The sequence below is a fragment of the Acipenser ruthenus genome, chromosome 23 (genome assembly GCF_902713425.1).
Source record: "Acipenser ruthenus chromosome 23, fAciRut3.2 maternal haplotype, whole genome shotgun sequence".
Lineage (NCBI taxonomy): Eukaryota > Metazoa > Chordata > Actinopteri > Acipenseriformes > Acipenseridae > Acipenser > Acipenser ruthenus.
Genome location: NC_081211.1, coordinates 21,775,451 through 22,063,808, shown reverse-complemented (window position 1 = coordinate 22,063,808; position 288,358 = coordinate 21,775,451). Strand labels below are relative to the sequence as shown.

The 288,358-nt window shown below is 37.8% G+C and overlaps 1 protein-coding gene and 2 long non-coding RNA genes across 11 annotated transcripts; 2 read left to right on the top strand and 1 right to left on the bottom strand.

Moving 5' to 3' along the window:
* The first annotated feature begins 92,841 nt into the window (after positions 1 to 92,841).
* Positions 92,842 to 104,218, top strand: LOC117412969 (uncharacterized). Of its 4 annotated transcripts, none has more exons than XR_009308230.1 (4): positions 92,842 to 92,950; positions 93,665 to 93,740; positions 94,201 to 95,115; positions 100,375 to 104,218. It is a non-coding gene; the product is annotated as an uncharacterized LOC117412969 (long non-coding RNA). The 4 variants fall into 4 exon arrangements; XR_009308229.1 differs by having other exon boundaries at positions 93,665 to 94,374; positions 94,980 to 95,115; XR_009308228.1 differs by having other exon boundaries at positions 93,665 to 95,115; positions 100,375 to 100,627; positions 101,573 to 104,218.
* Positions 104,219 to 136,673: 32,455 nt separating this feature from the next.
* Positions 136,674 to 252,055, bottom strand: LOC131696525 (protocadherin-1-like). 4 transcript variants are annotated; one of them, XM_058996827.1, is made up of 6 exons: positions 251,258 to 252,054; positions 243,308 to 244,140; positions 240,584 to 242,773; positions 180,482 to 180,701; positions 164,640 to 164,726; positions 137,978 to 138,102 (listed from the first exon to the last, which is right to left on the bottom strand). In XM_058996827.1, exons 2-5 carry the CDS (start codon positions 244,109 to 244,111, stop codon positions 164,647 to 164,649), a joined length of 3,294 nt encoding a protein of 1,097 aa, XP_058852810.1. In that variant the 5' UTR covers positions 244,112 to 244,140; positions 251,258 to 252,054; the 3' UTR covers positions 137,978 to 138,102; positions 164,640 to 164,646. The 4 variants fall into 4 exon arrangements, with proteins under 4 accessions (XP_058852808.1, XP_058852812.1, XP_058852810.1 ...); XM_058996828.1 differs by lacking the exon at positions 164,640 to 164,726 and adding an exon at positions 146,182 to 146,218 and having other exon boundaries at positions 137,991 to 138,102; XM_058996825.1 differs by lacking the exon at positions 164,640 to 164,726 and having other exon boundaries at positions 136,674 to 138,102; positions 251,258 to 252,055.
* Positions 251,693 to 279,371, top strand: LOC117431215 (uncharacterized). 3 transcript variants are annotated; one of them, XR_009308226.1, is made up of 4 exons: positions 251,693 to 251,784; positions 261,349 to 261,493; positions 276,576 to 276,721; positions 277,445 to 279,371. It is a non-coding gene; the product is annotated as an uncharacterized LOC117431215 (long non-coding RNA). The 3 variants fall into 3 exon arrangements; XR_009308225.1 differs by lacking the exon at positions 276,576 to 276,721; XR_004548651.3 differs by lacking the exons at positions 276,576 to 276,721; positions 277,445 to 279,371 and adding an exon at positions 262,217 to 262,391 and having other exon boundaries at positions 261,349 to 261,469.
* The last annotated feature ends 8,987 nt before the right edge of the window (positions 279,372 to 288,358 follow it).

The window sequence follows — 288,358 nt, the reverse complement described above, 5'->3', positions numbered from 1 at the left end:
ATTACCACTGACTTAGCATTTTATAGCTTTTATATTTATTTTGGTTTAATTTAGTTTATTCTCGCCTTTATGAACAGTTTGCAAAACTCAGTTTCAGCTGAACTATTTCCCAGCATGAACACCTTGCCATTTAGCTTAAATAACTCTGATAGTTCCAACAACTTAAGGGAGAATTACATTATTATTTCTCCATCACTTGAAAATGTAATCATTAAATACATATCCTCTGGCAGTCAGTTCTCTTTTCATTGATACTGCTACTTATTTAATCAGTGTCTAGTCTGTTCAATATAATTACATATGTATATGTCCGTATGAAATACACATCATACGATTTTAACTTTTGCCTCAAGGCCCTTAGTAAATAGCTCTATGTTGTACTAGTTTCTCCATGATTAAACATCTGCAGACACAGGAAGCTCACACTACATTTAGCACTCTTAATATTCTTAATATTTGACACTTAAACAAATAGATTCTACGGGTCAAGGTGGCCTAGCGTGTTAATTGATTAGAATTTCATCTTTGAGATTACGTGTTCTAATTCAGGATAGGTCATAATAGGAATTAGTTTGTTTATTGGTCACAAATAAGAAATTACCTTTAATGAACTTTGCAGCACTGCACATTGTTATTGTCATGTTCTTTTTTGTTAGCTGGAAGCTCTTCATATTGTGAAATACTGTAAAAGACATGTCATACTGTAGACTCTAAAGATGTACATATCTTTCATATACTCATTGAATGCATACATGCAAAAATATATTTTGTTGAGTTTGCTACTTTGTTTGTTTGTTTGCTTTTTCAGAAAAAAAAACAAAACTTAGCATTGGATTTACAGGTAGCATATGCTATTAATAATGACCTACACAACTATTATTTTGAGCTGCATGTTACTTTACATAATATCTAATGACTACCAGTGGGGTATTACATTAATCCCAATCACCCACTAATTATTTTCTCATGGTCACCGCACTCATGAGATAAGCTTCACATGTGAAAAATTATATTCTCTTTTTTTTTTATCTAGTTCTGCTTGAAAAACTCAAGAAAATCCTTAGATATGTGAAGGTACACTGATCCAATATCCCAGCATCCTAATTGTTCTGCTCTCGTAGGGACTTTAAGGTTTTTAAAACAGCAGTTTCCTTTACAGTTTCCTTTACTCAGAAACTGCTGTTTTTCATTTCTGTTTTAAAAAAATAAAATAATAATAATAATAATAATAATAATAATAATAATAATAATAATAATAATAATAATAATAATACTCTTTTATTATTAACTTGGAATTGCCGAAATAAAGCAAAGCATTCACTGAGTAAAGGTTATATCCTCCATAATTGTGAATCCATTATTGTAAATAATATTGTTTAAAATAAATGTGTTTATTGAAATAAAACAAAGCTACAGTGTTAACGGGTCTGCAGTCAGTAGCTATCGAGTTTGCAGCAGCACTGGTTATAGTATCGTACTTAGCTTGATTCATGGGCTTGCAGCGATCTTGAATTTTTAAAAGAGTACTCTGTCGAAACTGACGGGTTTCATTTGTTGTTGTATTGATGTTGTCTGTAGCAGAAGAACTGCTGGGAAGTGTATTTTGAGAAGTGAAAGCATGTTCAGCATGCGGGTGGTACAGCAGACTAGATGCACTGTGATACTGGAACTCACTTTGACAGTAGATACAAGTGACCCTCTTTCTATCCAATGAACCGTCAGAAAGTAAAAAAAAAAATTCCCATTCACAAGTCTTTCAGTTTGAGTGCTTTGCTACATAATGCGGTTCTGTGATTAATTCTATATTCAAACAATGTGTATTAAAATGGTGCCACAGGAAATGAATTACGGTGTGCTAAGAGGATCAAGAGAGAGGAGTGTGATTAACATGTGTTAAAAAAATAAAAATCTCCCAAAAAAATAATGTGTTAATAGCAGAACTGCGATTAATTGACAGCCCTAATGTATACATTTGTTTAATTAAATATTTAATTATTTTCTAATAAAAGTATTTGATTGTCAATTTGGATCTCTTTCATCCCTGGTGTGCAGGAATCTCTCCTGAAAAGGCTTGTTCAAATTATACGTCTGTCAAACTTTTAAATTCATAAGCATTTAATATGAGTGCAGCAATACCTACCCACACAGTTTAAGATGAATCTACAATATGATGCCACTGACTATCTTCAGGTCTACTTTACACCCTGTACTGTACCAGGGCGGTGTATTACTATACCGTCTACCTGATTGGATCGAATGGTGTAAGTGTTAGAACTTCAGAATAAAGATATTGTCTATATAAATCATTATACAGATAATTAGCCCATATTATCAGACACGTCAAGAGTGAAGCCACTTCTGGTTTTCAACAAGTCCCCTTCTAGTTTATTATTATTATTATTATTATTATTATTATTATTATTATTATTATTATTATTATTATTATTAATAATAACAGTATTAAAAGACCATTACTGTATCCTAATAAACCAAAGATCGTAAGGCACATTTTGATATGCAATTAAAAAAACAATTTCTCACACATCAAGACAGTTTGTTGATGAAGAGAAAACCAGCTGGCATGTGGAGTGAATCATTGGTTTCAATTGCTTCTGCGTACATTTTTCACCTGTGAAAACAAACATCCATTACCATTTATTAACTGCATGCAAGCCTGAGAGTAATTTTTCTTTAATCCAATCTCAAAATGCCTCATATCCAGTTGGTTATGTTCTGTTTTATTTTCCATGCTACACACCCGATTCTACACTAAAATTACACTTTTGGGAGTATATGAACTATGAGGAAGTCCAAGTGTATACCTACAGTATACACATGAAGTATTCAGCAATGGGTTAATGCTCTGTGACAGGGTAGTGTCACTGGCAAGGCTGTTTCTACCAGGAAGGAGACTCGGAGACATGAAAGCTACAGGTTTAAATGTGTCTTTACACACTTTACTTACAACACAATAATACAACAAACAAACAAAAACACGGGTAAAAAAAACAAATACTTAAACAAAACAGTACGTATACCCGAAATACTGTGGTTTCAGGCAGAGACGCCACTTACACAAGAAACACAGCTTCACAAAACTCCCCTGAACACTAATTAATCATGTAATCATTTATTCACTTATTCCCACGTGTTTTGACAGGGAGAAATGTAACCTCCTCCCTGCCAACCTAATATTCCCATTACCAACACATACCCATGCATCAGCACGGCTTTAACCCTGCCACATGCTGCAATTGGTTTTGTTATATTAATGCTTTCAACACAGACTATTGTTAGTATTTTATCAAACCAATCTTTCAAGCACTGTATCCTAGCCTTATCATAGTGGATTTTTGTTGATGTTGATGTTGGATTTATGAAAAAAAGGTCTGAAAACCTGACTAGGAAAAAACAAGAATGAATGATAATGCAAGCTGTAACACAAAGGTGTGGAGTTTTTCCTGCAATTAAATCCCAATACATCTTGGAAATGTCAGCGTAGCTTAGCCTTAAGATTTGAGGACAAGGAATCGTAGTTTCAAATCGCAGTTCGGTCACTGAATGATTGAGTGTGTGTGTGACCCTGTGCAAAAGTCACTTCACTACACCAGCTCATGCAGCTGTAAAATTGGGTGCCGACACGGCCTTATACGTATCAAGATCTGGCACCAATCGTGCCTTTCTAACCCTGGTGCCCTCACTAAATTTTCCAAGGAGCTTGACATCTCTACCATGGGGTTAGGACCTTGCTGAAACAAGCATGGACCCTTCAAATGTCTCAATAAACACATAAAATGTATCAGTAAACATAATATATTCCAGCATATTTCATAGAGAGCAGGACAAAAAATAAGCCAAAAACAGTTTATTGAAAATAAATGGTATTTTATTAATAAAGCAGACTTTGAAAAAACATTCTTTAAATCTTTGTGAATAGGGCATAATAATCACTGCTCATGGGTCTGTTTAGATATTGAGATGAAAGGAAATAGAACCATTAGATTGTGTTCTTTTTGGGCAGGGGAAATGTTTTTGGTCGGATAAAATAAGTTAAAGTTATAGAGCTTTTAAACTAGACTAGGTTATCGATTTATCTTCTGAAAATGGCTCCAGGAACATCCATGACTGCAGGTTTAAGCAAAATGATGGTAACAAATGTACAGGATGCTAATGAAATATCATTGGTTATAAAAATATACATTTTTCAATTTCATCAGCCCTGATGTTAATCAATAAAACCCTGGCCAAACTAGGAGGTATTTGTAGGTTTACAGCAATAACTAAACAGCAAATTAAAGCTTAACGGCAAGAGTTTGACCCCTCAGTAAAGTTTATGTGTAGATCGTCCTGGAGGAGTTGCAGATTTTTCCAGACCCTTATTAAGTGGGTGGGTGAATAACTTGCATCTCAATTAGCAGTGCTTTACACAGAGACAACACTGCTCTTTTACACAAACACCAGTTCTGGTCTTGCGTCTTCAGACTCTTGACTTGTATAGCTATTGCTATAGATGAATACTACATTAATGTCTGTGCAAATTACATGCAGATGTAGAAGTCTTGTAGTCTGATTTTTCAAATGTTGACAACTGTTCTCTGTGTTAGTTTATAGCTGGCAGCCAAATTAAATAAAGACTATAAGGTTTTTCTTCAATCATTAGAATAACATGATTGAAGTTATTAAAACTGAGGCTGTTATGGACTCAGTGACAGCCTGCATATAATGTGCATTTAAATGAATTGAAATGAAATAGTGAAGTTAAGCAAACACAGCTTGACACCAGGTTAAAAAACAGGTAGCATTCCCAAGGTTAATGAAACATTCAGTGAGTGATATAGGTTACTGTGTCTTTGATTCATAATTTATCAACCCAGAAATATTAAGGATTATTAAAGCACTTCTCTTGAATAATATTAATATATTATGTAACCACCAGGCTCTGGTATGTGTCTCTATTGACATTTTTCATCCATTTCTGTGTTCACAAACCCATGGGATTGGAAATGCCGGAGCCTGATGCCCCCATCAGATTGACAGTAAACAGAAGAGAGACACATTACCAGACACAAACAAGGGTGCATATATATAAAAACTCATCTTATATTTAAAACTCCCAACTAAATTCAATTTAATTTGGGAATTAAACTTTTGACTGTCATGCAAATACATTGTTGGTGCTCTAACAGTACCACGATAAAAAGGACAAATTTACATTGTTCTATCAAAATCTCTGTTAAAGCATTTTACGAGCATGTGGAAAATTATTACTATTAAATTAAATCAATGAGAAAATAATTTGGTGCAATATATATATATATATATATATATACAGTGGCTCTCAAAAGTATTCACCCCCCTTGGACTTTTCCACATTTTATTGTGTTACAACATGGAATCAAAACGGATCAAAACGTTTTTGCCACTGATCAACACAAAAAAAAGTCCATAATGTCTAAGTGAAAAATAAAATCTACAAATTGTTCTAAATTAATTACAAATACAAAACAGAAAATAATTGATATATATATATATATATATATATATATATATATATATATATATATATATATATATATATATATACACTACCGGTCAAAAGTTTTAGAACACCCCCCATTTTTCCAATTTTTATTGAAATTTAAGCAGTTCAAGTCCAGTGAATATCCTGAAATGGTACAAAGGTAAGCGGTAAACTGCCTGAGGTTAAAAAAAAAAGTTCAGGTTACCAAAAACTGAAAAATAATGTACATTTCAGAGTTATACAAAAATGCCTTTTTCAGGGAACAAGTAATGGGTTAACAACTTACAGCTGTTCTGCAGCAATGGAAGAAAATTAAGCCTTGAAAGTTGATGCTAACAATTCCTACAGGTGTCCCAACTTTTGTTGATTACTTACAAACCCTCTGTCTGTATAAAAACAGTGTTGGAACAGACTGTGTTACTACACCCTCTTAAGCATTATTTGGACAGTATTGTACTGCAGGAAGTAGTATACTGCTCTCATAATGGTGAGAAAAAGGTAATTGACAAAGGAAGACAGACAGACTATTATAACCCTTAAAAGTGTAGGTCTTTCCTTTAGAGAGGTGTCAGTGAGTACAGTTTCCTACACCATCAAAAGGCACTTGGAAACTGGAGGAAACTCTGACAGGAAGAGGTCTGGCAGACCCAAAGCCACAACAGAATCAGAAGACAAGTTTCTGAGAGTCAACAGCTTGCGTGATAGGCGGCTCACAGGACAACAGCTTAACACTGGTCGAAGTAAGCAAGTCTCAGTTTCAACTGTGAAGAGAAGACTTCGAGCTGCAGGTTTGACAGGTCGAGTGGCAGTAAGAAAGCCATTGCTAAGATGGCAAAATAAGAAAAAGAGGCTTGCCTGGGCCATGAAGCACCGCCAGTGGAATACTGAAGACTGGAAGAAGGTCTTATGGACCGATGAATCAAAATTTGAAATCTTGGGTTCATCACGCAGGGTTTTTGTACGCCGTCGAGTAGGTGAAAGGATGGTTCCTCGGTGTGTGACACCAACTGTCAAACATGGAGGAGGAAGCGTGATGGTCTGGGGCTCTTTTGCTGGATCCAGAGTTGGCGACTTGCACAGAGTGAGTGGCACCCTGAACCAAAACTGCGACCACAGCATTTTGCAGCGCCATGCAATACCCTCTGGTATACGCCTAGTTGGTCAGGGGTTCATCCTACAGCAAGATAATGACCCAAAACATACCTCCAGGCTATGTCAGAACTACCTTAGAAGAAAAGAACAAGACGGTAGGCTTCAAATCATGGAATGGCCAGCGCAGTCTCCAGACTTAAACCCCATCGAGCTAGTTTGGGATGAACTGGACAGAAGGGTGAAAGCAAAGCAACCTACAAGTGCAACACATTTGTGGGAACTTCTGCAACAGTGTTGGGAAGAACTTTCCGAACAATATTTGATTTCCATTGTAGAAAGAATGCCACGAGTGTGTTCGGCTGTTATATCTGCAAAAGGTGGCTACTTTGAGTCAAAAATTTAGATTAAATTTTGTTAAACAAAACGATTCCATGATTTCTTTTTTATCTCCAATTGTTCATTTGTTCTATGATTTAATTTCATTGAGACATTAAGTACATTGAGACATTAAACTGCGTAAATTTCAATAAAAACTGGAAAAATTGAGGTGTTCTAAAACTTTTGACCGGTAGTGTATATATATATATATATATATATATATATATATATATATATATATATATATATATATATATATATGCATGTATTGGGTGGGATTTCATATACAGTTGCGGTTATAGAGAGTTTTTTGTAAAATTTTGACAATGTTTTCGTCTTAAAAAAGCTGTTTTGCCAAATCCCTATAGCATACAAATTATATTGTATAAAATATGATTTTTTTAATATTTTTCAGACGTTATTTTAGAGTTCAACTTACTGGAATTAATATTTTCTGAACCACACTGCAAGGAAAATAAATGCATTATGTTCTCAGTATTGTAGCGTTGCTTTCCTTTCTGCATCTGTATTTTGAACCCACCTCTGGTTAAACTGATTTGTGTAACATCTCACAACTTCAAAACGAAACTCCATCATGACTAGAAAGAGGCTGAAGGTTTTTAAAGAGACCACACTTTTTTTCAAATATATATTTATGATGAGCTCTCTCACCAAAGGCTAGGAGAGGTTATACATAAACCCCAAAGTCATCAGAGTTCTATATTTAGATGGCACACATGAACCTTCCAAAATGTTACTCTTATTTTAAACAAAAAAAAACAAACATCAAATATGAAGTGAGCCCATATTTGCTGTTTAATTTTTGAATTCGGACAGTGGAGGTATTATTATCCAAGGGGAAAAACATATACAGTGCCTTGCGAAAGTATTCGGCCCCCTTGAACTTTGCGACCTTTTGCCACATTTCAGGCTTCAAACATAAAGATATGAAACTGTAATTTTTTGTGAAGAATCAACAACAAGTGGGACACAATCATGAAGTGGAACGAAATTTATTGGATATTTCAAACTTTTTTAACAAATAAAAAACTGAAAAATTGGGCGTGCAAAATTATTCAGCCCCTTTACTTTCAGTGCAGCAAACTCTCTCCAGAAGTTCAGTGAGGATCTCTGAATGATCCAATGTTGACCTAAATGACTAATGATGATAAATAGAATCCACCTGTGTGTAATCAAGTCTCCGTATAAATGCACCTGCACTGTGATAGTCTCAGAGGTCCGTTTAAAGCGCAGAGAGCATCATGAAGAACAAGGAACACACCAGGCAGGTCCGAGATACTGTTGTGGAGAAGTTTAAAGCCGGATTTGGATACAAAAAGATTTCCCAAGCTTTAAACATCCCAAGGAGCACTGTGCAAGCGATAATATTGAAATGGAAGGAGTATCAGACCACTGCAAATCTACCAAGACCTGGCCGTCCCTCTAAACTTTCAGCTCATACAAGGAGAAGACTGATCAGAGATGCAGCCAAGAGGCCCATGATCACTCTGGATGAACTGCAGAGATCTACAGCTGAGGTGGGAGACTCTGTCCATAGGACAACAATCAGTCATATACTGCACAAATCTGGCCTTTATGGAAGAGTGGCAAGAAGAAAGCCATTTCTTAAAGATATCCATAAAAAGTGTCGTTTACAGTTTGCCACAAGCCACCTGGGAGACACACCAAACATGTGGAAGAAGGTGCTCTGGTCAGATGAAACCAAAATCGAACTTTTTGGCAACAATGCAAAACGTTATGTTTGGCGTAAAAGCAACACAGCTCATCACCCTGAACACACCATCCCCACTGTCAAACATGGTGGTGGCAGCATCATGGTTTGGGCCTGCTTTTCTTCAGCAGGGACAGGGAAGATGGTTAAAATTGATGGGAAGATGGATGGAGCCAAATACAGGACCATTCTGGAAGAAAACCTGATGGAGTCTGCAAAAGACCTGAGACTGGGACAGAGATTTGTCTTCCAACAAGACAATGATCCAAAACATAAAGCAAAATCTACAATGGAATGGTTCACAAATAAACATATCCAGGTGTTAGAATGGCCAAGTCAAAGTCCAGACCTGAATCCAATCGAGAATCTGTGGAAAGAACTGAAAACTGCTGTTCACAAATGCTCTCCATCCAACCTCACTGAGCTCGAGCTGTTTTGCAAGGAGGAATGGGCAAAAATTTCAGTCTCTCGATGTGCAAAACTGATAGAGACATACCCCAAGCGACTTACAGCTGTAATCGCAGCAAAAGGTGGCACTACAAAGTATTAACTTAAGGGGGCTGAATAATTTTGCACGCCCAATTTTTCAGTTTTTTATTTGTTAAAAAAGTTTGAAATATCCAATAAATTTCGTTCCACTTCATGATTGTGTCCCACTTGTTGTTGATTCTTCACAAAAAATTACAGTTTCATATCTTTATGTTTGAAGCCTGAAATGTGGCAAAAGGTCGCAAAGTTCAAGGGGGCCGAATACTTTCGCAAGGCACTGTATACCTGACATATTTTTTGAGACTTCTCTAGAAATAAATGTTTTTTACTTAATCAATAAGCTCTGTGGCATGTTTGCAATAGTGGAAGGATATGAGATTTTAGGATTAAATTTATCTCCATATACACCACATCATGGTTAGATAAAAGCAACTTGTCATACACATTGATTTATCATCAATGCAAACATGAAAGATTAAACTTAAATGAAAGGCATACTGTGATGAGCCTTCATCAGTGTAGAAATGAGCAGACATCTCAACACATTGACTGAATAGAGGCTCTATGGACTTATCACAAGTCTTTTCTAATATTAACCAGCCATGCTAAATGGCAGCAAGCAGTAAGCTGCGACTATGCGTAACCCATAGCAATGAGGCTAAAGCAACAACAGTTATCGTTACCTTTCATAGTTTCTTTATAGACCTTACCTACATAATCTATTATCAACAGCCCCCTGCTACAGTATCTTCTGACCCCAGCCTCCTTCCTCTCTCTAATAGTCACTTCAAGAGGGACAGGTTTGCAACTACTATGAACTTATATTCATAATAGTTACATTTGAGCTTATATTGCAAGCCACACATAGAGGAATACAAATTCTGTAATGTAAGTTCAGTTCAGAGGTTCAGAGCGATTTACTGACTTCATAATGCTCTTTGTTTTCTCAGGTGACTTTGAAATGATTGGTCCAGGGTATGGAATAAGTTGATTGCTATTTTTTTTTTTTTGTGATGCTTTTTGGAGTTGGATACAGCATGTGACTGGTCATTGCACGTGGAAATTACAGTAAATGTTCGACATCAATGCGTTTTCTAAAGTGCTATCGATTAATATACTCTATGTCTTAACCAATGATACACACTTGTTAGCCAACATGCTGTCTGTGGTTAGATAGGAAAATGCACATAACAACAGAGCAAAGTTGCCGATGTAAATGCATATAGTGATTTAATTTGCTGCAGCTAAAAAACAAAACAAAAAACAAGTGTCTGTGAGAAGGAGATCTCAAAGGCTGCGTTTCACAGGCCAGTGACAGTCTGGAGAGTGTAACATGATGAAGTGGCGGTTAGTATCAATTGATGAACAAATGCTCCCTCACAGGATACACAGTCGATGGCGTTCCTCAGAGGAACATGTCAATGAAACCTGCTGGGAGCAATCAGTCTTTCTGTCGCTTTCCACTGCATAACCTGTCTGACAGGAGAGCAACTGAAGGCCTCTGCAAGTGTATCGTTTGTTACATCATCCTGATCAGCTAGCATGGAGAGGGGCGACTGGAAACTGGAAGAGTAATGCATTTTATTAAATGCCAAACAAAGCTAATTAATGGGGTTTTTGGAATAACAGTACCAACTTCTAATTTCTACCCATAATTTAATAGTGACAATATCATCACTTAAATTAATGTTAATAAACTTGACATTTAGGCAGGCTTGATTAGATCATGCATGGTTTGACGTCAGCAATCTTTTGTGCCTGGAGTCTTGTTGCTTGTTAATATGTAAGGCATCACATGTCTTTTGTTCATAAACATGAATAATATTTCCTCCTGTGCTTGTCATTACCCTTTCTTTAACGCACAACAGAACCTTTGCTGCCATGTGTAAACCTCTACAGCAGTGCTTAAAATAAACAGTAATAAAATGAGAAGTATGTTTTGAAGTCCTGTCAATGTCTTTCATGTTGTAAAACTCACACTGAGAGACTTGAAATAATGTGAAATTGTTTTAAGATGATGTTGACTTGGGGTCCCCAGTAGCTCACCTAGTACAGTCAGTGCAGCCAGGAGTGAGAGGTGAGTCATGCGATTAAGAGTTTGCAGGTTCAGATCTCTGTCCTCTGTCGAGTTTGATTAGTTCAAAGCAGCAACCTCAACAAGTCAGCTGCGAGATGAGGTCAGCTCTAGACTGACTGAGATGAACACTGTCCTTCAGTATCTTGCCAGTGTCGGATGCTTAGGTGGACACAGTTTGATCTTCAGATCTGGAGCAATCTGAGTTGTACTGTTGAGGCGGGCTGATATGGTCTTATTAATCTAATGAGGCCTTAGTCGTTATGACCACCTGGAAATGTCATCACAAATCAACAATCTAATTTAAATACTAAACAGGCCAATGTTGAACTATGTATAAACATTTTCATTTGAGATATACAGTACAGTATTTAAAATAGCTGTTTTTTTTATTACTGTTGTTGCATTATTCTGTATTGGCAGCTGGATGGATGTTTTTATTTTGAGGACCTGTAGCAATACTCATGGTATTTCCTCTACGATTCCTGTTTGAGAATTTCACAGTGCAAACCTTCTCACGTACCTACAGCTCTTGTACTAAATGAAGACGACACACAGCCATGTGCACTATGCTCACATTACTCCAGGCTGTCTCCGAGCAGCCTCAGTGAATCTCCACGAAGCAATCTCTTGTGTTACCCTATTTCTAACCTAAATACAGCTACAGCTGTTGTAATGCCTGGCCATCAGTTATTTAGAAATAGCAATGATTTATCAGAAACTACGACAAATGCTAGACAGGGTAACAATGTCATTTTAATGACACACTACATTCAAAAAGCGTTATATACTGTAATGTTATGTAATTAAAGTAGAAGTGTTACCACCAAGTAACTAAATCATAAAATGAATCTAACAAAGAACTACTGTAAGCTGATGTTGTTCACCAACGACACACACACACACACACACACACACACACACCTACCTTCTTGACTCTATTAGAGAGGCCAAACGAATCTCACCAAAAGCAATGCTTCCAGGAAAGTGAGTTTTAATGAAAACAAACACTCCCATCCTCTACTCTAAAGGTTAAACTAATTTACAGTAAAAGCCAGCTCAAGGTAAAACATATTTCCGACCGTTCCTCTCTTTGCTAATGGAGTCCGTGAAACAATACATCTTGCAGAGTAAATTAGTTTTCCCAGACCCTACTGTTTATCTTTTTTTTTAATTATTAATTTACTTTAAATGGGCCCTTCATCAGTCACAATGGAATGAGACACCAATAATACTTCCTTATCTTTGGGAAAGATAATGAAGCACAGGAGACACACAAAGTACTCTTTGCATGCATTGATTGTACTCACTAATTTATATCTCACACAGAGCATTACAGTTATGTGCTGCTTCTTATTTCTAGTCGTGATTGCTCACACCTGTTTATCTTCCAATTTGTAAACTGTATCGAAAAATACAGAGTTTTTACTGGTTTGGTTTTTAGAAACTCTGAAATTGTAAAAGATTCTCTTTGAATTCATCAGGAAGCTAATGATGCTTCTTTGAAAATGTCTGCCTGTATGTCATGGATGTCATCGAGACCGGGCAGTAACATTTTGGTTCGTCTTTTCTCGGCAGTCAGTCATGTTGCTGTTTGTGTACTCGGGTAGTTACATCTTTTGTTGGTGATTTTAATACATGCATCACTATACTGTACTCAAATTTAAGGAAGATTTCTGAGAAGAAAAAAATTGTTTAAAAAGTGCATCTTAAATTCAAAGGAATATGGTACTTCATTATAACACACAGAATACATGTAAAATATTATTCCACGTGTGTCATTGTTATAATATTATTCCACGTGTGTCATTGTTATTGAAATGGAGCAGGAGGCTTTTGAAGTAAGCAAAGCCCCCATACCCGTTAATAATTGGCAGGGACTTCTCCAGTTTTTAAAATGTAATCGGTTCAAGGTGTCAAAATCGGAAAGAGGAGATTAAAATTGAGAAAAATTTGTTTCAAATGTTGCCTTTTCCTAAGGAAGCTGGTGAGCCAGTTAATCTCTGAACAAAAATTCTGTAACATGAGGATAACTTTCGGGCTGATCAAGCTAATGAACCCCAGTTTGTTAACATAAAAAATAATAAATAGTTACTGGAATGTTAAATTAGGGCAGCAGTGTGGAGTAGTGGTTAGGGCTCTGGACTCTTGACCGGAGGGTTGTGGGTTCAGTCCCCAGTGGGAGACACTGCTGTTGTACCCTTGAGCAAGGTACTTTACCTAGATTGCTCCAGTAAAAACCCAACTGTATAAATGGGTAATTGTATGTAAAAAAAATAATGTGATATCTGCATAATGTGAAATAATGTATAATGTGATATGTTGTAACAATTGTAAGTCGCCCTGGATAAGGGCGTCTGCTAAGAAATAAATAATAATAATAATAATAATAATAATAATAATAATAATAATAATAATAATAATAAATGTAATGTAAAAAAGAATGTAGTATCTAAATGTATAAACTATTAAGATCATTGTGTGGTGATGTTTGTATTCCAGTAGATACATGGAAGAGAGACTTAAACGTCAGTGGCAATATTGATTCCTGGAAAGAAATCTGTGCTCAACCCCCAACATATTCAATACAAGGCACTACACAGGATTCACGACACCTGAAGGAGACTATATCTAAAGGGACTTTCTGAGGCTGAGACATGTCTGTCGACAGGGTACCCAACAACTACTTACATGCACTCTGGTAATGCCACCAATTCAACAATTTTGGCACAAGATTTTGGATGCTGTATCTTGCATTATGGGCCTTAACATCCCCGCTTCCCCAGCGTTATGTGTAATTGGTGATCTCTCTGCCGTCGAGTTTTCCTTCCATCAGTCAAAACTCCCACTTCTTTCTCTCATGATAGCAAAAAAGTTATTTTACAAAACTGGAAAAGCAAAACTAATGCCTCACTGTCACATTGGTGTAATGACTGAACATGCAACCCTTGAAAGACTGCAAAACTACAGGATACAGCCTCTGAATTTGATCATGACTGGAACCAATTTTAAACCTTTTTAGACTAATGGATACGGATACATTATTCATTTGGAATCTTAAATATTTCCATCTCTTACTTAGTAGTGTATGTTACCCAGTGGAACGCTTTTTTCTTTCTGTATATGTGTTTTTGCAATACGTTTGTTTTTTTTTGTTTTTTTTCATATATCTACTAAGGTCTTCAGTCAAAATGCAATATCTTGCTATGCAGGTTGGGTATGGTAAGTGCCTATTGCTCTGGCAAACTCTTCTGAAATGAGACCAAAGAAGAAAAAAAACCCATAAAATATTATGTTGTCAGTGTGAATGGGGTCATGATGGATGGGGTTAATAAAGGCTCGTAATGTTATAATGAAAGACCATTTACTGTACAGAGTTGTTGTGGTAAATAGGGTGGAAGTTGAACAATTGTTAATTCCACAGGTCTATCGACAAGCCATGTTAAATATAACCAATAGTCATCTGTTGGGGGGTCACATGGGGGTTGAAAAAACACAAGACATTATTTTAAAAAAGGTTAGGGTCGAAGTAGTATTAAATATACTTAGGGAAGCTGGCTTATGGCAAATCCCGAAAAATGTCACATAGGGCTATGAGAACCGAAGTACCTCGGACATATGATAGGTCATGGCTTGGTGCATGTTGGAGTGTTCTTGGGTTTAGTCGGGTATTATAGACTGTTCCTATCAAATTTTGCAGAGAAAGCTGCCCCTCTGAGTTATTGAAAGCCTTGTTGTCTAACAAGGTTCACTGGTCGTCGGAGGCGGAACTAGTTTTTGACGATCTAAGAGTGAGTTTATGTAACAAACCAGTTTTGACTACTCCGAATTTCAGTTTGCCATTCATCCTACAGACGGACTGGTAGGTGGAGTTGAGCACCAGATATTGTAGCTGAAAGCTACTACCCAGGGAACAGAAGTACACCACGGTGGAAAAATAGCCATTAAATAAACTATCAAGTCTTTTAGATATTATCTCTTTAGAAGAGAATTTAGACTATGACCATGCTCCGCTGCAGTGGATGCAAAACAATGAAGATACTAATGCTAGGTAACTCTAGAACCACAAGTTCCAGGTGGTCCATCGCAAGAGCACTTGTCATGGCAATGCAGATGCCCTACCCACTGTCTGACGGCGGACTTTGCCGTGTGTGGTGTGGCAGCCAAACTTGGGTTTTAGTCGGTGCCTGTAGTTCCAGGATTGACAGCAAGAGGTCAGTAAAGCATTAGCATAGACTTACTTGAGTCCCAGTAATTAGTACTTCATAAGAAACACGTGAATTTAGGTTCTATATTAAGGAGGACAATTAATCCGGGGAAACTGGGACAATGGGAGAGCGAAAAGCCTATCTGATGTGAGTTTTAGGGAGAGAGAACCCAATGTTGAAAATACGATAAGTGTGTAGATATTTGATGTGTGAGAAGAGTATAATTCCCCAAGGTGTTATCCTATCTGTGAACTTTAATTTGAACATGTTTATAACTTACGGCCCTCGAGTCACTATTTAGTTTGTTAGGTTTTTGTAAATAAAACCCAGAATTTATTTTGTTCCTGCGTTAACCCGTGTATTTATTGTACGTAGGTTTACCCCTGAGCTCTGCACCAGTAGAATGGCAGATTATAAAACTCAAACATACAGTAAGGTAAAACTAAAAAAAAAAGTATCCTGGCCAATCCAGGAACATATTTCAAAATGATTATTGTATACCTCAGAGCCCGAGGCTATCCAGTGGACTATCCAGTCATGACTTCCTCCACATCCACAGCTGCGACTTTTGCAGTTTCTGAATTTGACATTGGCAATGTTATTAAACCATGGAACCTTACTGATGAGAAATCCGAAGCATACTTTTACAGCTGTACACATCACAAAGTGCATTTTCAGTTATACTGTATGGCAGATTTGTGAATAATCTATATTCTTCTGCGTTCACAAGCAGCAAATAGGACAACATCTACTACTGCTGATCTTCTGCACTGATAAATATAACATTTTCTCCTCCTGATTAGCTAGAATAGCATTCCATAAAAAAAATGTCAAATCATAACCCAGTACAAAAGACACTGATCAGAGCTAAAGTACCATTTTTCACAGGAGGAGGTATATTTCGAGAAAATGATTTAAGCATCGCAGCCCAGCCATAAAGGAGTCTATTTTTACATTGCTTGTACAGGATGTGGCTGCTTTTAATTTTAAGAATGATTTTGGACAATATCACACAGTTTGGATGAAAAACATAACCTCAGAAACCCCCTAATTTTTATAAATTATGTTTGTGTAAATATACTTGTTAAATTAGAAAAAGAAAAAAGTTAAAAGTTGTATTACAAAGTATTAAAAGTTGTATTACATTATTTTAAAAAGATTGCATGTAAATTTACATTGTTCTTACTTATTAGCAAACTGTTTGGCTGCAAACGTTGGTCCTTTACTCAATGGAAGGGTTGAAATTGTTGTAGCATACTATTTAAAATACATCATATGGATACAAATTCTACGACAGCTATTTCTTTTCTGCAGGGTAAATACTGTAAATTTTGACAAACTTGGATTAATATAGCAATTAATATGGAATATCTGAGTAATTACCCATTCTCATATTCTTCGGCACAGCATTTGCATAAATGTGTCAGGGCTTTTAAGATTTTGTGCTTAGCTCTGAGGATTTCACACAGTATTTATGAATAGTGTTCTGCACAGCACACTTTTTTCATCTATTGTACCCATTGTAAATTGGCTGAAAACCCTGATTAATATACAACATTCCTTGATGAAACAATTATGTACAGAAGGCATGTAATTACGTTGTCATGCCACATAAACACAGAGTTGCCAACCTCAGCGACTTTCTCTTGGGGCTCATAATTTCTCATCATTAGTAGGTTTGTCATTTTCTTTTGAATTTCTTGATGTGTCTTTTTGTTTCCAAAGGAGTATACAGAAATTGCAGGGGTGGGGATTATTGCCGACAGTAGTACAGTCCTCTGGATTTGATTGGTTTACAGATACACACTGGTGGATCCATATGTTTAATCTGAGCTCAGCTAGGCCTTTTGCCATATTACTAAGTAAAGTTTTAATGTTGATCAGCCAACTAAACCATCAGAAATCATATAACAATATTATTATTTCAATGTGACAAGTACAGGCACTGCTTTTGTTCTTATTCAACTTTATTTTAACTCAAGCTCTTTTTTTCTGCTGTGTAAATGGGCACAGAAAACATTTATTTGAAATTTTGGGCTTTCATTTTATACATTTCATTTTATGTTTACAGTCTGTAAAAAAAAAAAATGACTATAACTAAAGAACAGTTGACAAAGTGTGTATGAGATGTGACAAATGGCAATAACTTAATTAGCTTATATACATGTACAAATCATATATATGTGTGTGTGTGTGTGTGTGTGTGCGTGCGTGCGTGCGTGCGTGTGTGTTTTCACAAAGTTTAGACGAGTAAATCAATATACAAATATTGAATATTATTTGTAAAACATTTGCTTCCCGTAGACAGTAAAAAAGACTTCACACAATTATAAAGACATTGAAATGCATGTACAGGTGCAATTGGCTGATTACTGTACCTGCATTCTGCATGTTTCAAAAGATCGTTTTAAATGCATTGGCTGCCATATCTGAAGTAAACAGTCCTCAGCACTTGAGGCACTGCTTTTCTTAGACACAATGGCATTCTTTCACTTGGGGGAATTTAGAAAAATAAGATGCCATTCCTGAAACTAGTTGTTGTTATCAGGACATTCCATGATTGAGCTTGTTGAAGGACTGTGGGGTTTCAGTGGTTTATAGAAGTTGGAATACTAGATAAGGAAAAAAGTTTTAGTTTGTGGTAAAATGATAAGAAACTTTGGGATGTATAATTTTATACAAAGATATACTCAGGTCTGATAAAAAAAATAACAATAATTAAAACAAACAAAAAAAAAAAAACACATGTATTTCTTTTACAACAATTTCCTCTCTGCCCAGTAAACAAATTGGCCAATATGGACGTGTTCTGTAAAACTGCTAGAATCTATTATATTGCCTCTCTGTGTTAAAATTGCTAATGTACTCTTTGTTCAAAGCCCTTATTAGAGTGAGAGATGTATTTCACCACTCGAGTTGTCAACAAAGTCAGGTCATATTGGCTCAATGTGGACCCAACTTTAATGGGTTCATTTGTCTTTAAATAAAAATGTATTTGTATTAAATATAAGAATGTTTTGGCTTATGCTTTTATCACTGTAACATACCTATATGTAGAAAATGTGTTTTTTTGAAGTATTATTGCTGCTGACAAACCAAAACTCAGTATATTTCATTCAAACAACCTCAGATTGTTGCCGTCCAGAATCAAATAACAAAAATACAATGTCATCACTCCCCTTGTATCTACTAAACTGATAATGATGATATTATGCATAAACGTATCTCTGAGCAGTATTAGAAACAGATCATTCCTGAGGACCACACACTGGAGGTTTAAGAAGTACACAGCACAATAAAGTTTAAGTCTGTCAATATTATAATGACAAATGTGGTAAATTGACAATACTTTTGGGAAATGTGCCATTCGCCTCTCAGGATAGGGTAATAGATTATGCATAACTTCAGTTAGTCTGTGCTACGGTAATACTAATGACATAGATGCTGTGATCTATTTTAATTACCTAAAAAAAAATATTCCACCTAAGCTTATGTGACTGTTTTTCTTTGACACAACAGGCCCAATTCACATAACTTTAAGGACTGTTTTCAGGGATGTTTTTAAGGACTATTGTTTTAATAACATTATCTTAGGTTAAACAATTCTCTGAAAAACATGAAAATGAACTCTTCAAAAACAATTGAAAAGAGTTTTCAAGAACTGCAAACTTGATTTAATTAATACAAAAGGGCTTAAGAATGTTTGCTGTACGTGCGCAGGTAAGATGCAATTACAAAAAAAATCATCAACACAAAGACATAAATATGATTTTCCCATGCAGATTGAGATTTATGCAAATAAACAAGGGTCAATGTGTTTAGTGTTGTATCTAAGAAACAACTCCACGAGGAGACAGTGAAAACTTAGATACAGTAGCAGGCTAGAGTTTTGTTCATTTGTTAGCCTTTAAAATACCCCAGGATCTTTTTTCCACATTTTAGGCCTCCTTTTCAGTCACATATATGAAAACGCAAAGGTGCCTTAAACCACAAATGTGAACAAGGTTGCCTAAATATGTGGCGGACCTGGGCCAGCACAGTAGTGTGAACGGGGTCCAAGTGTCCTGTAGAAGGAGGTTGAGTGCTGAAACCAAGCAAGTAACAGCAACTGTTTTTATTTGTCCTGATTGAAATTAGTATGGCATGGTATGATTCAGTTGCAAATATTGTGTGATTTCATATATAATTACATTGTATTTACTGAAACTATTGTAATCTGTTACCAATAATTCTACCCAGCCAGCTGTGCAGTTTTGAGACAAGAAATCAATTGCTGGCCAGTACTGAGGTCTAACGAATTTCTAGGAATTGAATGCTATCTTTAGCTGTGTGTTAAAATATGATAGCAGTGATAGGTAATCATTACTTGCAGGGAATTACAATCACTAGTTTTAAGTTTAAAAAAGGATATTTAATCATTGGTTGCATGACTCCTAATCATTAGTTGTAAATCAAAAGAATTACATTTAATCATTATTGTATCACTTTTTTTTCTGGCAAGTTTAATAGCAGTTCTGTCATATAGCAGTGTTAATTAGATTTGTTACAAGCATTAATAGCATTTGTTAAAACATAATCTACATAACAGTCCACATACAGTCTGTACTTAAGACACAATATGTATCACTTTGATACATGTAAGCTAATTGAGTGGCCATTGAGGCAGAATATTTTGACTGCATACAAATGGTGTATGGGTTTCTTGATATACAACAGGGTTCACGCAAGCCTATGCCTCATAACACCCACTGTAGCCTCAATTGTACAAACATTTAGTTGAAGGTCTTAATGTCTTCTAAACAGAACAGCTGTATTGTAAATGTAAATCGGTATAAACGATAAATTGTATAAATTGAACACTGTGCCCATGACGTCTCCACAGGAAGATTAATTAAGCCCAGGTCATACACGGCCAGACAGAATGGATCCATTGAATTAGACTGAAGAGCTGATAGGGTTAAAAAAATAACGCACTACTGTACATTCATCGTCACTGGACTTTTTTTGTTTTCATAGGGCTCCTATCACCTCTGTTTATAGTACAGTAGTTGCTGTTGGCCATACTAGAAAGCTGAGTAAATCTTGAAGAGTAACATGAGGCAGGTTCTCATCAGACCTGTCAGCTTCTCACAAGCCCAAAGGCTATCCGTACTTGAAGAGAGAGCTGCCGTGTTAATGAAGGGCGACACACGTGAGTTGAAGGGCGCAGACCTTTTTTTTTTATGTTCATCCGGCGGCTTGTCACCCCAGCAGACGCCGGCAATAGGGAAGGGGACAAGGCAGCATGTTCTCAGTCACTTTCCATTATCAGCTTATTCCATCATCCTTTGAAGATCAACGCACTCGGCAATGGAACTGGACAATTTTACAGTGATGCTGAAAGGGAATCACAGTCCCTTGGCTTCCAGCCACAGTCATGAAACGAAACAGACAAATTTACATAATTTCCCCTCAAAATCGAAGTACCTATTTGTGGCTTACAAATTGACTAAAATGGGAATAGATGCTATTGCTATGTTTTTTTTTATAAAAAAGGATATATAGGTCCAGTTATTCCATCCCACTGAGCATGAATACTTAACTGTACAGCTAAAGTGTTATTTATAAACTACGTAAATGGAACTGCCATATAAACCTGTACATATTATTATTTTACTTGATTTCATTTTCATTTCTATTTACATATTTTTTTGCAAATATATTTATTTGTATATTCATGATGCTCTCACCCAAGTTACAATGGGGCACCTCAAAGCCAAAATTACCAGTTCTGAGGGCTTTGCATTTTTGATCAGGGCAGATACATATTCATATATTCACAGCATTTCCTGGTTGCATAAGCCTTTTACAGATTGAGCTTGTGATTTTTCAAGACAGGTTGATATGCATCAAATGCCAATGCACCATGCTTTTCTCCAGTGTGGCCATATGTTGCTGTAATGAAAGAGACTATTTGTGATTTAATTCATTTTCAAATGTCAGGCAGACATTATCACAATTAGTTAGAACAACCACACAGACTGTGAATGAATTTAGATTGCTAGTTTTGATAGTGGCAGTGTTTGACCATTGTAAGACTGTGATCATTTTAGTTTCACTCCAGTGATATCCACTGGAGTTTAATTGCCAGGCTGGACACTTATAAAAAGGGATTTATACAAGAGCAGCTCTAAAGGGCATGGCTGTCCTTTTACTGCACGTACTGGTTTTCCCTTAAGTAATTTATATGAAAGGGGAAATACTGTAATGGATTTTAGACAGACTCCTTAACTTTTTGTGATGTGGACCATTATTTTAGGTAGTCTGGGCATTGCCTTCTAAGTTTCACAAATTAAAAAAGTTGTCAATAACATCTGTCCCTGCCCTTATCTCATTAGCAATTAATCAGGTAGCATTTCAGATTAGTGCATTAATGTAATGACATTGTATTAGCGATCTAGATACCAATTAGTCCTGTTCTTACATGGTAACTGCTGTGTGGTAACATGGTAATGGGCTTGTGAACAGCATTTAGTTACTTGGTGTGATTATGTGGTTACCAACATGGTACAGGCCATTTCATGTAGTGACACATCAGAGGATACACCAAAGTTTTTAAAAATCTTTAAAAAGATACATAAAATTGCTATGCCTTTTTCAGCTTTTTGGTGTAATAAAATATGAAATGTGAACGTTCAAATCATTGTGTGAAAGGAAGTGTTTGACAGCGCCTGGATACACAATCAGTACACTACAGAAGCACATTGGCTTGGTGTGGAGTACGGCAGTTTTTCTTTTTAATGTGGTGGTGGGAATGCAAAAGGTCTTGTGCAGGACTAGTTGTTTTAAAATAATTTGCATGTATTAAAAAAAAAAAAAGTTCCCCCTTCATCAGAGCCCCCCTTTGGGGTGGTGAGCCCCCCTTTGGGGTGGTGGGCCCCCTTCGAGGCGTTGGGCCGTCCTCCCTGCCCTCTCGGTGGGCCTGCACATATCTATTGTGTTGGGTTATCTGTGGGGATAATAACTGTGCTGTTTCTGACTTGCTTAATGCCATTTTTAATTTTTTAAGTTGACCTGAATGTAAAATAGTTATAGGTTATTTATGAGACTTCTGAGCAGTAGTTCAGAAAGACAGGATAACATCAGTTGAGTTGTTTGATAAACAAGCATGTTAGTAAAAATGTGGTCATATACAGTAACTTAAGTTGCAGGTTGAAGTGATTACACATCTCTCACATGACTCCCTCAACCAGGAGTCAATATATACACACACACACACACACACACACACATATTGCCTTGCTAGCCAGATTTAAATGCTGTACTTCACAATCCTGGTGTCTATAATTTATTTTAATTACAGCTGTGGATCTCCTCCACACACATCCCTGTCAGGAAGAGGTGGAAGCAATGATAGAATAAAAGAAAAGAAAAAAAGCCACGGAACAAAATACAGAGGCCTGTTATTTTTAGCCAAAGCAGCAATAATTTCCCAAGCAATGTCTAACGAAATTGTTCAGGCTCGGCTAGACAATTAGGGCAGGCGAAGTGCCTAATGGAGAGAGGAATTACATAGACCTTTCCCCCATTAGCCTCCATTTACACAAGGAAATGTTCTGAGTGTGCAGTCAAAGCATAATTCCCAAACATGATTATCACTCCAACGCACATACAATTATTGAGGTGGGTGGTGGCAGATTCAAACAAATAGTGATGATTTAATCAAGTTCAACCAGCCTCCATTGTATGCTCCAACCAGAGGGCTAGAGCCACATAATATTGTTCAACTGCTGTATTCAAAGTTGATTGGTTCAGTTTTTGAAGACGTGACACTTGTTATTAAGATATAAAGTTGCTTTGTTTGGTTCAGCTTCATGCACATTACATATATAGTATTACACTTGTCTGTATATATCAACTCTTTTTGTTCCAGGTGGCCCTGTCAAGGACACATCTTACTGTATAGTTGCTAATCAGTTCTCCACAGCTTTTCTGCTGCACAAGATCAAGTCAAATAAAATATCAGAAGCTGGAAACCATTTAAGGAACTCCTAATAACCACATCACCCTGAAAAAATAAAACCTGGCATTCACCAAACTAAATACATTTTAAATCATACACATACTGAACATTAGGGCAGCATGTGTTTGGGGAATACATGTAGCATATATTATTATTATTATTATTATTATTATTATTATTATTATTATTATTATTATTATTATTATTTATTTCTTAGCAGGCTGTGCATTGCAATGCACGTTCCCAATTGGAATAAAGCATTTCTTCATATTCCAGTAAAGTGAAATCAACAAGGTTTGATGTATAATTTACCCATTACTGAGCTTTTCAGAATCATTTCATTTTCTGTAATGAGGTGCAGCATGTGTTTCCCCAGTGGATGTAACTCTGCATGACATGTAGCAATGTAAATCCCCTGCGGTCAATTACACAGCAGAAAACTGCCATTAAACCTGTTCTCCATTTGTATGGAAACAAAACAATATCAGTAATTATGATTCGTGATTTAGTATTATTTCAATTGTATTACACTAACCCGAGCCTCAGTCTTAAACTCCACAGTTAATACTGTGTAACAGATGATCACAGGTAATAATAATGTCATTGTTACTCTGTAATTACTGGTACGTGTTTCACGATTAATATACAGCATGACCAAATCTTCAACACGTTGAAAAGTCACACTGTGCGGTATGTGATGCTTGAAATTAAGGAAAATGTTGCTTCCTTTGATTTAAAGAATGGGGCGGGGGTTGAGGGGGTAGTCTGTTTTAGCAATAGTAAAATAAAATAACTAAAATAAAGATGGAAACAAATATTTTCAAAGTCAAAAAATGTATAAATAAAAATAATTGCTAGTCTTCTTGTCGAAACATCAGCACAAGAATGTTATAGATTTCTTTTTTTTGGCATTGTGCATATCTTACCATTGTGTTTTATAAATATGGATTAATTACATGATTATGTGTTTGTAGGATTGGTGACAGCCAAGGAGCGACATACCGGTAACTGTTTAATTCAGGCCATTACAAACTAAAATACTGCAAGAAAGAAAATAAGAGCATGCAAAGGTGCTGGTTTTGGTTTCTAATACTGTGACTGCTTTGCCACACATTTGTTTAGGAATTACAGTTCTGTATAGGTTTGTGCAGAAGAAAAAATACCCTGAATCATTGCACACATTGCATACATTTATACAGAGTACGTTTCACAGGTAATGCTTGACATACATCTAATAGGGCTTTTATAATAGCTTAAACTGACCTTAATTTCATGAAGGGCTTTAGAAAAGCATTTATAGAGGATATGTATAATAAAGTGATGTTTGATAGCGAACACTGATTTCAGAAATCCAAAATGCACTCTGCAGCTTTAATGCCTTATAAAGTTTAAGTCCCTGCTTTAACTATTTGCACTCATAATTTAGGCACTTTAAGCTTTTTAAACACTAGCTGCAACTCTCAAAATTTCAAAACACAGGATTCCCGGAGTGAACAGCTCCAGTCCTACTGCTCAAAATGTTAATGAAACCAAATCATTTTATTTTCCCTAACAATGGAAAACAGTTTTCACTTTTAGATTTTACTGTTTGGTCTTTACATCAATAGAGGACTAGGTTTCTAGACCATGCTGGTGTAGGAGTATCCCAGACAGCACTGAAGCACACTGGCATATATTAAATTATGATGGCTTCACCTGCTAAATAAGTCCATTCTATGCTCTGTTATTGGATTGCTTTGTTGTGAGCTTGTGACTTTGAAAGGATTGTGTGGGTTCCTGTCCATCAGCAGGTAATAGCGGTTGGTGGTATAAGTGATATATTGGTGGAGCTGGCAGTTTGTTCAGCTGTCACGCCCTTTAGGATTGATAGGCATGTATATAATGTAATATTGTAATAGATCTTTATTACAATAAAATAAAGCATGCCAAGGGTTCCAGTGTCCTCCTTCCACACAACATCAGGCCGCCCAAAAAGTAGACCCTCGAAAGCATCAGTCTGGCTCTCTTTTCAAAAGTTTGACTTAAACTGTTTAGGGTAGGCAGGGTTTTGTCAGACAAGCTGGATTTTCCTCAGTAAATCTCTTACAATGTACACAAATCAATATAGCTAACCCTATTTTCCTGTTTTTTATTTATGTATATATTTTTCTTTTTTTTCTTTTAAATTTAGCCTAGATTAGCCAATATTTCCTTTTTTCAGCAATACACTGCTTATGCACTAGATGGTGCTGGTGCTTACTAATATAATGCCACTTTGGCTGATCTAGCCTACATTATATATGTCTATGGCAGGCAATGTTAACTGACACTCTGAAACGCATACTCAGAGCACGTTGACACACATCATAGTTTAGTTATTGTAATAAGAACCACTCTGTGTCTGGCATGGCAAACATGATAAAAAGGTAAGTGAAAAGAAAAGAAAATGTAATTTACTTGCTACTTGCTCTTCAAACATTAAACAGATAACAGTTTATAAAGTATTTACTATAAAGTGTTACTAAAATGATTGAATGCTGAGTTGTAGAAGGAAGACGCTATGTTGAATGTTCAGTGTCATGACATATAGAAAAAGAACAAAGAGAATGCAGACATGGCAAATAAGTTCTGTTGCACTATAATTATCAATGCTGAGTCATTATAATATGATACATTAAAAGTGTCACCTGTGGAACATCTAAACCAATAAACTTCTAGATGTATAATTTGTCTGTTGAAAGTTAACAGATTTGACTGCTAAGTCGTGTCTGACAGATTATCTGATCAGGCATGATCTCATGAGTCTGAGGTGTAAACTTTTACAAACATTCGAACAAAAAGGTTTTCAATCAAGCCTGTCTTCATTACATTTTCCAAGATCTCCGGAATGAAATAAACCTTGTTCTTTGAAAGATACAGATTTCAGTGAAAGATGACTCAGTGAAAGATACAGATTTCAGTGAAAGATGACTCAGTGAAAGATACGGATTTCAGTGAAAGATGACTCAGTGAAAGATACAGATTTCAGTGAAAGATGACTCAGTGAAAGATACAGATTTCAGTGAAAGATACGGATTTCAGTGAAAGATGACTCAGTGAAAGATACGGATTTCAGTGAAAGATAACTCAGTGAAAGATACAGGTTTCAGTGAAAGATGACTCAGTGAAAGATACAGATTTCAGTGAAAGATGACTCAGTGAAAGAAATGGATTTCAGTGAAAGATGACTCAGTGAAAGATACAGATTTTAGTGAAAGATGACTCAGTGAAAGATACAGATTTTAGTGAAAGATGACTCAGTGAAAGATACAGATTTCAGTGAAAGATGACTCAGTGAAAGATACAGATTTCAGTGAAAGATGACTCAGTGAAAGATACAGATTTCAGTGAAAGATGACTCAGTGAAAGATACAGATTTCAGTGAAAGATACGGATTTCAGTGAAAGATGACTCAGTGAAAGATACGGATTTCAGTGAAAGATGACTCAGTGAAAGATACAGATTTCAGTTGGCACTGATTGCAGTCTTCTTGTCACAATGGATATTGTATATGTGTGGATATAGTATGCGTAATGAACATTTCTTATTGAGATCAGAGTTAGTATCTAACACCTCCTGTGGTTTTCTATAATAACTTCAGATTCTGAGTTTTCATCCAAGGGACTCATCTTGGAAAGACATCTGGAATAGCATGTGACCTGCGGAGGTTTGGGCAATTAAAAAGGCAGTGCTAGAGTGTCATGAGAAATGTCAAAGCTCAAGACACTTGACCCAATTTGATTTTAACTTCATAAATTTCTGTAAAAGTGTCAAAACTCTTATTTCATCCTGTCATTGTAGTGAGATGAAACTGTCGATGTACTTCACACTCAAGCTGTAACACAGCTTTAAAATCAGAGGTGTCATTTTTTACTAAAGCACAGTTTGCTTGAGTGCCTGCAAGGAGGGTGCTGTTGATTTAGGGGTGTACCTCAGAACGAGCACAATCTGGTCTAGAGATAGACAGCCAATCCAAGGGGGAAGGAGGAGGGGCCATCAGTGCAGCTGTCTTGAGTGAAATCCCATATCACTTAATGTATCTGGAATGTTCACCCAACGTTTGCGACAGGGTAGCACTGTATATATATATATATATATATTGCACATTTCCATTTGACAATCAGGACTGGCACTTACTTTGTCAAAAGGGGCCGTGGATACAACTTCACTAAATGAGCTGATTGGGAGCGCTAGTCTGCAGTGTCAGGGTCAGGATTGCACTGTCCCTATTTCTTCAACTCCTCAGAAAGCTATAATTTCAAACTGTCAGGAGGCATCTCCTCACTGGATCCCTGGCGGTTAGTTCAAGTCGGTCCCAGGAGGAATCAGAAACATGGAGAGATTTCTTTCTGTCCTCATGACCCAGAGACTCAGTATACACTGCAGTATATTGAGTCTCTGGGTCATGAGGACAGAAAGAAATAAAAACACAGATGTTTAACTTGATACAGTACATGACACACTGTGGGTATTTTATTCACAACAGATGAAGTCCAAGTCATTAAATGTCACAAGGTCTGTTTTCTGGTTACACAAGGGAAACTTCACAATTACTCCAAATAGTCATTAGTGTAATTCTCAAAAAAGAAAAACTCCTGTTAATACAAAACTATAAATAATTCATTAAAATATACATACATGTGTGGTATGCATGGTGAGTTATTTAGTTATGGGAGTGCAGGTTTGTGTCCTGGGGTTTGTGTCTTTGTTGGGTATTCCACAGGGGGCAGGCGTCACATTCACTCTGGCACTAAGAAACTCACCACGCTTCAGTGCCCTCTCCTAGCCAGACACCCAATAAACCTTAACAATTACCTGCAGACTACAAAGGTTCCGAAATGTCAATTCATATGAATGCTATGCTTTTGAAGCTGTTTTAGCACTTGCAGTAGTTTTTGGTATGCTTTCAAGGTGCTAATTATCCAGAAAATCACCTAACCAGACTACTTACACCCTCAATCAGCACCAACACAATCTATAAGAAGTTTCCATGTTGTAAAAGCATCCTAGTTTCTCCCTGTCACCCAGAACCAGCTTTTCATTTTCAATAATTACTTTGCTTTCACTTCTGACTTGGTGTACATTCTCAGAAGTGTCTTTGTCAGTTTTCTGTGATCATTTCGCCCACATCGTGTTTTAACTGCACTTTACATTTCTTTTAAATGACAGTAATCATCATTATATTATCTCTTGCATATTACATTTTGAAAAATTTGAAAGTTCAATAAAACACATTTATTATTCATTATGTGTCCCACTTGTACTTGACTTACCATAGGTATATAAAATCTAAATTAATCAATACACTGCAGTGCAGTGTATTTTCTCAGCCTTCAAATCATAGCCAAAATGACAACTTAAGACTGAAGTTGTGCACTTACTTCAGAAGGGAATTAAAAGGATCACTGAATCAAATCATTAAAAATCAAATCGCTTATTTTTTCTCCCAACCCTTTTTTTTCAATCCTTTGCTTGCATGAATTGGGGAGTTAATTATGAGGATTTTAGTTTTACTGTAATGCCATATTTCTTCCCCCAACCATAAAAAGATCTTCATTTGCATAGATTACAGATGTAACAAATGTCTTGTTTGCCAATGATAATGTTTGTTTATTTATTTCAAATGACTTAATCAAGAAAATAAATTATAATAAAAAAAACAACCATTTACAAGTTAAATGGAAATCATCAGCAAGTCAGTGAGTGAGCTGGGATTTGAACCAGGGACCTTCTAATTACAAGTCCTTTTCTTTAACCACTGGACCACACAGCCTCCTCTGAAAATTCTCACTTAAGCAATGATGTTTCATACCCAACTCTGGTTTCAGCTTGTACAATATCCAGATCTGTGAACAAAGAAATTGTCAAAATAATCGTGTATCAAATCATGTACCCAGTAATGGTGAAAATTAGCTGGACTTTTGAGGATTTTTGTTGCCCATGGAAACAAGGCATTAGCTAGAACTCTAATCTCCCATGTTGAGCTATCAAAGAACCCACCTTGATAATAATAGATGTTACTCTAAGATTCAATGAGAAATAATACTCTGTTCTGATTACAAGTCTGATAGCAGGCTCATAATGATTATATACACTTCTCCATCAGTGCGTACTGATCTTGACGAGCTACACTACTTTGCCAGCATTATTTGATGTTGAATAGTTTTAGACACCCAGATACAGCACACTCAGAATGCATAGTAATGCTGCCTGCGCTAAAACAGAGTCTGATCTGAGGATGCTTTATACACTCCAGCGTCATTATCATCTTCTGATAACTTGCTTAAGGCTTTTAGGGCTGTCTCTTATAATATCACCTCTGCTGAGATTACAGTGCACTCTTTATAAACCTTCAGGTTTTTGTGTTAAGCTCATTGTAAGATCATCAGCACCAATGTTTACTCTGGAATAAAGCACTCACTGCTTCTGAAATTTCAGCAGCTCTTTCCACAACACCTGGCTAAAACCTTAAGGAATTTATGTTTTTTAAGTTTTTTGTTTTGTTTTTTTAAACAGTAGGCCATGTCAAGGCATTTATGAATGATATTGTAATGGGATACATCTACTGAAATGTGTGACCTATCTCTATTTTATATGGGGGTTTGGGGAAATTAAACAGTAATGGAATTAGGGGTAAACTATCTTCTTTTATCACAATTAGATATTTCCACACAGCAATGGTCCACAAAGATGACACCTCATATAGCACAGTGCCCTGGTAACACTTTATAAAAAAATACTGTAATTCAAATGTAATTACGTATAAACAAACTTATGATTTAAGTAATATAGCCATGATTAGAGACAATTATCATTCCAAAGTTGACCACATCTGGGGCACTGGCTGAGTTCTTATGCAGGGAACATGCTATCCGCAATTGAGCTACTAACACCATTACACTGCAGCATTTATTAGTCAGTCAAGGTCTCACATACACGCACTTGCTCAACACTGCTTCGGAGATCTGATACGATCAAAATCAAAGTTGGCATGGTTACAAGTGGTTTATAATTCCACTTCCATTTCCAAACTTCCAAACCTGCATATAGGACTTCTATAGATATCACCTTGACTTCAGTCACACTTCTCTGCCTCCATTAGGCGGTAAAAATGCATCCCATTTGCTAAGTCTGTCTGTTCTGGTAATCGATTTGATATACACTTATTTTACCATGCAGTTTGACCTCATTATATGTTACCTTAATGTTTTCTAGACTCATATTATCTCTAATGATAAATCCCATCAGTGTTGCAGTACATACCATTTATATTGTAATAGTTGTACTCTTAATCCCTAACATTAGAAAAAACGTAATTATGCTAAATATACAGTGAATGTAACAACAGTAATTACAACTGGATGACAATAGCCACTGACAACATTAAAATTGCAATTTAACTGCAAATACATCTGAATAAGATGTGTGTACAGCTATATGTCAGTTTCCATGTATAGGAAAACTGTTCTGGCCACCTCGGATTTAAATTAACAAGCAGCAGGCCTACCTACAATAATATATCCTACTCAATATTCTGCACACAGTATCTATCAAGCCTGTAATTTGTAATGTGAATATTTGAAACTTTAAGTGTTACGTTTGGGCTTCAGTGTTATACTATATGCTTAGTCAGAGGCACAGCAGAACCCAACCATGTTTATGTAACCCAAAAAGCTTTCTTCTTTACCCCTTTTTTTATTGAGAAGATCAACGCAGAGTTGACAATCCAAATGAACGCTTCCATGGTTCATGTATGCAACAGATAACTTTATAAATTGAAGTTTATATAGCAGGCTCATTTTGTTTTGTGTTGACTCTTGGACATTGAAAAACTGACCAAATACTTTGAGAAACTGAATTAAAGTTTTGATTATGACAGGTGGGAGAGTGATGTAATAAAGTAGGCATGTGTGGGGAGGGTTATATTTATTATAGCACATGAAGTAAAGTAGAAAAGCATCATGCAGCAGGAAGAGCTGGAGGAGTGATTACAGATTGATCGTGCAGAATAGAGGGCTTGGTAGTTTTATAAAAGGCTTTTATCCACTTCAGAGCCATTAGGAGTCAGTTTGATGTAATGCAGTCTATAAAGTTACAGTGAATATGTTTTTTGCCCCTTGTGTGTGAGTAAAGGCAACTTAAAATAGTGGATGTTTGAAACTACAGTAAACTTTAATTATGGATATTAGAGAAAGATACTTGTGTTTCTGAGCAAAAATCAAGCCAATAAAGGACAACCCAATCTCAATTATGTGAGTTGGAACGCAGGTTATTGCTGCATTAAACAGCATGTGTTTATTTTTAAGGCTTGTTACTGAATATAATTAAAAGTGACTTAATGCTTTTTTGTCATTTCCCTTTCAAAATGTATCAGAAAATCAAAGGGCGTATTTGATACCTTGGTTTAACTGTGTGCTGAACTTTAGCTTACACTGTATGTTGTACTTTTATGCCATAACAAGTTGTGTTTTACCTACACAAAGTACATGCTGGTAAATGACATTACAGAGTGTCAACAACTGTTTAAATAACGCACTGGTAATGTTTCTTTTCATTGTTAACATCCTGACAACATTTTACACTTATAGCTTTAAAATTAGTTTCAAACTTTTCAAAATGGACTATTGCCCATATTATGAAACAGGTAACACAGCAATAATGATACATGATGTGGTATGGAACAGAAAAGCCAGAGCACTTGTTGTTATGTTTCCCTGCAGTGCACTAGAGTGTCCATTTGTTTTTTTTAAATAGCTTTGGAATATACTTTAAATGTAAGAAGTTTTTCTCTATGACAGCATAGTTTAGATTATAGGTCAATTTTGTTTACCACGCATCACATTACCCAGAACACATGCTAAGAGAGCATAGAAAATAATAAAAACAAATAAGTCACTAATAAGGATGGCAAATGTGCAAAATGAATGTGGTAAAGAACTGTAATGCTGAGTGGGAGTAGGTCACAAAACTAGTACATTTGACAGAATTCAATGCAGGGTATCCAACATTTACACTTTATCATGATCTAAATGTTTAATAACTCAGTATCCTAGTCCCAAAAACATGCAGATGTATCACAGTAAACCTTTATATATTTTAGATGTATGCTTGGACCGTTGACCTTTCACAGCTTTCAAGCTTCCTGGGAAGGAAACAGAAGCTGTTTTGTGTAAATCCTGTAGAAATGATTACTGCAGAGAGAAAGAGAGGGAGAGTGACAGAGAGAGGGGACTGTCAATTGCTGGCCTCAGTTAATGGAACCAAGGCATGGGAACATCAGCAGGAACAAATCATTGTCTCAATCCATTCACAGCTGGGAATTTACTAGAATCAAACTATTCAGTTGATCCTGTCCTGTTTTTACCTGTGTTTGCAACATGTTATCCAGAAGAGAGCTGCTTCTTTAATGTATATATATTTTTTTTATCTACCCAGGATATTTATTAATGTATTTTTTATGAAGAGAGATCTATTTTATAAGAGATTAATGGGGCTCATATGTCTATTGTCCTCCATACTGAAGCAGAGGGATTCAGCTAACTCATTTTTGTATTAATTTTACATGTTGAATTTAAAAAGCTTGTTGTGGAACTGATAAAGAGTGAAGGTGAGCGACTATGTGACAAAAAATGACCCCTGTTCCCTTCAGGTTTCAGTGCAGCGTGTAATGGGAATGTCGATGCTATAAGTACAACACACCCATTTGTGTTGAATTTTACATAATAAGGGAAGGGTTTTCTGGCAAATATGTACAGGACAGGATGGGATAGGGGGAGGGGGAGGGGGGTTCCTGCTTTTAAACACTGAATGGCTTTCATGTTATTGATCATGGACCACACCTCTCAAATATTATTTGGATGTACTGGGACTCTTTTATACAACAAGAAAAAATAAGAGGAGCTGACACCCTGGGATCCTTCAAGAAGCTGCTTGATGAGATTCTGGGATTAATAAGCTACTAAAAACCAAACGAGCAAGATGGGCCGAATGGCCTCCTCTTGTTTGTAAACTTTTTTATGTTCTTAATGACAAGTATATACTAATTTCATATGGGTGAATCAGGTGCAACCGTTACATACAAGAGATGGTTCAGTTACTGATTCCCGGTCATCAATTTGTTATGCTTTTTGTATATAATTCAAATATCTCAATTTCCTTTGTAGTTTCTACTTTAATGGTGGTTTGTACATTACTGGGTTAAGACAGTGCACAGTCTACAGCACAGATGATATCCAGTAATAGCCTTTTTAAACCGTGTATTCATTCTCTTTGAAGAGAGAAGATGAAAGCAGGACACAATCGTGACGCATGCCTGTAATGTGATGTGAATAGCACCAGGGTGCCAATGCAATCATGTCAACTAGAATACCAGATTACATTCCACTGTAGTTCACAAGAACATGATCAGGCAAATATATCACGTTTATTATACATGGAGATCCTTCACTGTGAATTTTGTCAGAAGAGGTCACTGCCACTGGTATTACTATGGTGAATGCATATTAATATATATGAAAATCCTGTCATTTGACCCTGGAGACATGTACAGAAAGTAAAATCTTTGGTACCTTAAATACGATCCATATTTTACATTTAAGATGTTTATAAAGTGTACAGATCTGGCCGATCATGGAACTGTGTCAACCAATGAAATATACACTTGAACATACAGTAGCTACACAAATGACCACTGAGGGATACAAAAGTTAAGTGTCCCAGAAAGTGGCCGATCACATGAAAATTACATTCCTCTCTCTCCCTTAATTCCTATATAAAGATTATTTTCACCAGAAGGTGGAAGTAATACCCCACCACAAGGAAAAGACAGGGACTAATAAAGAAAAAAGGAAACTAAACCACCCCCAATGAATGATTGCAAAACCTAAAATGCTACAAAATCAATACATAAAAAATAAAGCAAACATTTCTTACGTTATTGCAATAAAATGGTCTACTTTGGGTTTCACCAGATTAATGCATTGATCTGTAATCTCCGCCGATGCCCTGTGTATTAGGTATTATTGCTACAGTGTTTACTGTGCAACCAGTGGCAGATGTAACGTGTACCAAATATCAAGCACAGAGTTGGAAATGTCCCACAGCACATTACTAATAGAGCTGATTAAAAGGACATTAGTGTTTGGTAGTTATCCATGGCAGGAAGGTAATACACAGTTAAGTGTGGAAGAGTTATGGCAGATTTGCCATAATAACATTTAAGGTGTGTTTGGTTTCTTTCAGAAACAACCAAATATTGTGTGCTTCTCATATCTTCTAATAGTAATTGAAAACCTTATAAAGCATTGTGACAGGAATGGCTGAGTGGGTGACGTCAGACCAGAAGAAGGCACAACAAAACAAAAAGGTATTGTGCAGTGGCGCGGGCGCCGTTTTATTTAAAGAATCCAAAAATAAAATAAATATTTCAAACAGAAAGCACTCGCTCACAGAGCAAAAATAAAAGGGTAAACAAAAACAAATCACGAACACAAAATAATAACTGCAACACAGGTCAGGCTGGGCAGATTGCCTTCACTGTTCCTATGTTTACTTTCTCTCTCGTTTCTCCGTCACTCCTCTCGCACACTCTCCTTCTGACACCCACCCCGAACTAGAGAGCTGCAGGCTTTTATTAAGGTGAACCATCTCCCAATTAGCAACAAAATTAATCCCGTAATTAATTCGGGAGATGGTTCACCTTCTGCACGAGTTTATTAATTATTACTCCTGGCAGAGGACGAGCACCGATCTCGCCTCTGCCAGGACACGTTTTAAAAATAAACGAAACAATAACAAACATACGGCGCTCGCCGACATAAATACAATAAATCATAATAAACAAAAACAATACTTTGCACAGGGGCGGAGGATGAACCCTCGTTCTAAAAATAACACAAAACAATGTACAGGGCTGCTCGCCCTGTTACATATCCCCCCCCTTGTGCAACGCACACATGGCCCCAACGGCCACCTCCCCCCTCAGTCTCAAAGTCCCGGACGAGGGGGAAGAGAGTTGCTTCTGGGGGGTGGCCATGGTGGAATCTCCGGCACCCCCCAATTCTTCGTGGCCGGCAGCTCCCTCTTCTGGGGCTCCCTCCACACTCTCTCCTGCCGCGAAATTGCGGCTGGGGGAGCTGGTCTCCTGACCTTCCCCCTCCTCTTCATGGCCAGCAGTTCCCCTCCGTGGGGCTCTGACCACACAAACTCCTGCCGCGAAAGTGCGGCTGGGGGAGCTGGTCTCCTGACCTCCCCCCCCTCCTTCATAGCCGGCAGTTCCCCTCCGTGGGGCTCCGACCACACAATATCCTGCCGCGAAAGTGCGGCTGGGGGAGCTGGTCTCCTGACCTCCCCCCCCTTCTTCATGATGGCCGGCAGCTCCCCTCCGTGGGGCTCCGACCACATGACCTCTGGCCGCGAAAGTGCGGCTGGGGGAGCTGGTCTCCTGACCTCCCCCCCTTTCTTGATGGCCGGCAGCTCCCCTCCATGGGGCTCCGACCACAGTGTAGGGACCCCAGGTGAAGCAGGATCCCTGGCGACCCCAGGCGACGGCAGCGGACCCTCGGGAGGCGACGGCAGCGGACCCTCGGGAGGCGACGGCAGCGGCAGCGGACCCCCGGGAGGCGACGGCAGCGGCAGCGGACCCCCGGGAGGCGACGGCAGCGGCAGCGGACCCCCGGGAGGCGACGGCAGCGGACCCTCGGGAGGCGACGGCAGCGGACCCTCGGGAGGCGACGGCAGCGGACCCTCGGGAGGCGACGGCAGCGGACCCTCGGGAGGCGACGGCAGCGGACCGGCAGCAACCCTAGGAGACGCAAGGGAGACACAGGCGACCCAAGGCGATGCTGACGGCGGGAGGGGAGCCCCTGGCCATGAAGGCGGCAGCAGGAGCTCCACTTCTCCCAATGGTGGTGGTGGAGGTAGAGGTAGCTCCTGCTCCTCTCCTCTTGACAGTAAAGGTGGCAGGGGCTCCTCCTCCTCTGGCGGCCAAGGCTTCTCCCCTTCTGGCGGCCAAGGCGGCAGGGCTTCCTCCCCTTCAGGCGGCCAAGGCGGCAGGGCTTCCTCCCCTTCAGGCGGCCAAGGCGGCAGGGCTTCCTCCCCTCCAGGCTGCGAAGGCGGCAGGGCTTCCTCCCCTTCAGGCTGCGAAGGCGGCAGGGCTTCCTCCCCTTCAGGCTGCGAAGGCGGCAGGGCTTCCTCCCCTTCAGGCTGCGAAGGCCGCAGGGCTTCCTCCCCTTCAGGCTGCGAAGGCCGCAGGGCTTCCTCCCCTTCAGGCTGCGAAGGCGGCAGGGCTTCCTCCCCTCCAGGCGGCCAAGGCGGCAGGGCTTCCTCCCCTTCAGGCTGCGAAGGCGGCACCTCCCCCTCTGGCAGCGACAGGGAAACCAGCAGGCATGTTCCCTCTGCTGGTTGTGGTGGAAGCGGAACCAGCAGGCATGCTCCCTCTGCTGGTGGTGGTGGTGGGAGCAACATGTCGTCCTCCCACGGAGACGGAGGTGGCACCAGCAGGTATGCTCCCTCTGCTGGTGGTGGGAGCGACACGTCGTCCTCCCACGACGGTGGAGGTGGAACCAGCAGGAATGCTCCCTCTGCTGGCGGTGGGAGCGACACGTCGTCCTCCCACGACGGTGGAGGTGGAACCAGCAGGAATGCTCCCTCTGCTGGCGGTGGGAGCGACACACAGTCCTCCCATGGAGACGGAGGTGGAACCAGCAGGCATGCTCCCTCTGCTGGCGGAGGTGGGAGCGACTCACAGTCCTCCCACGGCGGTGGAGGTGGAACCAGCAGGAATGCTCCCTCTGCTGGCGGAGGTGGGAGCGACTCACAGTCCTCCCAGGGCGGTGGAGATGGCACCAGCAGGTATGCTCCCTCTGCTGGCGGAGGTGGGAGCGACTCACAGTCCTCCCACGGCGGTGGAGGTGGAACCAGCAGGTATGCTCCCTCTGCTGGTGGAGGTGGGAGCGGCTCACAGTCCTCCCACGGAGACGGAGGTAGCACCAGCAGGTATTCTCCCTCTGCTGGCGGGGGTGGGAGCGACTCACAGTCCTCCCATGGAGATGGAGGCGGCACCAGCAGGTATTCCCCCTCTGCTGGCAGGTACCTGGGCTGTGGACCTTCGGCCTTCCCCTTCTTGGGCCGTGGACGCACCGACTCCCCCCTCTCGGGCCGTGGACGCACCGACTCCCCCCTCTTGGGCCGTGGACGCACCGACTCCCCCCTCTTGGGCCGTGGACGCACCGACTCCTCCCTTTTAGGCGCAGGACGTTCGGGCTCCTCCCTTTTAGGCACAGGACGTTCGGGCTCCTCCCTTTTAGGCGCAGGACGTTCGGGCTCCTCCCTTTTAGGCGCAGGACGTTCGGGCTCCTCCCTTTTAGGCGCAGGACGTTCGGGCTCCTCCCACTCCAGGTCCGTGTCTTTGAAGACCTCCAGGCAGTGGTGCTCCTCATGCCCGTATCTCATGCAGTTGGTGCACCACTCCTCTTCCCCTCGTTCCACTTTTCCTCTCGGCCTCCTCCTCCTCCTCACCTCTGTCTGTGTCCCCTCCTCCTGCCATATGGGGAAGGTGCCAGGGGAAATGTGCCATGGCTCCCCACAGTTAAAACACCACTCCTCCCCCAACAGGCAGGTAAGGCAGACTTGCTGCGGCTGTTGCTGCTGCAGCGGCTGCTGTCTCCTCATCCTTCTTCCTCCCATCTTCCTCTTCAGTCTCCTTTTCTCCCTCCACACACTCAAAAAACGAGAAAAAAAAAAAAATGAAAAGATGCAGTACCCTACTTCTGCCTGCGTCCTGGAGGCGCTGCGATCCCACGCAGGACACCACGTGTGACAGGAATGGCTGAGTGGGTGACGTCAGACCAGAAGAAGGCACAACAAAACAAAAAGGTATTGTGCAGTGGCGCGGGCGCCGTTTTATTTAAAGAATCCAAAAATAAAATAAATATTTCAAACAGAAAGCACTCGCTCACAGAGCAAAAATAAAAGGGTAAACAAAAACAAATCACGAACACAAAATAATAACTGCAACACAGGTCAGGCTGGGCAGATTGCCTTCACTGTTCCTATGTTTACTTTCTCTCTCGTTTCTCCGTCACTCCTCTCGCACACTCTCCTTCTGACACCCACCCCGAACTAGAGAGCTGCAGGCTTTTATTAAGGTGAACCATCTCCCAATTAGCAACAAAATTAATCCCGTAATTAATTCGGGAGATGGTTCACCTTCTGCACGAGTTTATTAATTATTACTCCTGGCAGAGGACGAGCACCGATCTCGCCTCTGCCAGGACACGTTTTAAAAATAAACGAAACAATAACAAACATACGGCGCTCGCCGACATAAATACAATAAATCATAATAAACAAAAACAATACTTTGCACAGGGGCGGAGGATGAACCCTCGTTCTAAAAATAACACAAAACAATGTACAGGGCTGCTCGCCCTGTTACAAGCATTTACATAGGTCGATTGCAATTCCTTACACAATCGAAACCCTGGCAATGCTGTGATATCGCATGGTCAACACAGTGGCATTATTAGCAATTCAATGTGCTTTCGCTTGTATTAGCTATCTGCTCTATTGGTAATGATGAGGTACAACCATGGCAGGATAATGAAACTACTGTGCTAACAATACGACTGCACTGGTATTAACTATCTTAAGCCAGCTGCAGCCTATGATCTTTAATTTCATAACAAATGACTGAGGCCTATACACCAGCTCTTGGTCCAGACTAATTACATTAGGCTGATTATCATACATTCTAAAGTAGTTGGATTCAAAGATAATCACATTTTTGCCTTAATTTTTAAATATTTAATGTGGCCTCGTATTAGGAATGATTTTGAATGAATAACAGTAGATAAGTGCTAAACGAATTGTTTGTCCATACAGTACCTTGGGGAACATATGTTTGTTAACATATTGAAGAGGATGGTGAGAAAACTGAAGTGGACAAACTGATGCAGGGGAAACAATCCCAGGGCTGTGTAAGCATTTTCATTTTGATCCTGGGTGGCATTGTGTTTAATGCTTTGTAATTGTTTACACTATGCATCGAGCCAGAACTTTCAACAATACTAGTCTGGGAAACCTGGAATAAGAAGCCTGACGTTTCCCAAACCTGGCATTAAGCAGCTAGAGGTCCAATCTCTGAAAGGGGGACTCCAAACCAAAGACAAAGCTTGAATATTGGAACCCGGTGGGGGACACTGCTGTTGTACCATTGAGCAAGGTACTTTACCTAGATTGCTCCAGTAAAAACCCAACTGTATAAATGGGTAATTGTATGTAAAAATAAAGTGATATCTGTATAATGTGAAATAATGTATAATGTGATATCTTGTAACAATTGTAAGTTGCCCTGAATAAGGGCGTCTGCTAAAAAATAAATAATAATAATAATAATAATAATAATATATAGAAATTAATGTCTGTCCTTTCATCCATCTGTCTGTGTATCACACTTTTTTTGCATATATGTAGAGATATGCTTATCCATTTATGATTAGATTTCATTGCTAATTATTATTCTGTGCCATTCTATATCACCTTGTTCAGCATGCTGATAGCTCTAATTCTGAATTTACATGCGCTTATGTATACTTGCAGCTGAGGGAATAAAACAACAATACAATGTTGCTAAACAATGTGCAACAGTATTGAATATAGTTTTAAAACATGACCCACCCATAAACTACCATAAGCCATGTTTAAAACTCAACTCACCTCTCAAATATACTTTAAGTGATGTATAATTATTGGTTTTATGATTGATGTGCGTGCCTGCAACTATGCTGCTGTTGCCAACAGAGCGCCACAGAATAAGACATTGCATCAAAAATAAATGCTGCAGTAGCATAATTAGTTTACTATTTTAAATTGATGGAGGTCATTTCATGTTGAGTCACCCATATTTTTTAAAAAAAGCATTTTTGAATCCTAATCATTTATTTTCAAAGAGGGTGCAGTTATATTGACCTCAAAGTTATAGTCTTTCTTTATTGTTTTAGAGATGTGGACAGCAAGTCCTCAAAATAATATTTTTATAATCTTTATCTAATCACCTGCCACCTAATTATGTGCTTCCTCTTTCGCGCCTAAAATCCATATCAGAATGTCCTTTGATTTGAGACAGTAGGACATTCCATTGTTTAATATATATGTAAATATGTAGCCACCAAAATATATTTTAGAAACAGACAAAAAGTGTATTATTTTGTATGTTCTCAAACATAAAGTACAGTACTATGATACTATCATACAAATGATATTGCTGATTTCAAGGTTACAAGGAATGTATTCAGTGAGAATACACTAAAATGCACAGTCAGCACAGAGCTTATTTCATTGTCGAATCTGTAGTTGATCTCTTGCAAAATGGAAGCCAGTTAAGAAAATGTTAAATTACCCTTTATCATTTTAAATCGAGACACAGTTTTACCATGGCAATTATTTATTCACATCCGTGGACCATAGCTGTTGGTGCCAAAGGGCTTCCAGGTGTTTTACCTTTCAAAACCACAGAAGCAACTGTCAACTTGTTGATTACCTACAATTAATAATGCAATTAATTAATCTTTTGAACATGCACACATGGCTGTAAAGGATCTTACATTAAAAATCTAATTCTGTTTATGTAGGCTACTGTTCCTTTTCATTTCTGTTTCACTACAAAAAAGTACTAGTTCAACTTGACAAACATTTCAACATGAAGCCTTGTTCAAGTTTCTTTTTAGTACTTCCTGAGCTGTAACATCATTTCAATATAGAATATAGAATCCCCTATTGCTGCCAGATGTCTTTATTGTTATTTGGAACACATAATGGAAATCAAGTGGATTTAATGGGGGAAAGCTTGTGTCCCAACAGTTAAAATTACCTCTGGAGAATGTAAACACATCTGTTTTTTTGATACAGTAAAGTAAGCAATATCTGATCTAAAATGACATACCCCCTATAGCACAATACTCATACCCATATACTCATACTTACCCATGCTGAAACACTGCTTACTTTCTGACTTAGAAGAGAAAGTGCCACCAGCTGATTACTGGCCAGATCCAACTCAACTTAGTTCCAAGATTTGAAAGTGAGAGTTCAAAGTGGGATAGCAGTAGGCTTTTGTTTACAAAATGTAAAACTTACACTGCAGCACCACTTAGGTAATGTACAATGATGAATTCATAGGCAGTTATTATTATTATTATTATTATTATTATTATTATTATTATTATTATTATTATTATTATTATTTCTTGTCATGAAAACCTTTCAGTTCTCTAATCAGATTCTCCAAAGCAGATGGTACCAGCTAGGTGTAGAAAATTATTTAAAATTGCCCGTGCGCCAAGATGAAATATGTAAAGTTCAGCACAGCTCTGTTCTCAACGATGCAGACATTTCCTTCAGTTTTCATTCAAGCTTCTGCACTAAACGCATGTCCATGTTATGAAATGCTATGTGGGTATAAATAAATTAGGTGTATGCGTGAAGCTGAAACCATAACATCCTACTTAACCACCAATACCGCAGATGTGCAATCCAGTTTCTTCTTTGGTTTGTGTGAGATCTGTTATTTTTCCACAAATAGTAATTGATAACAATTTGATTTCACATTGTTTCCCATTAGTATAGCATACTTAGTTGACAAAGTTAACCCTAGCCAATACTTTAAGCAAAGCACATAAACTAGGACCAGAAGACACAGTTGGAAATTCAGTGGAGGCAGATATGGGACAGATGTGGTTTATGGTATGGAATGGGTTACTAAGCCATGCTGTTGGTGATGAATTATTGAGATTCTTTAAGACCCCGTTTAACAAAGCTTTGGGATCAATCACCTACTAACCGAATGGAACTTGATGGCCCAAATGGCCTCCTCTCATTCATAAATGTGTATGTTTTTCTATAATCTCTTCCTCTCCAAATTATGTGCTGAGGTGCTAGGTTCTGGAACCCCTTTGCTAATACTAATCCAGCATAATGTAAAATAAACAGAATCAAACAATTATTATTAATTACTATATGTAAAATCTAATAAGCGCTGGACTCAGAGGTTACAACTCAGCTACTACTCATCTACTCTCACATAAAGCCAGGGAAGCATTTTAAATGAATCTGACCAAGCATACCGTGCATTCACATTACATAGTTGTAGCTGTACTTTGATCATTTGTCAAAGCTGCTGTTTCTTTCTTTAGTTAAAACTAGCTAACAGGCATGTAGACAGGGTAGTGCCTGATCGCTGTCAGACAGTCATGTATTCATCATTCCAATCCAAAAACTGACAAAATCCCAGCTAAAACAAATCACCATCCCCCTTAACAGTATCAATTTCATTTTCCTTCATTAAATTATTTATATGATTACAAACTAGATTCCTTGCTGATACAGGGCACTGGCCCTGTAGACACACTCCAGCACATTGGTGTTTTTCTCCCGTGTACTTTTAGGAAAACAGATGATAAAGGATTGGTCACTTTATCCCCCACACCCCAGCTTCTTAACATATTGTCAGCCAACAAATTGCCTAATTCGAGTCCGTTTCCCTACTGATGCACTAAAATGTGTATGGCTCAATGTTGACAAAGCCCAGTGTCCAGTAGGGGTGTGCCAATACTCAGGTTTTCTGAGTAATTACCTTTAAACATTTGAAATTGTTAGGTATGAATTAAATGGAATCAAATGTGGTAATTATTCAACACAAAACAATGTGGTCCCTCATTGTCCCTTGTTTCAATCAATAACAATCTGATAGTGTTTTTAATATAGAGCCTGTCGTGATCAAACTAACTCATTTATATTTGAAGCAGATTTTCATTTTACCTTTCATTTATACTTCTGACATTAAATCATTTTTATTTTACTTCCTTAGAAACACGTCACCTCTGCAGTGAATTATGGGATTGTAGTCCTTGACAAGATGTAATTGAAATACAAATCCCAGTTTCCACAGTGGCAGCTCTTGTGTTAGGATTAAGGAATGGTCACATTTACATGACAAAGCAGATGCATTTGCTAGTTTTGTAACATATTTTTATTGCAAGTTTAGGGCCTCAGTTCGGCTGTAAAAATGTCAGAGCCCAGGATGAGAGGAAAATGTGCTTCTCAATGCGGTATTCAATTGTAAAGGTGATGGAAGGTCTGCTTTTCTTGTTTTGAAAGCAACACATTAATAAATTAATTTATTTAATGCCTGCCAGCACATATGTTTTAAAGGTAATTTCTTCAGATAACATGAGTGTTGGCACAGCCCTAGTGTCCAGTAATCCCTTGTTGTCCTGGTCTGTGAATCGGATGCAATATTTGGTGACACTGGTGTGCATCATGGCTACCACTAGTTCATAGAAGCACAGCAGAAAAATAAAATAACTAACAACACAAAACACTTTTCAGAAGTAAAGCAAAAAGAGCTTTGAATCAGACACAAGCTTGTTAAGGTGCTGAGCTCACATTCCTGAATTTTCAGCACCACAGCATAAGGTGTATTTGTGGACAGCGCCTTCCTGCTTTTGATCCCACCAGCTCTCCCCAAGCTTGTTTTAGTTTGTTACCTTCTTCCTTCCTTCCTATGCAGCCTGAATAATGAGGTCTACTTTCCATATATTGTAAGGCTCGCGGGTTTGGCAATGTTATACCCTGACAGATGCTTCAGAACAACCAACATTGTCAGCCACCTAGCTTTCTGATGAACTGACATTTTCATACTGTGTGTGAGCATCTACTGGTCATTGGATCACTTTGTGCCAGGGTAGGTTCTGAATCTATCACTCACCCTTGTAAATCTACAAATTATCTCCTAACCTTCATTTAACCTGTGGGACAGTGGCTTGTTATAAGGGTGTTATGCCTCGTCTTCTAGTAACACATTGGCATTAGCATTTTCTGGAAATAATTGTATTCATTAAGATCCATCAATGTCACTTGAACTTTCAATCTGTATCTCTGCTAATTACTGAGGCGTGCTATTTTTTTGTGCAACAACAGGTGTTAAATTGTCAGCAGAAGTTAAAATGAATGTAAAAAAGGAACACTTTTATAAGGAAACTTCACAGCCAGTTAATTAAGGACGCAATGTGATGTTGCTTCTAGCCCTTTAGGAATATAATTACAAGGTGCCATTTTCAGCTGACTTTTGGAGACATATTGAAACAAATTACTCAAAGTTAATAGTCTACACCCTAATAAACTGGGGTGTATTAGTTTCCTACATCCCAAAACAGCAATAGTTTTTGATTAATATATGTAATTTCGGGCTGGAAAAAAATTACACAGTGTAGACCATATTTCTCATATTCTGTGACATTCATGTGACTGTCAAATACTATGCCATTAAATAATAAAAAAAACTGCAAAAAACATAACATAGCTGTGAAATGGATCCTGCTGGTTACCTGCACTCCTCTATAATTCATCCATTACCGATAATTGAACACTATTCCAGTTTTAATCACATAGGGCTAGATTCTCAAAACTATTTACACCAAATTGTGATTAGTGTTATTTTTGTCTGAAGGGTAAAAAAAAATAAATAAAAAACAAACATAATTTACTATTCTAAGACAAGTAAAAGAAAACTTACTTATTTTAGAACTTACTTGTTTAGAAAAAGATGTCTGCATTGTTTATTTCTGATTTGGTCATTTTTGTGGACGTGTTTTTACGATCTGAAAATATCTGTGACGTTTTAGAGTAATCAGCTTTGAGAATGTACCCTACACTGTTGGAGACTGATTCTCATTGTAATGTATATGTGGTTATCGAATATAATGTTCTGTAATTCTCCAGTAAAACAATTGATATGGTAAACAAGTTTCATTTCTTGGATTCATGTTTTGCTACAACAGTTATAACAAAGAGATTAAATTGTTGAAATAGAGAAAACCATCTGAAAGTCTGGAGTAGGAATTTAATATTTATTGTGGGCTTTTGTAATGTTACTTTGTTATTTCTTTAATATAACCATCACATTTCTGTTAACACAATTAAGCCACTTTAGATACACACCCGTTCTTATCTCATGGTCCACAGTGACTGCACTTATTAATTTAAAAAGAACAAAGGAAATACAAAGCTAGTTGCAGCTGCATTTAATTAAGTGCAATGCTAAAGGTTCCTGAGGATTACTTTCTCCATCTCTAATTCAAAAAGCAAATTGAACACATATACCACAGGAATGACTTAGGTGCAATCTAATCTGTGGAGCACTACATTCTTTTTTTTAATGCCACAACAGTTCAGCGCAATTAAAGGTCATTGGATGTCCTCCGATCCCACCACCAAGCAACCCGTCACAGTGATGTTGCAACTTTGTCCTTAGTTTTTAAGATTTATCAAGGAAATTATTCAGAGGAACTGACTCACCAAGCCCCCTTGCTCACGAGCCTGGATGAAGAACACATGAGCATCTACCAAGGCACACGCTTGCCATCTCACCATCCCTCGGTCAAGAACTGTTCAGCATGGGTCTACCTTCTTTCCCAGAGCCACCAGTCTGTGGAACCTTAGGGGTACCATTTCAGGCCATTCATTGAAAGTGTTTGTACAGCTGTTGGATAAACCTGTGTATCTCCTCGGCCAATTGGGCTTATGTGGTATATAGCTGCTAAACAATGAACAAACACACATTTAGGTGCTGTGACTGGGTCATATTCAACTATGAAGTTGGATAGTGGGGAAATATATACAGAAGATTACTGTGCAGTGGCTAACATTGCTGTGACCAATAGTAATGACTGACCGCTTACTTGGACCCTGAGAAACCAAACAATCTGCTACTGTATCAACAGCTCCTGGTAAACGTGGTAACTGCTTTTAGGTCTACTGTTTGCCATAGCAGCCACTTTAACCATCATTTAAATCAGAATGTGCAGTTTGAAGCAAGATTGGTAACAGTTGTAATATGAAATAAATGATATCCAGCATACATTTATTCACAGAATGATTGTGGGGGAACAAATATTGCTGTACTTAATCACACTGGTAAATTGTCATTTTATTGGTTTATGACTCACATTAGTGAATAGTCAGCATCCCCCTAACTAATTAATGCAACCACCCATTTACTGCCACCACATAAAGTAAGGACAGCAGAGCAATACAGACAATCAGAATAATTTTCCTATAACGCATTTTTCAGCTACACCATATTTCATATCTAATTTTAAACAATTCCTCATTTTTGCACTAGTTCACATATAATTACAAGGTGTCATGTAAATGTCTTCAGGCATTTTTCCTGCCCCTTTCAGGTATACTCTATGTAAGGGTGTTCAGGAGGCACTGTCACCCCTGGTAGAATTACTATTGATTTGTTTTTTGTATTTATGATGTATACATATTGTGAAAGATTTTCACTCACTCCAGGTTCGTAGCCCTTTTGATACAGACCCAGACATTTATTATAGAGAAATAAAAGAAATGGAAACAGAACAAAAACCTAACTCCGTTCTGGAGTGCTATGTAAACTTTTTTTCTCAGTTCTACCTAAAATCGGACGGCTAAGCCGTTTAGCGATTAAAACAAAATACTTTTACATACTCTCTCGCTCTCTCTCCCTCTTGCGCTCTCTCTCTCTCTCTCTCTCTCTCTCTCTCTCTCTCTCTCTCTCTCTCTCTTCACACAGACTGGAGACTGCCCTGACCAAACATTGCTACTTTCTTATATACCTGCCTGCTAATCACAGGCAAGTGACAATCATACACCTGCCTGTGATTAGCAGGCAGGTATATAAGAAACTGGATCCATATACATATTGGATCCAGTATCGTTTTGAACTGGTAATGTTTTGATCTGTTTGCCAATTTCCTTTGAACTTGACCCAGGAAGTAGAACTATACTTATTGTTGTCTTTGTTTAAAATGACTGTAATCCACATCCTTTTTTCTTTTTTTTCCCCCCTGCCGGAAGCAGCTGTAGAGATCCTGATAGGGTATTGGAGGTATATGCAGGTCAATGGACATTGTTACCTACTAAGTCCCTAGTTCACCTTATTAAATGTGTTTATATCATTGGCACCGTCACTAAACCAAATAAAAAGGTGTGGTAAGCACAGGATTGAGAGGTAGTGAGCTCAGATGTTGAGGGTAAATGACCATGTTTGGTTTAAATAACATCTATAGTTGAAAAACAAAAAGAAAGAAATCAAAGAAAAGTCATTAATTCAACTTTTATTGTAACAGTTAGAGCTCCAATTTCCAATTAGACCTCAGAATGTATCTTTGTATTTGTATTTTCCCATCATAATCCTAGCATAGGTGTAGGTGTTTAATGAAATCCAATGATTATCATCATTATCATTATCTGATTGTAATTAATAAACAAGTGAAATACTGATGGTAATAAATAAGGGTCATTGCCTAGAAAATTACAACTGTCAATGGCCTAAACATGGGTTAACTGAATGTATGATTCATCAAATCATGAAATAATATACTTTTTTTAATTAATAGTTAGGTTACTTCATTTAGGACTGAGGTATTTTTTAATAAGCCATTGATAGGCACAGGTGGATTATTGTGACAGGGCAGCGTCACGGGCCAGATGTTAACATCACGCACCAGCACATAACATGGGACAGCACAGCACAGCACAGAACACAGAACACATCACAGCCCTCCACCTCCACCTTTCTAACTAACACCAGTGATCACCTATTTTAAACACCTGTGGCTGAAGCCTAATTAATCATGTAATCATTTATTCAATTGCCTGCTCCAGCAACATTCCAAATTTAACCCCTTCCCTGCCAAACCAATATTCCCCACACCACTCTTTTCAAAGGGACTCCTTGAGTAAAATGGTAGTAGTTCTTTAGGTGTGAATGTGTACTTTAAATAAATATTTGTGTTTTTCTATAATACTTCTATGTTTATTTATTGAATAATTTTTAATCCCAACATTAGATTTGGTGAAAGCTCATCTGACATACCAGTTAAAAGATTACATAAAATGACCTGCATGCCCTTTGGACAGGTTAATAAGAAGAACCCTTATTTGGGTAAATGGACCCTTAAACTAAAAATATTTGTTTCACTCCTTAAATTAGAAAGTGACACTCCGTGGATTAGATATGTGTTGTAAGTGTGAGTTCTTCGTCCAGGAATAAGATTGCATGGTTTCTGGTGTTGAGTAATTTATGATGTGGCAGCAGGTTGCTGACAGATATCAGTGCTGCGCTTGCAAATTAGATAATTATTTCATCATTCTGTATCGTGTTGTGCAGCATGAGGGAGACATTGAATCAACCCTGACAGTTGCTGTCCAACCCACTTAGAGAACACCTTCTGAATGAAATGGGAAATTCCAATTTCCTTTTCAATAATATATGTATTGTCTACATTTTGGGGTTAAGGTTAGCTGTTGAGTAGGGAATTGCTCAGTTACGATATAATAACTTTGGCAAGTCCTGATTAGTGCAGATAAACACTAAGCATGTGTCTGTGACTGCATTAGAAAATGTTGTGCATCACATAAAGTTTAACAGTAAAGTGAGCAAAATAAAGGGGTAGGCAATTTGCAACACAATGTCCATCAAATCAACATTACAAAGGTCGCTCTTGAAATCAGGACTTAAAGGATGTGTTGCAGTGAGAATACCTCTGTTAAGAAAGGGGAACAAGACTAAAAGGCTAAAATATGCACAAGAACACAGAAATTGGACTATGGAACAATGGTCAAAGGTGCTTTGGACTGTTGATGGATGGACAATGACACCTGTGCCTTCTGCCTGTTCTGATGTCAATGCAATGCTTGTCTTCTTTCTGTTCCTTAAGGATATTATCTTCAAGTATTGCTCATCCTTGTTAGATAGCTTTTTGGGTCTTCCAGTCCTGGGTTTGTCAATTACAGATGATGTTTCTCTGTTCTTGTTGATTATGCTTTGGATACCACACCTTGAAAATCAAGTGATGCGAGCTATTTCACTCAATGTTTTTCCTTCTTTATACAAGTCAATGTTGTTATAACAGTAGAAAACAATAGTGGAGGCTTTGAGTAAATTGTTGATGCTCATAATGCATCAGAGTAGAAAAATGCAACATGTCTAAGACTTTTGCACATCAGTGTATGTATGCTGTAATGCACAATTTGATTTTAAACCAGTATTTACAATTCATACTGTTTGTCTAACATGGCCTGGCACAATGTAACATAAAGGAATATAAATGAATGGCATGATAACATCTATACTGTAGTCTTTGTCAATGTGAATAGATGTGTTATGATGCCTAGCAATGTAAGAATGGAGTCCTGACTGGCATGTTTCGAACAATGGGTCTATACCCTTGGTAACTGTATGAATAGGGAGAAATATAACTTAAAAAACATGTCAAGTGTTTCTTCAGCTATAATCATTAATCTAAGATATATATATATATATATATATATATATATATATATATATATATATATATATATATATATATATACAAAGGGCTGGAGGAAAGCAGCTAATAGCTCTCTTAGTTCAGCTTCCATAAAACAGGTTTCTAGATTTCAATTTGCTTTCCTCTACATGTATATATTTATGCATTTCAGTGTATGTGTGGAAATGTTAACAGATACAAGTGACACAAATCAAACATTTCTGCATGTCACATTCACGCTGATAAAAAGTTTATTTGCAGATACAGAATATAGCATTATTATTAATTAGTCATTTAGCAGACGCTTTTATACAAAGCGACTTACAGAGACTTAGGGGTGAACTATGCATCACAACTGAGTCACATGCAATAGGACCTCGGTTTTACGTCTCATTCGAAGAATGAGTAGCACAATTATAATTCTTAAACAAAATGACTCTTAAATTGCTTTAATTAGGGTAATGTTTTTATTTGGTAAGGGATGCGCTAATGCATTGTGTTTGTTTTGTTTCTGTTTTATTTTCCATTTAATGATGAGAAAAGTGAATTAGGCTCCTTGCTAAACAGTATGATTGTAACAGCATTTAAATCCATAAAATAATGACCCATTTTAACATTTTAACAATTAATTAATTTTTTTTTTTATTTGCCTAGTATTCACTTAGCTTGTTAATTAAATGAAATTATGTAAATGTAAATTTTGTCTCTATACAAAAATGAGTACCATCGATATATATATATATATATATATATATATATATATATATATATATATATATATATATATATATATATATATAACTGTAATGATCAGTGGTGTGCTGTTTTCTTCTTGCTTGATGCCAGTGCTATCTGGTGTAGGTACTGTTACTTTAACAAGGACTTTATAAACAATACTATAAATTCACAGCTCCTTGCAATATATAAAGGACAGATTCACATGATCACCTCCCTGCTTAATATTACAAAACAAATAAATTAACAAAAGAGAGGAGTACTGGTGAATTAACAGTGCAAACCAGTGTTTTAAAATCCATATTCCTATTAGCATTATTAATAATATTACTGGTCCCTCATTGTGTATTTATGGAATACTAATGGAACCTTAACTAATTCAATGACAAATGTTTGACTAGAAGTCTTCCACAATGTCTTGATATTCTTTTTGGTGTATATAGAGTCTTTCAATTATTTAGATACAAAGCTGTGGATAAACTGCTGCATCCAGTACTAATGTTTCTCTACTTCAAGTACAGATGTTCAGAAGGAACAAGATTTTCAATTAGGACCTCTCGAGTGATTTTTAAAACAACATTTAATTACCGTTGGTTCTGAGGTACAAGCTGTGAGGCAGTTCAACTGCCAATCCCCACTGACAAGGCCAAACGAGATGGAGGTTTGGGATGAGAAGCAGGAGGTACACTCCAAAGCACTGCATTGACTGCAAAGAGAGGTAGGTTTACATTAGCTTGGCTTGAATATTATTGGTAGCTATACTGATAGATATTTGTTGACATGAATGGCACAATACCGCTTGACTATTGTTACTTTTATTCACCATTGCTAGGAATTTCCTGCCTATCAAGTGATCATATGTGTGCAGGTGTATTTAGAGTTACCTGTTTGAAACTTCACATAGCGTTACTATTTCATACTTCTGTGCAGACATTTCAATAAGGTGCCTTTTTGTTTAGACTTAAAGAAACCTAAGTCATGTATCAGTGACTCAAGCTAAGTTAGGGAGGGAGGTAGGGAGACCAAGAGGCAGGAATCATCATGTATGCAAAAGGCCAGAAGATTACATTCTCTGAGTTCCATAAAGCTGATTAGCACACGGTAACCCATCGTGAACAAAATTATTCTATGTCTGTAAAGCAAGTAATTTCCTATCCCTTATTTAAGAAACCACTGTAAGTGCCTAATCAGCTGATCATTAATCAGCACCACTGTGCACTTAAAGTCTCTCACACATTCTTAATTCAAAAGTGCTAATGAAATTCTTAAAAGTTGCCTTTAACATAATCAGTTTAAACTATGGTGGGTCTCTCTGTGTTATAGAAGCAGCCTATAGGAGGCATTGCTTAAGTACTATCATGTTTTAAATACTGCAGACAAGCCAAAGCTATACACTATGTCAGGCATCTTATGATAATAGCCTGTTAGCAAATTATGTCCACATTTATGTTGCTTGTGTTATAAAGATATACAATCAATGAAAAAAAAAAGTTATTGAAAAGGGTATGATTCCAAACACTATAATACATATGGTATTTAAGACTACTTACCTCTAAGTAGATTATGGTAATGAAACAATATCCATATACTGTACGTTTCAACCAAAATACCTGGAGGGGTAAGACACAAATGTAATAAATATTTGAGCAGCAAAAACACAGAGATGAAAAAGGAAACACAGAGAATATGCAGACTCGGAACACAGTGGGTGAGTACAGTGAAGGGGTTTAAGTCAAGGCAAGATCAGAGCAAGATTACACAGAATAGCCGACAGAAAGCAGTGGCAATACAAATTAACTTTGTGACCAACAATTCGGAGACAGTGAGAGACAATTGATGCCTCAATTCACCAAAACTATTAGGTCTATGCTAGAATGAACCAATACACGCACATGCAGAGAGTTCTCATAATTACCTGAAACGATTATAGCCAGATGCAATCTGAAACATCTGCCAGAGTCGTGGAGTGCATGTTAAAAGTTGAAGATTGGTGGATTATCATGGCAGTTATCGTGTTCACTACGTAGAGTATGACAGACAGACTGGCACCATCAGCACACATGGGTACCTAAAATCAGAGCCTGTTCTGAACACTTATTTATGGGATAGTATCACTACTTCTCATCAGAATAAAGACTAGAAATATGTCAAGATTAATTTAAAAAATACCGGTACTTATAGATCCACAGCATTTTAATTAGTTTGATGTTTTTATTTAAGTGTTTTAACAGGTTTTTGAACACCAGGTGCCGAGACAACAATGGTGATTAACCCATGTCTCAATCTTGCTGAGCCAATGGTAAATCAACCAAGCAAGAAGAGAGAAGAAACAGCAAGACAGAAAACCTTAATTGCACTTACACTCTCTTGTAGTTCTATTGGTTAAGGAATTGCCAGTGTTGTGATAATGGAGAAATTATGTTCTTATAATGTACTATGGTTCGCTGGAATCCATTCTCTTAATAGCATAACTTTGTATCCAAACACCCACACTGTAACCCATACATCAAATAATGATGGAATGGTATAAGTGTGCTGTATAATAAATTGAGTTGTGCAGTAACCCACAGTGTGGGATATTGACTCTTAACTTTAAAAAAAAAAAAAAAAAATTAATGTGTTATTTGTCTCAATTCTTTTACTACAGCTTCCTTTCATGCGAATCAAGCTTGTCACTCGTATTGTAATCTTTGGATTATAACACACACTCTGTGTATAACACACATGACTGTGTGGCCGTGGGCCCTGCTGTAAAATGTTTATGGAATACTGAAGTCTATTGCATAAGTATACTATGCACCCTGTAGCGTTCAACCTGTATATCAGACATGCTCCTAAAAATGTATAGAAAAAGTATTTTGTAATGATCGTATCCTATTCAAATTCTGAAGAAAGTTCCACAGATTAGCAAGTTGCTAAAGGACATTCTATAGCATTACAAGGGAAAAGCAGAAATGACAGAAGCAGGGACAACAACAATAACTAATACAATATCCGTCTTGCTCTCAGAGACAAGAGGAAATTAAGTCAAAGAAAATTTACCAAGTTCTTGTTTGAGAGTTCCAAGAAGACCTAACCAACAAGGCTGTGTGAAGCTAGCCTTCTGGGAAGTGTAGCCATCACTCCTCCACAAAATGCCAAGAATAAGAAACTTAGCCTGACTGAGGAAATCATATCTACTCTCCCCATGATCCCAACCGTTAATGCTGACAAATAAGAAAAAACAAGCACTTGTGAAGGCCAGCATAGAGTATGTTAATACGGTATTAACCTATATGCCACAGTACAGTATTTATAGTCTAGTATTGGCTTCACCATCACAGCATGTTTTGGATTGTTATAAACAGACATGTTCCTAGTAAAGACACAAAACATTGAAAAACTTTTTTTTTTGTATTGACTGCATGTGATCGGATAGCCGAGTAGTGACGTACCCAGACAGGTATTTGCAGGTGAAAAGCGCTGGTGTACGTTTTTATTGAAATAACAAATATAAATCAAAAGGATGTACAAAAAAAAAAACAGCTTACAGAGTCAAAATAAAAAGGTTAAACAAAAACAAGTCTCGCACACAAATACTTTTTTGGTCCTCCCAGCATGAGTAGCAATTGTATTATCATTTTATTTTTCTTATTTTTAAATCTTTCTCTCCCAGCTCTCTCATTCTTTCTCCTTCCAAACATCCACCCCAAACAAAGGATTCTTCTCCCCTTATATTCCATGTGGCTGGAGACTAATTAAACATCAGCGATTCAATAAAGGCTCCAGCCACATTCTCACGTGTTTTTGGCAGGGATAGGAATTAACTCCAGCCCTGCCAACCACCAGCAACACACAAACCAAACAATACAACACATTTATCAGCATGGCTTTGCCCTACACCCTATTTACAGGCAGACTTTTCTGCCATGCCACAATACAAGATTTTTTTTTTAATGTGTTGTGTCTCACTTGGAAAACTAATATGAAACTTGCATACATGTACTAATGATATAGAGAATAATATGAAGTGAAGTAAAGTTTAAAATGTACATGAACTCATTTATTATCAGGATGTTTTGGACAATACATCTTTCTTCAACTGAATGTATGTGTGTGTGTGTGTGTGTGTGTGTGAGTGTGTATATATATATATATATATATATATATATATATATATATATATATATATATATATATATATATATTATTATTATTATTATTATTATTTATTTCTTAGCAGACGCCCTTATCCAGGGCGACTTACAATCGTAAGCAAATACATTTCAAGTGTTACAATACAAGTAATACAATAAGATATATATATAAATTAATAGCTACTTATTATAAGTCCTAATATTGTGTGTTGTTTTATCACTGCTAAACATACAGTATTTCTTCTGGTTTAAAGAACAATTAACATCACCCTTTTGAAAAGTACCTTCATTGTTAGGCACCAGGAGGATGTGTGATTGTTAGATTCAATTATAATTCATTGTTCTATGCCAGGCTGGCAGAAGCTTTACATAAAACATCCTTTCCCTTGCAGAAAAAAAAACAAAAACAAAAAAAAACTTTTGTCTAACAAAAACATAAGCCTGCAAGGTCACATTTGTATTCATTGCATAGCAAGTTGTCAATCACATACAACCTGTACAATTAAAACTGCAGTATCTCACAATTTGTCACTGTTCAATAAATGTAACTAAAACCACTGGTGTATTGAATTACAGGAATTGAAATACAGGAATTAGCCTTATTAAACAAAAAAAAAGGCAAAAAATAAACATTGTTGCTGCGTTACTCAGCAAAAGTTTTAGCTTTAGGTGAACAAGGTAATGTAGAGTGTAAAGCTGTGGTATTCACATTTATTTGTGAGGGTGGTATTGTTTATTTGTGACCATTGCATTATTTCTTTGATCTACCTGTGTACTGATACTGAGATACCATTGTTGGTCATGTGGTTTTTAGCTGTGATCTGATTGGTTCATTCGTTGTCCCCCATCAGGGGGTGCTGCAATCTAGGCCTTAAGGTTGCCCGCTAAAAATACAAAGTGTAGTAACTGTATTAGGACATATCTGGAGGCAAAGACTTGGAGGTGTTAGTTACAGTAGCAGTGCATGAAACAGGTAGACTAGGTAACAGATAGAAAGGATTGCAACATCTGAGGATATTATCTTTGTAAAGTGAATACGTGAATTCAATATTAAAGCCCAGCCAATTAATGCCCTAATACTTTTAACTTTTTATGATCAATAATTAATAACAGTAAAAAATGTTTTGTGCAAACATAAAACATGCTTCCTTGAATATTATAGTACATCAGGGCTCAAAGTTGCTCAAAGCTGAGAATCTGCATTATTTGCCAACTGAAGCATTGCTTCTCCCATATGTAAAAGATGAACTCCCCACAAGCTCTATCCCACACATCCTACTTACTCATATTTAATAATCAAAAACTCCTTATTCTATGTTAGACCCAACAGCCTCATGAATAAAACCATTAGAACTTTCTTAATCGTTTATTCCCAAAATATTATTTCTTGAACAATAGTTGTCTTTGCAAGCTGTTCTTCCAGTAATGGAAACAGTTATTTGCAAGGCACTCATGTCTGCATGTTTTGTTTTTTCTTTATTGGAACTTTTCCTTTTCTATTTAATGTGTCACTATTGCCTGGATAAAAGTACATTATCCCATCTAAATATATGTTATATAGAAAAGAAAGTTTGATAAAGAGAAATTGAAGCTTCTCAAATCTCTCTTTGCTGCAGTTTTCTTCCTTGGTAGAGAGATTTTGAACCGCATGGTCTAAAGAGAAAATTATACTGCTGAGAAAAAGGAGGGGTGTATGAGTTGGGAAAATGAATGTAACCATTCATTTCTAAAATGTTATTTCTATGTAAATGAAATGCTCAGTTTTTAAAACATTCTGAGAAACAGTTGGAACATGAGCGTTGCCATGGAAACTGAAATGGCTGAGCTACAGAGAAGAACACTAGGGAAAAACATTTATATAAAAAAATGTTAACAAACACTGATCTTTTTAGTAGAAATGGCTGAAATGTGTAGTAACCCTTAACTGTTGAGGTCATCAAAAAAATGTTACAGCAAATAAAGTAAATGAAACATTTCACACATTATCATATTAATGGAGGTGCTCTGAGGTGGCGCTATTCAAGCACAGATTCAGATCTGGCCTGGCTTGCTTGCGGTATTATAATAGTCAATAAAAACTGGGTTTGGGCTAAGCCCTAGTACCATGTCACTATGCTGGCCAGACCACCAAAACGATATATATACAGTAACTTATCAAATGTGTAAAGGCTTCATATACCAATATCTTCCATAAATGTCATAAAATATTCATTAGTTTTGACCTTCTACTGACACCCCTGTTGCGTTCCAACAAACTCTTATAAGCTTTCTACATTTTGGTCATTCATTTGCTCATGTGGCATTCCACAGGCAAACTTCAATAACATGTATTTTATATTGATGTCTGGTATGTCAAGCTACACTACTGTCGTCTCTACTCTACAAGATAATAATAATGAAAAAAAAATTAAAAACTGTACATAGTAACTTTACTGTTTTCCTTAAAGGTAAGAAATAGGAGGGAACACCTTTTTGTCTTAGTATTATTTATTTAATTACATTTAGTAATTTATTTAATTACATCACGTAATCTGCATCTGCACAAACTTGTATAGCAGCCATGGCACTTAAGCAATAAACTTTCATCAAGAACTTAAATTCACAGCTTCCAAGTAGCGATGACAATAACATTGCTGAAAATGTCCAATCTTATAGGAACCCAGATATGAACTGGAGAGAATTAGGATGTGAAATTATTATATAAAAAAGAAAGCTTTTTATATCTGAATGCACCCACCTCCCTGTTTTCTGTGGTTACTTAATTGGCATGTGTTGCCTTGGTAACTGTGCTGTCAACTAAGGTTGACGTCTCCAGATGAATGCAAGACATGTGGCTGGATCTCATGCAATGCAATTGTTAAAGTTCTTCAAACTTCAAACGTCGATAAATATTTGATAACCAGAATTGCCATGAGACTAATCTGCTTTTTAAATTATTCCCTATTGTCTTATGATCTGTATCCAAGAGAAATTATTTGTTAGATACTTGTGATCCACAAACATACACAATTGCTTTAGCTTTCAAGTAGCTTGGTGGTTCACTAGGGCACGCGTATGTAATACAGCTAGTAAGGTCAAATTTCTGCAATGAGTACCAGGCATATACACCATCAATCTATATTCCAGCATGATATGTACATTGCTGTGCAGTTAGAGATTCATCTTTTTTAAGTCCATTTTTTGATCTCATTGCTTTTGCTGAAACATTTTTGCAAGTATCAATAAACAGAAGCTGCTTGAAGTTCAACACAGGTAATGGTGCAGCTAGCTCTTCATAATTTATATCCATTAATTTCACAACTATTGTGTTACATTACTAACACTGCAGTTTGTATAGTATGTATTATTTTTTGCTGTTTCTTTATGTGTCAGTGTACACATGCTTTATTCATTATTCAAAACTACATGGATTGTCCTGTTGTATTTTGGCTCATAAACATTACTTGCAGGCATACAAGCTACCAACAAATTACCTGCAGTCACATACAACAACGTTTCACCCGTAAGACGGAGCACAAGGAGGTTAAGTGACTTCCTCAGGATCACGCAATGAGTCAGTGAGTGAGCTGGGATTTCAACCAGAGAACTCCTGGTTACAAGCCCTTTTCTTTAACCACTGGACCACACAGCCTCCTATAGCTGTACTTTTTGCATTAAGGTCTTATCTCTTTAACAAATCCCTTTCTTGAGAAAGTACTGTATGTGAGAATGTGATACATGTGCTAAAATAATTAGGGTTCTTTCAGTATATTTATAGGAGACAATTAAAGAACAATATGGGAAACAGTATCACAATCCATTATTAGGTTGCTGATGCTGGCTAAGCAAATAAATCTTTCAGCATACGACAGATTTGCTGTATCCTGCCTGTCTCTGAGATGTTGATCTTGATTACAATGAGTTTGACACCAGCACAGGGCTACACAGGAAACATCTGACTGAAGAGCTTTCCAGTACAGATGTGCTTTGTGACTGAGACCCAGCACTCTATTAATACAGGGAAGGATACTGAATTTAACACAATAATGAGAACCAAAGCATGAAGGCTAATCCACAACAAAGACCGTCTGCAATGTTGATATGATCTAGATACAGTTGCACGTAATGTATAGCTTCTGGTTTTTAGATTGTTTAATGCCTTTTTTTAAAATGAAATTGTTGTTTGCACTATTTCTTTATATGGGTGGCATAAATATTTGATTTGGTGGTGGCACTATACTATTTTAATATATGAATGTCATTTTCCCTCTGGGTTAGGTTGCATTATAAATAAAGAATGAAAGTCTGATGTAAAGGATCTCATCAGATGGCACAGTTTATAATAAGTTGCCTAGGCAATGTTTCCCTCCAATCTTCAACAAGAGTAATGAACAGGGATCCTAGGAAATCGTCTGCTGTGGAATAACACGAAAAAACGCAGATTTTCAATAACACAAAAAAACGCGGATTTTCAATAACACGAAAAAACGCGGATTTTCAATGATAACACGGAAAAACATGGATTTTCTATGATAACACGGAAAAACACGGATTTTCTGTAACACGGAAAAAAGCGGATTTTCAATGATAACACTGAAAAACGTGTATTTTCAATAACACGGAAAACCACAGATTTTCTATGATAACACGGAAAAAAGCGGATTTTTCAACGATAACAGGGAAAAACGCGGATTTTCAATGTTAACACGGAAAAAAGCGGATTTTTTATGATAACATGGAAAAATGCAGATTTTCTATGATAACATGGAAAAATGCAGATTTTCTATGATAACTATGATTTTCTATGATTTTCTATGTTTTTGGAGATTATTTTGTTTTGCACTTGGGGAGGGTCAAAAAACATGCAAGGCTTTTTGTGTTTGTTTGATAATAACCAATTCAATACACGTATAATATAAACATTAACACTGGCAACTTTGCTTTAAATTTACGTAAACATACCTGTCTAATAAAACTGCCTCCGGTATTCAGAACTGTCCAAAGATGCCGAAAACAATCAAAATCAACCCTAAAGATTGAGTTTGGCACGGACGAATTTTACGTTGATGGTAATGTGCTGTTTTGTACTTCATGTCGCAAGGCTGTAGATTACACTCGTAGGCAGGCCATTGTAGAACACATGTGAAGCGCTAAACATTATTATTATTATTATTATTATTATTATTATTATTATTTATTTCTTAGCAGACGCCCTTATCCAGGGCGACATACAATTGTTACCTAATATCACATTATTTTTACATACAAAAACATTATTTTTTACACATTACTTTTACATACAATTACCCATTTATACAGTTGGGTTTTTACTGGAGCAATCTAGGTAAAGTACCTTGCTCAAGGGTACAGCAGCAGTGTCCCCCACCTGGGATTGAACCCACGACCTTCTGGTCAAGAGTCCAGAGCCCTAACCACTACTCCACACTGCAAACATAAATTTAAACCCTTCGGGACCTACCGCCATTTCTCCATTGAAGTGCATTGGATCCTGAAGGGTAGCATTCAATGCAATGTAGCATAAGTCACAGATGTTAGCAGATATTAATACATTTACTGAACACGTTCAATGTGTGATTAAACACATAGCAGAAAAGGTTTAGTGGACAACACAAGGAGTCCCCCAAACCCACAGCTACCAAGATTGTAGGCAAAAGGTGCATCATTTGTGAATTATTTTTTTAATAATTAATTCACTGCAAATCTTCTGTCAAAACATTGTACAAATTACACAAATTACATTCAGAACATTTTAATATGTCTTACCTTCAATTACAATGTAATACATCTTCCATTTATTATAGGATATACTTATTTTCTATCTCAATTATCTTCCCTCACAGCAGCATCTCCCCATAACAGCTCTGAAGACATGAAAGCCAGAGGGCATCCGATCTCATCACCAAGCAAATCACCTCTGAAGACTTGGAGTATCTCCCTGGGAAAGACTGTCACTTAAGATATCTGCAGTCCGTTCATAAGGTTGTAGATTATTTATAACAGATCAAAGATCCCACAACTTTATAAAACATTGATGCTGATGACCTTTCCTGCCATTTAAAAGATCTTGGAAATATGCAATAGGTTTACACAATTCAGTGAAATTGTAGCAACATGGATTTAATAGTTTAATGGCATTTCAAAAGGTCCATCTTAAAAGGACACTGTCAGATAACATTTTGGAACCAATATCAAATTCTGAATCTGGTTCATGGTGTCCCTTCAATAAACAACAGCAGAATTAAACCAAGAATCTGTATAATAATAATAATAATAATAATAATAATAATAATAATAATAATAATAATAATAATAATAATAATAATAATAATGTGTGTTCTATTACTTGTTACTAGTACTCGGAATTGCTTTTTTGGCAGGCATTCAATAAATGGATTCATTAACATGTGTATTTCAAAACAAGAAAAGTTGTCCTCCCTCACCTTTACAATTGAGTATGAATCAATAGAAGTTCACTTCCTCACTGAGGGTTTTAAAAGCTGTTTGGAAGATTATTTTCCTCTCATCCAGTGTGCTGACAAGTGAGGGAGGGCAGCTTTTAAATACCAAGTACAAGCAACGAGTAACAGCACACCCCTATTACCACAACTACTGCAACAACTACTACTACTACTAATAATAATAATAATGTGGTTAAATCATATTCCAGCTATTTGATTGAGGACAGCTATTTGAAGATAATTTCAAGAGGACCTGTCCTCGTTATGAGGTGATGACGTGAAGCTGTCTGGAGACACATGGCTCGGACTGCAGGGTCAATAACCTTGCTCTTCATTGACAAGCGCAGAGGGATCTTAAAATCTGGAAAGCAGATGGTACCTCCAGTTTACATCTCTTCTGAAAGCATCAACACCTTGTTAGGCTAGAACTTACTTGTCTGTTTTAAATTTAACTCATTTATATCATAAATGTAATTCAACCAGGGTACCATTGGGGGTACAGTACTTCAAAGGGTCATAGGGGTACGCAGGACGACTCAGAAATGTAAAAATAAAAAAGAAAGGAAAAGAAAATTCACTGAGCCTTTTACAGCCTTTACATTTCTATTGAAAATTGCTCAGCAGTGTACACACAGACCCACTAAAATGATATGTGCTCAGCAAGAAACGCAAGAGCTGTGCACAAGATGAAAATAGACGATACATTAAAACATTAGCTGGATTAAAAAGCATAATTCTTGCAAAGAAGACATACATGGTTGTAAATTAATTAGCTCACATAAAATATTTCACAGTAGAAAATGGATTAGCCAGCAAATGGTCTGCAAATGCTTTTGAGACAGTCCTCTTACCAAGGTTTTAAAATCATAGCTACTCCATCCTGCGGCTGAGTAATACATTATTTGACAGATAACACCAAATGAAAGAAACGTTTCAGCTCAGGGAGCACATACTGAAAATAAAATGAAACCAAATGGCCACTTATAAAGCATAAGACAACAGCGCCACAGAAAGCAACTCAACAGACTGTAGTAATGGGTGCAGCGATAATTCTTAGGTTCATTTTTTGACACTGGAATCAACATAGTAGTTTTTGGCATTACTGAAAAAAATATAAAACTGGCTATTAGTAAAAGCATTGGAATCATTCTAAAGGAAATAGAGGCAGTAATCATTGAGGGATAGCCATGTCCCTCCAGAACATTACCCCTGCTGTGACATTACACCCTACTTATACTAGCCTGTATTGCTAATGCTGTATATATAAAATAAAAACATATTTTAGCAATAGCTGACTCTAATTAATTCCTTGTTTAAGTTTTCTGGATGTCAGCATTTTCATTTTTCTATAGCCTTAGCCTTCTTGAATAAAGGTATGATGGAAAAAAAAATATTATGTTTATTTGATCAGTACCAAGACTTCAACAAGCGGACATCATTAAGATGGTTTCTATTATTTAAAAAAAAAAAAAACATTCAGACTAAGATCAATGCAATCTTCTTTTTTACTGAGCCTTGGTTTTGAAGTCTTTAAAAATTGAAGGCATCTTTTGATTATGTCTGGCAAGTTTTTCCATGCTAAAGAAACACAATTAAAAGGGCTTTCGCAATGAGAACACTAAAAAGTGCCATTTTATAGGCTATGTAAGAAATAGGAGCACAATTTAATTAAAACAGAATCATCTACTGCCTTTCCCCATACAATGCATACAAAATAACAATGGATAAAAAAAACTACATGGAAAGGGAAAAAACAGAACAAATTATATTCATAGAAGGCATTCTAGACCTAATTAATTCCATTGAGCCAATTAGTCTATAGGAAAATGTTTTACATTCTAACCGGAGTGATCACAAAACCTTTTTACTTGAGTTTAAGGAAACCATGAGTTGTAAAAGAGATGCATTTTGTATGAGTAAGTACACAACAGTTACCAGTAAGTCATATGCTGTCAGCTTGTCAGCTTCAATATAGCTGTATTAACCTAATACAGTTTAAACATAAAATGCTCTGGTACATTATACTTAATGTTTGCATACAGAACAGTACTATAATACAACAATTGTCACCTCAGGGTCTACTGAATTTAAAAAAAAATGCCAATTTTAATAGCAATAGTAACATTTCGCATCTGAATGTGTGACCCTTCTGGCTTAAGGTCACCATTCTGCCAATGATCCAATATATGCTTTTTGTGTTCGGTCAGGCCTTTAAAATCTCCTTCACGGTGTATTTGCTGCAACATTAGGTTAATACAGGGCACAGATTTAATAGTTATAATGAACAAAATGCTGTTCCATTTGACTTTCAGCTAAAATGGTTTAATGGAATTAAAGTAGAAAAAAAATCCCTGTAGAGACTATATTGTTCCTTTAATCAGTCGTGAATGCTACATTTAAAAGACAGCAGGGCATATTTCATATTTTAAAATATTGTATTCTCTTTTTTTTCACATGTCTTTCTTGATGATTTTTGTCATGATAGACTTCATAAAGATTCTTTTCACTCCTTGCTTCAGGGCATTGTACAATTTCTGTCGGCCAGGAAACAGGCATGATAGGTGGGCCGAGGGAGGTTCTGCCTTCACAAACCAGGTATGGGTCTCAACTCCTTAATGCAAGTTGTCGATTTATCCTGTGAGAAATACCCCAGGAACATTCGTGGCACCAGGAGCATCTACATGTCTTCTGCACATAATGGTTAGGCCAGCTCCAATAATGCAACCACTCTTTCCACCTGTAATATCTTCCCTTGAACCAAAATCAATTGTAATAAATATACAGCATGCCCCAGGAACATCTTCTCTTTAAATATTTCCATAACACAATCATATGAAATGTTAATATAATTCCTATTTTCCCTGATGCTAAACTGAGGGCCAATAAAAATGAAAATCAGCAACCTGTTCCTAGCTTTTCATTCAAATAATTCCTGGAGTCACTGCAAGTTTCCCGTAATTATCAACTATCATCACTCGCATTCCTGCTGTGTTGTTAAAGATGGCATCTGCTACATTTTGGAGCTGGTTTATTTTTACATAATGGCAATTATTTGAACATCTGTCTACCAAAATTCACCAAATTAGAATAGAATAACAATAAAGCCACTGGTTTCTAATCTCAGTAAGACCCCGATTATCATTAGTATTAGTGTTATAAAAGGAACAAAATAACCTGAAACACACGACAATCCACCATTTATCACCCTTCGATAATATTTATTTAAATAGTTCCACTCTACTATATTCCTCATATTCGGTTGTATACAGTCAGTGCTAAGTGGATGTTGTGGTTTTAAAATGGGATAGCGCTGGCATAGAGATTACACAGTGTAGTATATGTTACAATAATATGCAGTGTTCAAAAGTCATTTTTGTGCAATTATTTTTTCAATACCAAAGTGCTCCAGACTGCCATTCCCTCAAACTTTGATATTCTCAGATCAATAAATAAAACAGAGATGACGTTCGGAATTGAGGTCAGTTGAGATATATGATAATATATTTAAGATAAATGAAATATTAAGAAATTCTTTATGGAAAAACCTGTAATGAAAACACATTCCCCTGTTCACTGAATACTACATCTCCGAAGACATGTTCTTCAATATCCCCACAGGTTGGTTATTTTGGTGCAGTTCACATGTTTATGGTAAATTAATCTTTATTTTCATATCAAACTCTACTTCTTTTTTCTGCTGTAGCATGTTGACATCTTATGAATTAACATTATTGTTTTTGTTCCTGCAAGGTAAGATGATGAGGAAAATGAGGGATTCTGGGAGCCTAGTAAGTGGGTTATCACCAGTTACATCACATGTCTGGTTTCCATAACAACATGTTGCTGATTTAGGGTGAATGTTAGCCTTCAGGAGTGTGCAGAACAATAAGCATCTTTCTTGTGAGAACGCTTTTGAGGCTAAAAAGGACTCTTGTTAATTGAATCATTATTATTATTATTATTATTATTATTATTATTATTATGTATTTTTTAAATCTCTCTGAGGCTTTCAAACAGAAACCTAGAGGATTATAAATGTCTCTACAATAGAGTAATTATTGATGTATTAGGAAAGTCAACTGGAGATACCATGTGATCTACATGTACACCTCCCTGCCCACCCCCATTTTCTCAAGCTGACATATGATTCTTCCTCTTGTGAAATATTTTCTGTGCTGTCAGAGTCCTTCACAGTGACTGCTTTGAAGATAGAAAGAGTGAAATAGTCTCTTCTGGAAAATGTACACATAATTACTTTTTCCTTTTGTCAGAGTTTAAAACACTTTCAATTCCTCTTTATCTTTTTTCCATCAACCCCTTGACTCTTAGACCATTCACTGGTAGTATTTGTTTAATACTCCGTGGGCCTACTTTCCAGGAATAGCTCACTGGGACCTGATGAGAAGAGACATCCACTCACTAAACAGACCGATATATAAATATAAGTGCCGCAGGACTGTGGCAGTCTGTGATCTCAATTTAGCCTCTAAAAGTGCCCAAAAATATTAGCTGGTTAGACACAAACCGGCTAATGAATAGTAAATTAATCCAGAGAATCCACAGAGTATTGTTTTGCAAACCCACCCAAGACAGTTTCTTGTCTTCCTGTTATAAATTAATGTAATCTCGTCTGAGATTTTTTTTACTTCAAATATTACAAATAGTTCCCTGTTATATAAAAAAAATAATATTCATGTTAGTTCAACTCCGAGCTAGTCTTCGTCATCCGGATGGCTATTGTTAAAACAGAGCTGCAGCATTCCAGCTATTGGTCTGACTTTGGAATGGCACCACCTCCCTAATGTGCTTGCTGAAAAAATCTCGCCGGTTGATCCACATTTTGACAAAATCCAAAACAACAGTTGCACGCAGTTCTTTGGCAGTTGTAAGATGCTGAAATGATCCAAACACAGTGGTCCGTTTCAGTGTTTTTGATGGCCCTACTGTTTCAGCCTCATCTTGTTTAAGTTTCCTTGCATTAAGAAAATCTCAAAACTGCAATGTGAAAAGAGTCGAGCTGTTTACTTATTTAATTCCTGGTAGTGAAAATGTAGATAATTAAATATGATACGAAAATTGTTTTTGCCACAATTATGGTAAACAAACAAACAAAAGCAAATACAAATAAATACACTCCTATTCTCCTACATACAAATATTTCTATTACTTTTGAACTTGGAATTGATTCCAGTTCAGTTTAGTCCAACATATATCAAAATTACATTGTACTGCATTAAACCTTGTTGTTTTATTTTTACAGACCACAATTAGTACTAAACGTGGACTAAAGTAAGTCTCTTTCTGAAAATGTTAAGTGCTCAGGGACTATACAATGCTTTTCGTTTGGTTTTACTGTGTCTGCCCTTTTTTGTGCTTTCGAAATGCTATATCACTGCAAGCATTAAGTTTGTTAAAACAGGATACACACCACACCACACACACACACACACACACACTCTTGCTGTCTTTCACACACAGACACACACACACACATGTTAGCATTCCTATATTTGTGGGAACTTCTCATTGACTCTCACTATATTTTTATTTACTATCAGACAAAACTCCACACAGGGTGAAAGTCGACAGCAAACTAAATATTTTGGCACTTATTTATTTATTTATTTATTTATTTATTTATTTATTAAGGCATATTTAGTTCTTATAAACGTGTTTTACAAAGTGGGGACGTCCCCAAAATGTTGTTTTTTCAGGAGTCACTATCTTTGTAGGGACATTTTCTCAAATTTTGTCCGCACATTTGATAGTAGTGCCCCCCCGCCCCCCCCACAAACATTCACACTTGATAATTAAAATAAACACCTCACTCAAGCATTGTATATAATGCACTAGATCAATACACCTCATGGTCACTGATGCTCTTCAAACATTATTTGTCATCTAATCCAGGGTTGGATAGGCCCAACGGGAGCAGTGGTGGCTGCAATTAAAGGGGCAATTAGGTCTGCCTGCTCAGAATGCAGTGTTATCTCACCGAGCACAGAGATACACCTAAACAACATTAATCTTTCAGATGAATGTCAGTAATATGAGGGGATGTCAGTGAACACAATCACATTTATAAAGAAAATTACAGCATGTTCACAATAATGATCTCTGGAAGATGAACCTCCCCACAAACACTCACCTCTTGCCCACTAAGAGACTTGTCTTTCCCTGGAATCATCTGCAAATCCACTCTTGACAGCTTTTGGCCTGGTTGTCTTTTTGTTTTTAAATTGATTTGGCCTCTAGTTAAGTTCTTACTCAAGTGTAATGTGCATGAGCATAATACAAAATTACTTTCACCATCATATGTGTCTTTTATACATAACTTCCCAAGATGCCACAGTTAATGTGGATATGGGCCATATATTTAATGTCTTCAATTTCAGCCTTGTTTACATTTCTTAGCTAAGAATCCATATGTACTGTACTGGTAATCACATTCATTGTCTACCATCATTAAAAACAAGTGCTTATGACTGAGATCCAGATGACAATAGTTATAACAGATAATGAGGTACCCACTCATTTATCCCTAATTAAGACTCAAAAAGGGACTGTCGCTGTCAGGCTTGATGCAGCTGAGATGGTTGTAATAGTTAATTAAATGTGATCCATTGTACTGCATCCTTTACACTGCATGAAGCATTTCAGGATGTGCAGGAGGATATAACACACCAAGGATAAAAGCATGAAACACAAAATAACTAAACTCTGTAATGTTCAAAAGTTTTTTGGAAATGTGGATTTGGACCCAGAGGGTTTACTCTTACATGTATCTTACGTCGTCTGTACGTATAATTGTACATTGAACCAGACTTACCCAAGTTGATGTTTGATCGGGATTCTCAAGAATCATTTATTCACTGAGGGATCACATGAGATTGTGATGAGCATGCGCAGCTTCAGTCTTTAACACCATTGTGGACAACAAATGTAATAATACATTATACATAACACAGTTTATGTATGGGTGGCCTGAGGGTGGGCATGTGATCCCTCAGTGAATAGATGACTCTGCAGAATCCCAATCAAACATCGACTCAGGTAAGTCTTGTTTAATCTACAATTCTGCGTCGTCATCTCACTGAGGGAGCCCATTAGATTTTAAAGCAATTTGATGGACACAATGGCCATTCAAACAAATAACTTTAATTAACATATGCGTCCAGGAGAAATTAGCACATCATATTTGTAAACGCAGAACATATAATTTTCCTGTCAGTACAGCTTTAGCTAATTAACTTTCCTCCTCCAATTTGACATTTAGATTGTAATGCTTTGCAAAAGTATGAGCAAAGGACCAACCTGCTGTTTTCAATATCTGTTGAACTGGCCTACTAGCAGCTGACACAGATGCTGCTCTAGTACTGTGTGCTTTGAACACATACATATCTATCCCAGCATTCCCTCTCTAATCCATCTGTTTCCTGTACTGTTACTTACAGAATCATATGGTTTTAAATAACTAACCAGTAACTCACCCTTCTTAAAGCTGCTGTTCTAGCAATGTAATCATCTAAAGTTTTAATAACACTGTCTTCTTTGTATGTCTCAAATTAAGAAAAAAAACAAAAAAAAAAAAACAGTTTTAACCTTCCTAACTGAAAAACAACCTTTGCCTCAAACCTGGTCATCATGTTCAAGTCTGGTATTTGTGGAGACTGCACTCTTTGAGCACCAACTATAGTGCCTGTAACATAACCAGTTTAAGAGTTAACTCTTTTAATGATAATCTGGTAACATCTACATTTGTGAAGTATGTCAAAAGAATATTAACATCCCAAATGTAAGCATATCTAGACATTGTTGGTCTAATCTGAAAACCCCCTTTCACAAATCTGACTATTAAAGGATGTAGACCTTTTGTTTAATTTCCTTGTACTAAAATTATAGACGAAAGTGCAGATCTAGCAGGTTAATAGCACAGTATCCTAGTCCGGATTCAAACAAATCAGTCAAAAATTGTAATACATGCTCTACAGGGGCCTGAATGCGATCAATACTCTATTGACTGCAGAACACTGCCCAGCTCTTAAAATAAACGTCATACTGTTGTTTAGTGGATTCTCTCCATGCATCCAAGATGATTGATTGAGCTGCTTCTGGAACCCTTTGCACTTGTAGGGCTCTCCTGACAAGCGACAGGCCATTACAACTATTTTGTTTCTCAGAGGATGCAGAATGTTTCAGTGTGGCAACATCAACAATCTCCTTGGTCTGGGTAGGATTCTGGGATAGTTTATTACTGTGGTCAGAAGTCTGGAGTGTCATTATTCCCTCTGCTTTGTCCACTTGAATGTTTTGGTCATGCTGAAAGGAGGGAACGCATACAAATAAATATTATTATTATTATTATTATTATTATTTATTTCTTAGCAGACGCCCTTATCCAGGGCGACTTACAATTGTTACAAGATATCACATCATTTTTACATACAATTACATTATTTTTTACATACAATTACCCATTTATACAGTTGGGTTTTTACTGGAGCAATCTAGGTAAAGTAACCACTACTCCACACTGCTGCCCTGTCTCTCAATGACAGTGACATAGAAAATACATCTATATGTGATGCTTTCGGATCTGGTCTCCATGATACAAACCTGTCTAATTGCGAATTTAACCTGGAGACAAAAGGATGTATGGTTCCCTTTCAAGTCGAAAATAACCATCAAGGTATGGGACATTGCCGTCAGGCAGTAGGGATTGGCTGAGCTTTATGTCAAAGCTGCCGATAGGCCTCCGCGCAAGCTGCCGTGCAAGCCCGCCCCCTTGGGAGCTTACTATACGCAGCGCGCGGAGAGTCACTTCCTCTTTTGCCTTCAGCATCAGTAGCGGTAGGACTTAGAGCTATTTTGACTGATTGTACTCACTAAGCTTAGGCTTGAGAAGCTGGTTTATCCCCTTCTCCGAGTTTATTTCAGTTATTATTATTATTATTATTGTATTGTATTATTTTAGGATATATTTTGTGTCTACATTATATATTCCTTTTCGCTTTGCTTCGGCATTGCGTTCTTCGTGGTCTCCCCGTCTTTCCTCTGTTCCTTATATTTACTGTGTGGGTTTTTTGTATATATATTTTCTATATATATTATATTTTGTGTAATTATATTGTTATATATTTACATTGTGTGTCGGACGCGTGTTGCGTTGGCCTTGGCCACGCGCAATTGCATCCTCGGTCTAGCTTAGGCTAACCGTGTGTGTGTGCGGGTAGTCTGCTCTGCAGTGTCCCCCCCCCGCGGCGCGTTCCCGCCACGTGGTATTGCACTACACTCCCTTTCCTTTTGCAGCGTCCACAAAAAAAAAAAAAAAAAAAGTTTTTCCCTTCACTATACAGAGGAAGACAACCACCAACGTGCAAAATCCCCAGCACCTTCAGGTAGGTATTGCACAGCACCAGACACTGTACCAGCACTTTGCGTCTCCGCTTGGTGGGTCAGCTGACGCTTAGGCGTCTGTGCTTGCGTTCCACGCTTGGTACTCGCGCTTCGGCGCTCGCGCTCCGGCGCTTTGGTGTCAGCGCTTGTGCGCTTGGTGCAGCGCTTCGGCGCTTTGTGCAGCGCTTCTGCGCTTGGTGCTTAGTGCTTCTGCACTTGGGGCTCAGTGCTCGACGCTCGACGCTTCGGCGCTCGGTGCTCGACGCTCGGTGCACGTTTCCATCTACGTCGGTGCTCGACGCTCGGTGCTCGACGCTCGACGCTCGGTGCACGCACCCTCGACGCACCTCGGTGCTCGACGCTCGGTGCTCGACGCTCGACGCTTCGGCGCTCGACGCTCGGTGCTCGGCGCTTGGCGCCTCGACGCACGCACCCTCGACGCTCGACGCACGCGCCTCGACGCTCGGCGCTCGACGCTCGACGCTCGACGCTCGGTGCACGCACCCTCGACGCACCTCGGTGCTCGACGCTCGGTGCTCGACGCTCGGTGCTCGGCGCTTGGCGCCTCGACGCTCGACGCTTCGGCGCTCGACGCTCGACGCTTCGGCGCTCGACGCTCGACGCTCGACGCTCGGTGCACGCACCCTCGACGCACCTCGGTGCTCGACGCTCGGTGCTCGACGCTCGGTGCTCGACGCTCGGTGCTCGGCGCCTCGACGCTCGACGCTTCGGCGCTCGACGCTCGACGCTTCGGCGCTCGACGCTCGACGCTCGGTGCTCGACGCTTCGGCGTTCGACGCCTCAACGCGCGCACCCTTGACGTCGACGCACGCACCTCGGTGCTTGACGCTTCGGCGCTTGGTGCTCGACGCACGCACCCTCGACGCCTCGGTGCTTGACGCGGCGGCGTTCGGCGCACGCACATCAGGTGCTTGACGCTTGGTGCCCAGCGCTTCGGCGCTCGACGACGCGCACCTCGCTCTCGTCTTTGACGTCATTATGTCTGGGTTCCACCGTTGTGTGACCTGTCAGGCCAAGTTGCCTGCCAGCGACCCTCATGAGGACTGTGTCGCATGTTTAGGGCCGGACCATGCAGCATCTGCCCTGGCAGACAGGGCATACTGCCAGCTATGTGCGGGGTTTCAAACACGCACCCTACGCCAGAGAGCTAGGAAGGCGGTGGGAGGTCGTTCCCCATCTTCGGGCTCGTCCCACACCGTCTCGGCCCCACCATCGTCTATCGTGTCGCTGCCGGCGACGTCTCAGCCTATGAGCCCATCTTCCCAGCTTACAGCTGGTCAGAGGTCTCCAATTAGGCGTGCTCGGGAACGTTCCCGCAGCCCCTCCTCTCGCGGGGCTCGCCCCCGTCGAGAGTCGCGATCCAGATCTCGATCGCCTCGCCGGAGAAGACACTCCCGCTCCCCTCGAAGGGGTAGACGGCATCAAGACACATCTGGGGTGGCTGAGCTCACCTCCAAGATGTCGCAGTTCATGGAGCTCATGATGGGACAACAATCCCTCCTCATGACTCTAGCGAACGTGGCGCCTCGGGCCCCAGAAATGGTTACCGGACCCAGCGCTAGTCAGCCGATGGCTCCTCCACCAGTTCCCCAGGAAGTAGAGTGGGACGCCGATGCTGTCTCAAGGGACGCATCTGATGCAGACCCGCTCTTTGAAGATACAGAGCCTGAGGTGGCATCCCAGCACTCTGGGCAGGACGACCCTGAAGTGCTGGATACTAATGACCCTATCTGGTCAGTGGTGGAGAGGGCAGCCCGCCATCTAGGCGTGGACTGGCCCGCATCAGAGCCAACACGTCGCTCTCTGTTTGAATTGCCATCGGCTCCGCCCATTCAGTCCAGGATGCTCCCGGCATTCCCGGATTTTATTAAGGAGGTGCAGTCCACCTGGGGAGCACCGGCCTCCGCCCCTGCGACTTCTCGCAAGGCTTCGGCCTTCACCATGCACGGGGCGAGCGAAGCTGGGCTGGCGTTGTTTCCGCCAGTGGGCGCCGCGTTCGCCGCGCTAGTAAAGACGCCGACACTTTCGGGGCTGGCTAAGGACCCTTCCTGCCCTAACAGGCAGTGTAGGATTACGGAGGCCCACCTAAAAAAGGGTTATGCCGCGGCTACAGAGGCAGTTAGACTGTCCAACGTGGCCAGCCTCCTGACAGTCTACCAGGCGGCGCTGATTCGCGACCTGCCTGAGTCCCCACCCGTCGGGCTCAGGACCGAGCTGGGTGCAGTTGCACAGCTGTTGGTCAGGCTGGCTCAGCTAAATGCGCGAGCACAGGGCAGGAGCATTGCTTCTTTAGTAGTAGCAAGAAGGCAGCTATGGCTCTCACAGGCCAGGGTACAGGAGCCTGATAAGGCCCCGTTGTTAGATGCTCCTATATCCCCGGGGCACACGTTTGGCCCAGCGGTGGAGGAGATGCTGCAACGCTCCGTCAAGGCGCGTGAGGCGTCGCAGCAGTTGGCTAAGATGTGGCCAAGCAAGCCTTTCCAGCCAAGGCGGCCGCAGGAGCGTCAATGGCGCAGGGCGCCGCCGCAGCAGCAGGCGCACCCACAGGGCAGTAAAACCGCCCCCTCGGGGGTTGCAGCACGCAGCCAACCAGCATTTGCGAGACCGCAGCGCGGAGGGTGGCGCCCCAGAGGAGGTAGCAGACCACGTCCTCGTGGCTCTGGTCAGGCCCCTCGTGAGCGAGCGCAGCCTAAGCAGCCCTGAGAAACCCCGGCAGCCGTTAACCCACCCCTACACTGTTCCACAGCTCCTGTTCTGGCAACAATGCACCAACGACATCTGGGTGCGCAAAACTATAATCACCGGGTACACCCTTCAATTCCGGTTAAAACCCCCCCCCTTCAGGGGAGTGGTGGTAACTGCAGTGAAGGACGCGGTTCAGTCCTCAGCTCTAAATGCAGAAATACAGGCATTGCTCAAGAAGCGTGCCATTCAACTAGTAGACCCTGCTCTGACCGACCAGGGGTTCTACTCCAAATACTTCCTTGTGCCAAAGAAGGACGGCGGGCTCCGCCCTATTCTAGACCTGCGTGTACTGAACAAATACCTACGGGTGTTGTCGTTCAAGATGCTTACGCACAGGCACATTGTCCAGTCTGTCCGGCAGGGCGACTGGTTTACCACCGTAGACCTCACAGATGCGTACTTTCACGTTCCCATCTGTCCGGGTCACAGGAAGTACCTACGTTTCGCATTTCAGAGCAGGGTCTACGAGTTTTGTGTCCTGCCATTCGGCCTGTCTCTAGCTCCTCGAACCTTTTCGAAGTGTATGGACGCCATTCTAGCCCCCTTGCGGGTTCAAGGCGTTCGACTGCTGAACTATCTGGACGACTGGCTCGTCTGCGCGCAGTCAAAGGAGCAGTTGGCACAGCACACAGTGATGGTTACAGACCATCTTCAGCGGCTAGGTCTGAAGGTCAATCCAGACAAGAGCCGCCTCGTGCCCAGCCAACAGACCGAGTTTTTGGGTCTGCATCTGGACTCAGTGTCCATGGAAGCGACCCTATCGACACAAAGAGTTGCCTCATTAGAGCGGTGTCTCTCCCTATTCAGGTTGAGAGAAACAGTCAGCATGGAGCTCTGTCAGCGCATGCTGGGGTTGATGGCTGCCGCCTCGCAAGCCCTTCCTTTGGGCTTACTACACCAGAGACCTCTGCAGGCCTGGTTCAATGCCTTCGCGCTGCATCCGCGGAGAGACAAGCACCGCAGGTTGAGGGTATCCCGAACCTGCTGGGAAGCATTACGCTGGTGGAGAGTTCAGTCGAACATCCGCCAGGGCGTGCGCTTGGGTCCCATCTTCCGAAGGGAAGTTATCACAACCGACGCTTCCAACCAAGGTTGGGGAGCAGTCTGGAATGGGACAGGGACCCGTGGAGTGTGGTCAGGACCCTGGAGGTCAGCCCACATCAACGCTCTGGAACTCAGAGCAGTGGACCTCGCCCTTCGGCACTTCTTGCCAGTGCTTCTAGACAAGCACGTGTTAGTGCGGTCGGACAACACCACAGTAGTGGCGTATATCAATCGCCAGGGCGGATTGCGGTCCCCAGGTCTTCACCGGATGGTAACGCGGCTGTTGCTCTGGGCTCAACCGCGATTAGCCTCTCTGCGTGCAGTTCATCTGCCGGGCAGAGTCAATTACGCAGCGGATCTCCTGTCCAGAGGAGGTCCTCTTGCGGGCGAATGGCGTCTTCACCCTCGGGTGGTAGAGCGCATTTGGGACTGGTTCGGCACAGCGCAAGTCGATCTCTTCGCTTCGCGAGAGACCACGCACTGCCCCCTATGGTTCTCGGTGAAGGACCTCGACAGCCCCCTAGGAGTCGATGCACTGGCTCACGAATGGCCGCCAGGGCTCCTGTACGCATTTCCACCGATTTCGATGCTCCCCGCCTTCTTGGAGAAGGTCAGGGTAGAGCAAGCGACAGTGATTCTGATCGCTCCTCGGTGGCCTCGGAGGATTTGGTTCCCGAGTCTGGTGCAGTTGTTGCACGGTCGCCCGAGGGAGCTCCCTCTGCGAGCGGACCTGTTGTCCCAAGCCCAAGGAGGGCTATGGCATCTGAACCCCAAGCTCATGCAGCTATGGGCTTGGCCCCTGAGCGGGAGCGCCTGTCAGCCTTAGGGCTTTCGACAGCGGTTATATCGACCATTCAAAGTGCGAGGGCGCCCTCCACTCGGTCGCAATATACGTATAAGTGGCAATTATTTCAGAGTTGGTGTCTGGCTGAGGGCCATGACCCGGTCTCCTGCCCTATGGCAGTGATATTACAGTTTCTGCAGAAGCTGTTAGACGAGGGTAAGTCTCCCTCTACACTTAAAGTGTATTTGGCCGCTATTTCGGCTTGCCACGTACGCATTGACGGGTTATCACCTGGTTGCCATTTTTTGGCATCTCAGTTTCTGAAAGGCGCAAGACGCTTGCGGCCTCCAAGAACGACCAGTTTACCGTCGTGGAGCCTTGATGTGGTGCTGGAAGCCCTTGCCAAGGCGCCGTTTGAGCCTCTCCACAGCGTGGATATGAAGCTCATATCTATTAAGACTGCGTTTTTGCTGGCTGTGGTATCAGCAAAACGCGTGAGCGAGTTACATGCACTGTCAGTGCATCCTTCTTGTACTCGTTTTGCAGGAGACGGTTCTAAGGTCTCCATGCGCCCTAATCCGGCCTTTTTACCAAAGGTTATATCCCCGTTCCACATGAACCAGTCAGTCGAGTTGATGGCGTTCCATCCTCCTCCTTTTTCTTCCCCAGAGGAAGAGCGGTTACACATGCTCTGCCCTGTGAGGGCATTGAGGTGTTATATTGACCGCACAAGGACTGTGAGGCAGACAGAACAGTTGTTCATATGCCATGGTTCTAGATCTTTGGGTCAGCCGCTGTCTAAACAGCGCCTTTCCCACTGGATAGTGGATGCTATTAAATTAGCGTATGAATCTGCAGGCCTTCCTCCACCAGGGCAGTTGAAGGCGCATTCTACCAGGGGTATGGCGACATCCTGGGCCCTCTTTCGAGGGGTGCCGGTGTCTGATATTTGCGCGGGAGCCAGTTGGGCTACGCTGCATACTTTCATGAGGTTTTACAGGCTAAATGTGCTGGAATCCTCTGCTCCGTCATTTGGAGCATCTGTGTTGCACTCTATGACGCCTCAGGTTGCGGACGTCTAGAGTAGGTACAATATGGTGTGACTATTCCACCTTGGGACAGGTGTCATTGCGAGCATAGACGCTGAGGCGCAGCTCCGCATATGCCTAGATGTACTGCCTACGCAGTTGCGTTATGACGTAAGTCTGTCCTACTGCCGAGAATCCTCCCTCGCGACGGCTTGGGTACACTGTTCCCATACCTTGATGGTTATTTTCGACTTGAAAGGGAACGATAGGTTGCGGATGCAACCCCGGTTCCCTGAAAGAGAAAATAACCATCAAGCCGCGAGGTCGCTCTGGAGGCCTTCACGGCCTGAAGGGCAAAAGAGGAAGTGACTCTCCGCGCGCTGCGTATAGTAAGCTCCCAAGGGGGCGGGCTTGCACGGCAGCTTGCGCGGAGGCCTATCGGCAGCTTTGACATAAAGCTCAGCCAATCCCTACTGCCTGACGGCAATGTCCCATACCTTGATGGTTATTTTCTCTTTCAGGGAACCGGGGTTGCATCCGCAACCTATCGTTATCTGCCACACACCCTTTTGTATACCTCATTTCCAAATGTCTTGTGCTATACAATCACACTGAACAGATTTAATTCCACCCATTTTAGTAATATAAGCTACTGATGTTACATTGTCCAGCTGTAGTTGGATGTGAGTGTTTGACATAGCATTACATAAAGCTTTCAAGGAAATGTGAAATGCTGTTATTTTTCTAGGTAAAGTGAATGTCAATTGTGTCCCTGCTATAAACACCATATGACAGTGAGAAACAATATCTAGTATATGGTGGTCTGATTCATTGATTTATAAATGTACAGTCTACCGTCTTCAAATTCATTAGGATGACACAAGTTCAATGAAATCAATATCATTCTGTAAAACTCACTCTACCTGCTGTCTGCGCGTCCTGTTGTTCCTGCGCTACTGCTTGTGACTTTTCATTTCTCCCCTTTTCTTGGGATAGTAGCTGCGTTGTGTTGTGCTGACTCCTCCAACCTAAAAAATGATCTGTGCTGGTTCTGTAGGAGGTTGGATAACCGTAGCCTCTCCTGCTGCCACGAAATTTTTATACTTGGTATCCTCTACCGGAGCTGCAGAAGCCTCGGGCCCTTCTGCCACTGCTACCCGTCATAACCTTTGCTGCAACTTTATTCGCCTTTTCTATGTCATCAAGGCACTTAGAGGTATTGCTGCCAAACAAAAAATTGTTGAAGGGCACAGATGCAGAAAAGAAAGGAGTGTATTCCTGTTTAAGGTAGGCTTTATACAGTCTCTCCTGCGACAGTTCAGCTCATAACTGGCATAGCCACTCATTGTCACAGTGTCAAATACCAGCCTGATAAGGTTATCTAGGCTTTCCTTAAAATTGTCAGGCCGGCTATCTCTAATGTTCAACATTTTGTCAATCATGTTGGCAAGAAGTTTAGTGGTTTTCACTAAAGCTGACTGGCAGCGCTGAAATTTGATATCCATTGATCGTATTTGATAAGCTGCATGTGGACAACCATTCCAGTCAACATATCAGAATATTAATATTGACTTAACTATTTCAACACATGCAAACATACAAAAGTTCCCTTTTTAGACATGCTTTTTTTTTCTCCCAAAAACAGCACTTTTCAGAAAATTTTAAGTCATGAATGCCCTACAAATGAGTATGGTGATGGTAGCATATTTCTCCCCATTGCATGAAACTTTTCTGGCCATTGCATGCACCTCCCCAGGGGTAGTTCCTGTCCCTAGCTTTTTCATCCATATACTGTTCCTAGTCTGTGATTCCTGTAGTAAGAGCCTTACAAATGTGGAGTGACTGCTGTTGGAAAAATTGAGGCTCTTGATGTGAACTCATGCCACCTCTCAACATCCAATTCCCTGGTGTCTCTGTCCGTGATAAAACACAGCATTTCAGTTTTTATTAAAAACAACATAATGGTCAGGTAAGCTTATTTTATACCCAATTTCTGAATTTCTCAATTGCCTCAGATGTCCCAGGAGTCAGCACTAAGACATTGATTGACAGTTTATTCATCCATGTGTGGCCTATTGGTCCAGTTCCTGTGTCCGGGGTGATCAGATTGCTGTAGCAAGATACTGAATGAATAGACACCATACCAATACAGGTTGCCTTTGCTGGCCAGTATATACAGTAAATGTCTATCTGGTAGACTGTCCATTACTAAATGTGTTTGTTTATTTTGTATTAAAGTGTTTTATAATATAGTATGGAAACAGGTTATCACAGTTGTTGCTTCCTGGATATGTATATGTTTTCCCCCTTTATAACATTATAATCATGATCCATAGTTATGAGACCATGCCATGTGTTCAGCTTTAGAATGAGAATGAAACAGCTAGTGGAATGGCCTCATGGGCAAATGGGAGCCCTGGCCATGAGGCCCTATAGCTGATTCCATAGTATAAATGACAGAACTGTATTTTCCCATTCCCTCAGTACGGAATCAGAAAAGCACTGTTTCATTTTTTACCCATACCATTTTACTTCCAACTCAGTCATAGATTATACTGTTTCTTGTTACTGTTCTGGTTTATTTTGTCATAAAGAGAAGTTGCCAATTGGTATCCAAAATAGTATTTTAAAATGAGTGTGTAAGATTACACAGTATGGTTATTTATTCACTCACCTGTTGTAGTTTAGGGGCTGTATGTATGAAACATTTGTGTTTGTAAATACCTGTTTTCATGTTACTTATGTCTGTCATTTAGGTTGCAGAGATGTATAAATGAGGCTTACAGCTTACAGTATACACACATTTCTATTAGTTGGTATTTTTACATAAATGCTATTAAAAATATATTACTGCCCTTTCTTAAAACAATACCACCTACAACCGCATGTTCTTTTTTTATTGCACATAGCAATAAGGCAACATGAGCTATTTAGAGATGGTCTTAGCTTTTATTATTATTTATTTCTTAGCAGACTTACAATTGTTACAAGATATCACATTATTTGTTACATACAATTACATTATTATTATTATTATTATTATTATTATTATTATTATTATTATTATTATTATTATACACATTATTTATTTGCATACAATTCCCCATTTATACAGTTGGGTTTTTACTGGAGCAATCTAGGTAAAGTACCTTGATTAAGGGTACAGCAGCAGTGTCCACCACTTGGGATTTAACCCACAACCCTCTAGTCAAGAGTCCAAACCACTACTCCACACTGCTGCCCATTTGTATTAGATGTTCTAAGAAAAACTACCTGTCTAGCTGACAATGTTTTTTTTTGTTTTTTTTTTAATATTTCAGCACTAGTGCAAGATAACCCTTAGGCAACTAATTATTAGTTTCAGTGTCCTGTACAGAATAACCCCTAGATAACTTCAAACACAGTGCTATACAGTATCCTCTGCATTCTTCAGTGAAGCTTTAAGATAAGGGCTGTTTCATCCATATCTTTTCAAATTTAATTAAATACAGAAAATGTTATATATGTTTTTGCATTATTACTCTTGCAAATTCCATATAGCATGCTCTATATAGATAGTGTGCAAATGTGTAATTAAATTAATTCATAAAATGAATTGATGTTTAACAAGTAAGTGTAATTCATCAAAAGGCTTATCTCTTGGTTCAGTACTTTTCTCATATGATTCCAAGCCACTTTTCCACATGGCCAATTTTATGTCAGTCCTTGTTTAATAGTGTGTGCTCATAGATTGCACAGCATTGAACTTATCAAACACGTATGTCATTCACTATATGTTCAGTATATTCCAGCAAACACACTGGTTTTGGATTTGTTTTAAAAATATCTGCTGCATTTCACATCCTAGGTACGACACAATGCTAGAAAGAATTTGGACCTTTGACTGCATGTGGCAATGTGCTCCGCCCGTGTGCATTTCTGTGTTGTATGTTGCGTGTGTTAATGTTGGTGCATAGAGATTGGTACACGGGATATAAACGGGTATGTGTTTCACGTGTATTTAAAAAGGTAGATTTGTATTTAGGCACGAGGATGGCACAGATCACTTCACGTGCTGGTTAAAATGTAATGTGTGGTCACGGGAGTACACTTAATTAATTCACGTGCAGTTGTACCGAGATTCCAATTGAATGATTGACTAGCAATCGACTCTCGGTACAACTGCATAAATAGATGCACGTTTCATTCACTCGGGGTTTTGGGTGTTCGAGAGTGGAGAACGGGTGAGCGAGAAGGAGAAATAAGTTTAAATATCAATTGCCATTACGTGCTGGTAGGACCAGCACGATACTTGTTTATTTAAAACTCACCGTGTTTGTTTGTGTGTCTGTCCGTGCAGTCTGTTTACTGTATAGTCCGTTTTGTTTATATATTTATTTTGGCGTAAGTGCCGTGTCCTGTTTTTGTGTTCTGTTTAAACCTTTTATTTTGGTAATAAACGCTGAGTGCTACCATTTGCACTCAGCTACTCATCACCACCGTCTGTCTGTGTGTTTCTTCCGGGTCTGACGTGTCACCACTCAGCCAGCCTTGTGACACTGCAATTTCAGGTTAGATAAGCATGTATATGACCCTTTTCATGTGAGTGGCCTTTAGTCTCCTGAGATTCAAATCTCCTATCTTGCCCTTAAAGATATAATTAACTTTTAAAAAAATGGTTCAGAAAAACATAAGGGGGCTATTATGGCACAGTAGGCTAATCCACTAAGCTTTGACATAGGCTTGGGTTTAAATTTGGCTAAGATGACAAATGAAATCAATTTCAGCATTTGAAATACATACTTCGAGGTCTAAATAATTAGGTGCACTGGAACATATAACATTAACATATGAAACTCCTGTTACTCTTTTTAAACAATGGATAGAGAAAGACGTTTTCCAAAATCAACACATTCTTTGAATATTTTAGTTTCAATTTATTTTAGTTATATAGCACCTTTCATACTACTTTATCTCAAAGTGCTTTACATGTCGGTTAAAACAGAGCAAATGTATGCAGTATGAAGAGGTAGTAAGGCTTACAAAATAACAGTAAATAATTATAATAATACAGTAAATACTAATAACAAATCAAAATAAAACAATTGAAGAAAACAAGAAATTCATATATATTTTAATGTTCAACCACTCTTTTTGATTTTTTAGCAAGTGGTATATGCTTTTAAAACAGGACCTCTTTTCTTTCTTTGTCATTTGTTAATTTTTTTTTTTCGCTGCCTCCTTTCAGCCCATAGCATTAACCACATAGCAAAATGTCATCCCAAGTTCAAGGACCAGCCACTACAATATATTTCAGTTTAAGGGCAGCCAGCCTCTATGTTAGCACAAGCAACCCCCCTTAACAATCAATATGCAATTTCCCATCATTATAAAAGATGTGTTCACTTGTAGGCCATCCCCCTGATATGATTGATGAGCCATTTTTGTGCAGCACAGCTATCATTGTCATAACAGCACCACCGTATTCTAAATTGTGATAAAAGGTGTTCATCTTGTAGGAAGATGCATAGAGGAAAGGGCCTCATCTGATGTATTACTGTTCTCATTGTTTTATCTCATTGCACTAAACCCTTGCACAAAATGTTCCTTGATAAAAGTCATATTTTCTATAAGGCTTTTTCCCCTTCCTGCATAATGTCTAAGCAATCTGGTGCTGCATTATGTCATCATAGTTGTATTTTTATTTTGTACTTTTTGTATCACGGTAAAGCTCTTTTCATTCCAATCATGTCACTTCAAAGCATGTCTCTGAATCTGGGATAGTTACCATAAGAAGGGTAATTTTCAACACACAGCTTCACAAGGGAAATTCCAACCCTATGGTACCAGATAAGCAGATGCATGATGAACTATGAATTAACTGAATAACAACAGATGTAACCAAACACGTCTCCTCAAGAATTCATCATGAGCTAAACTGCTTGGATGATTAACTTGAGCGGCACAAATCCTTCTTTCATTAACCAAACACTAATTAGATAATTGATAATGTGTTAGAATATTATATATATATATATATATATATATATATATATATATATATATATATATATACTTGGAATGTCCTTATCCAAAGTGAAATTGTATGTAATTGATAACAATGATTTGTTTAAAGCATTTCTCAATTTTAATTACTGATCATAAATATCTTAATCTTTTTCAGTATAAATTATTTAAATGCTTAGTATAGCACATGCTAGTATGTGTAGTGTAAATATAGTCTGTATTATTTATATGTGCAAAATAGGAACACTTTGTCATTTCCCACACAAAACATTTCTTCATGGACTGACACTCCTGCAGCGCAGGGAACTGAGGAGAGGGAGAGGTAAATTGAGCGATGCTAATAATGTTAAATCACTGCAAAGGGATGGGCGAACTGTGAAAATATTAGTTTTATAGTCCATCAACAGTCAAACGGTAATTTGTAATTGCATCTGTTTGTCTTATGCCTCCTTGTGATATTGTAATGAAGTCATGGTTTTATGCTTTATGGATATACAGCCTTGCTACCCGACCCAAGCCCGACGGGACACAACAATAAGTATCGGGTTTGGGTCGGGTCGGGTGTCGTTTGTATATTATAGTTCAGGCTCGGGTCAGGTCGGGTTGGATCAATTAGCTATTAGTAGACTATTGCATTGCACTGCCTTGTCATTTAAGATAATTTGTTTAAAAAATGTTGGTACCTTATCAGGCGTCCGGTACCTTTAATGACAATGCTGACTCTAATACAGTTTCAGATTCTATTGGTGTAAGAATAAATTATAATTGCATTTCTGTTTGGCAAGCTAAAGACACATTGAGATATTGTGCAAGTAGTACACATCTGCCCTTTCTCCTCAAAAAATGTAGATATTCATCAGAGTCCAAACAGATCTGTGCAATTAATTTGTAGTTAGATGTCAGCGAGAGATCCCAGGCTGGTACCCATTGCTTAAATTTAAGCCTGCTCTTGCACTCCTCACAGTGGCAGCGCTTGGTGTGCAGAACCACTCTGCCTGCTGGCATAAAGCAGAGTGTATTTCTTACCTGAAAATGATCTTTAGTTACCAAGCTAAACATGCCTGTTATACTCCATCTTCAGAAGCATATATTGCTTGGTATTCCATTAGAATTTCCTCACTTAAAGTGTAAAGTGAGAAGCATTTCCAATTGTTTGTCACCAGCATTTAAAGCAGTTTCCTGGACTTTGCACACAAGAAAAGCTGTTGTCTGGCTGCTATGACTCTATAGCTGCATGCTGCTCTTCAAACCAGCCTTGGAGCCCTTCCAAATGCCCAGCACACCATCCTAATTTACTGTAAATGTATTCACAAAATGTATTTACCCCTGTACAGACCCTTTTAAGTGAAGCTCTTCACCAAACCTATTTGTACCAAGTGCCAAAAGGGGCCTTTAGGCTCCAATCTGCTTGTGTGTTGTCTGGCCTGGTTGAAATGATGGTTCACGTGTTCCCACCAGGGGTCCTCATGGAAAACGTGTGCTGCTGAATCCATCTAGAAATCTGTTGTTGGCTGACCTGGCTGGTCTGAATCTTTCTGGATTATCCATGACCCTCACAATGCATTGGCAGGAAACATTTAGAGAACAGATGGAGATCTCTGGAGGAACAGTCTAAAGGGCCCAGCTGACACACAGTGCCAGCCTAGACAGGTGCCTCTGTTCATCTGGGTGAGACTACACAATTGTTACTGGCCAGCACGTATTGGTTTTGCATATTGACAAACAATAAAAACAATTCATCTCAACCTGCATAGGAGCTCACCTCTTTAAGTAGCAATAGGGATAGTGCCTGGAATACAAAGGAGGCTTTCTCCTCCTAGTAGCTCTTACAATGTTCTTATCATCTAAACATAGAGAAGAGCTTTAGAGTCAGTGCTTGGGCTAACATGGAGAACTGTAACTTTGCAATCACTTTAAAGCTGCTTGTTGTTGTATGTTAAGCCTCCTGGGGATCAGAATGCTATGAGCAGCTGTAGGGTTAGTGCATGCTATGCACAAGGGGCTATTACCTTGCTGTGGCTCTGTAGTTGCCCATGGCAGTTTTAGCCTCTCAGGGACCTGAGAGCTGCAAGGAGCCGCTGGAGTGGTGCTAGGTATAGACGTGGAGCTGTCACACTGCTGTGAATGTAGAGTGGCGTGTGGCACCTTCCTTCCACCCTGGGAACAGAAGCAGTTACATCAGCTGCTGTAGGGCAGGCTTTTTGTGCACATGGGTAAACATTGTGGGCTGACACAGTGAATACAAAAGGTATATATTAGATTATCAATTGACAAGGATAAACGTAGGGTTGTGTTGAGGTGAGTCATGGTGGTTCAGTTGATCTGAAGCCTACAATTTAGGTTGGATTCTGGTCTTTACTTTCATTTGGCTGTGCATATCCTACAATATGCAGAAGTCATCAGATGTTGTTTTAAGGAGGGAGTTTTTACTTGGATACCAAAAGTGAAAGGATGACACAGTTGCAAAAGTTATCTTTACAGATCCAAGTAAATGCAGAAATAAGTAGTGACTGCATTCTACAGCCCCCACTTAACCTAATATCTGTGAATAAAAATATAAAAACAATTTAAAACAATGTGTTGAAAAAGGAATTGCAGTGATACATATAACATAGATCCATTTAACCTTTTTTTAGATTGAAAGAAGACTGGGATCCTGCCACCTGCATTCAGTATATCTAAAGATGTCTAGGCAAATGTTAACCCCTAAGAACCACATAGCTAAATTCCATATTACTCCCCATCCAAATGGAAAAACATTTGCAATAAAGTTTTTACTAAGGGAAACTTTTATTTGTATATATATATATATATATATATATATATATATATATATATATATATATATATATTTGTATACATACAATGCTACCCCATTATAACGCAACCTGTCATAACCCAGAATCGATTATAACACGGTAAGGTCGTGGCTTACATTTCCCCCATAATGCAAATTGGCTTGCAAACATTGAGTGAACGTTCCATATATACAATACAATCCTTTTGTGTTTTTTTTTCTTTTTCTACACAACACACAGTGGGCACAATTTCCTCAGGTATCTTTAAAGTGATGATCTTCATGAGGAATAATGCACATGCAGAAGAAAAAAAAGACATTGCATTATTGATTAATGTTGCAAAATATTGCACATGCAGTTGTTTTGAAGATTGTGTTTTACTGTTAATGCATACGGGTTGAAGGTAAAATATTTTATATGTTAAACTTTACAGTATTGTTGTATTTTATGTCTACTTTAAGCATTATAAATAATTCATATGCTCTCTGTAAAGGCCTCTGTAGAAAATTACTTTTGGTCACCACAGGCATTGGCTTATATCCAACCACCAGGACAGAGGTGAAAGGGTATATATCCTTCTGCAAATCAATTGAGGCTTTTACATTTCTATATAGATATTAAATACATCTTGAAGTTATTCTTCAGAATGCAAATTTTTAATCATCACTCCTGGTTTTCTTCAGACACTAATGAGGTCTTTAGGTGTGATATGCTACAGTTTTTTTTTTTTTTTATGTTATAATCTTATCAGTTTAATTGTAACAAATTCTGACATCTAAGCATATCACCAAATGCCATGCTATGGAATTAAAATGCTTAATTTTTATGAAACTATAAAGTAGAACTCTGGCTAGAGACACTTTAACTAGCATGTTATCAGTTTGGTGTGTTCTTTGAAGTGCTGGCAGGGACAGGCTGTAATGTCAATGTTATGAATAATAGTACTGAATCCTCCTAATTGAATTTGCTGGCTCTAAGATCCAAATACTAAGTTATTCAGACTCAATTTGTTTGCTCTAAGATCCCAGCATAGAATACTCTTTACTGAAATTGCTTTGAGAACCCAGTAACAACTTATCTTTATTGAATGTTTCATTACCTGCAAACACTAATCTTCCTCAAAAACCTACAGTTAAGAGGCCAATTTGAGTGGAAACAGGAATACAATAACAAACTAGGGGAGGGTAAATAAAGGTAAACCGAGTGTATTATCTTTTTGCGAGAAACACGGATTTCTGCATACAGTATTATTTGGTCAGACAGATTTAAAAAGTAATTATTAGCCTCATTCACAGCACAGAGTTTTGTTTCACTGGTAGTAAGCAACTGTGTTTGAGCTTAAAAACAAAATGGGGGACCAATGGCAGCAAAATGGGATTCTGTTCCAAATGATCAAATAATCAATATGTTCTGCACACTGCACTAATATAGACAATTAGAGCTTTAGCTGAAAGTAGTGGAAAAGCACTGACAATTCATTAATTAACCTCCAACAGGAAGCAACATTTTTTTAATTGTTTTTTAACACACTGTAGCCTACAGTGCATCACTTGATAGAGAAAGCAGCCAGAATCAACTACATCAAAAACAAAAGCTAAAAGAACTGATATTGTTGGCTCTAAGATAATGCTGAATGTTCTGTATTACCAGTAAATGAAAAGGCTCTAAAGTTTCCAGCAATTAGTTCCTGTCATTGAACTATCTGAAAGCTTCCACAATACTTTTAGCTATACAATTCCAGCTGTGATCTCAGGCCCTTTTTTGAGCTCCATGTATTAAATTAGGTGGTTAAAGCACTTTTTCAGTACTTTGGGATTAGTCCTGCCACTGAATAATTGTTTGTATTTACTTGACACTGAGATTTTAGGCTGTGAGTTTCATGAACATGGCAAAATAGTCCAACATTCACAACAATTTCTGTTCCTAACATCAACATAGTCACAAGGTAAGTACTACGAAAACAAGCCTGTCATTATGTTAGCTTTTTTTGTTTAACCTATGCAGAAGCAGACCTGTCAGGCACTCAACAGGAAAGTGTTTCCCAACCCACTAAGGGAAATAATCACTAGTTAAATACAACAGTGTCACACTGAATTCATGCACTTCTAGATGTCTTCAATGGTATAATGAGGTTTGTGAGTGTTCTAACACCTTAGGGGTTGGCTGTTGGATCCACCCCTGGATGACTTAAACTCTATACTGTCCATAGCATCTGGAGATGGAGCCAACATTCAACTCTTTATACTGTACATTCATAAATAATTTTAGGCAAACATGTTTACTAGTTTCTTTAGTATTTCTACTTAGATAAAGTACTTCTACTTTAGATAAAGTGTTTTATAGTTATGAATACATTGAAATGGGTACACACTTAGTTCACTGTTATTTTTAATCTCTTGACATTAAAGGTGAGGGAGGGACAGACAAGAAGTAACTCTGCCCTTTTTGGTTGATGAACAAATCAATGTGTGTGTTGGTGTGAATTCAGTATCTGTGTGTGCAACACACAACTCACAGGGAGATGGAATACACTGGTCCTCCATCTGTGAGTGACTGATGACTTAACTCCAGTGCTTACCGGGGGGAAAAGATAAACGATTAAGACTTATTAACTGAAATGTTCAACTAGGAAGGATCTGTAATCCATTCATCAGTCCTGAATCAACAGGGGTATTGTCTACGTACCACCTATCTCAAAGGCTTTTAACAAATTTACTCTACCAGCAACAATAGTTTGAATGCTGCTTTGTTGGCATGAAATCTGGAATTGCGTCACAGGGAAAACTGAAGCTACCTGTAGCATCTGTTCAGAAGTAGACTAATTGGGTATTCTCTACCCAGACTAATTATATACAGTATGGTCCTACCACATTCCCATATCAAATCAGACTTGTGGTGAGGCATATCTAAATGCATTGCCATAAGCATGTCCAAAATTGCTGTGAGCTCAAGCTCTGGCAAAATATTTCACTTGAATACATTTATAAAAGATGTATATTGTGTGAATATTGTTATGGATTCGGATACCTGCAGATACGATGATATTAAAAGCTCTATATAGCTGCTCCTGCAAACTAGCCTAGCTTTTTTGTACAGTGGTTAAGACACTGACTTGGAGAGTGGTCACTAGTACGTGTCCATCCTCAGCCCTGTTTTAACAACACAGGAAATATTTTCCTTTCTAGTATTGTAATCTTTAAAGCAGGCCTGTGTTGCATATTAAGTCCAATTAAAGTCTCACCTTTATCGCACTCTATTTTGGTAGTACTTTCGGGTTGTGTGTGTTTCCATGTAGTTTTCTTTTGCCTGAGAAATTATCATTCCAAATGCAAATAATGTAATTAATATAAAAATACAGGCAGGCATATTTAATGTGTCTGAGTTCCAATTTGGCCTTGCGTGACTTACTTAAACCAGGTTTCCATGACACAGCCTGCCTCATTTGGCCAAAGCAACGGAGCTAAAATACCAGCATTTAGTTTAATGATATAAAAATGATCCAGTCAAAATGTTTAGTACTGTACATTTTTTAAATATTGGTAGTATATCTACAATAGACTACCCTACACGCCCGCATCTCCCACTTATAAAGACATTCTTATAATAATAATAATAATAATAATAATAATAATAATAATAATAAATACGGGTGCCAATTCATGGGAATAATTTTTTTTGTTTTGTTTTCATGTTTTCATACTTTTAAAACAAACATTGCTCAGTGAATTAGGCTCAAGCCTGATGTTTTCGGTAGCTTTCAGCAATAACGCATCTATGTTAATGTAATACATACTTTGATACAAATGTCACTTTTTGTCTCCTTGATAAAGTTCCCATGATAGATTCTGCTTGATGCTTGAGTTTTTGGTCAATTGTATGACTTTTTAGTGTGAACAGGTGATTTACCCTGCCTTTGAAGTGGTACAATGTTTTAGACGCTTACTTCCTGTAAAGTATGGAATGTGCATGGTATGTCGCTTCCTTGAACACTCTGATAAGTTGTTAATAGATTTGGCAAGTTGAGGTAAGTTGTCAGTGATGACTAATTTTGTTGCAAGTGATAACTTATTATTGGTAAAAAAAAAATATGCAATTCCTTTAAATACTCCATACTGTACTAGGAGATCTACGGCATTATACCTGATTTAGTTCTGGTCCATACTTTTTTTGGGTCAATAGTGCTGTGCTTCCATGCACTGACTTTGTTTTACTTTATAACCATGAGACAACTGTATTAGATGCTGTTAGCGGGCCATGGAATAAATCAGCCTCATAAAAACGTCAGACTCTTGGCAACTGTGTTCATCTGAGAAACATATTTTTTTTCCCTGGAGAAGAACAAGCACCAAATATAGGAAACGTTCACGGAGGGCATGTATTTCTTTAAATCTGAATACCCTTCCATCCAGCAGCTAATGCACATCTCAAATCCAGGTCTCCAGCATTCTTCATTTTTATTCAATTACCTTGTTTTCTAGCAAATAAAATACACTAAAACTGTAACAAACTGACAATTATTGTGGGTTTCTGAAAATGATTCAAAACCAAAAAAAAAATGTATTAATGCATCAAATCAAATAACCCCAAAAGGTATCAAATCGAATAGGAAAAGCCAAGTCCATTATGATCTCCTATAGTGATTCTGTTACTATCCATACATGATATCTATCTGACTGCAGTTTGTTCTTCTCACATAGCCTCAAGCAGATTATGATTGGTAGCTGGCACACCTTGCTCAACAACTCAGTAGTCTTTATGAGTACACCTGTTTTGTGGAAGTGCCAATTGCTAAATGGAGTAAAGCTAAAAAGATGGTATACATATTATAAATGTCAATGCATCTCTGGAGTAGCGCCTGATCAAGGCTTTCTTGCGCACTTATATGAAAAAGTACAGCATGAAATGCTTTAAAGTAATGGTTCTGGATTTTATAACAGCATTCTGCACAATAACATTTTTTAACATGGCATTTGAGCAACCAGGTTGGGTAGTGTTTCATAAATGTAAGTTTAATTTGGGATGTTAACTGTTAATCTAATTATAAAACAGAAAGTAGCTAATACTGTTTTGATAGAGGAAAAACATGGAGAATATGCATTGGCACTACCAGAATTAATATCAAGTTATGAGAATAGACATAGGACTTTTTAAGCATCCCAAGTAAAGAGGTGCTGACAGGATTGCTTACCTTATGTTACCATGTCAAACACTGTTGCTGCAAATGCAAAATGAAAAACAAAATTCTCTCTGAATTTTCTGCACGAACAGACTGATAGCTGAATGATCACACAATAGAGAGAGGCAAGGAGATGCAGGCAGTGCACCCCACCAAGCAGACCAGAGAGAAAAGACGACACCTGTGCATTTCAGAACAGTGAAGATGAAATCAATCAAAAAAGCAGACCTGGTAGTCGTTACATGTACTATGTCCTTAGTTTCTTAATCCCTTTAAAGTACACTGCAGCCTCAGTGCTCAGTACATAGCCCGTGGGCCTGCAACTACCTGAGTGAATCCACAGCTGGCCAATGATAAATAAAATTATGTTGAAATATGTTTTAGCAGAAAGTGAAATGGAATGCTAGCAAATGCATACCCAGTGCTTAATTTGTTTGTAGATGTTATTGAATTTACTTTTGAACTCTATATTTTAAATGTATTCATGGAATAATCCCTGACTTCATAAAATAATAATTCCAACTCATTGACCCATTGATAAATCTAATTGAGTATCACTGCATCAGCATGTGATATAGGAATAGGCGAACGAAGCAAAACCTTTACTCACCACTTTCAAGCACACCTTCCATATGTATCTTTCACTTCCATATTTATAAATACTATCATTAGAATGTGTCTGCAGCTTCTGTTTTTGAATGGTGAGCCAGTACAAGTGTTTTAGGTTGCTTATCAACCTGCGTCTTTTTATTAAGTGATCAAGAAAATGTCCTTGAAAATGAGAGCTTAGTCCAAGCCAAGAGAATAATCGCCATACAGAGATCTGGGAGTTGGTTCTCCTTGATAGAGTTCTGAACAGTTCTTTCAGAGTTTCAAGGATGCAATTGAAGTGCACTGCGTCTCGTTTGGTATTTAAGTAAGTAGATCTGAATCCCAGGGCACATAACAAAACAACATTAAAACACCGATACTCATGCAGTGCTTTTATTTTAAGATTTTTTATTAGAAGACAACTTTTCTAAAACATCCATGGGCAGATTCTCAGATATCTGTATCTGTATAAGTGTTAATATCAGTTTCACATAACTATTTTTTTTCTGAAAGGAAAACACTAATTACAATTAAAACTACTTACAAGCCCAAACTGTCATAGTTGTTTAGTAGTGATGGTCGGTGGTGCAGGATGTTCTCTACTGTAGGTGAGATAACCACAGTATCAGTTCTCTAAGTTTGAGAGAGAAAACTAGGTTGCAACTGCCATTTAACCAGAATTAGTTTAGTATGAGTGCGCTAAAGGTATTGTAAATTAGGTTAGCCGAGTCAAGATATGCAGTATTTAAAAGCTGAATTTCGCTCAGTGTTGTTTTATACTAACTGAAAGGTTTTGTTTCTGTTCTAAGAACAACCTAGTGCAGTAAGTAGGTGTATGGAGACAGTAGGAAAAAACAAAAATAATACTGCCACAATTTGGATGTGTTTCCCCAGTAACACATGGTGTAAACTTTGGGATTCCCAGGGGAGCTAATAGGGCTCAAATAGAAAGTGGAAAGGGGTGAAAATGCACCTACATATAAAAATGCGGTTAGCTTAAAATTTTAAATAAAAATAACAACCAAAAAAATTAATAAATACATAACACACACACACACACAAAACTGGTTTATATCTTTGTTTAAACAATTATTTATTGAATAAACAATGTTAAGTGCTAGGTCTTTTAAAAATATATATTTTATATATTTAAAAAACACAAATATAAACTACAAAAATAAATGCTATTTTTGGAAACTCAATATGTAGAAAATCAAGTTAAATAATAATAATAATAATAATAATAATAATAATAATAATAATAATAATAATAATAAAATAATTTGTCATCACATTCCTCTGCAATCAATTTGAAGTTGCGTTGTGCAAAAAAAAAAAGGCCTAATATATATATATATATATATATATATATATATATATATATATATATATATATATATATAAAGCTGATCATCTAAAATACTTTCAAAAGGCATACTTCTAGCAAAGAATAGTGCAATCAAGGATTATAATGCTAGAAAATACTTCATTCTCCTGTGAAGTTTGCATGGATTAATGTACCCCTTTGATGGTTAAGTAAGCAGTTTGTAGCTGTGGCTCAGTCCAAGCAGATTTATATTTTTTAGTATTTCAAAAATAAAAAAAACTTAACAAGCAGCAGCATGATCCAATATCTGTAAATCCCCAACTCCATCATTTTATATTCTCTCTCTCTCTCTCTCTCTCTCTCTCTCTATATATATATATATATATATATATATATAATGTAAATAGTTTCAATGCTGATGGTAGCAGAACAATAAATAAAAAAAGCTAAGGTTTGCATTGGAACATCAGCAGATCAAACAGACCTTTGTATCTCAACGTGAACAAAACCCGCTACTGTGTTCTCTCAGTTGGGAAGCCTCTGCAAATCAATGGTGCATGGAGGCAGAAACTCTCCTATACTCCAATAACAAGCATCTTTGTATGGGCTCTCTTGCCATCTAAACTGAGGCCTTTGTTCGAGCTAATTCAGGCAGATGTAATTAGTTACTTTATATAATGCCTTTTTCTTTAAATAGGGGGATGCTTTACTCATTTGGAGATTGGAGATAAGTCCAAGAATATTATGTTTCCATGGGCTTGTACTGCATCTGAGATGAGGTCTTAGTTGGTTTTATTTTATCCAGCCTTTTGCCCTTATCAGCTTTTCCAACAAAGGGTAAGTTCTCATTAACTGATAAAAAGCAGTCAGTCAAGGCAGAAACCATATATATCTCAACTCCAATTCATACAGCACCTTACTTCAGGGGCTCGTTTTCTTCATGATTTTATATAGATACATACACCGTATGGGCTTTGGGTTCTTATTGTGGGTTCAGTACTGTATTGCGAAGCAGTGTAACACAATAGGGTAAGTAAAGAGGTACCCTTTCTTGTAAAGGTATGCTAGGATGATGTTTAATGTTCTAAGCATCTAAGCAATGTCTTGTCTAATCCTTTTAACACAGTGCTTTTATTATAGGGTGGTGCACTAAAATATGTATCGTCGTTATCTAAGGGGATACACTTTCTCTTAATAATTTAAATGATATAGACTGTCAATCATTGCCACTAAGGGACACACAATGGTACAAAAAAACACACCTTTACTGGATAAACATAATTATAATAGTGGGAGTCGGAACTGCTTGGTACAGGCAGATAACATACCGCCTATGTAGACATGGTGTTACAATGTTATTCTTTTTTTACAGAACAAACAACACCATTTGTTAAGATAGTTTAATAGAATATTTAAAAAAAAATAGTTCTGTTAACAATGCAGATAATATGAAGTAGAAGGAGCTGTTAAAGGATGCTGAAAGTGTAAGTGCATTAAGTTGCACAGAGTTTACACAGCTTGTTACATTTGTCTTTTTTCACTGTTTTTCAGGAAAGGCGAGGCTTGTAAAGAGTAGTTTTTTCAGTATGCATGCCTGTTTTGAAAGGAACCGGATACACTTACTGTGGTAGGAAAGTGAAACATAGATTGGAAATGAGTACCATGTATAATATGATTAAAAAGTTACATAATTTAAAATGTATTTTTGACAACAAACTCTGTTCTGCACTTCGTTGAATTTTAGCTTGTGAAAGTCCATCTTGAATGCATTTTTTCAATGATGTGCATATTTAACATTCTAAACTACCTGTCATTTTATTTTCCTTATACATATACCTGAAAGTTTTAGACTATCCAGCTGTTTTATGACCATTTTATAAACTGATCAGAAAATTAAAGGTTGTCAGTAGTTTCGTAGTTTAGTGACAACAGTTTTGGCCACCACTATATATGGTATATATATTTTAATATGTGGTTTGTATCTGTACTGTATATAAATAAGTCCAGATAAAACTGCCTTTTGTGAACAGATTTGAAAACCATCAGTCAATTTGAGTGATGGCTCCTCTCTTTTTGTCGCAAAAAAGGTAAAAATGAAATTGTGCTATCAAGATCTACTGCAAAAGCTTTCAGAAACGTTGTTTGAATTGGGCTTTTAACAATAAAATAAAATGCCTACGGGGGAAATAATTGATTGGAAAGAAGAAAACAGTCATGTACTGTGGAAAGGTATGATGAACCATGAATTAAGTCTCATGAAGGTAGGTGAAGATTTAAAATATTTACTTCAGGGTGGCTAGTTCAATCCGACTGAAGTTTCATCAGTTGTTGTTTGTAGGCGTACATGGCATGGGTTCTGGTGGATCTCTCCTCTTTTCCCCTCTTTTTCACAAGAAAAAGCATTACACTGTTCATAACTTGAATAACTTGTGTCGAATAAACTCTAGCGACCATATCAAAAACTCTACCGGCCAGTATAAATGTTAGGATTGTCTGTCTGTGAGCTTTTTCATATTTGATATTTAATTTAGCAAGCCAGGGTGTTTACACAGCTTTCATATGGAACATAACAACTGTACTCCTATCACAGCCTAATAGCTTTGAAAGATAAACTAAGGGCAAGCAAACTACGAGTAGCCCACTCTTCTAAATCTGCACCACCTTGGGAGAGTAGCTGTGTGAAGGTACAGCATTCGGTGCTGTCTGTGGGATCATGGTATTGAAAGTAGCACTAGATCCCCAAAGGCCTTGTGGAAAATAAACTGCTTACATTCCTCAATAGGACAAAGGGAACGTGTTACCTGAATCCAGAGTTCTGAAATCAGGGCCTCTGGTAGCACAGTCCCTCACAGTTTCTCTCTCACAGGTTCCCTATGTAATGAACTGGCATCTCAGCCCATTCAATTGATGGAAGGGCGAGGACTGCATGCCAACTGAAAACCATACAGTTCAAAGATGAATGTCTTACCATTCACCTAATGAGCAAGCTGTATAGTCGAGAGGTAAGTACCTGTCTCATGATGATGTCAGTATTCTGAACTCACCAGTCACTAAGAGACCTATTACATTCCCTGCTCACTTAATGAAAGCTCCTCCTTGAGCATCAACACAAGTGTGTACCCACCTAGACTTAGGGAGTTACAACCACAAACCATCTGATTCAAAGAACATCTTGTCATTCAACTAAAGAACCATCTCTGTAATCGAGGGGTAAGTATGTGTCTTATGCTCATGTCAGTATTATTAACTCATCAGCTTCTAGGACGAGATCCATTGCAGCTTACATACAGTAACAGTTTTGTAAAATAAACCTGAATAAATCTTGTCAGAACTCAAGATTATGCAGACTATTCAAATAGCAACAGTAGTATGTGACTTCAGCTATCAACTGGTTTCTGTTTATTAGAGACATAGATAACCTAATTCATTAAATACGATTGTTACTTGCTATATAGTTTTTTGTTTATTTGATCATCCTCTCTCTTATAATCCAGGTTTTGAACCATCTGCAAACTTGTATAGGCTATAATAGAAGCTATACAAAGAGTGTTGCCTGAGTTCCAGTTTAATGCTAGAATGCATGGCAGTTTAGTGATGTGGCCCCACTGATCAATGGTATAGATCCCCATATCACAAAATCCAGCAGGTTCTCTGTCTTCTCAAAGTAGTTCCTACTTCACTTCTACTGTTAATTTTAAAATTCCCTGATTTATATGGTGTAGAAAACTAAGCGCACTTGTGATGTCCCGTTTTTTTCCCCTATCATGCTCGATCCTTGCTGTTGTACTTGTCTAGTAATAAAACATTGTTAAAGTGACATGTAATTACTAAGGCTGCCTTTTTGAGTAATTAAGTTTGTAATGCCTATTTTGTGGAAATATACAAGAAAGTCCAATGATCAATAGCAGCAAGGACAGGTTTCGACTCTTTTCTCCGTGTACGACAGGCGGATACTCATAATTGTATTATGGTTTTGGATTAAAGTAAGAAGGGAATGACTTTTGTACTGTAAATGTCAGTGACAGAAGGCACTACCACAGTAATGTGACTGTTTCAGGAATGCTGGATAAGTGTAATGTACTGTATAGAGATGCATCTGTAATACACTCAATCATAAAATCTGAGTTATACTAAAGAATACTCTGCTAAACTCATGTTTTTAAATACCGTGGAGTACATGAATTAAAAATATATGAAATGTGCAGCAACATCCCACTGATAAACCCAGCTGTATAACCAGGCTATTTACCCCATTTTTGGCGAAGTGGTTGGTGTTGTAGTGTTTGTTGCCAGAAACTGTTTGTTTGCTGTGCATGTTAGGCCCTTGAACATAGATATACAGATAGAATTCTGGTGTAACTGAGATTTATCCAATTGGGGGAAGACTGCTGAACTTAAGTCTAATTTCCTACACCCCTTCTAAATTGTATACACTGATTACCAGCGGACTGTATTTGCTAATGATCAGGCAAGCGTAAAGCAGGAATTGCACAAACACAAGCTGTATTGAAGCGCAGGGTAGTGTTTATTTACACAAAAACAAATAAACAAGCAAAGATAACACAAGTGCAAACAGGCTTTAAAAAAGGCTTTTGGCAACAGCATGGGGAGGACACAACCAGCTGTACTCACCAACCTAGGCCCCCATGAAGGGATCTTTCAACTGCTTTCTTTTTTATTATCCTGTCAATGTTCCTCACAAGCAGAGGTGAAATTCTCAACAAAAAAGTCCAGGTACTCATATGCACAACCGGGTGTAAACATTTTAAAAATTTGAGTGCCAATGAATAAATACTTAAAAAATGTATACATATTGTATATGATACATTTATGAATACAAAATAAGCCTTAAAAAATAACTAATCAGTTACAACAAATTCACCATAAACAAAAAAGCTGAAAATACTGAAAGCTTTGTATCCTCTGCTTGTATCAGTCAGTCATGTACTGTAATATAACACTTAAGTTAAACCTTAAATTATAAGTATTAAGAAATATTACACTATGCAGTAACTGCTGTAGAGTGAGTTTTGTTTCAAGATATCCTAAAAAAGGGACGATGTTATACAAAATGGTATAAAAAAAAACAACTTTGCTATGAAAAAATTATACAAAAAGGTCTAAGTCAAACAATGCATAATAGGGGCTAAAATACCCCTCGAATGTATTATGTAAGAGACACTACTACTACTAATGATGTACTTGACTATGTTAGTCTCCATAGTATTCTCAGCAATCATCCCCATTCTTTCCAGAGCCTGGGTGCTCACCTGCAACAGGACCTGGCCATGCTACAATAATAGCCTTGGATTAGAACATATATCCCTGTTTCTTTGATTTATTTTTGTACTTATTACTTATCTTACAACATCTCTGTTGTGTTTCGGTGTAGATTAATTACTATGATCTATTCCATTTTCAGGCAGAAACAGTATAAAAGTAGACTTTTTAAAATGTATTTTACTCCTGGTATTGTGGTTTCTGCACAAGAAAAATGCAGTAAAAAGACACATTTTAATGAAGTAATATCACTACTGTAGTTTACTTCTGCCTTTTTATTTTTAACATGTGCATACAAGTAAAAACTCACATTTAACTTAAATAAACTCTTCAAAATGCTTTAGAAAAGGGGGCATTGTAAAAAGAAAAAACACTTCACCGTTTTGGTTTTCGTTTATTACAGTCCTTTATTACAGAAAATAATAGGATCACAAGAAAACAAAATAAATTATCACTGTGCTTAACATGTATCTTGCAAGTTGGGCCAGTGTTTGAAAAGCGTGAAGCCCACCTCCATCTGTATCCCGATTCTGACTCGCTTACCAAATCTGAAACTGTACTTTGATCCTGTTTTTTATGTTATTGTTAATCGCTACTGTCCCACACATCACTTGCCATTTTAGAATGTGATAAATCGGTGAAAGGCAAAACGCGTTATGATAATTATTTCTAATATTTATCAACTATGTAATTTATGGCGAACACTGACGTCGATCTTTGCCTTCAAATTCATGTGCAGCAATGTTCGTTTTGAATATTTCAGATAGTTTCTCCACCACACTAAAGAAAATAATTATTATTTCACAATAATAATTACTCCATTAAAGTCTCTTGTTGATCAATGAATGAGCACTGACACAAAGCGAAATGGGCAGAGATTTGTGATTCATGCCAAAATGAAATCTAATCAGAATGAAAGCTCGGCCAATCAACATGCAGTGATTATACTGACGTTATAGCAGCTAACAGAAACAGAAGCTGTATGAGGAAACATAATGCAAGCAGCACAAGCTGTGATGAATGAAAGCGCATTTGAGAAATGTTGCGCTAGTGGACTGTGTGTGAGTGGATGGAATGCATCCGTGTTGGATGAAAAGCAGATTAAATAAATCCCAGTACCCAGTACCAGCATCAAAATAAATCCTGGTATGGAGTACCAGTGAGTACTGATAGAATTTCAGCATTGCTCACAAGGATGACCACTCCCCCTCCAATTATAACAGGCCTTCCATTCAATACATTCTCACAGGTATGGTTGGACTGCCTGATTGGCAAGTAGAAGGCATTCTTCATCAGGGGTCCCTGCTCAACCTGCAAAATATTTACAATATGACTGCCAAAGAAGCCTTTCTAGAATTCATATACCATTTTTTTTTTTGTTTCATAAAAGCACACACATATCATCGTATCTCATTTTTTTTAAAATATACAATTTATTGTCTATAAGGCCATTTTATTTTTCTAAAACTGCTTAAAATCAGCTTGCTTTCTTATTTATTACTGCATTTTACTGTAGCTGTTCCAAGATGACTGCTTAGGCATTTCATTAGGAGACACAGTATCATATGCTGGAATCATTCAGAGCAAAAGAAAGAAAAAATACAAACCGAGTATTTCTGTTAAAAGAAAATCCAATTTCAAAAGGCGGTTGGAGTTTATGAGGAAAAAAAGCAAACAAAAAAATTGAGAGAAATTGGCTAGATAGTTGGAAACTCAGGCCCAGATGAGCTCTTGTAAAGATCCTGAGGGCCTGAGCAGAGACAATGATCTTCAATTACCAAGCCGCTCTGTTCTCAATTTTAGACGAGCAAGAGAGAAAGAAAGCAAAAGGGTGGTTTTTACTCATTTCTTGACATAAAGTGAAGAAGTCTTGTAAGATTTTTTTTTTTAAAAGCCTGTTATTTGAAGCACTTCTCTGCCCAAAAAGCAGCTTACATTTAGCGATTACCCCATATTTGTGTGACTTGTTCATGATATTACAGACAGGTCTGCAATAAGAACCCTGGAGAAGGCCATTTCTCATTCCACAAGGTTAATAAATTGTACTTGATGAAACCAAAATGTCATGGAGCCAATCCTGCTACAAAAAAAAAATAAAACCATGTGGCAGAATGCAATAAACATCACATCACATGCAATATGTTATACTGTTTATATCTCAGGCAAAAAACCAAAAGAAGCTACAAGACATGGAGATTAGATAAAGGGGCATTCAGAACAGAAAATAGGAGGCACTTTTTTACACAGAGAATTGTGAGGGTCTGGAACCAACTCCCCAGTAATGTTGTTGAAGCTGACACCCTGGGATCCTTCAAGAAGCTGCTTGATGAGATTCTGGGATCAATATGCTACTAACAACCAAACGAGCAAGATGGACTGAATAGCCTCCTCTCGTTTGTAAACTTTCTTATGTTCTTTTATATATATATATATATATATATATATATATATATATATATATATATATATAGTAGGGGGGGCATTTTTCTAAGGCTGGAAGTGGAATAACAAAAGGCACCTTTGCCTAATTCTTGAAGAGCCCTGATACTAAATAATGAGAACTCCCACGTCTCTGAAAAACTTTCAAGATTTTTGTTTAATAGTAAACCGATAAAGCATTTAAGCAGCTCATATACTTTTCAGAGAAAGCACATTTTAGTTCACAATGGAAAGCAATTAATGGCATGTCATAAAATGTAGGTTATGACCAACAAACAGATCAGTAATCCCTGTTGTCCTTTTAATGAGTGCTCTTTCTGCACCACTGGTGAAAAGTAGTCTGCAAATAAAGTGGAGCCGTTAGGTACATTTGCATTTCATCTAGTGCATAATCATTGACTGCTGTTGGGGGAAAGAGACTTTGAATGTTAGTGTTTATTTCTGAACCATTTCCTCTTGAAATGGAACCTGTTTGGAGCAGAAGATACCAATGAAACCATTGATAATAATGAGACTGAAATACAAAAATGATTTCCCATTAGTGAACCATAAGGGGGATGTCAACTAACTACCTGCAGGCGTCCGCTTGAGCTCACCGGGTACCTGGCCAGTAGCAGCACGATCAGGAGAAACAGTTCCTGCTAGTTTTGCCTCACCTAACCAGCGGAAGCCCCAGAGCTAATGCATTGCTTCCTCTGGAATGCATTAGCTCCCCCAGCAAAGACCAGGATGCAAACCAGCACTTCCCTGATTGCATGACCCACCCTGCACACCACAGGGCTGTGCTTTTACCAGGTAAGTCACTCGGGAACCTAGGTGAACGTCACCATATTATTTTCAGTTTGGGAGAATTTTCTGATGACGGCAGCATGCATGGTACAATGGGTTCAATCCCAGTTAAGTTATAATTCCAGTACTAATACATTACAATGTTTTCAGTATCTCCATACAGTAGTGGTCCTAAAGAGTTTCTTCTTGATCATGCAAAGAAGCAACATCGCTGGTTTAATAGTTCAATCAAAATAATTTATTGGAAGATGCTGCTGCTTGTCCCTTAATACTTACTCTGAATATTGGTCAGGCCTTTTTGTTCCAAACACACTGGGGATACCTACTGAATCAATGCTGTCATGTCAAGAAAGAGGATTTCTAATCATCAATATAACAACAAGTTATGGTAATCAGGTTCTGGTATAAGAACATTTTAATGATACAGGTGATTGATGACCATGGTCTCCTTTTATAGAACCTGAATCTTCTAAATGCAATAGGCCTGTATGTCTCATGTGTGGTCCTTCAAAGATTCATGGCATAATAATGTAAAATGTATAAGTTGATCCCCTAGTCCCCAAGCATGTTACCATCCAATTGAATTTACTAAGGGTCTCTGTGTGTAGTTTTGCATTGAAAACAGTATTGGTCATATTCATATCAACGAACAGACTATATATATACATTTCCAGCAGTCTAAATAATCAGCAAATAAATACAGGTTATTGGCTGCCTATCTAATAAAATAAATGTGTTTTGTTGTTGTGTTTTTCTTTTTTTGTTTTAACATGCAATATATAGCAAACACCTTTGTATAGGCAGCTACAGCAGGACACTTAACACTGTGTTTTGTTTACTGAGTTTTTGTGTACTTGTTTTGTGAAAAGTCTATTGGAAAACCAAAAATAAACTGAAATATGTGAATTTAATGGAGTTCATTAAAAGTTTTTTTTTTTTTGTCTGTTTCAGGTTGTTCCTACCATATTCCTTGATGATTTAGTTATTAAGTGGTGTCCCACCAAGCATTGTCTTTCAGATGTCTTACTTCACTCAATCATACAGGACAGCTAACAAGCTCCTGAAGTTAAATTCGTCATTTTTATGTTCTCCAAACGAGAGAAATCAGTCCTTCACTGAAAGAAGATTTATTTATTTCCATATTTTGCTAAGGTAAACAGGGACTGCATAAAGAGGCGATACAAATACAAATAATAATTCAGTTTCCTGCATCCTAACTCAGGGTACAGAGACAGAGGATGTGGGTGATTTGAGTAGGAGAAAAGCTTATGCTAAGAAATGGCACGACTTCAATGGCTACAATAAATCATTGTTAAATGCATTGGCGTGTCAGAAATCCCTGACATTATGAAGCACGGTGTCCTGCTGGCAAGTATTTCTTGTGCTGCACTGAAATAAATGAGTGACCAATGAAGAAGGAAAAACAACTGAGGCTTGGAGGCTATTGCTGTCTGTAACCGTGCATGCAGGCTACATTTATATTGCTTGCAGCATACAATGGATATTATGCAGCACTGACAGAGTATCATTGCTCCCTTCCAAATGTATTACAGTATGGGTTTTGCTATTATCTTAATACAGCCATAGGATTATCTCATACATATAATATAGCATAATGTGTTACATTTATTGCACTATATTGATAAAGCAATCACATTACATTACTGTATGTTTGTTTTCATTCTATATTGACAGAGTACACTGATGTACCGTATACAGTAGTACTCAGTCATGTCTGTTTGTACACCATGCTTAAAGTCTGGTAAACATATACATTCCAGGCCATATACACTTGGAGATATATATATATATATATATATATATATATATATGTATATATATAATCAGTAAAATTCTAATGGAATGCCATATGAACTCAAATATAATTGTACATACAAAGTAAACATTATTAATGTATTTGAATTCTCATTAATTACAATGCATTAAAAACAAGGGTATTTTAAATAATGAGCTTGGCTACTGTAGAATGTTCCAACTCCCATTTCTATCAAATCATTTTGCGAATTACAATAGCTACTGCCAAACCTATTAGATTGCCCACCTCTTTTTAAAATAACATCTGTTTTCATTTGCATAACTGCAGAGATGTCAGATGCTGTCTGTGTATGCATTGTACATACTTATTGTAGCAGCTCTTACACAGTATTGCATTTTCTTTGTCGGTACTTAGGTGACACTGTGGGTTTTTTATTACCGCTATCATCTGGAGATACTTATGAAGGATAGATCTGCTAAGATGTGGTCTCACATTTTATTGTATCTTCAAATGAGGCTTTGGAGAACTGCTGACTGTTGAATTCAATTATTGAAGAGTTTGACTCTTCAATAATTCTACTGATAGCTTCAGTGTGAAACAATAACAGTCACATTGACACAGTGGTGCTTTGTGTGTTTAAAGTTAAAAGTTAATGTTTCTAACAAACAAAAAAGTGTTGTTTTTTAATCAAACTGGATTCTAAATGGATGGCAAAAATAACATTATTATGTACTTTTATTCAAAACGCATGCTCCGGAATCAATTTGATTTATATTAATGTGTACGCTGTATTTTATCCATGTATTTGTAATATGAAGGAACCCATGAGTTTTGGCTTCCTTAAAAATAATCTCTATTTGGGGAAAACATAGCTCTTTAGTGTTACTGGACATAAATGGTCATGTAATTGCAATGTAATAACTGAATAATTACCAATGGTGTTTGCTATTACGTGAACACTACTGTTTAATTACATGGACATGGCCTTGACAACAACATGCTACCAAACCCCATGCTACTACATGGTTATGTATGCCTCTTATTCCAAAATGCTACCAACCAAAACACAAAAGTGCTTGGATTCAATTAACAAAAGTGTTGTTAAAGTAGATAGAAAGTTTGCATCAGGAACAAAGAACAACGGCAGTGTAAGAGATTATATGCAAGAAGGATCTGTAACAGCGTTAGTTAAATAAACTGACATCAATCAAACATGGTGTTTACCTCAGCCATTTACATAAGCAGCTTTAAACTGAACTGATGTGTAGTTGGCACATTAAACCAGGCAGTCAACAAAGTTTGGTTTTTTTCTGGTTAGGCTGAAAGCTGAGCTATAAAGAATGTAGTAGACAGACAACATGAAATACCTGTTTCAGTATACAATTAAATGTGGATGCTTGACAAGCAAAATGTTTACACTGGCATAAAATCTGCGTAACATAAGTCAACCACCATTTTCTGTCCACAAATCGCTCAGTTTATGTCACGTATGGTCTTTGCCATCAATGTTTTTGTTTTCAGAATAAAACTGCTTTCACACTGATAAATTGGGCTCAAATAGGTTTGCAAAGGCAACTTTAAATCAAAAGGTTGGGTAACTCAAAGTTAATTGTAAAAAATACATCAGGGACCATGGTAAATTAAGGGTTAATTCAGGCTATTCGGCGTGGACATCTTTTTTTTCTACTGTGTTTAGGCTGTTCTATGCTATTTTCACATCCAACATAAATGGCCACAAATTCATCTGGCTAAAGCATGTGTTTTAAAATGCTTGCTGTTTACAGTTCCTACCCACAAACTTGCTGTGCATTGTTTTCTGTCCCAACAACAAGATCTGATAAACAGAAGGCATATATATATATATATATATATATATATATATATATATATATATATATATACTAATAAAGTTTTTATTTTCAATTTTTTTTAGACTGACCAAAATGAACAACTTATATATTATATTTAAATGAGTCTATCGCCAAACACCAAAAAAAGTAATTATTTTACTGCTAGCCATTCAGAACACTGAATTCCATGTATAATAGAACATCATCTACATAACTGTTTGTAGGTGCCGTCCCTCGATGCTGAACAAAACTGTACACAGCTGGGTAAATTCAGAAGCCAGCTTAAACTCAGTGTTGCGAAAGAACAACACCAGCTCAAAGGGAACTGATTAGGTGTCCACAACTGTTCATGCCAGCCCAAAGAGTTACCATAAGCTTATTATTTTGTGAACCTTGGATTTTAATAAGTAGAGTAAATTTACAAAGTGAAAACAAACAGTATCCATTTGTACTGTGACTTTAAAACAAATATTGCATGTTGTGTGTTTCTATAAACCAGTAGTGCATAAATCTTCTCCATGAGGTGTGGTGTCCTCCTGGTTTTATAGACTAAGACCTGAAAGGAGGTACAATTGGTTAAGTAATTTATGGCATAGCTGGAACAAAAACAATGAACCAGACCAGCAGTATCTTTATTTACGTTTGTTACTGTGATAGAATTTCATTCACTGTCAGAACTATGAATAGAGTTGTATCCTGGATCCTGGATATGAGACCACTGGGGTATGAGGATAACAAGGGTTAAAGCGGATTCTTGTGTTCTGATATCTACTCATAGCACTTCAGACAGGTCTCTCCCAACAGCGCTAACAGACTAGCATGCAATTTAAATGACAGTAACCCACTTGATTCCTTCAGTTCCCCTCTTTCACTCTTCCTCTTCCCCCTCCTTCAATAATAAAACCGCCGACATTCTCCAGTGGCGCCCATAAAGCCTCCTTGAGCATTTCATTAAATAAAACCTGTTTCCAGAAAGAGAGAGTCAAGCACCAAGTTATTAACCTTTTCTTAAGATGAATGTATATATTATGACAGTGACTGTTCAGTGTGAAGCTCCCATACGCTGGGTGGTGAGAAATAAAACCGAAGCACACAACAGGATTGATCAGACTAACACAGTCCCATTCTTCTTTGGTTCATTGTAAGAATTCTAACCTCCATCAGATTGTGTTAGAAACTCTACTTAAGTTATAGTGGCATCTATATTTTTATATGAAACAGGCATACAAGACAGCTCTCCCTGATCACAAACATATATATTATTACCAGTAAATTATGTTTGGTATACATGAGTCTCTCAATTATTTTTAAAAGTGTTTCTCTTGTTCCATAATTCTTATTAATATCCTATAAATATCACAAAATAATCAGGAGAATCTGCAGACTCACAAACAGGCGGCAATGGCCAGTATTGTGGCTTTCAATTATCTTATTAGTATGCAGTTTAAATTTAAGGGACTAGGCCATGGTATACTTGGGATAATTGAAAGAATCGACTTTCCAGATTTAACAATATATCCCTGATTTATTCAAGGAGAAGCATAATGGATGATTCATATACAGTAACTAGATAGTTTGGTCACCATCACAAATTATTACAGTTCCATGAGAAGCATTTTTATTATCATATCCCAAAATGGTATTGTATGCCTATTAAAGTCTCAGTTTCACACAGGATTAAATACTTTACAAAGAGAATGTTATGGCCCACTTTGGGATACAAACCGAAGTCACAAATGAATTTGACTCTGTACCATCTATCATAACTTTATAAGGGGGGGTCGTTTAAATAGGGTTTTAACTTTTCTACAACTTTTGAGAATGCAAAGCTTGCTACAATTAACATAAAGAGTAAGTAGTGGGGTTCTGAAAAATATACCATTACACATCCCCACGTGTTGCTACAACTGGTTAAATAATGTACCTGTATTTTTTCTTTTCATTGTTCACATCCTGACAACATTTTACACTTATAATTGTTATAGTCTGTTTCAAAGCTCTTTTCAAAATAGCTGCTCTATTGCACTGATAGTGGGATTATTGCCCACATTGTCAAACAGGTAACTCAGCAATAACGATCCATGACGTGGTACGGAACAGGGCACTTGTTGTTATGTTTTGTTTTGTTTTTATAGCTCCTCCTGCAGTGATTTAGAGGACAGATCCCAAACCCCAGTGTACTAGAGTGGCCATTTTGAAAAGAGCTTTGAAACAGAGTTATAAGTGTAAAACGTTGTCAGGATGTTAACAATGAAAATAAAAAACATAGGTACGTTATTTAAATACTTGGGGACGTATAACGCTATATTTTTTGGAACCCCGCTACTTACTCTTAAAGTAGGTCATGGTAAATAATGTATTGCAGTAAACACTAAACATGAAACACTTAATTGTGGTAAAGTATAGAGAAGCATGGTAAAGACTTTTTTTATGACAAGTGGAATCTCAGATATCACATTATTGTTTACATACAATTACCCATTTATACAGTTGGGCTTTTACTGGAGCAATCTAGGTAAAGAACCTTGCTCAAGGGTACAGCAGCAGTGTCCCCCACCTGGGATTGAACCCACAACCCTCCGGTCAAGTCTAGAGTCCTAACCACTACTCCACACTGCTGCATTTAGGAAAAGCAGTAGTTTTATTTGCAGGTCTTAACTTTGTGAAACTGTACACAACCATTGACTGAAAACTAAGCCTGATTTTGTGCAGCGGTAAAGTGAATGCAATAAAAATGAAAATTGTAACAAAATAACTATTGCTTTTCATGGTTTTGAATCTCCCCAGCGTCTGTTTATTTAAAAAATGAAATACTGCTTCACTATATAGAGTTCAGTGAAAATGTACCTTTATTCCAGGGGGAATAATGTCTTATTAGGTTTCCCATCACATGCCTACAGCCCCACTCCTTACTGAAAGTTCAGGCAGAATTCTCCGTGGTCTTTGAAAATATCACCCTTTAATCCTTTTTCTGAGGAATTGCTTGGCATTAATTGGCTGTTTTCAGTAAAAGTCAATGTTCTACCGGCCTGACTCGGCTCCAATTCAGATGGAAAGGCTAGTCACTCTTGACTTGCAGACAAGTTCAGGCATATTTTTGGAATCAGTTAATTCTGGCAGATTTAGTTCAGGTGTGAGCTAATTGACTGTTAAATGAGTCACCAAGAGCTTTCAGTGTTCATAGTGTTACTGCTGCAGCTGTGGCAGGAGCACGACTCTTACCCTTTAAAGAGAGTTGATAATGAGTTGTTTTTTCTCAACAGCGGTGTAAAAGAAAGCATGAGGTAGAATGTAAAATAACCATTACATTATCCAAGGTTTTATGGCATCAGTTAAAAGGGAGAGATACAATACAGTTCGACGTTAGTATTGGCATTTGCCAGTGCTGGTCTCTAAAGATTACTGTGATTTGTGCATTTAATTGCGTCTTTATTTTATAAGTACCCCAGGTGCTTCACAAATCTGTAAAAGCAAACATGCTTGAAATATTTGTATTGAGCGTCCAAAAGTAGCTGTTTTGTGGGTTGAGGACTCATCTTTTTTTTGGTTGTTTTACTTTTGTTGGTTTCTAGGTGATGTCTCTTGTGTGCATGCTGGCCTGTTTCTCTACATAATTGCTAGTATCTGCTAATAATGCTGAAAAACATTGATTCATCTAAACTGCCCAGAGAAATGCCTAGAATTCAGCATTGGTTGTCTTGACGGAAACACCACAACATGGATTAATAGGGCTTGTATGGTCACAGGATATTTAAAATCATGCTGATAACAACTTGCTTACTAACAAATTAACACATGTTGTTTATTTTGTGTAAATGATTCATTAATATATATATATATATATATATATATATATATATATATATATATATATATATATATATATATATATATATATATATATTTAAATTTAGACCATATTTTATAAGGGCTCATCAAGTGTTCAATGAGATAGTAGTCTTTTGAGTGGATACTATTTGGATGTTTTATTTGCGAAGGATACTGTTATCTTCAAGTACACTGCATGGGTCCTCTACTTATTGCGGTTATATAATGTGAAGTGCTTTAGTCTTTTCCTTGACTATTTATTTAAAAAAAAGCCAGTTCAGTGCCGTTCCATTAACTAAGAACTGCTGGATGCTTCCACATGTTAAATTTGGTTTGAATTTGGTGTTTTGGTGTTTAGCTACGGTAAGTAATTTGACAAGCAACTAAGGAGTATTGGAATTTTTGCAAATTAGCAAGCCAATGTCCAAAATGATGGACTTTAGCTAAAGGCCTTAGATACTGTGTGAATTAGCTAGTTAATATGCAAATTATCTAATTTTGGATAAGATACAGACAGGTACAAAAGTATATATTAGTATGTACAGATATGTATTTAGTCTGGTTTGGGATATTTCCAGATTAACAGACGGACGCTGGGTGTGAACTGGCTCAACGGGTTAATAGCCCAGGTAGACTGTTTCTGATTTTGGTGGTTTTCTTTTTTTTTTTGCCCATTACTTCGTATCACCTGTAGGGGCTCAGTCATTTCTGTTTCAGCAGGGTGTAACACAAGCCAGGGCCAATATTGATGAAATGTGTGTATATTAAGTACTTTATTTGTTTACACACAGATTTTTAGAATTGTTGCACACACAAACTGACCCCATTCTCACATTGAGCCTTCATGCACAGTTGGTGTTAATAAATTTCAGAGCTTCTTAATCTGTTTGTACGTGGAATTTGCATTTGAACTGTCCCCAATTACCCATACATGGCATGTTTTACCCTACATAGGCTGTGTGTGGTGTGTGTTTTGTAAAGAGGTTACAATGATTTCAGAAAAACACTAAGTGAACAGGAAAAAAGCCAATTTGTTGATGCAGATAGAAGTAATTATGTTGGTTGTTCATGCATGAAAAAAATGTATAGCTACATAGATAGATGTCATTAAAGTTAAACAAAAAAGTTTATACAAATATTAAAAGAAAATATTTTACAAAAAAGCAGCCTTTCAAAGGATCAATAGCATGTCAAATAACATTTCAGCAACAATGTTTTTACTATAAAAAAAACTCCCAATAATTGTGTACATTAGCTTTTTACATATCAAGAAACCCACTGAGAAACATAAAGAAAGAAATGGACCTTCTCTTGCAGTACTCATTGCTTAAAACTAGCAGCGTGTGCATGAATCTACGAACCTTCTCTCCAACTTTCCCTGTTGCTAAATTGGTTCAAATATGTATACATATTCTTTTGAATGGAAAATCAGTGTACGCACATTTGATGCATGTGGGCCAAGCTGAAGCTATTCACTGCAATTTTCTAAATGCCCAGGTCTAAGCCTTAAGAGTTGTAAAATACATATATATCAGTAAAAGTGGATCTAGACTTCTTACACTTGAGCTAATATCTGGCAATATGGTCAGGGAACATACCTAATGCAAGATATGCCTGAATCGCAGAAGATATCCAGGGGCTTAATTGATTAACAGCTTGCTTAAGAAAGACAAACCAATGCAGTGCATATTCTGGAAAGAAAAAACAAATTGTAAAATCAATGTATTTTTTAAACCTTAACCAGAGTAAAGACCAGCGAACTACTAGAAATGAAGTAGGCTTCAGTTCTAGTGGTTTAAATGCAATTTTGTGATCATTATAAAAACATTATATTTGTAATTAAAATGTAATTCAATAGTTAATAGAACAGGATTGTGTTCTATATCAATACGTTCCACTCAGAAAATGTCAGATTCGGGTACATTCTTATTTCTCTCATAGTCGAATGTCTTAAGGAATAAATTTTATTTCTACTAGAAATGATTCATGTTAATAACAGTTGCATCCTTCTCTTGTCACATAACACTGTCTTCTCACTCATGCTTCCTGCTGTGCACACGAAGACAGCTGTAAATATTAAAATTAAAATAATGTATCAATATAGTTAGAAGAGCATTTGTTCAAACTTAGTCATTTAAGTCGTGTTCCTTCAGTCTAGACTGTGTAGGCATTGGGGCAAACCTACAGGCATGCACATTAATGAATGACATATACAACCGTAATAAGCTCTCTGAATTACTCAGGGGAAAAGTTAATATAGATCACACTGCGTGAAGCTGTTTGGCAGAATAGCACCTGGACAAAGTGCATCACTGAACCTTTCAAGTGGCACTGAAGTATGTAGGCAATCTTCTGTTTCTGCACCAAGGCTTTCTTTCATGTCCTTTCCCAAATGCCTATTTTTGTGTCTCAGTACACAGGATTGCTGTCCCACCATCTCACCCCTCTGGTACTTTTACCCTAGGGGAAGACAGTCTGGAGATTTCCAAGCAGGACAAAGTCACCAGCATCACAAGGCCATCTGTGTCTGGTGCTGCAATTACAGATCCCTGCAAGCCATGAGCTCAAAAATATGAATCAGGCCCTTAGGCAGCCAAGACTCAGCTGTGCCCAACCACTCTGTTCTGCTATATTGTAGATGGCAGACAAAAGGGAGTGATTCACAGCAGTCAGTAATGTATTGATACACTTTCAGCATTGTTTGTGTATATAAGGAGCGCAGTGATCATTGTATACTAGGTTAGTTTATAAGAGGCGTCGTCAAACCCCTTACCGTATTATTATTATTATTATTATTATTATTATTATTATTATTATTATTATTATTATTATTTAAAATAATAATACTATTTAAAACCTGTTGAAAGGGCATACAATTAACCAAATAGATACTCGAGAGAAGGTGGCAGGCAGGGCACAGGGATGTGTGGACAACATGTGTGCCAGTGTATTAATAAAGTACACACTCTGTGATTGAACACTATCTCAATAAGAAAGTTATGAAAAGGGTTGTCTTTCTGAGGATTATGAAAACTTATGTTTTGTTGTCTTTTTTTGCCAAACTTTTTATATATACCATGCTGAAGTTCTACCCACTTTTAAAACCCTTGAAGTCTTTAAATCCTGAGCTGGTTGTCTGAAAGTATATTAATGACTGCACTCTTAAATGATGTGGATGATTTTACTGTTAACGTGGTTTTAATGATTTGAATGTAAAGAGCTTTGTGATAGATTAATTCGTGTTACATTATATTAATTGCTGAATACACATCTGTTTTTATGGTAAGATGGCAAACATAACAATTAAGTTCAGGCATGTGCCTTTATGTGAAGCCTGTACATAGGAGGCTGTGTGGTCCAGTGGTTAAAGAAATGGGCTTATAACCAGGAGGTCCCTGGTTCAAATCCCACCTCAGACATTGACTCATTGTGTGACCCTGAGCAAGTCACTTAACCTCCTTGTGCTCCGTCTTTCGGGTGAGACGTATTTGTAAGTGACTCTGCAGCTGATGCATAGTTCACACAACTTGGTCTCTGTAAGTCGCCTTGGATAAAGGCGTCTGCTAAATAAACAAATAATAATAATAATTAATCTCAATACTAAAGGCGTTTTTCCTGGTCTGTGCTGCACACCAAATGGTGCAAATGACGCTCCAGCGCTGCTGTAGATGAAGACTCAATACATGCTGTTTCCAGTGGAGAGTGCCAGAGAGCTTTTACGTATACAGTTGCAGTGCATTATTGTTCTGTGTTAATAAGCAATGGAAGCACAAAGGGCATTTCTATATAATGAGTCACAGGTAAAAACGTTCAACAATGGTACAGGGGCATACATTCATTATAGCATTCCGGTACCAATATTTTACTTCAAAGACCACTGTGCAATATGTGTAACCATTCTGTTGACATTGCTTGTCATGCAATGGAATGCTAATGATTCAAAGATTTTTTTAAGAGACTTAAGTGCCCTTCCTTAAATACATTATTTTCTGTGATTTTCCTTTTCCTGTTTGCATGTGCTATAATGTTATTAACTGCTATGGCATTTTTTTCACATGTACCCACAGATCTATTTAATCTACTGTTTCTCTGTTGACTTTGATAAAGTGCTCCGTAGAAACCCAGGCATATTACTAGCTTCCCCTTGATATGCCTATTCAGCAAAATTACTGACGGAGTCTTCAGAAAAGCCCACTGGCATATTTGCAAAATGGGAGTTTAACAATAATGTAGCTAGTGTCTCCCCCAGTCGCTCTAAAATAACACACTGCATAGTTTCTACAGACGTGCTTGTAGGCATGTCTGTCATCATGAAAGCAATGGGGAATCTCAAGGGTTCATTGCTCTAATCTTTTATACTCACTGAATGTTTCACTGGTAGAATTATGAGGCTGAAAGATGCATTGTCAACACATTTCGAGCAGACAAATAAAAATGGATGAATGGAAACTAATATTAAGAAATGCTGTAAAGATCCCTAACCAAGACTGTAGGTAGCTGTGCTTTACAGTGCAGGGGGAATAATACATTATATATATATATATATATATATATATATATATATATATACACGTATTAAAGGTGCTGGCTGATAAATTAGGCAAATTTAGTTTTTTGTTTATAAGATTGCATGTATTTGTCTAAAGAATACAAAGGAGAAACTGTTTTGCCTAACTCTTAAGTATTTGTAGGCTTTTAAATGTTATGATACAGATTCTCTATTTTGAAAAGAAAATAAATGGCAATTTTTTTATTAGGAATTAACAAAAATATTATAGCTAATATACTCTAAAAAGGATGTGTTTTCTGGGGCTGATTTATGATGGTCTGTACACCAAAACTTTTAAGAACTGTTTCTTTGATAATCAGACCTTTCTTCTAGATATGGAACATTAACAGTTTGACTTTCCTTTCACCAAAAAAATGCACAAATTGCATGTTGATGTAATTAACACATTTGTTTTTAGTATGTGGAAAATCATGTTGTTTAAAATCTAATACGCAAAGGTACTGCATTAGATCTGACCCTTTCCTATGGGTTCTGCCTCATTTGAGTCACAAGGTAAAAAGAAATCTGCATATCTCCTTTTTTCAATACCGTGTAAACCAATTGATTGTCCTGGCACTGAGTTATTGTTAATAGAACAGGAAACTGCAGTTGTTTTCAAGTTTATTTTTGTTACAGCAGGACAAGGCTGATGTAGCCCCTAAGGCTGAAAGAAAGCCATACTAATGACTTTTATTGAGTGGTACAATAAAGCTGGGCTTTTTGTTACGTGAGCAGACAAATTTAGTTTGTTGTTTTTTTTTATAGAACAATCCAATGTTCCAATCCAATGTTTTTAAACAGTATCCTAACTATAATAAATATATATATATATATATATATATATATATATATATATATATATATATATATATATATGAATCAGTCTTTGGAAATTCTGGCCTGTGATTAGTTAAAACCTCATCCTAGGAGCAAAAATAGAATGAAATCCTTACACCACCAGGCAATAGTCTCCATCTGTCATGTGATTGGTTCACATCACTGTCAGTCCCGCCTTTCATCTTCATTCCTCACAACCAGAGAAAATGGCGAATGAGAATAAACTGCTCAATAGCGATTCTGTAACTTAACAGAAAATGAATTACAAAACATACTACAAAAGAAAGATCCTCCAAACACTAAAATGGTGATTAAAAGGTTACTGTTATTGTTTTCTGACTTTCTGAAATACAAACAAATTAAACTCGACAAAAACATATTTGCCGGGCGGGATATAAACTGGATTATGAAGCAGTCAGCAAACCAGACGGAGACGGAGAAAAACTTTGCTAACTATACGGTCTGAACTTCAAAAACATTTTCTGTTGTTTATGTATGTTATTTATTTATTTACTTATACTGTATCCACTATATTTAAACAAAATATATACTATCCAACCTTGCTTCACTTATTCGCTTGACTGATTCATATATTAAATACATGTATGTACTGCAGACTCAGCTATAGTGGAAAATTAAATGCCCCTAGAAAAGATTATTGTAAGCTGGGTTTAGAGCATTATGGACCCTGTCTGTAACAATAGTCTTCCCTCGGGTATATATATATACAGTCCTCCCTCGCTTATAACGTCCTCAGATATAACGCTCCTACAGCATGTCCCCCAATTCCCGATACTAGTGATTCATGCAATATTTCTACACTAAATACAGTGCCGGTGTTGTTCAAACTGCAAACAACTTCTCAGTCTAACTTCTGTTTCTGTCTCTCCCTTTTGATACAGTATCTGAACTGGAGAAAAGCTGCGCTGGCACTTTATAACACAGACATCTTATTCAGCATTCATTTTGTAACTAAATAAATATTAGGTCTATTATGTGGTTATCTTTCCTAATGTATTTACTTTTTTGCTGTGAGAGGAGCTGCGGGTTTCTCCGGGAGATGAGACACTTCAGCTTTGCTTCAGCCCCGCTCCGGCAGCCGAACCTGGGGCGAGCCCATTCCATCTTCCTCTCGCCCGACCCGTCTGGCACAGTTTAGCGCGTAACCTCTAAAAATGGCGATATATCTGTAACTAAGTAACCTCTGGTTATGTAAAGATATAGGTGGGACACCCATATCTGCCATATGAAGGAAAGAGAACATATTAATTAATAGTACTATAGGGAGGACCTGCTGTTTTTGTAAGTCAATGTTCATAAAGGTTATAAAAAAAATGTAATCTATCAAATCCTTAGCGAACACCTTCAGACATCCCGCGACCCCTAGTTTGAGAACCCCTGTTAGAGTATTGATGCAGGGTTCTTAAATTATCTCAGTCAGCTCTGCACATGTTAATGAGCTATTTGTCTTTGCCTCTATACCACTTTAGCCTCAGGCTAGGTTTTCGCTAAGGCACTTTAGTGTAATTGGGATTTAAAAAAAACATGTGATATGCAAACAAAAAAAAACAGGTCAGCGGTGCTCTGAACTTCAAAAAACAAGTGATGGAACAACATTTATTATTAGAAGCTTGATTAGTGGTTTCAATGTAAAGTTAAGTAAAGATTCAGGCTGGAAACTAAAACTACCTGCTAAACTCAGTATTGGTCAAAATGTCATTTAAAGAAGGAGAAACTTGGACAATGATTTCAGGAGCTGCTCTTCAGGTTTAGGTGTCTATCACAGGCATATGTAACATAGACTAGATCAGCAAAAAAGTACTTCTATTAGAAAGTGCCAGCACCATCTACTGAACTGGTGTATAGTGTCAGAAAAACTTAAGAAAACGCAAGTCAAAGTGGCAGATCACTGGGTGTTGCTGGCTTTTGCTTTCCTAAAGATACTTCGGCTGATCTAATCTAAGTTATGTGTAACTAGAACTGAAGAGCGACTCTTGAACAGATAAAGCACATTAACATAGACTTATTGAAAACAGTATTTTAGCAATTGCAATAAGATCCAGATTGGAAACATCACAAAAACTGGGGACAGTTATGAAAGTTAAAGCTGCTTGCTCTTTAAAGGGTGCACATTTATACGTACTGATGTATGATTGTGGCAAAGTTGCTTGCACTGTACAGGTGCAGGAGTGATGCAGTGATTAAATGAAAGGCAGACAACGATATTCCAAGTGCAAGTGGTTTTATTTATAATCCTGGTCTGGTGACCGCAAACAATATTTCCCAGGCAATACCCAGCAATGGGTATTGCACTGTTCTAAATAAAGGAATTGCAGTTCCAAATAATAAACACAGTCAGTTTTAAATAACACAAACATGGTCACCAGCTCTTTGTGCAAATACAATTTATCGTGCCAACAAGTGAAGTGAAGTCTGGGTTTGTGCTGGATTCTGGCGACTGCTCCGGACGTGTTTAGCCGTCTACTAAATAACAATCAACAGTTAGTGACAAGACAAAACAAACAAAGCACTCACTTATGATACAACACAGGTCCTTTCGGTCATTTCCTTAACCATTAACAAAGGAGAAGATTACGTCGCTTCGTCCCCTTCTTGCACCGTCACACATGACCTCTTGGTAAACGATTGCAGCCGTTCCTCCAATCCGCAGCTGCCACATTGTTTCCCTTCCGGGTCGATGAGTTAGTTCACTGAAGCTCCGCCCCCTATCTAGATGACCCATTTCCTTTTAATCCTGGGAATGAATTGTCAGGCCAAACAGTCCAGGGTACTCTGTTCCCTTTACTTAGCACCCTCACAGGTCAGGAGGGAGATTTACCACCAAAGATCATTCTATTTCTGTCACAAGGATACATTTCCTTCCATCACCAAGGCTCAAATCAGGATTAGATTGAAGGATGAGGATGATGGGAGCTGAAGGACTGCTTAAAAACTTGTATTGCATAAGAACAGATGAGATTTAGGCAGATTGGGTCTTTGTCGACCGGTTACTTTAATATATTGAAGTGTAACCTGGTTTAGACAAAGCTGCAGTTTGGTACCTCAGCATGTTACCAATGTACCCTTCTTTTCAAATTTCACTCATTTCTGCTCTGACATGACATATTATTTAAGGATTCATCCTAAATCCATGGAATGGAGCTAAATCAAACCACAAATCTTCAATTTGCTATTAGAATTGATCACTAAAGGATCCACCCTATTTGGTTTGATGACGTGGGTCAAGGGGGAAGCAACGGAGATCTGATCTTTTGACAGCCTGGTAGGAGAGAGATTGCTGAAGTGGTAAAAGTGCATATTCTAGGTATTTGGAATTATCATAAAAATAACCTTTTATAAGTTCAACTTAACAGCAGTGTGGCGCCATAACAGAAAAAGACAGCTAAGAGAAATAGTGTGTTCAAGTAAAGCAATGCGACTTCAAGAAGGTAACAATAAAGCATGTTTTTGCTGTATCTGTCAATCATTTAATACTAATCAATTACAATCAAGCCTGGTAAATTCCAATCTACTTCTTTATGCAGTCTGTTTTGTGCTGTTGATTTCACCTCCTCTTGTGTGAAAATGAAAATGTGTGTGATTTGCTACATATACAAACATCCACAATATTCTGTGTACCAAAGAAAGAAATCAATTTCAGTAATACAAAAACAGCAGGCGTTGATGAGCAGATGCATAAAACATATCAATGGGGAAAAAACATTTCAACTTATCAACAAAGACATCCGCAGAAGGCTTTTGAATATGGTAGATACAGTGCAGAATACTACTGTAATATCAAAAGGTTAATTAAAAGCTATACTGCATTGCCATCTGTCAAGTTTAAAGGTGAAAGTTAAGAAATGCAAAATCAAATTAGAATAGAAATCCCTCAACTGTATTCCCTTAATCACTGAATACTCCATTCTCAATAATTGGATATAATTATAGGATTTTAATTTCCTTATGTAGGTTACAACAATAATCCACATTATTGCAGTACAGACTGAGAATGATGTATGTAAGTATGTACTGTATGTATAGATCTATCTGTTCATTCAGCATATCTATGTTAGGATCCGAAGCCAGAATACGACCCAGTCGTGATCTGGTTGACCCCATCGGCTTGCGGTTAATTGACATTTTAAGAGAAAATCTTTTCATGTTTGACTTGGGCTGTCTTGCGAATGTACGGCGTCTCGTTGAGGCCATCAGAAAAAATAAAACAATTCTTCGTTATGTCGAGATCACGAGATAATTGATCTCAGGATCTTGATATTACCATTCCATTATTTTGTGATAGATACATTATTTCAGGAGAACGGAAGTAATCACCACATTCATGCCAAAATTCTTAAGTCATGTTAAGCTTTTAAAAGGCAAATCCCACAGTAAATGTTATCAAATTAAATTGTGGTATTTAGAAATGTTGTTATTACCCTTTATTAGTGGCTCCTTAGGAAATACCTTCCAGTATGTGAAGAAGACTGTCTGAATCAGACAAATAAAGCCACAATGGGTGTTCCCTAGACCTTTTTAAACAGTGAAACGATTTGGCTTGCATTGCCTTATGGATGTAATGGCAATGCTTTATTTAGGGGATAATCTCTAAATGCCTGATGAATTATTTATTAAGATGTTGTTGTCTGAGGAAAGCGAGTGTTAAATGTTGTGTTCTTTAAGCCCAGGCTTCTGTCACGTGAAATTCACGTCTTTTGCTAGCTGTTGTCTTTATTATCAAACCAGTGCACATACAAATCAATATAAAGATCTGCTCAATACAGAGACCCGGGGGCTGGTTGCAAAAAGTGTATTGGTCGTGGGATCAGTCTTTAGCATTACAATAGCTTTACTTTGGTCTAGACTACATACTAAGCCATGAACTGACGTACAGAATAGATAAACAGAGGAACTTTGTCATCTCTAGCATAATATTGACAAAGCTGCCAACTTTTGGACTTGAGAACCAATGTCACCATTGTTAACTGGATCTGGAAGGTGGGGGTTGGAGGTTTTGTGTATTAGGCCTTTACATTAGAGCAGTGGGTAGATGCAGTCATGGATTCAAGCTGTGGCAAAAATGTATGCGATTATAGCAAACACATGGGAATGTATGCAAAATGTCATTCTATGGTAAATGTTAAGTATATGGGGGTGCCAAAATTGTAATCTTTTTTTGTAATTCATGTTTTTCCTTCACTTGTGGGCCTGGATCCGTTTTTCAGTTGTTTGCTTCAGTTTCTCTGTAGGGGTGCATGGGTGGGAATGAGATCTGTAGTAATACTATATTGCGCACACACCACCCATACAAAAGACTTGGGAGTTTAACCTGATCTAATACATGCAGTGTTTCTGAAAGTGCGGTAAACTTCAGCCAACTGGTAGCTCCAGGCAACGCCTCAAGGAAGGCCATGAAAACTATCTCTGGCTGAAATCCAGCCAGAAAAATCATTTTCACTGACTAATAATTGAACTGCCACAAAAGACCCAATTTAATGAAGTTGATTTAAGAAACAAAAATCGATAATTGCATGTTGGTCAGTCTTAATCATGTCAATGCATGTGGATATGCGTGTGGAGGGCAAAAGCAGAATTACTTTTTTTTAGAAATTGTTAAATCAATGGGAAACTATAAGACTACCATCATACGTACATTGAGGCAAGCAAGCAGTCATAAACGTTCATGCCTAACAACATTTACTTTTCATATCAGAGATAAGAATACCAGGTTCTCTGTAGTGGATTGCAGTGATTTGTAGTGAATAGCTGATACTAGCACAAATTTTGACATTTATATCTAAGCATGTTACACAGGGCTCTTGAGATCTTCCTGGAGAAATTTAGAGCAATAGAGGCAAACTGTATATAACACAAGACACTTACCTGGGCCATAGCACCTGCTGGACCGCGCTTTGTGTGAGGCCTACCTGTTTGACAGTCAGCAGAAAAAGAAGGAAACAAACCTCCTTCGAATAAAGCAAAGCCTATCCAACCCATAAATCTGTTCTGTCAACAAAATGAATGTGATTTTTAGTTTAAACACTTTTGTGGGCAAAATGTATTTTATTAAGTGAGTTTAGTAGTTATTCCACCATACTACTTATGGTATTGTGTTTCTAAAAGTGCTCCAATACAATGATAAGAAATGGTAATCCATTATAGTTATTCAATTTACTATAAAAATGATTATTAAGGATGCACTAGGGGTGTTAGTTCAGTAAAGATTTCCCCCTTCAGCTCATCGCACCTGACTGTATCCCAGACTGACCCTGGTGTTACACAAATGCTTAGCAACATAAACAAACGAGGTTCACTTATACAATGAAAACAAAGGCACAGTATGAAAGAATGTAAAGTGGATCATGATTGAGGGACACTACAGCCATAAATAAGCAAGCTGGACCGAACATGACTTAAAATGCAGTAAGAAGTAATTATGTTTTTTTATTATTCCATATGAAGCAGGTTGTATTTTTTTGTCTTTTGAGTTTTGCAGTCCTCTAGAGTTTGGAAGCATTTTTTTTTTTAAATAATGCTATATTTTGTCTTCCCATTTTGTCTTGTCAGCTTTACCAAGCATCATAGATGGCCCTTTAAATGTTCCTATATCTTTTTTTCTCCAGTTGTGGCAGCTGCTCACTGTGATATAGCCTGATGCTGTTATCAGTCCTCTTTTTGAGTTATGTTTCCTACTCCTCGACGTACAAGTTTAGCTTTCACAGGTTTGCTTTCAGTAGATACATTTTGCGGCGTAAATGTTGCTGCATTTTTAGACTAATGCACATTTTATTTAACGTTTTTCAACAGAAAAACAAAATGCACTGTAGTTTAGCTATTTAAATCAATAACTAAATGCGGATGCTGGCGCTACAAAAGTGTTCAGGAACAGCTTTTAAAATCTGGGGTGCCTCATCCTGGGATATAGATAAATAGAAGTCTCCTCCAGTGAGAAATCCCATCGCCATAAGCCACTATTATGTTTACCGTGGTTTTAAATATGTTTAAATAAAGATTATTGCTTTTATTGAGAATTCCTTGGGGCTTTGGACTTAATTGAAACAGGAGTTGCTGTCTTAATTTCTCCTTCTATGGGATATATAAATATTTGTGAAAGTCAGAATTAATTATACATTAATAGAGAAAGGAATACAGACTTATTAAGTCTGTGATCCCCCCCTAATTGTATGTCCTTGACCCGGGTAATGCCCATTGCTTCAGGTATTTTTCAATATTATTGCTTAAATGTCAGAGTATGTGGTCTAGTCCAGTGTGCATAAATCGTTTCATAGAAACCCCCTGTATTTTTAATATGTTATGATTTATTTGTATTTATGTAAGAAACCTCACTGAGATGAAACCATCAATATTTTCATCAGTGTCTGGGGACTATGAAAAACTTAGCTATAGTCTACAAAAAATAAAAAGAAAAACAAAGCATTGAATACTTTTAATCATCCTGGGAGAAACTTAGTGAATTAATTATTAAATTGAAAATAAGATGATCTCAGGATCTTTGATCTATTCAGTGCTACTCCTTTGTTCCAGGCAATATTTAATATTTACTTTATTTTTAAAATAAATATATGTATATGGTTGAATTGGTACAGTTCATTTTATTATGCTGAACCATGTGTTATTACAAGTTCACTATATTAAAGTTTATGATTTTGCAGCTTTGACCCTACCCTGGAAAAAGTTCTGTTTTGCTTGTATGTCAGCTGCTTCCCAACATCATGGGAAACATGCTTGCTGGTAGGAGCAGATGCTTGAGTCTAGCGCCTATCTCTTAGCATCTGGTTATGCTAATAAGTGTGTGCATAAAAACAAGAAGCAGGCTGGAAGATGAAGAGTGAGACCAACACTACCACAAGAAGCTCCTTCTTCAGATAAATAAAACCTTTCTTGTGTGCAACTCATGGGAGTCGATACTGGATACAACGGCAAGCTTCCAAATCCAGACACAATTTTAGAATGTACCTTTAGCATTGGGAATATTTTTATTTAAATATTCATACTGCTTTATGGACCCTTGATTCACAACCATGGTGAAAAAAAATGCTTTGGAAATGCTTTGGAAAAGCAAAATTTAAACCTTAACTCATAAACTCAAACCTAAGGTGAGGATCTAGTGTGTTGGATTATGTCTATAATGGATTACTTTGGTCCTGAGACAGCAGATGTCTTGATGTCCAACCTTAATCAGCTTTTCACCAAGACCAACACCAATCAGACAAATACATAATTCTAATAGACCTTTCTACGTGTGTTTACAAGCCTTTACTGCACACATCTTCTGAAGGGATATTCTTCTTCTTCTTCTTCTTCTTCTTCTTCTTCTTCTTCTTCTTCTTCTTCTTCTTCTTCTTATAACCCCTGCATACCTGTTTATATAAAGTCCCCAACTTGCAACAGGATTTCCTCCAGCAGCTTACTGTTTCTTTGTGACTGTGGTCCTCTGTGAGTGACCCACATTTTTACATTTCCCTGACAAACTTGTATTGCCCTTTGAGGCATTGCACTCTTTGTTTGCTTCTAATGCAATCTGAGACTGGAAACAAGGTACAGTAGATGTGAAAGCTATCACATTGTTTCATTTAAAGATGAACCTAAGAAACTCAGAAAGTTTGAGATTAAGAGCTTCACCAGTTCTTCCAGGTGCTTGATAAATAATATTTCATGAATGCTCCTCACAACTTTATTTTGAATTATCGCTGGAGCTGGGGAATTCCGTGAGACATTTCAATAGCAGCAAAAGGGAAATCATATGTGTGGGAAAGCCATCTTTCCTAAATAACACATACACACAGACTAAAACCTGATTTTCAACTTTGCTTGCAATGTCAAAAAGTTTTGCACTCATTAAGTACCAGTTCCTGTGACATTATATAACCAGCTAAACCTGTTCCATTTAACATTAAATACATTGTAATCTCTTGCTGGCAGCGCACAATTGTAAGTCATCAGATTTGAGAGGATAGTGTCACTTTAAATCAATTGAAACTTATCCCAATCACCACCTTTGTATGCAAACAATAACAATGGATGTCTGAGAATCCAAATTTTTCCACACATGGCCTGCAGCTCTCGCACCTTGGATTCTGATCACACTAGAGCGCAGAGACTAAGCAAAGCCCTCTTGGAGAGATACTGTATTTGGTTTAGAATTAAAGAAGTGCTATAGAAAACTGTGTTGGTTGCTCACTAGGGGGTAGTATTTCCTTTGTGGCAGAACTCAACCAATACCCAAAATGGTGTTATTAGTGACATTGTGTTGTTGGCAGTGTCATTGATATGCAAATAGACCCCCAAATCAATTTTACAGCTGTTGTGACCTACAGCAATGTATACAAATATATCATAAAGAACAAAGCTGCATACCTGCAACATATATTGTGTCAATCTTCTAGCTCTCTGCTATCAATCACGCGATCAAAGCAGGTGCAGTGCAAAACTCACTGAATGAGGCTATACAGATGATACATTATTCTACTTTCAGTTTAGCAGAACCACCTGTTTGTGATAATGGTATTTGCCATCAGCAGATTGCTCACCTGCAGGTTTTTAAAAGGCAAACTATCCCCTTTGAAATGTCCCCATATGGAGCGTGAATATGTGTACAACAAATGAGATGATGAGGTTATAGTGTTCGGCACTGCATTGTTGTTTTATGGATTGATAATTCACAAATTGATTATCAACTGTCATACACTACACTTTACTGTGTAAGCAGGACCTTTCACTAATTTACTGTCCTCAATAGATTTTTTCTATGTGTAGGTATGATTGTAAAAAAAAAAAAAAATCAAGTCATAACTATATCCAGTGGCACCAAAATTGATAAAACATCCACTCAAAGATTATGAAAGACTTTTAAGAAACTAAGGGGTTGATTTGAGCAATGAATACTCCACCAGGATAAGCAGTCCTGGATTTTATTACATCATTCAACAGCACTGGGAAATCCCACTGGATTAGGTGTCATCCTGACATAAGCACAGATAGGAGGTTGGTGCAATCCATGTTCTAATAGGATTCAGCTGTGACTTATCCCGGAGGGGTACAGGTTGATCAAATCAACCCCTAAGTCAATTAGACAAACATTTCAGCTATTGCTCTCTTAGTGTTTTTTTTTTAATTAAAAGCATGTTTTAAGAATCCAATTAAAAGTAACACATTTCAAGAATCAAAAAAACAGTTGGCACTAAAGACATTTTAGGAATGGGTCACTGTGTCTCCCGAGACAGACAACCAGTTTCAAATGCCATCTGATGCAAACCAAATTATGAAGCTGAATAATTGATGGCAATGTGAATCTGAGAGAGAGTGATAAAAAAGCATCTACTTACTCTTCTAAGGTGGCTGAATTCTCTTGTGTTTAAAAAAAAAAAAAATAGTTCATTTGATAGTCTCTGCAAGGAGTCTGTAATGCTATCTGATGAGATTTTAATGAGGTGTCACTATACAAAATCTATTCATATAGCGCAAACACAGCCTTAACCCAATCGAACACAATTATTACCCTGTAAAATGTACATCTGTTTGGCAGAGGGAGTTCCTCAGGTGGCCTTTAGAATGCCTGAATAAATTATCTATAAGAACATTTGCTTAGATAGAATTAAGAATAATAATTAAATTATACATTCATTTCTAACCCATTAATTATGTCAATGCAAGAGTTCTGTTCAAGATTAAAATAAGATATTTCTTATTCTGCTCGCACTTAATAACTAAAACCTGAGATCATTCCTTTTCAGATTCAAGATTAGAGATCTTATTTTAATGATTTAGACATGGGGAAATGTATGGATGAATTATCTGGGCCATTTGGGTACTATAAATATTAAAAATAAATGGCTTGTTACTGTATTGACAACCACAACATGCTTTACATAACAAATGGAAGTTCACTATGAGTGATTTAAGGAATTATTTCATTAAGTAGCCCCTATATCAAAGGAGCTTTTTATTTTCAATTAAATTACATTTGCTTGATGACCATTTCACCCCCATATGTGGTACAAATGTGCTCCTTTCTAGTCCGATCTAACCCAGTGTTTTCACTGTAATCGTAAATGTTAGTGATAGCAGACATCCTACATACACTATGATGTATGCATGCTTAACATACCTACAAGTCCACAGCTATGTTCTAACAGCACCTGTTAGTATGAATTCAAGTTGTATTTTGCCCGACTGGCATACTTTCAGTAAGTTCACATTGTGGTCATGCCATTGGTTGTTTAAATCTCTGCCTGGTTTTCAACTTAGTTATTAGCCTATACTATTAATACATCACATACAAAAGTTACAGTTACTGTAACTTAATTTCGCTAATGGCCTTCAGGGTTCATTTTTGCTGCAGTACATACCAGAATGCTGCCCTTACTGTCCAGTCAGACCCCAAACTGCATGAGATATGTCTTATAACCTGGATGAACCTAGTTTCTACACAACAAGAGTATCTTAATAAGTAAATAAAAGCGTACATATTGAGTCAAGAATAACTAAGACGACACAGGGAGTTGAATTTAATGCATCAAAAGAAGTCAGGTGTGTTGGCGGTACAGTAAAAAGGAAGCTCTTTACCACAGCTGCCATCGTTCTCCCTTTAGCGCTCCAGTACTGGCTTGCAATGTCTAATGAGTGCCAAGATGTAGAAGTAAATGAGTCCATGAGCCTGAATATATTCAGCCACCTACCGACATCTCAGTGGTTGACCAGCTCTTTCAGGGTAAGGATTTGTGGCAGATAGATACTAATGCAGGCAGATACTAATTAGTTTGTTCTGCAGTTTTCAAACAGCTGTTTCTGTTCACTGCCCCTCCACATATACCCCTTTCTAGTTAACAATTTTTAACTATACACAGGACTGTATTTTTTCATGACTAAATATAATATGTATTAAAGCAGACAAAAATTGATTCAAAATTGATCATTGTCTCTAGTTCTGTTCTGCTATATTTAAATGCTTACCTGAAAAACAGTAAATGCTAAATCGTATTTCGTTTTTTATTTCCATCTTTTAAAAACATTCTATTTTCGCCATCAGTGAATTATCGAACAAAATAAAAAAAATAAATAAATGTAAAAAATAACATCAGACACCTGAAATGTCCCCTTTTTGTACTGGACAGAGCGATCTAGCCGAAATATTTCTTATCTTTGATGCAGCTGGTGTCCTCACCTCGGGACACAGTAAGGTGCTGCTACAGTAAGATTGCATAGAGGGATTTGGTGTTCTTTTGGGAGTCCCTGGGACTTGCAGCAGTTAAAACACTATCAATGATTGATGATACTTTCAAGGGGGGATAAGGTGAACATACACAGACTGCACACCTTTGCAAGACTATGTTTCTTCACCTTCCGCCAGTTTGTTTCCCCCTCGCAGACAGTGATGTAGTACACCTGAGTAGTTACCCCCCACCCCTGACCTTGGTTTGCCCCCCCCCCCCCCAGACAATCTATATGCTCCATTATGTCTTCCACTTTTTGACCCCCTCATAATATAATCACATATCAGATGGTCAAAGTTTTCTTTACAAACAAATAAAATGTTGAAGTCGGCGATGGTTGCTATGTGATGTAATTGCTTGTGCTCAGAGTCTCCGGGCGTTGGTGGCATTCATTCATTTTTGATTGATAGTTCATCGTTGTCCAGTGAATATATCGACGGCACAGAATTACATTGCATTCTATTATTTTTGTAATAGTAGAATTTTATTGACTCCATGATGAGTCAAAGGGAAATGTCTTGTTTGCCACAGCGGGTGAAAAACGGTAAAAAATAAACGACAGCAAGACAGCAAGGAGGGAATGACTTGTGGAAGACACTGTCAATATTATGCCCAGGTAACAGTATTTATACAGTGGCTCTCAAAAGTATTCACCCCCCTTGAACTTTTCCACATTTTATTATGTTACAACATGGAATCAAAATGGATTTAATTAGGAGTTTTTGCCACTGATCAACACAAAAAAGTCCATAATGTCAAAGTGAAAAATAAAATCTACAAATTGTTCTAAATTAATTACAAATATAAAACAGAAAATAATTGATTGCATAAGTATTCATCCTCTTTGCTATGACACACCTAAATAAGCTCTGGTGCAACCAATTGTCTTTAGAAGTCACATAATTAGTTGAATGGAGTCCACCTGTGTGCAATTAAGGTGTTTCACATGATTTCAGGTTAAATACACTTGTCTCTGGGAGGTCCCACAGTTGGTTAGTACATTTTCTAACAAAAACTACATCATGAAGTCGAAGGAACATTCAAAGCAAATCCGACATTCAGGGCCTGGAATATACCATCAAATTGCTAAGGATTACTGTACATCCCAGTAGCTGTTCCATTCTGAGTGCAGACTATCATTCCATTAAACAAAATTGCTTTTCAGTGACATATGTGAAGGTGCAAAGGCGCCTTAAACCACAAATGTGAATGGGATTGCAGACCTAAATATGTGGCGACTCCTGAGGTGGCCTTGGGTCGGCACAGTAGTGTGAACGGGGTCTATGATTACCAAAAAATTACAACACAACTCACCAGAGTACCATAGTGTGGATGACTTTATCTGTGTCTGTATTGATACATATCGAGCTCTACTTTCACACTGTCACCATCCAGCCTATCCCTTTCATTTCTCCAAGCTGTGATCATCAGAGAGAAAACCCTCTGCATGTGAGCATTGCTGCATGGTATTGAAAATATCTTATTTTCTTCAAGTTCCTGAAGTTTCCCTGTGCTTTGTTGAACATGTTCAGTTACCTCCCTTCACCAGTCAGGCAAGCCTTTAACTCAGTAGAAGATATGAGGCTTTCTACAATGCCATATTCTTCATAGAGCTCATCCATGTCCACTTCTTTTATACTGCAAGTATGAACAGCTTCACAAATTTCTTCAAAGCTTACAGGGTTTTCAAGAGCTAACTTGGACACTTTGCTGTGAAAGCTGTCTTCAGAGAAGACATACCTGTCATTCAGATACTTCTTTGCTCTTTCATCCTCTCCAGTTTCATATTCACGCCATTCATGAGCTCATACACTGAAAGAACGCTAAAACACTTTGCTTCTAAAGCCTCAATACGGCCTGTGAAAAGCTTCAGAGCATTGCTCAGATAGATAAAATATATTTCAGCCACTCCTCCTCTCCTAAGCTCTGGAAATAGCTAGTTTTCTAATATGTCTGTGGCAATTGCTTGAGCAGCTTCCTGATTATCGCTGTAAAAGTCCAAGAAAAAGTCTTGGATCCCCTTTTCAAAACTGAGGTACCTTAAGACTAATGGAAAACACTTTGTTGCCCCCTTGTTTGAAGCATCACTTGCCAAAGGCAAGGGGACTGTATTGCTGTGGAACTATGCAGGCTAATAGGAAAGGTTTGCCAAGCCTGAAATTGGAGAAGGAGTTAAAAAGAGGAGAAACTGATTACCCAATTTCAACTGATGGAGTGTCCTGTGTGAGATGGAAGAATAAATGTGCTGACCAGTTACTGTCAACCTTGCACTGTCCTACTGACATTGCACAAGTGAAAAGAAAGGAAAATGATGGGTTTGTTGTTTGGGTGCCCTGTACTAAAATGTTTGTAGATTACAACCATTACATGGGCTGTGTGGATAAGGCTGACATGTTGTAGTCCTTTTATGCCATTGATAGAAAGAGTAAGAAGTGGTGGCACAGATCCCTGTCGCACTTTGTTGCTATAACTGTAGTGAACGCATATGTCTTGTATAAGGAATATTTCAAGACAGACTCCATGATGTTGAAAGCTTTCCATTGCAGGTTTGTCAATGGACTCATAGGAACAAGCTTGGTGAAGGGTAGCTCTAAGGAGAGCTCTTCAAAAAGGAGAAGTCAGGAGACAAATCTACGATACAAACCCTATATTCAACTTGAGCAACGCACAAGTCAGGCATGACACATGTCTGTTATTATACAGATACATGAAAAGTGTCAACTCAGAACAGTTCCTATGTTATGATCTCATGTTTATCTATCTATCTATCTATCTATCTATCTATCTATCTATCTATCTATCTATCTATCTATCTATCTATCTATCTACCTATCTATCTATCTATCTATCTATCTATCTATCTATCTATCTATCTATCTATCTATCTATCTATCTATCTATCTATCTATCTATCCATCTATCCTGTATATATTCGGAAATAGTTCTTGTGTTTTCAGGTCACCCAGCCCCCCTTTCATCTATTTTGAAATTACAATCTGTGGGTATTTATTTCAATGCATTGCCATGCGTTACATCTTCAGCAGGTGGCGTTGATGCATATATTAATGGATAATTCTGTTTTTTACCAATAAGTTAGTTTGATCAAACCTGCAGAGCAATGGAGGGGCAGGGGTAGTCAGGGGCAGGGGTAGTATGCACGACTACTCAGAACAGCATATGTTTCACCATGTTCATGAAACTACTAACTGTAAGCATCATTGAAGTTTGTATGTGAGATCTGAACAATATGTCTAATACATTTCTTTTAGTAGGGGTACAAAGGCTGCTTGAGCCACTTAAGCAGAGAACATTTCTTACCCTTACCAGTTATCATTCAGATACATGAACATTGCATAACTGGTAAAGAATGAGAATAGTTACATAAAATGAAACTGTTACTGTTAGTCCATACTGCACAGTAAGAATTTTGCTGACAGTTGTGTTATTTATTCTCACTTTAACAGTTATAACATAAAAAAGTATTTTTTAACACACCATTCCTTCATTCAAATGAGCGTGGTCCAGGCTCAAACTACTCAAAAACCTACCCACGCATTGTAAGACTAAAGGCATATTATTTATTTTACTTCTAGATTAGATATGTCACCGCTTGACTTTTTCATAAACAGAATATTAGTTTGTTTTCTGCAGTGTTTTACATTGGGTGTACAAGCATTCTTGTTCATCTTAAACCCCACCACCTTTGTAAACAACGTTAAATATACAGACAATGAACATTGTAACTGGAATCAGGATTTTGGAAAAAATGACTGACAACTCTTAAACGTCGGCTAACTAGATCATATTTTAGTGATCCTATACTGAGCTATGACATACAAGCTTTTTTTATTTTTTATTTTGTGCAAACAGTTACAGAGTTTACATGTCTTTGAGTTATAATAGTTTACTTAGGGGTCGATTATATCAACCTATATCCTGCTGAGATGTCATAGCTGTTTTTTGTGTGTGTGTGTGTGTGTGCATTTCATAGTACCAGGGAATCCACCAAGACTGCATCAAACTACTTTAGGGGTAATCCCCAGATAACCACAGATTGGTGGTCAATGCAATCCATGGCAAATCCCTAATGCTGTAAAATGTTCTGGCTTATCCTGCTGGGGTATAGGTTGAGAAAATCAACCACTAAAGCAACTTAAAGCCTTTTTTTGTTTTCAATAAAAAAAAAAGTTCACTTTGAATGATTTCTTCATTGCTGAGCAGTACAATGACTAATGTCAAGGGGCTGAATAATTAAACCTAACATTGTAATTCTATCATATACATTCACATTCAACATACTCCAAATATTGCAAAATGAAACTAAACTCTTAACTTTAACATTTAAAAAAGCCAAAAGCTGCTTCAATGCCGTAGGCCTTAACCTACTAAACCAGATGGTGAGTAATTCTTAATTAAATTGCTTTCTTCAAACAGATAAGACCATATTCATCTTTTAAAATAAGAACCTAGTTATGTCAATTAGTTTTCAGGGTCACAGAAGCGGTTTCCCAATGTGAAAATGGCTGGCAGAGAGGAGGAGGAGCTGTTTGATATTGCTGTCACTCCATAGACGTCAAAAACAATGCATTTGGGGGCATGAATGGGTCTGTGCCAGGCATATCCAGTTTCTTTGAAGTAGACTCCCATATATTATCTTTCATCTTTGTATCTTTATTATTGCAATGACCTTTGTTATAAAGGGCTGGGTATTTTTCCACGGCAAGTAGTATTTTTCATCCATCATTTTGGATACTGTTTCAACCTGGTGGACCATGTGCATTGAAGCTGTTCTCTGATTGGTCAGTTTTCTAGTTGTCGTGCCACCTTGGGTGTGAAAGATACTTATCAAAAGTGTAGGTTATATAAAGTTCGTCGGATTGCTGCACATATTCACTTGTTGCATCTCGTCTGGTGTGTAGCGGCCTTGAATGGTTAAGACACACCATGGTTGCATCAGGTCCAAATCAACTAAATCCTTGAGGTTTCCCTGAAGACTTCTTGCAGTCACTCATGAATTACCAAACATGTTTTCAAGATGTCGGCAAGTTCACTTTCTAAAGCATGCAAGCTTTTGAGTATATTAGCTGGCTCTGATAAGCAATCTCCAGTGAAATCAATCACCAATGTTGTGGTATTGTTATATAACCTAAATACCCCACAAATGCAGTTTTATTTTAAAATGAAATAACAACAAAAGACAAATACACAGTGAAATCACAGTAAGTAATGAGTTTATTATAAAACAAACACTGTTCTGTATCGTTTTAAGCATCAGCCCTAGCCTTAATGAATCACCCTGACAGGCGAAAAAGGGTATTATAATTTTCTTTACTGCCTTATTTGGACAAAGGCAACTGTTTTTCAGGGCTTATCAAATCAATAGCTGGCTGTGTAAATGGAAGGTGTCCATGGCGTACTAACCAAATCAGGGGAAAGTGCTCGGCTTAGGTTTACAAAATATAACTCTAACCTTTGATTATAATGTAAGCAAGCAAAGACGACACATGTTCAAATAGAGGCATATTAGGAGTTTAAAGGTCTTTACCAGCAGAAATGAGAGATACAAATAAACAGAAACCAGACCACCTTTAACATTTTTTTAAATATTTTTTTTATTGTAAAGCTTTAAGGAAGAAGGGCTAAATACAAGGGATTCTCTGTTTGATTTGCTCAGCAAAAATAAAAGACCACAATTAGTTTTCCAACATGCTTATACTGATCAGAACAAAATTGAACAAATGGAGGTATAACAAAAAGGAGACTGAAATAAATCAAGGATCTGAGAGCTCACTGCTTGCAATTTTTTTTCAAATAGACAGAAAGCGAGTGAATAATTATAGGTAATGCAGAACACAGCTTCATCCACACCAATTTAGCAATAATTTGTCCAATCACACCCTAAGGAACCTTAAAAATTGTTTACATATTTAAATTTGCCATAGAATTCTTTTGTAATTCTTAAAAAAGCTATACTTGCATGTACATAAAACTGTACAAAAAACAAGGCATCACAAGCAATTCAATTATCTTTTTCTATGTATAAATAGAATCAACAAATAAGCTACAAATGTGTATTTCCCACAAAGTCTCAGTTAATTTTTTTTGTGACCTGTGCCATATGTTGCAGTGGATTGTGGGATAAAGTCCCGCAGACATTTTTTCTGTATTTTGTACAATATAGGGGACACACACTAGTACTACTATTTTTCTCACATCCTTCTTTGGGACTTAAAGGGTGAATTTAAACTCATGGGTTAGCCTCAACTGTGTCTCTTTGTTTTAATAAAAAGAGACCATATGCAAATTGGCTGGGGACATACCTCTAATCCAACAATTGGCCAGATTTATGTTCCTGGTTTATGTTCCCTTTTTAACAATATAGGTTTGAGTTGGACTACTGTGCTTTTAAGTACATTTTCATCTTTCAAATATTTACGCAGTATGGTATGCAGACCCTGTCATGCACAGGTTGGGGGGTTCTAAATGCACACATGTCACACTTGCTATATGACCTTTAATGTCCAAACAGATTGGTTTGCTTTTTATACAAAGAATACACACTGTAAAACAACACAGGTTACACAGTAGGGCCTACATCTGAAGTAATGTGGGAGTGACTAGCTAACTTTACTCCAATTCAAATTATTGGCAGGTTTTGAACATGTGGCTTATGAAAAGGACCATACCAAATGAAAAAAAAAACATATCTCAACAACCCACTGCTTCACAAAAAGAAAGACTACTTTTCTTGTACAGATTTGTAATTTACAAACCCAGAACTAAGTTCTCATGTATAAAATAGCAACAACAGTTTACATATAGTACTGTTTTCAACTATTAACAAAACAACAACAAAAATTAAAAAATAATAAAGTTGGCTTTATATTCATGCTGAACTGGGACTTTTTTTCTGTACCTGGGTGGCATGCTGAAATAGAGTCATTTAAATTTATCAGGACAGTAATCCATCTGACTGCCACGCAAATGAATCTTACTCTCCTAATCCATTTGACAGTGATGAACTGTTGAGAAAGCTATGCATGTATAATGTACCAACCTATTTGCTTTCTGTACACTCAGTGCTGTAATGGAAATTACAGTTTAAAGCCTTGTTCTGTCCTTCCCTACAGTTACACTCCCATGTGTTAAAATAACATGTTTATGAATCGTCCATCATTAATCGGCAGAATGAGCATTTCTGACAAAGCTTGAAGTGGCTGTTAAAAGAAGTTGCAGATGCTCTTCAAAATACAAGTCCATTCACTACCCTGAGTTACACCATAGTTAACACTGGATTGTATTTACTGCATGCATTTAGCATGCAGTTTGATTGGGAGATTAAGCATTTTATAGAAATACAAACATTAAGATGTACTGGAAATCATTCTTCTCCCTTTGTGTGCTAAATGCATGCAATGAATGCTGTAACAAATGTGTAGCTGTATGCTATACCCAAAATAAGCTTTATTTTGGCCAGTATATTCTTATAAACTGGAAGTGTAGCCCATGGAGGTAACCTGTATCAGAGTAATCTGGAATTTAAGACAACATATTTTTCGATATCTCTGCTTTGGTCAAATTGCCATGAAGAGAGTAGAAGGAAAAGGCAACGTTACCATTTTTACGCACCTCCTTCCTCTTCTCAGTCTATTCATAAACTCTGCCAGCTTTAAAGGCACAGTGTCAGGCAAGTTTCCCAACACTGTAGGCCAAACAAAAGTAGGATATGAAGACCAGGGTGGAAGTGGGAGATGTGTCTCTGTCAATGTGAAGAATGGCTCTGTTTTCAACATGGAGTACAATGAAACACAAAGTGTGATAAGGATCTCTCTCTCTCGCTCTCTCTCTCTCAAATAAAAGGGGGAACCGAGTGGTCTAAAGCAGGAAAATAAAATAAAAAAGGCTTAATTCAACCACATAAACAATCACTAACAAATTATTAAAAGCTTATGCCAACAAGAAAATAACTGGAATAATCAATAATTGAAAGAGCCTAAGTGCACAAATCAACAATGCAGCCTTTCGGGAGTTCCTATGCCTGTCGGGAGTTTCCTATGTGGAAATGATAGCAGTTTTCAGTAGACTATCTGCAATGGTATTTAACACCAATGGTTTACAATAACCCAGTTCACACAGGATTTTTTTTCATCATTACACGTAAATACACTGTTCTGTGATGGAGATGTCAGTTGATTTAATATAACATTTCCTAGCACCATTTCAATGCCTAATACATTGCACCACATGCCTAATACATTGTTTTTATGTTACGCAGGTTATGCCCGCTATATAGTTTTTCTGACTATATATATATATATTGTAACATAGCGGGGTATGAGAAACAGCAGGGAGGGGGTTAAAACCTCCCTGCTAGAGAAATGCACTGTTTTGATTTGTGTTCTGTTTTGATTTGTGTTGATTTAATTGTTTAATGGTTTAATTGTTTTATTATTAATTATCATCCGCACCTGGGCGTTATTGGAAATTAGGCCCAGGTGCGGAGTTTAAAAGGAGAACAGGCAGTATGCTCGTGGCTGCTAAAGAGAAGGAGGCAGAAGGAGTGCTCTGCTTCCTGGCAGTCCCGGGAAAGGTACAGTGCAAACCGGTGTGATTAAGTTTTGTGGTACAGGGAAACGGCTTAGCCGTCCTGTGATAGTAAGGTTCCTGTGTGTGTAGTTAGTGCTCAGAAAGAGCTAGGTGTTTGTTTTGTTTATTTTTGGTTTTTGTGTTTTATTAAAAATTGCGCAACCGCGCTTCAAAAATCCATTTCTGTGTTGGGTCAGTGTTTTTTAAAGGGGCAACGAACTGAAGTGAGTGTGATTCTTTTACAATATATATATATATATATATATATATATATATATATATATATATATATTCTTGTTCCTATTAGGGAACCAAGAGAAGAATAACTCAGTTAGAGCTAAATACTGTACTAACCTGGTTCTCTATGGGAACTGTCAGAAACTTTTATCAGAGAGCAATAGGGGTGCACTGGCTTTCAGATGTCAAATGTTGGAATGAATCCAACAGGTATTATTTACTTAACTACAGCAATTCTAACACATATCCCCTGTACCTTTATATGTGATGCCATTTCCTTTTCAAAGTACCTTAGACATTTAATTGATTGTCTTTTTGTTAAATATGGGTTTTCCTAAACATAACCCGATCATCACAATGATCCTTAAATGAGCACTGTACTGCAGTCTTCTGAAACAGGTTGAGTATGAGACTAAAATATCTGGTGTTAGATCAGTACATTTCCTGTGTCATCAATTTCTGTAAATGTGGCTTCGATATGCTGTTTGGATAAATACCTAACTATTAGTGTACAAGGATAAATTAGTGTCTACATCTCTGGAAACCAGATATGGGACAATGTATTACTTTAAATAACTTTAAGTAAAGTATTTTCCTGAACTATGCACACTTGGATTTAAAAATCAGGTCTGTGTTTAGTAAGCATATCATATTAGCCTGATCCGCAGATGTTCAGATTGACTTACAGAAACTATCACAAAGCTGGAAAGCATGCACAATACACGCAGAATTGAAGTTTACCCTGTTTACAAGTTGTTTGTCAAACTGTTGAAACATATGGCTTACAGGCATGTTTTTAAGCACCACCAGCTTAGTGCACATCTATGTTAACAATCAGATGGCATCAGATTGAATAGCTAGCTCTGCTTTAATATGGGCAAAACATAGCAATCAAATAAACATGATTAAGGAGGAAAAAAACATGTACCATGCATACAACTAGTATTTCTACTCATGAGGCAATGCAGTTCAACAGTGGGTGTCACAGTTTGTTTTCTTGGTATCCTGGTGCAACAGCTTTCAGTGCCTTGGTTATAGTTAGACCTTTTTCTTTTTGCCCTTTTTAAGCTGTTACTACACATTCATATCTATTTAGATATACAGGTATTAATATTTGTCTTGTAGGACTATACACTCAATTGTCTCTGGATGGCCTACTAAATGCACCAAATGTGTACTTTACATTTATTCTAGAAGACCAATGAAACCCAAAATGTTTGTATTACTAGTAATGCATTGTGGCAATGTGCTCCGCCCCTGTGTGCATTTCTGTGTTGTACGTGTTGCGTGTAAATATTGGTGTATAGAGATGGTACATGGGATATAAACGGGTCTGTGTTTCACGTGTATTTAAAAATGTAGATTTGTATTTAGGCACGAGGATGGCACAAATCACTTCACGTGCTGGTCAAAATGTAATGTGTGGTCACGGGAGTGCACTTTAATTAATTCACGTGCAGTTGTACCGAGATTCCAATTGAATGATTGACTAGCAATCGAGTCTCGGTACAACTGCATAAAAGCAGCATGTTTTCACTCACTCGGGGGTGGGTGTTCGGTGAGTGGAGAACGGGATTGGAGACGGAGGTAAAGTTAAAGTTAAAAAGAATAGATAAAGTATCTGCTCACCGTGTTTGTCTGTCTAGTCCATTTTTGTTTGTCTTTTTGTTTTGGCGACATGTTTTTGTGTTCTGTTTAAACCTTTTAATTTGTTAATAAACGCTGAGTGCTACCATTTGCACTCAGCTTCTCATCACCACCGTCTGTCTGTGTCTCTCTGGTCTGAGTTCCTCCCTGCAGCCAGCCTGTCACATGCATACATTAATGCACATAGTTGTTACTTGTTAGTGCCATAGTAATATCTTATGTATGTAGTTACATAGCTTTAAACATATAATGAAGCTTTACCCAATGAATATATTTAGTGAAAACCAGAAGAAAAGGTTCAGGTAATGGGCCCTTTAAGAAATGTGTGGAGAAAACAAATGTATATATTTATTTCTTTTTTTCAGAAACTGTAAGTAGTCAGAAAGGAATCCTTGCAGAAGGCTTGAGTGAATGGTCTTGTTTTGTTATTTCTGCAAACTCCTTACCCCAAGCTTTTAAGGCGTTTTTCATCACTTATTGGTGAATAACCCTAAAACACCAGGCAATGTTTCTTAAACACGTTTGTGTAATTATAATACATTTAAAAGAAAAAAGAAAACAAATCACTACGTAAATACACAAGTGGCACTGAGTCAACTTCAAGTACAGATTTAAACAACTGTTATTACATATAAAATAAATATCCCATATGTTGGACAATATCCCTAAATATTAAGGTCAGTATTCCCCAGGAGGTTGAGCGGTATGCAAATACAGTGCAGACACAGTAGCAACTAAAACAGCCTAACCCTTTCACTTCGAACACAGAAAGACACCAACTGCCCACAACCCATCTTTTCAACCCAGTAAAACTAACTGAATAGAGGGAGAAGGTCACAAAAAGATAGCAGTCTATCCCCCAGGTTTGGTAGCATACATCCAAATGGAGTAACACAGTCCAGCACTGTCACAATTTTAGTTTCTTTTTTTATCAGGTCATCTCTACTTCCTGCTTTGTGGTGTAACTTCCTCTATGTACAGGGATGAAATCTACATACGGTCATTTTGTTTTCATTTTGCTGTAAAACAATTATAAAGCAAATATTTTGAAGCTCTTTACAGCGGAAGAAAATTATTGGAGTTTGACAGACGTTTAAACACCATCCACAGGTTGTATTTACAGCACTGTACAGTAATAAAGACTTCTCCGATATTTGACCATTCCCTGCTGCTTAGAAGACTTATTAACAGGCAGATAAAAGTTGTATGAAATCTTGGTGATAGCACTACAGCATTGATTGTGCCTTTGGAATTTCTTGAACCATTTGATTCAAAGAAATGACCGCTCCACAGGCAAGAAAACCAAGCAGCCAGGGCTTGCCGTTAATTTTTGAAAGTGACAAAAGTGTGTTCTGACTAAAAATTAAAAATAAGAATGTTCACCAGTAAATCGTGTTCCCATAAATCATACAAATAACATTTAACTTCTGTTTACATTCCTTCAGGTTTGTTTCTTAATTTTTCTTCATTTAGATTATTTTTTCTTTTTTTTGGATTCTTTTTAAAACGCGTCGATCCTATTTTGGCAGCAAACAGGCACAGGAAAATCCCTCACAGGTAGATCTCTCGCTTGGAATTCTGGGTAGTAGGGGTGGTGGCTTGTTGAGACTCTGAGGCCTGGGTGAGAGGGATTTCTTCCATGGGGGAGTCCTTGCTGGGCTCATGGCTAGTACTAGAGAAGGCACTGTATGGGGGCAGGAAGCGAATGTTAGCGACCTTGGCGTTGCGTTCCTCCACAAGCCTGGGGCTCCCATTGGTCAGCCGATCCTGGTTCCCTCTCTCTTGGTAAGGCACAAAGGTAGAGAGTTTGGGGGTGTTCTTGGTCTTGCGGGTAGGGGAAGGTTGTCCCGGCATCCAACAGGCATCTGAATGTCCAAATTCAGTGCATTCCCTAGTACAGTTCCCAGTCATAGCGACGTCTGGCAGAGGTCTGAGACCTGGAAAGACAAACAGAAAAACTTAATATGAAAAAATATATAATAATAATTGTTTATTTTATATATGAAAAATGCAAAACTGCCTTTATGCTCTAAATGAAGATAATGGAATTCCCTGCTCAACAGAATTTTACTGTATTATAATCTTATATATACCGTGTGCTTTTTTACTTGTACGGTGTGTATATATATATATATATATATATATATATATAATCTATTAATCACACAGCTAAAATTTATGATCAGCAACAGCAGAATAATTTTCCTAAAGCATAATCATGGTTCTAAACTCCATTCTATGATTTATGAATGGTGGCATATCTTGGCTCCTTCCCAAAAATGTAAACGCTTAGGCTCACCATTTAATTAATGAAAGACTACCACAAAAGCAACTTATTTTAAAGATATATTTATGTCTTGAAAACTTGAATGTGTGCACTTAATTGCATGCCCCTGTTATAGACTATACTCATTTAGTATATGGATTTCCCTAAACGGCATCTCAAAAAAGTATTTTAAAAAGGGGGTGCCGTCAATTTCACAGCAGCCATGTAAATCGAATTCACTTCAGTTACAGTAGCATCTACCGCATACATACCAACCCTACCGATTTATACAATTATTGAAAAAAATAGTAAAACAAATGTGAAAATGGTAATAAAAACCAGACCCACAAATGTACATTAAAAGCCGCTGATCCATGACAGTCACTGTACAACCAGCAAAATAAAATGTATATGTAAGATTCGATTTAAGATCAATCTTGGCTGACTCCTGATCTCAGTGCGCAGCACAAGGCTACAGTACACCTCAGTTATTAACCACAATATGGTCTTGTTTGTCTTTATCAACATGATTGTATGTACAGTCCACCCTCCCAGCTTACTGTTTTTTGTTCCTGAAAAACGGGCAAGTATGCTACTGTTGTGCTATTTATTAAAGGCCCTTGACAACCATCATCACGAAAAAAAATATAAAAAAACACCTCAAGAACCTTCTTATTTTTCTCTAAAGGTCAAAATCCCTTTGAAAGACTGCCAATCTCCAAGTGTCAGTAAAAATTACAGGCTTTCAACACTCAATCACATTCTTCGGTGTGTTGCACTCACAAATAATATGGCACAACACAGTGAGAAAGTTGCCTTTGGTTGAAATAAGTGAGAAAATAAACAAATACCAAATATTACAGTTTAATCTTCGACCATAAGCAGGGACATGAGTTTGTAGTGTCACATTAATTGAATGATTTAGAACAGTGTACAAAAAATGTGTATATGTTTGCTTAAGAAATGCAGACTTAATGTTACTCAAGATATGAAGGACATATCTGCAATGTGCAAAATTGACATTTTTAAATTGCAATATCAACCCACATGCAGGAATAAAAAAAAGAAAAAATGTATTTCTTATGCAGGACAGTAACGAGGAAAAAATAAAACTTTTGGGGGACCTTTTTATTTCCCAAATGTGCAAAACCCTCTCACTTCATGCATAATTTAAATGCATTACCTTGTACCAGAGGACTAAGTCTCCAGGCTGAGAGTTTAAAATACACATGCAATATTATCTTTTGTTGAACACCGGCTGTTAATTAGCTTAAAATAAGCTGTGATCAGCAGCAATGTTGAGGGTTAAAATGATAATGACATTCAACAAAGACGTGAGCAATAATTTCGTTTTTATTCAGAAATGAAGCATAGTTTCATAAAGAGTTTCTTGAGTTCACTTGTCCCAATAGAATTCTACAGTAAATAATTTATAAATCCATTTTGCAAAATGCACGATGACACTGAGTGCTTGTTGGTGTTTTTAATGTCCTGAGAGATTGTCATTATCACAAGGGTGTTTCGATGATCCCAAAACTACAGATCACACCTCCTATTTAAATGATTACAGAGTAGCAGAACAAAATATAAGTCTGACGGAAGCTCCAACCAACACACGTCAGGATGAACCTATATACACATGATTTTAATGGAGATATTTTTTATTATACAGTGGAGATGTTGCTGTGCCATATATGCTGGTAGCCTACAAAAGTGTGTACCGTATTGTGTTTTATCTGTACTTAAACAACTGATTGATTAAGGAAAGGCATTAATGCACAGAACAAAGACACAGGTGCAATAAAAAATACTATGGGACATAAGATTAAGGATTTGGTTATGGTGATGAAGCATAAGACTGCTGAGATAAAAGTCAGCAAGGTACTTACTCACATGTGTGCAGTATCTGGAGAACACATTCAGATTGAAATGTGTCCCTTATATTAATATATTGTAATGAGAAAATAACCAGAAAGTCTGGGGTTAACACCCTTCCTTTGCACTAGCAAGTGCTGAGTGACCTTTGACACCACACAACATTATCATATGAAGAATTATTCCACTTTCACATGCCATGCATAGGTGCTGACGGATGAATCAGTTTCAGACTTCTCCCTAACATTATTCTAATTTGTTATATTTCCTGTGTTCTAGAATATGTAAGTGCTGAGGTAAAATGCAAATAACATGGATATGGAGTTAAAGTGTATGCACATACTGATGAAGCTGTATGTGTGTACCATGAGAGGCAATCATGTGCTAAAATTGCTTGGCTAGACCCCTAACAGGTACCCATTACTATCTTTAGGTGCAAGATGATTTCCTATCCAGAATACATCTGATGATAATGGGAGACGAGTTTAGAATGCCTATTTCTCAAGTCATTTACGCCATGCAGCTAGTCGCAATGTGACCTGATAACAATGTAATACTGAGGGACACAGAAACACGTACCGTCATTTAAGCAATTTTCAGCTGTGTAAAACAGAGTGGGTCAGCTTCCAGGTAAACAAATGAATTTCTATCCTTTCTATACAGTTAATTGATCACTTCAGCCAGAGGGAAGTGACAGTAACAAGTGTTTGTCTTAAGTGATTTTACTCCACTGACAATAAAGGTTACATGTTGTTATGTATTGTATTATAAAGTAAATGAAATAAATTCAGAAAATGCAATTCAGCATAGAAAAGTTTGCAGTGGTAATCTTGTTTCCAGTGTCACAGTTTTAACAACGCACAGTATGTGTTTTTTTTCCCGGGTTATGATTTTCATCCCCCACTTTCAATACTGCATTCAACCAACAAGCGATGGATTCATCTTGGTTGCCCTTACTGCAGTGATCTGGGGAGCTGTGATGACTGACAGTGAAACCGGTCCCTGCTGTGTGTAATAAAGGGAACGGCAAACTCACTGCTCCTTCTTGTTTGTTGGTGTCAGGTTTAACGAGAAGGTAAAAAAAAAAAAAAATGACAGCTCTTTCTTTTACACAAGGTATAATTGCAAGCTTGAGAGTACAAAGTTCAAATTGTGAATTGCCTCAGTTAGTTCTGTTGGGCCTAAATACAATATTTATTTTCCTTTCAACTCTTTTTTTTATTCTGATGAATAGACTGCAGTCTATTAATCCACACAGCAGGGGGGTTACACAAACAGTGGCATAATGAGCTTCCCCACATCCCCTTGTCAGTATGCCTCAGGTACATACTGGAGGAACGAGCCCTACAGGGGAAGTGAAGGAGTAGTTTAGTCTTTATGCCCTTGGTCTGCCCAAGATGTGATAAGAACCAAGTACCGTAGATTGATGTTGACAGCACCCAACTCATTTAATTTGAAATAAAAGTTTGGTTTTAGATACATTAGTGAATTAAACCACTCTGCAACACCCACTTATATCTCAGTTCTAAAATAAAAGAAGAGGAAATGAAAAAGGATCATAGTGAAATCTAAAATCAGTGTGGGATAGGGAACTATCCCATAATGTTCTACATATGCTCCGACAGGTCCCATGTCCCTCAGCTGTGGCTGAAGGCAAAGCAGCGACACAATATCAGTCCAACAACATCTACCTATCTGCTGCTGTGGCAACAGCTAAAGGCCTGAAATCAATTCTTTGTGAGATTCATACCAATGCAGACTAATTGAAACCAGAAGATAATGTAGCCTCAAGATAGCTGATGTTCCACAAAACTTGAGCAAAACAGAACTGGAAATCACAAGCTTCTATTTGTAATAGGGATGGCATGGAGACTGGATACAACACTGATAATGATGTAGTTTGAGTTTCATTGAACTGAATGTTGAGTTGAATTTAATTTAAACACACCACACACTTTGTTAAAAGGAAAATAAGTCTAAATAAATAAATAAATAAATAAATAAATAAATAAAAAACAAGTGGGATGACACAGCATGTTATCCGCTATTGTTTCTGTTGATTCCCATGCCTTTACCTCCATTCCAGACAGTTAGACTCCAATGATCCTTTTTGTCCAACTAGATCAACGAGGTCTGTGCTTATGGAATTCCTGCTTATTGGTTTGGCAGCCTCCACAATGACGGTAGGGAGAGCCTCGTCACCCCCGGGAGATTAGAAGAAGGGAGACAGGTGCAGTGAAAGGAGGTGCTCGATATTCAAGGTTAGCTTGTTAGCCTGAAGAGCCTTTAAAATGTATGGGGCCTCTTGCCCTTAATTTAAATGTCTTATCTTTCCTTTTAAGTGGTAGTTGACGTCAGGGTTTCTGCACAGATTTAATGTGGCATAGGGAAAAAAAAATGACATTATTTTATGTTCTGCCCAAAACTAATTGGTTTTCTACAGGCTCTCTGCTTGTGAGAATGATTTTAAGATGGCATCTGGCACTTTCTCCCATAATCCTCAACTTTTGCGCTCTAGGAGGTAGTGTGTCTGAAAGTTACATACAAACTCAATTATTATGTTCCTATTGATTTACGCTGAAGTAATCAATAATTCATACAAACCCCACACCAGTTTATATGAAAAGTCTTACTGAAACTTGTATTTGTATGTAAGTATTTGCACATTCATTTGGTTTGAAAAGGTAAAAAGGCAGGTGACCAATTAGTCCGAATACATGTAAATATAGTATGCATGTCTAATTTGTATAATTATTCCACTTGAGAAAATAGACAGAGATCATGGGCACAAACCATGCATCTTCACAGTTCTAAGAGATTAAAGTGTTACTGAACAGTACGGTTTGGAACAAAACACGTTACTTACTGCTGCTGCCTGCTGTGTTGTATATAGTCCGGCAATATATTTATTTTCACTATACCGGTATTTGCGATTATTTTCATATTTTCCGCTTCACAATGGGGCCCCTGACTTGAAGTGCAATACATCTATATACATTTTTTGTTGTTTCCTAGAAACTGATAGCTATTTATTTATTTATTTATTTATTTATTTATTTATTATTATATATGGGCACCTATCTTACTGTTTAATGTTCAGCACAGACTGTAGTTCTATAGGGCAGTGATGAAAGTTCAGAACAGAATGTGGGAAATGGATGCTACGTTAGAAGTGGATACGTAAAGTATTTTTACTATCAACTATGTTTCACAATTAACTTTACTCTTTCAAGTACTGTAAATGAAAAATTATTTTCAAAACTTGTTATAGACTACTAACCACTAATTGACATGTGCACATTTAGACCATCTCATATGAAGATGTTAATAATCACAGAATATATAAAGATGATTTTTTGTTTGCTCTATTCTTTCCTCCATTTTACCTTAGCAGAATAGCTGTACCACAATTCACCTGGATTGTGTTTATCTTATCAAGTAAGTGTGTTCTCCATGCTCAATAGATATGTCTTGCCCGTTGTAATGGTAACTGATTGACAAAAGTTAAGACACATATTTTGTAGATTAAAGAGTACTGGTTATGTGAGTGACAGACCATTTACAGAAAAGCTTTAACTTTCTTTTCACCAAGCCTTTTTGAGTTCCCTTAAAAAATCTCTCCAACAATTTTCAAATCAGCTTTCACCGGGCCATTACCCAGCCTTGAACCTTAGAATGACAGGTAGTGTTTAGCTCAGCACCCCGGGGGAACAAGCTTTGCTTGTTCAGGGAAGAAGAGTAGAAGGGGACAGCCGGCCTCCCCAGATCAGTGCCTCTGTCACTTGAACAGGCAGCAGGAAACCTGTGGTGTGCTTCACTACTACCCGTGACCCCTTCCACTGTTACAAAAACCTTGCCTTGAGTCTAATTAAACATCGGGCAGATTAGAACTTTGCCTTGACAGTCTTTATTCACGCTTTTAGTTATTACTTTTTTGAAATTAAATTAGCTGGCTATTAATTAATCAGTATACTGGTTCAAAATGCAAAGAGTGGAGTGCAGTTCTCAGAGAGAGATGAAAACAGGCCTGGATATTCTGCTTGGATAATTATTGTGCTGTAACTTACTCAATGGGTATTTGATCCAGGAAACCTGACGTTAAAGCCCTGGAGATTGAAATCCCTTCTCTGCAACATTATGTTTTCTAGCAAGCAAGTCTGGATGAAACCCTCGAGGATCAGCAGTGGAAAAGAGAAAGAAAAATAGTTCCACAAGAAACTTTCCAGAGGGAGCTGCACTTGAGGGGCTTTCTGCCAAGTAAAAACATATATAACACACATAATAGATACATATAATCCTACAATTGACAGTTCTAGAATACTATTAGCACCTAAAGAATTCCACTCAGTTCCTTATTTTAATTTGCCTAAAGCTTTTTGATGCATGTCTCAGACTGCTTACACTGGTATTAACAAAAAATAATAGAGACCCTTATCTGTAGAAGTTCCAAGTAGCAACTGACTTATAGATGTCCGAATGTGTTTATAAAATGCTAGCGCACCAATAATTTTCTCGCAGCGCTATACTTATGTTCCCACTAATGCTTTTAAAATACCAACCATCATAATTAATAATTCGAATAATATACCAATAATTCTGTAACCTGTTTCACTGCCTTTGGATGAGGTCCTCATTCCAGTCCTTAATCAATAACAGTTTCCAGCAGCTCCTTAGCTCAGTGAGCCTTTGCCCTTTTTCAGGGATTATGAATGAGCTGATTTTCTTTGGAGCAGATCCTGAGACCCCACAGTGACATATCACAATTTGAGTTCAAGATAAAAATCTATGTTGTGAGTCTAAAGACTGTCGCTTTCAAATTCAAAGGATGATCCCTTTCAAAGAGAAATACAGGGTTTTAAATCACTACGTTCTTATGCATTGCTTTGAATTCTTTCCTGGTTATTTGTGTCCTCTGACAAAAACCAGCAGAACATACAAACTCAAATATTGTTGTGGCATTTTAATTATTATTATGTATTTATTTTTTCTGATTCCTGATCATGTAAGAACAGCATGATTAATAGAGAAATGGGTCAATTTTAAATAGCTAAACTGGGCAGAAAAAAAGTAGATCAAAGTGTGGCTGTGTGTTTAAATGAAAAGCATCAAGCTATTCAAATTGTACCTTGGTAGTCTAAAGATATGGTTCTGTGCAACACCCTGCTTGCCCCTCCTCCCCACCTCTATAATGCTAATACTATATTAGTAACAGGGAGACTAATGTTTCATATTGATTTTTAAGGTCCAAGGGCTAAAAGAGCAGTCTTAAATAGAGATTTTGGAGTTAAGAAAAACACAGTTTAAAGCAAAACAGTCCAGGAACATTTTAATGGATCCCTGCTGTGAACTTATAGACCATCATTTTCATTATTTACGGGTTAAAAAAAAAAATCTTCTGTCAAATGATCTACCTCCCACTGGAATACTACACAGGAAAAATTCAATTATGCTACAAAAGTGAATAAATTTATACCAGCATCGCTAGGCCTGAGGCCTACACTTCTATTATTTCCCAAGTTGCATTTAGGGGCGCTGAAAAAATGTAAGCTCATTGCCAGTTGATCTGCATATTTAAAAATGTACCAACCAGCTCTAATAACATTAAAAAAAAAACATTAAGTGGATAGCCAAATATATTTACATGAATACATTCACAAGAGCAGTAGAAACAAAATGGAAATCAATATATATTTTGAAAATTGTCCTATAACACAAGACTTAAGTCAGGCTGTAAAGCGAGCAATACGTGTCATACAACAAAAAGTACCAACATGTATATCACATATAAAATAAGAATGGAATATACTGTATATATATATATATATATATCGTTAAAGCAGCCATATTGCTATGTGATTATTGACTTGGAAATTACCTTATCTAGATAGACATTCAGACAGCCAGACAGCAACCTACATAGACAGACAGATAGATAGACAGAGACAAAGAATATAAGAGCATATTTCAATGGATCAATTGGCACAGTGTGCAGTGCTCCCCTATCTCAACATGACAAACCAGGCAATTACAACACATTCCTATATACCTTATTGGTGTACCATTTGTTTCGTGCACAGTAAGCAGTTTTTCCTCCCCGGGAGCATATGTCCTGCATTGTAAAGCCAAAGTGCAGAAGAAAAGCACTTTTTCACAGATAAATTATGACTGTTTACTAGCAAATTTGCCCACCTTTTGATCCCTGATTACATCCGTGGCCCTGTACTTCTCATTTAAAACTGCTGCACCTCATAAATTCTTCACTTTATGGGGCCAATTTCATTACAGTAATGCTGTTGCACTGGCGAGGAGGAAGCATTTTTTTTTTATTCTGTAGCACAATGCCTGGTCCTCACTGTCAAACTGTTTCCTTCTGGGTTGCATAGAGAACCCTGATCATTTTAAAGTGGCCATTCCTTGCAAACTATTTTTTGCTTTGTTTTTTTGGTTGGAGATGTGTACTGTTCAAGACACATTATCTCTGTTTCTCAAAATGGTGCTTGGTTTTTCGTCTATGATATAACACTTTCAATTTGAATAGAATGTTAACACATCATGGTCTTTATTTTCTACTGTTGGCAAATTATAGTATATGTATGGCGAAGGCAGTGAAAAATTTGACCCCTTCTCAGTTCGGTCACAGATCTAAGGATGCTATTTAGTTCTGAGTTTAAGGGTTACTGTGTGAGTCTCGTTGAGTGAAAGCATTTAGCTTTGCTTAAAGTATGTATACACAGGTAATTTATATTGTATTGTATTGCATTGTTCTATGTTGCATGAACCAAATTTTAAGTGACAAGGATTTTGAAATGCTCTCATTAATAACAAAGTTGCTGGTAACCAAACTGATATGCAATCCCAAACCATATTTTTGAATGGGCATTCACAATTGATTAGATATATAATAATAATAATAATAATAATAATAATAATAATAATAATAATCCAATGTGTATTTCATTGGAGCAGAATAACAAAAAAAGAATTGTCAGTTCTGCCTTGTCCTTCAGTCAACAAAGCAAAATCCTCTTTAATGAGAAGGTACAGCTTGCTTCACTCCTCGTCATGTAATCCCATTGATTTCATCTTAAAATAACGACGAAAAAATAGACAACTCTAGGAGTGTATGCAAACAGCACAGGGACTGACCCGAGCTATTACACTTGGCACCTGCTTGATTGAGATCTGAGGTTTCCAAAAAAGAACGTTGTCTTCTCTTTCTACGAAAAAGGCTTTTTAATGGGATCAGCCTTTTCTTCTCACTTAGTCTTAAAAACAGCACAACACAATGAATTATTTGTCTCAGAGGTCTTGTTTTTTTCAGTGAGAGGACTTTTAATATTTATGGTCAATTTTCCCCTTTTATTGCACTGTTCTGTGTAGCACTCCTCCAGTCTTGTTGCCAAGCATTGGCGCCCTATGGGAGAGGTGAGACTGGAGCAGCTGTGATGTCGCTTCACAGTGGCAGCTTCATAATACCTTTCTAGTGGTGGCAGCCAGAGATGGGCTAAAGCCATGTGGAACACTTATATCTACTGCTACCTCACAGGCACTGATTTCATCAATGGAATAGATTCAGATACAGCACATTTCATATGAAAGTCTTACCTTTATTTAACTTTGCAGCCAGGTACTCAGGATCAGGTCCCAATACATCTGCTCTGTTCACAATTACTATTTTTTAATACTACAAGTTTACTTAGGCGCTGTTTCCTTTACTACCCAGCATTATTTAAAGCGATCACCGCTTGGTGATTAGCTTACAGTAAAGAATAAGGATAAATGGGCCTGTGGCAGGATGACAGAGGTTTGAGGCTCAGAGACAGTGGAAGGGGCAAAATAATGATCTTTATTAAACAAAAAAATAATCAAATAAATAGGCACAAGGGCCAACAAAAAAAGGTTCAAACAAAATACAGAAATGTAGGCTGGGCATTCGCCTTCACTACAGTTTCTTTTTCAGCACAGCACAGCACAGCACAGCACAGCACAGCACAGCACAGCACAGCACAGCACAGCACAGCACAGCACAGCAACAAACAAACTCACCCCAAAACTCTTCTCCCTAACAAAGGGTTTCAGCTGTCTTTTATAGTCTGTGGCTGGAGCCCAATTAACTAATAATTAACAATTAAACACTTAAGGCTCCAGCCACATTCTCACATGCATTTTACAGGGAGGAATTTAACCCCCTCCCTGCCAATCCAAAACAAACAAGAATTCTAAGAAAAATAGTAAAAATAACAATAATAAACACAAATTATAGGGCCGAGCTGGAACCCCATCACAGGGCCCATTAGGATTGGCTCATTCCTGTGAGAACGTCTGGCAGTGCAATGGCCACGCTACACCTGTCCCACACAATAACAGACGGATTCTGCTTCTAATAATGCCAATCCTAGACATTTAACAAGGGCTTAATACATCACTAAAAAAAGACTTCTGTTCTCACACTGGTGAGTTTCTCAGTCTGGTAAACAGCCCAGAAAGGCAGGTTTTTGGTAGCTTTATAGATGCATGCCACTGGTGCTGAATGCTCGATCCAGCTTACAAGTCTAAACCACGCTGGAGTAATAAGCAGTGACGTGATGCCAGCTCCCCATGTCAGGAACATAAGCTGTATTTATTTATTTAAAATGTTCACACAGGATACAGCAACATCTTGTTTGAGGAGGTGCCATATGTTTTCTCTGGGAGGCATTTCAAAGATCTGAGGTAACACCAGTGTCTGATGCTGGTAGGTGTGTGACTTCACTCCAGAAGGGACCAAAGCTGAGGATTTTCCATTATTTATTTTTTTCTTTATCTTTTCATAGCTACTCTTGTTGACGCAATCATGAATACATTTCTGTATTCAATTTAGGGAGGAGGAACACGAATACGAATTCTAAGAAAGTATGTAATTTATATTATATATTTTTTATTTTGTACCTCTAAAATAATTATTCAGTATAGATAAATTTACATTAAGCCTTTATCCAACCTTTCATGCTAGTAAATTAATGTAATTTGAGACAGCAAGTGTGTACCTGTCTAATTACATTGCAATAACTAGGTAGCTACCAATGGCCCCTGCTCTTACATTGAAACTATTAGTGGAATAAGTGTGTAATTACACGGATATGACCAGTACCATTGTGTTATCACGTTATTGCATAAACATTGTTCACGAGTCAATCCCATGTAACACAGTTACCATGTAAAAGTTAGTTATCATGTACATCTGAAGCATTTGTCATTAACCATCTAAAGAGCAAGTGAAACTCTGTCCTTTAAACTTTTGCTAACTATACTATTATTATTATTATTACTGTTTAGTGAATTCCATGATATGCATCAGAATGGTAGCTGCCATACTCATCACTGTCAGGAATGAAATGATTTGTAGGCACTAAAATGGTAAAATGGTTTGTAGGTTGCCCAAGCGCTGCCTTATCTCAGCCTAAATTAGGATTTATGGGAAGAACTTGACCAACAAGTCCAGCATCATTGCATACACTGTTTAACAGTTTAGCACCTGATGCTTTAGGGGATAGTCCAGCATCTTGTAGAATCAAAGAACGGGATATAGCTGAAGGGCTTTCTACGTACTCTGTGTATATCTGTATGCTGTCAATCCATGAATGTCATATTTGTATTAGATATTATTATTATTATTATTATTATTATTATTATTATTATTATTATTATTATTATTATTTATTTCTTAGCAGACACCCTTATCCAGGGCGACTTACAATTGTTACAAGATATCACATTATTTTTACATACAATTACCCATTTATACAGTTGGGTTTTTACTGGAGCAATCTAGGTAAAGTACCTTGCTCAAGGGTACAGCAGCAGTGTCCTCCACCGGGGATTGAACCCATAATCCTCTTGTCAAGAGTCCGGAGCCCTATCCACTACTCCTCAATGCCTTGCTGTTATCGCTGAATACGAGTGATTGCTGTCATATCATTCACTGTATCAGCATTATTTAGATTTGTATTCATTTTTTCTCGCTCAGCTCCAATCAACTGCCAGCTTTCTTGGAAACTGGTTTGAATACAAAAGGTCTGTACTGATTACATTAGAGCAATCACTTCTTATTCTGTCTCTAAAATCACAAGCAGGTTTAAGGATACCTTATAAATCAAAGTGAATAGTCAGCATACCCATAATGGCTCATTATCATTTTTACTAGGAGTCTGGTTTCAGCTGCTGCTGTGTGCATTGCGGAAGTGGCTGAGTCTGCAATATGTGATGGAAAGGTGAATTACGCTCTGTTATTCTCTAGCTGAATAACTGGAATGTGTGCTTTACTGAGTTCCTAACATTCTCATAGCCCCCTTCGTGTGAAAGAGTGGGCTTAGTTGTGAACAGGGTTTAGAATCTGTTGGCCACCAGCTAAGTGAGATGTCTATATCTATGTGATGTGTAAAATCACACCTTTGTGTTATACAGAGTTAACTGAAGATAAAAAAAAAATGTATTTGCCTTAGTTCATGCTTAAAAAGAGGGCCTTGTGCCCCACTAGCACCCAATTCCTGTTGAGGATAATGTACACCACCATCCTCTGTTGTGTGTTATTATAAATATGACACTTCCCCTGTCATTTATTATTTTCTCTCTATACAGTATATGTTACAATGTGTTTCTACCCTCCCCTCTGATCCAATATTCAATCTATAGGGACAGTCCCCTATTCCCCTGTGTTTCTGCAGTACCAGGAAGAGGAGGCATTATTTGGCCTTGTGTACAGCTTAAAAGCTTCATTAGTTACCAGGCCCTCTCTGCAAACCCAAGAGACTGAGGGAAAAAAAAGATTAACCACGCTGTTATACCTATTGCAGTGCTAGAAGAACAAATACACCGGCTTTAAACACATTTGTGTTATTAAAGCCCATTTATCAGGAACTGCAGGACATAGGTGTACTTCTAAAGTACACACTGGGTTATTCCAAAGCCCTGCTTGATTAGACCGTCTAAATAATGTGTTACCAGAATGAGTAGCCTGTATTCTGGGATATGGGCAGCCAGGGGCCTATTGGAACATTGTAATATGTGTCATCTTTTAACAGTTGGCAAATGCAATATGTAAAGAGGCACAGGTTAAAAAAAGTAAAAAAAATAGAAAAGAAAGGTTTAGATGTTGATGGTGTGAAATAGAAAACAGCAGTTACCTAGGCTCTCCAGCTTCAGTGCTGACCAAAGCAGTTCTGCGGTTCCCAAAGGCTCTCAGCAGCTCAGTATTAAGTGTCAAAGCCTGTGGCTGCTGAGACAAAGGATGGTTCATTACCGACTTCCACCTCCTTGTTACTCATTTCCAAGGTGTGAAAACAAAAACACACTTGGGTCTCATTTATGTCATTTCAATGTGCATAGCAGGTGAGTCTAATGTCCAAAACTAAATCTGCACTAGAAACAGTATGAAATGTTGAAAAAAAAAAAGATGTTTTTGCAAGCCCCACTGAACACAACTACCTATTGTCAACTGTCAAGTACAGTCCTGTCAATACTGTCCTCAAATCCAGGCTAATGTTTTTTTACACTATAAGCACAAAGAAGTGTTGTGATATATTGTACAATATTGTGGATAAAATCACTTATTAGTTTTAACACCCTTATTTATTGTGTCTTATTGTGTCCCCTTGGTTTGTAATGTGAGGCATATCGTAAAAAACACATCTGTTTTAATCTGGCAAATATAAGAACTGATGTTTTTGTAATATTAATATTGTTCATAATCTAGTAATGTAGGGGGCAAGATAAGGTAGCATGCAATCAAGTTCGGTTTCTGACAAGCGTTTATTCAGGATAATGAGGTTAGTACCCTTATTTGCTTTATCAAAAGTGAAGCATGCTGGTAAAATTAGCAAGGCAAATGTAAATGTAACACTGCAGAATTTAGGACAAGCGAAATGTCCACATACGTCATGCTGGAGTAATGGTTGTTGGGTTAGGTTCTTTGTTCCTGGCAAGATTTGTCCACAAACGCAGACATGCTCCCTTCTGAACCAACCGAATATACAGTGAAATATAACCGTTAATCCCTATTAATATTGATAAACACATTCCTAAATGCACTTTAGTGCTCGTTTTAGAAACACTTAAAAAAAACATGCTTTGTTATAGATGCAAATGAGATTCACTTGTTCACTTAAAGTAATCCCACAAGCCAAGACTCCTGGCACGAAACCCATTAAAAAGTGGGCCACTGGTGAGGCTGTCGTAATATAAAGGCAATAAAAAGTAAAAAGCACTAGCCTGGTATTGGCAAAAGTGTCTGAAATTGATCTTCATCATCAGAAAACCTCTGAGACTGCAACACTGAGGTAGCTGGCTACAGTTATGCTAATCTTTAGGCAGGCTCTAATAACTTCAGTTGTGTGGTACAAGCTCCTATTGTAAGACTCACTTACTTGTATACCCCTTTGAACAGTCCTCATTACCTTGTGTGTATCAATAAGTGCACAGGCATTATTGTTCATATTTAAATAGCTTAACCTTTGAATAGCAGTGTTTGTAATCAAACAAAAATGCTGCCTTATATTTCAACCCTAGTAACAACTAAGGTAAATGTGACTTCAGCTCATTATAGTATACAAGCCATTAAGACCAACATGGGGAAGTACAGTTTTCCAGTACTAAGGACCTTATCTTTAGGCTGTGTTTCTATTCCAATGCTATTGACAGTATCTGTATACTTTACACATTGTTACAGGATTATACTTGCACGGGTGCTGTGCTATTTTTATAAAACTATGTGTGGGGGACCGCCTGCTGTGACAGGTAGCTCCAGAAAATGATATACCATATCTCAGAGAGCTAAAGCCAAAATATTTTCAACACACATTAAGTACAGTAAAATGTGTTTTAAAATTTAGTCTTTTAGGTCCTATTTAAAAAACATATTATTATTATTATTATTATTATTATTATTATTATTATTATTGTACACACGTATTATTATAATTCTCAGAATATAACACAAACCCTTTTACACATTTTAGAAGCACTATAAACAGGATACATTTTATATAGGAGGCACGCAGTTTACATGTGTATCGTAAGTAAAAAGTAGCAAGAATACTAATCTGTTTTTCTTGTAGCTGTCAGCAATAGCTGATGTTAAAGTCAAGACTTTATGTTTGAAAAAAAATACAACTCTAATAACTAGTGTACAGTTTATGCTTAATTGATGCATTGATAATATAATGTATATAAACATTATACAAGGGGTGCACATTATACAAGGAGTGTTCATTATAAAAGGAGTGTGCTTTATACAGGGAATGCACACTATAAAAGAGGTGTGCATAATAAAAATGCACACCTCTTTTATATTCAGAAAGTTACGGTAAGTAGATTATATATATATATATATTGTAACGTAGCGGGTTATGAGAAACAGCAGGGAGGGGGTTAAAACCTCCCTGCGAGGGAATGTACTGGTTTGATTTTGTGTTGCTTTATTGTTTTGTTATTTGTTTAATTGTTTCATTTAGTTTGCTAATTGTTTTATTATTTAATTATCATCCGCACCTGGGCGTTATTGGAAATTAGGCCCAGGTGCGGGGTTTAAAAGGTAGAGCAGGCAGTCTGTTCGGGGCTGCAGAGTGGAAGGAGGCAGAGAGGTGCGCTGTCTCCAGGTAGCCAAAGGAAGAGAGAAAGAAAAAAAAGTAAGTGCGGTTTGAAACCGGTGTGTTTGGAGAAGGGCGGGTAAACAGCATAGCTGTCCCGCGTTAGTCAGGGTGTTCCTGCAAGTCGAGTTAGTGCTCAAGAGGAGCTAGGTGTTATTTTGATTTTTGTATTTGTTGTGTTTTTGTTTATTAAAAAATTGCGCAAACGCGCTTAGAAAAATCCATTCCTGTGTTCCTGGGTCAAGTTCTTAAAGGGGCAACGAACCCGAGTGAGGGTGAGTCCTTCACATATGGTGGCAGAGAGTGTGGGCGCCCCTACGACCCTGGAAATGGAGACCATTGAACAATTAATTGAGCGAATCAACCGCAATACTGCTGCGCAAATAGAGCAGCTGGAGAGATGGGAGAAAGAGATGGGGTTGGCTCCATTGAAGAAAAGGGAGCCAACAGAATTGGAGCTGCTGCTCCAAGAATGGGAGCAGGCTAGCGGAGCTCCGCAGCCTCCCGAGCCAGAGGGGGAGGAGCCGCCGCTTCCGGAGCCCAGAGGGGAGGAGCCGCCGCTGCCAGAACCCAGAGAGGAGGAGCTGCCGCTTCCGGAGCCCAGAGGGGAGGAGCCGCCGCTTCCGGAGCCCAGAGGGGAGGAGCCGCTGCTTCCGGAGCCCAGAGGGGAGGAGCCGCCGCTTCCGGAGCCCAGAGGGGAGGAGCCGCCGCTTCCGGAGCCCAGAGGGGAGGAGCCGCCGCTTCCGGAGCCCAGAGGGGAGGAGCCGCCGCTTCCGGAGCCCAGAGGGGAGGAGCCGCTGCTTCCGGAGCCCAGGGGGGAGGTGAAAAGTTTACCTCCACCACAGCCCCGACCACCGCCCCTACGGTCCAGTCCGGCACCGCTGCGTCCAGTCCCTCACCCTTTGCTCCAGGACACCCGGCCGGTCTTCCCGGACCTTCCTGCACTGGACCTTGAGCCCAGGAGTGTGCAGCACTGGCCACAGCTTTTCCCCTGGTTCCCTACTCCGCTCTTCCCGAGCACCCAGACGTCGCTGGGCTGCTGCCAGACGTCGCTTTTGCTCCCCCTGTTCGCTGCTTCGCTTCCCCTGGGTGATCGGACATCACTGCGCCGGTTCCCAGGGGAAGATCTCTGCCCACTGCTGCATCCTCCAGTGCCACGGTCTACGCTCCGGTCGCCCCTGTTGAACCGTTGGGTCCCCTTGTCGCCGGTGCGCGGTCCTTACCTGGCTGAGCCGGGACGTGGACCGATCCACCCTCAAGCCTGCCCGTGGAAGAGGGCAAGAAGGGACATTTGTGGACTTGAGGGTGGGTGGTTATGTTTTAGGGGAGGAGGTGGCCGTCTCGTGGCCTGTGTCTTGTAAAGACAAGGGGGGGGATGTGTAACGTAGCGGGTTATGAGAAACAGCAGGGAGGGGGTTAAAACCTCCCTGCGAGGGAATGCACTGGTTTGATTTTGTGTTGCTTTATTGTTTTGTTATTTGTTTAATTGTTTCATTTAGTTTGCTAATTGTTTTATTATTTAATTATCATCCGCACCTGGGCGTTATTGGAAATTAGGCCCAGGTGCGGGGTTTAAAAGGTAGAGCAGGCAGTCTGTTCGGGGCTGCAGAGTGGAAGGAGGCAGAGAGGTGCGCTGTCTCCAGGTAGCCAAAGGAAGAGAGAAAGAAAAAAAAAGTAAGTGCGGTTTGAAACCGGTGTGTTTGGAGAAGGGCGGGTAAACAGCATAGCTGTCCCGCGTTAGTCAGGGTGTTCCTGCAAGTCGAGTTAGTGCTCAAGAGGAGCTAGGTGTTATTTTGATTTTTGTATTTGTTGTGTTTTTGTTTATTAAAAAATTGCGCAAACGCGCTTAGAAAAATCCATTCCTGTGTTCCTGGGTCAAGTTCTTAAAGGGGCAACGAACCCGAGTGAGGGTGAGTCCTTCACAATATATATATATATATATATATATATATATATATATATATATATATATATATATATATATATATATATATATATATATCATGAAGTGTATTTTAAGCATCACTGCACTGCAGCTTTTACTGTGTGCCGGCTCAAACCGTGCACATAATAATAATTGTACATTTCTATAGTGCTTTTTCATGCACTGAAGCATCTCAAAGCTGCCTTACAAAGCAGAATAAGCAAATGCAAATGCATAAACCATTAGTTGCTCAGCAACATCCCATATTCAGGACAGACACAACCAGGTGAAACGTCTATTTCAGTGCCATAGGTGATAGAGTTTTTGCATGCAACATTCTCCACTTAAATCCACCATATCTCAATTCACACAAGCTCACACACAGCTGGATTTGAACATGGTGCCTGAATTGAAGGCCAGTGTCGAAAGCAATAATATTCCCACATCTTAACATAGACTGCACACAATAAGAAACCATTCTACCACTATAATACTGGTAATATAATCACAGTTTGTCTCAATACTCTCAATACTGCTCCTGCCGAGGCAGTTTGGCACAAAACTCAATATGGATGGACATTTTGCCACTGAATATAATGTGTACCTTAGTATACATTATTCTGCCTCTTAATGCTGTAATGTTGCATGCATAACACTGTTATGACATATTAATAACTGGGTAACTACAGACATTCCGTACTCAACACTATAACCAGTTCATTCCTTGTAATCTGAAGTGCTACCCAAAGAGTTAACTATTCCTGCTCCATGGGATAACTGGCACTGATCACTGCAATCAGTTATTATAACAAGTACCAGCCTTCGCGCCGCTCACTGCCATCTGTTTCATGCACACTAGTGGGCACCTCCGCCAGCGCCCCTTGGCAAAAGAGCTGGCATCCATCAGGGAGACATAAAATCCAAAGCCCCTGCTACTCCCGGCTTAGATTATTATATGAGTAACCCATACTGACACCCATCCTCCAGTTTATCTGCAGCAACTTGCCTTTTTATGAGCTGCATACATTGTTTGACAAAACACATGGAATGGTGCTGTATATCATTGGTAGTGTTATGGATGGAAATGATTGTAAGATTTCAGATTTTACTGGAAGTTAAGAGTAAAGTCTTTTTTTGCAGACATATTTGTCATAACGTAAAACCATGTTCCTTGCATGCCACTCAGTATACTTGTGTAGCACCATACCAGAAGGGTATTATTAAACAGCAATATAACAGTAGCATGGCTTATTAATGGAAAACATGTTTACAGAATCTGAACTTTTAAAGAACATAACATGACGTACTGTATAACAAATGTACTGTGGGCAAAATAAAATAGATTAGCCTGTGTTTTTAATCAAGCCAAGTACCTTGAACTTTTATAAGTGTCATCATAAAAAAACAGAACACACAGTATTATCAGTATATTGTTTAAAAACTGCATCCACTGTACCTGATTAAATGCACACATCAAGAACATGTTCTAATAAATGCACAGATTTGTTCCTTGCAATTATATTTTTCTGGGTAATTGCAACCAAATATTACGCACATGAGCTTTTTTCAATTAACATCAATCCATTGTATTTGTACCGGCTAAGCATTTGGGCATCATCAATACTGGCCACACTGAGAGGAAATGTGTCCAGAACACCAGGGTCGATGTCACTGCTACTCTTCTTCAATGAGAAAATCTTTAACATGCGTTAAGCTGTCAGGTTCACTTGGATTTCTGTGTCGTGATAAAGACAGCGCCTCAAACAGCTCAACACTTTGACAGATCATGAAGGGGTGCTTGTTGATTGATGCAATATGTGTAGACTGGATTAGAGGACTAAATAATACTTTGAAATGAAATAAAGTAAATGAAATGGTTTTCAGTTTTCAGTTGAATTGAAGGGCTCAGGGCAAGACAACGGTAAGTAGGGGTCTGCTGATACTCATGTTTTCTGAGTAATTACCTTTAAGAAGTATTTGTTGGCAGGTATTAAATCAATTCATTAATGTCAAAACAAGAAAAGCTGCCGTTCCACCTTTACAGTTGAGTACCAATCAATGGCAATGTTCTTCCGCAGTGTGTTTTAAAAGCTGATTGGAAGCTAATTTTTCTGTCATTCGGGGCGTTGACATTTTCACTGCCTTACTGCCTTTCCGAGGCCATAAACTGACAAAGAAAATATGTTTTAAAACTAGCAAATGCAACTGATTCATCATGTAAATGTGACCTTCCTTAAAGCAAACGCAGGTACCACTGTGAAAACTGGGATATGGATTTCTTTGACAAGTTAAACCAGAGATAACACCTTGCCCAGAACTACAATCCCACAATTCACTGCAGAGATGATGCAGTTCTATGGAAAGTAAAATAAATAAATAAAAAAAAATCATATAAAAAGAAAGGTAAGACAAATAACCGCTAATAAAATATAAATTAGTTTTAGTTAGTTTGATCACGACAGATTCTATATTAAATAACAGTCAGATTGGTATTGATTGATATTCAATAATTGTGTAAACAAGGGAAACCGAGCAACCACATTGTTTTGTGTTGACTTATTAACATGTTATATTCCATTTAATTAATACCTAACAACTTCAAATTTCTTAAAGTAAATTACTCGGAAAACATCAGGCACACCTCTAATGGTAACCCACATAGTTGTTGTTTTGAGAAAACTGAAAAAAAAAAAAAAAAAACATATATCTTTGATCAGATCAAATGAATAGAGTCATCAAATAATGTATTTAATCTACATGTTTAATTGAACCACACATTACTTTTGAAGCAAGGAAATGTTAACCCAACATGGCTCAGGGTCAGGGTCAGGGTCTCCCCCCCCCCCCCCCCCCAAGCCCTTTAATTGTAGAATACTCAAAATGAATCATAACATAGTCATCATAACCTGGTAAATAAATAAACTGAGAATTGTAGTTGACTCTCAGGTTGCAATGGGTTGATGTCCAATGGGAGAAAGAGTTAAAATTGCACAGATAACTTGCTGGTGGTATTTTTAGGTGCAGGCATGAACATGATACCAAAATCAATTATTTAACCCGGTGACAAGTACTGCACAATGCCATTTAATTCAGTACAACCCTGCTAAGTGCCTTAGCTTCAGAAACAGAAGATTGCTTTCACTAGCTTGCTTTCTTTTTTCACATCTGAGACGTGTAGCTGTACCCAACTCACTACTGGAGACGTGGGAATCATACGTAATATAGAGTTTTTCAAAGAAACTTCTGAAATCACAGCTTGTCGGTTCTGTATATTATTTACTAAGCCCGGGTGGTAAAATGCTGACATCTAAACACCAGGTCTTCAATTGAATGCTATGATTAGAACGTGAGAATAGCAAGGCTATATTTGTATGTTGCTTTCTCAAGATTTCCCTCAGATTTTTCCTTTGATTATCATTGCCCCTAATATACTTGCTAATCTCAAGTAACAAATCACCATGTGATGTTATTTAGTAAACTGGAAAGTTGATGAACATTCATATTTATGTGACATTCTGCATACATTCTGCATATGTTTAAAATAAATTATGTTATTGTTATGCTATGTTTTACAGATCTAGAGAGAATTACACTCTGCAGCAAGTATGTACTAGTTCCTAAATAAATTACGCTGCACTGCAAAATATGTATATATTAATTGACTAAGTTATTTGTAAAGGTTAAAAGCAACATTACCCAAAACCAAAAGCCCTGACCTTTACCCTTGGGCTATCTACCAAATTGTGTACAAACCTCTCACCATATGCAAAGGGAATTATATCCAATCAACTCATTCCTCCACTATACCCCCTAAAGGGATGAATAATCAAGACTGTATACAGTTTATACTAATATATATATATATATATATATATATATATATATATATATATAAAATTAGGGGAAAGGTTCACCATTGCAGTGTACAAGGCAGTAATACTACTGGACAGAGGAGAGTGGGAAGCTGGAGTTGCTTCAGAACATGCTGTCAAGGAGCAGCATTGTGAATGTTCATGACAAATTGTGTCTTTTGCACTTAAAAGCTGCAACTTTACAAGAAACTGAACGATCCTCAAAAGCTCAGGGTTAAGAGTAAATTAAAGTGTGTTTATAGCTATGGCTTAAATACAGAGGCGCACATAACTACTGCAGAAATCCATTACCTCCTTTGAAACCATGTTTCAACACCAAATCAAGTCCCCAGAATGTATTGACAGCATCTGGGATGCAGACATTACTTTACTCAGTGCCTTTTGGTGAATGCCATTCTCTATTTCCTACTAGAATGGCAAATGGACCCAAGGTATTTTTCAGTTTTTTATTGAAGAAAAAAAAAACAGATTCCCTTTAAGATCAGTGCTGAAATTACACAATTCAGTCACCTATTGGCACTGTGCGCTATGCAAAAATTACATTAGCAACAAAACCAAAAAAAAAAAAAACAATGACAGCAATCTGTTAGGTATTCTGTCTCTTGCATTACCATTAGAAGTATTCAAATATTAAAACATTAAGCGATGTTAGCCAGAATATTAATGGACATCCCTACTTCGTAACAGTTTTTTTTTTGTTTGTTTGTTTTCGTCCCCAGAGAGATTCCAATAGGACATAGATTGGAACTATTTACAGATGCATTAATTGAGAACATACAAGACAACATATCTACAAAGATGACTTTCATCATCTTGCACTGTTGTTTTACTAAACTCCTCATCCTTCCATCATATGCCTGGCATGACAGTCTGGTCTCTTACCAATCTCACTGATAGCAGACACACATTATCTGACCCAGCTGTGGCCATGCCTCCTATTTTGCTGTAGTGAGGTCTGGCAAGTAGGGGGGATAGTATACCAAGCTATCCAATACTCCAACCTGCTTCTAGTTATTGAAGCAGCCAGCTTTGGGGATGGAAGCAACAGAGCAGGCTTAATGCCTGACTTTGCTGATGGCAACCCACCACTGTGTTTATACGACATTGAACAAGGCAGCTGAACTTCTCTTTGCATGGGGTTATTTAAATGATCCGAACGGCAGGCTGGTTCATCAGCAGGTATCAAGCTAGACTCCACCTACAATAACGTTATGTAATTTGAATTTGCAGAAGATCTTAAAATAAAAAAAAATGTGACAATACATTCTGGTTTTTTTTCCCCATTTAGGATCAAACCAGTGTAAGTGAATGTGGTATAATATGTGTCTGATAGTGCTGTTTTGTAGACATGAGGAAAGCCAATGGGATTTATCAACACAGTGGAGATTAACCCTGGAGCCACAACCCGTGTGTAGCCTTCTTTTAGAAATAAGCTTGTATGAGCACAGTAGTTGTCCTTCACTTTCAAAGCCTGGTGACAGGTGTTTCCCTGTACAAATATCAGCAAATTAATGCAATCTCATGTTCAGTGGATTGAACTGGTTGTTATGTCTTGCTAGCAGAGACTATAACCATACCTTCCTGATGTCTAAGTGTAAGCATAACCTCTGCCCCTGCTCCTTAAGCTACAGACTACCTGACAGCCCTGCAGCATACTGTTAGGGACTAGATCTGCTGTGCAAGGAAACCTGCACTCATGATGGGTGACAGGCAATAGTGGAAATCTATCCCCTGAATATTCAGTTGCTGTGTTCTGGAACTCCAACCTGAAGCAAAACAAATAAACAGCAAACACTATATTCACATTAAACACAGGTCATATACTGAGAAACACAGATACAGAAAGGATTTTTTTTTTTTTTTTTTAAATATATACCAGTTAAAGAGAATCATTTTGAGGTAAGGCTCACAAAGTATACAATACCTTGATTTATCTTCTCATCTACAGAATTTAGTCTTACATTAATATATATATATTTTTTAAATTCCCTGCGGCTTTCATTGGCCTGAATATTCATACACATGAACACAATTACCAGACAGTACAGAGTATTTTTCCCCACACAGTTGGTCACCATGCTAGCCCTGCAGCACTGCGAGCCTGGGAAAGCCAAGCCAGCCATTTGTGTTAATGAGTTCTAGATCAGTATTCATTTATTTGTTACTCCCGCCATGGGAAACCAGTCTGGGCTTCTTCCATATTAGATATGTTAATGTCTTTTAAGTCTGTTACTCCACCCTTTACACTTCCGGTTACTTTTGTATTTTAAGGTCAGTGATTCATTCTTTTAAATACAATCTAGACTATTGGGTATCATTTTCTTCAATCTATTTGCTGTGGGTGTGCACTCAGATGCAAATACGTAACTAAGTAATTTATTGTCTCTGTGTCTGGGTTACTTATTATTTTGTGAATTTTTCATTTTGGTATGCCTGACTTTCTTAAAATGGAAAGAGCTGAACTAAAAACACAAAACAATGATAAGGAACTAAGCTGTACGCCACCTGTGGTATTCTGCTAGCAAACCCGTCATAGAAATTGGATCTATTATGCTTGACAACAATGAGAGCTGTACTGAAGATATATATGTGAATAAAACACATCAACACTGTTGTTCTGCTTTCAGTTAATCACTTGAAAGCAAGTGCAACACTTTCAATTCCATTGAGGAGGCAGACTGCTGACGTGAAAACAATGTTCTACAACAATGCCATACTCAAAGGCAAAACATTATTTTTTATGTTTGTTTGTTTGTTTTTGTTTTTTACTTGCAGTACTGTAACTTTCAAACCAATATAGAAGCAGCAACTCAGTTGTAAAATACCTATGTACTCTACATACCGATGGGAATGTTTTCTGATGTGTGCATTAGTTACAATATCCATGTAATAATATCAAAACCAATTAGCAAGGCACAAGGTGATACCATTGGTGTGTTATTGTAAACATATGTGCTACTGTGGTACCATTATATCAATGGTACATAACACTGGAGATGCCCTAGTAACACCCACATCAGCAAATGAAAGTAGTGGAAGTATACAGAAAAAAACAGGACAGGACATTTTACTGAAATAATCAGGGTAATGCCATTTCTTTTTCCACTTGGGGATGGGAGTACAGAATGCCATGGGGTGTTCTGTATCTGGAGTGGGTTAAAGATCCCAGGGGACCAAGGAGATCCATGTTCCTTATTCCCAGTTCAGTCATTGACAAGCCCCAAGCCTGGAGGAGAATCTCTTATCCATCCCACATCTGCCTCATCTAGCTCTAATCACATTACAAGACAGCAGGACCCCCACTGGAAATGAGATGATGCTTTCACGACTACCATTATCTTGAACAAAAGCACTTCAGTGTGGTAGCGACAGGGGGCTTAAACACATCTTTAGATTCATCCGTTTGCAGAGTACACTCATTTGATTGATTTGATAACATTTTCCAGTTTTAAACCAACAGAAGGGGCATGGAAAATGGCCCAAAGATGTACAGTACACGTTACACTAAACGGTTACTCTTCTTACTCAGCATAATCCATTTTTAAAATCATTATGCCAGTTAAAACAACAGCAGATTTCACCCATTATCAGCTTTATGTAAACTTTTATCAAAAGCTGCATCTATGCCTGTGTGTGCATATATGTTTTGGTGATCATGGAACCTAACGTATAATTGTGGTTACATGGTTAAAGTAGCAGTTTTACATTGACCTCTTTTAGCTTATTTCTAAAAACATAAAAAGAAAATGTTTTCTAAACCAGTAGACCAGTAACTTCAAAAGTTGAATCTACTCAATAAAACAACAAGGTCTGTTCATAGACTGCAAGCCCGGTTTCTATGCCAACCACTTTCAATTAATCCTCTTAACAGGATTCCTCTTCCTTTGCTCTCAAAAGGGTACTTGTACCTATAATGCTTTTGAATTGCAAGCCCCACCGCCTCTCTCTTTGTCCCACCTTAGCTACCCCGCCTCTTTTTTTTATTACTTTTAACAGTTAAATCCTATTGAAAGAAGTCATCCTCAAAATCTAGGAACATAGCAAGTGGTTACAAACTTGAGATTGAGAATCTCTATAAATTGCTCATCCAAGTTTTCTTTTGTATTTATTTTTTTTAAACAATTTCAACATTTTGGTCAGTATTTCCATGGGTAGGAGTTACTGTATATCTTCATACATATCTAAATGTGGCAACTGCACGATAAAAGAACAAAGAAAACCTAATCACCTACGAAATGACCTACTAAAAAGGTTTTGCTTGTGTTTATTATCCACAGTATGCCTTGCTGCTTATATTGCTTTTGTATCCGTTTTGTCATTCTTTGTCTATTTGTGTGTGTACACTGAATAAATCTCTATTATTCTACAGCCCTGATAGCATTATGGGTATTAAACAGAACAAAGAAAGATATGTCAACTTGACTGCTTACATATGGATTCTAACAACACTAAATCAGCCAAGACTATGAAGCCTACATTAAATAATTGTGATGGCTCCCGTCATGACATCTACATAACTATTGCTACATGAGCACCATAAACTTTGTCTAGGATAAACACATACAAGGGTCAGGAAGGAGTGTTAACCATTGGAGTGCTACCAGAGAGAAGGTTCCTAATTTGAACTTTTGTGTGGAAACTGCAGGCTGTGTATATTTTCACATATTTCCATGGAAACTCCCATGTTTTTTGTTTAAGTAATATCCAGTTTATTTCTGGAATTAATTCTTAAGTAAACATAGCATATCCTTTCAGTCAACATCCACCAGTACTGCATTTATTTAAGAGATCTTCCAGCTTTTCAGTGTAAACTCAACACACAGGAGGCAAACTACAGCTTCTGAATTACAAAGCAAGATAACAAGTATCTAAACATTCTTGGTGGTAAAGGATAACCTAGTCATACTTTACCTACCAACATTTCAGCACAGTGTTTGAAGGGTACGTCTATTGGATGAGCTCCCGTCTACTTTGTGGCTGTTAAAAGGTCCAACAGCACTTTCTGGAAAGGAGTAATACAACAACAGTGATAACAATACATGTTATTCTTACATTCACTGAAGCATCTCAAAGTACTTTACAGTGCAAATAAAAAAAATAAAAAATACAAGGTGCAGGGACCACTGTAGACATGTGTTTATGTATTTTAATTGATTTCAGTGCCAGTTGTGATGATACTATTTTTTTCCCCCTCAGTTTCTGCCCAGCTGGTCTGAGGTGTGTGTTTGTGTGCATGAGGGGAGGGGTGGGTGTTTTATTTTCCTTTCTGCTGTGCTTCAGCAAGGGGGCAGAAGATCTCTATGGAAACCCCTTAGAGGCTTGATGTCTCCAAGTATGACCTGGCAGACTACATGGTAGACAAGTATCAGTAATTCCAGGGTTAAGAGTCTTAGTCTGAGGATTTCTGTCCACGAGCCCTATCATATGATAGTGCTTAGCCAGCCATTGTATCAGTGTGACGTCTTTTCTATTTAATTGAATGAGGTAAATCAAATCATGAGATGAAACATCAGACTCACATGGGTTTTTTTTTGGTTTTTAAGTCAACTGTTATCCCAAATTATAACCTTCTAAACCAGGATTGGCCTTATCATTTTTTTTTTCGTGGTCTTTCTAAAGAGTGATAGCTCAGCAAGATAAACAGACAGATAGATGAGTGATGATCAAATGGATGCACCTGCAGAACAACAAACAAACACAAAAACAAATGTCTGCATACCCAAAGCACACTCACAATTAGATCTTAAAGAATAAGTAGCAGGGTTCCGAAAAAAATATAGCGTTATAAGTACCAGCGTGTTGCTACAACTGTTTAAATAATGATTGAGATCTGACTTCTAAATCACTAACACAACAACAAGTGCTCTGGTTTTTCTTTTTACATACCACATCATGGTTTGTTATTGCTGTGTTACCTGTTTGACGATGTGGGCAATAATCCTTACACTATCAGTGCACTGGAGCGGCCATTTTGAAAACAGCTTTGAAACAGACTTCAAGGTATAAGTGTAAAAAGTTGTCAGGATGTTAACAATGGAAAAACATGTACAGGTACATTATTTAAACAATTGTAGCAACACGTGGGAACGTGTAACACTATGGGCTGTATTTTCCCCTGTGAGCAAACTGCTCACTCCATAGGAAATGAATTAGATGGGCAGTTTGCCCACAGGGAAAATCAGGCCCTATATTTTTTGGAACCTCACTACTTACTCTTTAAGGAAGCCAGACAGGAAATGCTCCTTTTGTTGTGGCTGCTGAGCTACCCCAGTAGGAGCAATGTGTTGGTGTAATTAACCATAGTTGAAAGGTCCAGCAGGAGGAAGGTAGTCAAAGGTCAAGCAGAAATCCTGCTTATTACAAGCCTCATGGCACAAAAGATCATTCAGCCAAAGTGCCCCCTCATCCTTATCCCCTGTAGTTCTTTTAACCTATTGAACACTGAGATTCCTGTTGATATATCTGCAAGGAGACAAAAAAGCTTGCATTGTCCTGCTGTGGCCTGCTGAGCTCTCTGGGGCATCCTAAGAGTTTTTGGTCTTGTGGTTTTGGAGCAACATATGCTCCTACTTGCAATGTCTATTAACTTGCAATCACTATTACCAGTCACTATGACAGCATGATAGCAGGATACGTATTTCCATTTGCATGTTTAAAAACCTTCTACTCAGTATTCAGAATATTTCTGAAACACATGCATTGGTCTCCCAACTAGCAAATCAGGTAAAAACTATTGCAAACAAAAGGTAACAAATATATGGTATAAGAGGCTACATCATCAAAAGTCATTAGATTCGGTAGTATAAATACCTCAACAACAAGGTATGGAAGGAAGAAGGCACATTGCATCCCATACATGTGAATGCAGGCATACATGTTTTCTTCCTTAATTCCTCTGAAAATGACCAATAAAATGTACATTCCTTTGAATTATGGTCAGCTTAGTGTTGGAAGGTTGTGGGTTGATTTCCAGGCACTGTTGCCTTTGCCCAGATGTAGTTTACAATGAAAACTCTGGGGCTCCTGTCTGCAGGGTACGGTAATTTTTCTTGGATAGAACAGAAATTACTACAGGCCACCAGAGTCCCACAGTCGTCCTAGTGGTGAATAGATAGGAGCCACTAGCAGTATAAGCGCACTGAAATCCTAAGCTACTGTATGATATCCAGTGGCAAACTATCCCTAAGCTGGTTACTCAAGTGCAAGTACTGTGAGGACACAAGTGTGTGAAAAAGGACATGTGCAATGAAAATGCTGCAAATGCCTCTGCCGTTTGGCTTCTGTGTGTAAAGAAATATCTATATATCCAGTACAGGAAATTGCTCAGCTTCTAATTTGTGTCTTTAATGGGGAAAGTGTTAGGAACAAAGTTTTATGTCTACGAGCAGAAGCTAGGCAGTTAATTAATTAACCGAAATAGTCTCTCCTTTGCATGCCAATGAAGTGTTGTATTTCAGAGGGTTATCAGTAAATTAATTCTAACACTGACTTTAAATCAGAAAACTTTCATACTTTCAGTCTTTCAGACTTCAGCCCAGTCTTTCAGACTTCAGCCTTGCATCACAGGCAAACAAGCAGGCAACAGGGCACTGTCTCATTACCAACTTTCCATAATGGCGAACCTACTGGTTGCCCATCTTGTCACAACAACCTTTTTTCATTTTAAATGAAGTCACCATATAGAAACCCAGCAGTTTTTAATCCCCTAATCCTCTCTTTCTTTTAGCCTGGCTCATCTATTCCCAGTCACAGCCATCCAATATCTCTTTGTCAAAGGGTTTTAATAGTTGGGAGGCTAAGCTCTCCTCAAACCCCCAATTTTTTCAATTTCTGCAGCACTAAACCCCATAAAATTGATCTTTGTTGATTGCATCCCAATCATGAAAGGCTAGGATGGAATCAATGTATAGAGAACACAAAACCAAATGAGACAAATGTATTTTTCAAGCAAAAGTTATTCCAACTAGACCAACCTGAGTATACAAATCTTACATTCCCCACAAGCAAGATAACATGACATCTGTTGCATGAATGCATGCTCAAACAAGTTGGCACTTCTGTATACAGTCTGTGCACAGACAGCAAACCCTTTGCAAATCGGGGAATACAGAGTATTTCTGGAATAGGCAACTCTAGAGAAATAGTTGATTTCTCCATGTAATAAAGCAGAACTAATGTTAATTTATTTCCAGTGCTTAAATATAATTGTTGGGATAATAATGTACTATTAATCCAAAATGTGATGTAATAATTAGTACATATTTTAGGGCTCCATAATAAGTGGTTGTTAATTAATGTATTACAGTGTTTCTATGAGCTGTCTGTAAGCTTACATGATTATCAGACAACTCCATACAAGCGTACTGATGAAATAATCTCAGCTATGGTTGACCAGCAGAGGTTGTTAACCAGTAGAGATGTAAATGGCTTTTCCATGTCCTCAGGATGAATGATTGCATTACCAAAAAGCCCTCAATAAAACCCTAAAGGCAAAAAAAGAGAAGCAGACCCAAGACCCCCTGGAGCCAGACCATCAAAAATAAGCATAGGATGGAGGGATTGACATAGGGAACTGCCTGCAGAGCCCAGGACCGACAGGGGTGGTAAAATCATGTGAGGGAATGATGCCTGCTTTATATATTATATACGCATAGAAATATTACTAGTGATAATAATACTCCGAATTATCACCATCGCTGTTATTCATCAAAGTGAGTCTAGCCTGCTTGAGTTCATTTTACAAAAATATCCTCTGAAAGGTTACATTTTCAATTTATGTGCTTTTCATTCTAATTCATTCATTTCAAAATGAGCTGATTTTACTCTTTCAGCCTTATTGTACTTTCAATTTTCAATAGAAATAAAACCTTCATCAAAATGTGTGATGACACAATCTAACATTAATTTAAGTACATACGTTTTATAAAAATATACTTTATTTGTAACAAAAAAATTAAATTTGTTGATGTTCAGTGAATCTCAAATTCACTTTTGCTTTCTTAATTCTGTCCTAAATAACAAGATTTCCCCACTAATTTTGTCTTTCCCAACACATTTTCTCAGAATTGTAATTGTGTCTTATCAACAAAATACTGTATATTAATAGGTATTTACTGTACTTCACTTACACATGTAACAACCACACAGAAAGTTGTCTGGTAGAACATGGAAATTAATTTATTTTTATATAAATAATAATGGCCAATTCATAACTGACAGGCTGTGTGGTCCAGTGGTTAAAGTAAAGGGCTTGTAACCAGGAGGTCCCCGGTTCAAATCCCACCTCAGCCACTGACTCATTTTGTGACCCTGAGCAAGTCACTTAACCTCCTTGTGCTCCGTCTTTTGGGTGAGACGTAATTGTAAGTGACTCTGCAGCTGATGCATAGTTCACACACCCTAGTCTCTGTAAATCGCCTTGGATAAAGGCGTCTGCTAAAAAAAATAAAAAAATATTTAACATTTGTGATCTGGAGAAGACTTGAGATCATTCCTGCTTTATAAATAGATTTGACAGTACTTTTCAGTTTAAAAAATAAACTGAAAAGTTGTAAGCACATGTTTATGGGGTTGGGTTTCATTGCTTTCCTTCAGCACTGCAACAGTCCCACAGAGTTTAGAGAGAAACAGCGCAAGAGAAAGGATGGGTAGGCAGTACTCACAATTCCAGGGAGAGAGATCACATTGAGTAGCAGCCTGGGGTAAAACAAAAGTGGAAAATATAACGAAAGCCCTTCTTGCTTTTGTTATCAAAAAAATCACAACTTAGAAATCGATAGATATATACACTGTAACATATCAAACATCCAAGGAATGCTTTCTTAACTTTTTTTCTTAAGCAAAATGCCTCAAGCAATACAAAATAAAGAGAGAATGGGTTCAACTTTCTCACAGTCTCTAAATTAACGAAGCGAGGAATATCTGAACACCCACCTAGTAGAAACCAGTTAAATTGCCCTCTCAGGAGTAGAGAGGCCTGTTTTTATCATAGCCCCACTAGCAGCCCTTAATCCTTAGAAACTTGAGGGTAAAGACCGAGCAGGTTTTGAAATCAACAGCTTTGGGAATTCAACACAAGTGTAGAAAAAAGATTTTAGATAAAGGGTGTATTAGAGAATCATGGTAAAATTGTAATTGTAAGTTACTGGTTTTGTTATGTAACACAATCACTGTTTTTTTCTGTATTTACTATAATAATATTAATAATAATAATAATAATAATAATAATAATAATAATAATAATAATAATAATACATGTATTTATTATGGGGTTACTTTAACCTTTTCATTTCAAGACAGTCTTGAGAAAAACAGTTCAACGTCCAAAGCACATAGCAAGTGTCACGTTTTGCCCTATGTATATGGGGATAGACAATGTCATGACTCTGACTGGCATAATCCAATCCAAACTGCTGTGCATCACTCCTTAGGGTTCTCCAACAGTATAATCCTTTGCTGGAATAACACCCCAACTCTCCTTCATTTAAAGGAAAACAAAAGCTTTCTGGTACATTTATTCTTTCTTGAAATGCAGGCTTTCTCTGTAAGCTCCTTGTATTGCAAATCACATTTTAATTAGGTCTATCCCCAGCTAACAATCTCCTTCCCCGACTTAGTCCTACAGGATTACCTTTCAGGGTCATGTCTACATAAGCTGCTCAACTCAAACCCTTTAACTCTCCACCTGCTGGGCCCTTCCCTTGAGGAGACCAGCCCTTTCAAAATGTGCACCGGAATTATTATTTTTTTGTACCTTGAATGTTACTATAATATCAGTTTTCTACTTGGCCCGTTTTGCCGACAATCACTCAACCTGCAGTGTTTACTTTTCCTTTAAATACCCCCCAAAAACAGCTTCTGTTGGGCTATACAGTTGGATTTCAATTTTCTTTTCTTCTTTTAAATAATATTTAAAAGGTAATTAATTTATATCTCGGACACCAAAAGTTAACTACTACTTGCCACAGTGATTTCGGGGTGAGGTATACTGTACTGTATTTAAATCAGAAAATAACCCTTAAAAAAAGTCATAGTAAAAGCATTATAAAAAATATATATATATTTTATAGGCAGAAAGTATAGTGACAGGCTAGGTCCGCTATTGCCTTTACTGCTCTAGCAATAAAAGAAGCCAGTGAACTTACCTGAAATCTCAATTTACAGGAACCCTGCATGAGTTTCATACAGATGACTGGACACCCAGAGAATAAAGGCAAAATTGGAAGAGGAGGGTTGTTTTCTATGAATCTTTGACTTCTAAAACAACATACCAAACAAGGACATTGAAACTGCCCACACATCATCATTTCCTACTGGTGAAACAGTATGTGGCATAAAAAGGGGGTGCCATATGTAATGACACAGGCACAGACGAGAGGGTGGTGTAACTGTGACAGCACCTGTGGGATCATGAAGACTTAAAGTGCTGCAGCTAATAGAATAGCGTGGCAAAAGAAATGTAATTTCCTATCCCATCTCTGTCTTTATTTGCTGAACTGGCACCAACTTCTTGCTGTTGACATAATATTGCAACACCGTTTATCCATCTTTCTCAACAGTACAAAACCACAATCAAATTACTGCCATGCAGGAAACAATCTATCTGCTGAACTTGTTGTACACTGGACTTAGAATTACATTTAAAGTGCCTTTGAAAGCAGTATGCCAATAAAAGTATCCTACTGGCAAAACAACATATTAAAGTTACCAGGCATTTCCTTATAAAGGTTACCAGTGGTAATTTAGCTATTTATTCTGCTTTTACAATAATTTACCACGGTAACCAGTGCTTTCCTTAGCGTCTGTTAAGCTGTACTTCACCAAGGTAACTAGCAAAATATAACTACATATAATATTGCATTAATACTGTAATAATATATTCAATTTATGACGTGCTGATATGTACAAAACAGATTGAAACCACAGTGGCAGTACTGTCTTTTATGTTGAAATGTTGTGCATCACATTTAAGTAGTTAAGTTATGTAAGGCCAGTTTTTCTTTTCTATGTAAAGAAACAATGCTTTGCTTGTTTTTAACAACAAGATACCAGCCATGTGTATGCATAATTAAATGAACAAATAACGATTGTATTCTCTACAAGGAAATCAATTATATATGTATTTTGGAGGCAAAAACATTGCATAATGGGAATAAAAATCATGTCCAATGTTGAGGGGTGCATATCAGATACAAGCTTTTGTTTTCTATATACAGACACAATCAACTGTGTAGCAAAATCCTTTTCGAAAAGTCAATATTAAGTCGAGACCTCCCAAACAGTGGATTATTTTAGGTCAAGTTGGATTAGCCCCTAGCTTCTATAAGACACAGGGTTCCTCAACCTGAAATTCCATTAAAAATCTTTAACGAAAGGCTTGTGATGGAGCCTATCTGTGTATATACTGGCTCACAAAATGTGAGCCATGCAGAACGTCACTTACTTCTCTTTAGCTGAAAAGCACTTTGAAGAGGGTTTACCAATAACAACACCTGCTCTTCCCACCTATCGGCCTGGCCAGGCCTTGTTGTTTTCAAAGCTCTCTCTCTCTCTCTCTCTCTCTCTCTCTCTCTCTCTCTCTCTCTCTCTCTCAGTGGTGTATACTTAAAGATATTTATATATATATATATTTTCTCATTAAGAATGAGTGCCTTGATAAAAAAATTTTGTTTCTTTTAGCACAGAAGGAAGTGTGCATTATTAATGATTAGATGTAAAACAGTAGGATAATTTGAGAAACAAATAATGAACAGGTGATGACAGGAAATGCAATAGCGCTAGCTCACGAAGAGCTACATTTGAGGTCTTTAATTTGGTATGGGAAATTAATTCCTTCAGCACAAATGTTCCTGGTTTTACATGTGACACATACTATTACAACCCAGGGATCAGGTGCATTGTGAGGCAGGAGGAGCAGCCGAGAGCCTTTAACCATGCCTTCTTAGGGTACTGACTCTTCACAAGTGATCCTTTTGTACATGTTTCTTTCACTCTCTGAAAGGTTTTACATACATCTTTCATCTACATGTCTTACCCAGTTTAAGTATTCAGAGCTTCACTCTTTGCTTCTCTGACTGGATGGTCAAGCTAATTTGCCTAGTCCTTTCTTTTCAATCCTTTTTTAATTGGTCAGTTAGTTTGGCAACACTGCACATTAGACTCAGCTTAGGCAGCCGTTACTATGGAGCTTGGGGCTCCTTTGTGCTGCTGTGAAACAGCAGGCTGGAGTCAAACCTGTAAAGGCAGCAGCAGACACTGTGGATTTCATGGAAAAAATAACAGTGGACAAGCCAGAGGGGAAACCTGGAAATATCCACCACTGGGGGGTTCTTTCATTATGTTTCCACCCTTCCTAGGATGTGAACACCAGGTGAAATACTGCTGGGAATGGCAGAGACAGGGAAACAACAGGTGAGGTAAGCCCCCCAGTAGGCTACAATATGACCTCTCTGTTACTACACAAACATTTCCACATTGAATTCCCTTTTATGATGGCTTATAGATATTCAAAACAATAAATTCAATTCACAGTAACAGCTGCTATCAAGCCCTGATAAATCCCACAATTATTTACATGAACACCCATATTACAATCCCTATTCATACAACTTGTTTTTTATAAAAAAAATTATTGCTTGCATCTCAAGGCATTTTCAACACTAAAACTGAAAAAGTGCAAAACCATTAATATACTGGGATACAAAAAAAATCAGATGGCCTTAGCAGAAATAATGAGCTTTCTGCATAATTTGAAGTGTTTAGAACATGCTTTAGCCTCACCTCCCAGAGGAACCTGTGGGATTAAAACCAGTCCCGGGATGGTTAGAAACTGGCAGTGAAGAAATATCTAATAGAATATCCATTAGAGACATTTCCTATTCTGTTTATGCTTCCTTATAAAACTAGGTATAGTATTTAAATGTATGCATGTATGAATGTATGTATGTAAGTATGTATGTATATATTGATGTTTGTGTTTATTTATGTCTCAATGTAACTATCTATCTATCTATCTATCTATCTATCTATCTATCTATCTATCTATCTATCTATCATGCTCTATGTGGCTATATAATTAAATGGTTAGCTGTGCACACAACACCAAAGACTGCTTAACAACCAAGAAGAGAGAGTATATTGATTTTATATTGTATTTTACTTCTAAGGAACACAAGCTGGTCTAGTGCAGGAGTACACAAGTGAGGGAGAGGCAATCAAAATCTGCTTTTGCACAGTTAAGCAAGAGGGAATCCCACTTAAAGATCAACCAGTACACCCTTTTCAGAATCTTTTTTTTTTTTTTTTTTAATGGTCCAATTCACATTTTTTTTATTTATTTTTTCTTTTTTGCTGTTGAAGTGATCAAAGAAAGGGTAGACAATGAAAGGGCTGTTGAAGAAATCAGATCTGATCCCCACAAGCACTATGAATCAGTGACTAACTTCCTACTGATTGCAGAGAGAGTCTAGGGCTGTGAATCTCTCATTAGCACAGACAGCAGGTCACTTGCCTGGTTTACAAGAGACAAGCGTATGAAAACGTACGGGGGTTGAACAGAAATGCTGAAGATGACTAACTGTAACTCCTATGGGGACCTGTTCATGATATTTTATTACAGACTTCACTGAGCCTCTCCTATTTTTAAGACTTCTATTCTTTATGCATTCTGTATACATATAATAGTGATGCCTAATGAATGAGAACAGTACTTAATGTGTGATAATTGAAGCATAACTATATAATGTTATGTTCACCTTGCATCCGTCAGCCCCTGCAGGTGTCTTGGTTCACCTTTACCTGGCTTTGCAGCTGAACTTGCAGGGTGTGTACAAACAGACCCCCTGGGACTGCCCCCTCCTTCTCAGTGGAAGAAGTGCTGTACTCAGCATAATCATTCCCACAATACATCACACAGCAGCCTCACTTAGAGCTGGCCAATTTACTGCTCTAACTATGAGGGAGGCTGGGACGGACTAGGGCTCTTTATTCACTGAGACAGGAGCACAGCAAGGTATTGCAGATAAAGAAGAAATAAACAACAGTGGAAAGTTACATAAATTCCCTTCCAGGCTTGAGAGAGGCAGCAGGACTGAAAATGTCCCTAAGAGCCAAAGTTTTATAAAATCCATTGCATGAATGCTTCTAAAGCACAGTACGTGCATACATGAAACCTTAATCTACATAAAACTACATCTGCAAACCAGTGTTAACCACATGGGTGTCAATCAGTGTCGAAAGTCCAGAGTTACAAGTCCATTTAATAAACCCCCCAAAGTCTAATATATATTTCTTCAAGAATATATTTTTGACTCCTGCAATACGCCAAGCAGCAGGAGCTGGGCCTAATCAGCCTAGTTGTTACAGATGAAGTATTGGAGGACATTTAGAGTGAAACAAAACTATTCATCATCATGTTTCTTTTTCTTCTATGAGTTACTCAATAACTTTTGAACTACATATAACGGCTTAGTGGTTAGAGATAATGCTAAAGGCACTGCCAAGTCCACATGCCCTAAATAAGTTTGGGCTATCCTCTGTATAGAGTTCACTTTCAGAGGATAGGTTGAATTTCAAAGCAGCACTATGCTCTGTGGTTCCCTTAGTCAGCAGAAGGAGGTTGGGGACAAGGTCATCCTCCCCAGCAGATACTTGATCGGCTATCGCTCAGTTCCTATGATTGGGTTACACCTCGTCATCAGACACTATCCTCAGATAAGCAGTTGGAGAACCAGTACCCCCTTATAAAATGTTCCTATAGTAAAAGCATAGCAAATTGCAATAAAGCACATTGAAAGCATGGTAGAGCATAGATAAGCATGGTAATGCAGGTATGATAAAGCATATTACCAAACATAGCAAACCAGAGTACATTGAATAAAATGGCAAAAATACCATGCAAAATACTGTGCTAAACTTTTACAAGAGCCATTAGTTTTCCATGCAGAATCATCCCCCATGTTCTCAGCCTTTCTTGGTTGGAACTTAATTACTGAGGTGAAAGATTTACCCATTGTCAATATACCACCCAAACATCACAGTTAGCACTGATCCATGTAGATATCCCACGTAAAGGACCATAGTATGTTTCCACAAAGAACTGCCCACTCCTAAAATATGTAATGTGGTATTGGTGGATTTACAAAAACGTCTCTCTGGGGGAGTTGTAATAATCTAGTTGGAGATTCTTAACTAGACCTGATAGTGTGTAGTACTGCCTGTAGTTAATGTCTGTGGGCAGCTAAGACTACACAACTCTTAGTCTTTGTCAAGCAGTGTTCCAAAGGGACCATACAGTTGATCTCTGCTACCCTGACAGCTGCAAGGAAACAGGCACTGACCCAGTGCCAGAAACCATCATTGGTATGCACTGTAACGCGGACCCCAAGTCGCTCCCCTGGAGGTTAGTGGAGGGAGGGGGGGGGGGGGGGGAGATGGAGGCACAATGCGAGACGCATCGTATCCCTCCAGCAGCGAAGGCTGAGAACATGTCTGTCTCTGTGGGTCTGCCCTGCAGTCGCTCAAGCAGAACAGTACTAGTTTTTTTCTCTTTATTTTTGATGATCTTAAAAAGACAATAATGCGATGCATCCGTGGGAAGCATGCACACAAGAAGTCGGCCTTTGATTAACCACACTTCCTGTGAAGGGTTTCAGGAGAAGAGATTTTCAGGAGAAGAGATTTTCTTTTTTTTTCTTCAAAAAATAGCCTCTTAACTGTGCAGTGTCCAGGCTTACATTTCCTCCTGAAGGCACAAACATACAGGGAAACATGCACATTTCAAAACAAGTTCAAAACAATGGACCCAACATTTAATCCCAGTTTCATTCATAAAATTCTTGACAAAATGATTGTGACAATTTCAAACCCACATTTTACTAGTGTAATTTTTAGAAATACTTGCAGAATTGAAGGCAGGATATTCAGTGCCTTGGGGGTTTTGTTTTTTATTGCAATTGGTCAAATTCATAAAGCTTTAATTCCTGAATAATTTGAATACTGTTATTTAAAGACTGTTTTGATGGATGAAAGCCAAACAATGCCATTCTTGTTTATAGTTTCATGAATAAAAGGTTTATTTGATTCATCAAATTAGCTTTTATGATTAGAACTAGTGACATATGTTTGGAGCGTGGTAATACTGCAAAACACATGTAAAAAACCTAAACATAATGTGCTTTTTCAATAATTATCATAATTGAGTTACAATAACCTCAAACTAGTCCAGCAACCATAAGATTAATATGCAGTTTGTACTACTAGTGATTAATTCTGGAGATGGTTTGTACTAAATTGCCTGAAACATGAAACTACATATACTGGATATATTATTTATCAGACAACATAGGTGTGTGTGGTCCTGTGCGAATTTTCTACCCATCACAATAAATTAAGAAGCTAAATCTTGACAATGGGAGATTGTTTCAGTGGCTCATAGTTATCTATAAATGTGTGTCAGGTTATTTACGATGTTACTTTACTGCTTCCCAAAGCAATTATCAAATTCCATCTGCTAGAAGACTCATAACCTAAAATGTATTAAAAAGAAAGAAAAAATGTGTAGGGCCACATATCTGTTCATAGTTTGGCTTCTGATCAAGCTTCAAATGCTCACCGTCACAAACATAACTTTTTAAGAACGCTGCCTTATAATGTTTACGTAACACCAAATTCTTCATTGTTTTATTCCAAAACACAGAAGTATTTGTATGAATCAATTTTATGGGGAAACATTTGTCACAATTATGCCAAACCTTTAGCAGAAAGAAACACACCCAAAAAATGTACAGTAAATATAACTGAAAAGCATATTGAAACTACTATGCTGTTTAGTTTCAGTTTAGTTCCAGTAATTACAAATAGAACCGCAAATGTGTGACGTTGCCTCTTTAAGGATGCCAGGATCCATTTTGAAAAACAGTGGCAATCCAATTTTATTATTTAAAGGAAATTAGGAAATTAGGATGGGAAGAGGGTGTCTGGCGGAAGCGCTGAGATTTACCAGAAGGAAGGATCATGTGCAGGGCTAATGGAATTACTGTCCATTATCTGGGATGCTTGATTCGATTTTTGGGGTTAGAAAAAAAACCACTGACAAAAGGCCTATTTTGCTCCACCAGAATCCTGAATTGTCCTTCTTGTGTAGTAATGAGGACTTACTTTTACTGAAACTAAAATAATCTAATAAATGCTTCCTGATAGACTGATTAAGAGCCTCAATCTATTTTATTTAAGAAGAATTAGTATCCTTAGTCTGCACTATAGGACTCTCAGAGCTGATTTATAGCAGTTGTATGCACCAGTATTCTCGGTTCTTAGAGCAGCATAATGCAAAGTGACTGTAAATTTAAAACTACTGGGATACCCTCTCTTTCCTACAGACTCCTTTAACATGTGGGTCATGTCCCTGGTTAACTATGAGTGTTTAACAATACAGACTCTTAGCCAGCTTAACACAATACCTTTGGCACAATAAAGCACATGGAGATTAAGTGAAGTATACTAAATAAGAACAATATGTTTATACATCTATTGAAGTTATATTGGATGTACATATGTGTTCCTACTGAAGGAATACAAAAAGTGTGACAAACAGCTGTCCAAATTTCCTAGCACCTTAACTTTCTAATACTATATACATATGGTGTATGTGTGTGTGCCTCTTGAGTTATTTGCATTCACTGGAGAATGCAAATTATATTAGAAAATGACCTTTGCACATATTTAAAACTTGAATGCCTAGTGACTTGTACTTGCATTTTAATATTTCTTTTTTTCACCTGCCTCTTTGAGCTGAGCGTGCGTGGCACTACACAGGCTCAGTATGACATCCAGTGTATTGGATGTTGAGAGTTCTGTTTAACCCTGTGTTGACCATGCAAGAGCACCCAATCACAATACCAGGAGATTCCATGTGTAGCATCCGTCACACGTGCCCACCTGAAAGCAACACTAGCAGATGGGAAACACTAGCAGATAGGAAACACATAGCGGAGACCACTGCAATCGATGCTTTTATTTACATTTTAAAAACTCAAACTATGTCAACTTGAAGCTCTGGAAAGTTTATCAGCTGGATAAGATTTCAGGTGGCTAAAAAAGATCCCACTTTAGAATTTACCATTGAGGAAAGGTCTGATTAGGAAGCATAATGTACATCTTTCCAATTTAACGCATTCCTTCGAATTTAAGATGCACTTTTTAAAGCATTTTTTTCTTCTCAAAAATAGCCGAGTAAATTCGAGTACAATATAGTGATGCGTGGATTAAAATTGTCAACAACAGACATGACTACCTGAGTACACAAACAGCAACGTGACTGACTGCCGAGAAAAAACGAACAAAGACATCACTGCCCGAATACACAAGCAGCAACGTGACTTACTGACGAGAAAAGACGAACCAAAATATTACTGCCTGATCTTGAATCATCCATGACATACAGGCAGCCATTTTCAAAGAAGTATCATGAGCTTCCTGAGGAATTCAAAGACGTTTTTACAATTTCAGCATTTCCAACAAACAGTACCAGTTTTGACAGATCGGAAATGTTGATCAGACCCCATATTTTTTGATATGCCAAGCAATACCACAGTTCACAAATTGGGAGAAAAACAGGTGTGAGTAATCACGACTGGATATGAGAAGCAGCACATAACTGTAATACTCTTTGTGGTGGTAGACAGCCGCAAACTGCCTCCAGATGCGTAATTGAGGTTGTATCTTTGTAAATGCATATTTATTTGATGTTTTATTTTTTCCTCAAATTCAAGGGCGTCTTAAATTCGAAGGAATATGGTACTTAAAAGAAAATCTTTGGTTTCAGGAGGGTTAAGTCATAAAAGGAAATATGCTTTCATTACACTTGGAGTACACCAGTGTATTTCACAGTTTCTGTTCTGTCTCCTTGTCTTACACAATGAATCCTTAATTATCTGAGAGTTTACATGTTGGACTGTTTGTTTAATGATGAACTTAATCTTCAGATCTTAGGCACATTTATTGTTTGCACACAGTGTATAATTTGGTTCTGTTCCAGTATGTACAGTAGATGCACAATACTCATGCATCCTGGAAATCTTTTTCGCTGAAAGAGACCACCCCTATCCGATGTGCAGCTTCTCTAAATTCCACACCCATACAACAACAGTACTTCCCTAGGAAAGGCAAATGAATTCAGCCACTGTGTAGGACCAATGCACCCCTGACCTCTTTTCTACATGCTTGGATCTGTGTCAGGGCCACAGAAAGAACAAGAGTTTTCCTTATGGAGAAATTAACCCCAGGCTACTCACCGCAAACATAGTAATTGTTTTTACAGATGCCATACATTTGATCTATGGAAAAAAATAAAATGATATGGCTTGGTTTCAGACTTCACCTCGACACTGGCTCTGATTGGACGGGACAAGCAGGGCATATAGATGCGTGTTCACATCATCTGATAACCTCTGTAGTTATGCAGTCAAGGGGAAAATTTGCCTTAACCCTTACAAGGATATTATATTTTGAATTCCATTGCATTCATGTTCACTGAGATGTGTATTTTACCTCTTTAATAATACAAATATATTTAAGATTAAGAAGAAAAAACAAAGTTGCATCCTTACCATACTAACAGTGTTGTGCTGTGCTCATTCTGCAGGAATTTACCATCACATGAAGCAATGAATCTGATTGGCTGGCTGAATAGAGTAAGGGTTATAATTGACATTACTGAAAAAGTTCAGGGGCACCGTTGGCAGAAGTGGGGCAGCTTACCGTTTTCGGGGTGTTCCATCTCACCAATGCTGCCGTCAGGAGTGGTGCGCTCATAGTGATCCTCGGGAAGGGCCAGGGGTCCAATTCGGGGTCCTGACGATGACTTACTGCTGGGGGTCTCTGACTCCTCTAGCCCACTGTCATAATAGTTGTGCTGAGAGGAGTCCTGCAGGTCTTGTGCCTGATTGGCTGTAGAGAATGTCACCCGTCGATGAGGCAGCTGCGAGCAAACAGGAGGAAAACGAGACTTGAAGCATGGGTTGCTTCATGAGCATAATACGAAATGTCCCTGCCTATAGAAAAAGTTTACATCTGTTTCTTAAGCCCTAACATTTCTAAACTGAAGTGATTTATTCTTGGTCTTTTTATGGCTGAAATCATTTCCCTTGACATTGCTTTCACATTATAGTGGTACAGTGTATATTAATCAAAATAATCACCACAATAATAAAGCCATTATTCACTGATAATCCAGTGATAGCAAAATAAAGTAGCTTGGCAATGCTATGGGATCATTGACAATATATTATGTTTTCATCAGGGTATAACATTGATAAGCACAGCACATTAAACAAGCCATTATACCCTAACGGTACCACACTAGTGTAAGTTACTGTGATCACTGAAAACCTTTGGGACCAGGTACCTTAGCAGATAGTGCCCCCACACAGTGATTAATAAACCTACTCATAACTAAACACATCTCAAGCTCCATCAGCAGAGGCTAAGAATGTTTTTCCCCCAGGGGGAAAAGCAAGCCGGCAGAAATTAGTTTCAGTCTTTATTCAAAGAGGCAGGAAACAAATTGCTGTTGGCAGCTTAAACTGGCAGCTAAAAGACTGCAAACCCAGGCCGTCACCAGTCCTCTTACTCACCCAACCATCTTAGTTTTACTAACTGTCTCGAAGTACTGTAACTAACATTGTCAAGCTTACTCTCTCCGACGAAAAAAAAGAGTCAAGTTATGCAACTTATGCAACCCCTCTGCTCGGCATGCTAGAGGTATCAATAATGCAAGCATGTGCTTCAACAAAGTGTGTTTTACTGTTTTTCTTTATGCTCGGTGAACAGATCAATTTTAACAGATGAATTAGAACCATTAGGCAGAGCTGTTAGCTCCAAAAGACTAGCTTTATTTGTTGCACCTGAAGCAGTTTTTCTTCTGGGGTTTCAGGAGTCTAAAGCCTTTCTCGTGTATTGCAAACACAGAAACGCTTACGTTTATGGCTTTGATATCCAGCTAACTTAACTGACTCAACAGTCCTCCAGCCCAGCTCACCTACTACCATGTTAACTGTGGACACTAACGGCACAGCCGCCTTCATGACACACCTTATTGTTATCTGAAAGAAAGCAACCTGTCGTTAATATTTGAAAATGTAAAACTCAAACTGAATCCTACGCTTGTCAGCTCCATGTTTGTTTTTTGTTTTATTTTCAGGTTTCAGTTGGGATTGCAAAGCAAACATCTGTGCAGTGTTTAAAATGCCATTTCCAATGGCTTTTTCCTAATGGAATCCTCTTACCCTCCCCATCATTTAATTTGACATGCTTTCCGTCTACTGCTTTGGATTTATTTTTTGGCAGCAAAATGTCAGTTTTTCCACAAACTGCATACTGTTCTGCTTTGATAGATGGTACAGACCTTGGTTATTCTTAAATACTAAACAGCAAACCTGCACACCTACACTGGAGAGTTGTGGGTTCAGTCCCAGGTGGGGGACACTGCTGCTGTACCCTTGAGCAAGGTACTTTACCTAGATTGCTCCAGTAAAAACCCAACTGTAAAAATGGGTAATTGTATGTAAAAAATAATGTAATATCTTGTAACAACTGTAAATCGCCCTGGATAAGGGCATCTGCTAAGAAACAAATAATAATAATAATAATAATAATAATAATAATAATAATAATAATAATAATAATAATAATAATAATAATATATTGCTTGTACTGGAATAAATACAGGTCACGTTGAAAATGGATCGTCCCAATACACATTTGCACAAACTTGTTTTGGTGAAGCACCAACCAACAAAACTATAGTAAGTGCTATTTTTCCTTTATTTTCATGAACACCAAATTCACAAACTTCCGTGATTAAGGAAAGATGGTGGTTGGTGGAGGGGGTTTGTAGGGGTCAATAAATGATTGATTTAAAACTGAAATCAAACAGAGACAGCTGAGATTATGAGATAGTTGTCTTGGAGTAATCACAAGAGAAGGGAGGCGGTAGAAGAACCGGGACAGTAGATAGATACCTTCCTGCTTGTTAGCCCTTAAATATGCAGGCTAATGGTGTAGGGTATGCCTGTGCCTTAACCCCTGCTTAATCGCCTTTATCATCCAGCCATCTCCTCAGTAATTAAAAGATGACCCCATTCACTGTACAACCTTTTAACCTTAAATACTGGCTTGATTTTCTCCCTTTGCTTCACTAACTAGACAGGTTAGTCTCTTAACCTAGAAGCACAGCATCACAACAGCAGGCTTACGGTGCAGCATACTAGGATTAGGGAAAATGTTGCACAGGGAATTCTGCATGTTGTTAATACAGTGCGGTCCTTTACACTGCTAGCACAGTCTCTGTGCTCCTTGTCATTATCAAATCAAGAATAGTTGGCAAGGTAATGTAAAGTGGTCAAAACAACAACTAAAGAAATCTGTTTTCTGAATAAACACACACTTGAACCTTATATAAAAAAAGTGTAATCATTTTGAAAAGCCCACATAATTGTGCTTGCTTTTTCCCTGTGAATTTCAATGATATTGCAATTAACAAAGTAGAAATTAATTCTGCTTTGAATTTGAATACAAAAACAAAAAAAATAAAATACTTTGTACAAAAAGCCACTGATTAACAAAAACAACGTGTACCCGTTTCAGACATGTAAGATGACTAAAAAATCTTGGTGTCATTTTCTGAAATGGATTACATTATTTACAAATGTCATCTATATAAAGTATACATCATTTCAAGTACTGTGAATATAGTGTTCACCAATCTGCCTGTCATTGTATCTGCTGACAGTAAACCATTGTGAACCTCAACATAAGAGATGCCTCCTTTCCTAAACACTCTGAACACACAATGTAACTGAAACTAGTATTATTAAGCATTGTTATATATTAAATTGTATTAGTAACCCCCCATGCCGTCATATAAAACATTATGTTTGTCAGTGTCCTGAACGTTTAAACACTCCTGTAATTTCAGGATTAGAAATGAATATTGTGTAGAATTTTAATATCATAGACATGGCTCTCAAGAAGACAGGAAATACATCCTGTCTGCGTATTATACTCTTTAACATAATTCAAAGACAATGGTCAACACACAACTGCAAGGATACCTTACCCACCATAATGTAATATTTATTTGTTCAAATACATGAAGGATGTGCAAAAAATAGGAATATTATCACTGAAATTATGTCAGCTTGATCGCTATTATTATCATGTATTAGACAGACGCTTCAGAGGTGGAGACATCTAAAGTCATCAGTTACTTTTTGCAATTCACTGATGTTTTTGTTGACTTGAATGCATTGCTGTTATATAGTGCTTTTGGTGCTGCAGGTGCACTTCAGTAAGATTTAGAGATTACTGAAGTGCAAGGCACAAGGGCATGTGAAGGCATCATTGGGTGTTTCAGTACACATTAACAAAGCTAAAAAAACGTTGTAGTACTTAGCTAATATAAATTACTGGTACTATCATTTTGTAGATCTCACTTTCCTATGTGAAAGATGCACATAGTAAACACATAGTTGATTTTCTTCATGGTATTGTTTCTAAATTAGCAATAAAACCAATAACTACATTTAAGAATCGCTCCTTCCAAATATTTAAATGCTGCAGTCCCACCGTGTCCCAGCATTCTGTTGACCGGAGGGTCGTGGGTTCAATTCCAGGTGGGGACACTGCTGCTGTACCCTTGAGCAAGGTACTTCACCTAGATTGCTCCAGTAAAAACCCAACTGTATAAATGGGTAATTGTATGTAAAAAATAATGTGATACCTTGCAACAATTGTAAGTCACCCTGGATAAGGGCGTCTGCTAAGAAATAAAATAATAATAAGTAATAATAAGCAGTCACATGAAGGAACATAGAGATATTTAAATCATGTGGTTCATTGTGAAATCGGCAATTGGTTTCTGAGATACACAGTTGAGTATGGGAGAACTCCCAGAAGCCTAACAGTTTGACTGTCCTTCTCAATAAACAATCTCTTCTTTTCCTTTGACACATGTATCCGTGTACTTTCAGGTTAACTCTTGAAGTAGAATGAAGGGACGAGGCAGAAGAGCACCACTGACATATTTGGAAGAAGCCCTTTGTTAATTTTTTTTATTAGTAGCTGCGAAAATTAATACCATTACAAATTCAAACACACATTTACTATACTGTATCTTTTACACATGATAATGTGACTACATATTACATACATGCACTGGGATTACATTGTTATATGTATGCACTTTAAAATGGCATCAATGGCATCATATCTGAAAGTAGAATACAATTAAAAATGACAAATTGACAGCAAGCGCACCTGGCTCCCTCTGTCATCACAAACATGTTTCTGTTTATATTGCACAGGTTTTGTTTTGTTTGAACTGCGGCGCATTCTAATTTGCAAATCTTGCGATAACTTAATATGCATGTTTTTATTACCCAGCTTCCCAGTATACATATCATTTGAATCGGACTGCCAAACTTAGTCAAACAAATACAAATGAATATATTTTTAGACTATCATTCTACCGTCCGTGTCTATAGATCTGTCATTTTCACATTCATGGCCTAATTGTGGAAGCCTGGTCATAAATAAAAAGTTTACTTTGGAAAGACTGTCCCCTAAAGTGCTTGTCTGCAAACTGACATATCGCTAGGGTGCTCTAATTATGCCATGGAAAATATATATACAGAGTATTTGAGAGATAAATGCCCTCTGAATTCACCAGAAACAAACACCATCACTCAAAAGTTGCTTTGTTTTACCAGTGTCATCATCGAAGAAATAAATGTCACTCTTTCCTACACTTTCCATTAAGATAGCTCGCAGATTAATGTCTACCACCCTGTCCTGCTTACATTCAACTGACCTGAGGTTTTCCTTTTTTTTATGACTCTGAAAATCATGCCTGTGTGACATATCTCAGAGAAGGGTGAGAATATAATCCTTAAAAAAAAAAAAAAGGATTTGCAGACCATTAGGATCAACAGCTTGCCTGGTGAGTGGAAATGTTAACGGTGCTTAATGTTTATAAAAATACAAGTTGTAAATATGGACCTTTGTTTTCTAAGTGGGAGCTGCTTAAACTCTTAAGCCGGATGGACCACAGGCACTGTCAAGTGGTGCAGCACTATAGCTTCAAGGTTTGGGGTTCTGGTGCTAAATTCCCTCCCTAGAAATGATCTCAGTGTTAAGGCAGCTAAGTACCCAACATTACTGTGACCACTTATAAAGTTAGGCTGACACCAACGTGAGAAACTACCGACTTTCCAGGCTTGTATCCCTTTCCTAAAATTAAATTACTTCAAGGTGTATCTGACAGATTACTAACAAACCAATTCCAATTTATTGCAATACACAATTAGATATTTTCTATATAAAAATCCACAATTTCATCAGCTCTAGTTCAGTCAATGAAATTTAATCATTTTTAGAATAATAAGGGTTAAAAAAAAGAAGAAACTCATGTTTGATTCATGTCTGGTAACATCTCTCATTAACAACCAGGTTTTCCATCCTAACTAATCTAGGACTGTGTGCACAATAATTGTGTAACCCTCAAGAGACAGCCAATGAAGTGTCTTCATAGTCGTCTGTTTCTATATCAACCAGAAGAACAAATACATGTATGTTTTATTCCCAGAAAGGATATGTTTAGTCTAATAATAATAATAATATGAGGATGATAAGCATGTGGTTTAAAACACCAGGTTTCCCAGTGGAAAAATACCGTGACAACACCAATTAACACCCTTTTCCTCAGTCTTACAGAAAGGCCACAAGAGTTTAGTCGCTAAGAGCAGCGGAGAAACATTAAAGCTCTCAAACTTTGAAGATCGATGACATTATATTAACTTGGTTTTAATCAGACATCTACCTGACATAAATGGTGATGAAAGGGGGCAAGTAAACGGTGATGCAGCTACATGAGGGTTACATTTGATTATGGCATCACTATCTTTACAGCAGCCTTAAAAAAGCAACATACAAAAAAATAAAAACAACTGTGATAAAAATGTGTATTATGTGTAGTTTGTATTATTATTATTATTATTATTATTATTATTATTATTATTATTATTATTATTATTATTAGTGTAGCGTGCACGGGGAAGGCAGCAGCAGGGCTGGTAGGTGACGTAATCACATACAAAGACATAAGCCCGATATACGCTCCTTGCAAAGGAGCCGGCTCTTTTGTACAGCGGTATTGGCGCTATGCTTCAGTGAGAGAGGACCCGGGTTCGCACCCGCCCTCTGCCTGTGTGTGGATTGCCTCGCCCTGTGTGATGCACCTGCCTGCGTTAACCAAGTTTCACTACAGTATTATTATTTGGTACTTTTTCAAATGTGATATAAGGATAGTAGTAGCACAATTCAAGTACAATAACCCCAGCTTTTATACAGCAAAATACAGCATGGATACAAATAAATAAGTTAACAGATTGTCTAACAATTCAACACACCTTTTCTCAACGCTTCTGAATTATTTCACCTAATCACATTAGAAACTAAACCAAGCAGCCCTTCTGCTCAAATTAAGAAGGCAGCATTGTGTTTGTTTGAATAAATAAATAATTTATTTGGATTTATTATAGATTATTTGGACTTCAGTACTCTAAAGTAATTGTTTACCTCACAGTAAATTAGTAGGTTACACATCTCTATCTTTCTGTTTAGTGTCAATCTTGCCTGTGATCAAAGAAAGACTCCTGCAACGAGCTCTGCATCCTAGACTTCAAAGGCCCTCCAATTTAAAGGCATATCGTGTATTTCATTTGTGTCTGCCTGTCCGTCTGTCTTTCCCTTCATGTTGTTAAAATAATTAACGATTTTGAGCTGCATTCTTTTTGTTTGCTGACAGTTTTATTATACTGTCAGCATAATTTAATTACAGACTTCTTCTCACTGGCTTTGTCTTTTAAGTTCACTGAAAAGAAACACTTACCTACCACATATATATGGTATTCTTACACACCAGTTCTACTTATTTCGCGTCGCCCTGGTGTCACCGCTGCACCACCTGTCGTGTCGTCTGTGGTGTCTAAGATACAAATAGGTTATATTCATTTTGTCACATCGCTGAACAGTTTCTCTTGTTGCATCGCATCTGGTGTGTAGAGGCCTTTAAGGTAGTCCTGACTGACAGCATTGCTCTTCCACTAAGCTGGTATAGGACACTGTATTGGGTGCTTCTACACAAACACAGCCCTGACAATGGAAGAAATATAGTTCAGACTTGAATCCCATCTAATCTTGAGCATACCTAAAAGTTATATTTTCTAGTTTTTTCATAACATATTACTATGTCCTTAGATAGACTACATCCTCTGTTGTTCAGGACATGTATGTTCTCATCAGCGATGTATGTAAAGGCTATTTATTAAATATCTAGCGTTACACGTCCTCACGTGTTGCTACAACTGTTTAAATAACGTACCTGTATTTTTTTCTTTGCATTGTTAATATCCTGACAACTTTTTAAACTTATAACCTAACATCTGTTTCAAAGATATTTTCAAAATGGCGGCTCTAGTGCACTGGTAGTGGATTATTGCCCACATTGTCAAACAGGTAACACAGCAATAATGATCCAAGATGTGGTACCGAACAGTAAAGCCAAAGCTATTGTTCTTATGGGTTTTTTTTCAATCCTAGAAGCAGCTTTTAATTGCATTTTAATCAATGGTGAAAATAAAGTAATTAATCACCTGGAGGAGCACAACGGAACTGTAAAGAAGAGGGAGCATGCTCCTGCAAAGACCAGCTGACCTTAACAGATTTGAACCAAACACACAGAGAAAAAAACTTGCAAAGATAAGTAAATAAGAGATTACTCATACACTGAACCGTGATAAGCAGTGAGGTGCAGCCGCTGAAGGTAAAATGAGACAAAATAGTCCATTAAACTGAAGAGTGCGTTTCCGACCTTGCACAGGGATGCACCTTTAAATACTAGAATGACAGGGTAAGAAAACCTTCCGTTGCTTGTCATTGTGGGAGAAAAACAACCCGACTTTCACATTCTCGGCAGACAAGCATTTATTGTTTTGCTAATCCATCACTGTATTGCGTGTACTGAATGCACGACCCAGTGCCAGCTTAAAGCACTGTCTGAGAGCCATGCTTCATTAAGCACACAGCTCTATCCCTAACTATGCAGTCACAAGCCCCTAATCATTCTGTCATTGGCTACTTGCGCAGAAAAAAAATGCTTGTATGGAAAATGGAGGAGGTCAGGGTTATTTTTCTAAAATCCAGTCCTAACTGCATATTTCACTGTCCCCTTAAAGTTCTACAAAGCTCTGGGCAAAGTTAATGAAGTCAGTAAATTACCAAGACCCGGTTTAATCAGGATTTAGACTGGGAACAGGGAGTGTACATACTTACATATAAAGAATGGTCTCTCACATTGACTCTCAAGTGTAAAAGCTATAACAATCTGTGGCTAATGTTAAACACTCAACTGCGCCACTTATGATTTTGGTCTCATATTTTAGTCTCTTACCTGGTATTTTCACATTTTCTTTCTGGACATGCAGGCCAATTAAAGCCTAAATCTCTTGAATCCCCCTAATTCTGGGTAAATGTAATTGTAGTTTCAAATTCAACCAACCACCATAAATTGGATAAGGACAAGTCCCTTCAACCAAAAAAGAATTACTAGGGTTACGCTGAAGAAACAGCTGTAGCTAGTGTAATGCATCAAAATATTTCACGTAAGTCCAAGGAAATTGCACATCTACACACTCTCCCTTACAAATATGAGACACAAAATAGGCAAGCATCTATTACTGTATCAGCACGCCACTGGGTTGAATTCTCTGGAGCATATGAGGCAACGCATGGCTGTCCAAAAAAATACACAACAACATCCTAGAGCACACTAGACAAACAAAACACAAACAACAATAAACTGTTGAAGATACAGGTTTTTTGAAAGAAAGGGAGGAAGCCAGGTCCCCAGAGTGTTTCCTCTTCTTTAAAACACTATTGAGTGTGAAGTTTTGCCTAAATTTGAAATAACAGACAGACAGAATATTTAAGGTGGAAGTCATTTCTGTTTCTTCCCTTGATGAAACAAAATATTTTGAAAATTATAGTACAATATCTGTATTTATATTGTAGCGATTAGAAGTTGTTGATAAGCATTGGCAGTGTTTCAACTGTGGTTTTTGAATATGACTGATATGTATTTTTGGTAATACTGAAGAATAAACATATGAGCATGGTAAATTATTTACAATAGTATGCATTTATACACCCACACACATTGTAAGGGTGACACAAATCGCTGGAGACATTGATAAAGACACCTTGTCAAAACATTTGTCAACCTTAATTAATATATATTTTAGAATTAATAATAGTTATTTTACAATTTAAATTCCAATGGTTTATTCAAGGTTAGATCATGTTGACAGTAAATTTAAACATGTACAAGTCACATAGCAAAATATCAAAGGGATCACTGAAATAATGTTATGATGGAGTGCTAAAGGTTTGGAGAAAATCATGGTAGAAAATCATGGACCAAGCAGAACCAAACCCTCTGGGAAGATGGAAGAGGGAGTCTGCCCGGTTTGGAGGTAGAAGTGGCCATAAAACAATTGTGCTTTTTTGGATCCACCAAGACTCTACTATTACCCAAATCACAGTGCTTTAAATAAAGTTATAATAGGCTAGGCTAGGGCTTAAATTATTCTCCATGATTTGGAGCACTGGATCTGTCAGCAGAATCGCTGATCCAACAGTGAAGCCACAGCGCTCAAACAAAACCCTGCTGGGAAGTTTGGTGCAGAATTCACTTCACAGAGCATCTAACTCTCATCTCCCCTCGAGTGTGCACAGCTCTGCATTTTCAACCAGGCTCTCTCTTTCACCCTCTATTTCTTTTGCTTTCAAGGCTTCTGTGTCTCCCTGATAAGCCCAAACGCCTTTGCATCCTTGAGCAGCTCTGACACACTAGCTACCTCTCAGCTATTCCCACCATCGCACCTGAAAGACAACTCTAGACAGGAAAAACAGCTCCATATGCATTTTTTTTCCACTTCACTTCAGATTTTTATGCTAGCTGCGTGTTTTTAAAGGTCCTTTTTCTTAGCCATTTTTCTCTCTTTTTTTTACTGGGTATTTCCTATTGAAGGCTAATTTGTCTCTGTTTATTATCCCCTTCGACTCCTTGCACACCAGTAGCTACACCTGCTGTGTGAGTTAAGACTGAAACAAGTGCAGTGCAAGCTACTTTATGCATACATAAAAACTGAAAGAGAATTGTTTTGAAGTTGCTACAAATGCTGGATGAACACCTGGCACATCTGATTAACTTCTTTTTATATGAATATAAAGAATCAGATGGAATCAGAATCAAAACTCCAACAGACCTAGTGGTGGAAATTGGGGGTTGTGAGGTGATTTAGTTTAAACGTAATGAAAACTTTTATTTAAAAAAAAAGGAGTTATAATTATTTTTTTTATATTTTCCCCTAAGTCTTTTGAAGATACTGTGTCACCAAAAATGTATTCAATGTAATTGTCACATATAGTATTTTTGCTGAACCATTTATAGACAGCTCTTTAAGCTGTAAAACAATTTGCTGCTGACTGCTGATTTACACAACCGTTTCTACTTGATGTTTCCAAAATGTATACTCAGGAGTTTCCATCTCATTTAACACCAAGTAGATTTAATCTTACATGACAAAATGCCAGCTTCGACAAATGTAATCTGTTTGCAAATAAGCACCAAAACTATCAACACATACCAGTCTGTGCAAAGTTTTCAGAGAAATAAACTTTTTTAAACCTACTGTGTTTTTGAGCCTTTTAGCGACTGCACTGAATATGTAATAAAGTACGAAAGCCTCATAAATCACAAGCATGCAACTAAAAAGAGGGGAATTCACATAAGTACTGTACTTACTTCTCGTAGACCAGACTTTTTCATCTTTTCTACCAGTGTCTTGAGGGAACTGATTAAACATTAGAAAAAGGGCTAGCATGCTCTGAATGGGGTTTTAAAAAGACTTGCTTTATAAATAGTTAGTAAACCATTATTTCTATTCTGCACTGGTTGTGCTTTTCACACTCAACATCTAAAAGTCAAGCACAATCCAGCACTACTATCCAAAGTCTAAAATCACAAACTACCATTTTCTTCAAGGCCTACTCTCAAGATCTTGTGCTAACTGTTTGCAACCAGTCTGCTTGGAACAAAATACATGTTCTTAGACAACAAGGTTATGCCAATTACCAAGATCAGACTGTTTTTCCTGCAATTATTGTCCATAAACGTGTGTGGAGGTGAAGAGAGTACAATTCAGTTCATGAAGCCTTTTCCCAAATGTTTGAGTTCATTCAGATTTTTCAATCCGCTGTTAAAAACACTCATCCTTAAAACAGTAATTTATGTTTTGTGAATAGGGCCCGTAGTCATTTTGAAAGTATTGTTTTTCTGTGTTCAAAAACCCTTAAAAAAGGTAAAACAATTTTAATTGTGTACTTTATGAAGATGAATTTTTGTAAAAAAAAAAAAAAAAAAAAGGTAGAATAGTATTCAGGGACCACGGAGGAGGTTTCATGGGTAGGGATATGTCCTGAAAACCCGCAACAAAGTACTTTAATAAAAAAAAAACAAAAAAAAAACTTTAATCTTTCTCCTACCGTCAATCATCCAGCATCCCTGAAGAAAAGCAAGTGCTCTCTGAAACATGTCTCTGGCAGCGGTTGCTGCAGTCATGTTTTAGTAACAAGCTGTCCTTTCTTTATTAGCCTGCCATTGGACTTTAAATTTAAATGAATTACCGGTATAGACTTTCCTTCGGTGCTATTGTTTTCACCATCAGAATATCTGTAGTCACTTCTCTGACTGGAAGTAGAATGAAAGCAAATATGCTACTGTTGTAGGCATTGATATGGGGGGAAAGGTGTTTAACCCAGAGTACGTCCCTAATAATTTGCAATTGCAGATGCAAATTTGAAGCAAAGAATGTGCATCAAAACACCTGTATAGATGTTAAACATCTTCTTAGCCAAAAATGTGCATGTATTAAAAATGCTACTTGACCAGGGCAATGAAAATACAATATATCTTATTCTATCTAAAATGATGTACTAGACCCCTACCTGCATTGTTTAGTTCAAAATGGCAAATTGCTAAAAATTTTCATTTACTCCCTTGAGCGCACGCAGTAAGAAATGTCCATACCAAGTTTCATTGCAAGTGGATGAGCAAAACTGTCAATAAAATGTCAAATGGATGAATGAAGGAGGCATCCATTAAATCCACTGTTGCTGAGCACAGGGTGAGAGGAAGAGAGTGAGACAGAGGAATTGAGAAGCAGAGAGGGAAAGAGGGATAAATCAATGGTTAGACAGCTGTTTGATGTCTCTCATCATCAGCACAAGCTCTGGGATAAATGCTGATGCTCAGTTTAGGGAGCACTTAAGTTTGTGGTTGGAAGAACGTGGAAGAGTAGGCAATTCTGTGAGAACCAGACGGAATGCTTTGCTTGCTTGAAACACAAGCTGTACTGAGGCAGATGGAGAACACACTGAGTCCTGGGGTTTCACACTGAAAAAGAGCCAGCACTATTTTTGGGCATCTTTATTCCACTATGACTTTAAATACTCAATAATGACAGTTAAGTAGGCAAGTAAGTTGTTAGCATTACAATCTATAATTGAGTATGTTTGAAGTTTATTCATAAAATGACACTGATCAATTCTCTCCATGCAGTCTTTTTTTTGTTTTGTTTTAGCTTTCAGCTTTTCTAAAAACAGAAAACAGGACTGGAACAGGAACTAAAGACTGAGTTAAACAACAGCAACTTGCCTTCCATTGTTACTGTAACATGGCAGTGAACATAAAACCAATGGGGAGTACAGACTAGAAATGTGGACTTAAAGCCAGGGGCTCCTGGGTTAAAATATCAGGTTGCCCAGACAAACTTCAGTGCTTTGTGCTTCCGTCCCAACTAGCTGTAAAACTGTGTATAAGCAATTTCCTGCTGGTGAATAAACAAAAACAAGATGACTTACCAAAAACCAGCACCCCCATAACAGAACAAATGTTTAAATATTCTCCCTGCTTGCATAGCAGGATTAAATTGTGGCTTTGAAAAGGGGAAAAAAACACTTACACACACAAAATCTGATAAATCAGCAGCCGTTAAAAATAGATTAATTAAAGGTTCATTTGTAATCGATGCAGGAAAAAACAATTAGTTTGCATAAAGCAAAAATCTGTGGATTAAAAAGGAACCAAATTTATCTCCTAATACATAGTAATCAGAAAACGGCATTGATCTGTCATTTCTAATTAAAGGAGCCATGTGTTGTAAGAAGAAAAGCCAAGATCTGGAGCACGTAACATGTTCTGAGTTCTCCTGTGATGTGGGCTTAACATCAGCCAAGAATTATAAATGAAGCATCTGTGACTAATTCTTCCTGCTTTCTCCTTTAACCATTAATGCATTCTCAGCGCTGCTCAACAGTGACACCTGCTGCAAAAGCCTAGGAATGGAGCAGCCACAAGTGTTACTGTAGTTACCGGCTTGCCATTCCAGATAAGCAGAGTACCTTACTGAAAGGTGCAAGGGCCTATTACCCTCAGGTCAGTCTAATCAATGACCATTAATACTGTATTCTAAATGTACTGACAGGTTGCCATTCACAGACAAACTTTTAAGATCTTAAATCGTTTCAAGACAAAACTGACCTTATGACCTGTTCAATAAAGAAATATGAATGCTAATCTATTTTCAAATAGGACCATTTTTTAAAAGATGGTTTTAAACGTCACCACTGTTCAATAGTCTAATTTCAGTGTTATTCAGGATCGATTTTAGGCTAGAATAAGATTGTGTTAATAGAATTTTTTTTTTAACATGATGTAGAATGCCATCCTGATTGTCTTATTTAATAGTAAGTGTTACGTTAAGATGCTGTCATTTTAAGACCATCATGTTTGATTCTTGGCAGCTCTAGTCTCTAAAGCAAGCATGTGAGATTTTATAAACATAATTCCTCCTATCTACAGCTTGTTTTATTAAGATTGCCCCACATCCTCTACATCAAAAGGGGCTCTTAAGGGACTGGCTGATTTGTTTCCCATTTAATTGAGGCTTTTACTGAAAAAACATTGCTCAAGCCTGAGCAGTGCTTTCACAAAAATGCCCTGGATATGTTACAGGATCCAAATCTGACTGCAGTTGAGGATCTCAGATGGATTTTACTGTACAAGAAAGGTCCCCGTCTTCTCACAAGAGATCATTAATAAAATCAGTAGAGTTTATTAATCAGTAGAGCGCAGATTCTCAATGCTAATTCACTGAGCAAATTATTCCCCCCCCCCCCCTCCCCCTTCCCCCTCCCCCTTCCCCCTCCCCCTCCCCCTCCTCTTCCCCCATCTCTCACACCACAATTCCAACACGGACTTGGGTCGATAGCTCAGCCCTCGCCGGTCCTGTTTTGAGGCTGCAGGTGAGTGATGGAAATGGCAGCCCTGGTGGATGGTGTTCCCACTGCCTCCCTTCATATTGATTCCAGTGTGTTTCCACTTGAGCAAGTGATTAATCGCTGCTTACTTTCTACATTAGCATCTGACCACTTCTTTCGTGGAGATTTAAAGCTACACCTGCTCCTCATCCTCTACCACTTCCTTGATGTAAGATTGAATGCATGATTGCAATAAGCAGTCAGCCGCATGATTGCTTTAATACTGCAATATTGTATTAACCAGATTGATTTAAGATTTGATACCTTTAGGCAATGGCAACACACAGCAATACCGTTATAGAAACTGTTATAGGTTATAGAAACTGTAGAAATCTACTGCAGTCGGATTGGTCTAATCCTGAAAGTTATATTAAAAACAGTAAATGAATTATCTATCCCCTGTCAGATGCTCTTATTCTGCTGATAAAATTCAGTTGACATTTTGCAATATTTGTTTTGTAGTAGACACACAGACTGGATGTTTTTCACTGTGTTCTTCTAAAATATATTTTGTACTGCAGAGGAACTAATAAAACTACACGCTGGAGAGAACTTTCATTTCTGTCAAAGGGACATTTGCATTAGTTATTAAAGTAAAAAAGCACAATTGTATATTTTTGGTATTAAGTATTAGTTGTTGTATAAGGTATGCAGTCTAACCTGAATCAAGCATTCATTTTAAGTTAAATGAGTATTTCCAAAAATACAGCACCATGTTTATGCCCTCCTTTTTTACCCTACCATGTTCTACGGTGCTACGCAATCACAGTTTTAGACAGAGCCCTTAATACAGAACACATACAGTGCTACCTCGCGATAAGGCTTTCGGTTATAACGAGCCTGGGATATAACGCTCCTCCAGCATGTCCCCACATTCCCTATACTAGTTATTTATGCAATATTTCTACAGTAAATACAATACTGGTGTTGTTCAAACTATAAACAATTACGTTTCTGTCTTTTGATACAGTATCTGAACTGAAGAAAAGCTGCGCTGGCACTTTATAACACAGACTTATTTAGCATTAGTTTTATAACTAAATAAATATTAGGCCTATTACATGGTTATTTTTCCTAGTGTATTTACTTTTTTTCTCCGGGAGACGAGACGCTTCAGCCTCGCTCTGGCAGCCGAACCTGGGGCGAGCCCATTCTCTCTTCCCCTCTCCGACCCGCTCTCCTTCTCACACTTGGTTTGCTTGTCTGTTGCTTCAAACTGAACTCCTGACCACTGTTTAGCCAGGCTAGTTATAGTTTAAAAACTATTAATGATGATCCATGAGTGGGTTACTTTTTTTTTTTTTGTAAAAAATATAGCATGGATTACATGGTGCTTTACGCATGGTTAACTCACGGGGAAGTTACATTTTTGCTTCACGATATGTGAATTATAGAGAGGGAGTTATTTTATTTTGTATTTTAGTCAGATGTGTGTTGTTATGTGTACAGCAGCGCCCCCCACCCCCTCCCCCGTTTATAACGCTCTTCGGTTACAACGCTCATATTGTGTGTCCCCCGAGACCTGCGTTATAGCGAGGGAGCACTGTATATGCTTTATTTCTTTAAACTGTTTTATGATTGAATCAAAGGTAAACTGTCCAAACACCAAAGCTTTTTCATTGCTGAATATGCAACCAAAAACAGATTCTATGAAATCTGCAACATAAAGATACCCACCAAGCTGCTGGTAACACTTTTTTCTACACTTTAAATAACCAAGCCATTAATTAGCAATCTATAAGATTGTGCCAGATCAGCTGAAGTGGGTATGAGGAAATGAGACATAATGTACTGGAAGTTATTTCCTTGTAGACAAAAACACAGACATGGATAATCTTCATTGAACACTGACAAGTCAAGTAATGTGCACGATCAATATATAGAATTTCCACATTTTTTGTCTGGTGGGGGGAAAGGAGGGTGGTGCTTATTTTAAATTGTAAATACCAAGAAAAAACGCAACAAGCTTTAACCTGTGCATCCCTTTTTACACATACAAACGAGTCCCTATTAATAGTCCACCAAACAATACACAATGGGGCTGAAATGAGACATTGATTGAAGATAGATTCTGCACTCAAGCCAACTTCCATCCTTTCAATTACACGAATGCATGATTAATACATCAAACAGTATTAGATTCTGCATTTTGGGCGCTGTGCTAAGCGCGCTCACTAAGATACGGCTGACAGAGCAAGCCTGTGATGGATTATTCCCAGATAGGGTTTGACTTCTTTGTTTTCCTTATATTTTCTGTCTATTCCCTAATGTAGTTAATTTGGCTACAATATCTTATTGCTCACCTACAAAACCTTTCATGACCAGTTACCAGACTATAATTCACCTCTCCACCTCCCCAACCCAGGAACTGATTCTGGGTGGCCCATCTTTCATCTGTACTACACAAAACCAACTCTGTGGAATGTGCTTCCTAAAGAAATTAGAAACGGCACATCCCATAGCAGGTTTTAAATCGTGCTTCAAATCCTATAATTCAACAGGCTTTCAATTCTTAATAGCCTTGCCTTTTTAGGGTTCGCTGCAGTTTTCCTTTTTAATTTGCCTGTCCAATTGTGAAAAAACTGCTTTGAGGCGACCGAATAAAATGCTTGCTTGCTGTTCTTTAAATTGGTGGTTTCTGATTACCTCAAATCAATGTGCTTTGCAACTCTGTATATCCTGCTGGCAAGGGGTAAAGGACTGGTGTCTTTAGGCTCCAGATAGTGAAATTACACTTTTCATACAGTATATAGTATTCTTTTTACAAATAGACATGAATACAAAACAGTTTTTTTCATTAAAAAAAAAAATAACTCACCTTGATATACTAAATGTAGTTTTATATATTTTGCTCAGAAAGATGTTCATTTGAACCATAATCTGAGTCCCAACCAGTTCTAAAACCGCCTCTGTAGTGAGTATTTATTGTGTCATGCTATAAGGTTTGGTTTTGTTCTGCTAAAAACAGGAACTGCCTGTGAACAAGATGTTATCAACAGCATGTCATTGAATTTCCAAGTCCAAATACATTTAAATAAATAAATACATTAGTCAATCATTGAAAGCTAACATTATAATGCGACCCCCGATGAAAGGGTACAGGATTCTAGTTCATTTTTGGAAGTCTCTCTTTGATATTCGGAACATCAATTAAAAAAGAGCACTTTTATTTGAACAATGCTACTAAATACTAAAAGTACAATATAAAATATGGATAGATTCTACTACAGATGCTTTTTTCTTTTTTTTTATATTGCTTAAACCAGTAGTCAACCTTTCAGTCAGTCTAGACTTCATAATGATTTGTGTAGGTATTTGTGTGGTAGGAACTTGGATATATAGGAATATATATATATATATATATATATATATATATATATATATATATATATATATATATATATATATATATATACACTTTGAATATTATTACCTGTTTAATATTATATTATCTGCATTCTGTATTAATTCTCTATTGTTCTTTCTGCTTGGATCAGTATTTACCTGCCTTACTTACTATTCTAAACTATACTATGCTAAAAAAGAAAATGTCAACCATCTTCTAACACCACCACGAATGTAAAAGATGTTGCTGGAATAGTTAGTAAAAGTCTGGTAAATGAATATATGTATAGCAGGGGATTACTGTAGCTTTCATTGCAGTGGCAAAATGGTATCTATAACTTGACTTAGCCATATAATGCTCTTTCAAAAACACAAGGGTTTCAATAACAAAAAAGGGGTTCTGAGACCCAGCACTCTGTGGCTGTTCCTGGCTGTGGCTGAACATGTCTGAATGAATTAACATCGAGACCCCCTATTTATAAATGCAGCAGAACCTTTCAGTATAAATAAGGGAAGCATTATCATTCTGATGTTGTAGTTTGTCTGCTTCAGCATAGCTTAGACAAATCACCGGCACAAACTGCACACTCGCTGTTGTCTTAACAGGCGAATCAGAGAAAACCAGGGGTCCGTGCTGCAGACTTACAGTTTGCTACACAACCAATGTTCCATGATTATGAACTACACTATTATTGTACCACTGTAGTGCCTTTTAAACCTGCATTGATATAAGTGTATGACATGATTAGTGAACTGGAGTACCCATTCATACATAATTATTATTATTATTATTATTTATTTGTCTCATTATGTTTTAGATTTTTTTTTTTGTATCTGCAGTATTTTTGAATGATTATGTATTCAGTGATTTTAGTTTAGCTCTCTATTTGACTACTAAATATATACATTTTGAACAGTTTTTCCTTTTCTTTTTATGGGTACAGACAATGTAGCTAATAGAGGTAGTGCTTGACACAACAATGGGACCAAAGCCATTGAACCATGAAAAACAAAACACACACACAATCACATTTCCGTTCGGTTCGAGTCTCCATTGAAACGAGGGATGTGAGAACAGCTGGAGATAACAGTTTCAGTAAACAACAGCTACATAATAGGAAGACAGCACACCTGAATAGCTCCTTGCCTCAGGCAAGAGGAAATAAAAATAACACAGTAAAAACAACAATGTACATCACTGTCTTACTTGTAATTGCTTGTGAGACCAAGCTATGCTATTGATTAAGATCATAAGACCAAACTGTTTCTGTGATTTTATTTTCAAGAGAATCCCCTTCTCTTTGACCCTGGGTTCAATGGAGAAGCTACTTGCAATGCTGGAGTTCTGGAGTGTTGGTAGTTGGATTAGGTCCAGTATTGTACATGAATAATAGTGCAGATCGCCCACATATACACACATACACTGCTGGATTGCTGACAGGTGCAAGTCCAGGTCAACCCCAAAAATCAACAGCACTGTGTGTAAACTTAATGTCAAGGTTATCCTAAAACACACACCAACACAGAACAATGATCACATATAGGGACATGTATCTCTGGTACATTTGGGCCATTTTAAGTACAGTAAAGTGATTACAAATGTTTCATAAAGCAAACTAAATCCACACACAAAGAAGACTGCAAGCTGATATATGCTGAGCAACAAATTACATACATTTCATTGCAATTGCCTTTCCGTTGCAGTGATGCTGGTTTCTGTTCCCATTAAGTTCTTTACAACTCAATTCTCAGTTGTTAAATAGAAGACTCGAAACAATCATGTATGTACTGTACACCAATTCCACTGATTCATTGACTGTGAAGTTGCCTGTACATACAGGTGAAACTTCTGATAGAATCTTTACAGCTGACTTCAAATACTGTTTCGGTTTTGGCTGATGAGTGTCAATGGGGGATGATAATATACAAGCACTGAAAGAATGTATTTATTGTACAAAGTTCTTGCTGGCCATGTCTCAGAAACATTTATAATAATAATAATAATAATAAAAGTTGTTTAGAAGATAGCTACATAGAAACACATCTAAATGATCTCTGTATATTTTAACTTGAAATGGCAGACGTCTAGCATTAGAGTTAATATACATTCACCTTCCACGTAGACACAAAAAAATGTCACTGAACAAGTTTAACTATGGAGGATGCCAGTAATAAGTCTGAAATCCCTTTGTTTCGCAACCTGACCCAAAAAACCAACTGCTTATTAAAAGGACAGACTGTCTTTGAATATCTGCTGACTCCAATTGCCTTTGCACCTGAGATATACCCTGCCAGATTACAAATGAACACTTCAGCACCCACAGTTCAAAATGACAAACAAGCATTTCGTATTTAAAAAGGATTTGTATTTCATTTTGTTTGTGGCCACTGTAAACTAAATTAACTAAGATGTTTTTGACTATCAGTGAGCCGGGTTATTTGTTTCTCATTTAACCCAAATCTCAAACTACTACTAACCCTGCAATGCTATTTTCCTGTCTATAAAGCTAAGTCAATCCCCTGGTAGTTTTAATAGACTGGTCTTACTATATTTCAGTATGTTGAAAAGGCCAGAATAGACCATATACTCCCTGGAGGAAAGCTCCTTGACTTTCTAACCGGCTCTCTCAACTGGGAGTTTGGACTGAGAAGCATCAGGCTCTTATCTAAGCTGAAGTACACACAGTGGTTTTGAGCCCTTTTCCAATAACTAAGCCCAGCTAATTCAAAGTTTATTACAGTGCAGCCAAGGGTGACGTGGCAACAGTGAAGTATTCAAATGAAGAAGAGCTCAACTTTATTAAGGGTCGGATTTCACAATCTTGAATTTGTCAGACAGCCTTCAGAGTTCAGACTCTCAATTTTGAACTTAGCGCAGGGAGTTCAGTGGCTGACTGGCATAGTGGATGGCACCTTGGACTAGATAGCGGGCTCGTTAGTTAAACCTGCTTGTCCAATCCACACTAATGGTAGTAAAAAACCACGAATGACAAGCTTTGATAATCCATTGTAGTGATTTGTATTCTTAATGGTATACTCCAATTCAGCTATGGAAGACCCATTCCAAGTTTTATTATGCCGAATTATACCCTATCTACACTGTCTAAAAACTGTATGATCAACCCGCCCTGAAACAACAAGAGTGCTGATCGCTTCATTCGCTTTATATGTGAATAAGGTATAATACGCACCTGGGACTGTGTCTTACAATACTGTATGTGTATATAATTAAGGACATAGTAAATCTTTCAATGGCTGAAACAGTATAGTGGAATTAAAAAGAAGGAACTATTAAAAGCATTCAGATAATGTCTATAATTTGACTTTACTGGTTTGTGTTTGTGCTTGGGAGGGGGTGTGCATGCAGTGCTTGCTGTTTGATCGTGTTTTAAGTGTTGAGCGTAGCTGTTTACAAAAATGAGCACCCGCCACTTTGCGTCTTTCCCATTCTATTGACGAGCAGGCAAGCTCTTTATCGCTTGCAAGAGCACCTTTTGTGACAGGTGAGTACGCTTTGAATCTCAAATGATAGGATCTGATTTCCCCAGATCTCGACTGTTAAAGATTACACACGCTATCATATTGGTTTACCGGAGCATCATTGCATTTGCCTACAGTACAGCATCAATTATTTGTGCCTCAATTAAACAAACTGATTGGTTATCAGAGCAGAGCCTGTTAAGCTTATTGCAAACTGAAATTCTAAATACATCAAGACTGCAGCTTCTAAGATGTTGTTTCTAGCTCAGATTGGGCAGTGCACTGAAGTAATACAAGTGTTATGTAATTGATATTTATACTTTTTTTTTTTTTTTTAATGAAGCAGAATACAATTTTCCCCAAATGTGGTATGTGTAGCATTTCTGTCAAAATGGTTGTTATATACAGAACTATAGAAGTGTGTGCTTAGAGTATTATGTTTAGTTTATGTACTTGTATTGTGAAGTGTATCCATTATGTCAAACAAGTCTAACCGGGATAGCTACTCAACTAGACAATAATGTGCCTGCAAGTTTCAATTTAGAAGAGCAGTTCCAATGCAAAGTATTAGACCAAAGGCATACTAGCAGTATTGTACATTAGTAAATTAGTAAAGTTTCGCAAATAAAAATGATTCAGTACGTAAACATAATGTGTAATGCTTAAACAGAAGTTTCATTAGTTACACATGACTGAATAGTGAATACTACAAGTGATGAAACCACAAGAGCAATATGAGAAAACAGAGATACAGATATGTGTTATTGAGTAAAATGATATGACTAATAAAATATCAGAAACTCCCTAGAAATGAATTGCTTAATAAGAAATCATATGTGTTTAACGAAACCCATTTTACTGCATTACGCAATATCAAGATAGGTGCAGAGGATGCTTTGTTGTTATCATCATTGTTTGTTTATTTTAGTATAAGTCCACATTCCCCACCTTTCTCTGGAAACAGGCCCATACTAATTAGTAGTGACTGCTAAGCAACAGCTTTATAACATCCAACCAGTCAAGGCTCCTCCTTGAGACATAATGCACTGCACTTAGCTCTGAGAATAATAGCACATGACAGGACTGGACAGTGCAATGATACAGACCTAGTTAAACCAACCACTAGCAAGACTCTAGACACCTTTTTCAAAAATGTAAGACACATATATTATTCCAGGTGCATAGCTGTTACAAAACGTTATAACTTCCCATTTGATGTGGCCCTTTTGATTTAACATGCCCCTGGAGACCAACTATGTATCGTAACATGCAAAGCAGAATGATTTGTATTTGATAGGCATTTGTTATCTCGATGTCATTATACAGCAGAACTTTAGGTTAGAAACCTCAGAACTTCCATCCACCAATCAGAAAGATCCCTTTCAACTGCATACCAATTACTGGGTAATGCCCTATAATTAGGATTCTACTGCTTAAATATAGTGTTCTGATAAAAAAAATTCAAGTCCTCAAGTAATATTTATAACCGTACCTACTGTGTCCAGTAATAATAAATACATAATACAAAATATATGAAATAGAAACCGCTTTTCTTTATATTTCAGAAAGCTGAATACAATTGTAAGAATGAATGGAATTCCGTTTTCTAATGCCGACTGTTTCTGCAAATATTTTAATAACATCCTGCTGTTTTCTTTTTAATATATGGTCCCATAGTTAAGCTACTTATCTTCCTTCAGGAATTTAAAAGTAACAGAAACCCCTGTAAGGAAAATTGACTGTTTTTTTTTCTTCCGCTAATTAGAATACACTGGTTGACTGTCACATGGGCTCCTACCAAGACAAAGCACTTGGGAAATCATAACCTGACTTTCTTATAAAAATCCATAGGAGGTGTTTCAAATTGCAGGGTACATCTAGACATTTGCCTCTGCAGGGGACTCCGTCTGGTTCAAAGAGTCACTGCTTTTGCAGCACAGTGCATGCTTTCGAGTGGAACTGCGATGTTAACTTCAAAAGGACGTGCTCCCCATTGTTAAAAGAGTTGTCGTAACGAGCCAGCACCTGTGTGGTATACTTATAAAACAACTGAAGATGGCAGAAGATGAAAAAAAAAAACAATATACTGTAGTTTTTTGTTTAGCTTTTTGTTTTGTTCAATTACTTTTCATCCTTGCTATTTAAGGACTGATTAGTAATTGTATTTGTGAGATATATATATATATATATATATATATATATATATATATATATATATATATATATACATACAAACATACATACAATACAATTGGAGCAGTCATGTATTATGGAATCTATTGATAGGGATGACCTGATTAACTTAAAAACACATATACAATATAAAATCAATACTGTAACATTTCTGAACTTACTTTTTTAGATTTTAAATGGGTACTTTCCTATCCAGGCCTAGTGTCAACCAATCAACTGGCTTGATTTAAACAGCTAGTACATTTCATTAGATTTTCTTTCTTTTTTCAATTTCACACCATTAAGAAGCAACAAAACCTCTCCCGTTATAGCAAATATAAAAGTATTTCAACAGTACATGGCTTTGGGCTAGAATTTGAGATAAACAGTACTTATCTATGCTGAAAACACACACCCACACACACGCACACACACACACACAGACGCACACACACTAGCATCTTTGTGCCTGTGCCCACCACATCTCTCCAGTTCATCAACTTAAACAAACAAAGCTGCAAAACACTGTCACATTTCGATAATTTCATTTACTGTGATTTTTAATCTCACACTCCATTAACGTTAGATTGTCTCTCTCAAACTGCTGCACGGCCCAGCACTCTCGGCAGCAAAGAGCTCTCACTTATCTGCATCGACACTGTTGCCTCTCCCTTTTGCAACCTCGGCATGGTTTTATGGGTTAAATGTTGGCTCTGCAAATTTACCAATCCCTACAATGGGAACAGGACACTTAGTGGCTCTGTTTGCATGTCTTGCAACAATGTTTTTTTTTTCATATCAGTTTTTCAACCCTGTATTGTATTGTATTGTATTGTATTGTATTGTATTGTATTGTACTGTATTTTATTGTATGCCTCTTTTACAAGTATGTCCAGATGATAGGATGTGTGAATAGAGACAGGCTCTGCCAGTGGTATCAGCCTACAGGAAGTCAATATGGTGCTGTTCTGCAATCCTGCCATGTGACACAAAAACACAGAGAGAGAAAGAGAGAGAGAGAGAGAGAGAGAGAGAGAGAGAGAGAGAGAGAGAGAGAGAGAACATTGTATACTGAGACATCAAACTCTACTGCTTGCTATACTTGATTCCACAGACTAGGAATGCAAGAAACCAACAAAGGGTTAATCCATAGCTATTGATCTTCTGTCTGATTACCAAAGCAAGTGACCTGCCGATTAATCGATTTTTGCACCTGTTAGAAAGAGTTGTTTTATGTTTTCCTCTTTTTGCTCCGCAGCATTTCAAAGAACATTGAGAGAGATAGAAAGCCTATCACACAGCATGGAATTTGGAAACCGATGTCAAGGCTTTCGTGGATCGAATCCAGGGCCTAGCACATTAACTGCTATACCACTTCGATAGAAAACACGCAAACACAGTTAGCCCTGTGTCTGTGCAATTCCCATTAAGTCTTAAAGCAACAACAAATCCATTTACAGAATTTTTTTTCTTTCATGTGTTTTTCCCCCTGAAATTCTTAATCTGGGCCCTTGATTGTAAAGCAAACAAGCAGGTCAAGAGGAAGGCATGAGTTTAGGACATTTGACTGTCAAGTGAATGGATAAATGTAGGTTTTGTCTCCAGATCTGGTCAACCACACACAGGGGAATTATTAATGTGCTGTTTGGATTCTGGTCCTCTTAATACAGTCGTTTTTAAAAGAATGCAGCCAAGGTATTCCTCTTTTGCGCTTGATAGATAATCGTCCACACCCAAACTGACACAATGATGATACTGTAAATTCTCAATCAATACTCCATTTCTGCATTGTGGAGAAGGACACTGTTTAAACTGTGAGAAAAAAAAAAAACAGCTGAAAAATACAATGATAAAGCTGTGTATTGAAAGCGATAGATGTACTGTACTTTAAGGATGAATAAACCTTTCAGGATCAGTAAGTAGAAGCAGATCCCACACTTCTGAAAGGGCTTTTTTACTAACACAACGTCAAACGGTCTGGTATTTGCTTGCTGTTACAAGTCTTGCATATATATATATATATATATATATATATATATATATATATATATATATATATATATATATATATATATATATATTTCTTTTTTATTGGTACACAAAGCAATAACTGCTGCATGCAGTTTTAAAAGGATTATCTGCATCCAAATAACACTGTTGGTGATAAACGAATGGCTGTGTTTAATAGAACAAAATGACTCGTTGCTTGTAGATCTTTGGAGAAGCTAAGCATTTCATTGGCATGATGGTCCACCATGAGTACACCTGGAATGAATGCAAAATTACAAAAGTGTCTAGTGTAGTCTGCACAGGTTAGCTGTAGGCATGGTGACTATGTGTTTGGTGACAACAAGGTCCTTGAGTAGACAGTCAGGATTTTGTACTACTAAGGTTGTAGCTGTCTCTACCAGAAGGTCACAAGTCTCTATCCTGAAAGGAAATTAGTGGAATCTACTCCATTTGCTGACAACAACCACACTGCTGTGTTATTGGGCGTAGTGGTTGTATGAGGTTCCGTCTTTTGGATGCAAAGCAATTTGTTTTTTTCATCCAGTTTTGCAATCTATGTTCTGCCAGGATAAAACTGTTAGTTTGTCATCTGTTTTATGTTTTAAACGGAGGTATTCAGGAGTCCATTTTTATTTGAAAATATTGAGCTTTCACACTGAGATAACAAACACCACAGCCAACACAGCCTCACAAGGGTGTGTTGAGAAATAAACTAGTGCTTTAAAAAGAAAAAAATAAATGAAAACATACTGTAATCAAAATTTGAACACTATCTTGTCTAAACTGAATATTTCCTAATAGAAAAAGATGTGTATTCAATAATCAGATCAATAATGTCAAAAGTTTGACTTAATTCCAATGAATACAATTAACTGAATTGGCAAGATAATGTGATGAATGAGATTATAGTGCAGTTCTATGCTGATGCTGCAATGCTTATTTTTATACTATAAGGAATATGGTGATTTAGCTAATTAAATATTTAATATCTATAAAGTGCTCAGCAGCGCAGCGGTGTCTGTATAAGGGTGGAAAAGTCACTTTGTACACTGCTACAGTTGCCAGTAATCTTGGTTTTGTTTTGTAAATTCTAAAATCTGAAAGCTTCTTTTAAAGGCGCTCTGAAATGCGTGTTGTTAAGCCACAGTTGTTAACAGTTCATGACAGTGAAAAAACTAAAAAGTGACCCTTAAAATAAAGAGTGATTAAAAAAACCTATTGACCATGCTTTGAATGTGATATTATCTATTATAGATTGTTATGATGGAAATGCCACTCCATATCTGAACATTTGATTTACCAGATTATGCCACACCTAGGGTCCATCTTCATCTTGACCGACACGCACTGTGACATTGCTGCTCACTGCTTGAGTGAGGTTGCATCTTCGGATGGTCTTCTTCAGATCAGGTTCGGGTTAAGTACGGTCATTCGCAAGACAGCCCCACCCGGAACATGAAAAGATATCGGGGTTCTACAAATTTTCATTATATCTTTTATATCACAAAATAAAATTGCAGCTTGACTTAAATACAGGTTAGCTGAGTTTATGAAAACCGGTATAACCACCTTTACACCCACTGACATGCAAACACACATAGTGGTTTGGAGCAATTTTCCATGCAAATGAGCTGACTAGCCTTGATAATAGTAGTAGGAAAATTATAATAGATGTGGTGTCTCTACCAGTGCATGTTAGGCATGATCAGGTAAGCTTACATACCGAAACCACCTAAAAACAATTACCAGGCATAGTCTTAGATCTCTAAACGGTATCCTTTTCAAGTTTTGCTATTTGAAAAACATTTGAAAAAATAGTCGCCTGTTACTGTGAACCAACCAGCTGGAAGTATGTCAGTGGTAAATTATCTATGGAAACTATATGCTTAAACCTCTACTCACTGAAAGAGTCTTTGGGGACACACAAAATCTTGCAGGTCCTCCATAAGCAAGTTGGAGTCATGTGCACTGCTTTATCCTTTGAGTTGAACCTCCCTATATTTTTAGGGGTTATCCCAAGGCATCCTTTTCATCTACAGCAGACTCACTACTAATTGTAGCCCACTGCCAGGGGCTTGCATTGCAGGCACATCTCAAATGACCAGCTTGTGGCATTCTTTGTGAGGTGCACCATTGCTGGTCCCATCTCCTTCTTAAGCCTCCATGATTTTACTATAAGGTATCTGTCCTCAACTTTAGCATCAGAATGGAATGTATTTGAAAAGTTACGTGATTAAGGATCAAGGACGGTTTTAAGAAACTGTGCCCAAGTAGCTTGTTTAGTCTCCAGGCGGCAGCAACAATGCTTTTTGGATGGTAATTATTTTTGCAAGTTAAATCAAGGGGAATTAATTCAATTAAACATATTTCATGAGGGTCCCATAGGTAATGTATTTGTCTGTCAGCAAGCATTGCTTACAGTATTTCCTACAAGGGGAATTTAATGGAAAAAGGAAGCCTTCTTCACTGATGTTTGTTTGTGTGATTCAGAGAGCTGGCGAGCGGTTACTGTTACTAATGCACAATGTCATTAATCTGTACAAAACAGGATCTTGTAGAAGGAGTGTGGCAGGGTGAAAGCCCTGCCGGTGCACGTGCGTATGTGCTGGTGTGGGGAAAACACGTGGGAATGTGTATAAATAGGGTGATCACGGGTGTTAGTGGAAAGCAATGATTAGAGTTGATGTTGGTGAGAGGTGGAGGTTTTTCTTGTTCCGTGCTGTCTTGTTCCGGCTACGTTTCTGTGAGTGTTTTGTAGACCTTTTATTGTGGCCCTTATGCCGTTTTGTTTTGTTCGCTGTCTGTTCTGTGTTTGTATTAAACGTGTGTGTTAGCGTTTCTCTGCAACGTCTGTGTCTTAGTCTCCCTTCCTGGTAAATAACAGCATTGCCAGTGATGCTGTCCTGTCACAGGGAGACATTGAGATTGAAGATATTTTAAAGATAGTACTGCTGTCTGGAATACTAATAGTACTCAAAATGCAAAGAGAGTTATGGACATACTGAACAGGACTGTATATTTACTGAAGAGCTCTGCCATTCTAGTTTTTTTTTTAGGTACAATTATTAAGTGGCTTATTATAATGAGCTTGCAATTGAGCAAATGAAGCATTATTGCCTGGACGGTATAGATTGATTACAGTAAAGCTCTGTAGAACCGTTACAGTAATTAGGTACATGCAGTTACCAATCAAGCACTTAAATAGAGATCCTTTATGAAAATACTGAATATGCTGGGGCTCAGTGGTTCTCCTACAGTACAGGAAGAGGTCAAAATGCTGTTGTAGTTGCCCTACTAAGCAACAGTCAAATTCATTTGAAGAGAACTTCTATTGGGCAACCCTTTGAACATGAATGTTTGATTCCTAAGTGGACCTGTCCCTTTGCTGTTGCCCTGACTGGACACATGCTGAGATCTGAGTGTCTTGTTTCCCAGCATTTATTTTTAACATTTTAAAACAGAAAAACAAAAACAAATAGACATGCTTGTGTGTGTGTGTGTGTATGTGTTTCATAGCTGGGATCAAGGGGAAGTGTCCAAACAGAAAAGAAGAACGATAAAACCAATAGGGGGACCAATATGGGACACTGAGTAACTTGTGATTTTTGAAAAACATTTTATTTCTCACTTGGACTCAACAGAAAACCAGTTTAGTTTCTGTGCAATTAGAAGTGTGTTAGAATAAATGCTGTCCTGTTAAATGAATCTAGCAGATGGGTTCTCATTTCCAGGAGACCTTGTCTACCTGCTGGAAAGAAGAATTTTTGGCTAAGGTTTTTGGGTGAATTCCACTCTTTTAGCACTAGGAAAGGCAGTGGTTTGTGGGCCCTGAGGCCACTGTAGAGCAGCGGGAGAAACATACTCACAACGTGATAAATGAAGAAAAAACAAACCAAACAAATCAGTAAACATTCAAAACAGAAAGCTGTTGCCAAGTGGTCCGAGTTGGTATGATGCCTAACTAAAGGTTACTACAATAAATAGGCGGAAAGTGAAGGCATTAGTATGGGAAGACACAGCTCTGCGTGACTTAAAAAGCGTGCTTCACAGAGCACTAGCTGCGCCTGCTTCCCTCAGTCACTATCTATCCTGAGGCTGTGGTTTTAAAAAAACAGAATCCAAAAGGAAAAAAAAAGCAATTAATTGTCTCCTGTGCCTTGCATCTCATTTCAGCGCTCAAGCAAAGAAAGTCTATTACAGGAACAGGGGAAATAATTAAACCTGAACACCAATCACTCTGATTAAAATACCTCCATTGTCCCTCCCTTCTCTGTGCCTCACTCTCTCTCTGTCTTGCACTTTGTCTTTTTTTTCAGTTAAAGCTGTTGCCTTATCATTTTTATACACACATACACACACACACCCTCGTTTTTTTTTTTTTTTTTGTATTACTATTTGTTTAATGTGTTTTGCTGATATTGAGATTGCAAGCTAAAAATGTACAGTAACAGTTAGCCGAATGAAAGTATGTCGGATTTGGGCAACCCCCACTTCACAAACCTTCAACAGATCACAGAGATTAAATAAGTAGAGAATGTCAACAAAAATAAAAAAAACAGAACAAAATTGACCTCCTTCAATAACAACACAGGAAGCTGCCACTGACTGCACTTGGAACTGTTCCGTGATCAAAGAATGAGATTCACAACACTGTCTAAAAAATGAAATGGGAACACCTCAAGCTAAATCTTATTTGCCAGTCAGTATACTATAGGATTTGCTTATATATTCTATACAGTATTATTTGGAATACTATGTATTTAAGTCTATCCTATCCTAAGAGAGTGTGGGTCAAGTTTGTTTTTTTTAGTCCATGTTAAAAATATCACCTTTGAATGGGGTTTCCTCTAAAATGTTTTTATATGTTATAAGTAGGACAGCTAATGGCTTCATTCCAGTCAGTTTCTATATAGCTCTAAATTAGGAGACATTTATTACATAATTATATTGTTAAATTATTATGCAATTACTAGTCATCCCAAACTAACATTAGTCTCTCATTTGTATTTATTTCTTGTATTTTGTGTAGCTGTAACTTGGCAAATACAGACATGTTATTAAATTAAATGTAAAAAGTCTTTTGTATTTTATCACTTGAGTTAAAAAACACAGTAACATAACTGTAAGGCAGCACATTAATAATCTGCTGAACAGGATGGATTGAATGCTCCTTGAAGCAATTTAATGGGTTTGATTAAAGCAGACTAAAGGTAAACAAAGTCTGATTGCATGTTGAAGTTACAATTCGTGAAATTACTGAAGGTACAATCCGGAAAACAAACATAGATTAATTGATGACTAATCAGGATATTCTGAATTGAAATACTTCTGTAATACTGAAGCTGGAATGATTAAAGTAAACATTATTAAAATACTTTCCCCAACACAATTCAAATACATCTACAGTATATTTTGCATTTCATTAAATTTGGCCAATTAAAACAAAAAAACAGTCAAAGGACAATTATAGAATATAATAAAGTTTTTAAATAGCTAGTTGATTATCAACGACTTTAACTTTAAAGTGTAGCACTTTAAAAGGAAACAATGCAGGAATACAATGCTGATTAAAAAACATGGGCGTCTTTAGTGGAATTTTAATTGAGTTTGTGTTTAATCTGTTGAAAATCAAGCATACTACTGTCTTCGCATCAAACCTGTAACATTTTTTTAATCTTTTGTTTTTCTTCTGGAGAAAAAAGTGTAAGCCCCCTCCTCCTCTCTGTTCGTTGGGCAATCTATACACTCTATTCTTCATGATATCCCTAGCCTTAATTTGTTGGCACTCTATATTTTTTTCAATGTGTTTTGAGAAGGAAATTTGGGTGGCAGTTATGCATTCACTCCCTCACAACTGGAGTTGTTATGAATTTGATCCAATCTGGACTAGGCCTTTTCTTTTACTGCGATCTCAAAGTCAGATTAGTTTAACAGTCTGCAGGCCGTGCACCAGACAGGGGGCTTGTTTGTGTGATCTCAGTTCACTGTGGGGTGCTATACATTTCCAATTGTTTTTACAAGGGAACCACTTACAGCAACGTGAAAGAAAAGAAAATGGAGACAGCTCAAAAACATGCAAGCAGGTAAACAGACTGCAAGGGAAGGCTTGGTGATGTGAGAGTAAACTCAACTTAGTCTGTCCATTTGATGAAAGGTACAGTTCCATTGATAAAAGGCAAATAGCTTCCAATGTAATTTGTCTTTTTACATTTTCAATTAAAATGCTAATTGAATCTATTTAGTACATTTTCATGATCATTCTATTAAATGAATTAGGGTTTAATATAAATATGTGTGGATGGAATTATTAAATTATGTTTATTTCATATGAATTCCTTTGTAACTGGAAATGCAGTTGATTCTGCGCTCAGTTGAGATAGAACAGGCTTGTTGGTTAAATCCCTGCTTCCCCCTCTTGGATAAATCTCTATCATGACTTTACTTCTTTAAAGTAATGTCCATTGTAAAAAGTGAGAAAGAAATTGTCAGTTCTCCGGTTGAAATGCTTCCTGACATCTGTCTACTTTCATAGTGACACTTTGGTACAGGGTCTGGTCTAATTGGGGGTGACTGACAACCCTACAAGACATCAACCAGATATCTTCCAGATTAACAGAGCTGCTTTTTTAGTTTTGAGCGGTATCACACATGGTTAACAACCCCTGGGTCACCGGTTCAATGAATGCTCACTCATGACTCTGGGGTCATTTCCTTACATTGTGTAGCTCTTATGAGAAAGCCTCCTCAACCTCCCACCAGGCTCTCTCTCCATAATGTCTAACTACAGTATGCTTTGTATCTTTGCATTTCTTGAATTTGTTTTAACTGTCGTCCAATATAAATACAGTATCAGACAGGGTTTAAGTTATTATTTAGTAACTAATTTAGCTCAAGCATCTTTTCCTTCTTTATGATGTTAATAGCAGTACAACAGACAGTTCTATTTCTGTGGAGACCTCTTCTCCCCTCCCAAAACAAACTGCTGGCCTTGGAGAATTAAATTGTGATGAATAGATGAGGACCACCTCCCTTACCGTGATTGAAGTCTCATACTTCACCTCTGGAAAACATCCGACCGCTTTTCTGTTTAATCGCTTAGCCCAATAATGGGAACTTTTTTTTTGTTTCACCCCTGAACTTACATGATTTCACACAACCAAAATGAATTGTAGGACGCCATAGCCTGAAGCACCAGGGGACAGAAATGTTGCCAACAAACCATTTATTGCTCTCTGTTGCAAAAAAAAAAAAGAAAAATCAAACTGCTGCAGTTTGAAGTCATCATATGTACCTGAAGCTTGTAGGAACAGGTCCTTCAACCGTACTATTGATCAATTTCTCACATGCAACTGGCAGTCTATTGGAACAAACAGGGGGTCGAAATTGCTTGCTTGTCTCACTTTATTGCACTGTAGCAATGACAATCTATTCATAAATCACTCATTGTTTCCCCTTCCCTTTGTTTTTCTCTTGTATTATTATTATTATTATTATTATTATTATTATTATTATTATTATTATTATTATTATTATTAGACAGCTCCATACACTAGGGCATCCTGCCTCCTCACCCTCAGCTCAAAACATGTGTACATTTTTCCCTGTAAATATCATGGCTTTCCATAGCAATTACATTTTTCAAGTTCCAAAATAAACCCTCCTCTGTGACTTTTGGCCTCGACAGGGCATCAAGACACACATGACGGCTGAGCTTGTCTGCCTGCCCAGGAAATGGAGGAGGAAAGAAAAAAGGATACACTACATCTGGGAACAGTAGCGATTCAGAAGATAGAGCTCAGTGTTGAGGAAACGGCTCTTCCCCATTCGTCACTGTCAGTCCCTATTGCCTCTCCCTCGTAACTGTACAGAACACAGGCCCTGCTCTGTTACCTTTAACTGCCTGCAGCATCGGATAAGATTCAATCATCTCTTTATTGGGAAGGGAATCTGGCAGGAAATGGAGAGAGAAAGGGAGAACGCAATGGAGGAAGGGAGAGCTCCAATCCTCTTAGGTAAAAAAGGTCTATAATTTACCTAAACATTTGGTTTTATTGGGTTCACTCAGTACTCCAGAGTTGTCTAGCTACAGCTCTCAGATATTTCTAACATTACATAGTTACATTTGCAAGGGGGAATAATAATATATATGATAAATATCTGCAGTAGTACTGATTCCTGGCTGTAATTAAACAATCGCACCCCTTTCTCTTGGAATTAATTATTTTAAAGCATTCTACTTGACCACTAAGACTGAGAGGTGGCAGCTTCAGGCCATTTTCGTGCTCGTCAGTTGCTTTCTGCCAGAAGGTGGAGACTTGGATTTATCTCAAGCTTTGAAAACAATCTAACCATCCGTTTAACACTGGGGTCTCACTAAATGTATTCATAACACCTTCAAAGCATTGATGGGCAACATGTAGAGTGCTTGGACCATGCATTTGCATTTGGATAGTTAAAAACAGGTTTCACTGGAGGGTTTATCAAATCGGATTCTCCTGTTGTGCCCTGCAAGCTTTTTAGTGTCAGATCTTACTTGTTTGGGCTATTTTAGGCTTACAATGCTGGAACTGATGGACTAACAGAGTAGTAGACCTGGTTCATTGGCTCATTTTTCACACCTATTAGTTCAGAAAATGAAGCCCCCAAGAATCATATCTGCACATCTCTCCTCTCTTTATCTAATTTCTTTTGTTGTTTTAAGATGCCTGAATTAGATTTAATCTCCCAGACAAGTCATCTCCTTTGGACAGATAATTATCAAGGAGAATCTTACTCTCTCAGTCTCATCGTCTCTCTCGCTCTCTCTCTTTTCATCATGGCTTCTCTAATGAGATAAGGGCATGGCACTGGCTTCATCATTCAATTCAGAACATGCTTGAAAGCAGCTTTAAAGTTAGGGTGGGGTTGTGATCTGAGGTGTTCCAAATTATGGAGACATTATGGAGACTTGTTTTTGAGGACAGTTTATAAACATTCTTAGATTAAACAGTGCTTTGTAAAATTACAACCCTCTCTGCTTGATCACCTCTTTTAATTAATCAAAATGGGCTTTAAAGCATACTCTTATTATATATTACCAAAATAATGCCATTCGAATTATACCCATTGAAAGATCTACCTCGGGTGTGTTGCGGTCTACATGGCAGTTAGGATGCATTACTTAGCTCTTTATGTGAAAGGACTGAGGACAGAGGGCAGAGTGACTCACTATTGAATTAGTAGCTTGTCTTCCAGTAGGAAGTCTGCACCATATGGTGCTAAAAAGCCTGCAGCAAAGCATAACAAAAAAGTCCCAAGTATAATAAATACATTTTGTGAGAGATTTGTTATTATTTTAATTGACAAAGAAAACATATGTAGCATGATTTGCAATAGCATTCCTCTGAAAAAAAGCGAAAGCGGCAGGTTCATTTTGCCAGACAAGATGCAGAAGAGTTCCAGTTACATTCTGTGCAATTACTTTTTTACTTTCCTCTTATTTACTTGTGCATTTTCCACTCTTCAATGTACTTATGATACCTTCCACTTTTTGATTTGACCACTTAAAACCACAAAAGAGGCAGCTCACATCTTTTTGATACAGAGAGCTATCTTGCTGGAGGGTATGACTCACTGTTGTGTAAGCTTAAGGGCAGCTTCCTTGGATTAAATCAGACAGACGTGTGGAGATGCGTGCCTCTGAAAACTATTTCGCAAGAAGAAACATAAAGCTAGCTATTGTGCAACTAAGTCTGAGGCTTATTTCACTGACACACGACAGGTGAATCTGAAAGAAAGAGAGTTAACTTGAGATCAAACAGCTTTTTAAAGTTGAGCAATTGACACATTCATTCTCGGGACTATTCCCTGAATGTCCTTGGGTAAAAAGAAAGCTGCCATGTGAATGAGCCTTGTGCTTCCATTTATTTAGATTGATATAGAATGAATATAGACAGCCTTCTCTCTAATACACACTAATCTCACATAAAATAAAAGTGAACTCTTTCAAAATGTCTCTATCACAATTGTGTCATTTTCTGTGATACACAGAGAACGTTTGGAAATTATTGGTTCTGTGTGTAACCAACTTGTTTTTCAGCAACAGACCACAGAAATGTGGATAATTATTTTAAAAATGTGATACAGAGACTACTGAGTGTGACATGTGTACAATCAGTTTAATCCTCACTTTTCCAAGCATTATAGGTATCACAAAGGAAAAAATAAGGTATACTGATATGTACACAGACTGCTACAAAGGGTCTGTGTAATAAGTGTTTTCACTACACAAAGCAGAATCATCTATAATCATCTATAAGAAACAGACGTTGTTTGTGAGAGTGTGTATATATGTGTATACTGCTGTGCAAAAGTCTTAGACATGTTGCATTTTTCTACTCTGATGCATTATGAGCATCAACAATTTACTCAAAGCCTCCGCTAGTGTTTTCTACTATTATAACAACCTTGACTTGCATAAAGAAGGAAAAACATTGAGTGAAATAACTTGCATCACTCAATTTTCAAAGTGTGGTATCAGAAGCATAATCAACAAGTAAAGAGAAACATCATCTGTAATTGACAAACCCAGGACTGGAAGACCCAGAAAGCTGTCAAATAAGGATGAGCAATACTTGAAGATAATATCCTTAAGGAATAGAAAAAAGAGAAGCGTTGAATTGACAACAGAACTAGCAGAAGGCACAGGTGTCGTTGTCCATCAAATCAACAGTGTGAAGGTCACTTTTGAAATCAGGACTTAAAGGGTGTGTTGCAGTAAGAATACCTCTGTTAAGAAAGGGGAACAAGACTAAAAGGCTAAAATATGCACAATAACACAGAAATTGGACTATGGAACAATGGTCAAAGGTGCTTTGGACTGTTGATGGATATGTGTTACATATTTGTGAATGTATTAGCTTAGACGCCCATGTGAACTGTAATATTGACCAGATAATGACTGACGTGCTAGTGATTGGCCTACAATGCATTTGAAGCCTGATGGGCTTGCTGCCCCCAGCGCTAAAACCAGACGCTGCCAACCCTAGTTTTGGACTCTGATCACTCTGCTATTCTTTACTTGGCAGCTCTTGTAGAACTCTAAATCTGTGTGGCAACAACATCCGGCCCGATGCTGAGCTCCACTGCTTTACCAAAAAAGAGCTTCCCTGTGGATTTGAGGAAATAATAATAAGAGACATCCCATGGGAATGGGCACCACACGTGTTGCTATACAATATCACTGCCACTTCCTTTGTACTTCACATTACATTTTTTTATGTAGTCTTTCATTGCTCTTACAAAAGCTTTAATTTAGTGGTTATAAATAGTGCCACATTTAAAGAACAATAGCACCAGGTTCTGTTCTTATTCCCAACGTGATAAGGCACGGACAGCAACCATCTTTACCTATACTTCTACACATAAGCAGCTTCTCTAAAAAACTCATCAAAATAACTAGTGTGTTCATTAATCACGCTGAGTACCATTTTATTTTTTAGATTACAGGCCTATTTTGAACAGGTGGAACTGCGATATTTTAATAGGAATTAGAAAAAAAAATGAACAGTACTAATGTTAGCAAGAAACTATGGAATTATTTACAGGATACAGTTGTTTTATTTGCCATTGCCTTTACAGATAATAGTAACAGGCTAATCTAATGGAGATGCACCAATACCCTGGGAAATCAAAGACACAAAACATACCAGTCCACAAGACAAAGCTCGATAACCACAAGCTGTTATACAATTCTAGTGTTTTCTTTTTTTTTTTTTTCAAGGAACGCCAAAGGATAACCTGGACATAAACTACAAAACAAAAGGAGGCTTTTTTTTTCTCCCCGGACTTTATCAAGAACAGAAAATGCTGCAGGAAATCTATGTAACAAAAACAATGTTCACCTATCAGGGGACGAGAACACGCTGTACTGGCGGTGGTATCATAAAGATATATATATTTTTACTTTTACACATCATTGTTTTGAGTATCGCAGTGTTAGTCTTACTCACAATGCTCCTGTGCTGTGGACTGTATTGAAAAGACAATGCCAATTTCCTGATATAAATTGGATTTGAAGCAACCATTTTGAAAGATGTTTTGCATTTGTGTTTCCAGGGCCTCAGTAAACACTTTAAGATAAAACACTTGATAACTTTTCCTTGCTCCCAGATGATAAGATAGCAATCACTTTAAATTCTTTATGGTCTATAGATCTGCCAGAAAGACGAGTGCTCTTTGTACTATGGGGGGAGGGTGTACCATTCATGACTAGAATACCATGTTGTACGTGATTATACTGAAACCAGTTCTTACATCAAATATGTTTGTTTATGTTTTGTTATTTTTTTAAAGTCAAAGGGTACTAATGCATAGCTTGGTTTTGTGTATGACTGTTGCATAGGGGCTTAACAGTTAATGCAAACTACTTAGGTTCAGATTCACATTGGACAGACAGACACTATGCACATTATAGTTTATGCAAACTTCTGAGAAACTTACTAAACACACAAATGTTTCTCAGTGTGTGAGTTCAACAGTGTTATGGTGTTAAATGTGTATGGGAGCCACTCTGGGAATACAACAGGAGGGCAGGAATGACAAAAGCCATGGCCTCTGAGAGTTAATCCCTAAGAGGAAGGGATAGTTAAAATACCAGTCATGATTAATAGCATGTACGGTAGTTTATGGCTAGATATTCATCATTTCATGTTTTAGTCCTTTGTAAAAGTTGTATACAGAGATAAATATAATTATGTTAGTTCCAAATAACAGTGTATGATATCTAGGAAGAAGTAAAGCTAAAATATTCCTCCTGTACCATTTACCACTGTTACTATTACGAGTACTAAAAATGCTACACTAAATAAAGGCTACTTTGTTTCCAAGCTTTCTCTTCTTTCAGAGGTACAGCTGTACAGGGTTAAAACAAATGAAAAACTTTAACAGGGTAATAAAGATAAAGAAGCCTATGGACAGGTAGGGAAAATGTAATATTGCAAAGCTGATTGTACGCAGACAGCTTATCTCAAAAGATAAAATTCACAAGGCCAGTATGGGTTGTCTAGAAGAACGACATGCTGTTCAAAGCACACATTTTAAAACCTTAGTTAAACAGACTACACACACACACACACACACACACATACATTATGCAAGGTGTTTAAATTGTTCGTGAGGATGTGTGACAATTACTGTGTGATTAAGGCCTCTAATCTATTCAGGGAAGTTGGGGGTGTAAATCTACATTCTGCAGCAAAGTCCATTATCCAAGTTGTGCCATAAAAGGAGTATTTTCATTAGTCTTGGATACAAAAGCAACTGCAAACTGAGCAATCTGCTGTTGATTACTGTGACTGTGAGCTTTTACACTGAACAAATGTCATGGATGCCAACTGCATATTGATGAACAGTCCATTTACCAAAAGTGTGTGCTATATGTTGCAGATGTTTTCATTTTTTGTCCACCCCCTGAATACTGCACTATGTAGATTTATAAGTCATGCTGAAACATAGATCAGTTATTGTATATGTGTTGGCTTTGAACCCCGTGACAGAATGTCTCTTAAAGCCAAGGCACCAAAATAAATGTGTGTGGTTGGGGTTAATTGGACATGTACAGCTGAAGAACCCCACAGCAATAAAGGCTGGAGCCTCACAGAAGAGTTGACACAGAAGAATTGGATTTATTCTTCCTTCCTGGCTGATATCATCCATCTTTTTGTATTTTGTTCTGTCCGAGTGGAGCTGGAGGCAAGTGTGAAAGTTCAGAGAGGGTGCACTAATAGAGCTCAGGGATCCTCACACTTTACTGGGAGTGTGAATAGAATAACTATCCTTGGGACACCCACTGAGAATAGTCTCATCACCATGAGGAAGTGGTTCCCACAAAGTACTGCACGATAAAAGAAAAAAAGTAAGCAATGACCACCACTATAAACAGCATATACCATCTTATTTTCTTAGCCCCAGTATTTTGAAATGGGCAAGGTTGATATATATATATATTTTGATACAGAGCACGGGAATCTTTAAATAACAACTTTAAAGATTAAGTATCTTGAACCAACATATCCAGCTGCAAACTACCAGTAAACTACCAGCTCTTACCAGGATAGACAAATAGTGGCCAATGCTGTAATTTCCAACATGGTACAGTGTCACAACAAACAATGATAAAGTATCTGTTTCAGTTAGCAGCTGCGTAACATCATTAATCTTATGCACTTATACAACCTGCAAACAACAGATCTCTTTATATCAAGGTTTCCAGCTAGACACTTCCATTTCTACTAGCCCTCCAAATGACTTACCAGAGACAAACAAACCAACCAAACACTGTAGAATCTATCCCCAAGAGTTCTGTCTATAAGACAGTGTTGCTTTTGTTCTTTTACTGCTATATCTTGCTTCCACCTGCCTCTGAGCCTTAGACTGTAAAAACTCAAAGCAATATAACTTTTTTTTTTTGTTGTTATGGGACACATGGCTGTAATTTGTATTTATTTTGTTATCACTAACGTGGCAGTAAATACTAGTACTAATATTCTAGGTTTTACTTGAAGATGGCATTGTGTAATTGGTTCACTAACCTATTAGTTCAGTTGGATAGTTTAGATATAAAATCTGAGGTGACAAATGAGGCCTACTGGCAAACAACCAGTTCAGAACACTCGAACACTGGTTAGCTAAAATTCCAGGCTGCTGGAATTTTCCTCATAGGGATGCAACCTCACATACTGACCTCAAAAACTGACACAGTTTAATGCTCATGCCAGCACAAAAGCATCTTGAGATTTTAAGTCTACCACCCCACCACCACCTTTTTTTTTTGCTCTGTTTTGACCCCCCCTCAGTAATCAAACTAGCATAATTCATCCCTTTGAAGCTGTAGGTGTGAAGATTGTCACCCCTGGGCTGTAAATCGTCCTATGGAGTCGACGAGAGGGGGGGGGGGGGGGGGGGGGGTGCTTTGCTTTTCCATTAAATGTCAGCCTTGTTGCTCTTTATTACCCTCATAAATCTTGAAGCACAATTGTTCTCAGAAGGAAGGCTGCCCTCACAAGCACTTCTTTTTAAAAAGGAAAAAAGGCTTGCCTTTATGTCGTTGTTTGACATTACTAGATAGCACACAATATATAATATATATATATATATATATATATATATATATATATATATATATATTACAATATTTGACATTACTGCAATTTGTTGTTATTAAGCAGGCCCACCTTGACAGTTTAGTAAATGTGTTTCTTTTTCTTCTGAGGGTGGGAGGAGGGGGTGTTGCACTAGAGGTGGAAGGGTTAGTAATCATGGTAAGCAAGGTTTAACAATATATAAATGTCCTGGAACAAGAACTACTCAGACACGTAGTACCTAATTGAACACAGAATGTGTGTGTGGGGGGGGGGCAGAAAGGTTGATTACATAAAGTTGTAACAATTTGTTTTCATGGCAAATATCTCAGTTTCAATGTTATGCCTGTCGACATCATAATAAATATGCTCATAATAAAAAAAAGGGCTAAAAATAAAATCACAGCCAGAACTGCAACGGCAGCAGTAATGCATCTTTAAAAAGCATGAAGCTTGGTCTTAAATCTTGAAATGGAGCTTGCACGGCTTATACCCTGATTTGCAATAGATTTCCAATACTGCCAAATCAGTACTTTCTGTACCTTTCCACATTGTGTCAGGGCTAACAGCACTTGACAGTCTGGTGCTTTGCTCATGCTGCTTTTGAAGACCACTCTGAGCAGGATCCATCTGCTACCTGTTGTGCAGTGGAGACATGCAAGAAGGAGAAGGGGCAAATTGCAACTAGACATTTACACCTAATTCAATCGTTTCCTTTCAGAATCAAGTACCCAGGTACCCCCCTCCTCCCTCTTATCTAGTATTTCAGTTAAGACAATAGAGTCAGGCACCACACTCCCTACTAGGCAAACATGACCAGGCACCACATACAGCATGCACAGGTGACTAGCACTAATGCACCTTTTCTATGGTTTAGGCAAATAGTCTGCTGTATGAGGAAGCAGACTGTGATACACCTGCATCTTCCTGGTATGAGTGAATGAGCCATTGTTATGTGTCTGATAACAGCTAACACTTCAGAGGGTTGGGCATCCACTGTTGCTGCAGTGGGTGAACGGATGTAGCACAATATCTTTTATGTTTCGATGAGCTTTAATTTAGGTATATTTCTTATATTATTACCATATTTATGTTATTTCTTTCTTTTTTTTATTGTATAATAGCTTGATTTCTTGGTTGGCAGTTTGTTGTCAAAAACGACTAGAAAAAAAGTTGTGTGACAGCTTTAGCAAGCATTTTCTCCAGTGGAAAGTTGCTTAAATCACAAATACTTGTTTTAGACTTTTAGAAAAACTTCTGGACAATAACTCAAAGACTCTGATAGAAGATATTAAGGTAATTTACAGCCAGTAACTGCGGTGCAAGTTTTGTTTTTATAATTTGGTGTAATTCTGGTCTCCTCACTATGTGTTTCAGTTTTGTATTTCTGCTGGTGAGTAATTTATCACCTTCAGTGGGAATTGAACCCGGACCTCATAGTTAACACCCAGATTGGGTGTCTGCTGCTTATCTGATCATCTGCCAGTCTTGTTTCTTTTCAGTCAGCAGTACAGGTTGTTTAAACAGTTCTGTCCTCTTGGAATACATATAACTTGATATAATTTTGTACTGTGGTTAAATAGCTGAAATGTCAGGGGAGGATGTGGGTTAGAGTAACCCTAATTGCAGGCTTCTTTAGAATACCACTAATCTACTCGTTAGTTTAAAAAGCTTTACTGCTAACTACATATAATGTTGGTTTTGAAATACAAGGAAAACAGCAGACTTGCAAAATAATGTGAATGCTAACACTAATAAAAATAAGAAACGGTTAAATTCCAACAAGATTCTACATTTAAAAGCAAAATCATGAACACCTGTTGATTATAGCACCACATCTATCTTAATCATAAGCCTGCAAAATACTGGATAAGCCTACATATCTGAGATCTGTCTTTTAAACTAGATAAACTGTACATATCTGAGAAATGTCTTTTTCCGACATGGAAGTCACATTTCAGACCTCTCTTCAGGTTCAGTGCCCTTCCACTGCTTTTCATTCTCTGTTGCTCCACAGCTCTTGCTGATGAAAACCTCTCAATGCCTCAGGGCAGTGGAACCAGGCCAGCCAGCCATCACACTGATGACAAAGGCACTATTAAACCCGAAGAAAGACAATTCTACTGACAAGGGTACCAGACAGATTCATAATTAAAACTCTTGCCACCATGGCAAGGTCTGCAAAATCAAAGTTATGGTTCGTGAGTGAAGATCATCATCAGACAATTGCATTAGAAAGAAATGAAATAGAGTTTATAAATACATTTGGTATTCTGGTAGTGCCTGGCTGCGTGGCAGGCAGGTTGCTGAGGACTGGGCTGACCTTAGTGATCAAAGCTGAAGACTGGGAGGTAGGCAGGACCTCATGGTTCAGACTTTGTTGTAATGTAAAACTCCAGCCATCTTGGATTTTTTTTTCCTATAGACTGAATAGGAAGATGTCTAAAATGGAGCATGGTAGAAGGTACTGTATACTATGAAGTGGACACCATTATTGTACAAAAAAAATCATACAAACCAGTTTTAAAGGTCACAAATGGCACTTGCATTTCACTTTTTGGTGTGATCTATGAATAGACTACTTTTGTCAAATCAGTTTCCAACGAAATTTGAATGTGCAAAGAATAAGGAGGGCCAGCTGAGGAAAAGGTGACATGAATTTTAGCTTTCAGCAACTCCTTGGTCACCCTGAACCAAGTTCCTTCTCTCCCCCATGCCTTAAGCTGTGATAATATTGCAAACTGCACAACTCCTGGGTATTTTTTTAAATTTTTTTCTTGTAAGAAAACCTCTCTGCTGATGTCTAACCTTTGAAATTTGAATTGAAATTCATGCCAGTAGGTTAAGACTTTTCTGACGTGTTCATGCTCCCCTGATTTAGTTTAGTAAAAAGCAGCAGGGGAGGAAGAAGGAAAGATTTTTCTTAAGAGCAGCTCAGCATGAGACACTTCCCTAATGATTCCTATGAGCCTTCCCCATAACTTTCAATGTCTCTCTTGGTACAGGGCCACATTTGCCCTTTCCATCATTCTAAGAACCTATCTGCATATAGACACTTTTAATTAAAAGGTTTTCTGTTATAAGACCCCAGTTTGAACCAAGTGCAAAGGCAAAAGCACATTTTCTGAGAGGAATACAATCATTTTAACTATAAAAAAATAGCAAATATTATTTTGGTTTATATATAAAACACAGAACAGAGCAGTTGAGGGGTTACTGCTCAAGGGCCACTAGATTTTTTCTTTCTGTACCACCCCTCACCACCCCTGCAGCTTGCCAAAGGGCACTGCTGTGCCACGCCAGGACGATGCCTCCTCGGATATTATTCTCCACGTGATGAACTCAGCTACTGTTGCAAGTCCTGTCAATCATCTACCAAACTCTCAGTTACACATTAATGCAAAGAGGGCAAAGTAAAGCCATTCTCATTGTTCCAGCTGGCTGGTTTTTGTACTGATCCTCCCCATTACACCAGGTTTAATTCCTGAGCAACTCCTGTCGTTGCAGCCGAGAGTTTCACTTGCATTAAAGATGCAGTTATCTCTCCCTAAGACAGCGAAAGTAGAAACAAACTCCCCTGACATCAAGATAAATAACACTTGGGGTGCAGAATAAACAACATACATCACAGTTGTTAACTAAGCGTAGTCCCTTTTGAAGCCACCATAAAAAAAGTCCTGTGTCTAAAATAACAACAATTGGTCTTATAATTATTTTCACAGTTGCATCCCTGGCTTCCTGTTCTCTACTGATTTGGGGGTGGAACAATAATATGTGCCTTTAACTTACAGTAAAGCCTTACTGTATCTATGGTTTGTTCATATCTTGCTATTTAGTCACCAGGAAGTTGTGTACCTGACCGCACCCAGGTATGCACTCAGCTATCTTACTTGTTTGACTCAAATAAACCATTAAAGCTGTAGTCACTATTCACCCCCTTGGTAGGGCCATTTGCATAAGACCATTTGTGTGACTCATGTATAGCACATATGGCTGTATTGTTTTTAGAAGAAAGCTATTGTAACATGGTAAAATAATCAGTTTTAAATATAAATTGAACTTTTCATGTTGGAAAGAGATTTAGCAAAGAGATAGAAGCTGACAAAAACAGCTCACTGGAGCACATATGCTGACTACTCCTAAGGACTGTTCAGAAGTTGAGAGACTTACATTCAACCCTGGAGTCAATCTGGATGAGTGTAATTCCTGTTGGCTAACCATCCCCAAACCAGAACATAACATTATTGGATAACTCCATCTTAATTAAAGTTTACAACAATCACCTATTGAGGAAGCATTTCTCATCTCCCTTCCTTGTAACAGTATGTTCTGTTAGTGATTTTAATAATTTTATTATGACATATTAGAGGGTTTTCCTCCAAGAATATTTGAGGCACAGTTGAAACTGAGTGTTTGGATAGCTAAAAATAAATAAATAAGCTGTTTGAGTAGAACAGCAATAAACTTAAGGCTTGGTTCAAACATAATCAATTATGCAATCATTCATTTATTCAGGATGTATTTGAATTTGAATTGTGTATATTGGATATTTATATTATATCAATTGTACAGTAACTTGATTATGTAAGCTGCTGATTGTTATGTACTTTTAATAGGTAATTTGTGACTTTAATGTTATATGTTTTTAATCAAATATTCAATAGGAGGTTATTGCTATGGTTTAGAGTAGAAGTCATATACTTGTACTTGCTAGAACCGAAGTGATTGTATTTTATCTTGCTCTTAATTGTACTAATAATTTTACTGATTCTTGTAATGTATTTTTGTCTACGACTGTAAGTCGCCCTGGATAAGGGCGTCTGCTAAGAAATAATAATAATAATAATAATAGAAGTAATATGGAGATTTATTACAGTTGTCATCAATGTCTGCCCGGGGACTGTCAATGGAAATTAGCCTACTGGCTCCATTGAAAATGCAACACATCTTGTGTCATGTAAGTTACACTTATGCGATAATTTTATGTGTCCCTGATAAATAAATGCAATAAACAATAAACAAAAGCAGTTGGAGGGGGTTGGAACGGAGATATTCTGTTTAACATTTGAAAAAGAAGATTTCTGGGACATGACAATACCGCTATGCGCACAGTTTCTTACTGTTTCACTGAGCACAATTGAAGATACAGAAATAGCTATCTGAGGTAAATCTGGTTGTCACAGCACTGGTGTACTGATGGAAATATCATAAGCTCAGTAAAATGTCTAGTATTGTACAGCTGCAGGGCTTGTACTGTAGGTAGATTTTTGTCATTCTTTACATGGTCTTGATGACTTGAATATCTGATCCATGTATTTTGGCTAGTTCTATATTCTGACCATTTTTTGAAGAAGAAAGTGACGGAGTAGGAATCAGAGAAAATAAATATCAGGTGAGGTCAAGCAAAGAAGAGAACAAAAATAGAATAAGTGTGGGATATATGACTTGGGAGAGAAGCAGTGGAGAGTTTCACAAAATCCACCCACAGTTGAATTTCTTATTAGCTGTGCAGTCGTTGTCCTTATCTCTGTGAAATGGATTGTGTTCAGTAACCTGGAAACTATCATTTAGACTGGATAAGGAGACCTGCTTCTATCTTTCTATTTTTATTTTCTTATACAACCAGTATACAACCAGTATCACTTAAAGAAAATTGCAGTACTTCAAAACTAGGGAAAAAACAAATAAACTGAGAAAACTGCTTTAAAAAACCACTTGAGGCACACACACACACACAAATCACGTTGTGGATGTTTAATGTGTTCACTGGCTTGGATAAAAACCAATTGGTTAAAATGTCACAAATATGCATTAGCCTGCAGTGACCGAAAAGAGGACTTGGCTACAGTATTTTTTTTACATATATTTTAAATGTACAGGAAAATTAAGCAGCAGTACATGAGACATTTATCTCAGTGGGTATGGGTCAGAAAATACTGCTGGTAGGTTTAATAAATAACGTGCTTGCCCTCAAATGTGTCAGCAGTAGAACAGAGTTTAACACTTCTTTGACTAGAGCCAACATATAAGTAAGGTATTCATGCAAACAGCGGAAACCGGTATTATCCTTGTTCGTTTCAGACAAAGAATACAAATATTTTAAATGACAAAATATTATTGAATCCGTTATGTCCTTTAAGCTGTGATTTGTGTTTTTGCCTGTCAGCATTTTGAGCACAAGATGAACAGTCATTCAATTAAAGTATATTAGAGGGCTTATTGATTGTTACCACAGGTTTTTGGCCATTTTTGTTCTTCCTATGCATCGGGACACAGGACATTTGCTAGAAAATCGGGACTATCTCGGCCATATAGGCATGTAGGTATTCAGTAATAAATGTCCTCTTATGTTTGAATGTTTTGCTCAATACCATAAGTCAAGTCATGGTGCTGGAAACGTTGAATAAATCCACTAGCTGCCAGTAGGCTGACCCAATGACCTGGTCTATACTCATACAGTACAATTTACAATGCACACATGATAATCCAAGGTGGCCTCCCAGTCTCTCTACATCTACTACACTAATGCTTGGGCCCTCACGGATGTTTGCAGTACTGTGTTTACCAGTCGTCCTCTAGCCTCTTTAAAATATGGCTGTACTGCTCCCAGCTGCCTCCCTGATTGTGGTATTTAATAGATAAGAGTATTTGTTGTATTCCTCATATATTGACACTTACTCTGGGGCCTGCAGCCTGACAAACAGAGACTGTCTTTAATTAGTGCTTAAACATGCGTGCATCTGTTGGGAAAGGAAAACAGGGAACTAGAAACTCCATCTAGATTAAAATCACATCCATCTAGGATTCACGAGCACATACTGTGGGTGCGTATTTGCAAACAGAGGTGCTCATAAATATAACACACGTATGAAAACAAAAACAAAACAGTTTCTTTTCCTTTAAATGTGTGTGCTAGTACAAAAAGGCACATTGAATAAATCAGTGGGGGGTTATTATATACTAAATGTGGAAATCACATACTGTCATCTTTTGGATGCCATTTACATGGTGCAGCGTGACTGCGAGAAAGAGTTTTCAATCATGCATTAGGGATAATTGCACAGGAATGAAATACACATTTCCACAATATTTTGTTGCCTTTTCTCAGAGTTGTGGCACATGGTTTCATCATGCAACCTTAATAAAAACCTGATTTGATAATATTTCATAAGGTTGCAAAAAAATCTGGGGACCACTGTTTTTAAGTACCTACATGAAACCAACCCCTAAAAATGAGTTACTGCTTTTATCCAGTTATTATTATAGTTATTATTACAAGAAAACTAAAAATAGTAGAAATTATGTCTTTATTTCATGCACAGAGAAAGATTTAAAATTTAAATTCCACTACTCTAATAATTACACTTTTAAACAAAATTCCAGAAAAAAAGAAAAAAAAAGACAGGATCCAGTGACTGTAAGCCTTTCTTCCAAGCTAATCTCTTAGGTTTGTACATTTAAATGCAGTATTAATTAATCTTCTTTAAGACATAAGCCCCTCTTATACAACCCTGAGTTCTTATACAATGTCCTAGGTGCGCTTTGAGACAAGAAAGCAGACTAGTACCTCTCCCCTTTTCCAGGAAAATTCTATGATTTTTTACTTGCTTAATGACAAACACTACACTCATCACTTTACACAGGGAGATCAGCGTGCACCTTGCTTGTAATGTGATAAAAACCCAATTTGGCAGATTGCCTAAACCCACCCCAACCCCCTTGTTTTAATACAAAGATTAGACCGGCTAAATATCATAAAGAGGATCTTGGATATTTTAATCTGTACTAATCTCCATTTTAGAAATCGGCACACAGCACTATTAAGATGATCATGGAGTAGATGACCGGTTTAGTACCTGCTTGGTCTAAATATCATTTTCCGAGATGTAAGCCAAGTGACAGCAGCTGCCAAGCATTTTCTGAAGCTATAAAAGTAGGCGAATCGTGTTCTTATTTGTCCCGATAATTTCTCCCACACGAGGTAGACACATACTGTATTGCAGCTCTTTAGACTTTTAAAGAGCAATAGACAGGAGAGAACTGGATGTTTTTTGGCACACCAGCTATAATTATCCCCTCTATGTCACAGGTTTATATATTCTTTTGTGGATAACAAAGAAATTATACCCACTCTAGATGATATTTAGTTACGCTTTATCTTTGAGGAATCTGCTTCATATACCAACACCCCAGTATGTGTGTTACATTATCTAAACTGTAGCCTGTAGCCTGATAGATTTCTATGATGTGTAGTACATCGTGTGCTGTGTGTTGGGGTGGATAACCTGGATTTGTTCAGCTGTGTTGCAAGTGATTACATACAGGTGTGTTTAATCTATCACACTTCTCAACATGTTATATGCAGATATTATGTTTTGTGGGAACATGGATTGATGCTGGATAAACACTAGTCACAGAGACAAGTGAACAATGATTTATTTGTCTACCTCTGAATACAAAGAAAACATGTAGCATGCCTCCTCCATGCTTGTAGTAGTGCATCTATACAGGAATAAACAGATGTGACTAAAAAGCATGCTGTTTTATTGGGGGGGAGGGGGGTTGGCAGCTCCTTGCCCACCTCTTGATAGGGTATTAATAATTCGTAAGTTCACGTGTATTGTTGATATTGACCTCATACTATCTTTAAAAAATATATCTGGATCACAGATGCAGACAGAAAGCCATCGTGTCTAAGCTCTGAGGCTTAGCCGCTCTACAGCCTGGAGAAATGTAAGGGTTTGCTGAGGCATCTGGACAGGAGGGTGAAATCTTACAGAAACCTCACAAAAAAGGTACCCAAATAACAGCTCTGTAGTTCAGGGTGATTATGAAGTCACCTGGCCGCACACCACTGTTGTAAAAAGGCAAATGTTGTTGTGTATCCTTGTGAAAATGCTGCATTCTGCAGAGGAATAATGACCATTAAGCACTGTATGCCATACATTATATCTGTAATACACTTCTAACAGCCTTAACTCTATGAATATGTCTGTTGGTATATTTGGAAGAATGAGACATTTTGGTCACTGATATTTCTTTCTTGTTTTTTGCAGATGTGGGTTTTTGTCTTAAGAAAAACAGCTCTGGAGATTGTTCTGGTTTTTTTTTTTATATATATATATATGAAAGGCTTTTATACAATTTCTGTATGCAAGAAAACTGATATTAGTTGAAATTTTAACATGCTCTGAGATTAATTCACTGAAAACTTCTTTCACTAAAACAAAATTGTAAAAATGTCATTAAAAAAAAAACATATACACACTGCAGATGAAGGATACCGGGAAAATCTTACATCCTTTGGGTAAGAGTGACTGACGGCTGGCGCTAATGTTTGCAGCTGAACATTAAACATTAGAATCCACTTTCAGCCGTTTCTCTGACCCTTTAGGCAGTAGTTTTCCACTTTAACATTTAACTGCATTCCATGTTTGTAAAATTACAAAAGCGGTACATTATACTGTAGGTGACCTTTCGTGCAAAGTCCACACCTGTGCTATCAGACCAATGCTTCTCAGTTGTTGGTATTGGTGTGTTCTTCAATGCTTATGTAAAACAGGCTGGCAGGCAGGCTTCTAGAGACATCTTAAAACATCTTAATAAATGAAAATGTCAGCTAAATGGAAATTAGTTGAAGAAAAAGAGATATACATGCATTTTATGATAAGGCATTAAAACTTTAACAACATTTAACTGTCATTAAAATCTGACAGTGTCGATATCTAAAAAGCTATCTTTTTACAAAGATTTTTTTTTTTTTTAGTTGGTCCCAAAGCATGTTATGTACAGCAGGAAACCACAATGTTATCCCTAGGGGAAACTCACAGACACCAAAGGAAAATGCAAAAGTGGAAACCACATATTTGAATGAAGCCTAGATCATATTGTGACTGACAAGTACTAATATAAACCATGCTTCTCCAACTTTCAGCATGTATTTTGATATGCAAATTGACCTCAAGGCTGCTGCTGCTTCCAAATCAAGTTTAGTTTTAACCTATACAGAGTTTAAACCCTAATTATTATACAAGTCTTCTTGGTTTAGCTCCCATGCTGGTACAGGAGATTATTCGTAAATTCTCAGTGGGTTTATCATGTTGGCATAACGTCTGCAAAAAGTCCTTTGAGACTGAGCTGCTAACTTTGAGGCCCACTGCACTTTTCTTTACCTTTGATTTTACCTTTGTTCTCGATACGTGGGCAGATTGCCTATTTATGTTTGTTTTATATCTTTGATTGAAATCCCCCCCAACTCAAAGGTACCTAACAAAAGCTAATTGTTTGGTTAATAGAAATGTCAGTGCACGACCTAAAAGGGATTGACTAATCTTCTGTATGCGAGTGGAATACGAGTACACACCCTAAAGCCTAACTTGTACAACAAGAATAGAGCACTTGTTCTGAGATAACACACAGGAGTGGGCAAAAAAAACAGGCTTAAATGGACATTTACAAACCCCAAAGTGCGTCTTTAAAAAGCTCTCCCATTTAAAAACACTATGGGAAGTATTTACCGGCCATACGCAGAACAGAATTTGGTAATCCCAGACTGTAATCTCATATTGAAATAGTACATCCAGATCCCTGAACAATCTCATGCTTGGTTTACCTAGCCTGCCAATGAATTTGTTTTCTGCATCTCTTACATATATTCTGCTTCCTCTCCCTCACCCTCTCCCTCTCCCTCTCTCTCACTCACCCTAACTTTTGCCCCCGGCATGAAAATGCACGAAAAACAGCATTTGGGAAAGGGAGGGGGGCACAGACAACCTACTCTCGATGTCAATTAGAACACAACACAGGGGGGCAGCTACCCTTCACATGTACCATGCTGGGGGCAATTTTAATGCAGGGAGGAAAAAGCAGTGGTGATATGCCCATAGATAGCTCACCCAAAGCTGTTTCATATAACCGTTACAGTTAGGCAAGTATTTGGTCAGATGCTTATGGAGTGTTGTTTTAGATTATTTTATCACACAGTTTAAGTAGGGAATGATAAGAATGAAATAGAATGTAAAGTCAACACATGCCTTGAATTGTATATCTAATATAATGATTGAAAATGGTTGACCAGATCTCTCTTTCTTTTTGACTAAATGACAGACTGACTTTGTCCTCATGTATGTAGATTTGTGAACTGTAAGGCCCATTATCTCAAGCCACTTCACACACATACAGCTCCACATTAATTTAATTGGTATAGTGTCAAAATAAATAGTTACATGAAAAAAGTGATGGGTAGAGGCGAGACTGGAAAGCCTGCCTCCTTTAGCGTAGCATCAAATCTAACCAATGTGACTTCATTAATATTTTATAATAATAGTAATAACACTGGAAAATTAATAACATGCTAATGAAGAATGTTGCCCCCATTTAATATGCAAATAACCGAAAACCGAAACCAACAGCCCTTCAAACAAAACAAAATCCTGATGCGGAACAAACATTTAATCAGCTTATACATTCATCAAACTATGGAGTATGGGTTTACATCTTTATATTTAAAGACAGGTGACGCACTAACAGAAAAGGTGAGTATTTATTATTATTATTATTATATTTGTTACTGTATATTTTACTGTAAATAATTGTTTTGCCATTTTTAATTTTGTGATATATGGTCAAGCTGTTGAATACAAGCCATCGAGGGCTTGTATGCTACATATCAATAACTCTCAAACTTGAATGCCAAAATTCAACCTTGAATATAACATACTCCTATGTGCTTCCTTCTTCCTTCTTGGTTTAGGTAGATCAAGGTGGATATGATCTACAAACACCACTGTTATTTTTCTATTCTCCTTCAGGAAATACAACAGTGTTGTACACCCCATTAATTTACAGAGATTACATGATGGTAAAATAGATGGACTCTTGGAAATGACCTGACAGTTTATTTAACATACCATGGAAATAAAACGCAACGCTAACCCAGACCTCTTAATGCTATTGTGCAAGCCAGTACAGTCTCCAATCAGGGATGTAGACTCTGCAGTACTGAGCTCATTAAGAACACTCGGAGAATGAAACAGTAAACTTTTCCATATGGCTGTCACTGTGTTCCTGGGGTTTGTTTGGTCAATCTGTCTCTCCCGTTGAGTGGGAAGTAACTGGTAATGTAACTTAACAGCTGTTCTACATTACTGCTCTGCTACTTCATTGCCTATTACATCTACATATGGCCACAACATCTCCTAAGAGTGGATGCACTGCTGATCATAAGTGCAGTCTTTGGAAGAAATGTTCAATTAAAGCTAAAGCATGGCAGTGCGCAGTGTGCCGACTGAATGGGCCACTGAGCCACTAGACTGAAGAAATAAAACGTGGGAAACATTAACTATTCCCACATCAGGAACACTCACAAAGAATCAAACTCCTGCTATTGCTAAGACTTTGTTCATGCAGCACAAGCAGCCCTTTCCTATGAAATATATTGTGTAGTGTCTGGGATATGTGGCTCTATCGCATGTTCTGTTTCAAGGACGCTGTATGAATGATCAATATCTTCTTGCCTTGCCAGGCCTCTATTGATGACGAGCTGTGTAATTTAAAAGGTATTTTATCTTGGCTAAACAAACAGAGGTATCTTTGAAGCCGCAACGGTTGTTGTTTGTGTGTGGCAAAGTGCCCCCCCTGTGTGTGTTATATGTTACGTGTTGTGTGTAAATGTTGGTGTATAGGCATTGGTACACGGGATATAAGCGGTCTGTGTTTCACGTGTGTGTAAATTGTATATTTGTATTTAGGCACGGGGATGGCACATCACATCACGTGCAAGTAAAAAGTAATATGTGAGCACGGGGAATTGCACTTTAATTAATTCACGTGCAGTTGTACCGAGATTCCAATTGAATGATTGACTAGCAATCGAATCTCGGTACAACTGCATAAAAGCTGCATGTTTTCACTCACTCAAGGTTGGTGTTCGGTGAGTGGAGAACGGGTTAGGAGACGGAGGGTAGTATAAAGTAAAAGTAAAGTAAAATCGTAAAGATAAGTGTTTTCACTCACCGTGTTTGTTCGTCTGTCCTGCACCGTCTGTTTAGTGGTTAGTCGTTTTGTATGTCTGTTTATTTTGGCGCAAGTGCCGTGTCCTGTTTTTTGTGTTTTGTTACAAACGTTTATTTTCTGTCTGTTTATTCATTAAATGCTGAGCGAAAGCATTCGCTCAGCTCCACCAAACTCCACATCTCTCTGTCGTTTGTGTTCCTGTCTTCTGGTCTGACGTCACCCACTCAGCCATTCTTGTCACATTGTGTCACAGTGAACACCTCTCAAGCTGTCTTTGTGGCTTGCTTTGTAGAGCCTTCTACAGTTCTGGGAGGGGCTTCTTGGCTGTCATTTTGCTATTTTGCTATGTCAAGAACATTAAAAGAAGCCCAAGAGGTTTTGATGTCGTTTCTTTTGGAGGGCAAAATAAACTATAATTTTAGCAGATGTTATCTGACAATTCGAGTGAGCTGGAGCCCTGTGGGTAGCTAGGAAATTCTGTCGATGTAGCTGGGAGAGAGCTGCTATGTGTGAAACACCCAGCCATCCACAATCTAGCAGAGGCTACTGCAGCCTGCCAGACTGATGGGTAACAGGGAATGCTTGACAGTTACTGGGCTCCCAGACTGACAAGTCTGTTTGTCGAAATGTGGGTGGTGTCACTCAAAGCATTGTATACAGTACCGATGACTTCCTCCTTCTAATCACATCTGCTCTAACACTTTCTGGTAATGCTTTATTTTGAGTGGTAGAAATACATGCTCAGTTGATACACAAGTACCAATTTTTGAAGTTCAGTTACATAGCAGTTAATAAACAGATATTAAAACAGGGAAATGTTACTGTAAGATATCAGTAACCCAAAACGTGTACTAATGAATGTTTAACACACACTGTCTTTTCATGTCAGATTTGTTGGAATCTTAATAAAAACACTTAACATGCCTATGGAATACAAGCACAAGAATTGCACAAAAGCAACACTGTTGTATCTCTCAATGTTTTACTAACCTGTAACCAAACTTAAATAAATGGACAATTGCATAACAGTTAGATGTGTATTAATGGCACACATAACACATCATTATTTTTTTATTTTGTGTTCAGGGAGCGCCTTCCTGACTTCCTTCTCTGCAGTTCTCAATACAATACAATACATACAAGCATCCTCTGGCACTGATCCTCTTCAGCATGTTCCTGTGGGGGTCAAAGCGCTGCCTCTATACACATGCTTTATTCTACAATTGAGGAGGTGATAAATCCTCAGAAGTTTAGGAAAGAAAACATGAACCACCTAAACTGTGAGGAGCTGATTCTTATACAGGCAGGATGCTTTGGAAATAGAGTAGGTTTGTTTATGGTTTTATGTTGTGCTCTTACATTAGAAAAGATTGAGGTCTGCCGTATGTGTTTTAGTTCATGACCCAGCAGATGCCATTTGTTATTATAAGCATTTGAATGAGTATTTACATAAAAATAAAACATGTGGCATGTTTATTTTCATTGTAGATTATATATATATATATATATATATATATATATATATATATATATATATATATATATATATATATATAAAAAATCCAGTCAGTGGCAGTCCAATCATGAGTGAGCAGAAGTGGGACAAACAGGTCTTTAGTAGGTTTAACTAATGGGAGAGTCAAAGATCCGTCCCTTGTTATACAGGTGTCGAATCATGAATGCGCAGAGGCGGGACATAATTGGAAGTTTAACCAATGGGAAAGTCAAAAATCTGCCCTGGTTTTATAGCTGTCCAATCATGAGTGAGCAGAGGCAGGACAAATATATTAGGGTAGGGCAGTATATATGCATAGCTTAATTACGTGCGATATTGCTTATTATAGAGACGCTTATTGAGAATTACAGAGAACTTCAAAGTAATATTTTGAATTGCTTTTTATAAATTAAAAAAAAATGTCAAGACACCAGAGACACTGTAGTCGATTTGGTTATGAATCAATTTTCATAAACTCAGAAAAAATGTACAGCAAAATACATGAGTATATCCACAGCTAGCAATTATGCAGTCAAAATGTTGAAATACTAAAAGTGGTAACACTCATTAAGAAACTATAGAAGTCTTTATCAGTTGAAACATTGGTCAAATAATTTAAATTGCATGTGTACCTGATAATTTTATCCAATTTGTACATGGTTTGGCAAGCACGCCAATAGAATAACAGAGTAAAGAGAATTTAAAAAATAAATAGAACACCAAAATATAAAGCTAGTATATTGCAGTGAGGTGATTATAATATTCCAGAAGGACGCAGTGGGATATTTCTTTGTTAAAGTGATCAAAGACAGTGGTATATGATTGTTTACCTCTTCAAACATCATTTTAAAAGATAGCCCTCTTTGCTGAGGATAGAACAAGCCTAGACTCGCAGATTCTAATATTGTATTACTCCATGGAAACTATGGATTTTACATCCTTCTTGACAAATGAGGCGACAGATGTGTCTGCATCAATCAAATGTCAAACCAGATTGCTGTGGATGCTGTGGTTAGCAAAGCAGCTCTTCTTCCAACAGTGCAAAATGCAAAAAAGTATTCTTCTTTAGCAATTAATTGCTACTTACGGAATTTATATGTTGTTGGAGCATTGTTACAGAATACTGATTTTTTGAAGGCGATTGCAATCTTGATAGTCTTTTTTTTTTTTTTTTTTAATAAAAACTTATCCTTTTTAATATGTTCTAGTTAGTCCCAGAAGGAAACTGCTAACATACGAGACCTAAACAACTTAGAAGATTAAATTAATTTTCTACCAATTGATCCCCTTAAGCAGGGGTCTCCAATCCTGGTCCTGGAGGGCCAGTGTCCCTCCTGGTTTTTGTTCCAACTCTACTTCTAAAAAGCACTTAATTGGTCCAGTTAAGTAATTTGTTCCAACTGTACTTTAGGGTACAGTTGGAACAAAAACCAGGAGGGACACCAACCCTCCAGGACCAGGATTTGAGACGCCTGCCTTAAAACATTCCAACAGCATCAGCTACAAAAAGGAACAGCAAGGTGAACTTTTAGTAAGAAACTAGGACTTTAAAATTATATATATATATATATATATATATATATATTACATACAAGCTGTTTTAGAGACACAAACAGAGCCAGATTGAATGAATGATGTGGTTGGGGTATAATGGTTTTATGGGTTTCCATTGAATTTAAATCTGCAGTACCCCTACCAAAGAACAAAGAAAAAAAAATGCTCCCTTCATTTTAGACTGGTACAGTACTCTCTTTCATAAGGGATATGTTATATCCATCAAATGATTCTCAAACAGCAAGCAGTTGGCAGCATTGGAGTCTGCAGCACCAAATCACCCTAGCATTGACGTGAGGAACTTTTAAAAGGACAGCAATATAAGGTATCTGCATATTACAGACTTGTGACATTTCGAATCAATGCTGGCACACCTTTATAAGTCAAATTGGCAGCCATGTCTAATGTTATCCACCTGCAGCTCAGTCCCATTCACCGAGTGCAGATACTCTGCGAAGAACGCATTGGTCGTTTTGTTTCTATGGAGACAGGAGAAGTTGGAATTGAAGCTGTTCAACGTAGAGGCTGGAAGAATATTAACTAAAGTCTGCAGAGGGCGTAGTGATGTAGCTGCAGTGTTTATACATTGCAGGAGTATTTAAAAAAAAACTGCTGAAACTGCTAATTGACACTTCAGAGCATTAATATGGCACAGGTAGGACACAATCATTCATTATGCATGTTAAAAAATACTTGGCTGAAACTGGGTCAACACTCATTTGTTTCTTTCACCGGGATTAACGCAAACCCAATTTGGGTGGAATGGTGAAAATAAATGTGGTTATTCAAGAAAAAAAGAAACCTTTTGAAAGAAGAAAACTGGTATGTTTCTTTTTTAATACCTAGAATGGCCCTGTTAATTCCAATTGTAACAACTACAATTATCAGGATAAGTCAACTATTTTGGACTATCAGGATCATAAAAAAAATGTGAAAGAGGACACTGTACCTTTGTCCTTTATAAGTTCCATTTATTTATGAAATTACTTAGGGGAATGGAGGGGAATACCCAATCCAGCCTACAAATCGACAACCACAGTGAAAACCAAAATGTAAAGAATATCTTTATTGAAATAAATTTATTTGAAATATAAAAAAGTATACAATTTACAGGTTACATTCATTTTTGCAGAAATAAAAATAGATGGAAAACAAAATTAACAAATAATTAAACTAAAAGGGGTAACTGCAGCTTTAAAACACAAATTTGCTGACCCAATTTGCAACTGAAGGGCAGTGAACAAATAACAGAGGTCGTATTTTTCAATTTCTTCCAAGTGAATAAGCAGAGTTGAAAAACACATACGTTTACTTGTGGATGTAATTCAATTGCTGTTCACAAGTGGTATAGAATATACCTGTCAGTTTCAGACAACAAGCTATACTCTCGTCAGGACTGAACAAGAGCCATCAACAGGTACTTTTACTGAAATAGTAAATCATTCTGAAAACTGAGCTAACATTTAAAACCTATGTGTAGCAAGTATTTCTGTAGAAATATTGACAACATTATGTGCACTATTAACTAATATTCCGGGTCTATCACTGAAGACAGTCTTTGCAGATTACAGCAATAAATATTATAATGGAAATGAATAACAGCTGATGACAATATGTTCTGCTAGAGATGATGATAAAAAAGAACCATTTGGACATTCAGTACTGCCATAAAAAAAATAGATAAGCTTGTTCCAATAACAATGATACATGTATATCCCTTTGACAGACAGCTTTTGTCTGTGAGAACTAAAAATATGCACAACAATGAAACTAATTCAAGTACTGCAGGACATATGTAAATGAAGTGGGCAAATTTATAAACTTAAATATATATCTTAAAGGCAAACCCGTTGTAGACTTAACATACACCAGTCATTGCAATCAAAAGACTGTATTCACAATTGACATATATACATACTCCAGGCTCTAATAAAATACCCCTGGCCTTGATTAATCCCGAAACACCTTATCAACTCTAATTAAATTCAGTAACCTCACCACTTGGCATGTTTCTGTGAAGGTTGAAACCAATAAACTAGCTTGCTGTACTGCATGGGCCTGACTTGCATCAACCAGAATACTGCAAATAGTTAAAACAGGACTAGACCTCACAAGCTTTATATTCATTCACCTTTTATATATGCAGGTCCTTAAAACTGTCCCAGTTTTGTTTAATAAATAATTAAGGTACTTTCTGCAAACGTGCTGGTGAGAAGAAGAAAGTTTAACTACCATTAGCATTTGCAAATAATTGACACATTATTAAAATACATGGCTCAACAAGCACGGAAAACAGAAATGAGTGTACTTAAGCTTATTCAACGGTATGCTGGGAGAATGAGAGGCGCGTAAACCATTCAGTCTGAGCTTTTCAAAGTGAAAAGGACATTCCACCATATTGAAGTGTGCCATTTAATTCCACTGTAATGTGCCACTCACATCTGCATGCATAGGTGCAAATGTATTACCTTTTTGGACCCCATTATGACCACCAGTGTCTCACTCAGAATACAATGTAATTTAAATATTTTTTTTTTTCTTTGAACAGTTAAATTGACATAAGTCACTTTATAAAATAAATTAAAATAACAGTGTCAATCTGGTTATTAATAAAATTACAATCAAGACAGTACAATACCAGGTTAAGCCAATAAAATAGCCTAATTTTAAACAGGTGCTCAGTTGAAGTGCAAAAGCTAAAAGTGTTCAGATGTGAATTTTGAATTTAAGTTGCACACAATTGTCATGGCTAAACTTTGCCACCCCAACCCTCAGTGTATAGCACATTTCATTATGGAGGATGAATAGTTTATCTACCCTTCTAACATTACTGAATAAACCTAGTGTAAAAAGGAATAGACGCTATTCCACACAAGCAACAGTAAGTACAATATCCTCCTTTGTTCCAAGTTCTTGATAGAAGTACTGATAAAAGTTCTTCTTTCAACAATATATTTTGCTAACAAAGGCAATAAAGCCAGTGGATCTAAACCTCGGAATTTGCATAGTATTTTAGAAATGAAATGAGGAGGGTGGGACAATGGGAGTAGGGTTGAAGATGAATGGCAAAACAAAAATGCAAAATGGTGGTCAACAAGTCCATCCCTTCCACACCTCATCAGTCCATATAATGTTTGCGTCCAACTCTGATTTGTTTACGAAGTAATCTCCTACCTGTTTGTTGCTATATTTTGGAGGGTTGGCCTTGTAGCTGTAATCCGAATACTGGTCAGAGCCTGTAGAGGTGTTGTCACCTGTCCCGACAAAGGTGTTGGTCGCTGGGAGGTCCTGCACAGCCTGGTGTTTCTTGGAGGCAGAGGGGGACTGGGGCTGAAGTTGGATGGAGGGCAAGGGAGAATTTGAGCGGTAGTGACGCCCTAAGTCAGGGCTGCCAGGTGGATAGTTGAGAGGCAGGTGGATTCTAGGGCTGTCGTTGACCCCATCATTAATCAGGTTGAACTTGAGGCCTTTTTGAAGGCTGGCTTCCTCGTCTTCCTCTAAGGGCTTTGCTGGTTTGGGGGCCTTACCCTTTTTGCCCTTCTTGCCTTTGTTACCCTTAGGTCCCTGTTTTGGGGCATACAGATCCTTGTTTTCCTTTTTTCCAGCTTGATAACCACTCTTGGCCTCCTTCTGCAAGTAGTAGCGGATCACCATCACAACTACAATGACCACAATGACCCCAGCAATCCCTGCAAGGCTACCATAGAGGATGTTGCTACGTTGGGTAGCCTGGCTGTAATCAGGGTCCCCAGCAATATCTGTATCTAAGGGTGTGTAGAGACTATGCCCTACCAGAGCCTCCACCATTGTGATATTGCTGATGGTCTCATTTACAAAAATGTGCACTAGAGCCGTAGTATGTCTTGGGGGCTTTCCTTTGTCGCTCACCTTGACCACCAGTCGATGAAGGCCAATGTGCTTCCGAAGTATTTCCTTGACTAAAGTGATCTCTCCATCAGAGGGGGAAATGCGGAAGAGCTCATGGGGATTTCCACCTATAATGCTAAAGACTAGCTCTGCATTGGGGCCAGTGTCAATGTCTTCAGCCTCCACCTTCTCCACCCGGGTATCAGGGCTGGTGAACGGTGCTAGATGGTTGTAGGAGGAATTAGAAGGCCGTGTGATGTACGGGGCATTGTCATTCTCATCAAGGACATTGATAGTCACCCCAACATAGGATGACCTAGGTGGATCCCCTCCGTCTATGGCCTTTAAGCGGAAGGTGTATGTGCTTTCTTTCTCACGGTCAAAAGAGATGCTGGAGAGAATGGTGCCCGAACCATTTTGGATGACAAATTTGCCATTATCTGGCTCTACTGAAAGGTGGACATGAGCATTCTCACCCTTATCAGAGTCAATGACTGTCACCATGCCAACTGGACTAAGAGGGGGCATATTCTCCAACACAGAGAAACTGTAGCCATTTAACATGAACTTTGGATCATTATCATTGCGGTCCAACACTCTCACTACAACTGTAGCCGTCCCTCGAAGACTAGGGACACCCTTGTCAGCTGCAGCCACTACAAACTCATAGCGCTCCCGATGCTCACGGTCAAGCTGATTTTTTGCTTTCACTTCCCCGGTGTCTTCGTTGATCTCAAAGAGGCCTTTGGTTGATGGGTCCAGGATTATGGAGTATGTCAGCTCTGCATTGGTGCCACTATCTGCGTCTGTAGCCACTACATCCAATACCCTGTCCCCAGGCTTGTTGTTTTCAAAAAAATCGACCTGAAAAAGGCTGGGCGAGAACACAGGGACATTATCATTTATGTCTGTCACTTGGACCTTCAAGGAGTTGGTGCTAGATAGAGCTGGGTTGCCTGAATCTACTGCCACAATTTCGATCCGGTATTGCTTTACCAGTTCGTAATCCAAAGGGGTGGTAGTCTGTAGAAAGTATTTCCTTTTCTTTTCACTTGCAGATTCACTAGCTGGCTTTAACTGGAAGGGGACATCACCAGCCACCACACAAGTGACCACCGCGTTCTCCCCTTCATCACGATCTGAGACTTGCACCAGGGCTACTGGGGTTCCAATGGGCATGTCCTCAGAGATGTTGGCTACTCCGTCTTGGTGAATCACCAGCCCAATCCCTCGGATCTCAATGGTGGGTGCATTATCATTCTGGTCCTTTACATGTATTATCACCAAGGTCTTGGAGCTCTTAGGGATAGGTCCTTTATCCCGGGCAATCACATAGAACCTGAGCGTAGTAATTTCTTCCCTGTCCACAAGTCCTTTCACAGAGATCACACCACTGGTGCGATCGAGCCGCAGCAATCTCTGCACCACATCAACGGCTTGGTGGAAGGAGTAATCTATCTCCCCATTGGGACCCATGTCTGAGTCATTGGCTTTTACCTGAAGAAAGGAAACAGAAGGTGAATGTATCATGGACATTAGGAAGATTATATAATAGTAACATCTGACCTTTTCTGGATACAAAAGTGCAACCACCAACTGATTTTACTCCTGGTATATTTGTATTAATTTAATTTCAACTCCTTGCATATCGCACTTTAGTGCCTGTACTTACAGGCACCATTTCAAAAACTGTCACCTGTTGCTGTCCCAGTTTAAGCAATTATTTAAATTTAAAACACCTAAAACATAAACTTCCTCTCCAAAAATACGGTTTAGCATCCCAGATTCCTTAACTCTAACCTTGTTGTCTTGGAAACTACCCAAAGAATATGATAAGTCAAACTAGGAATATACTTGTCAGCCAAAACTTAAAAAATATCTGAAGTAACAGTGAATGCATACATGCAAACATGAAAAAGGACTATATTAATACACAATACATCACTTTTATTCTGCATTCAATTAATATTTGGTGGTCTACATGCAATTTCATACGAATGAAGCACTATGATTCACAGATATATAATCTACCTGGAGCACAGAGTGTCCCACAGGGCTGTTCTCTAGCAGCTCTGCCTCGTACTGTGGCTTCTCGAATTTCGGTAGGTTGTCGTTGGCATCAGTGATGCTGATCCTGAGCAAGGCGCTGCTGTAGCGTGGTGGACTCCCACCATCTTCCACCTTGATGTTCAGGTCATATGAGTCCTTCTGCTCTCGATCCAGGTTGCCCATCACAATGAGCTGTGGCTGTTTCTCCTCTTGTTCTTCCGCCACCTGCAGCCCGAACAGCCCCTGTCCTTCAGTGCCAACCATCAGCTCATAATTAGCTATCCCATTGCGGCCAGAGTCCCTGTCAGTGGCCAATGGGATAGGAAAAAGGGCCCCTAGGAGGGTATTCTCTGGGATGGAGAGAGTAAGAATAGGGGAAGAGAACTGCGGGGTGTTGTCGTTGATGTCCAAGACCTCAATTTTGCCTTCCAGTAGTCGAGTGCCGTGGTTTTGCATGAGGTCTGTGATAGACACCTCGAATTCCAGTTTGCAAGGTTCCCCCTCAAAGAGGTTCTGACAGTCTTTCAGGGTCTCTCGGTCAATGGGTGTCTCTGTGGTGAAGATGTCCCCAGTTTTGCCATCCACGCGAAGATAGGGGCTACCCATTTCAAGCTTGTAGAGGTGGCCAGAGTCTGGCAGTCCTTGGTCAGCCGCTAGGCTCCCAATCAGTGTATTGGGTGGCTGCTCCTCCTGAACTTTGTAGATAATACTACTTCTCACAGTCCTAGAACAGCAGGAGACCAGCAAGATGGTCCACACAATTCGTGATCCAAGCAATGGATCCATCGGCACAGGCTCCTGGGCAAAACTTCAGTCTAGAAACAAAAAGGAAGAGGAACGAGAAATATTTAGTTTTACAAAAACTGTTTCTTAGTGCATAATCCACTCTTAACAGTACTACGTTCTAGATTTTTTTTTTACTATTTAACTATTGTTACATTTCCACTTGGGGCATGCAGAAACTTGTACACTTACATTAAGAAGGATTTCAAATCAGCAGGTATTCAATAAATCCATTCATTAATGTGTTGATTTTAAAACAAGAACAGCTGCCCTCCCTCACATTTACAATTGAGTACCAATCAATGGCAATTAAACTGAGGCCCAAATTTACAAAGGAGAAAAACCGACCGCAAAAAGCCACGTAATGTGTGTGTTCAGTATGGCCGCACTCGCCGTCAAAATAACAACCTATTTTATAAGACTAATTAGGTAAAGCAGGCAATTCCGCAATCAAACAACTTAAATACCCATCACCGCAATTAGCGGTGGAGAATTACACACCTCTCACAATAAATAGCGGGTTTGGGTCAACCCTGCGTGTGTAGGCTACACATTCCAAAAGAAAATGAATGGCACACAAAGACCTCAGCCTGGTACTAGCCATGGTGATGAGGATGCTCGGAAGCGAAAACTGAAATTTACCAATATGGAAGTGGAGATTTTGGTACAAGCAGTACTTAACACATTTTTTTTTCATAAATGATTGAGAACAGGTTTGCATTTCTCAACATTTATACTAATAGCAATTCCAGCAGCTGGTACACATTGTAAAGATTTTTTTAAATGTGTTTTGGGGTTATATTTTGGGCTGGAGTGTTTTGACTGCTTGAAATGTAAGCTACACTGCTGTTTAAAAGCAAGTTACAAGATTTTGTTTTTCAAGGACAAATACTGCAGGATGACTGCTCTACTAGAAACCTGATTGGCAGAGACAATTTGGGAGGTTTATAAGATCAGTAATACTGTACAGCATTGTTGCTGGCTTCTTCAAAAACACTAGAACTGTTTTCTGAATATTATGGTTTACTTTATTCATTAATTTACTTTGAAAATAAATATATAAAGCTTTGGAAATAAGCTAAATGCGGCATATATGTACAGTGGAGAATAAATAAACACTATTACAAAACCCAATTGCTTACACAAAACTCAGCAAATGTTTCCATGTGAAAAACAGATTTATGCATGAAATTCAGAGCTCCTGTCTTTATTTTACTGCTTACTAAAATGGTTACAACAAAACATTTGAACAACAAACTAATTCACCCAAACCCACTTTAAAATGACTCCATTTGACTCAAAACAGTGGGGGAAATCAATGTTAGTTTATGAAACAAACATAGGACTATAGGAGAAACAGTAATTGGAGTAGCAGGATGACACAGAGATTCTGCAGCTCTTTGTACTTTGCTCTAACCACCCGGCCATGTCACTAAGAAACAGCTCCAATGGTTAATGAATTCACTCAAAAGTTACAGTAGACGGAGACAGAAGACAAGCAGCATACTGGCTAACTGTTTTGGTGGTTGTTGTGTTTTTTATGGATTCTCAAATGTGATGGACATTATGTGATACAGGGTAGGATAGGGAAATTCAGCACGGAGAATCCGCAATGAATGAATGATTTATTTATTGATTGCAACTGCAGATGATTTAATGAACTGTGATGGGCGCTCAGGGCCCGATGACTGTGATGGGCGCTCAGGGCCTGAGTGAATGATAAATTTGGCTGGAGGCCTCGTCCTCGGGTGCTCAATGGCTACCTGCGCGAAACCGGCTGGAATGACATGAACAGTTACGTGCATCCCAGTGCCGCAGATAGGAAGTGGCTATGGGCATCCTCCCGCCACAAAGACGAGGCCGCCAAACCATGAATGGAAAATAATAAGAAACGATTAACACACCCATCAGTGGTGCACTGCCACCTACCCCACAAAATACTGAAAAATTAATGAAAATGAGCAGCTGATACATGGCCAGTCCCCCACAGCATTACTGCGCTGGATGAAAGAGCCCAGCCTCTCCAGCCTGACCAAGCACCCCACAGAACTAAATACAAACCGCTCAGCACTCAGGTAAGGAAAAAACCCTACTCACAAATTTTTAATTTCTGATGTAGGGGGAAACCTCAGGAAATCCGTGGCTGAGGGTAGCCCTTCCTCCAGGCTCTAAGCGGTCGACTCCCGTTTCGGCTTCCCAGCGCGTGACTGAGAGGCCGAAAACAAAACTAGCGACATGGGAGAACAAGACACAGAGCCTTAATGCCCTTGCTGATGATGTTATTATTATTATTGTTTATTTAGCAGACGCCTTTATCCAAGGCGACTTACAGAGACTAGGGTATGTGAACTATGCATCTGCTGCAGAGTCACTTACAACTACGTCTCACCCGAAAGACGGAGCACAAGGAGGTTAAGTGACTTGCTCATGGTCACACAATGAGTCAGTGGCTGAGGTGGGATTTGAACCGGGGACCTCCTGGTTACAAGCCCTTTTCTTTAACCACTGGACCACACAGCCTCCTGTGTTGGTTAGGGGTGGTTTGTCCTTGCAGAAAAGTAACCAAGTTTACAAGGATGCTCTCTAACCCCAAAGACAGCAACATCTTGTAAGCCATGATGTTTGATTAATGGCGGCCGACTGAAATTTAATGAAAACTTAAGTGGCAATCATCAAACAAGCTTACACTTTCCATATGAACCACCACTGTTGGCCCAGATCATCATCTACCACTATCAGGGGGAAACAATGCTATTCTTTGCAAAGGAGATAAATTACATTTTAAGCTCTTACAACAGTCTCTTAATGCCCCAGCTGTCTGTTTTAATAAAGTCACATGAAATCTCACAGTGCCGTAATGGGGGTAAATTATGTAGCTGGGAAGGCTTAATGTTTTTTTACAATTCAACACCTTTCATGTCAGCATTGTATTAGATACATACACACACACACTACTTTACATAAGGATTTGCAATCAGCACAGGGGATCGCACGTTGAGCTCCTTGCCTCACTGGGTCACCAGTTGACAGAAGAGCAGATAATGTCTTCAGAAGTTACATTTGGAAGTAAAGCTGTTTTGAAAGCCCTAGCTGCTATACTTTGTCTCAAGAACAATGTCATATTCTTTTTTTTTTTTGGTTACTCTGGTAAACATTTGTTTGTCATCTTTGTGATTAACAACTCTTTTTCCAAGCCTTACTGCTGAGCAGTCCAGCAGCTTGGCAGATGATGGTCTGTGTATCACAAACATCACAATCCACTGCATATATCAGTGAACATTTTGCACAAATTTGAGTCAGAGTTTATAATTCCCCAGGAAAGTGGATTATGTGAGATTCCACCATTCAACAGGTTAACCCTACTGGTCATGGGAGTACATTCATATTAGCATGCTTCCTTCCATTTTACATGTGGTTCTAAGTTCTAGATATATTGACTGCTGAATACTATGTGCCCAAAGTCAGATTCCTTCATTTCAGTAAGTCATGGGAGGCTGGGACCTTTGAACTCTGCTGGCTTCACCTGTTCTACAGTTTGGCAGAGCAGGCAGTAAGCAACTCACATTGCTCAATTAATTTACAACACAGCTAGTGTGGGGGAGAGGGTTTATATTGAGGCAACAAAACTCAATCATTCAGAACAACTACAATACAAACATTGACAAAGCAGAAGGGCAAGGTGAAAGGCAAAGCAAGGTGTAGAGAGCTTATCATGGAGGGTGGAGTCTGTTTGCAAGGCAGCTGCTGATAAATGTAGGGTTTTGTATTTTCCACTCTCACTGTGGTCTGTTCTTGACACAGTTCTACATTCGTCAAGCAATTATTTGGTCAGCCTAAAATAAAATATGAAAGTTCTATTTTGTAAAAGGTTGTGGATAGGATAAAAGCAATAAAAATGACAGACAATCTGCGTTTTCAGAAATTACTAAATGAACTGCTGTTATAGTTTATATGTCTATTTCTTTGTTCAATTTGTTCCTATTCTGATTTAGAGGTTTAGTGCCTTCATTAGTCATGCTTGTCGTTTTAGGTTTACAACTGATTTCAGCTATGGCCATTTAGTTTACTCTTAAAGCTGAGTAGTAGCAAATGATTGTGGGACTGTAAAGTAAACAGGGTAACTGCAACTGTTTACAGGGAGTAACTAAGAACTGACATCATTAATGGCTAAATGCATGAAGTAAACCAATGCGAACTACACTGATCTTGAAGTCCCGTGATTATTGTGCTTCAGAAAGAAAATTACCTGTGAATCCCTGTATATTTATATAACAGGAGTGGCCACGTTAACCAGTAATGCAAATGTATTTGATGTATCAACAACATTGCTGAATCAATCAACAGCAGTACAGATAAAAACATCATAAGAAATACAACATTAAATGTAACAATGTACATATCATATAGAAAAATCTTAAGGATTTATCATGTTAGGGGGTTCTTACACAATTAGCATGGTTACATTTACTAATGCTAAAAACCTTTTGAGAATATTCAAAAGAGTCTAACATGGTTATAACATCATGTAATATCAGTCTAATCCCGAGCATACTTTCTCCTATACAAAGTATTGTAAACACACACACACATCATATTTTTATATATATATATATATATATAGCCCTGAAGATCTGCACTCCTAGAAAATCCATTACAAGGTATAAAGATTGTCTGACATAGGATTGGATTCTGTTTTTATCTAAAACGACATTTTGGAGATGGATTACTAACAGAGAAAGAAAGTCGCCAAGAGTTTCTTATTCTTTAACTAGGGTTTGTCTTCAACAAAAGAGTCTAGATTATGCAACATTTTCCACCACAATTTATTAAAACAAACATATCAAATAAATAGCAGTCCATTTAACTGAATTGGCAATGTACCGGGTGTTGGGGGTGCACCATCGGTCAATTCAGGTAGCAGGGCGCTCTCGTGTCCAGGGAGACTCTCTTTGAGGCTAAGGGCATTCCACTAAGCCAGAGACGCAGAGGAAACACTGTTTCTGTACAGACGCGAGTGCTGTTCTTCCCTGTCTGACAAGCTAAATGTAATCCTATTAAAACAACCGTAGACTCTTTGCTCCTCCTTTACAGGGTTCTTACAAATACGTCTCCAGCCCCCATGTAAACGCATAGACATGTAAAAAATAAACATAATACACATCATAGAGAAACACCATTTCTAGTTTAGAAGAGGTATGAGTCTGTTAAATAAACAATGATGAGGAGCGACTGTCGAGGGGTTAATTGACTTTTGGAGTGCTCACCGATATAAAAACAAAATACTTGGACTGAGCAATAGCTTTCCCTTGTATTACACGTTTACAAAAAAACACGTGTAATAAATAGCATGTGTCAGTATTTCCGCGCTACAAATAATGAAGTATAATCATGAAGCAGTTGGTTTTACCAACGTATAAAACGCCCAGTGTTCTCTACATTTCGCATTGTGCTGAAGCTTTAATGAGCTCAAAAGTGGTATTTCCAGTTGTGTGGTTTTATCAGTACCAAGTGGAATTATTCATCCCTGTCCTTCCTTTACACTAGAATACAACCACAAAACAGGTTTAGCAAACAATGTTTTATAATAACAATTATACAAATAATAATGTATTGTGTACAGCTGTACGATATGACAAGGAGAAGCACGGTTGCCCTTTGAGTCCCCCCTTATAATGATGGTGCTATTAAAGAATTACGATTGTGCGTCTTTTTAAAAAGAAAATTGAGTAATTGAATTTAATGGTGAAAAAAGAGCAACACAGTTTTGTGAGAAAATTGTTCGACACGATTTAAACAAACAATTGCAACTGCAGCGCATACGGCAGGCTACAGCGTTTTACAGTACAGAGAGAAAGTCTTGATGGAATAGTACGTTTACAACACATAGCCTGCTAGGTTCACCTGTGAATGTACTCACAAAATAAGTGACAGGTGTTCGTTGATTAGGTGTCACTCGACTAACCGACTCGCTCTAAAATTCGAAGACGAAGCTACAAGCAAGTACAACAGGTTGTGTCAGTTTCTTATGAATTGTCCTTTTGGACTACTCAAGAAAACAAAGGCATTCTTGATCGCGTGCGGTGCTTTCAAATCAGTCTTCGACATTCTGTGATTAAAAGTAACCGTCATTTCATACGTCTTTATTGGTGATATAGAGCAAACCGTTTGATAGGTTTTAAATTGCAAGTTTAAGTATAACTGTCAAAAAGATACACCTCGCTCCTTCACCGTCGTGAATACGCTGTCTAGTTTTGAATGCAGCTGGTAGAAATCAAATTAAAACTAAATAAATACAAATAAATAAATAAAAAATGGGTGTGTGGGTGGTCAATAGACAGTGGCATTAAAACAATAATCTGCCCTATTGTATTTGGATTAAGCATAATACAAAATATAAGGGGATCCCCGGTTTGTTTTCAATTGACTGTGATAAACAGCGAGCTATGAATGAAGTCGATAAACACAAACAGAAGATGCTTTTGATATACAGTTTCCAGTTCCCATTGCGACTCCTATATTAGCAATACGTTGCGTGTTTTTAAATTTCAATCCATTCGCTGTATTACGGATTTTCGTCAAAACATTAATTAAAATAAATAGTTGTTTTGGTTTTTTTTTTTTTTTTTTTTTTTTTAAAGCTGTCGACGTGGATTTCCCCCCCTCCTTTGTAATCTTTCAATACTATATCATGGTTAATTCGCAAAACATGTGAGTGTTGAATGAATCACCCTGTCTAATTCAATGGCAAAACTGAAGCTTTTAAAATACATGTTAAGTCGCCGGCTGCGGTTTTTTTTCTTCATACTAGCGGCAAGACTATATCCACACCTCTGTCTATTGCAGATGAAGTACCGCGATGGTTATTATTGTTACATTTTAGATACATAACTCATCTACTTTGAACAGATTAAATGTACTTTGAAATTGATTAAAAAAAAAAAAAAGATTTGAGTATAACTTGAAACACACAGGATACAAATAATGTAAACCACTTGCATCCTAAATACAGGCAACTTGTGTTTTTTTTTTTATTCAACCAGAAATAGTGTAATTTGTTTAACGCGTAAAATAATTGGATTCCTTATAATACAACTTAGAATAGAATAAAATACGAGAGTTTAAAATGTTGAATACATTCGCCGTTCTTACCTTTGCGGGTGACAGTTTCTCCTCTAAGCCGGCTGTGCGCGCTTCTCCCCGGCTAGGAGCTGAGTTCCCTCACCGCTCCTAAATCAGCTACACCAGCCCAAAACTCCCACTTAAAATAAAATACAATTCTTTGAAGAAGAAATCCACGGAATGCTCTTAACCACTGAGCAATGTTATCCCTTTAAAAAAATATCCAGATCCTGCTAAAACAAGGTCCAATTGGGTTTGTACCCTTCTTTTTCTGAAAAGTCTGAGTACTGGATCTAAGTCTTGTGCGTCTAAAAAAATCTTGATGCAGCACCGCACACGTGATTTTTGTTTATTTTCACAATCCTTTTTCCTCAAAGGGAACTCAAACTGTTTGCAACTCCGAACCGGTCTAACTGCATTCCTCTGCGTATACTAACAACGTTGTATACCACTGCCATCAAACTGATAGCGTCATCAATGAATCCACTCTTCAACGCTTCCACTGGGTATGAACCACAGACAAGCCTGGACAATATCTGTTCACCTGCTTCCAAATAGTAAGTAAATAACCTGTTTCTATGAGTGTATCCCTTCTTTAATTGTATGATACCACAGTAGATTCACATGCACAGCAGCACACCTTGCCCGGGTATGCTATGCATATGTGTGTGTGTGTGTGGAGCAATTTCCAATTGCGCTCTCTCTCTCTCGCTCGCTCGCTCGCTCTCTCACGCTAGAAGAGAAACAGTTAGGAGGTGGGGCTATGCAAAACCCTCATCAGCCTTCAGATTCTCACTGTTTCCCAATCACCTGCAACTGTGCAGAATTTGCGTGTATTTTTTTTCTTCTTTTTAAAAAAAAAAATCTCCCTCGATTTATTTGTTGGAAAAGCATAATTTTAAGGTTAGTTCAGCTGTTTTCTGTCAAGTCATACATTATGTCTGTTAAGTGTACATGAATTTTCTTGCACAAAAAAATAGCAATGTTTTTCATTTGTGTCTTGTACGTCTTAGCTTTCGTTTTTGCCTGTTATTCAAGCGTCCGTTTCATCCTGATTGATTCTCAGCACATTTTCATTTGCATTCTGTGAAGCTGCTGTCGGATGTGAGCATTTTGATGCACCACGAGAAGCAAGCTTGCTTTAAAAAAACATTTCTCAGTTTATTTACGATTGTCACCGTTATTTGGGAGAGAATGCGTGCATTAACACAGGCCATTTGCCACTCATATTACAGTCCTTGTTAATCAACGTTATGTGATGGGTCATTGTATTGTTTACATTGTAAGGGTCGCGTCAAGCTGTCTCCACAAAGGAGGGGGTAGTGATCGGTTCTTTCCAATTGCTTGACAGCTCGTTTTTGCATCTCAAAGGTTGTTTGCATGTTTATAGCCTAAGCTAAGACTTCGATAAAGAACCCCCCGAGGAAATGGGCAAGTTAGCAAACATAAGGTTTCAATGGAAAAGACTACCGAGAACCTCAAAAGTAATTGGAACAAGTCATGCTATTTCCTTCAGGTTGGCGGTGTGCAGTGTTTTTATCACCGGATACACATCAAGCAAGGTACAAAATGCAGTTTAGCAATAAAAACCTCCACACCTCCCATGTGAAGATAATACCATGACAAAACACGTCATTATAAAACAGAAATAATCGATTTACTGCTTTGTAATGTAGGCCTATAATCTGTCCTCAATTTCAGAAGAGAGGCGGACAGGTTAAAAAAAAAAAATCTATGCCCATCGCTTGATTCTTATCAAAACATCTTTTAGAAATGTACTAGAAACGGTCTCTGATGTGAAGACCTGGTTTTCAAAGATCTTTACAACTTTAAGAAATCCATGTATAACTGCTGATTACATTATTTACAGTAGCGATTTCCTCTGGTCGTGTGACTGATTTCAATCGCTCACTTTCATCAACCTGTTGCAGTTTTGGCGATCAAATTGTGAAAGCAACGTTATAAACATACATCTATGTGGATGTGCTGGAATAAAAACGAAAGCGCAGTTTTTAACTTTAATTCATCGTGATGCCAACCCTAAAGCTAATACAGTAATAGTCCTAAGTAGAACCGGTACTTGCATTTCGCTTGCACCGGGTTAGTTTATCAGACTGGAATCTGGAGAATATTTGGGGTGGAGCGCTGGTCTGTTTACTTTAAATGTTACCAAACATCCAAGCTTTATTGTGCATCATCCTACTACTTTTCAATAATGTTTGTGAATGTTAACCCTTTACTGCATGCAGATTGTATTGCACTGACAAGCACAAACGTCTTGGAAATTCTAGAATCGAACAGAAGATGTGTGTTATAATGAAATTTAGTACTGAATGGTATTCAAACATGTTCTGCCTGGGCACAGAGGTTTGTATGGTAGATTGATGTTTAAATCTGTCAAAGCCACTGGTAACCAGGCCACTTATGTGTTGTTGCATCAAGACGTTTACTAACCAACAGGCTTAAACCAATATATTCGTTCACCACTGAGGTGTCACTTTTAACTTGTATATGTTTAACGTTGTGTTTGTTCTCTTAGATTATCAGTGAAATAGTATTATTCTGCACCATACTTTTGTTAAATACAAACAAAACCCACCAAAAGTAATCCTATGATATTTGTACATAATCAAATAAAGTAGAAAATAGTTGGTCTTTTGACAGTATTACATAATATGGCCATTAAAATACTGAGCCTTTTAAAAATAATGTCACTAATAGCAAACCATGATGGAAAAATCCAGGACAGCTATAGGGATAGGTGATCAACCAGAGATGAAGAGGTTGCACTAGCTCCATGATCCCTTTGTTATGTGTGTGTGTGTGTGTGTGTGTGTGTGTGTGTGTGTGTGTATAGGCGGCCTGACCAGCTGTTAAAATGAAAGTAACACCCTCTGCAGATTTCAGAAAGCCAGAGAAGGTTCTGTGCTGTACATTGTTCACTAGGCGCCACCTACCGGCTTTTTGTGGTATACTGGTATACAGTAGTTACGTATTACAAAAGTATTCTCCTTTTACAAAGACAATTGTAATCAGTGGTTATGATTAGAAGTCCCAGTATAAAAAAAAAATCACAGGAATAAAGTAACAAACTGATTGTAAACTGCATTGCTATTTAAACTGAAGTTATGTGCCATGGATCCTAACAGTGTAGTGTTATTTAAACTTTATTATTATTATTATTTATTTCTTAGCAGACGCCCTTATCCAGGGTGACTTACAATTGCTACAAGATATCACATTATTTTTACATACAATTACATTATTTTTTACACATTATTTTTTACATACAATTATCCATTTATACAGTTAGGTATTTACTGGAGCAATCTAGGTAAAGTACCTTGCTCAAGGGCACAGCAGCAGCGTCCCCGATCTGGGATTGAACCCACGACCCTCCGGTCAAGAGTCCAGAGCCCTAACCACTACTTGTGATTTTTTATTATTATTATTTTTTTAAGAAATTGATGGTCTGTTTCCAGTTTGTTTTAAAAAAAAAGTATAATTAATGGTTTGCAAAAAAAAAAAAAAGTATAATTAATGGTAAATGTACCTCTGTTTGACAATAGGAAAACACATCCCATCGGAATTGATTGCACCTGTACCAAAATCTCACAGCATACCACTTTCAATGGGACAGCATACCACTTTCTAACATTACACGGGTCAAGTTTTGGTATGCGTACCACATTGTGATGATGTACCACTTTATAACACTACACCGGTACAATGCAGGAAGCCTAACCTATTTGACTTTAATGAAGTGCTTAACAACTTCAAATCAGCGAACCATCACGGTTACCTAAGGTGATTGACAATATATGCCTCTTATTACTGGGCATGCTCTGTAAGCAAAGAGCTACCTTTTAATTCTTAGTAATCAGAATGGGGGTTTCTGTGCCGATCAAGTGAGATAATTGCACTAAAGTAGCTGCAGAAATAACCCAGTCCTTTTATAGACAATTTTATGCCAAAGATACAATGCCCTATTGTCAAGATGAAGCCATCCCAATTCATTGTGCATTGCAAGATCACTTTGGAGAGCAAAATGTGTCAAGTCTAGACGAATACTTCCAAACTTGGATTAAATCAAAATGATGGAGGTGCCATAGCCATTAAAAAGTATAGCTTTAGTGACGCCATACACTTTGATTTACTGTAATTCAGGCTACAGCCTATTTCATTGATCTAAACAGTCAGAAATCATTAAAATAGGACCCAACCTGACACAAAATTTCAAGGACATAAATAAACTAAAGAGACTCAGATGCACAGTTTGATTTTCAGAACCCATTAGTAATTTAAACAGTGGCTGTATTATGTCCACCACTGTTTTGATAAATTGAAAATATGCCCCCCAAACGTAAAGGTTTGCTGTCAAAGGAGTTTGATACCCAGGATTGTGAACATCAACTTGCTTATCAAAGTGCAAACCAGGATCCAACCAGATCCCCAGATACTTCTGATATCAATTTGTACAGGAGATGCATTATTCAGTAAGTTAATGATAAAAGGAATCCTCAGGTGGTTCATTCTGAGGATACAGTAGGCTGCAGATGAAAATGGAGATTTTTTTGTTTACGGAACCATTTAGCTGGAACTTAAATACTATAGAATGTTTGGCAGTTTTTTGTACAGTATTAGTATGTGTAGATCTTTCCATTAAACTTGTCATTCTGTTTTCATCAGTTGTCTGAATCTTTATAGTATATACAGGTAGTGGACAAAAAATGGAAACACCTGGGTAAATGAGGAACACCAAGTATATTGAAAGCAAGGGCTTCCACACAGGTGTCATGCATTAATTAAGCAAATAACATCCCAGCATGCGTAGGGTTATGTATAAAAATGCTGGACAGGCCTGGTTGCCTATAATTATGGCTAGCATGGCTGCAAGAGGAGACCTCAGTGACTTTGAAAGAAGGGTGATTGTTGAGGCGCATTTGGCAGGAGCTTCAGTGACCAAGACAGCTCAACTTGCTGATGTTTTTCACCAGCAACGGTGTCTAAGGTGATGTCGGCATGGAACTCAGAGGGAAAGACATCATCAGCAAAGGGCAACAGTGGGCGGAAGCGCATACTCGGATCCAGGATCGTGATATCTGTGCATTAATTCAAGGCAAAACAGGCGAGCAACTGCAGATCAATTGACTGCAAATTTCAACCTGGGGCGCGAGCAGTCAGTTTCATCAAAAACGGTCTGCCGAGAACACTACAGAATGGGATCCCATAGTGGCCCAATGCCCTATTAAGTGACTTTACATTGGTGTTTCCATTTTTTTGACTACTGCCTGTACATCAAATGAGGACACTCCATGAATGTGCATAGTGTATCGTAGTTATTGCACTAATGAAGATGGCCTACAAGCCTCTGATGGAGGCGAGTCGGTTGTTTATGGCCATCTTGAGTGAAATATACATAACACTTTATGAATGTTCATTGACTGCACTAAAGCAACAGCATATTAGCAACATAATGTAATTTAGAACAGTGCAATTCACCCTGTAATTGAATTTGAATGAATGTAAGATATATTCCAAAATTCATATGGTAAAAAAAAAAAAAACTATAACTCCAAGCATTTTCTGTGTAAATATCTATTTTCAGGTCAGTAGGAATGTTATCTGATCACAAAGAGCAACATAATGTATCTGTATCAATGACAAGGCAGCTGATGGTTAAGTATCTAAAACCAGGAAACACAGAAACAAGAGAATTTAATAAAGCACTTTTGCACATTTAGTTTGTTTGTTGACATAAAATATACCTACAGGTCACAGTCTTGATGCTTTTAGGAGAGAGATTCAGCTTGCCCTGATATAGACAGACAAAATCTTTAACCGCAGACGTCTGTCTTAATACACAGCACTTTAAACAGTCCACTTTTGCTGCATTTATCTCAGTGCCAGTAGCATCTGGTGAATTCTGAGACGTGGGGCATTAATATAAAAAACAAAAATATATATATTAAGAAGGACGGGTTTCGGTAGAGTACTGTTTTTCAAAGCTACGTGCATACAGTAACTACAGATTGGGGAAAACAGTCACGAAAAATAAAGATTTGAAGTAACACAATAACATTTCTCTCTTTCACACGCACATTATATATCACAATTAACATTATACAATCAGGAATTTTAATAGAGCACAGTATGTAACTGATAAGTCTGTACGAGCATCATCTTATATCTTAAATCAAACTGTGCTCGCCTAGTGACGGCTGTTTTACCCGCAAAACAGTACCCTGTTTTAAATTGTTCAATTGACCCAATTAAACCTCCATCTACACTCCGACGTAGGTTATTATCTCATTTTATCTGTTAAACCTGGAGTGGAAGGGTCCTCCAGGAACGTGATTGGACACCCCTGATTTAAAGTTATATTCATCCATAACTATTAAATACTCAATAGTGTTACATTTGGAAATGCTAAACAAAGCTTAATAATACTCCCATCTTGAGCTGTTTGGACTGTGATCTTGCTCTCAAGTCACTCAGCAGTGGCTCTTAATTGCTACAGTATGGTGGACGCTGATTAAAAAGCTTCTTCATAGGAAGAAGCGACGACTAAAACAGCAGCTTAGTTTCCAGTCTTCGGAATACAGCACCTCTTGACTCCATTAATTTCTGTGTATAACTCTTTGGCTTTCTGGTAAGTTTTTAAAGGTCAGGATTTTTTTTTTTTCCCGCTTCAAAACCATCTGCAGTTTATTTACTTTATTACACAACCCTGGTCCCCTCCGAGTGCTTCCTCTACTCCCTGGGTGCAACAGGTCAGAGTTCTGCACTATAACAGCATTTATTTTTGTACCTGAAGTTGATATGCCTGTGGGCTTTCATAGACCCTGTAGACTGCAGGACAAGCAGAGAGATGGTAGGTTGTTGTTTTATATATGTACTTGGCCTTTGGAGATTTGGGTTAGGTAATAAAACCAGAATATAATGGCATGTATTTGCTCTAACGTTTGGGGGCAATTGTCCATAGTTTTTACTCCAAAATGCAATTTGCACTATGATTCTGAAATGAGAAAACACCAGTTCATGCTCTAACAAGACTCCACTTGTGAAAATCTATTTCTAAGTTTATTTCTATTTTGTATCTGAGCAAAAGGCCTTGGTTTCCTAATTTCCATCTACCTTTAAGTGATGGGGTAAACAGCATTCCTCAGCCAGGACCAGATGTCCCATACTTAGCCCAGTTTCAGAATTGCAGGGGTCAGTAAACATCATAGGTATATCTGAAGTTCTAAGCTTTAGACATCTTTAATTTATATTACCTTTTGAAAATGCTTTCATTAAAATAATTACTGACTATAGAAGAGAAGCTCATAATTTCAAACCAAAAGGTTAATGAGTTTTATTCATGCTTCATGCCTATGTTATTTATTAATCTAGTTAGTTTACAATACACACAGTGCCTTTCATTCAAATATAGATTTCTACATAGGTTTTAATAACACTTTACATAATTAAAAACATGCTCACTTTAACACTGATTACTTCGAATAAGTAATCACTTCTAGTGACACAAAGTCTCCATTACACCATATCAGATACGCGTCTATAAATGATGGTTTTTACAATCTTATATTTATATTGCACACTGTGGATCTCAGTTAATACGAGCGAAATCCTGAGCTCTAATTAAAAGAAATGAATGTCAACCACTTGTCAGTTTCTGGTTTGACCCCTTCCATAACCAAGATTCACTATTGTTACTCTTCAAAAAGCTTTACCAAGTAGCTACAGTAGTTGCATGAAGAATTGATACCACTACAACAAGCAAAAGTTGAATATTTTTCCGAATAAGATAATAACATAATTTATCATGAGTATCCACATTTTTTTTTTTTTTTTTTTTTTTTTTTTTAGTCGTCGCCAATTTTTTAGTTTTTTTTTTTACCTCGGTTTTCTCCCCAATTTGAAATGCCTCTGACGACTCAGGAAACGGAGGCTGCAACACGTGTCCTCCAAAACGTGCTCTTGTCAATCCGTCATTTCACACTGCGGATCCACAGCGAGGCCACCAGACCTATAGTGCCGGAGGACAAAACAGATCTGATGGCTCCACTGCAGAACCGCAGGCGCCCTATCGACCACAGGGGTCACTGGTGCGCTGTGAACCGTGGATTCCCCTGACGACCCAAGTGCTCCCTACCCGGGTGGCGCTCTGCCAATTGTGCGCCGCCCCCTAGGAACCCCCAGTCACGGTCGGCAGTGACATAGCCTGGATTCAAACCTGCGATCTCCAGGCTATAGGGCGCATCCTGCACTCCAAGCAGAGCGCCTTTACTGGATGCACCACTCAGGAGCCTGAGTATCAACATTTAAACTCCTACTACAATTTAAAACGTGTTAGGATCTATGGTATAACATATTGCAACTTTCAACTTAAATAAAAAAATAGAATATTGGTAACTTTTATAAACACATATTGTTACTGTACAGTTCGGCTTTGTTATTTTATATTCCTTTCACTTTTAATATTTTTACAGATAGAATGGTGTCCGTCTGTATTGCTGATACGCATTGTTGACGATATCAAGTAGTAACAAACAGGCGACTCTGCCCGCTGCCAATGCACAGACCTCCCTGTTTGTTTTGTGAATGTAGAACCAGGATGCCTCTGTTATTTGAATCAGCAGATGTGTCCTAATATGTCTTTTAAAAGGTAAAAAAATACACACATAAAAGATAACTTGCAATGCTGTTACCATGAGTGATAGGGCAACATTTTTAAAGCAATTGCACATTAAACTTGAAATGAACATTATGCTTTTCCATCAAAATGGGAATTCATCTTTTGGGGGGGGAGGGGGGCGGGGGGATCTGAGTTTCATGTAATAACATTGTCAGAGGCTGCCAAGACACCATCACCTGTAGAAATGGGACCATTTGGCTGGTTCAAGTTATGATTCATTCCATGCATCTCTGCATTTGCTGTTTTGATCATGTTCCTAATGAGGAAATTGAAAGAAATTGATTGTGGCCTTGTGAGGCGCACTCTTATTGAATATAAAACACCATGCCAGCAGTTTGTTGTTTTGTTTACTCTCAAGATATTGAAGATAGACAAGTAGGTAGGTAGGCAGGCAGCTGAAAGATTTCACAGAACATGCTGTAAGAATCAATCACAGCATGAAACACAGTCCATGACTGTATACGCTTATATCTGTGCAGACACATTATTTGCTGATTAGTGATCAGTTCATGTACCTATGTGCCTTTAATTAAAGTTGAATAAAGTGTTATGAACCTACTTATGAATAAACCTGACACCTTAGCTGAAAATGAGCTCCAAGTCATATGGCTCATGAATAACTGTGTTTTGTCTACAATAAGCTTTGATTTTTAGAAAGTACATTACTAGTTGATAATCATTCTTTAATAGAACAGTTTTGCTTTGGGGCATATGTATAATTTAGGAATGCCAGGAAATTCATAATAGAAAATAAAACCTAACACCACATACCTATGCAATTGAGCGAGCCAATAAGATACAAAGATCAGCACCCACTGTGGTCAGCAATCCTAAAACCTATTTGAAATATATTTATATGTTAGTCTTAAATATATTTAAAAAATATTTAAACCAAGTCACTGGAAAGAGGAGTTTTCTTAAGTGTTAAGGTCACCCACTCGGAGCAGATGGGCATGTTAACATGAAGAGCCGCTCGCTGTTCTGTGTGTGTGTTTGTGTGTGTGTGTGTGTGTGTGTGTGTGTGTGTTTGGCATATGCAGGTGCGTGGTGCAAGTGTGTGTCTCTAAATTATTTAAGTATAACTCACATCTTTATCAGTAATACCTGAAATACACTTTAGATTAAAGATCAAATTACAAAATAAAGCACTGTTAGTAGTATTATTTTTAAGACACCCACCCCATAAAAACACCACTTAATTAGAAAGAAACATGTTTTCCTAACCAATTCTGGGAAGATATTTTGAATGTTGCCATAGAACAGGCAGATGCTATGAGTTTTGACTAACCAACTAACCATAAGTCTAGTTGGTCAAGTCTAACATTACACATGTAAAAGGTGGTGATACAATTTCAAGGGTCTAACTCAGTCAATAAATCCATATTCTATCCAATGGGATTTCCATTTGCTTCGATTACAGCATCCAAAGTGATCGAAGCATGATCGAAGCATGATCTCCTGAAAGGACGCGGAGGAAATCTTGATTCCTGATGAAAAGCCATCACAGCTCCAGAGGCATTGCTCTTGTTGGCATAATGAAGGTATTAAAGGCTTGCTGTTCAGAGGTCAGTGTTACTAACCCATTATTGCACTGGCATCTGGTTTTTATACAATTCTGAAGTAGGACGCCGAAAAGATCTGCGGTCCAGATGCTGTAGAAGGTAATGTTACTAGAACAAAAACAGGCATTTTCCACAGCACTACAGGTGTGGATCCAGACTCTCATGATGGGTGGGGGTCAAGACTGTCATGAAGGGGGGGGGGGGGTCAAGACTGTCATGAAGGGGGGGGGGGGGGGTCAAGACTGTCATGAAGGGGGGTTACCTGATACGAAACATACCGTTAAAGTAAACAATATTTAGAAATTTTTAATGAGGGGGGGAGGGTCCGTACCCCCAGGACACCTTGCAGCCCCCCCCTCCCCCCCCAACACACCGGATCCGCCCATGCACTACGTATTCAAATGTTACTGTAATTGGCTAGCAGGTGGCTATTTCACACATTCCAATGCTGGCAGAGGGTCGCTGGCATATGCACTCAATGGTTCATGGGAAGATATTTTGTAATTGAAAGGTTATAATACAAATGAGATTTCCAAAGCTAGCCTTGTAATGAGCCATTGCACCTACTGACTTGCTTCAACACTCTTCATTTGAAATGCTGCTCTGAAAGGAAACAATGAAACTGCACATATGCAAACACATATCTGAAAAGAGATACAATGCAAAGGGCTATTCAGGGAGCTAAATAGCAGAACTTTGATTCATCTTCTTTATTCCCCTTGGGAGGCGAGGCTTGTCAGAGCAGGTGACATCAGAAGAGGCACGCAGTCCCAGCACTGGGATCTGCTTCCAGATATCCGCAGAGGTCCAGGGCAGACTCAAGATAATTATTGCTACTCCTGTTGCCATAACAGCCTCACAAGTAAACATGCACTGACAGGCCACCATAAATTAGTCTTGGCTACTTGTGTAAAACTAAAAAAAAAAAGGTTTATTCAGTTGATATAACATAATATGTTTTAAAGTACAAACTAGTGCTGGTGGGAAGTAAAAAACAAAAAAAAACAATGTCAAATATATATATATATATATATATATATATATATATATATATATATATATATATACAGACGTGCTCAAATTTGTTGGTACCCTTACAGCTCATTGAAATAATGCTTCATTCCTCCTGAAAAGTGATTAAATTAAAAGCTATTTTATCATGTATACTTGCATGCCTTTGGTATGTCATAGAATAAAGCAAAGAAGCTGTGAAAAGAAATTAATTATTGCTTATTCTACAAAGATATTCTAAAATGGCCTGGATACATTTGTTGGTACCCCTTAGAAAAGATAATAAATAATTGGATTATAGTGATATTTCAAACTAATTAGTTTCTTTAATTAGTATCACACATGTCTCCAATCTTGTAATCAGTCATTCAGCCTATTTAAATGGAGAAAAGTAGTCACTGTGCTGTTTGGTATCATTGTGTGCACCACCCTGAACATGGACCAGAGAAAGCAAAGGAGAGAGTTGTCTGAGGAGATCAGAAAGAAAATAATAGACAAGCATGGTAAAGGTAAAGGCTACAAGACCATCTCCAAGCAGCTTGATGTTCCTGTGACAACAGTTGCAAATATTATTAAGAAGTTTTAAGGTCCATGGAACTGTAGCCAACCTCCCTGGGCGCGGCCGCAACAGGAAAATCGACCCCAGACTGAACAGAAGGATAATGCGAATGGTAGAAAAAGAACCAAGGATAACCGCCAAAGAGATACAAGCTGAACTCCAAGGTGAAGGTACATCAGTTTCTGATCGCACCATCCGTCGCTTTTTGAGCAAAAGTGGGCTCCATGGAAGAAGACCCAGGAGGACTCCACTTTTGAAAGAAAAACATAAAAAAGCCAGACTGGAATTTGCTAAAATGCATATTGACAAGCCACAATCTTTCTGGGAGAATGTCCTTTGGACAGATGAGTTAAAACTGGAGCTTTTTGGCAAGTCACATCAGCTCTATGTTCACAGACGAAAAAATGAAGCTTTCAAAGAAAAGAACACCATTCCTACAGTGAAACATGGAGGAGGCTCGGTTATGTTTTGGGGCTGCTTTGCTGCGCCTGGCACAGGGTGCCTTGAATCTGTGCAGGGCACAATGAAATCTCAAGACTATCAAGGCATTCTGGAGCGAAATGTACTGCCCAGTGTCAGAAAGCTCTGTCTCAGTCGCATGGGTCCTCCAACAGGATAATGACCCAAAACACACAGCTAAAAGCACCCAAGAACGGATAAGAACAAAACATTGGACTATTCTGAAGTGGCCTTCTATGAGACCTGATCTGAATCCTATCGAACATCTATGGAAAGAGCTGAAACTTGCAGTCTGGAGAAGGCACCCATCAAACCTGAGACAGCTGGAGCAGTTTGCTCAGGAAGAGTGGGCCAAACTACCTGTTAACAGGTGCAGAAGTCTCATTGAGAGCTACAGAAAACGTTTGATTACAGTGATTGCCTCTAAAGGTTGTGCAACAAAATATTAGGTTAGCGGTCCCATCATTTTTGTTTATTTGTGTCCGTCAGTCCGACTATTTTTCAACACAATGAATGAAACTTAGTATTCAGACTCACTAGTAATAGAGTAATACAAAAATAATGCAAGTTTTAATTTTTTCATTATATATATATATATATATATATATATATATATATATATATATATATATATATTGTGTGTCTTACTGTACATTGTTGGATTCAGTAAATGAAGGTGGAAAAGTATGGAATAGCCTCCCCAAACGAAAGACTCACACGCCGCCTATGCATATTCTGTATGCTGTTTTTAGGTGATGTGCAGTAGTCTTATACACTATATGGTTTTTGTAATGTAGAATAAGAGTATGCTATTTCTTTTTTTATTTACTTGTCAAGCAAAATTGATTTTAAGATTAGGATTTGTTTTTGTTTGTTGGGGTTAAATCGATTAAGATCAGGGATGGAAGAAAATGACCTAACTATATGTTTTTGCCCTTAAGTTTACAGAAATGGAAACATGTAATTATATTAACAACGAATACAGTTAGTTTAATATTTTAACAGAATTTTTCCAGGAACATCCTGTACATTTGTTGTAATTATGTGCTTAAAGGGAGCATCCTGACTAAAGCATGAATAGTTTAAACAAAGAAGCATTTTCAGTTTGTATGTACTTCTGGAGCCTTTTACAATTGACGAAACGATAACCTGCAATCGAACCACTGGGAAATCTGTGGTATTCAGGTGGTTACAGGAACAGTAATTGGAAAAGGCTGGGCCAGTGTGGCATCTCTAAACACCACAGGGCTTTGCCTCCTCAGTGACTCAAATCTGCATGCTCCCGTGCTATGAGTTTGACTCCCAGTAGGGGACTGGCAGAATCAATCAGGATGGGGAGTTTGTGAGTCTCTCTTGCCCCGGCTTTGGGAGATGGTCTCCATAGCAACACAGAGGTCAGCTGTCCTCTGGGCGAGGGAAGCGGCTAAACAAGGCAAGTACTGAGACAGGAGAGACTGTTTACATGACAACCTCATGCAGCTGAAGTTTAAGCATTGAAAAGGGATTTTATTAAATCCAGGTTGGATTGTTCCTGCTCTTCAAGCGTAGATAATTTACATTATCTATATGGGAAGGGAAGCTGACTATCATGTAGTTTACACATGAGAGAGTAAGGTTTTATATGAAAAATAAATTAATTGTATCCTAGTATGCCCATTGATAGACAATAACTCGAAGCATCAGCAACCTTATAGTTGCCTATCCAAGTAGGGGTTCACTGTTTGTAGTTACAGTGCAGTAATTAAAAAGAGGGTACCGTTTGAAAAATTACACTTTTAATGTTTACTTACACACATACAGGCCTCCATGCACACACTAGAAAATAAAATCTGACGCACCAAAATGTCATGCAAATATATTCAATTTATTCACACATCAAAATGAATAACCACAACATATAGTATGCAAGTTTATAGGTGAGGCTAGGGCTAAACTTGTATTTTTAGCATTGTTTTGTTTTCTTTATTAAATCTGACACTAGGGTTACCATAGCTGGTACCCTAGTGCAGTCTGTAAGGGGGGGCGCGACTATGAAAGAGTCAGTTCTCTAAAAAAAAATATATATATGTATGTTAAAGGATAGAACATTTTAAATAAATACATAAATGACAGCTAAGTTCTCACCTTTCAAATGAGCCTTTGACCATCATTCTAGGACTGTAGAACTGGAGAAATGATGTTTGAAGTGGTGAGTGTCCAGGAAACTTTTTTCCATGTATCGGGCGCCAAGAGTAAAAAGAAGCACTAATATTTTTTTCCCAGATTTAATGTAATTCGCTTATTTTGTTTCCTAGATTTAACAAAAAAAGTCCAGATTTAGCTAAATACATAATTGTTAACAAACACATTCTTAAAAGTTTTGAAACGTGTATATTTTATTTGGCATTGTGTGCAGAGGAGTCGGGGAAGCGGAGAGATTGGCTCTCGGAGTGTAAAGGCAGCTCTGCAGCATACAAGGCCAAATTAAACACTTCAGTGGGCGGGGGCTCATTTGCACGTTTGCTTCAGATTTAGCTGGCAAAATAAATATTTATTGTGTGAAAACCCCATATTTATTTTTTCCGATTTAATTGCTGAGCAATAATGTTTTTCAGATTTATCTGTTAGGTAAATGTTGAATCGCCAAGTGTAAAGATTTAAGTTACATGGCATTTTTTTCACTGATTTATTTGTTAGAAATGTTAGCTAAATGTTGACTTGTAAAAAAAAAAGATAATAATAATATTAAAAATAAACCTTTATAGACTGATTTTAAATGTTGAACTTGTGATACGTGTTTTCATCCTTTAGAAATCTGAAAGTACAAATTTCAAACATTTGTTAACATTAATGTATTTAGTTTAATCTGGACTTTTTGTGGTTAAATCTAGATAAAATACACAATTTATATAAAATCCAGAAAAAAAAACAGCTGTTAAAATATAAAGTTAAATTCTAACGTTTTAATATGTGTGTTGGAGTGGGGGGACTTGTGCAACAAAACGTATGCTAGTAAAAGTTTGCGCAACATAGCCCTAGTGACAGCCCGTGTGTTATTAAATCTGTGAGCCTGTGTGGCGGGTCAACACCCAATGCTCTGTGTCTGACTCATTATTATTCAGTGACAACCCACACACAATGGATAAACAAATGGATACAGATGGATAACAAATCAATTAGTCTTGTGCGGGACTTGTGTGTGATACATATTACTGATGTTTAGGTATAGGGAAGTAACAGATCTTTAATTAACTTATATTGTATCTTCTGTCTAAAATGTGATAATGATATAATAATATTGCACCTCAACAGAAGGGCCACTGAGTTTTTCTCAAAGGACTTTAATACAGAGACACAGTACAAATCAGGAATGAACATATACAAGATCGTTATATACAATTAAGTATATAAAAAATATATATATCAGCATAGAAGTTCATATCACATTGATTTCCCCCATCAGTTGTTGCTGCTTCGATACAGCTGGAATCCCTTCATGAGCAATGGTCGCATCAGGCTACAAAGCGAGCATTATTTTATTTGATGTCTCTGTTTCATCTGTGCCCTGGGCAGATCAAAACTTGGTGTCATTCGAGCTTTTAAAACCTGTTTCATACAATCCTTACCAAGTGCTTCGCAAATTGTGTAACCGTCCATCAAAGTGACTGCCAACAGGTTTTTAAAACATGCTTCAGAACTAAGCCGGTTATTCCGGTAACACAGGATGCTGATATTAAGATGTTTTTGGTCTGTGGCTATTTTTGAATGAATTTACATTGCACTTTTTACAGAGGGACAAATAAATAAAGACACGTGTTTTGAAAAGGCTTAATGTGTGGGCACCCCTGTTGCTGCAAGTCAGTTTCAGTTACGACAGACAGACAGTTGATCAGACCCTCCAAAACACACAAATTAATCAATTATCCTTAATTGTTGCCAGAATGTATACATTTATAAAAATCTTCTTTTTTATTTTAATTTATATTATCTTCTGATTTTGGTGTTGATCGTTATAATTATTTATTCCTGTTCAGTTCAAGTGGCAACTAAAGAGAATTTACATTAACCTCAAGAAGGTTTTTCCTGGAGGCCCTTAGAGATACTTGCTTGAGAAGAAATTAAGAATTAGTCCATTTCTTATCAAAATGTTAGCCCTACAGACATTCATGAGCTTGTATTTCGCTGCTGATGGTTTCATACTGGCAGCTGCCAGGCTTCCTCTCATGGGTACGGATTTTTGTGAGCCACTCAGGAAAGTTTACTGCCAGTATCCTATCAGAGCTGAGCTTCCTCCCACACAGGACAAACCCACACACGTCTCTTGCCTGATCACAGGAATAAAGTTCAAGATGTCACTTGCAGTTTTCTGAACCAGACCACCCCTCAGCATAATCATCTGCACAGTTCAGCAAGCCACAGTTTTAATGTATTGATCTGTTTATTACATTCAAATCCACCAGGGCTTGTGTCTTTGCTTCTCTACCACATTGTACATCAGTCCCACCCACTTGTTGTAACACAGGATACAAGCAGCATGTACACATTTTAGACCTACAGTACAGCTTTAACAGCATTTCACTTGAGAAGGTCTGAAAGTGTCACTCATTATTATCCCACACAAAAATATATTCCACAAGAATGAGCAAATTATTTAAAGTAAAAAAAAAAAAAGCTATGCAGTATTTTGGCCTGTTTGTTGCATCTTTATGATCAGAAACCCACATACAGTGCTAAATGCTAACATTTATGCTAATATTATCACCACTGAGAAAATATAGATATATATGCACTTTATACATATGAAATACTCATTCCCTTTAGTTTGCAACGTTACTGATTTTTTATTTTCAAAATAAATGAAAGTTTATAACAATTTGTTTCCAAAAGTTCAGATTTACAATTTAAGATGCAGATGTTTTAAGATGTTTTACCACCAGTGGGGTTCCGCAGTCAGTGAGTGTTTAATAATACAGTAATCATAGCAATACATTTTTTTTTTTTAATTTTTTAAAGTCTAAATGTTAATTTTACAAACTTGCAAATGTTTTGTGTTTTTTATTATTAGTTTTCAGTTTACCTATGATAGTCTGGAAAACCAATGACAGGTGATTTTGTATTTAAGAATCAGTGCCAGTTCTGTTCCCGTCGCATTGTACCCTTGTTCACTACATAATAAATTGGTTTGTGGTGTCTGAAAAAAAGACAGAGCAACTGTGCAGGTGCATTATCGTCTAAAAGTCCAAAAGTTGCACTGGCCACGAGCTAGGCCGGAAAAGTCACCTGGGTTTGGTTCAACTGACCGCGCCACAGCCACTGGCACAGTCGTGACCAGCTGAAGTCCGACCAAGCTGAACTGTGTCCACTATGGAACTGAGGATCTTCAGTAATCCCTACAAAAGTCATATATTACAACACAGATATCTAAATACAGTGTTACATGTACACAGATTCCCAGAGGAAAAACATTCCTAGAGCGAATGGACATTTTTTTATTTATTTTTTTTGCAAACAAGGCATCAGTGCTTACACAAGCAGAATTTTAGATTATAATTCTGAAGAATGGTATCTATTTGAAGTCTTTCATTGCTGAATTCAAATGCCAGATATACACCGTGGCAGCAATTCAAATCATATCATTCTAAGAGCAAGTCTGCATGTTTTGTCTCTCAGAGCCCTACACAAAAGGCAACTATATTTCCATGTCTATAGTCCAGCATACAGTATCTGAGCACAATTGTCAGTGGTTTATGAATAGAATGCTGCAGACAGATAGTAATCCTCTCTGCTTTTTTATCAGCGAGTCAGTCGTTTCTAGGGATCTTTGTGATGTACTCCATCCATAGATAACTTATTCTAACAGGAAGATATGCAGTGCAGTCGGCTCAGTGTAATCACTTGTTGGTGTCTTAGTGTGAACTCAGTATTCCAGATTGTAATGAAGAACTGTATCCCCTTGTTCCACAGCAGGAGAGTCCATCACAGTGTAGGGGTCTGGGAGGATAGATCTTAACAAAGGGGCTAGATAGGCCATTGGTTGAGAAACAGAAGCAGACGGAATTTATAATAACACAAAGTTCCTTCAATCAGAGTTATGTGCTCATTAATAATTAATAATTATAATTTATTTCTTAGCAGACGCCCTTATCCAGGGCGACTTACAAGATATCACATTATTTTTACATACAATTACCCATTTATACAGTTGGGTTTTTACTGGAGCAATCTAGGTACCTTGCTCAAGGGTACCTTGCTCAAGGGTACCTTGCTCTAAAGTACCTTGCTCAAGGGTACAGCAGCAGTGTCCCCACCGGGGATTGAACCCATGACTCTCCGGTCAAGAGTCCAGAGCCCTAACCACTACTCCACACTGCTGCCCACATTAATCCAGACCCTGCTTCCACAGACACAGTCTTGATAATCCACCATTGCTGCCACTTAGTTTTCCGAATGTAAGATCCAGCTCACCGCAGTCTTCTCATCTCTTTATTTGGTAGTTCAAAGACACACAGGGCTCTTTGATTTGTTTTGTAGACATGACGGGCCTCTTGATGTTGAAATATGAATTAAAGAAATGGAAGCAGGAAAGTGTGATTTGTTCCCCCCAAGATGGTAACATATGGACTAATCAATGTGTCTTAAAATGTTTAAAAAATGAAGACTTTGAAAGCCCCATATAGTCAGATTTGGATTAATAGAGGTGGGAAACTGAAATCACTTAAAATGATCTGCCTTTAGGGTTTAGACTACCATTCTGTATTACTGTTTCTTACCTCTTCATACTTTGTATGTATGTAAGTATCTATGTATGTATGTATATATATGCGTATATGTATGTCAGAATTGTGTTACTCCTATTCAGTACTGTACTGAGAAGTTTTTAAATAAACTATTTGGGCTTTTGACTTTATTAAACTGCAACTATTAGTTACAGCCTCCATCCCTAGTCATGAACAAATCAGACCTCTGTTAAATGATCTTACTAATATAAGCAATATACTGTATACTACCAACTGAAGTTTCTTATAGGAAAAAAGAAAAACTTGAGTGTTATATGTGCAGCCTAACTCTCATCTTTACAATATGACTCATTAGCTGTACATCAAGTTAATCTCATAATAATAATAATTCTAACAGTAATAATAATAATAATAATAATAATAATAATAATATAACACAGTGCAGTACAAAAGTATTTCACCTGAAGCTGTCTCCTGTATTGCCCTGGAAAGGTGGGGCTTAAAAACACATGCAGTACACTACTGAGGAGATTTTTAATATACTATTTTGGTGTTATGACTTTATTAAACTGAAATAAATGCATATGTATATATTAGTTTACAAAGTTACAGAATTGTATCAAGGTGTTTTTTTTCTTTTGCTTTGTGTTCCTAGGTTGTAAACAAATAAAAAAACAAAAACATACAAAAAAGTTCTGGAAATGGAAAGAGCGCCATTAGTTTATGCTTGAAGACAGAAGTAAGCCAAAGTAAATTCAAGCAAGATATAAAGTATTCATGATTATTTATTTATTTATTTATTTGTGGGGTGTGTGTGTTTTTTCTTGTAGGGTAATACATTAGTTTTGCCCACACATACAGCTTTCCTCCTCAGTTGAGTGCTTCTGTCTGTAATGTGTTCGTGTTACCCATCATTTCATGCACTTAGACATTACAACATAACTCCATTATAATCAGCTCTGTGCCATTTGAAGGCAGGAGCTCAAGGTGACTGCTCTTTATTTAGTATCACTACAGCACCAAGAACAAAGCTTCCGGTTGCTCCAGGCAGTGCTGCAGGGGCTTATTAGGCTTCAGTCATTACACCGTATTGTAACTGTAGCAACTCACTCACTACGCTGTCATTTCTCCCATAAGGAAGGTATCTATATAAAACCTATTGGGTCTGAAAAGCTTGTGCAAAGCCATATCTGTTTCCATCACAATTGCAAATGCGTGTGAGGATACAGACATTCTCACTTTTTAATGTGTTTTTGCATGATACATGTGTGTGATTCTGTTCCAGTGGCAGCCATGGTTTTGTGGTGAAAAGTCAATGCACAGAAACACAGAGGGTGTATGTGCACGAATACGAAACTCAAACCTTGAACCATACTGAACTTGGGTGTGTTGAGGATTCAGGACAAACCTGAACACATGAGAGCCTTGTACATGAAATTGAATTAAAATCAGAGGTTTGTAAATCCTTTAGCACTGGTACGTATTTTTTTTTTTTGTCCAGTGAAACTTTGTAAAATACAGTAATGTGCACAGCCTCCAACTTTGAGGTGCTGTAGAGATATACAGGAGACCTCTATACCAGCTTCATGCAGAGGGGGAAGGGTTAAAGTATGTCCAACAAGCCTGAGTAACATTAAGCACATGTGGTGCTGCAGGAAAATTCCCTTCATGTCTTTTTACCGTACCTGGCAGTAACCAGTGCCAATGTCTCTCTTTGTTTATGAGCAATAAATGCACATGATTAAAGGGAAAGAAAAAAAGCAGTACAGATTAGTAAAAGAAACAATCTGCCTCCTGTGGTTTACTTATTTGTGGCGGTATTGTGTTTTGTTTTAAGTTACCTGGCTTATTTTGATAATAATTTATTTTTATGTAGCATTACTCAACACAAGTCCCGAATTAAGTTTATGCCATGAGACCTTAGAAGTGAAGGCCTAACGCTCACCTCAACACTGTTAAAATGGCTGACACTGTTTAATTCTACTGGCAGTTTTAACAGGTCCCAGTGATTGCAGTTCAAATTCATTCCTGTACTGAGATAAAATGCAGAAGCTATTGACCTATTTAACCCTACTGATGCAGTGGGGTTATGTTTTGGTATATTTAGGCCACATGGTTTGTTTATGTGTTTTTTTTTTTGTTTTTTTTTTGTAATGGTATACAAAACAATAACAACTCTCTTTCAGAAAAAGGAGAAGTCATGACTATCAGAAAATGTTTCCATCAAACCTCCGTTTAGCTAAATTGAAATCCTCATCTATTTGTATCTGTACATGCTGTGCAATTGATGGGGATAAATAAAAAGCACTGCTTGGTTTCTGGCAGACTAATCAATCCAAATTTGAGTGGGTCAAAATATTGTCATATCACTGACTTCAGTTTCAGTGGGTGTTCTGAACCCAGGTGAAAGCAGAGCTTTCACTTGCTCAATCTCTATAGCTGGCCCTATAAGTGCTTTGTTTGCAGATGATAAAGCCTCTCTGTCACCCCTTGCACATTACCTGACCCATTGGCAACTAGAATAAATGATCAGCCTTGGAAACTGATTACTGATAATAACCAAAAACCCTCAGTGTCATTAATGAGGACCCCAGGACCGTTTGATCTTGCATTTCATTTGTTCAATTTTCCGATGACATCAATTTGTGGTGTCAGGTTCTGGCCAAGAAATGACAGAATGGGTAGGACCATGTTGCTGCCAGTGCTATGAATAGAAGCAGGTGTGTCTTGTCCACTGTTGAAGGTTTCAGTGATTTGAGCCACTGTAGTATTTTGTGTGTAACACTATCCTAGTGCTTTCCAGTGTTTTCTATGCAAATGACCATTCCTTGAAAGCCTAAGAAACTGTCTTGACCACATTAGTCAATTCAACCACTGCACTGAGCACAGGAACCCACTGCAATACCCCTTGTGAAGTCACTGATATCCTTCTACTTTCCTGTGGTTGTTGCTGAATAGTTGCACACAAATTACACACAGTTCATATAGGTCTACTGGAATACATCACGCATCACTAGCAGTGATTCAATAAGAAATAAGGATTGAAAACACATTTACACAGTAGCAGTAACTTCAGTAACATAACCATGTCAATGTTTTAATCATGAGCATGAATGTATATTACAATCAAGATGAATCCTAGTTTCAGTCAAATGACTAATTTTAAAGATACAGTATATGTTTTACACACTTAAAATACATACCAGTATATACTGCATAAATGTAATTACATACTTATTAATCGATTATTTTGGAAGTGATTTAACCACACTGTTCAATAAAAAAAATACTGTGCGGTGAACTAAAAAGAGAAAAATGAGTGCCAGAAATGCTGTTTTGTTTGATTAAATGCACCACTGAATGGACTTTTCCAGCAAAAAGTTATGTTTTTCCATAGTGATAGTGATACAGCTGGTACATGACAGAAATTGAGTAGTATGTTTTTTCCTGTGAGACATATAGAGCACCTGAAACCAAGCTGTCATCTGTAAATCGTATCTCTTGGCTCTCACTCGAGAGCTGTAAGGCACTACCAGTACATAAGTGTTTTATACATAGATCAAAGAATCAATAAATCAGTAAATAAAAACATAAATGCTGTTTGTCAGTGGCCCCCACCCACAGCAGCTGCCCCTAGTCCTGCAGTGTACCTTGGCTTACCAATGCTGGGTAGCTCTGTTTCATGTTTGTGCCTGCTGTAATTACCTGCACAGCGGTCACCCCCTACACAGTGTGATTGGGATCTGCAAAGAAAACCTTTTCTCATCATTAGTTTCAAGTCCCAGCAAGAGCTTGAGGCAAAACTAGTCTAGAAAGTGAACAAAATAAATCAATGGACTTGAATGCTCTTGGAGTCCAAAACATTAGGACCTTACCACCACTAATAACCTTAACTTTGATATTAGCCTACATATTATCAAGTAGAACATATGAGTAAATTAAGTGGCAATGCTATCCAAAGTGCTTACATTTCATAATGATTCATGTGAGGTTTTGTCTCTACCATAACTGCAGGATCTATCTTTCATGTTGCTTCATACTTGTTCGATTGTATACGCAGTACTAAAACGTTACTATAAAATTCTGTTGTTAATATCTCATTTTTCAACTGTATTGTGAGTTACTGATAATTATTACTTTTTTTTGCAATTTATGAATTGATTTAGCAATTGAATAGAATTCTGAGAGGTGCCTCAGGTATTTTAAACCATTCTTATCTGGAGAATAAAGCACTGTAAAAACTGTAAGAGGCACGGTTGATGTCATGAATAGGGTTTCGCTGTGATGTGTCATGGAATACAGAAGGTGAAACGTGCGCTTTGATTGGCTGAAAGATCCTGAGCAGTCTATAATACAATGTGGTAAGTTGTGACAGTAACACTGATAAAAGACCACAATCAAGCCTTGTGACTGGATTGTAACACATATTCATTCTTTACTTTCTCTTCAACTCTCTTCCAACTCCCCCATACAAGCTAATGCCCTTATCTCATGTATAAGATCACTCCCATTACATAAGCACATGAGACTACTTGCACGATTATACAGTAATATAGAACTGATATAAAATGACTCCTGTGTTTCTTGATGTAGTAGAGGAGCACTGAGGGTGTGATATATTAAATAGAGTGTAACTAAGTAACCCTCATGCTGCTTTAATTAACACACTAGGATTTTTTAAGCAGTTGATCATTGTTCTGGTCATTTTTATTATCGTTTTTCCTAATGTTCATGTTTCTCCTGTTATAAATGTATTATTTCTAAAGGTTAATTTTAGCCCGACATTATATATTTCTGTAAAGCATCACTACTCATCTAACGATAATATGGTATGTATTCGTAACAGTATTTTTTGTTGTCATAGTAGTTTCACATGTTGCATAGTAATTACAGTAGTTAATGTGCTTCCAAAACATAAAATTGACTATTACACAGATAGTTTAAAATTGGCTGTTTATTTCTATATTGTGCACACTGCGTAACTGATCTGTTACTAGCTGAAGATATATGGATATCATCATGTGCAGAGTCTCCAAGATGCGGATTTCAGTTTTCATACTTTTGTCTTCAATGAATGAATTCTCTTTACGGACCAGTCGAGAGCAGGTGGAAGCAATAGGCTGCAAGATCTGGAAGAAATTTTAAACAAGCGTCCGCAGAAAAGTTGAAGGAGAATTCCCTAGTGCACTGTGGGTTTCAGGAAAGTTAGCTGTTAGATCTTGTTTCTATTGTCACAAGTTACCCTGGAACAAAAAGGTGTTCAGAGCTGAATAAATGTGCAGAAGTTTGAGTATCAGATGAGATGAGTAGAATGCAGCAGTTACATGCTATTCCTCGTTGAAATCTCATTTTAATTTAAGAATGGTGTTAAGCAAAGAGATTTGTAATACCTGTTTACAGGTAGTAAAATAAGATATAACATACAGGTAAATATTGAAAACGATAAGGGGGCTAATACTTAGATAAAGATACAATTACAAGATTTGCAGATAGAATTTCTTTTTTTGTCAAAATCCCCAAAGGTGGTGTTTAGATCAACTGAACAGATCTCAAGGAGAAAAGTGATATAAACATACATTTAAAACACTGCCAACAGTTCCTTGTAATGTCTCTATCAAATGCGTTCTCATAGGGCCTACAGGACACAATTAAAACCACATTTTATATTGCTTTTTTAAATTTCTGTTTTATCAGACTCATATTAGACTGTTATTAATTTAATGGTTGAATTGTTAATGTATTTTTTTGTGTATGTGAAGAGCATTGGAAGCCTTGTGATGAAAGGTGCGATAGAAATGTGAGTTGTTGTTGTTGAAATGGTGCAAAGAAAACAGACAGCCACTCAGTTTGTCTCATTAATTTATTTAGGTTCATGTGGTGATTTTTGGGTTCCATTCAAGAAAAAAACCCTACAGCAAAAAAATAAATAAAAAAGCAACCTACAGACAAACACCAGCTCTGGAGCGCTCACTCACATTGCAAGTTCATTATGCTCTATTGTTTATTGCTAAGTAGAGATGAGTGTGCCGGGGCTTGTCTCTCTTTAATTTACAGTAATTACATTGTGATACATTAGCGTGTGCATTATATAGAATGGATATTATTATAGACACATCCTGACCCCATTAAGGCTTTTCTGGAAAAAAAAAAAAAAAAGAAACATCAAAGCCAAGCACAGGAAAGAGCATCTGGCTCAGAGCAGCTCCCAGACCCAATAAGATATGTTTATTGGAAAGGGTTGGCTGTTATAAAAAATAGATTTCAAAAGCACATTACTGCTGGAACATAACTGTGTTCTCCTGTGCCCTGGGGCTTATTGATAACTCACTTCCTCTGGCAGAGTTTTCCTGGTCATAAAGAGCTGGTTGTTGGGATGGCCCTGCCTAACCACTGCAGAGAGAGCAGCTCTTAAGGGTTGCTGCTGGTCGGTAAAAGCGATCTGGAGGCCTGCCATTGAAATAATGTTATACAGTGCATTTTTTAAAGGTAGGTAGTTTGCTGCCTGTGTATTGTTGTGTCTACTGATATAGGGGAAACAACATATAAGAAAATGTGTACTAAAAAGTGTAAAAGTTCAATCACAATAAGTTTATTTACTTATTTATTTTCTTCAGAAAGTATATTTGCTGTGTAATATCAACACATATACCTAATATGTAGAAGGATGTCTAACTCAGTGACTGGTATAGAACTTACTGTCTGAAATTACCTGAAAATTAATCAACAGAGCTTGCATCATGTCAGGAGGAAACATTCATTTAGATGTAATGTCAGGAGCGTGAAACATATGCAATTACCTCTTGCTTTGAGTCTCAGGAACTTAATGACAATTGACCTTCTATTCTAAGGCAGGGATCTTTGTACTAAAGGCTTAAATGGCAAGGGGATTGGAAAAAGAGGCTTGGTAAATATCCACGTTCATTATTGTTCTGGGTTTTAATATGTCTAATTGGAATGAAACAGCTAAGGCATTCCTCCACATCACAAACAATAATATTATATATACCATAGGTTTGAACGGAAGTATGCTGTAACCGCGGTGTACAAAAACCAATGAAAATGAAAATATTTTTTGGAATGTACACAAAAGATTTAAATGATTAAAAAAAAAACATTTATTTCAGGATGTTTCGGACAAAAGATCTTCAGCTGAAGATACACAAGATAATTATTTTGCTATTTTACCTCGCCTCTTTATATTGGTTTCAGGTCATGGGATTGAAAAAGTACCTACAGTTTGGGCCTTTGCATGCCTCCATCCACGTGAGATGTCAGCATATGTGAGCAGGGAGTACACCCCTGAAGTGGAGGCGGGCCAGGAGCTGTTCGGGGGCTATACATGGTTCGACATTCAGTCAAGACAGCACCCCACAGCAAGCAAGAGTGAGACTGGGGCAGTGCAGGTGCACAGAAATAATGTTGTGAAAATCTGTTAAGTTCTTAGTCAAATTTGGCAAAATGGACCCATCTATGCCGAGTCAGACAAAGGCCCTACAGACAGATTTACACTTTGCAAATAAGTAACGACCTACGAGAAATGTAATTGCTCCTAGTTTTAAAACGTAGTTTCTAAGCAACACACACAATTCAACATCAAATCAAAAAAGGTTGTCCTTTTGGAAACTTTTTTATAATATATTATGTTTTTGGTTTGAATATGTTTACTTATAACTGTGACCTAGAAACCTTATGTAATGAGGTGGACTATCTGCTTTTACCAGTGGACTTAGGGTCATTATCCTGCTAGGGCCTTTGACCTGTCAGGCTCATCTCAGTTGCACTGCATGGTAGCTGGCAGCTGTACCATTGAATCTAGTACCAGACCATGATGAAAATGAGACTGATTTGCTTAAAATAAGAAATGAAAGCTTTACGCGACTTTTTTTTCCAGCATGCTTAGTTTTAAAAATAAAACTAAGTTAAAATGATGAAAGGATTTTTACTGACTTTTCATCCAGCTGCTTCCACCTTTAAAAACATTAGGGCTGTAAAAATCATGCTGATAGGAAAACGGAGGAGGGAAAATTGATGTTTCAGCCAATAGAAAAGCTATTTACTTTTTTCTCTCTGGAGACATTTCCACAGGCTTAGCCACTATTATTTATTTATTTTATTTATTATTTGTGCTGTTCTTGCTTTTTAGTTTTTCCATCAATATACACACCACGGTCCTAACATACTGAGTCCCTGAAAGATCAATGTCCCAAAAACAGGATTACACTTTGCAAATGTATTGTAAATTCAATATCAATTTGTGTTATATTGAATTTATAATATCCTTGTTATACACCACAGATACAATTTATTCTGTGTTGTATTTAAAATATTTTCATATACCAATTATGGGTAACATCGTGAAAGAGGGACCAGTAGTAATTTTAATTGGAGGTTTTCCGTAGTTCTAGGGGTGAGGCTCAGCCCACTAGACCAATCCTATTGGCTGACCAATCCTATAAAGACCAAACTCACCCTAAAATGAGGGTCTCCCCACCATCAGTCAGTGGTCTTACATCACCTAGCCTGGGTTGACTTCTGACCGAGTTCGGAAGTGGCGCCTCAATTGACGGACCAGAAGGCGAGAACCTAGGCCAATCAGTAATAATTTCATACAACATTTGTATACCACATTTATCAATGCTGTGTCTCGATCTTTGAATATCATCAATGCGAGGTAAAAACAAAAAAGGATTTTGAATCACTGGTTGTCGGTACCTCTTAACCACTGCTGAACCAGTAAGGCGAAGTGTTCCTCTGTTTTATTGATTAACACCAGAATCAGCATTGCTCCTGCTCTAACTGCCTAACCCAGACTGTGGAGAGCGGAAGCTAGGAAGTGCTTTCTATTACAGAATACATTAGAAATGCCTTGCAGTTTCAGTGATAGCCCCCAGAGTGTAATTAATCATCATGCAACATTGAAGAAATCACAGCCGTGCATTTCATACACTGTGCCTGACAGTGAATAAGATATATCTGTAGTAAAATCGATGCACAATATAGTGGCAGATAAAATAAAAATGTTTTATATGATCTGCCTGGAAAATACATTTCCCTTCTTGCCTTTTATTCATTTTCTAAGCTGGACAATGACATTCACTGGTGAGGTCATAAACATTTTGTTTATCTGTATTTTAGATATGGCCTAGTAAATAAAACGGTACATATCAAGAGCTTATATATATATGTGTGTGTGTGTGTGTGTGTATAGCATCAGAAAGATTAAGCACCAAGGGTGAATACAACAACAACAACAAAACACAACACTAAATAATGAAGTGTGGCTAAAATAACTTCCACTTTAATATTCGAGCAACAGCACTCAGAAATAGCGACTTCAAGTATTCTAAAAAGGTAAGGGAAGTTACTGTTAAAATGCATTTGAGGCTACATGATCTTTATAAAAATGTGTACTCCTCAAAAGTCGGCTGTAATTTTCATACTGCTAGCGATGGAGGCTTTGAAAGAGCCACTAGGTTGTGTGCCTGTATTTGTGCATTTGCAGGCATGCACTTTGTTGAGATGCCATGATTTAATGGCGAATGAGAGGGAGGGAATGATTGATATAGTGTCTCTGCAGTATTATCAGCATCTGTCACTACAGTTATTGTGCCATCTTGTTGTTCTGCACACACTTGGCAAGATCGATTTTGTACTTAACATATTGTAAAAAAGGCTCTGTCTACTCTAGCCTAGCAAAACTGCCAGCTGCTATCAAAGATGGGTAAAAGAGAGAAAGAGACAAAGACGGACAGGATGTAGAGGCTGGCCCAGCTGTCATTCATTTATCTAAAATAACACACTTGCATGCCTGTCCAGAGTGGAGAGTACACATAACCCCTGAAACAGAAGGTAGCAATCTGGATCCCCAAGCTAAAATCCTGAGGGAGGTTTTGACCAAGATAATGGTATAAATTGTCTCCAGAAATGTTTAAACACATTTTAAAATATGACCACATTTAAAAGAAAAATATAAAACTTACAACTTTACCCTACTGTATAAATTCTACTGCAGGAAGTAACAGGAACTGCTAGGATAGCAATGTAAACCCTTAGCTTGAGAAGTACAGCTGAGACCATAAGCCTTCAAACAGCCTAGGACAAGACAGACATGCAACAAGTATGATATATAGGTGAGACATAGCCTTCCCCTCCCAATGGCTAACCGCTATATTGTCTGCAGATCTCAATTCTGAAAATCTAGTGCTTGGATCTAAGCTCTGATTATAAATACTGGCTTGGGAAAAGCCCTTTCATAAGCTTAGAATATCTGCCTCTCTCTCTTTCTTCATCTTCTTTTACACCACAGATCAATGTTGTTTTTCTCTAAGAGCAAACAGAATCAAGACTGATGTCCAACAATCCCAGGAGAGCCTTTTAGGATGAGAGACAGTCATATGGTGTGCAAATGGATGCATTTGATCCCCCCCCCCCCCCCCCCGCTCTGTCCCTCCCCCTGCTTGTACTAGGACTGAGGTTGAGGATATTGTGAGTCAAAGAACACAACATTCAAATGAAGTTGGATTCAACATGATCCATTTTATAGGACAACTAAACTGAGTTAGAACCTTTTCTACAGCATTAACCAGGATGTTGACATTGTATCTATACCTGGGTTGGACTTGACTGATTGATAGTTCCAAAGGGTTTTCTCTTGCTTGGTTTTGATTTACCATGCTTTCATTGGACCTACTGTATCATTAAAATGGTGCAGATCATACAAACATACATTTATAAAGATAAGCAGGTGGGTCTGCATAATGAAACTGATTCTTGACCAAGATGCCAAGGGGTCATGCTTGTTTACTAACACATTAACAAATGTTGCACAATTTGTGTTAATAGTTAGTTAATATGTAGTAATCAATTTATAAATTATATAACCAACAATAAGCAACATGTGTTAATGTATTAGTAAGCTAGTTGTTAACAGTTAATAAACTAATGTAAAGGGGCGTCAATGCTATGCTTAATAATATGGGTTTTTCCTTCTTAGCTCTCCAAAGCAATCACTTTGCAGTATTGTGCACTGAACACACCCGCATCAGATGTGAATGCAGTGGTTGTGAGTTTAGTTTGAAATTGGAAACCTCAAGAATTAATCTAGCAGATTCTGGTTCCATTCTTCTCTTTCTTACCTGGAGTCACCACCATGCAGCAGTTTTGTCCCCAGTGGCTGTTGGGTCAGCTCCACTTCACCATGTCTGGACCTACGTTCCAGTGGCCTGTGGCTGTGGGTGAAGAGGTGTGAAAATGAATCTGATTCAATTACACATAGTCATTATATTAGTGTGCATCTGAAATTAACCAGTAAATATTTTCTCTACAGCCCTGTTGCACTACACTTAAATGTAATGAAACAGAACTTTCCCAACTCTCATGGCCTTTCCCTGCACTGTAATAAAGAAATAATCCATATGTTTCTCCTTCCATCAGGGATGTGGTTAACTATTGATAATCCACAGTAGAGTTGTCTAAGCCATCAAAGTGCTCCTTTACGATGAAATGGAGCTAATCATAAAGATACTTGGGGCAAAGCAGTTGCTTTGATCACTTTGATCACTTACTGATCACTAATAGTACTTCTCAGCAGTCTGAAATATGCTGTGTTCTACTCTCCAGCACGTTATACCTACTTTAATTAGAATTGTACACTCATTTCTCAGCTTTCCAATGTTGTTACACTCTTAACAAATAATGAGCACTAATATATTCTCAGATCTCTAGCACTGTCAACCTGTACTTTAAAAAAGGCATGGAAATACTGAATTCTAAAACCAACCATTCTCAGTTCTCCAGCACTGTCACCCTGCAAGTAATAATAAGCTAAATTATCCATTCTCGGCTCTTCATCGATGTCTCTGTACACCATAATAATGAGCTAACACACCCTTGCTCTGCCTCACCATGCTGGCCTCTCGCATCCTAATCATCGCACAACACTTTGTTCTCAGTTCTATGGTGCTGTCTTCCTGCGCCTTAATGAGAGCTATAAAAAAACAATAAAATACAATCCACATACCAAATTTATAAATTAAAAAAAGAAGCTGAAGAAGAAGGAAAAAAAAACATAAAACAAAGAAAATGTATCTTTTCCCCTTGCTGTTCACCAGAGAAACAAGATTGATTGGAAAAGGCTTTTCTTCAGCTGTGTAATATCTTTAAACTGGCAGGCAGAAGCCATTACCCATTTGTCTTCCTGAGAAATGCCTTGTCAGGGGAGCCAGAGGAATTTTAAATTAATGTCACTTCCCTTCCGTTTAAAAAAGACCCATGTTATGACATCCTTGGATATTTGGGACCTTTTTTTAGTATTATTTTAATTTATTGGGGGAAAAATAAAGGATGCCAGTCCAGTCTATACACACTGCAGTTTCTTTCTTTTTCTGCTACTCTAGCATCATCACTGCAGTCTGTTCCCGCAATGGAGGCAGGCAGAACAATAGCCTCTTTACACAGGTCTGTGATTGTAAAACACGGTGCACAGCACAACAAAGAGTAAAGCATTGTAAACAATTGAAAAGCAACAGTGGTAAAGACATGTATTCCAAATGCACAGTCCTAGCATGGCACAGGCATTGTAAACTCCAAAACACCATACATTTTTATATGGTGTGGTCTTGTAGGGTGATTCTAGCCCCTCTGGTGCGTCAGGTTGTTGATGACTTGGCCGCACAGTCACGGTTTAGCTGCTTTTAATTTGTAGAAGGGTTACATCAACTTAAATCCACCACATATTTGTTTTAATAGTAACTGCTCATCAGTATGGTTCTTAAATAATTGAAGCTGGCACTGTTCTTGTATTTTGTTTGTGTCAAACTCGTTCCACTTGGGCATAAGTATTGTCTTTTAAGATATCCATATTTTTGAGTCACAGTGCAGGCCTATGGTCTACAGGTGTCAACCCTGCCACCACACAGCAAAGTGAAGATATTCCAACAACATTTATGATTGGATTAAAGGATGTCTATGCAAAGTCCTGCCCCTGCTCTTCTCTGCCCCACCTGCCCCAGGTTGCATGTCGCCTCATCTTGCTAATGAAAAGTTAATTTGATTGTTGTTGTCATGTTCAATCTGTGTGTTTCCTCAGCGCCTGGTTGTCATGTCTTCCCTGTGGGCTTGTCATCCTAATTAGGTGACAGACAGCTCCATGCAGTCCATCACAGGCACTGACAAGGATCCCATAAACACACACTGGCTCCCTCACCACAGCCACTCTCAACAAAGAGAAAGAATTCACCAGGGTCCTTGTTTGTTTTCATTGTTTTTGGTTTGTTTGTTAACTTGTTTTCTCTTTTGTTTGCTTATTTAGTAGCCCTCCTGTGGATAATAATAACACTGTGAAGCAAGTGCAAATGCTAATTTATAGAAAGGAAAAACGTAAACAGTATAAAACTAACTTGAAACATAATAAGAATGTAGCTACATTTTGTTATTGCTTGCTGGTTTTATACTATTAGAATGGTTTTATTTCTCTTACAAAAAAAAAAAATACCAATGTTACTGTAAATCTCATGGTGCCAAATAATTTGGAATTATACTGCCACAGCAGTACTGTCACTCTCGCCTTAATACTAACCTTAACCCTATCAAGGAATGGCAGAACAATTGCTCGGCCTGGTTGCTGTTGGAGGCGACTAGAGACTGATTGGGGAAGGTGACGGTTGCAGAGAACAGTGACATCTGGAAGGCATCAAACAGTATGCACAAGAACACTAGCAATAAACACAGAAAGAGGAAAATGAGCAAGGAGGGAGTGCGCAAGTGTTTTGTTTTTATCAAGTGCCCCTGTTCCTAATACAGATCCTGTATGAAAACCTTGATAATCCAAAATTCTATTAGCAACTTGTATCTGAACAGCCCGCTGGGAACCTGTTGTGGACAGAGCTCTGGTCTGTCCACAACATTGTCATGTGAGAAAGAAAAACTCTGAACACAACATGCCCTCTATTACTGGTAGTTTAGTGCTGTACATTATACAGTATATTTAAATCAACAATATTGAGGTTTATGTTTGAGAAACTGAATTATACAAACAATTTGTTTTTACCAACATTGTCCTGGTCCCAGATATTAAAACAATATACGTTATACTGTTCTTACGTTATGGCATTATTTTTAAGAAAAACAATGCAGTTCTCTTATGGGAATCTTTAAAGTACACACTTTTTAAAACCGGATGGCGTGCAAGCTGCTTGAGATAGCGATTGTGGTAAGACGATTTGTACAGAGATTATTGTAATGAGCTCTGTGGTAGAGGTTTGGCACATTGGGTAATAACAAGGGTCAGGAGAGTTGAAGGAAAAGCCATCATTCTGTAGCTCTCTCCAAGCTACTAAGACATCAGCAACGTTTAACAGCCCATGACTTTTAATTGCTGTCAGGCATAGAATATTTCTTGGGTGATTTTTATTTTTGGTGACAACACATATATATTGGTTATTAAATGTACAGGCATCTTTGGTAATGAGGTATAAATTGACTGGCAAAGTAAACTGGGATTTAAACTGGAAGATGCACACTTTGTTTCACTGCATTTTTTAAAATAAATATAACATGTTTATAGTCTGTTAACACCTGAGGTAGGGTAAAGTGACACTGAAGTATGCAACAAAACAAAATATTTTGAAACCAGAAATTGCCATTTTTTAAGGAAATATATCAGAATATAGAAAATAAATGAAGAAAAATAGAAAAGTAAATATATATATATATATATATACAAATGGAGAAAAAAATCAATACTGTCTATATATGTATTAATAATGCACATATTGACATATTTCACAAATATTTCACAATAATAATAATAATAATAATAATAATAATATTAATAATAATAATAATAATAATAATAATAATAGGGAGGGCTAGGTCGGCCAGTGTGTCCTCGGCTCACTGCGCACCAGTGACCCCTGTGGCCTGGCCGTGCGTCTGCGGTCTTGCCTGTAAGCTGCCCAGGGCTGCGTTGTCCTCTGACGCTGTAGCTCTGGGTGGCTGCATGGTGAGTCTGCATTGTGTAAAGAAGAGGGTGGCTGACGGCACACGCTTCGGAGGACAGCGTGTGTTCGTCTTCACCCCTACCGAGTCAGCGCAGGGGTGGTAGTGGTGGGCTGAGCCTAAAAATAATTGGACATTACAAAATTGGGGAGAGAAAACCATGGGAGACTAATTTGTACACGCCTTCACACAGCATGCGAACCATCTCAACTGTACGTTCAACCGGTCTAAATCTACAATCAAGCACCACTGATGAAGGGTCGCAGACCACAAGTGATCTTTGACACAGACAGCGATTCTGACCAAATGCCAACCTCATTGCTTCTTACAAGCTCATTATTAAATTATATTGTAAATACATCAATGAAATCCTAAGTAATAAAGTTATTATACAGTCATTATAAATTCATTAAAAATAATACTATTCAGAATTCAAAACTTGTTACTGTCATTTATGCATTACAAAAAATGACTGCGGTAAGTATGAACCCGTCCTATTCTGAGTGGTATTGATAGATTTTTGAACAACAACCTATTTAATCATATTTTTAAATAGCATGTAATATAAAAAATAACATATGGACATTTGTTACACATATTAACATTATATTGAAATACAAATCAGCATCTGTACAAAAGACCTATGAAAGACCAATAATGGAAGTGCTAATGACCTGCACAAATATTGATCAAAGGACTGTGAGTTTTCTTTTGAAATAACAGACTGCTTATTTTTCTCTTTGTTTTTCCTATCACTAGCCTCCTAACTTTGAATTTGTTTATACACTTTAATATAATATACAGTTTTTGAGCCTGAAGAAAAATACTGACGTGATTGTTCATCTATCTCAATAAAAGCACATATGATGAATACTGAATTGAGCTTCCCTTCTGAATAAAACTGAAAACTTGTCATCTCCTGACAGGCACAATCGCATGGAAAGAAGGAGAAAAACAGAGGATCGTGTGCTTTGATGTTCTATTTCTTGTCTTTACATCCATCAATACACTTTGATCATGCCATGCATTGTCACACAACTGAATATATTAAATATTAAAGTCATCTATTTCCTAAAATATGATAGAAAAATGGTAGTCAAGGAAGTCTGGAGTGCATGTGTTGGCATTTAAAAATAACCCTACCTTTGTTTTTTGTACTGTATAAATGCATTGTAATGAAATATTAATATTGATGTATATTTAAACAAAGCAATCCCCCTCCATAATGCCATTTCACTGTTCATTCTTGTTATAAAGCTGAACATAAATAGCACAGTCCAATAAGAATGTCTCCTGACTATTGCGTTATAAAGGGTGAGCACTGTAGTATTTAATCATAACACAGGTGTACACATAGGTGTCTGACATAATTCCCTTGGCCAACCCTAGATGGCAGCACCAAGACTTTTGGCTCCCCTGTGAACTCAACACAAAGTAATTTGATGGAGATTATATACATTTACTGGCCCTTATAAGTTCAAAATGATGAGCCTAAATTGTGGTGCTTTTTTTTTTTTTTGGTTTAATTTATGTTGATGAGTTATAATGTGCAAAAAGTTAAAATTAAACCTCAGACAGGTGTAAAATAAGCCTATAAGATATAATTTACACCAATGTTTAATTGAAATGTACCTAAAGTGTATTCATTAAATGAATTTGGTGTAATATGAAATGTGCCGTAAAAGCAGATAGATGCTTATGCTTTTGTATGGGGAGAGGCGACACTGTTAAGGGCTGTGTGCTTAAGGTATAGCTGTAGTCGAGTAAACCAAAATAAAAAAAAGTTAATTAGCTGACCAGTAAAACATGGCGGGAGGGCTGGCTTCATAATACATCTTTTACTGTTAGGGATTAAGATTATATGTGCTGTAATGAAATGCAAACACGACCCCCCTACAGTAGGCATGACATCTCCTTTTGGGTCTGGACCCCCAGTTTAAGAAACACTGTTTCAGACAATTGTTAACAATCACAGTAAATCACTGTTTTTATTTATTTTTTTATTAATGTTTAATAAATACCCAAGAAATGTAATGTAAAATAAAACCTACATATATAGGAATTTCTGGGGGGGTGTGGGGGTCAGTCAGATAGCCAGGTAATCTGAGCCAGTGAATTTGTAAGAATATTATAATGGTTCTATTAACTTTAAATAGGAAAGGCGGTGTTGCAATATCTTTTGAATCTTTCATGAGATTACAACATCTGTTGCTTACAGCACATGATAGTTCATGTTACCAGGTCTAATTTTAGAATCCATCTGTAATTGCTTTAGCACAGATGCCCTCTTTTAACCACCTCAAAAGAGCTATACAGAAGCACTCACGTAGAGTGCAAGATGCGCCCTATAGTCTGGACGTCACTGGTTCCAGTCCAGGCTATTCCTTTGCCGACCGAGGATGGGAGCTCCCAGGGGGCGGCACACAATTGGCTGAGCACCGCCCGGGGGGAGGGAGAGCTAGGTCGGCCAGGGTGTTCTCAGCTCACCACGCACCAGCGATCCCTGTAGTCTGGCCGGGCGCCTGCCGGCTTGCCTGTAAACTGCCCAGAGCTGCGTTGTCCTCCTCTGTGTGGCTGCATGGTGAGTCTGCAGTGTGAAAAAAGCGGTGGCTGACGGCACACGCTTCGGAGGACAACGTGTGCTCGTCTTCGCCGCCCACAAGTCAGGGCTGGGGTGGTAGCGGTGAGCTAAACAAAAGAACTGGACACTACTAAATTGGGGGAGAAAACAAACACAAAAAAACTAACTGGCGATTACTAAATTAAAATAAAAAAGCTAAAACAAGTGACTTGGATGACAATGCGTTCAAGTGTGTTTCAAGCTTTAAGACTGTAGTTTTTGTGGTACCTTGCTAGTTGTGTCATTCGCTTGTGGAACCTTGAGGTCATTTTGTCTGTGTGTAAACGGGCACCCTGCAGAAGATTATGCACAGGAGCTGTGGCTGCAAGCTGTAAAATGACATACTTTGGGACACCTGCTTTGCCTAATTCAAGGGCAGCAATGTGGAGTAGTGGTTAGGGCTCTGGACTCTTGACCGTAGGGTCGTGGTTCAATCCCCGGTTGGGGACACTGTTGCTGTACCCTTGAGCAAGGTACTTTACCTAGATTGCTCCAGTAAAAACCCA

Bases quoted from the DNA above. Each gene is read 5' to 3' on its own strand.
- LOC131696525 (XM_058996825.1), bottom strand. From the start codon at position 244,111: ATGGATCCATTGCTTGGATCACGAATTGTGTGGACCATCTTGCTGGTC. The intron at 242,774-243,307 runs GTAGATTATATA...TCCTTTCTTCAG, and splicing joins TGGGACACTCTGTGCTCCAG to GTAAAAGCCAATGACTCAGA. The intron at 180,702-240,583 runs GTAGGAGATTAC...GTTTGCTCGCAG, and splicing joins CAAAATATAGCAACAAACAG to CTGCCTCATCGACGGGTGAC.